Consider the following 281,439-nt stretch of genomic DNA (forward strand, 5'->3'; position numbering starts at 1 on the left):
AAAAACTCATAGATATAAAGAACAGATGGATGGTTGCCAGAGGTACAGTGTGGGTGAGATGGGAGAAGGGGGTCAAAAGGTACACATTTCCAGTTATAAGATAAATAAGTCCTAGGGATGTAACGTACACCTTGGTGACCCTAACCCTAACCAATACTGTACTATATATTTGAAAGCTTCTAAATCTTAAAAGTTATCATCCCAAGAAAAAGAAATTTGTAACTATGTGAGATATAGATGTTAACTAAACTTATTGTGGTGATTACTTAGCAATATACACATTCATCAAATTATTATGTTGTACATCTTGGATTAATACAATGTTATATGTCAATTATGTCTCAATAAAACTGAGGGATAAAAGGTTAGAGTGACATAAACAAGGTGGAGGGTTGCAGGAGATGAAATTGAACGGGAGAACCAGGTCGTGCAGTCTTTGTCAGCCATTGTAGGGAACTTGGATTTGATTCTTTTGAGGTTTCCCTTTGTCTTTGGTGGCCAGCCATTTTACTGTAATGCACTTAGATGTGGTTTTCTTCCTAGTTACCTTGCTTAGGGCTCAGAGTCCTTCTGGAATATGTCATTTGATATCTATTTTGGAATTTTTTCTCTCATTATCTCTTCAAATAGTACTTCTGCCCCATTTTCTCCCTTCTCTCCTTCTGAGACTTCAGATATATACATGTTAGAGCTTTCTCTGCATTGTATGTCTCTGGTTCTCTTCTGCTTTCTTCTCTGAGCTTCCTTCTAGATATTTCTATTATCCTAATTCACTAATTTTCTCCTCAGCTGTGTCTAATCTGTGAATGAAAACTTAGTGTCTTAATTTGTTACTTTATGTTTCATTTGCAAGATTTTCCTTTGATTCTCCTTGACAGTTTCTAGTTTTCTACCAAACTCCTCATTTTGTATTTATTTCCTTGAATATATTAAGCATAGCTATTTTCCCTGTTGGTATGTTTCTTTTATCTCTTAATTCTCTCCTTTTTGAATATCATTGTTTTGTCTCCCCACGCACAGGTTATTTTGTTTGAGTGCCAGACATTGTGTATGAAAAACAAGATCTGGGAAGGTGTTTCCTTGGTCCAGGGAGAAATTGCATCTACTTATGGGAGGCAGCTGTGGACACTAGCAATGCCTAATCTCCTTAATCCAATCCAGGATTGAAAAAATTCAAAGCTGGGCTTCATTTCTTCAAATGAATTTCTTGTCACCGCCTCACTCCTAGACCGAAGCCCTGTGCCACTTTCCCAAGCCAAATGCTCTGGGGGAATGGGGGTGTCAAGGGTCTCCAGTTCCTTGTGGGCCCCAAATGCCAATGTTTGTTCTTCTATCCCCATTTGTCTATCAACAGCTCTGTTAGCTTCTTCTTCTTCTCAGCTTCTTTCTTCTCTGGAAAAAGAACACCTGGGGGAAAGGAGTCACAAATGCTGGCTCACATTACTGTACTTTATTCCTCTCCCAGATCTTGGCCCTAAAATTCTTCACTGCTCCGTTAACTCTCCAGTGCCTTCAAATACTTTTCCTATTGTCCTCATTTCCAGCTGTTCTCAGGAGGAGAGTTGGATTTCATTCTGTGTGTGTGATGGATTGCTTGCAAAAATAACTCAAATTCTCCACTCCTCCCTCTATAAACATAGACACACACACAAACATATTGTTTATAAATTATCAGCATGTTCTGTTTTAGTAATAGATTATGTACATTAGCAAATGCACAATGTGTACATTTTTAAATAGACGGAAGGATGGGAAATGAGAAAATGTAAATAAAAGATTTAGTGGCTTCCTTTCCTCCCTACTCTGGAGACCACTGGTCTAGGAATATTTGAGGGATGGGATGCTAACTATTATAGGTCAGGTAGTGAGGGTGGAGGTGGTGAGAAGTTGTTGGATTCATCATGTGTTTTGAAGGTTGAGTTGAAAAGACTTGCTGATGAATTGGATGTGGAGTGTAAAGGAAAGAGGACAAATCCTGGTTTTGGTCCAAGCAGCTGGATGCAGGTGCTATTGACTGAGACGGGAAGGACAAGGCTTGGGGCGGGCAAGGGGTGGGAAGGGGAGGATGAAGAGTGTATGGTGCACAGTGACTATTAGCTTTCCCCCAAAGAAGCCCTCTATCTGAAGTTGAACCCAAGAAAGTTGTCTAGGCCCCTCACCTTCTGAGATAGCCCACACCGTGGACTGTGTTTCTCCCAGGCTGCTCTCACCTTTTCAGATGGACCTTGTTCTGTCTATGGAATGTGTATCTCTCTAAATAAATCCACTTCTTACCTATCAAAAAAAAAAAAGTTGTTTAGACTTAAATCCCAGCTTTTCCAAAAACCCTCCTTGGACGCTTCCCACCACTTTCAAACTGTGCTCAACAGGTTTAGGACCTCTAGGCCAACATTTCCCAATCTGGATTCTTCAGAATACCAGTTCTACAAGGAGTTAATACATATCCTACGGTGAAGAAGGAGGAGGAGGAAGATTCTCAGGACCAAGGTTGGGAAGTGCTGCACTAAGTAAACAGTGGGAAAATGCTTGGGCTTCCCTGGTGGCGCAGTGGTTGAGAGTCCGCCTGCCGATGCGGGGGACACGGGTTCGTGCCTCAGTCTGTGAAGATCCCACATGCCGCAGAGCGGCTGGGCCCGTGAGCCATGGCCACTGAGCCTGTGCGTCGGGAGCCTGTGCTCCACAACGGGAGAGGCCACAACAGTGAGAGGCCCGCGTACCGCAAAAAAAAAAAAAAAGAGAGAGAAAATGCTGCATAGGTTACTCAATTGCAGGACTTCTCAGAAACTTTATTATGCTAATGTGTACCATGACTCTCTAAGAAGGATACAGAGTCTGTAGTCGTTCCCAAACTTATTTTTCTGCATGCCTATTCATAGCCCATGAAGTAATTTTGTCCTACTAACCAATTCAGGAGACACATCTTTAGACCAGGGGTCAGCAACTACAGCCCACAGGTCAAATCCAGCCCACCACTTGTCTTTGTACGGCCAGTAAACTTAGTTGTTACATTTTTAAATGGTTGGAAGAAATCCAAAGAAAAACAGTATTTTATTACAGGTTAAAAGCATATGAAATTCAAATTTAGCATCTGTAATAAAGTTATACTGAAACACACCCATGCTCATTTGGTTATATATCATCTAGGGCTGCTTTCTTTATATATATATATATTTATTTATTTATTTTGTTTATTTATTTTTGGCTGCATTGGGTCTTTGCTGCTGCACACAGGCTTTCTCTAGTTGCCATGAGCGGGGGCTACTCTTCGTTGTGGTGCGCGGGCTTCTCATTGTGGTCGCTTCTCTTGTTGCGGAGCATGGGCTCTAGGCGCGCGAGCTTCAGTAGTTGCAGCACATGGGCTCAATAGTTGTGGCTCGTGGGCTCTAGAGCACAGGCTCAGTAGTTGTGGTGCCTGTGACAGGGACGGTATGGCCCATTAACCCTAGAATATTTACTAACTTTATAAAAGAAGTTTGCCAACCCCTGATCTAGACTCCCAACACAATAGAGTATTAAAATATGTGCTCTCAGAGGATTTTTAGGACAACGAGACTGTTTGGTATGATGCTATCATGGTGGATACATGTCAAACATTTGTCCGAACCCATAGAATGTACTGCACCAAGAGTGAACCCCAATGTAAACTATGGACTCTGGGTGATGAGGATGAGTCAGTGTAGGTTCATCAATTGTAACAAACGTACCATCTGGTGGGGGATGTTGATAACGGGACACATTGTAGGTGTGTGGGACCAGGGGCTATATGGGAAGCCTCTGTACTTGTGTTCAGTTTTGCTGTGGACCTGAAACTACCTTTAAAATAGTGTACTTTTGATGAAAACTCTAATTCAAAAAGAAAAATGCACCCTAATATTCATAGCAGCGTTATCTGCAATAACCAAGACATGGAAGCAACCTAAGTGTCCATCAACAGATGATTGGATAAAGAAGATGTGGTACATATCTACAATGGAATATTACTCAGCCATAAAAAATAATGAAATAATGCCATTGGCAGCAACATGGATGGACCTAGAGACTATCATACTAAATGAAGTAAGTCAGGCACAGAAAGACAAATAGCATATGATATCACTTATATGTGGAATCTAAAAAATGACACAAATGAACTTATCTATGAAATAGAAACAGATTCACAGACATAGAGAACAGACTTGTGGTTGCCAAAGGGGAGGGGGAGGGATAATCAGGAGCATGGGATTAACAGATACAAACTACTGTTTATAAAATAAACAACAGGGCCTACTGTAGAGCACAGGGAACTAGATTCAACATCTGGTAATAACCTATAATGGAAAAGAATCCGAAAAAGAATATATATATGTATACATATATATGTATATGTATAACTGAATCACTTTGCTGTACACCTGAAGCAAACACAACATTGTAAATCAACTATACCTCAATTTTAAAAGATAGTCTAGGGGCTTCCCTGGTGGGGCAGTGGTTGAGAGTCCGCCTGCCGATGCAGGGGACACGGGTTCGTGCCCTGGTCCGGGAAGTTCCCACATGCCTCGGAGCGGCTGGGCCCATGAGCCATGGCCGCTGGGCCTGCACGTCCAGAGCCTGTGCTCCACAACGGGAGAGGCCACAACAGTGAGAGGCCCATGTACCGCAAAAAAAAAAAAAAGATAGTCTATGTTTTTAAGTGCATAATGTATTACCATTTGTGTAAGAGAGAGAAGAAATGCGTGTATGTGTTTATTATATATATATATATATAAAATGCACATGTATATGTATTGACATATACATATATTTACATGTATATATATATATAATATGTATAAAATACATATACATAAAACATCACTGGAAGAAATTAGTAAGATTGATTGCTTATGGAGAAGAGACCTGGGTGGCTGGAGGATTTGTGTCGAAGGAAGAGCCTTCTGTGGCTTATTAATTTTGAGCCATGTGATCATATTACCTATTCAATTTTTTTTTAATTAAAATTGTTGAGAAGTAAATTTTTTAAAAGCTTGTGTTGTCTCACACTATATTTCTTCCTCAGTTCTAGTCACTATTCAGAGAGCAGGAACCATGTCCTATAATCTTCCATCTTTGGCAGAACCTGGCACAGTCCTGAGCACAAACATCCCTGTCGTGATTTTCTTGCCACGTGTCCAGTATTTGTTAGGAGGTGGCATTTCCAAAGGCCATGAGGAGGCACGTAAAGCACGGTATCTGCCAGAGTAGATCTATTAGGGAATCAAAGCCACTCTGTTACTCAGGACTCAGCTCTGCTGCATGGAAGAATTCCCAGTGCTGGGTGTACATTGGTCCCATGTGTGCAGTGCCTTGATCATTTTTCTTCCAGGAAAGAAATGTAAACTACACTATGGAATTACGTGATGTATTAGCTTCAGAGCATTCAATACTGTCAAGTGGGGAGTCACAGTAATACCCCAGACTGTGGTTGTTTTGATAGTTAATAAGAGCAATGAAACGAGATCATGTAAATTCAAATCACTCAGTCGATGGTTGAGGCACCATAAGGGCAACTCAGGAACACCATTCCGATTGGACCCACCCTTAACACTGGGGGGACCCAGGCCGAGACGTAAAGTGGAGGCATACAAACCGCACATTTAAATATTTTAAAGTGATAAATCAAGTGGACAAAGTGTTCAATTGAGTCCTAGCCTTCCACCCCTATAAATAGATCTTATAACAACCTGGAAAACTCAGGTTGAATGTAGACGACTCCCTCTCCCAGGGGTTCTGGAGTCGGTGGCGGGGGAGCAGACAGCCTCCATCCACCAGTCCAGGGCCCCTCCCTCACTCTGTCGTCTCTATCCCCCCACCCCCCAGCTCTGTCCATCCCCTGCGAAACCTCCCAGCCGCTGTAGCGGTCCATCTCACTTAGCTGTCCATCATTCATCTCACAAACAGCCGCTCCACAGCCTCCCCCCTGGGCCTAAGGGGGCACAACCTGCCGCAGGTTCACCCTGGGGAGGGGGACAGACCCCAGGGAGATGCAGTCTTGGGACCACGGGGGTGGGAACTCCAGAGTCGCCGGCACCTGGAACAGGGTCTAGAAGGGGGGCATGGGCTCAGTCCCACAGATTTCTGACCCCATGGGGAAGCCAAGGTGGAGCCCTTCTTGTCCAGACCTCAGGGCAGGACTGATCATGACAAGAAGCTCAGTGATCGTCACTCATAAAAATCAGAATGTCAGCAGCTCCTTCCTGTGGAGGGCTCTGTATGCCAGGAACTCGTGTGCGCGCTTCACACAAATTACCTTACTCCATAACAACTCCGACTGTCAAGTGGCTTATCTGTTTTCATCTCAGCAAGACTGTCCCTTGGAAGGCTGTTCTCACGGAGAAGGAGGATTTTCTGAGTTCTAAGCGGAGGCGGGGTCAGATCATCAAGATGCTTCCCTGGGGAAGGGAGGGTCCCCCTTTCCTTGTGGCGACCAAGCCATGGGTAAGAGAAGACTCTGAAATTGGAAATGACAAGGGAATTCGCTGGTGGTTAAGACTCCGGGCTTTCACTGCCATGGGCCCGAGTTTAGATCCCTGATCGAAGAACTAAGATACCAAAAGCCATGTGGCACAGCCCCCAAAAAAATAAGTTTAAAAAAAAAAAGAAAGAAAAGGTCAGAAACCCAGCTCCTGCAGCATGTGAGCAGGGAGTCAGAGAGAGGAGGAGAGAGAGCAGGAGGAAGTGAAAACCTGACCCCTTCTGGCCCACACCTCAGTGGCTGGGACACAGAGCCTTTAGGAAAACCCAGAAAGATACCTGGAAGGCTTAGAATACCCCAGGCACAGAGGAAGGATTTCTTCACGCCCCATGGAGAACTCCAACCCTCAGCTCAGATAAGAAGAAGATGGAAGAGGAGGGGACCACAGATGGAAACCTAGATGAGACTGAGAAATGGCCCCCACGACCTGTGTACAGCGTGCAGGGGACCAAGTGCCCCAGTGAGGGGGTGTGGACTGGCTGAGCATGTAGGGGAGCTGGAAGGAAACTGGGGAGCACCAGAGGTATCTTTTCCCCCTTGATAAAGTCATGTGAAGAGAAATGTGTCTGCCTCTAAACAACCTGTATGTTGCAGTGATCGCTGGAGCAGCAGCAGCCATCTTTTGACCAGAAGGGGACAAGGCTACGGAGCAGCAAATCCAAAAGGGAAAAGGATTCTGGTCTTGGATGACATCTGTGGGCCACTGAGCCCTAGAAGTGCTGCCGCTGGGCTTTAGAGAAGTGGTGTTTTGTTTTGTTTTGTTTTCATATTTAAGCCTTTGTCACTAGGATTCTCAATGGCTCATAGCCCAAAGCTCCCTAAGGACAATGAACCCTTTCCTGGTCATACGTGGAAAGTTTCTTTTCTGCAAAGGGACTTAACATCTTTGATTTTCCTGGAGAAAGGAAAGGGAAAGTAAACAGATCACCAGCAACCACTAGTGTATTTTGTGAGAAAAACATTGTCTAAGCAGAATGATTCTTGTGAGAGAGAAAAACACTTGAAAGTATTTAATGAAACAAAGGACATGTGGTTGAACAGCAGCTTTGAAGGAGGCAGCCCAGGACGAGTGGTAAAGAAAAGAGGAGGATGAAGTGAGGAAGCCCAGAGCAATCTGCCTCCTGAGCTGACAGATATGGAAGATTGTCGGGTTTCCCTCAGATCCCTGGCACCGAGATGCCAAGGGAAGCTGTGCAAGTCCAGTGAGTTCTCTGAGCTTCAATGTCTTCATCTCCAAATTGGGCATAATGACAAAACCAGCCCTATCTACAGCAGATGAGTGGGTGTCACATGGTGAAAGATGAGTTTGGCTCAGAGTCCATGGATGTGGAACCACTGTGGTCCACACGACAACCCCACGTAGCCACTGAGGGGCGTGGGCGTTCATCTTCCAAACTGCTCTGATGAAGACAAAGCAGCTGCTCAGCACTCCTCCCCAGCGCCAGCCTGGGCCACATGCTTTCCTGGAACCCATGCCCCCTCCAATGAGAGCCCACCCCTGCCTCTGCCGCCCACCCAAGGACTTGGGGGGATGGGGTTCTTGGGGTGTCTTGCCCATTCTGTGAACAAATCTGGTCAGATGTCCAATCACCACCACCTACATCAGCTGTTTCCTTCTCAGCTCCTCCTGGGGGTCCAGGTCCAGGCCCTACCATGCCCACCAGGCGCCACCTGCTCCCAGATTTCCTTCCCGCCATGTGTACCAGGTGGTGGAGGATGCCAGCAGCTGCCCCATGACTGTGCACACCGGACACTAAGAGCACGGGTCAAAGCCAAGGGCTCTCTCACTGACACACACGGTAACACACGTAAAAGGAAGCAGTGAAAACAAATCCGTGTAAAGTACAAACATGGGTTGGCTATTTGAGCTACGGGGTGTTTGTAAGTGTTTATAAACAAGTAAACAAACTTCATAGTCCCTGGTTATTGAAGTAAACCAAGTCACCCTCCGCTGGGTTTTGTTTGTAACTTTGCCACGAAGACGGCAGGGATCTCGGGCGCAGATCTCCAGGCAGAGCAGCTTTCAGGCTGACTATTTTTCTTATAATCCCCCAAATTATAAATTCCATGTTGAATCAGAAGTCACTCATTTAGAAAATATCCCTGATTGATACAGAGACAGAAAATGCATTGTCCAAGATAATGAAGCCTGGGCAGTGCCCAGCATACGGACGGCACACAAGAAAGGTGTGGTGGGAACTTCCCGGCCGGTCCAGTGGTTAAGATTTCTCGCTGCCAATGTAGGGGGCACAGGTTCGATCCCTGTTCAGGGAACAAAGATCCCACATGCCGTGTGGCCCAGCCAAAAGATTAAAAAAAAAAAAAAAGATGTGGTGTCTCCTGCAATTTACAACTAATGCCACCAAGGACCAGTGATGTGAGCTACCTAGTGGCACACAGTGCCTGCGAAATTTAAAAATAAGTAAATAAATAAAGAAGCTAATACATGAATACAGTCAACTGATCTGTCACCCACCATCTCAGACACACCAGGAAGACAGATAGGGTGGAGACAGAAACAGCAAGGCTGATTCATTTCGTCTTGGGCCTCTGTTGTTTTGCTGTCCCAGTAATACATTCTTGACTTGCAAGCCTTTCAAGAGAGGCTGAAAAGGAAAGGGGGAAAAGGAACGGCCTTGGATAAAACTTTGGCCGCCAAGTTGAGAGGCTGGTCCATATGCATGTCTTTGTGTGGGTTGAAATCTATTTTCTCTGGGTCCGATGGATGGTTATAGCACCCAAAATATTCCCAAAAACGTCAGACGAGTTTACCACAGCAGTTAAGCTGTCTGCCATCTGCAAGAGGCTTGGCTTAAGGTTTACTGAAGTAAAATATATTTTGAAAAGAAAAAATTAAGTCTTTCAGTGTTTTGAGTATCAGTCAAGCCCAGTTGCGTAAGGCCTCGGGATTCTCAAGAGAGGGTTGTTCTCTCTAAAGGGATAGTGTAGTGTTGGCACGTTGAAATTTCAGAACACAAGGAACACTCTGAAAAATGAGTTATTCCTTACGAAACACTTCACCTAGTCTTGGGACTGGCAAAGTTAAAACTTCTCTAGGAAATTCAGCCAAGCAGTTGAGATCAACTCTCTTTATCTTCTTCCCAAACGGCAAGTTATTTTCAGAAAACCAGACTCGAATAGCAGCTGAATCTCATATTCCCACCCCACGGTTTCCTTAAAGTAAATAAGTGTCTAAAATGATGACAGTAAGACCTGTGGTTTAACATTCTCAGTGTCTGCAAAATCTTATATTCTCTCAGCAAAATTCCCTGGCTGAACAGAATCTTTCATGAGAAAGGGAGGGGGGAGGAGTTGTTTACATTTCGATAGTACATGTGCCTGGGAATATTAAGATTATTTTCAGTTGCCCATCTTTAACCCAGAGTTACTTTTTATTCTTTATTGAGAAAAAAAAGATTCCAGAAAGCAAAAAAGCATAGTCGGTTTTATCCTCTGAACAAATGGGGGCGGGGGATGGGAATCCATGCATCTTCCTCATTCTTCTCCGGGAATAAATGACAGGAGATTTTTCTCATCTTCAAGCAGTGGTATGTAGGTAAACCATCTCTCTGAGAGGAAAATTTGCTGCCTTTGCCAGTTTCCATGGTGTAGCTCTTCCTACCTCGGCCAATGTCAAGGCATCAACAGTTTAACAATCAGACCCCTCAAATTCCTGAATATTTAACAACTGCTTCTCAGAAGAGGGCATAAGCCAGTTTCAGCTCACCACTGTCTTGAAGAGAATTACTATTATTGTCCACAACATGTATTACTCATCTATGTAGCTAACTTTACGAGGCATTGGTAAAATCCCAATAGGAAAGATAGAACATAGGAAAGGTCTCTGCTGTTAAGAACCTTACAATTTAACAAGAGAGAAAAGACATACAATAGAGGGCTTGAAAAGCACAGCTGGGTAGCGTCCTCTTTTTTGCTACATCAGTTTGGAATGTTCTCTCCCCTTCCGGACACAACATTTAAAGACAGTCATAGTATCCAAGAGTGTCCAGGCAATTAAGATGGTGCCAGGCATTGAAACTGGTTTGGGGATCATGGAGGAGACCCAAGTGTGTCTAGCATGGGATGGAGGAGGTACGAACCCACAGGATGCACTTCAGTACGTCAGGCATAGACAAATATCACATGATAGCACTTAATGTGGCATCTAATTAAACAATGATACAGGGCTTCCCTGGTGGCGCAGGGGTTGAGAGTCTGCCTGTCGGTGCAGGGGACACGGGTTTGAGCCCTGGTCTGGGAGGATCCCACATGCCGCGGGGCAACTGGGCCCGGGAGCCACAGCTACTGAGCCTGCGCGTCTGGAGCCTGTGCTCCGCAACAAGAGCGGCCGCAATGGTGAGAGGCCTGTGCACCGTGATGAAGAGTGGCCCCCGCTTGCCACAACTAGAGAAAGCCCTCGCACAGAGTCAAAGACCCAGCGTAGCCAAAAATCAATAAATTAAAAAAAATAATAATACAAGTGAATTTATTTACAAAACAGAAACAGACTGTAATTTGAGAGTTTTTTCTCAGAATGATACTAGAATATGCCACATTGAAAGGTGACCGCTGGTTAAAGAGCCTGAAGTGAGTGCAGTGCCAGGAGTCCCAGGCCAGGCACCCCCCTCCCAGGCACTGGATTGGGGGTGTGAACTGAATCCAGTCTACATACAGGCACAGTGTGAGTGAAAGAGTGTTCTCCTGGAAATGGCCCTAACTTACCGATTTAGACAATCTGAGTGGGAAACAGCGAGTCAATCATAAGAGGTGCTGCTGAAGGTCCAAGGTCCCCGTGGACATACTCCTGCAGGTACAGGGATGCGTCCTCCAGGGATGGCTCGGAGCAAGTTTATCCCACTCCTGGGGACATGTCAAGGTAAATATTCTATACTTTGAGCCACAATCCACCAGAAATGAAAACATTGCTCATTCAAAGATCACAGAACATAGTTCTGAGGAGAACAATGGTTTCTTCTCTGGGGGTTGTTAAGGGTCGTCACAGATTCAAGAAGTTTCCAGAACAAGGTAGACATTCTTCTCTCTGCATTGGTCCAGCCACTGCCCACCCAGCCACCTGCATCCCAAGCCCTGCACTTAACCCAGGGCCCAGACGGTAAGACCACAGGCTCCCGACACTGGGGTCTCTCTCACGAATAGCTATCACTTTGTAGATAGAAATTGCAAAGCACAAACCGATCTGCAGACCTCAGAATAAAACCTGGAGATCTTTCAGGTGGTGTTTTTAAGCTGCCAAGGCACCCCTAGTTGGGATAATCGTGCAGATGTTGGATGCTCCTCTGAGCTGACCGTGAACTCAGGACATACAAGGCCAGCTGAGCCCTGCAGTCCCCCCTCACCTCCCCACACAGCCATCTCTCAGGGGAGCTGACCCCGGCCAGTGAGGGCTGGTGGCCAAGCTTGCCTCTGGCGACACAGCCAGCCCCCAGCAAGGGGACAGCCCCTCCAAACGCCAGGCTTCAGGGCCCCCTGGCGGGGCTCGCCCCTGCTGACACTCGTGATGTGAGGCAGTGTCGCCACTCAAGGGCTAAGTGTTCAGTGAGTGTCTTATCCTCTCAAAGACGACAAATGCATTACCCTACAGCTTGGGGAGCTCTGGGCCCTTTCAGACAATAGGGGGTGGTGGGTGGAAAATGAAACCTCGCTGGGAAGGCACTGAACGGTCTCCAAATAACACAGTGGGAACTGACAAAGAAAACCAGAATGTTTTCTATGCACACATGTGCGAAACCACAGCAGCTCCTGGGGGGAAACAAGTCTGCACCACACTTTGCCCCTAAACAAGGTCTCTCATCTCTCTGGATTTGGGCGTCTGGAGATGGTTCTCCCTGGTGACTTGTCGGGGAGGATGGTGGAGTAGCAATGAGGCCTCCGCTCAGGCTGATGTGCTATCCATCCATTCCGGTGTTACGCCCCCCACCCCCCCGCCTCCAGCCCCTGGGAAGGCAGAAAAGCTGTCGGACAATCTCCAGGCTTTGGGGGAGAGGGCAGCTTTCCACCAGCCTTGCCCTGACTTGGTCTCCAGCTGAGGTGTGCTATGCGTGTCCCCCCTACAGAGGGTGATAATGCTTCTCCTGCAACGATCTTGCCTCTGCTCAGGATTCTGGAACCTCAGCCCTCCAGTCTCAAGAGCCCAGCACTGCGGCCACTATGGCGTCCCTGTGCACAACACAGCGGCACACGGACCTGCCCACAACAGCCAGCCTCGGGGTCTTTCCCACCCCACCTCCTCGGCGGCCCAGGCCCAAGGCAAATACCAGGAGCCTTCCTGCCACCCACCACATGTCAAGCCTAATGAGACCCTCTTCCAAACGTCATCCCCTCTTCCAAGTGGTTCTTGGGGAACCAGGGGAACCAGGCCCCAGGGGAACTGAGTCCTCAGGCTCCCACCCACTCCCAGCCCAGTCATGCCTTTGTTACATTTGACTTTTTAAATTTTTTAAATTGTTTAATGGTTACTGGTTGCGATGGTTAATTTCATGTGTCAGGTTGGCTGGGCCACAGGGCCCAGTTGTTTGGTCAAACACAGATGTGGCTGTGAAGGTATTTTTTGTTTTTATTGAAGTATAGTTGACGTACAGTGTTGTGTCAGCTTCAGGTGTACAGCAAAGCAATTCCGTTATATATGTACACATATATATTCTTTTTCATATTCTTTTCTGTTATACATTATTACAAGATAATGAATATAGTCCCCTGTGCTATACAATAGACCCTTGTTGTTTATCTATTTTATATATAATAGTGTGTATCTGTTAATCCCAAACTCCCAATGTATCCCTCCTCTCCCTTTCCCCTTTGGTAACCATAAGTTTGTTCTTTAAGTCTCTGAGTCTGTTTCTGTTTTTGTAAATAAATTCACTTGTGTCATATTTTAGATTCCATATATAAGTGATAGCATATGGTATTTGTCTTTGTCTGACTTACTTTTAGATGTGATTAACACGTAAATCAGTGCATTCTGAGTAAAGCAGATTTCCCTCTGCAATGGGGGCAGGCCTCGTCCAAGCAGTCGAAGGCCTTAAGAGACAAGACTACGGTCCCTGGGGGAAGAGGCGGCTGCCACCAGACTTCCTTTGGACTCAGGCTGCAACATCAACTCCTCCAGGAGTCTCCAGCCTGCCAGCCTGCCCTGTAGATTTTAGATTTTTAGAAAGATTAGATAGTTGGATAGATAATTGCTAGTTAGCTAGCTAGCTAAATGATAAATATATATATATATTATTCATTAATTACAAAAGTCTTTTATATATATGTTCTCTCTCTCCATATATATGTGTGTGTGTATATATGGAGAGAGACAGAGAGACACGGAGAGACAAGTATTCACATCCTGTTTGTTCTGCTTCTCTAGGGGACTCTGACACACGCAGGTAGACATATGGGCCTCCCCAAAATGCTATCTGGATAGTAAGTCACGAAGAGGCACAAGCTGAGTGTCTTTGACCTCTGTGACCCACAGCAGGTGCCCAGCCTCCGACCTGCCACAGAACTGACCCTCAATAAACACACATTGGACGGGACCGGCCCCCAGCCTAGGCCGGGCAGGGCAGGTTGACGCCCCGAGAGCCCGGGCGCCTCCTGCGGGGTCTGCGGGGAGGAGTCGCTGGGCCACGTGCACGGACGGCGCCCCTCCCCTCCTCCCCCGCCCACAGGGCCAAGCGCCTGGCTGGCACCGCCCTAAACGCTTGCGGTACCCGCTGGGCGTGAAGGAGGGCTGGGGATGCTCTGCAAATTTCAGCTGAGCACAGCGTCCCAGGGAGTCAGAACCTTCCAGACCGCGCGCTGTTCTGCGCAAAGGCCGAGCGGTGCCCCTTTCCGACAGCCCAGGGCGGCCCGCAGCACGGGGAACGGGGACCCTAGCCCGGCCGCCCCAGCGCTGAAGTTTCTCCTCCACGAAGGACGTGGCCCCAGGTTCCCTCCATCCCGGCAGCGCTCACCGTTTCCCGCTAATCTGGGAGGAAACGGGTGCTGGTACAAAACCCCAGCATCGTGCCCCAGGGCCTCGCGGCTCCACGCACAGCTCACACCCCCAGGGCGCCCTCGAAGGTGCCTCCTGTCTTGTCACCGCTGCTTGTGGCTTTTCCTGTCCGGAATCCCGACAGTGGACCCACATCCTTCCTGGGGCCTGGAACGCTGGCCCTTCTTGAATCCGCAGCCCTTTGGGGATGGAGCCACGGAGTCAGGAGCCACAGAGGCCTCCCCTGGCCCCGCCCCCGGCAGACCCCGGCGTGTCCCCCCCCCCTTCCTAACCCCTGCCCATTCCCGTCACCACCACAGAGTAAGCAGAAGTACACACGCCTTCTTACTTTGCGGTGTCGGCAGAGGCGTGACTCAGGGATCTGAGGACACCTCAGGTCACGAGAGGCCGTAAATGAAATTCTTGATTTGTTCATTGATCTGTTTGTTTTGTGCAGTCCACGCAAAGTGGAGAACTCTGGGGGCTGCCAGGCGCCTCCTGGGGACCACCCCCTGAGATAAAACAGCTGATAAAAAAAAACTTGGCAGGTCTAAGAGCCCCTTCAACGCTGACAAAACAGCTGGTTTGGCCAGGTGGGCATTCAGGGTGGGGTGAGGTGACGGGCAGGTAGGAAAGCCGTCAAGGCCATGGCTCCCACATGGGGGCTGGAAAGGCACCTCGACTTGTGGCTCTTTCCCTCTCCCCGGAGCAATCAGGGCCGACCCCTCCCAGCTCCCCCACCAGACTTGCATTGCTCAGCTGAGGGCCACAGGGTTTCAGGGTGCTCAGGGCCCCGAGAGACAGAGGGCGCAGAGAGAAACCACCGCTATGCACATGCAAGCTTGGAGCCCGGAGCCCCAGGGTCCTTGTCCATCCCAGTCTATCCCCACCTCGGGGAGGGGGCTTTGTGCCAGCCTGGCTATTCCCGGCAGCCCTGGAGCCAGGCCAGGGGAGCCCCAGCAAAAGTTGCCTTCCCCAGGCCTCCCCAGGGCAATTATTTGGAGGCTGGCTTCCCCCCCACGACATAAAGGGAAATGCTTGGAAGGAGGTGGGAGAGCATCTGGGGGTGAGGGATGAGGCTGATGAGCCCTTTTCATACTAGAAGCTTCTATCTTCCTAAAACTCACCCCAACCACCTCAAGTAGGCCTTTTATCCAACCTCTAGGGAGACAATATCAACCTGCTGATAGTAATAAGAAGATAAGGATTAAGGAGAAAGTGAAATTTCAAATCCCCCAAAAGGAAAAAGTAGATTACCTACTGTATTAGTTTACCTGGGCTGCCCTAAGGAGGTACCACAAACTGGGTGTCTCAGAACAACTGAAATGTCTTCTTTCATAGTTCTAGAAGTCCAAGATGAAGGTATGAGGAGGACCAGGCTCCCTCTGAAGGGTCTAGGGGAGAATCTGTTCCAGGCCCCTCCCCCAGCTTCTGGTGTTTGCTGGCAATCCTTGGCGCTCCTTGGTTTGTAGACACATTCACTCCCATCTCTGCCTCCATTGTCACATGGCATCTCCCTGTGTCTCTGTGTCTCTTCTATTCTTCTTACAAGGACACCAGTCGTATTGGATCAGGGCCCCCCCTACTTCAGTCTGACCTCATCTTAACTAATTGCATCTGCAACAACCCTATTTCTAAATAAGGTCACATTCACAAGGTACCAGGGGCTAGGACTTCAACATATCTTTTCAGGGTACACAATGCAGCCCACAACTCCTACAAAAGGTCAAAACCAAACTTTCACAGAGCTGTCAATGGTGACAGATACAAGAGAACAGCAGAGAATCACTTAAATATTTTGAAGGAAAAGCATTTTAGCCTAAAACAGTGTATCCAGCTTTGTGACGAAAACTAAATTATTACTTAACATTATAAGTAACATTATTCTCATACATACATGATTTCAAAGAATTTATCCCACAAAGTCCTCTTTGAGAAAATCCTTGAGTTGTTGACTCTGGTAAGAAGAAGAAGAAGAAAAAAAAGGACTCCGGAAGAAAGCAGAAAGATACAACAAGTAGGGATCAGGATAAAATTTAGCAAAAGAAAAAAAAATGTTGTCAAAAATCATCAACTGGGCCTCCCTGGTGGCGCAGTGGTTGAGAGTCCGCCTGCCGATGCAGGGGATACGGGTTCGTGCCCCGGTCTGGGAGGATCCCATATGCCGCGGAGCGGCTGGGCCCGTGAGCCATGGCCGCTGGGCCTGCGCGTCCGGAGCCTGTGCTCCGCAACGGGGGAGGCCACAACAGTGAGAGGCCCGCATACCGCAAAAAAAAAAAAAAAAAAAAAAAATCATCAACTGTTACCGAGTCCAAGCTCGTACTGCTCGCCACATGACAGGCCAATAAATCAGGAGACGAGGTGTTGGGGCAAAGAATAGTGACTTTATTAGAAAAGCCAGCAGACCAAGAAGATGGCATTTGCCCCATCCCAGGGCTGACTTTAGCCAGTGATGACCACCGGTGAGCTGATTAGAGCTGGATTCCAGCCACTCACAGCCTTTCCTGCCATGTACCCTCCCCCCACTCCTCCCGAGCCCCTCATATACCCCTTCCCGAGACCCCCTCTCCAAGGCTCTGGTTCCAGGAACTTGGCCTGAGGCACGAGGAACCAAACTTTTTTTTAACATTTTAAAAAATTTATTTATTTTATTTATTTATTTTTGGCTGTGTTGGGTTTTCATTGCTGTGCACGGGCTTTCTCTAGTTGCGGCAAAAGGGGCTTCTCTTGTTGTGGAGCACGGGCTCTAGGTGCGTGGCTTCAGTAGTTGTGGCACGCAGGCTCCGTAGCTGTGGCTCGCGGGCTCTAGAGCACGGGCACAGTAGTTGTGACGCATGGGCTTAGTTGCTCCGCGGCATGTGGGATCTTCCTGGACCAGGGCTCGAACCCGTGTCCCCTGCATCGGCAGGCGGATTCTTAACCACTGCGCCACCAGGGAAGCCCAGGAACCTAATATTTTGGACTCATTGTGTAATAGGGAAGACCAAATCTAACTCCATATTGGATCTGTTCCTTTTACTTTAACTTTTGTATTCTATTGCTTTTGCTTTCAGTTAAGAATGTTGCCTGTAGCCTGAAATATACAGGACAGCCCATTCTCAAGGCTGTGACCTTTAAGAGTATAACACTTTTCCATTCATACAGAGATAAAAAGTTGCATAACAGACAATACCATTTGTCTCCTTGGAGGTTTGTGACCTGACCTACCTGGACAGATGAAAGAACAAAGGATTCCTGCACCAAGAAGTTTCCAGCAACCAGCCGCCCTCCCTCTCCTTTTAATATAAAAGAAGCCTGAATTCTAACTGGGACATCAGTCTTCCATCCTCTCAGTCTGCTGGCCTTTCTAATAAAGTCACTATTCTTTGCCCCGACACCTCATCTCCTGATTTATTGGCCTGTCATGTGGCGAGCAGTACGAGCTTGGACTCGGTAACAGTTGATGATTTTTGACAACATTTTCTTTTCACTCTGGAGCCGAGAAGCTCAGCCCCAAGACCCTCTCCCAGCTCTGTGGGCCTGAGAAGACCACCCTCCCCCAGAAGCAGTTCACCCCTTGCTTTGATGCCAGCACTGTGTTTGAGGGGCTTGTGCAATCCCCAGATCCCTCACAATCAATACCACACTCAGAAGCTCATCAGGGGCTGCCAGTCTTGGGGGAGGAGGTCTGGGGTGCAGCCCTCCAGAGCAGGGGGTCTCACTGTGGATGCAAAGATGCAACCACCTTCAAAGATGCTCACATATTTCATTTTAAGAAAATGGAACCAACTTGTTTCTGTCAAATTGAGCACACGTGGAACATTTCTTCACGAACCCCAGTCGGCCGATCTGCCAAAGTTAAAGACGTCAGAGGAAACAGAAAACTCACCCACACTCACAGCCAAAGATGTCACGAACATCCAAGAAACGCAGGAAGGGTTCAACCAGCAATGCTCAGTCTCATGGTCAAGAAAAAGGCGGGCTTCTTTCCCACTCTAGTAACAACTGCTTTCCTCCGAATTGTCCCCCCAAAATGGTATCAAGATTTCTCAAACACACGCGTGCACATGCACAGATGTGCACATGCACACGCACCGGATCTGTGTCCCAGGAGAGCACGTCCCACTGGAGGCGGCCATGCATGTGCAGCTGTGAGTCCAGACATAGGCTGATTGGGGCTGCACACTCGGGTCCCAGCACCTGCCCTGCTGGGAAATGACCAAAGCTGAAAACAGGCTGAAATGGAGACTCTAGTTAAAGAAAGCTGGCCTTTTGCTCCTCAGATAATTTGAGGGCAAGATATGATTCTTTGTCTGAGTATATTTATGGTATTTTTCCGTTTGAAAAAGCATAACAAAGGAAAAGGAAACAATGCTAAGAAACACTATTTCCGTTTTCAAGGGTGGGTGGGAACCCCTTTTGGAGGGGCTGTGCCCAAATCTGTAAATAGCCAACCTTGGAACCAACACAAAGGAAACCAGTGTGCGTGCCTACGTGTGAGTGGGGGGCAGGGCAGCCTGACCTTCCAGACATCCCCATCCCTTGTGGCGGAGGGAAACCATCTACAGCTTGAGGGCTGCAGACCTGACAGGAGCCCAGGCATGAGGAGCTGCTCCTGGGGTCCAGGTAAGACCCTGTCCCACCACCATGAGCTTGCGGGCACGCGCACGCGCGCACACACACACACACACACACACACACACATTACATACACTTGTTTCACTGTGCTTCTTTCCACTGCAGGAAAGGGACAAGCAGGGACCGGGGGCACAGTGTAAGGGACGCTTGCTTTACACTGTCTATCTCTTTGTGCCTTGTGTGTGTGTGTGTGTGTGTGTCCTTCGGATGAACTGTTGTCTTCTAAGAGACTCCGGCTCTCCTTCCTCATCTTTAGCAAGAACCCACCCTCCTCCTGGAACACAGCATGCCCTCCCCTCCCCGCTCACTCCGACACACACACCACATACACCACGCACCCCACGTGCACGTGCACACGCCCCTGGCCCATAGGACACCTCCCACAGAGTTTCTGAACCCAGGTGCGGGCAGGGCTCAGCTTGCAAAAGGGGTCAGAGTCGAGTCAGGATGCACCCTCGGATGGGACGGGAAGGGCCCTGCCGAACAAACCTCCAGGGTGCAGCGCCATCTAGAGGCTCCTCTGTGGCACTACTTCCCAACTCCGGTGGAAAGGGAACGCTGGCGCTTGGCGTCCTGAAGGGTCGGTGGGGGGGGCCTGGGGTACAGAGGAAGGCGCCACGTTTCCTAGGAGGACTCGGGAGCTGGGGCTGCCCCTTTGACGTGCTGGCCTGGCCACCAAGGCAGCCGGATGTGCTCCACACTCCTGCAATTTTGCGGCTCCACCTTTTATATATTTCGAACTCCTCCTTTTACACACATGCACACACATATTTACATTTTTTTCGAATTATAAAAGTAAAGCATTGGAAAAGAGGCCAAATGTCATTCGTCATCGAAAAATGCAACCTAAAATCATACACTCCCACCCGAATGCTCATAGGAGGAACACTAAGTATTGGTGAGACCGCGAAGCAGCTAGACTCACACCGCACACATCAGGGCGTAAACCCAGTCACCGGCGGAAACTATGTAGTGCTTACCTGTGGAAGTCGAGCCCGGGCGGCCCTTGGCACTGCCGTCCCCATCCTGCTGTACTCCTGACACTCAAGCGGGCACTCAGACCCGCTGCCCCCCTCCCAGGTGGATAAAACGAGGGTCTGGAGGACTTCAGCTCCCTCGCTGGGCCCTTCACCCCTGCAGGGGAAGGTCCCCCCAGGGGCACTGGCATCGCGGGTGTGGCTGGCCCCCTCCACCTGCGGTCTCTCCATCCCCTTTCAAGGCAGCAGTCCTCCACCAGGGACGGTTTGGCCCCCAGGGCGTCTGGAGACATTCCCGGTTGGCAGCACGGGGGAGGACGTGCCTCTGGCATCTAGTAGATGGAGGCCAGGGATGCTGCCCGTCATCTTCTAGCGCGCAGGCAGGCCCTCACCATCGAAGGCCCATCTGGCCAAAATGCCCATAGCGTGAGGTTGAAAAACGCTGCCTGAAACGCCCGACTGTGGAGCAGTGGTGTAAATTATTTCTGCTTTTACATAAATGGATGTTTTAGCTAAAAGTTTAGAATAAAAAAATTCTAAGTAGAATTAAGCAGGACATGGTTAAAATGTAAATACATTCAGCCTGTATCGTAAAGGACAAAGCTGCAGAACGAAAAAGTCAGGGAATGAGAGCTCGTGTTTTCCGGGGCTTATGTGCAACTTTTAATACTTCCTTTATCAGTGGCGGGGCCACTCTGGTCTCCAGCTAATACTTCTCTCCTTCACCTAAAGGCTGTATGCCTTTGGGCTTGTGAGGGTATCCACATCCAAATGCGTCTATATGGAGCCATTCAAGAAATACGTTTCTGTGTATTTTTCTCTCCCCTAAAGATAGTGTCTTGCTCGACATTCCTTTTGCCTAATTGGGTAATTTGAGTGATTTAATTATTTTAACTATGATGATTGATGATTAAAAGGTCAACATAGTCAAAATGAACTAGTCATATGATCTATTATCGTCGACATTAGCCATGAAAATTGTTTCCATCCACCATGGAGTTATTAAGCATTTAACTTAATACTACATAGAATTTACTGGATGCCATGGAAGACACAAAAAAAGTAGAAGACATGGTGTCTACATGTGAGGAATTGTGTGTGTTCATTTTTTGCCAAATGCTGTCTCGATTGTGGCTCTATTTGGTGTTTTAGAAACACTGAAGCCTCTTTCAGTAACCTTTATTTGTTGATTCACATCATTCAAATACAATCCGACAAAGTTTCAAAATTTATTCTGGCTGTTCTGCTGTTGAAGAATTAAGTATTACCCTTTGGAAAACAGTTTTGTAGAAGAAACCAAAACCCAACAGCTCAAACATCTCAGCAGAAACCAACATAAGGAATCAGTATAATCCTCAAGGGCTGGCCCCAGAGTAATCTAAGGAATCAATGTAGGAGAAAATCCAATCTACTCATTAATAATTTGTTTTAAATTTTAAAAGTAAGATATGTACGTCATAAACTAAAATTCCAAACAGCACCAGAAAGCATACAAAAGTTGGTCTCCCCCTCATCTGATCTCCCAACCTCCCTACTGTCGGTTTTTTTGTGTGTTCCTTCAGAAATTCTTTATGTATACAACAAAGAAGCGTATATATTTTTATAAATTGGGGTTGTGCTACATATTATTTTTGCAACTTGCTTCTTTTCAACTTTTTATACATATAAAATTTACCATATTAACCTTTTTTTTTTTTTTCTGGTACGCGGGCCTCTCACTGTTGTGGCCTCTCCCGTTGCAGAGCACAGGCTCCAGACGCGCAGGCTCAGTGGCCATGGCTCACGGGCCCAGCCGCTCCACGGCATGTGGGATCTTCCTGGGCCGGGGCACGAACCCGTGTCCCCTGCATCGGCAGGCGGACTCTCAACCACTGCACCACCAGGGAAGCCCCATATTAACCATTTTTAAGTGTACGGTTCAGTGGCATTAAGTACATTCACATTGCTGTGCAAATGTCACCACCATCCATCTCCAGAACTCTTTTCATCCTGCAAAACTGAAACTCTGTCCCCATTAAACAACAACTTCTCACTCCTCCCCTGGCCATTCTACTTTCTGTCTCTATAAATCTGACTACTTTAGATGCCTTATATAAGTGGAATCATACAGTATTTGTCTCCTTGGGGACTGCCTTATTTCCCTTAGCATTATGTCATCAAGGTTCATCAAGGTTGTAGCATGTGTCAGAATCTCCTTCCTTCCTTTTTTTTTTTTTGCGGTACCCAGGCCTCTCACTGTTGTGGCCTCTCCCATTGCAGAGCACAGACTCCGGACGCTCAGGGTCCGCGGCCATGGCTCACGGGCCCAGCTGCTCTGCGGCATGTGGGACCTTCCCGGACCGGGGCACGAACCCGTGTCCCCTGCATCGGCAGGCGGACTCTCAACCACTGCACCACCAGGGAAGCCCTCCTTCCTTCCTTTTTAAAGCTGAATAACATTGCATCGTGTGTATAGACCACAGTTTGCTTATCCATTCTTCTGTCTGTGGATACGCGGGTTGATTCTACACTTTAGCTACTGTGAATAAATAATGCTGCTGTGAACATGAGTGTACAAATATCTCTTCAAGACCCTGCCTTGAATTCTTTCAGGTATATCTCAGAAATGGAATTGCTGGATCATATAGTAATGCTATGTTTCATTTATGGAGGAGCTGTCAAACTGTTTTCCTCGGAGGCTAGACAAGTTTACATTCCCACCAACAGTGTACAAGGGTTCCAGTTTCTCCATATCTTCAACAACACTGGTTATTTTTTTATAGTAGCCACCTTAATGGGACAAGGTGGAATCTCATTGAGATTTCAGTTTGCATTTCCCTAATGACCTAAAGATTAGTGATGCTGAGCATCTTTTCGTGTGCTTATTGGCCATTTGCGTGTCCTCTGTTCACATTCTGTAGATTAGAGCTTAGTCACATGGCAACATCTAACTGCAAGGGAGCCTGGGAGATGCAGTATAGTTGGGTTTGCATTAGCTATCTATTATACCTTATAATGTTGCCATTAAGTTAGTATCTTAAAACTAAACATTTCTTAGCTTGCAGCTCCTGTGGGTCAGGAGCTTGGGCACAGCTCAACTGGGTCATTTGCAAGGTTGCAGTTAAGGTGTTGGCTAGGGCTGCAGTCTCATCTGAGTCTGGACTAGGGAAAGATCTGCTTCTGGTTGTTGGCAGAATACAGCTCCTTGCAGCTATAGAACTGAAGGCTTCAGTTTCTTGCTAACTACCCCATCAGAAGCTTCCCTCAGGTCCTAGGAGCCATGTTCAATTCTTCGTCATATGGGATTTCCTCAAAGCCAACAAAAGAGAGAGAGACTCCAGCAAGATAGGTGGTACAATCTTATATACATCATCACATGCACACAAGCATGTGTGTCCTGCTACCTTTTCCATATTCTATGGTTAGAAACAAGTTGCATGCCCTGCCCACACTCAAGGGGAGGAGACTATGCCAGGGCATGAACATCCGGGATTGTGGGCACCATTCTAGAGTCCTCCTGAGTCCTCCCTAGTATTCCACAGCAATGGAAGAAAGAATACAGATTTCAGGGGACACTGGCTATCAGCCCACACCACATTAGGTTGCAAATATTTTTCTTAGCAATGGAAAATTGCTAGGTTGAAGATTAGCTTCATATTTTAATTTGATGGTTACTTTTTGGTTGATATTTTAAATTCATTTATGGTACTCTTGACATAAAAAAATCTTTCAAATTGCGTGAAGTCAAATGTATCAATATTTTCCTTTACAGCTCCTGAATTTTGTCATGATTTGTGTCATGTCATGTAAGACCTCCCCCCTTCCAAGATTATATAAAATCCCATTCACATTTTCTCCAAAAATAACTCATTATTATGGCCAAGCATCCCATTTGGGGGAATTTTTCTTCACTACTAACGTAATTTGTTTATGTAGACTATTTTGCTGCTGACTTGCTTGAAAAGCTATTTGTTCACAATTTTGCTAATCAGTGACTTTTTAAGGGGAAGAAGTAGGATTTCAGCAAATTATTTCCACCCTTTAATATACGATTCTTAGTGTGGTTCTCAGATAAGCAATAAAATTTCATGGGAAGCTCTTTTTGGTGCAAAATCAGCATTATTCACATGTAGTCACTGATACTGTTTATTCCGGTTCTGAGTTCTCAGCCTTTCTTGAACAGGGCATGACTTTATGTGCTCTGGGTTGTTTACCCTCACAGGTCACTCTTTTGCTGAGTGTTTACCTCCAATAGAAAATAATGATTGTGCCAATAGTATTCACTCAAAGTCACCTGCCTCTCAAACAGAGGCAAAATCGTTTGGGAAATCAGAAAGAAACAGAGTTTCCTTCTTTTCCCTCAGCAAATATTTAGTGCACCCCCTACTCTGGGCAAAGCAAACTATCCAAAGTGGGTAGCTGCTAGCAAAAAAATACTTTGAAAAATTGCCACCGGCAAAGGAACCCCATAATTTAGTTCTACAGATTCTACACTCGTGATAATAGTATAATAGCCCAGCATTCTTCAGACATCCAAGTAGCAGGAGACCTTCAAGCTTGGCCACCTTAGGCCCTGGTGGCTTGAGTGGAGAATGAAAGGATAGAAAGAAGAGACCAATGTCTCCTGCATCTCTGTGTCTGTGACAGTTTTTGCATCTGCAATACTCATTATTTTGCCAGGCCCAGAACTGATGTCCATAAAGCCTTGTGTAGTAGATACAAATATCTGTTGATAAATGCAGGTATAACTCTGATCATTTCTCTGTAGCTCAGCATAATTTCCACCAATCGAATCCAGGTCCCCGGACTTTCCTGAGTTGCAGGTGAGTTCAAGGAGAAGTTCATGGTTCCCTGGTGTTGGAGAGGGGCTCAGGGGGTGTCATCTGTCCATGTTTGCCCCTGCTGAGGTGGCCTCAGGCCCACCCATCCTGCTGAGTCAGGCCCCTCTCCCCGGCCCAAGGCCCCCAGGGCCCGGCTTTCTGTCCAGGTCTCTCCCACCTGCTCCCACTCAGTGGTCTGTACAGAGGAGTCCTTTCTGACGCCCCCCCGCCCAGGGTTGGCCCAGACGCGACTCCAGTTTTTTCTTTCTGCGGTCCCCTCCCTTCCCTGAGACAAAAAAAAAAGCCCATCTGAGTGAAGGATCAGAGGGCAAAAAGGAAAACATCAACTGATATTTCCAAATCATAGGCTGCTACACTTGTCAGATAGGCTGACACACCACAGGGAGATCCAGACCCAAGAGCAAACTGGACCATCAACCAACCGTAATGCAGAAAACTCCTTTTTAAAAAAAGGAGGCTATGGGCTTCCCTGGTGGCGCAGTGGTTGAGAGTCCACCTGCCGATGCAGGGGACACAGGTTCGTGCCCCGGTCCGCGAAGATCCCACGTGCCGCGGAGCGGCTGGGCCCGTGAGCCACGGCCGCTGAGCCTGCGCGTCCGGAGCCTGTGCTCCGCAACGGGAGAGGCCACAGCGGTGAGAGGCCCGCATACCGCAAAAAAAAAAAAAAAAGTTAGCTTTCAAGAGACACTAAAAGCTTATTATTTTATATTACGACATTGGCTTATAGCTTTACCAGAGCTGTAGCCACGTTAATACTGGTTTAAACAAGAAAGACTTTTCTTTTCTGTCATATCCAGTCTGGGTGTAGGGTCCCTTTGTCTCATTGCTCCATCAGTCCTGGGGGTGGCTTCAGCCGTGGCATCCAAACTGGCTAAGTACCACCATGGCCACCTGCCTGCTGGTAGAAGAGAAAAAAAGGAAGGGTGTCACTTCTGGGAGTTGCATCTAATGCTTCCTCCCCTTGGCCACACCCAGCTTCAAGGGAAGCTGGGAAAGGTAGTCCTTAGGTAGCCCCCAAACTGGGGGCGTCATTACTTCAGAAGATGGGACAGTGGCTAGTAAAGGACAATTAGCAATCTGTGATGCTTCTATAATAAAACAGCTACTTTGTAAAAATGCTATCCATCCTTCAAAGTCTAGATCAGACACCTCCTCCCTCATCAGTTCTCTGAACTAAGTGATTCCTTCCCCCTCCAAACTATACCCACACCATTCATGTGACAATTACCCTCAAACAGCCTCCTCCCCACAAGCTGACCCCTAAACCTCCTCTATGTCCCGATATGGTAGCATCCACCTCTGACAGCACCCACCAGGGGAGGAAGGGTCGCCTTTCCCAATCATGTAAAGGGCCTGTTTATTGAGTTTGTGGCAACAGACCCCTTCTATTACCCCCCAGCATCCATTCAACACACACACACTCACACACTCACACTCACACACTTCTCTGCTAACAACCCCCCATGTCTTCAGCAAGCCCCTGCCCAGTGCTGGGGGAGCCATGATGGGTCTAGACCCGTCTTGGCAATTTCTTTCCACTCTGATGTCCAGATGTGGCCACGTGACCTGGTTCTGGCCAGTGAGATGTAAGGGGACATTCCCTCCAGGGGCTTCTGGGAAATCTGTTGTTTTCCAGCAGAAAGGGTGCAGCCTTGGCTGCCAACACCCTTCCCCCTTTTCTTTCCCTCTTCCTCTGGCCTCTGTCCTGGAGGTACTTTCTGGAGACGCAACTGCCTCTGCAACCACGAGTGGCCAAGGCAACGGGCTGCAAGGGCGGGGCCAAAAGAGTAACATGGGTCCCTGAGCCCCTGCAGCAGCCCACGACCAACCCACTCGGACCTCTTGATAAACAGGACTATTCCATTAATCAGGCTAAGAAGAAATGCACTATCACGCCACAAAAAGACATGCATGTTGCTTATTACTGAGTGAAAGAAGTCAATCTGAAAAGTCTGCACACTGCACCGTTCCAACTCATGACGTGCTGGAAAAGGCCAAGCTATGAAGACAGTAAAGAGATTAGTCTCCAGGGTCTAGGGGGAGGGAGGCATGAAGAAACGTAGCACACACGATTTTTAGGTACTGAAAATTCTATTCTATATGATTCTCCTTTTCTTATCAGAGTATAATTGCTTTACAATGCTGTGTTAGTTTCTGCTGTACATTGAAGTGAATCAGCTATATATATATCTATATCCCCTCCCTCTTGGATGGACCTCCCTCCCCACCCTGCCATCCCACCCATCTAGGTCATCACAGAGCACCGAGCTGAGCTTCCTGTGCTATACAGCAGGTTCCCTCTAGCTATCTATTTCACACATGGTAGTGTACTTATGTCAAACTTAATCTCCCAATTCGTCCCACCCTCCCCTTCCCCGCCCTCCACATGTCTGTTCTCTACGTCCATGTCTCTATTCCTGCTCTGCAAATAAGTTCAACTGTTCATTTTTCTAGATTCCCCATACATGCGTTAATATACGATATTTGGTTTTCTCTTTCTGGCTTACTTCACTCTGTCTGACAGACTCTAGGTCCATCCACATCTCTACAAATGACCCAATTTCGTTCCTTTTTATGGCTGAGTAATATTCCATTGTATATATGTACCACATCTTCTTTATCCATTCATCTGTCGTTGGACATTTACGTTTTCTCCATGTCCTGGCTATTATAAATAGTGCCACAATGAACATTGGGGTAAATGTGTCATTTTGAATTATGGTTTTCTCAGGGTATATGCCCAGTAGTGGGATTGCTGGGTCGTATGGTAGTTCTAGTTTTAGTTTTTTAGGAAACCTCCTCCCTACTGTTTTCTATAGTACCTGTATCAATTTACATTCCTACCAACAGTGCAAGAGGGTTCCCTTTTCTCCACACGCTCTCCAGCATTTACTGTTTGTAGATTTTTTGATGATGGCCATTCTGACTGGTATGAGGTGTTACTTCATTGTAGTTTTGATTTGCATTTCTCTAATAATTAGTGATATTGAGCATCTTTTCATGTGCCTCTTGGCCATCTGTATGTCTACTTAGGTCTTCTGCCCATTTTTTAATTGGGTTGTTTGTTTTTTGGATATTGACCTCCATGAGCTGTTTATATATTTGGAGATTAATTCTTCGTCCATTGCTTTGTTTGCAAATATTTTCTCCCATTCTGAGGGTCGTCTTTTAGTGTTGTGTATGGTTTCCTTGGCTGTGCAAAAGCTTTTAAGTTTCATTAGGTCCCATTTGTTTATTTTTGTTTTTACTTCCATTTCTCTAGGAGGTGGGTCAAAAAAGATCTTGCTGTGGTTTATGTCAAACAGTGTTTTTCCTATGTTTTCCTCTAAGAGTTTTATAGTGTCCAGCCTTACATTTAGGTCTTTAATCCATTTTGAGTTTATTTTTGTGTATGGTGTTAGGTAGTGTTCTAATTTCATTCTTTTACTGAAAGATGTAAAATGCAGCTGTCCAGTTTTCCCAGCACCACTTATGGAAGAGGCTGTCTTTTCATCATTGTATATTCTTGCCTCCTTTGTCATAAGTTAGGTGACCATATGTGCGTGGGTTTATCTCTGGGCTTTCTATCCTGTTCCACTGATCTATATTTCTGCTTTTGTGCCAGTACCATACTGTCTTGATTACTGTAGCTCTGTAGTATAGTCTGAAGTCAGGGAGCCTGATTCCTCCAGCTCCGTTTTTCTTTCTCAAGATTGCTTTGGCTATTCGCAGTCTTTTGTGTTTCCATACAAATTGTGACATTTTTTTGTTCTAATTCTGTGAAGAATGCCATTGGTAGTTTGATAGGGATCACATTGAATCTGTAGATTGCTTTGGTTAGTATAATCATTCGCACAATATTGATTCTTCCAATCCACGAACATGGTATATTTCTCCATCTGTTTATGTCATCTTTAATTTCTTTCATCAGTGTTTTATAGTTTTCTGAGTACAAGTTTTTGCCTCCTTAGGATTTATTCCTGGGTATTTTATTCTTTTTGTTGCGATGGTAAATGGGATTGTTTCCTTAATTTCTCTTTCTGATTTTTCCTCCCTCCCTCCCATGGTCCTAGGACCCACATGGCCCCGCGGAGGACCCGGCCCGGGAGCCCAGCAGGCTTCCCGGAGCCCGACTGGGCAGGGAGAATGCTAGGCGCACTCCCCCCTGATCCTTCAAGCCCCTGAGCATCCCTCCAGGAGTGGGAACCCCTCCCTTCTCCCAGCCACCCCTCAGGGGTGCTGGTCCTGTCCAGCCTCCACTTCTTGTCCCCCCTCCCTCCCCCCCATGTCCTACCCAGTTGCTCGGGGGTTCCTCCTGTCTCCTTGGGCGTTGAGGTCCTCCACCAGCATCCGGCAGGTGCCCTAGGTGTGGGGAGACACAAACTCCGCATCCTCCCATGCCCCATCTTGACTCTGCCCCTCTATATGATTTTACGGTGGTGGATACATGTCACTGTACATTGGTCCGAACCCCCGGCATGTACAGCACCTAGAGTGAACCCTAATGTAAACTATGGAGTCTGGGCGATGATGCCATGTCCATGCAGGTTCATCCATTGTAAACCGTCTCCCTCTGCTGGTGGGTGGTGGTAGTGCAGGAGGCTGCATGTGTGGGAGCAGGGGGTAGATGGGAGACCTCAGCACCTTCTGCTCAATTTTACTGTGAACCTAAATTTGCTCAAAAAAATAAACTCTATTTATTGAAAATAAATGTTTATGACTATTCACCCCTGTGTGCTTCCACCTCTGCCATCAGGTGTTCTGATACGAGCAGCCAGATGTGCTTCCATCGGACACGAGCTGCAACCTGCCTTCTCTCCGCCCTGGTGTGAATTCACAGAACCCACCAATCCCCTCCCCAGGCAGAAGGGCTGGGAAACAACCCCCCTGAGTCCACCGGCACCCCGTCTCCCTTGGCCAACCCCCTCATCTTGGTGGCCGGAGATGGCCCTGGGTTTTGTAGACAAGAGCTGGGATCCAGGCTGAAGCAGACCCAAGAGACCAGACAGCTCCCAGACCACAGCCTCGGGTCTCGCGACCACGTGAGTCCAAGGTGACCCAGGACTCCCTTCGCAGGGAGATCTGAACTCTTGGGATGCTCCATGCTGGCCTTAGTCCTGTGATGGATGGATTAGCTCCCTGGGCTGCAGGCTCCCAAAGGGCGGGCCCAGGACTGGGCCGGGCATCACATCAGTGTCCGTTCAACAATATCAAGCTCCTATTGAAATTCTGCCGTGGCCTCAGACAAAGAAGAGAGCTCCCAGCAGGCCAAATGGAAACCACCAGAGAGAACACGGAAACTGTCACCTTCCATGTCACCATGGATCCGGCCTCTTGAGTCTGCAGCCACTCCAAAGAAAACCCACATTGATGGCTCGAAAGCAGGCCCTGTGTGGGGTCAGAGCTACCTGGAAGGAAGCCCGGCAGACACAGACAATTTATAGTTCCCGGGGGGGCAACTGGAAGCCAACCTCTTCAGAGGTGGCCGCGGGAGCATGTGGGGTCACATATGGAAACAATCTCGGCGTGGGGGGGCGGTGAAGCTGGCCTCTGGAGATGTAGCCGGGCGGGGCACGCAATTAACCCAAGAGGAAGCCTCGTTAACGGGCCCGCAAAACAGCACACGCAGCCCCGGGGTCCAGGAAGGAAGAAAACGGCTCGCGTTCCAGCAACTCCTAGGTCAGGCGTCTCAAAAAGGGACAGTGCAGGAATCCATGCACTTTGAGTTTTGATAAACGTCACCATCTGAGACCCGTGCAGACCAGCATCAGGGGGGATGTGACGGGACTCAGTTTGGAACAGGCGATGGTGGACAAGGACACTGTGTTCTGGGGGACCCCTCGGCTGTCCCATTCACTAGTGACCGTTGCCCCTCAGAAGACACTGAGGCAGCAACTGAAACATCCAAAATAACTCGTTCTTGGGTTTCTCAGCCAACAAACAGGCTTTCTCACAGATCAATATCTCCTCGGGAACAAAAATGCCTGAATCTTAAAAATATTAATGTCTCCGGGGCTGGATGTTCCAGCCCTGCTGATAAGGAAGAGCGTCTTCCGGGAAAGGATCACTTTTTCATCGTTGGTAATAATGAGCTAGAGTCGCATAAAAATTTCAAGAGAAAAAAAGTCCCTAAAAATATTTTTAAAAACAGTCAGGGCTTCCCTGGTGGCGCAGTGGTTGAGAGTCCGCCTGCCGATGCAGGGGGCACGGGTTCGTGCCCCGGTCCGGGAAGATCCCACATGCCGCGGAGCGGCTGGGCCCGTGAGCCATGGCCGCTGAGCCTGTGCGTCCGGAGCCTGTGCTCCGCAACGGGAGAGGCCACGACAGTGAGAGGCCCGCGTACCGCAAAAAAAAAAAAAAAAAGTCAATAGACATTTTTATAAAGGTCCAATGCCTACAGATTTGGGGGGCATGTTTTAGATTGCTTCCGGGTCTTCGAAGAAAGAAGAACAAAGAGTATTACTGATACATAGACATATTTAAAAAGAGCAGGTGACCAGCTGCAGGTTCAGCAGCCGAAGTGAAAAATCTTTGTGGGGCAATACTGCCCCCTCGTGACCAACTTTTACTTAACTATTTCAGGACGTTAATCTCTGGAAACCGACATAGGTGCCTGATTTGTACAATCTGCAGCAATATATTTTCACCCCCCGGGTAACGCTCTTGTACTCCTGAAGGAGGCGGGCGGACACAGCACCACCTCTAAGTAAGGAGAAATTTGATTTAACAACAATGTCAGCAAAGAGTCACAATGGCGTTCCCAGGACAACGTTAGAAAATGTGGACTGCTGACATGGTGAAGAAGGCCTCATCTCCATCCCAGCTGTTTTATTTGTTTGTTTGTTTGTTTAAACATTCTCCACAAATAAGGGAGCTGCAAATGCCTGAGGGATTTAAAGTGTAAATTCCTTCCAGCCCACATAACTTACCTGCTGGATTGTTTGCTGTAAGGAGAGATTGCTGTTCAAAACATTTCCAGCGATTTTTAAGGCTGTGTAAAGAGCATTCACTGTGGTCATTTTGTTTGTTTGTTGTTTCTTTGTATGTTTTTAACTTTTTATTTTATATTGGAGTATAGTTGATTAACAATGCTGCGTTAGTTTCATGTGTACAGCAAAGTGATTCAGTTATACATATACATGTATCTATTCTTTTTCAAATTCTTTTCCCATTTAGGTTATTACATACTATTGAGCAGAGTTCCCTGTGCTAGACAGTAGGTCCTTTTGGGTTATCCATTTTAAATATAGCAGCGTGTACATGTCAACCCCAAACTCCCTAACTGTGGTCATTTTTACCCTGTGAATAAGGAGTAGTCACCCCTATGGCACTTAATCCTCATCTTCATCAAATATTTATCCTACTCACCAGGGACTTAACTGAGCATCTACTCTATGCCAGTGTCGCTGGGACGCCATGCTCAGCTGAGTCCGCCCACCAGCAGAAGCTGCAGCACTGGGAGCTTATGAGGCAGGATCACAGCCCCGCCCCTCCCCAGCCCCCGACCCCTGAACCCAGAGTCTGAATCTGCATTTCGACAAGATCCCCACATGGTTGAAGTTGAGCGTTTGGGATGCTCTGCGGAGGGGGGTGGGGGGTTCCCAGTTGTGAAATTTGTAGTAATAATAACCACTGGGTTTTTTTAATTTGTACAGGTAGACCTAAAACCCCATTTGATAGTCACATAAGTCAGGAGCATGAATAGGTTGAATGTTTCCTAAGATCTGTGTATTATCTAGGAGAAGAGTAAAGGTTTTCATAAATTTTAAATAATAACTTAATTTTTTATGTTGTAATTTCTAAAGTAACCACTAAAAGAATAAAAACAGACAATATAATTTACAAACCAGTGAATGGGGAAAAAATGGAATAATATAAGAAGAACTCATTAGATCCCAAAAAATGCAAAAAAAAAAAAAGAGAGAGAGAGAGAGAGAACACGGACAGCACAAAATAAGATGGCAGAAATAATCCAAATATAACAATTACATTAAGTATAAATGCAGTAAATCTCTCACTTAAAAGGCCGTCCATTTTTTTAAAACCAATTCACAAGAGATGCAGGGAAAATATATATTTATATACAAACACTAAGAAAATACTAACCAAAAGAGAGTGAATGCCACTAATTAATATCAGATGAAATAATATAATTCAGCCTTGAAATAGAAGGGAATTTTGCCTTTTGCAAAAGTATGAATGGACCTTGAGGGCATTATGCTAAGTGAAATAAGTCAGAAAGAAAAAGACAAATGCTGAATGTTCTCACTTTTATGTGGTATCAAAAAAGCCAAACTCAGAGAAATAGTGTGTAAAACAGTGATCGCCAGGGGCTGAGGTTGGGAGAAATAGGAAATGTTGGTCAAAGAGTACAAACTCCCAGCTTTAAGATGCATACATTCTGGGATCAAATTTACACACGGTGACCCTAATGAACAATACTGTATGATATACTTGAAAGTTGCTAAGAGAGCAGATTGTAAATATTCTCACTACACACACACACACAAAAAAAAGTGTAACAAGTGAGGGGATAGATGGGTTGACTAACCATTTTTGTGGTAATTATTTTCAATATATACATGCAGAAATCATCACATTGTACACCTTGAACTTACATGTGTTGTATGTCAATGGTATCTCGGTAAAGCTGGAGGAAAATTAAAATATAAATAAATAAAAGTAGTGGGTGAGGGACTTCCCTGGTGGCGCAGTGGTTAAGAATCCGCCTGCCAATGCAGGGGACACAGGTTCGAGCCCTGGTCCAGGAAGATCCCACATGCCACGGAGCAACTAAGCCCGTGCGCCACAACTACTGAGCCTGCGCTCTAGAGCCCACAAGCCACAACTACTGAGTCCGTGTGCCACAACTACTGAGCCCGTGTGCCACAACTACTGAGCCCACATGCCACAACTACTGAGCCCGCATGCCACAGCTACTGAGCCCACGTGCTACAACTACTGAAGCCCACACGCCTAGAGCCCATGCTCCACAACAAGAGAAGCCACTGCAATGTGAAGCCTGTGCACCACAATGAAGAGTAGCCCCCACTCGCCACAACTAGAGAAAGCCCGTGGGAAGCAACGAAGACCCAATGCAGCCAAAATTTAAATAAATAAATAAATAAAGGTAGTAGGTGAAAGTTAAGAAATATGTATCAGATAAAATATAACTTTAGTCAAAGGCATTTTTAGAGACAGGTAAGATTGCTAGGAGAATGCCATTTTGGGGCAACGTCCCTGTATTTGACCTGGGTGTTCACAAGAATGTGTCCACTTGTGGCCGTAGGTTTATGATCTGTGCACTTTCTATACAGGGGAAGGGGGTGCTGCTCTGGCCACTCCGGCCTCAAGTCTCGTTCCCTCCCCAGTGTGGCCAGAAGAGGACTTTCACAAGTCAGACTTGCACTTCATGAAAAGACAGCATCTGTTCTGTGTCTAAGGTTTGGGATCCTAGAATCTCCCCCATGTGTCCCTGAAATGCCTTGTATTACCGCTTATTTGTCTTTGCCTAATTAAGACCGCATTTGTGTGACAACTGCATATGATAATTAAGGGCATACTCAATCAACACCATTATCCATTGTGCTATAGGTGGCTGTCTCTAGGTACCTGCCTGGAGATGCAGGAAGATGCTCAGACATCACGACAAGGACCCTTGGGAAAGCAACATGCACACTTCAGAGGCGGCTGGTTTCAACCAGCTAGGAGGGAGACCAGGGGTCTTTGGGGTACCCTGATGGAGAGGCGGGGAGCCCAGAGAGTGAGCGCAATCATCCTCTTCCTCCCCTGTGTTCTACCAGAGCCCAGGTTTCCAAGAAAGCAGAGAGATACCCCAGAAAAAGCCTTTGCACAGGACTAACTAAACCCAAGTTTACATCCTGACTCTGTCACTTGCCAGTTGGTGATGGACAAGTTACTTCTCTGATCTGCAGTTTTCTCAATCATAAAAATGAGGAAACACTTACCTTAGAGAATTGTTACAAGCGTTAAATACATCTGGAATACCAGGAGCTGGGCTCATCTAGACTCTCAGCGAAAGCAGGTCTTTCTGCTGTTGCCTGATGACAAAGGGCCAGCAGACAGACAACCAACCAGCTTTCCTGAGGGTCCCAACACCCCTTTGGGGATCTTTCCAGACTGAAGGCCACTCCCCTCCAAACCCATTCCACGTCCCCAGAGCGATCCCTGCCAGCCTGGTTGCTCTCTACCTCAAAGGTAATAGAACTTTCTGTAATCCCGGAAATGTTCTATATTTCCACCACGCAGTAACCCCATGAGGCCACTGAACATGGGCAATGTGACCAGAGCAACTGAGGAACTGAACTTGTCCTTTCCTTCATTTCACTGCAAAGAGCCACATGTGACCAGTGGCTTCTGTTCGGGACCGCTGAATCTTCACGAGCTCCGTTAGCCCCACGTGGTAGCTGGAAGGGTCAGACGAATTCCAAGCAAGGGTAGCCCCGCATTAATTAAGCAGCTCATCCAGGGTGACATCTGCACGAAATGCTGGATTCCGTGGCTGAGAGTACAGACTTCGGATAAATATTTATTTTTACACTTTCATAAAGCAATCCATCCTGATTGGACATAAAGCCAAACCCTAGCAGAGCTCAATTTTGATTCGTTGGGTAATTACGTTTAAAACATTTTTGTTTCTATCTATCTCCATTGTTTCATACCCCACGTGTCCAACACGCACACACACACACTGGCGCACACAGGCGCCCGGAACCTTACACGCTTAGCACTTGGATGTCCCAGCATCCTCTGTCTGCTCTTCAGCTGGTGGCCAAGGCTGCTAAGTGGGCAGGAGCTGGGGTTCTGAGAGCTCGAACCTCACTCGCCGTTAAAAGCTGGGGAGAGTGTGTTTATCCTGCTTCCTTTCTCAACCCCAGGACCTGCAGGGCCTTCCAGGACTGGCCTGGGCCAGGATGTACTTCTCCGCAACCAGAGTAATTACAAGATTTCGTTTGCTTTAAAATAAACTGGTTGCCAGCTGCAAAGCGAAGCCTCCACTGGGAGCGAGTGGTCTATCATCTGGCAACTCTGTGAGCTGAGCATGTGCGGGAGCTGTCCTGGGTCATGGGGTCTGGAGGTGGGCAGCGCAGACTGGGTCTCTACCTTCATGAACTCTCAGGAGGGCCAGGGGGCAACAAACGAGTAATAAATTCCAGGCAGTGATTGGAGTCATCGTGAAAAATAACGAGGGGTGGCGTGATAGAGAACGACTGGTTAGGGCAGGGTCTCAGGCTCTTCCAGCCGCCATAACACAATGCCTCAGGCTGAGGGGCTTAAAGGACAGGCATTTGTCTTCTCTCAGTTCTGCAGGCTGGAAGCCCAAGGTCAAGGTGTCAGCAGGGTTGGTTTCTCCTCCGCGTGTAGACGGCTGTCTTCTCCTTGTGTCCTCACGTGATCTTTCCTCTGTGCGTGTCCAGGTCCTAATCTCTGCTTCTCGTAAGGACACCAGTCAAGTTGGATTAGGGTCCATCCACAGGATCTCATATTAACCTCATCATCTCTTTATAAGACCCGTGTCTCCAAATAGAGTTACATGTGTAAGTACTGGGGGTCAAGACTTCAACACATGAATGTGGCAGGGTGTAGGGGGCCCAGAATTTCAGCCTACAGCAGGGTTTTAGGTAGGTGTTATTTTAGGTGGTATGGGAGGGGAAGAGGGAATCAGTTTGCTGTGGACCTAGGGGTAGAAGAGGTCAGGCTGACTCCTGAACTTCACCTCTTGGCGGTAACGTATGAACAGAGCTGTGGCGATCAGCCTGGTCCCTGAAGTCAATTTGCTCCATCATCCCTGTGCCCGGAGGGAGATGGTGAATCACTTCTCCCGCTGCGGAGGCCAGAGGCTGCCTGCACAGAAAGGGCTGGAGGGAGGAAGTCACAGTAAAGGCACACATACCAAATAGCCCTGGGCTGAGGTCTTGGAAACCATCCCGCTTCTTTGTTGCTTAAAGTCTAAAGAAAAAAACTGGCCCCAAGCAGTGCTTCGCTTTGGTTAAGTTTCCCTAGAAAATGCATGCAGTTTAGTACCCTTCACTGAAAGCTGAAGGAAGGGAACTTCCAGACACACCAGAGAAAGTCCTCGAATGTTGCTGCAAGGATCAGGGGAGCACTGAGGGGCGCACGGAGAGAGGGTCTCCAAGATGCCAGAACCATGTGCTGAACGGACACCACAGGGTGGAGCCCAACAGTGCCCACAGGGCCCCCTCAGAACTGCAGCCCAGAGGGAATTCCCCCAACCAAGGGAAAAGGGAGAATCACTCGCAGTGGTTTTGCCATTTGGGGAAGAGGTATATGTTCATTTTGCTGGTTGGAGAGGATGACAAGCAATCAGAATGGGGCTTCCCAAGCCCTGGGGGCACCTAAAGCTGAAATACCATCCACACGTCCCCACTGCGGGGTGTGGCGGGAACCACAACACTGTTCAGAATCATCACCTGCAGTGGTCACAGCAGCATTAAGTTCAGGGTGATGTGTAGAGCAAAATCTAATGTAGTCATAAAAAAATCCCTGCACAGTCCTCCAAGTTTGCTCTTCATGCAGCTTCCAGCTGAAAGGAAAGGACTCTGAGGGGCTAGAGGAAGGAGGAGCTACAAGATGGAAGAAGCTGGTCCCTGAGTCACCAGGTGAAGCAGAGTCTTCTCTCCCCTCCCCTAACACACACAGGACTGTAACATGAGCAAGAAATGAGGGCTTCCCTGGTGGCACAGTGGTTGAGAGTCCACCTGCCGATGCAGAGGACACGGGTTCGAGCCCTGGTCTGGGAGGATCCCACATGCCGCAGAGCAACTAGGCCCGTGAGCCACAACTACTGAGCCTGCGCGTCTGGAGCCTGTGCTCCACAACAAGAGAGGCCGCGACAGTGAGAGGCCCGCGCACCGCAATGAAGAGTGGCCCCCACTTGCCGCAACTAGAGAAAGCCCTTGCACAGAAACGAAGACCCAACACAGCCAAAAATAAATAAGTAAATTAATTAATTAATTAAAAAAAAAAAAAAGAAATGAACATGTCTTCTGTCAAGGCCCCCAGGTAAGATGGCGAAAGAGTACCCAGGATCTTTCAGACCATGAACATGGTATATCCCTCCATTTTATTTAGGTCTTCTTTAACTTCTTTCATTAATGTGTTTTAAATTTCAGAGCAGGTTGTTTGTAATATTTTCTTGTTACCCACTTAATGTTTTTAAGATCTGTAGTGATGTTCCCTCTTTCATTCCTAATTGGTAATTTGTGTCTTCTCTCAATCCAGATAAAGGTTTGTCAATTTTATTGATCTTTGCAAAGAACCCGCATTTGGTTTTTTTGTTTTTTTTCTATTGTTTTTCCATGTTGTATTTTATTGATTTCCCTACTGATCTTTATTATTGCCTTCCTTCTGCTTACTCAGTATTTAATTTTCTCTTCATTTTAGCTTCCTAAGTTGGAAGCTTAGTTCACTGATTTTAGAACTGTCTTCTTTTATAACATAAGCTTTTAAAGCTATAAATTTTCCATATAACCACTGCTTTAGCTACATCCCACAAATTTGAATATGTTGTGTTCTCTGTTTCATTGTTTGATGCATTTTCTAATTTTTCTTGTGATCTCTCCTTTGACTCATAAGTTAGTTAGAAGTGTGTTTAGTTTCCCCATATATTAGGATTTCTCAAATTTTGTCTGTTGTAGATTCCTACAGTTATTTCCATTGTCATCAAAGAGCATGCTATATATGACAGTAATCTTTTTAAATGTACAGACATTTAAAATGTTTTATAATCCGGCATAGAGTTTATTTTGTAAACGTTCCATGTACATTTGAAAACAAAAGGTATTCTGCTGTTGTCGGGTGAAGTGTTCTACAGATGTCAGTTTGGTCAAGTTGTTTGATAGTGTTGTTCAAGTTTTCTGTTCTTACTGTTCTACTTGTTCTATCACTTACTGAGAGACAAGTATTGATATCTTCAGCTATAATTATTGGTACTTCTATTTCGTCTTTCAATTCTGTCAGTTTTTACTTTATGAATTTTGGAGCTCTCTTTTAGGTACAAATAAATTAATAATATTTCATTTTTTTCTCTTGTATTGACACTTTTATCATTATAAAATACTCTGTCTCTAGTAATATTCATTTTCTTAAAGTCTATTTTGTCTGACATTAATAAAAAATCATTCATCTCCCTTCTGATTATTGTTTATGTATTTGCCTCCTATATATTATTCATCCATTTACTTTAACCTCTTTATGTCTTTGAACTTGAAGTGATCTCTTAAAGGCAACATCTCTCTCTTTTTTCTAGTCTGACAGTGTCTGTCTTTTAATTGGAATTTTTAGTTCATTCCCATGGTTATAAGTCTGCCTTTAGCTATTTTTTTCTTATTTGTCTCATCTTTCTCTCTCTCTCTTTTTAATCCCTGTAACTCCTGCACTTGTATATTAAACAAATACATTTTAGTATTTCATTTTAATTCTTGTATTAACATTAAAAATTTTTTTTTAATTTTATTTTGTTTTAGCTGCATTGGGTCTTCATTGTTGCGCAGGCTTTCTCTAGTTGCAATGAGCAGGGGCTACTCTTCCTTGCAGTGCACAGGTTTCTCATTGTGGTGGCTTCTCTTGTTGCGGAGCATAGGCTCTAGGCGTACAGGCTCAGTAGTTGTGGCTCGCGGGCTCTAGAGCGCAGGCTAAGTAGCTGTGGTGCAAGGGCTTAGCTGCTCCATGGCATGTGGGATCTTCCTGGACCAGGGATCAAACCCATGTCCCCTGCATTGGCAGGCAGATTCCCAACGACTGCACCACCAGGGAAGTCCCTGTATTGACTTTTTAGCTATATTTCTTTGCATTAATTTTAGTGCTTTATCTAAGTATTACAATATACATCTTTTATTTATCACCATCTATTTCAAGTTAATACTGACTAACTTCAAATAAAATGTAGGAACTTTGAGTTTATATAACTCCATTCCCTTTTGTGCTATTTTTTTGTGCTATTGTGGTTTTATATATATATATATATATATATATATATATATATAATCTTTATATTTTAAAGCCCAACCATGTAGTATTCTAATTTTTGCTTCCAATAATCATATGTCTTTTTAAAAAAAGTAATAGAAGAAATATATATATTATTTCTATTTGGGGTATTCTTTAGTCCTTCTTGAATCTAAGTTACTATCCAAGTTACCATCCAATGTCACCTCTCCTTAGCAGTTCTTATAGCACAGGTTTGCCAGCAACAAATTCTCTCAGTTTTATTTTCTCTTTTTTTTTAACCTAGAAATGGTTTTATGTTTTGTCTTCAGTTTTGAGAGATGGTTTTGTTGGTTATAGCTTTTTATTTTCTTTTAGCATGTCATTAAACAGAATAGGCAATCACTAAAAGAGAATAGGAAGCCACTGTTCTTTCACAGAAAATGCAGCAAATTCACAAAGTATTTTAGGCTTTCAATGTCTTTTGGCTTCTGTTATTTCTATGAAAAGTCAACAGTAAATTATATTGTTGTTCCCTGTGTAGAATGTAACATTTTTTTTGCTCTCTTAAAAATGATTTCTTGGGACTTGCCTGGCAGTCCAGTGGTTAAGACACCGTGATTCAACTGCAGGGTTTTGATCCCTGGTCAGGGAACTAAGATCCCACATGCCACGGGGCATGGCCAAAAAAATAGAAAAAAATGATTTCTTTACTTCTGGCTTTTGGCAGTTTGATCATGAGGTGTTTTCTTTTTGTTCTTTGGATTAAATTATTTCTATCATTCTATCAAATTCAGCAATTCTTTCTTCTCACATCCCAAATAAACTCATGCCATGAATTTTCCATTTCAGTTAGTACAGTTTTAAGCTCTAGAATTTCCATTTGCTTCTTTTTTCCATTTCTCTTTTGAGATTCTTTATTTGTTTATTCGTTGTTGGCATAGTTTCCTCGAATATTTTGAACATATATTTTTTAAACATCTTTATTGGAGTATAATTGCTTTACAATGGTGTGTTAGTTTCTGCTGTATAACAAAGTGAATCAGCTATACATATGCATATATCCCCATATCTCCTCCTTCTTGTGTCTCCCTCCCACCCTCCCTATCCCACCCCTCTAGGTGGTCAGAAAGCACCAAGCTGATCTCCCTGTGCTATGCGGCTGCTTCCCACTAGCTATCTATTTAACTGCTTTGAAGACTTCATCTGCTAGGTGTAAGTCTGAGCTGACTCAGAGTCAGTTTCTATTGAATGATTTCCCTCCTTCCTTCTCTCCCTGGCTATGGAAAATACTTTACATTTTCTTTGCCTGTCTAATAATTCTTTATTTAAAACCAGACATTGTAGGCAATACATTGCAGCAATTCTGGATTCTGTTTTGCTCTTCTGAGGGCTCTTAGTTTTAGCAGACAAGTAACTTGCCTGGATTCAACCTGAAAATCTATCTCACTTTCAATGGATAGCCACTGAAATCTCTCCTCATTTTTTTTTAAGGGGATGGGGGCTGATTCTTAGGGGTTTCCCCTTCACCTGCATGGTTTTATAGTCAGGCAATGATTTAGGCAGAGATTATGCTCAGACACTTCAAGCCAGTAAGTCTTCCGCTCTCTGCTGCCTAAGCTATGTGTGGATTGAGGCGTGTTCTCAAAAGTGCAGTAAAGTCACACATCTCCCAGGCTTTCGATTTTTGCTAGACCTCCTGTGGTTCCCGTGTGCCTGCATTGTCTAGCAGTCAACCAGCAATGCGTGGAGAGACTTCCCTCTGTGCTCTTCCTTGGCTCTCTCACTTCCAAAATCTCACCCTTAAATTTCTAGCTGCTCTGTCAACTCCCTGAATCAAGTCTGTCAAGTCCAGCTGGTAAAGTTGTAAGTTTTCCTCACCCAAGTTGGGTGAGATGGAAATGCCTCCAGACTAGAAGGCCACAGACTCACCACTCTTAGCCAATGTTGTAGCAATTTTCATGGGTAAATTCTTCTCAAGTTGTTACCTCTCTTTTGTCGCTTTCCAGTGACCTGAAATGATTGTCTTTAATAATTTTGTCAGTTTTGTACTTATTTTCTGCAGAGGGAAGTCACTTGATTTTCTTTCACCACCATTACCAGAAATAGCCCCTACATTTTATCTTAAATGGAACAGGAAGTTACTGAAAGGACTCAAGCTACAAAGTGACATGAATCAGCTTTGTATTCTTAAGTGCGCACTCTGACTGTTGTGTGGGAAATAAATTGGTGGGAAAGAATTCCAGTCAGGATGAGTTCCAGGGACAGGTCACAAGAAACACAATGCATTTAGCTAAAACAAAGAAAGCAATTTGTTGTCACATAACTAAAAAGTCCAGAGGTAGGACAGTGCAGCTGAGGCCAAATATTCATGATGCCTTCAGATGCAGTTGTTTCTCTGGGATGCCCCTGGGTCTGTCTCAAGCCCTCATGGTAGTGAGGTATGTGTCAGGAGCCTACAGGCTCATGTATCGTCATTTATTTCCACAGAGAGGGATCTTCTCTTTCTTCAACCATTGAGCAAGAGCCCTGGGCTTCTCTCTGGTTGGGTCAATATGTTCAGTCTTAGACTAATCACCATAACCAAAGAATTCGATGTGCAGATGGCTTTGATTGATCAGAATCAATCCCACCCAATTCCCACATAGCTGGGAATTTCTGGATCCCATTAGTAAGGGTGGAGGGCTAAGTGGAGGTTGAGGAGGCTCCAGGGTACCAGAGTGGAGAAGCCCTGATTCCGTTCTTCATTACCAGAGGTATTAGTCAGCTTGGGTGGCCATAACAAAATACCACAGACTGGGGGCTTACACAATAAAAAATTTATTTTCTCACACTTCTGGAAGCTGGAAGTCCAAGACCAGGGCATCATCAGAGTGAGTTTCTGGTGAAGCCTCTGTCCTTGGCTTGTAGACGGCCACCTTCTCCCTGTGTCCTCACACGGCCTTTCTCTGTGCACGTGCATAGAGAAGGAGAGAGCTCTGGTGTCTCTTCCTCTTCTTACAAGGACCCCCGGCCTTGTGGATTAGAGCCCACCCTTATGACCTCACTTAACCTTAATTATCCTTAGAAGCCCAGTCTTCAGATACAGTCACATTGGGGGTTAGGGCTTCAGTGTACGAATTAGGGGGTGGGGGTGGGGACACAATTCAGTCTAACATCAGACAAGAAGCAAGGCTTTGGACCACCACTGCTCTCCTCCATCCTGGCTCACACAGCTGCAGAAGATCAGCAATGAGACCACACTCCAGCCCAGAGGCTTTGCAGTGGACGCCCAGGCCAGCCTGGTAGGAAAAGGAGGAAGGGAAAGTCACAAAACCCAACGATTCTAGTAAATATTCTACTCAGTTAAGGCTGAAGACTTGGGAAAATAAATCTTTCTTTGGTAATGAAGGGATTAAGATAGTGGTTGTCGGCTGTGACGCAAATGCAGTGGCTGTATCCCAAGAACTGTACGTTCAAGCTCCAAACCATGCAGAAGTCAGGGGGAGAAATGGTAAATGAAAATGAAAACCAAAACCTTATCTTAAAAAATAACTCATTTTTTAACCCACAGAAGTTATAAATATAATTGGATTTACTCTCTTGCAATGCGTCACTGGTGTGGTAGCCTGAGGACTGCTCTCCACACTGTGGAAATGTGTATCCTCAGCAGCCTCCAGTCTCCCTCTCTGCACTTTCGTTCCATTTCTCCCCAAGTGCTGAGTACAGAATTATCCTTCCCTGACTATCTATAACTCCTTTTGCAGGCCTGCCCTGCAGGGCAATTGTTCTCCCTCATTGTTATGGGCTAATTTTCGTGTCCCCCTCCCCCAAATTCACATATTGAAGCCCTAGTCCCCAGTGTGATGGTGTCTGAAAATGGGGCCTTTAAGAGGTAATTAGGGGACTTCCTTGGTGGTGCAGTTGTTAGGAGTCCTCCTGCCAATACAGGGGACACGGGTTTGAGCCCTGGTCCAGGAAGACCCCACACGCCGTGGAGCAACTAAGCCCATGCGCCACAACTACTGAGCCTGAGCTCTAGAGCCTGAGAGCCACAACTACTGAGCCCACGTGCCACAACTACTGAAGCCCATGCACCTAGAGCCCGCGCTCCGCAACAAGAGAAGCCACCGCAATGAGAAGCCCACGCACCGCAACGAAGAGTAGCCCCCACTCACTGCAACTACAGAAAGCCTGCGCGCAGGAACAAAGACCCAATGCAGCCTAAAATAAATGAATACATAAATTTATTTTTTTTAAAAGATGTAATTAGGTCATGAGAGTGGAACCCTCGTGATAGGATTAGTGCACTTATAAGAAGACACACAAGAGAGCTTGCTTCCTCTCTCTCTCTCTCCCCTGCTCTCTCTCTGCCATATGAATATCCAAGGAGAAGACAGCCGTCTGCAAGCCAGAAAAACAGTCTCATCATTAGCCAAGCCAACTAGCATCTTGATCTCAGATTTCCCAGCCTCCAGAACGTTAGGTAAATTTCTGATTTTTAAATCAGTGAGTCTGTGGTAATCTGTCGTGCAGCCTGAGCTAAGACACTCAGCACAACTCCTCCTGTCCCACACAACCCCAGTCCTCAGGGCACAGGACTGTCACCCTGCCAGCCATCCACCTAACAGGAGCCTCTTTGGCTGGAGACCTCTAAACCCAGTGGAGTCCGTTCTCATTATTCATGTTCATAGTAAACTTGCCATAAACACTGGATCAGTGAGTGCTGAGCCATTGCCCTAGGGGAGATGTGAACACATGGACGGTATGTATATACCAATCTCACACAGATCACAATCTGTAATCTTAAAATCAACTCATCCAGGCAGACCCTATTTTATTTTACAAAAGAGAAAACAAAGGAGGCTCAGAAGTGTTGAGCGAGTTGTCTGAGGCCATCCCACTAATGGGTTCCAGAGCTGGGATTCAACCCCATCCAGCTGGCCCCAGAGCCAGAGCTTCTTACTCTGCACCGCACTGTCTGCTCCCGGCTCCATCCTCTGGTCGTCTCTGTATGATGCCGAGGCAAGGAGGCAGAGAATCACTTGGTTCAACCTCAGCTGGAAACATGTGCGTCAGGCACCTCAAAGGTTTTGTTGCTCTGCGCATGGCCACGCAAAGGACCAAAAAAGTATTGGGAGTATTTGGGGCTTACAAATAAATTTTAGTGAATAGGCGATTTCACAAATACGGAATCCGCAAATAATGAGGATTGGCTGTACTTTTCTGCTACTGCAACATGTAATAGCCTACACAAAAGTTAGCTTTGTGAGGAAAACGTCTGCATGTGGGGCTGTTCCTGTGTTTGCTTGTTCAGAACTGGGAATCTGGGGGTCAGATCCATGCATCCATCAGGTCAGTCCCTTAAGGGCCACAAACTCTGTGAGGACAGAAACTGTCTACCTTGCCCGTTGCTGCATCCCGAGCCCCTGGAAGTAACAACATGCTGAATGGTGGACAGAGGGCGATGAGTGACCAAGTTTGGAATTAGTGCTTTAACTCGGGTCTTTACGAAGATTAAACAAGGTTTGCTGGGCATGGGCTTCCCTGGTGGCGCAGTGGTTAAGAATCCGCCTGCCAATGCAGGGGGACACGGGTTCGAGCCCTGGTCTGGGAAGATCCCACATGCCGCGGAGGAACTAAACCCATGTGCCACAACTACTGAAGCCCGCGTGCCTAGAGCCTGTGCTCCGCCACAAGAGAAGTCACTGCAGTGAGAAGGCTGAGCACGGCAACAAAGAGTAGCCCCCGCTCACCGCAACTAGAGAAAGCCCACGTGTAGCAACAAAGACCCAATGCAAACAAAAATTTAAAAAAAAAAAGAATAATATTTAAAAAAAAAAAAGATTTGCTGGGCATCCTGAATACACACACTGAAATGAGATCCAAGCCAGACATGTTTAAGAATGAAACAGAGTGGGTCTTTTTTTATAAGTCATTGGTTTGGGGTTTTTTTCCCACTAGTTATAAAAGTAATTCATGTTCAATGTTGAAAAAAAACTTAAGTAAAAAACAAAAAACTACCAAATCCCCACCACCCAAAAACAGTTCTAAAATTTAAGCAAATATTCTCCTTTCTGCCCACAGTTTCTTGCAGTTTGACTCAGGTGTGTTTTCCTCGTATATCCCTGCACCCCGGCCTCCCTAAGGCACCCCCTGCTTCGTGCCTCAGAGAATGGATGACATGGCAGAGCTCAGAGAACAGGAGTCAAGCTGTAGCATCTTGAGTTCTAAAATGTGAGGTCTTGGGACTTCCCTGGTGGTCCAGTGGTTAGGACTCGGTCCTCCCACTGCAGGGGCCACGGGTTCGATCCCTGGTTGGGGAACGAAGATCCTGCAAGCCGCGTGGCGCAGCCAGAATAAATAATTTTGGGGGGTTTTTTTTAGGTGAGGTCTTGGCCTAAAGAGAGAGATGGCCTTATAAAATCAGTCCGAGCTGGTCCTTCCTGGGCCCAGAGATGAGATCACAGGGGATCTGTATGTGGAGGGGCAGACAATGACCGTGGATGTCATTGGGGTCCCTGTGTGCACCTGACTTCCAAAGCCAGGGCTGCAGGGCAGAGGGAGCCTTCCCTAGGTAGGTCCCAGCCCAGCGCTCAAACCCAGAATTGGTACCAGACACGCTTACAAGTGACCTCCAAAAGGAACAGGGTGGGCCCCCCCAACGTGGAGCAGAATGAATTCCCCTCCGTGGTGTCCAGAAGCCGCCCTGAAACAGCCCTCCTGGTCCCCGGATGCCCCAGCAGGTGGGGCAGGTTCTACCCAGTGTGATGCCTTCCCGAGGCCCCCATGTGGAGACACACCCCAGGGAAGGGGCCACCTCTGAACTGACGGATGTTCAGGTCCTGTTGCTGGTGGAATGTGGGCCTAAAAGAGAAATTCAAGTCCAGTTGCAGAAAAGTAAAGCACTTGTATAACCACTAGGGTCTGGGCAGAGATTCACACCCACTGCTCACATATACGTTGACCCTTGTGCAACTTGGGGGTTATGGGTTACCTTGCATCCCCCATGCAATTGAAAATCCCAAAACTGGTCTCTCATCCTCAGAAACTAAGGAATTGATAAATGCCTCAACCAAAGGCAGGAAGCGGAAGCAGTCTGGGTAGAATCAAACCCTAGCTCTTCTTTTTTTTTAAATTGTGCTATGACCATTAAAAGGCTGAGGATCATACTTTTAGTGCCCAGATTTTTATTTTTTTTTTCAAAAAGACACATGCACTGCAATGTTCATAGCAGCATTATTTACAACAGCCAAGATATGGAAGCAACCTAAGTGTCCATCAACAGATGAATGGATAAAGAAGATGTGATAGATAGATATGTGTATATATACATTATATATATATATATATATATATATATATATATATATATATATTAGTGCAATCCCACTCCTGGGCATACATCTGGAGGAAACTCTTATACACACACACACACACACACACACACACACACACACCCCATATACAATGGAATATTACTCAGCCATAAAAAAAGAATGAAATTCTGCCATTTGCAACAACATGGATGGACCTGGAAGGTATTATGCTTAGTGAAATAAGTCAGACAGAGAAAGATAAATATTGTATGTTATCATTTATATGTGGAATCTAAAAAATAAAGCAAACAAATGAATATAACAAAATAGAAACAGACTCACAGATGTAGAAAACAAACTAGTGGTTACCAGTGGGGAGAGGGAAGCGGGGGGCAAGAGAGGGGCAGGGGAGTAAGAGGTACAAACTACTATGTATAAAATAAATAAGCTACAAGGGTATATGGTACAGCACAGGGAATATAGCCAATATTTTATAATGACTTTAAATGCAGTATAATCTATAAAAATTTTGAATCACTATGTTGTACACCTGAAACTAATATAATATTGTAAATCAACTATACTTCAATTAAAAATTAAAAGAAAAAACACATAAAAGAAATAAGCCATGAGGATGTTATACACAGCATAAGGAATATTGTGAATAATACTGTAATAATTTTGTGTGGGGAGAGAAGGTTACTAGACTTATCGTGATCATTTCACAGTGTATGCAAATGTCAAATCACTATGTAGTACACTTGAAACTAACAAAATATTGTATAGTAACTATATTTCAATAAAAACCCTAGTTCTTTTTATTCCACACCTTGTGATCTCTAATAAACAGACTTTTCCCCACACTTAAAGATCTGTAAATTAAAATACATTTTAATTTACAATATATGTATTGAAAATATCTGTGTGTAAGTGGACCCATGCAGTACACACACATGCATGGGACCTTCTTCCTTTTCAAAGCTGCCCTGCACTTACAAAGTGTGTTCTGATATTTCTATTCTCAGCCTTGCACTTTCACAGACATCTCTGCGCCCGCCCATGAGTTCTCCAAAATCCTCCCAGAGCATCCTGCCCTCACCCTCCAACGTCTTCCCAAGCAGTGAGGTCCACACAGACAGCCCCGTTTCTAGGTAGACAGTCATACATGCCGTAGGGCTCTGCAAACATCCAAGAGCAGAACAGACGGCTTTCAGCTGAGCAGCTGGGGGCAGCTTTTGGAAAAGGCAGCATGTAGTTGAGTTTTGAAGAAAGGGGGTGATGAGGTGAGAAAGATAAGGTAGATCTAGACCGTTCAGGAGCCTGAAAGGGGACCAGATATTTGGAGTGTATCTGATAAACAAAGGGCTCCCACAGAAAAAAGGACCTTCATACACTGTTGGTGGGAATGTAAAGCGGTGCAGCCACTATGGAGAACAGTACGGAGGTTCCTTTAAAGACTAAAAATAGGGCTACCGTATGATCCTGCAATCCCACTCCTGGGCGTATATCTGGAGAAAACTCTAATTCGAAAAGATACATACACCCCAGTGTTCATTGCAGCACTATTTACAATAGCCAGGACATGGTAGCAACCTAAATGTCCATCAAAAGAGGAATGGATAAAGAAGACGTGGTACATACATACAACGGAATATTACTCAGCCGTAAAAAGGAATGAATTTGTGTCATTTGCAGAGACATGGATGGACCTAGAGACTGTCATAGAGAGTGAAGTAAGTCAGAAAGAGGAAAAACAAATATCGTATATTAATGCATATAGGTGGAATCTAGAAAAATGGTATAGATGATCTCATTGGCAAAGCAGAAACAGAGGCACAGATGTGACGAACAAACATTGGATACCAAGGGGGAAAGGGGCAGGGGTGGGATGAATTGGGAGATTGGGGTTGACATATATACACTATTGATACTATGTATAGAGTAGATAAGTCTACTCAGTGCTCTGAGGTGACTTAAATGGGAAGGAAATCCAAAAAAGAGGGGATAGACATATACATAGAGCTGAGTCACTTTGCTGTATGGCAGAAACTAACACAACATGGTAAAGCAACTGTACTCCAATAAAAATTAATTTAAAAATAAAATAAAAGCCAACTTCAGAAAAAAAGAAAAACTGGGCTCCCACGTCCATGCAGATGTGGGGGGGGGAGGGGAAATGGAGGTGCCCAGGCTGAGAAGGAGACCAACGTGGTGATACGATGAGCCTTCTGCGTACCTGAGACCTGATTCTCTCTGACGAGGCTCGTCTAAGAAGAGGCGACTGGATATTTAGGAGGCGCTGAACCTGGTCAGCTAGGTAGTCTGACTGCATCGTGCACCTCAACCGACTATTGCTCCAGAGGCGCCAGAGGGCAGGGGACAAGAGAGGGGGTGGGAGCTTCAGGGAACAGCAAGACAGAAAGAAGGCTGGAGAGTTGTAAACCAGGGCAGAAGTAACCACGTTTGCTGACGGAAGGACAGTATCCCAGGGAGAGAAATAGAAACAGGATTTAGTCAAAAATCTAACCAGATCATGAATCCAAAAGCAGAAATCCTTTTGTGATTATAAATAACATTTCAAATTTTTTAAATTAAAAAGACTGCATCCGTTTTAAGTCCAGCCATTTCTGTGAACTTGCAGCCGTAACGGCAGGGCTTTTTATCCTTTTCTCAGATGCCTTTAAAGCTCGCTGCAAATGTGAGGATTCAGATGTAAATTGCCCTGCTTCCTTTGAAATAAATACGCTTTGAGCTATTTTGGTAGCAGTCATGTTTAATATCGGCTTCACAATGTATAGATGTGAATCTATGAACAAGCTCACATTTTAATATTAAGAGACAGAACAGATGGCTGAGTTCTTAATAGGTGTTTAAATCCAGCACTCCAGCCGTTGGAAAACGTGCGCGGGATTTCTGAGTAATCACCGGCCATGCTCAGCAGTCTGGCAGCCACATGGCAACCCGAAAAGCGGGTTGTTTTGTTATAAACATCAAAGGCCCAGGCTTGGCCCGGTGGAGACACACGTACCACCCGCAGCATTCACTGGAGCAAGACCTCCACGGGGTACTCGGAGTCCAGGGGTCGGAGGCCTAGGACTCGCCTGCACCTCGAGGACAGGGCAGCCGGGGTATCTGCTCCTCCTGGGGCCTCTCAAAGTTGGAGGCATCCTGGGAGCAGAGAGAGAAACCCCACCTCTCCATGAGCGAGCCCAGAAGCCAGCCTGGCTGGCCAGGCCTGAAGGCAGACTTGGTCTTGGCAGGCCGGCTGGCGCTCAGCATTGGCCGTCAGGTCTACGGCCAGGCCTAGCGGGTGATGCTGTCTGGATTCAGACTCGAGGTGGTGGGTAGGCAAGCCCTGGGACGGCCACCCTGGCACTTCAGCCGCTCCTGGCTGGGCCCCAACGGTCTCGTCGCAGGAACTAACGTGCCCACCAGACGGACTTCCAAATACACTTTTGCCGTCGAGAGCCCAGTTCTGCTGCCAGGTCTCTGATCGGCGGTAGATCTTACCCTTCACTAAACACCTGCAGACGTCCTCAGCCTGGCAGTGTCTGAGCCACAGCCTACATGGCCTCTAATTCCCTTTCCACTAGGACCTGAGACTTGGACCCTTGCTCTGCCTGCCCAGCCAACTGCCCACGCTTTTCAAACTGCTGCAGCAGGAAACGGGTTCCTACAGAGACTGACATGTTCACACCAGGGAGGGACATCAGCAGAGCCAGGCCCAGAGCTCCGAGCACGTGGCCCGCAGGCAGGCACCTGTGATGGGAACCCTCGGGCAGAGCCTGGAGAGGCCACCACTGGGCAGCCTTGCCCCGTGTCACCCTGGCCTGGCCAGAGGCCGCCACCCGGAATCCAAGTGCCCCAGCTGTGGCTGAGATGGAGCTGCCGAGGCTAGGAGCCTGGCTCTTCTGGACCCTTGCCCTCCCAGCAAGGTGGAGCACAGGCTCTGGTGGCGGCAGGGTTTCCGGTCGGCTGGGTGGTTCCAGCCGTAAGGCCCTGGGACCTCGCCTCCTCAGCCCCGGGCAGGGCAGGTTGGCAGGACTGAATCCACTCCTTACCAGGGCCCGAGGCTGTTCTACTCAACTCGTTTGTATTGTCAACTAGGCTCTTCCTAGGCCTGTTTCAGAAGTGATATTGTATCAGGGGAGGGATAACTTAGGAGGTTGGGATAAACACACACACACTACTATATACAAAATAGATAACCAACAAGGACCTACTGTATAGCACAGGGAACTATACTCAGTATCTTGTAATAACCTATAATGGAAAGGATCTAAAAAAGAAGATATATAGATACATATATATATAGATATGAATCACTTTGCTGTACACCTGAAACTAACACAACATTGTAAATCAACTACCCATATATTCCAATAAAATGTTTTTAAAAAAAGAAACAAGGGACTTCCCTGGCAGTCCAGTGGTTAAGACTCCATGCTTCCAATGCAGGGGGTGCAGGTTCGATCCCCGGTCAGGGAACACGCCGCACAGTGTGGAAAAAAAAAAGAGAGAGAGACACACACACACATACAAAACAACAACAGCAACAAAAAGAATGGTATGAAATGGCAAACATAACCCTGCCTAGGCAACGTCACGTAGAGTGTGAGGATTTAACAAGCATTAGTCCCCTCTCCTCCGGTTAATCGCAGTAGCTTCTTTTTAGGAGGGAATTCAGGTGCGAGGGGAGTAGCCGCATCTCCAAATGGCACCGGGGATGGAGGAAGGAGAGGGGGGTTTAGTTCATTCTGTTCGTTTTTCTAAATAAGCAAGTCTGATGTTCCTGGCTGGAAGTTATCGTTTCCCACAAGGAACAACACTGACCTGGCTTCGTTGGAAACCATGCCCTCCCACCCCCTCTCTCGCCTCTGCTGGAGGAAAAGCCAGGACGGCCCAGATAAATCTGCGGGGAACTCAGGATCGCCTGTGCCAGACATGTTAACAGTCATCAGCATGACTGGACTTTCATCTCTCCTTCTTTGCTTTTCTGAGGCACTAATGAAGAGCGACATTGCCGTGGGGTTTCACAAATTATAAAATATAATTTGCAGATTAGGCCGAGACAGGGTTCCTCTTTGTGGCCGTAATGGAGTGTATTTAAGCAGCGTCAGGCAGTGCTTTGTTAAACAGGTCATGAGATGCGGAGCTGGGGACAGTGTTCCCATTGCAAAATGGTTGCGGCGGCCGTATTTAATGGGCGGGGGTGGACCACAGACTGGATTCCCAGCACCGAGACATTCTAAAGTTGGATGATTAGCTCAGGAGCTGCACAGACGTGGGCGGCATGGCAGGCAAGCTGAGTTCCTCCTGTTATTGGAGGCTCTCGACCAAGCCGAATCTGAGTTGTTCTTGAAGCCTGATTTATCTGGAAAGTCCCAAAGGGGAATCCAAGCTGCATCACTCATCCCAATTCCCTAAGAACCCAGAATTCCAGGCTGCTCTGGAGGCGGTCGGCTCCCTTCTCTTTCCCTTTTCATCTTTCTCACACCTTCCCCTTCTCTCTGCCCTCTCCTCTGCCCAGATGAAGACCGTGAAACTTTACAACTCAGAAATGAGTCTCCATTGCATTGAAAAGACAGAAATCAGAATTAGACGTAATCGTTTGTGTACGTTCTGCTGTTTACTTTTCTCCAGAAACCACCACCATTCACATTCGTGATCCACAAATCCTAAACCTCAGAACAATTATTGATCTGTTACCCTTTATTAATCTCTGTGCAAAGTAAGGACTATGTAACTCATTCAACCAACCACCACACTGAGAAATCCAACCTCATTTTCCTTGATGTGTCTTCAGCGTGAAGCCCAGGTAACAGTCCTTCCTGCTTCAAGCACCTTCTTCACAGGCTTCCAGGAAACCATGGTCTCCCAGCTCCATCCGCCTTTACCGGAGGCCCTTCTCGGTCTCCCAGGATCTCCCTGACCACTGACACTGCAGGGCCCCGGGGCTCAAACCTCAGTCCCTTGTACACATTGCCTGGTGATCTCACCCAGCCCCAAGGCACTAAATGGTCCCTTTGCCGATGATTCCCATCTTTAGCCGCCAGCCGGGACCTGTCTCCCAAACCCCAGCCGGTGTCCAACTCAACATCTCTAGCTGAACACCCAGCTGACACCTCAAACGTATACCCAGAACCACACTGGGCTTCTCTCCTTAACCTGCAAGCAGCCCCGCCTCGGCTGATGTAACTCCACTCTACTAGGTGCTGAGAACACAGACCTGAGGTTCACCCTGGCTCCTCCATCCATCCAAGCTGTTAGCAAATCCTGTTGGTCAGATTGCTCAGTGGCTGGAGGGGCGGTGTAGATGAGAGGAGTGAATACTATTGGGAGAGAAGTCTCACATATCTGCACTTGTTAAGAGCAGAGATGCTATCTTTTCAAGGCTGTTTGTAGAGCAGACGGTCTTGGTAGAGATGGTGTCTCCTAGAGCAAAGGGCAAATCTGCTTAATGTCCAGTGAAATAATGTTTCCTACAGAGAAAAGACAGGTTTGCTTGCTGTCCATCATAAAAGATCTGGATTCCCTAAGCCTGAGGGTCCTCAGTGGTGATGCAGACCCCCTGCGATCACAGTATCCACCTGGATGGTTCTGCATCACCCTTGTAGGACTTGAGGGGGACAGGTGAAACCGATACAAACAAGAAGCACAGGCTTCATGCTATGCTGTAATACAGTCCTTTGTCTCTATCCCAGGGTCTCAAGTCTATACCAGGATCCAGGAAATTGTGGCAGGCTTACCTGTAAGTTTGCAAGTCAGCAAAATCCCTGACCCTTCACAGTTGTTGACAGTGTGATGTTTGGAGCATGGAACAAACTATGATTATATACATAGAGGGAATTCGTGGTTAGGACACCACGCTTCCATTGCAGGGGACATGGGTTCAATCCCCGGTCAGGGAACTACAATCCCGCAAACTGCAGAGCGGCCAAAAAAAAAGATACATAGAAAGCCCACAATGTTTTAAGGGTGTTGTATTTCAGGCACTCATCTTTCTATGAATCAGAAAGCTACAGAGCTGCTAACAAAGGTCATTTCTTTGAGAGTAGACAAGGCATGAGATGGAAAAAGGACACCTTAGATAAAGGCTGAGAATGAGACTGAAGAGGCTCTGCCAGAGGACAGAAACTGGGCCTCGGCAAGGAACACTTCTCACTCCCAGGGCAGGGGAGCTGGGCACTATTTGCCCAGCGGAATTTCAGAGCTGGTACAGACCAGTGCCTACGGCCTATGTCCTAGCCTTTGCCCTTTCAAATGGAAGCACTTCCTGCAGACGGCCTGTCCCTGTCTCACCGCCGTGCACTGGGTGTACAGAGAACAGACACCTTGTCTTCTTGGTTTGTTGGTTTCCGTAGAAGATGCATCTAGACCTGATCTAGGTTACAAGATCCTAGACTTCAAGCCGGATACTGGACGAGACGCTGGGTGTCCTAGGACTGGGATGCACATATTTTGCACGTGCAAGGGGCATGAGTAACTGTGGTCAGAGGGCAGACCAGGCAAAATTAACGGCCCCAACTTCTCACGGCCCCTCGTCCCCGCCCCATCCACACCTTTTGATGGTGCCCCCCTCCCCCATACTGTCTGGATGTGACCATGGGGATTACAGCAAACTTGATACAGAAATTTAAAGAAGCACTTGCTCCTTTCTGTTCCCTCTCTTGCTGCTCTGTAATCACCATGAGAAATGCCTAGACAGCCCTGACCCAGGCTTGTCTGCTGGGGGAACAGGAGTGACACATGGAAGAAAGCCAAACCACACCAGCTGAGGCCATCCCAGAGCAGCCAGGACTCAGTCAACTCACATCAGACACCTGACCACAGATGCAGGAGCCAAGACCAGCTGACCAGGATCACTCATCCAACCTGCAGACTCAAGAAAGGGATGGTGGCTGCATTTAGTCTCCAAGTTCAAATGTGAGTATTAGGCAGTAATAGCTAGTGGACAAGTTATCATTTTGCCCTTATCCACCTGGCACTTTGGCCTCTAGGTTCAGTACTTCTAGCTTTTTATGTCTTCGTTCTTACCCCTGATGGGGCGCTTTGAATTTACAGACTCAAAGCCTTTCTTCACTTCGGAAAAATCTCTGTTCCTTGTCATTCACTACTGCCTTGATCTGATCCCTTCACCAGGACACTACCTACATGTTGGAGGCAAGCTACCTCGTGCCACCTTGTGTTCTCTTTCCATTTCTGTCCTTCGGCAACTAAGGACACCACCTCAGCTTAGCCTCCAACATAATGGCTCTGTATGGTATACTGGGACAGTATATACATGGGACAGTATATACATGGGACAGTATATACACTTCAGATTACACACTGCACTCCTTCTGCCCTTTACTTCTATATGATACCGATTTTAATTCTAAAGGTAAAATTTTGTCTCTTTCAGAATCTTCTATGCAGTTCTCAAATTTTCCTTTCAGCTAGCTTCATCTCATACATTCTCATTCTTTCAGAAAAATCCAAAGTCCCTGAATTTTAAAAAACAGCCATTTTCTATAGTTTTCAATAGAATGCTCTTCTGTATTTTTAAGGCAGTTTCCTATCCTTTACATCACCAGTTCTCTTCGTGGGGCCCACGTATGTTGTTTCGGCTACTCCCCTTTGAATGGGAACCCTACCCAAGCCCGACGTCTGCCCGGAAAAGGCGGCCTCCCAAGTCTGTGAGCTCTGAGTCTCCCCGACACCTCCCGCGCCCCCCGCGCAGGGCTGTGGACCCGCACACCCTACACCAAGTCTCTGGTATCTCGCTTTTCACTATGGCCCCCTCTGCTGCACTGATGACCCATCTCCCGCAGCTGCCACCTGCTGCTTCTTGCAGAGGCTTATTCCTGGATAGCTGAGGCCGCCTGTGATTCTTTCTTTACCAAAATTAATGAGAAACCACCATACCAGGCTATCTGTTTTTATGGTTTTCCCAGGATCACTCCTGATGAAACTTTTCCAACTACTCCACTCCTGGCCGCTCTACATCGCCAAGAACTGTGGTCCTCAGATTGGTGAGAGGAGTGCTGAGAAGGAAATGGCCTCCTCCCGGCTGCACCACGAGGTCGGCATCTTCGGGATGTGTGTACACAAGTGTGTGTGTGTGTGTGTGTGTGTGGAAATACCACTCTACTGTTCATCAAAAGCATTTTTATATTTTTATTCTTACAACCACCCAACAATGTAAGCAGAGAGAATCCTCCTCAACAGGCAGGTGAAAACATGAGACTCGAGGGAAATAACAATGACTGCACATTTACATTAATTCATTAAACTTTGATTTCTAGTGTTTTTTTTTTTTTTTGGTTGTGCCAGTTCTTAGTTGCGGCACGCACGTGGGAGCTAGGTGCCTGACCAGGGATCGAACCCAGGCTCCCTGCATTGGGAGCACGGAGTCCTAACCTAACCACTGCGCCACCAGGGAAGTCCCTGATTTCTAGTTTTACCTGCAGTTTACAGATGAGGAAACTGGGCATCTGCCCTGCTTGAAGGCATCTGCCTGAGGTCACCAGCCTGTAAGGGCTGCCCTGAGATCTGAACATAGGCTCATTCCAGGATGGATCTTCCTTACTTTCCACACTAACCCTCAGGGCAGGAAAAGACTCCAGCTCCAGCTGGGGCCAGAACCCAGTGTTACCTCAGGGCTCTACAAACGCAGTGCTGAATGGATACATACACTCTTGCAAGAAGTAAAATATTTCCGTTTCTATCACCCAGGCACATTCACGTGTGCTGCGCATAAGCCTCACAGCACTTGACTATGAGAGAAACCGAGCTTACTTGGGGGGGCCAACAGAGTCTCCCCTGCCCACCTCCAACCAGTAGCAACAAATACACTGAATCTAGAAGACAGAAATGCGTAAGCTGTCTAAATCTAACATCAGTGACTCAGTAACGAAATAGGAGGAAAGGAACAAGACACAAGGAGCACTTCTCCACTCCACCATCTTAAAATTTATCTTCACTGATGCAGGTTACAGTTGAGTTTGTGGGTCTGTGAAGCAGTGTGGCTCCTTGGAGCTCACGATCTAGTCACATTCTAGTGTAATACTCTACCGCAGTAGAGCTGGGGACATCGACACAATAACCTTGCAAAAGAGCCCAGAAAGTCTGCGTAAAGAGGCTAGTGTGAGATATTACTGAAAGTGAGGAAACACAAATTTTTTGGTTTCACTGTGAGTAAATATATAACTTTGATTTTTATTCAGAAAACAAACAAACAAAAAAAACAACTGAAGAACTCATAAAATAGAACCTTTCCAAGTAACAAGAATCACCAATAGATCATCAACTTTCAGGTTTCATACAGAATTTTTGCACCAAAGTATATACTTTTCCATATTATAAAACCTGTCGCTATCTGTAGCTTTTTAACAACTTAACTCTATTACCTTAAAATATTCAAATAAAACAACACTCCCACCTAGTGGATAAAGAAAAACGCCTGGCTTATTTCAGGTGTGAACAGTACCACCATAAAAAAGGGACAAAAACTACAATGAATTTAAAATAAGTTTATTCTGTTAACATCCTCAAAATACCCCCTGAAAAAAAAGTAACCTACAAAACAGTACACGCCGCTCCCCTTATAGGAACGGACGGGTGATATACTCTACAAAACGATCTTTGGAATCATGTGTAAATGTTACTCTGAATCTCATTGGTTGTCATCAACTTCTTCAGTATCTCTGTGCTCTGGGGAATATTCTGGAAGGAGAGAAAAAAGGCGTTCATATAGTGAGGCTGAGCATTCAGTCAGGTGCAAGGCACACTCTCGAGGCAGAAGCAGAGAAGGGCACCCAACGTGACAGGCCCCGCCTCTCACCTCCTCGCTCGGCAGACGGGACATCGAGCGTGTCCCCCCCCCAGCCCCCGCCCGAAGCTCTACCGGGACCCCAGGCCTCCCGGGAGCCTACAGCCCTCAGACGGACACGACACTCTGCTTGGCCCACCTGCGCTCACGCCCGTCTGCACCCCGACGCCACGCTCCCCACCGCGCTCCTCAAACGCACCCTGAACTTGCCAACTTCGTGCTCATGCCGCCTCCCCCTGCACATTCCTCCCCTTAGGACTCACCCACCCTTCCAGTCCGGCTGGAGGGCCACCCTCCCCGTGGGGTCTCTCCTCGGGTCAGCCTCGCCCCCATCCCCCCACCCTGGCCGGCACCTGGCACAGCGGCCGCCTGCGCCACCTCCAGGCTGTGGACCACCCAGCACCGTGGGGTCCACGCGGCAGGCGTGCAAGAGAATTCCATTTTGTTGACCAAATACCACTTTGAGAAGGACAGAAGAGATGACCTAAGCCAGGATGACTGTATCTGGTCATTAAGAACACAGCACCCTTCAAAGAGCCACTTCAAAAAAGCTAATTAAATTTCCTCTCCAAAGAATATTTTTAGACCCTGGAAGTTGACTTAAACGCCACACGGCAGATGCTTTGCAAGTCTGAGAATGAGTGCAGATGCCCCTGGAGCGCCTGTGCCCTGAGCACCGACCGCAGCACGAGCAGAACCCGCCGGCCCTCCTGCTGAAGCCGCCAGCTCCTCTCTATGCTCACCGCGGGGCCAATGCCACACGGCACTTCTGCTACGAAAGACGGAACAACTGGTAGACAGTCTGGGCCTCTCTGTGACACAGGACTCTCTAAGTCACTTAGGTCTTGGCCCTCATGACAGTGTGCAGGGTGACAAGCAGACCTGGCGTCTTAAAACAGGGGATCGTGACAACTATGCACGTCGACCTGACAGAAAGTACGGTGACAGAACTCAGGGGAAGCGTGAGACAGGAGGGGATAAAGCCAGATCGTGTACGACACTGGAAAACGGTAACACACCGGTTCACAAATCCTTCGGTGATTTGAAGGGCAGAGTGGAGTCCACACTTCCCATACTGCTTAGAACGTCCCCCAGTGGACATGTGACAACAGGCCAAGAACAAACAGTGCAGAAAAGGTTTCACAAGGCAATGAGGAGGCTCAGGTCACACATATGCATCCCAGGCTTGGAAGCTGATACCTCTCTTAATGAAGGAAGAAATTTCGGTGAAAAAGAAAAGGTGCAAGAAGAGACAAATCAACAAGCCTATGTGTGTGTGTGTGTGCACGCACGCGCACACATATGTATACGTATATATACATACACACGCGTATGCTCACACGTATGTACAACTTGGAAGACAAGAGCTTACGTACAACCCACAGAATCTGTTATTTGCACAGTACCGCCATAAATTTACAGACATTTTACATGTATTCAAATATTTTGTATTTTGCAATAAAATCTTTCTAAATTTTTTATTCATTTCTCATGCTTCACTCTGTCCTTTTTAACGTCCCTCTTTTATTTTTCGTTATTTTATCTTTTATGGCAAACTGCCTTTCAGACAATTAGTTATGTGATGAAAATTTCTGCAGTGAACATGCTTGCAGCCACGATGTCTGTGGCAAAGATGCTCCAATGAAAGTGCCCAGAGGAGACACAATGGCCGTGGCCCCTGCTCTCAACAAAGTGGGAAGAGCCAGTCGGTTAACTACAGGTGCAAGCAACATAATTAGTTACTATATCCTCGGAAGGAGATGCTAAGTACAAAATAACTCCATTTGTCTGAAAGATTATCCTTGGCTCTAGCTCCTCTGAAAGATATACTTGAATTATACTAAGCTACAGTTTCACTCTTACTAATTCAACAAATGGCTGAGGGCCTTGTACACATCATATTCAGGATGATCTGGGGACACCAAAAGGGAAAACGTTCCCACGGAGTTGACAATCTGACTAATTTATGAGAGCTATGAGACAAGATGACGCCAACAGAACTTACAAGAAAAGCTGCCCTAACCCTAATGGCCATTCTACAATAAAACAAGGCTTCCAACCCGCAACAATGTTGTTACAATCTCTTCCCTTTAAGGAAGAAGTTCTTAAACCAGGAGCCCACGGACTTTCAGCTCATCTGTTAGGGAGAGGACTGGAGTTCCTAAACTACCTGAAATTACTGGCAAAACTTTTCTATACATGTTCCCATATGTATTTTTCTGGGAAAGGAGCCCACAGATATACCCAGACTGAGAACAGGGAACAGATTTATCTCATCTAGTCCCATGCAAAATTAAGTGAATAAACATGACGATAATTTGATCCATACTGTGCTCAAAAGTGCCTTCTCAAAAATTACACCTTCCAAATTAATTAGTTACAGAAACTTCTTGAACAGTGAAAACATCTTTCCACACAAACATCTGGGATTTAAAGCACTGATCTATCCTGACAAAACATGAACAAAATATCCTCCAAGTTACAGAAGTATATCTAGAAGAATATGTGACAATCAAATTCAAACTGCCAGACCAGCAGTTTTCTCTTTATGTGGAGAAAAAAGGATCTTTGCGTGCTGCTTAGGTTTCACACTGATACCATACATTTATGTTTGTTACTAAGTTCATTATAGTAACTCAGCAATTAAGTCAATGAGATAAAACCTTACCTTAACCAAACTTTTCAAGCTTCTGGAAGAAAGTACAGGCTTAAAAGCTTCAACTGTGATTAGGTCTAATTTCATCACATCAGTATAACATAAGTACAGAATTGCAGAGATTTTCCATACTTGACAGTAACTCAGAACTATGAATATACAAGAAAAAAATCACTTAAGTTTTCTGTTATATGATTTTGAAATTAAATACCTCTAACTCATAAAGGCTGCTTTTAAAAAGAGTCGTCTCTGTTGCCTCTTTTAATCAAAGCATTTACTGACATTTTGAACCAATTATAATGCACATTTTCTTTCAAAGCCAGTTTATTTTCCTAAGTTATCTCTTGCTTTTACAAGTATGTTTATATTGCATTTTCTGAACATACTACTGAGACACATCTGGGTTAGCTAAGACACAAGATTAAAATTTTGCTGACTAAAGTAAATTAAATGTAAATAATAAATATACAACGCATAATGTAAAATATTTAGCCATTTATTCTAGTAAACTTAACATTTAAAGTTAAAAACCTTTTATTTATTAACAAATAACACTGAATTATATATTATAACATATTAGTCACTAAAAAGTGACAACCATAATTTGATATGATGTTAGGGTATAATTGGTAACAGGAATAAAAAACTATTGAAGCAACTACCAAAATTCAATATCTGAAGCTTCTATTCTGACAATTAAAACATACTTTACCAACTTCTCATACACCAACAATTTACATCTAACACTGGCTTCCATGGTGAGTTATCAAAGACCAAAAAGAAACGGCAACTCCGAAGCTAACAGTTAAGAACCCTGAGCTGCCCTCATACAACTGTGGGTCTGGAAAGTTTCAACACACAAACCAAACAGAATATACCAGCAACTAGAGCAATCAGTGAGGACACACAGCAATGCAATGGTATCGATCATCATTAACAAACTACCCCAAAAAGACCCCTACTAGTCCAACTAATAAGTACGAATAAAGCAATAACAAGATAAAATGTGAACATGAGGCACTGTAACACCACCTGCTGCGGGAAGGTCATGTACGAAATTTGGTTGTTCTAGCAGTGAACAGCAAGGAGGCTCTCTGAAATTCTGTGTTTTTAGGGCTTTCAGGAAAGGAGTATGAAGACTGCTGGTAGACTCTGAAGTTGTATAGTCAGTAACATGTCGACATGTAAGAATGGTGACTTGCATATTCTTCCTTGGACAAGAGCCAAAAACCTAGCACAAAATTGATTTCAAATCAAAACATATACATATAATTTTGTGACAGAATAGAAACATCCCTCTAGTTGTTTATCTACACCATTCATACACACACACACACACACCCCTTGCAGGGGGGGAACTGTCCATGGAAAAACAAAACCCATGCTTTGCTGTGCCGTCACCTGGGTCTAGTTGGGTAACCTTCTCCAAGTTACCTTCCTCACCTGTGAACTAAGGACTACTTACCTGAGGGGGATGTGATCTGGATTAAATGAAGTCAGGAACAAAGGAAGCAGAGCCACTAACAGCCAGGGATGCCACGGCAGGTAAGGCAGTCACTCAGCTATGAGCACCTGTTCGTGTATGCCCTCTCCCGCCCGCCACAGATGCCTGCAAAGTATTCTTTTTGGTTTGTTCCAGTGTGTTCTGTCTCTAAGATCACTACCTGCCATCAGTGTTGAGAACAGTGTTACACTGAATAGAAGTGAATGGGAGTGATACCCATTCTTTACTGGATAAAGTGATGTGATCAAGATCTCTTCTAACACAGGTATCTCTAAGAACGCTCCAGTTAGACTAGTGTTGTATCAGCAACAGGAAGTGATCCTTTCGCTAATATAATAGGTTCAAGAACACTGTATTAAGGATGTTTCTAAGAACATCACTTGCAAGCTGCACTCGTAACAGTGTTTTACCAGTGCAAATGATTCTTAAATTCGCTTTTAAATTTATTTCAATTGTAGACTAAGTTCCAATCGCTCAAGACCTCAATGTCCACCTAAGTTGGTATTTCATGGATTTCCAGGGACCCTTCCAGCTTTTAAAATCTTTGGTGATGTAAGGAAAAAAAAAAAAAAGCAGCTATCTTTTAAGGAAAAAAGAGTAAATTTTAGGTCATTGCACCTTGTTTGAAAATATTTTATGAAGAGAACAAAATGGCTATTTCAAATAGCAAGGGAACTGAAGATTTTATATTATGTGCCATAAGTGATTTATAAGGCTACTTTAATTAAAGTGCAGCTTTATAAATAAACACAAAACTTAACACCACATACATTTGTCAGCAGATACATCCCATTTAAGGGCTATAACATTACTCACAAGGCCTGATTTATCATCCTCTCTAAAATACTTATCATCTGAAGCCACAATACTTGACAACTGTTGGACTGTGTGTGATTATCAGGATTATGCGGCTGACATGAACCAAACAGCAGGGGGACCCAAAGAGTATCCCCGGGGGAAAAAATACTGATTAAAAAATTCTGTTTTGGAAATGCATAGTTCTACATTTTTTCAAGTCTGAGAGAGAAAAGCTGTTCCACAGTAAAAAATAATAAAACGCCCTACATAAATTAACAATACAAATTAATATGGCAGTTTCCTACCCTTCTGAGATCTGTTGAAAGCTATGGACCCTCTCTCTAGAAAATACACATAGGTACACAGCATAAAATCACATATACAACCATAAGATCCACAGATCTTATTAGAAAATTCCACATTTAATAAAATGCATTGAATAACTTTTAATAAATGTTTCTAAGTATGCCAATCTGGTTTAAAGCAGATGTACACCAAATTTTTTATTTCTAATGAACTTAATTGTAATACCTACATAAAAACATGCCTAAGATTTAAGTTGCAATGTTGAAAAGACGTATCTAAAAGGGCTATTTCATTTAAAAATAACCTCCAACTACCAACTGGACTTCCCTGGTGGAGCAATGGTTAAGAATCCGCCTGCCAGTGCAGGAGGCACGGGTTCGAGCCCTGGTCCAGGAAGATCCCACCTGCCGCGGAGCAACTAAGCCCGTGCGCCACAACTACTGAGCCTGTGCTCTAGAGCCCATGAGCCACAACTACTGAAACCCACGTGCCACAACTACTGAGCCTGTGCTCTAGAGCCCACGAGCCATAACTACTGAAGCCCGTGCGCCTAGAGCCCATGCTCTGCAACAGGAGGAGCCACCGCAATGAGAAGCCCGCGCGCTGCAACGAGGAGTAGCCCCCACTCGCCGCAACTAGAGAAAGTGCGCGCAGCAATGAAGACCCAATGCAGCCAAAAATAAGTAGATAAATAATTAAAAAATAATAATAACCTGCAACTACCAAAATTCTCTAAAATTTCTGAGTTAAGTTCTTCACTGAAAAATTTGTTTTAGTGGACACATACCATGTGCTCAATTTTCCCACAAAATGAAGCCTCAACTGATCCATTCTAATGCTACGAAAAATGGATGAAACCCCGGTGTGAGTGTCAGCTGAGAGCCAACCCCAGGAACCCAGTTTCCCACCTCCCGTCCCTGCGCTTCCGGGCAGCATCGTCAGCACAGCCCGTTTTCACCCGTGGCTGCAACCCTGCTCTGTTTCATGGGGGTAACTTGTTCCAACTATGGCTTATGTTTCTGTGACCAATGATCGTTAGCACATTGCTGATCACATTTGCCAAATTAGTTCTTTTATTCTTTATATTCTATAACAAACTCCTACTATATTTCTAAGGGAAAAAGCAAATGCTTACCCCGCCTCAACATGTGACTACAAGGGTTTAAGTGTAAAGAAACTGAACCTTGATAAAGTAACAACCCCAGAATCCCTCTTACCTTTTCCAGCCACTGATACTGCTGATCTTCAGCAACGTAGCAACTACACTGACAGAGCACAACCTGAAAGTCAAATCCCGAGTTTTCTGTCAGGTCAAATAAATGTAACACCCCCCCCACACTGTCATCATATGCATATCACGTGAACCCCAACATAACCTCTGGATAACACTTGTTTTGCTTAATCTGCTACTGCCTTACTTATTTTTCTTTAAAATTTAAAATTTAAGAATCAAGTCACTACTGGCAATTAGTATCAGAGAAAAGTGCACATTGACAGAGCAACTGTGAGGGCTGGCACAGGAGATTCTACAGATACTTTCAGTAAGTACTATCGGAGGCCTATTTGTAAAACAGAGACGACGCCAGGCCTGCCGTCCTTCCGGGGCTGGGTGGTGCCACACACTGTGAAGATCAAACTCAAAAAGCCTTACAGAAACATTAAGTGCTGTCAGGACAGCAGCCCAGCAGCATCTCAGCCCAGCGGCACCCCAGGACACTGCTGATGCCTGGAAGGCGATATTATTCTAGAAACCATGTCCAGACCATGTGCTTGAAGTGAAAACATGCAATGCACAATGCTGTAAAAGGATGACATTCCTGATTATTAATGCTTGTGGAATGATAGCATCCATAAAAGTCAACTTTGTCTTCTATTGAAATATCGCCAGAAACACTAACACTTAATGACACAAGTGGGAAAAAATGAAACACAAGGACTTCCCTGGTGATCCGGCGGTTAAGCCTCTGCACTTCCACTTCGGGGGCACGGGTTCGATCCCTGGTTGGGCGGAACTAAGATCTCACATGCAGTGTGGTGTGGCCAAAAAAAAAAAAAAAAAAAAGCAGCAGCAGCACAAGAGGGAAAAAGGGGGCCCAGGGATAGGGGGAAGAGAAAGACACAAAGATTCTGGATAGTCAAGAGACATCCAACCAATCAATGGTATAACTAAATGCAGTAACAGAAATTTCTACTGCTTTACCTCCATGATGTATTCTAGAGTGAAAACTTTCCACTAAGGATCAGATAAAGAACATGCTTTGGGACTTCCTTGGCAGTCCAGTGGTTAAGACTTCGCCTTCCAATGCAGAGAGTACAGGTTCGATCCCTGGTCAGGGAGCTAAGATCCCACATGCCTCGGGACCAAAAATCCGAAACATAAACCAGAAGCAATATTGTAACAAATTCAACAAAGACTTTAAAAATGGTTCACATCAAAAAATCTTAAAAAAAAAAAAAAAGCTTAGTTTCCTTATTATTTCCTATAAATACTGGATGTTTACAAAAATCCTTATGTAAACTTTAATAACTTTGGATAACATATTACAAAAACAAACTGTAAGTATTACAAAATCAAATTTTATAGTTTTCAAGGCTAACATTATAGTATTATGGAATTACTGACTTCTTGCATTGTCTGAATCCCTGCCCCTGGCCTCTGTTCAAGCACTCAGCAGCTGTGGAACGGCACTCTGTCAGACAAGCAGGTGGCGAGACAGACATCACCTGCCCGGCCACCTCACCTGCCTGACCTGTCTCCCAAACCGCCCAGGACACTGCTTTCTCTCAATGAACCCAAGGATAGGATTAGGACAAACGGTTCCAATGAAATCACTAGGCAACAGCTACAGAGTTATCTTTCATAACTTAAAAAATCAGGATGAATTAGGAATTCCCTGGCGGTCCAGTGGTTAAGACTCTGCACTTCCACTGCAGGGTGCACGGGTTTGATCCCTGGTCGGGGAACTAAGATTCCGAAAGCCAAGGGGAGCGGCCAAAAGAAAAAAAAAAACATCAGGATGAATCAGGTGAGGATGAAAGCTTAAGGTCAACAGAACTGTATTTAGAATGCACGAAGCATCCATTTGCTCAATGGTAACTGAGTCCCTAGGCTGTGCTCAGCATTGGCTGAATACCGGGTGGGTATACAGCAACAAAGCAGAACTCCCTGCTTCCACAGCGAGTACGCGTTTTTCCATGTTTACCTTTGCCAGCTTAAATCATTCTTTGAATGAGGGCAAAGTTTAAATATCTAATGTTTCTGGTTTGTTTCTAAAAAAGTTATTTCAGAATTTCCTCAGAAGTTTACCAACACACCACATTAACATTTATATAAACAAAAAAGTGACAACGTTGTTGACCAAGTATGCTTCAAGAATATTTCCTCTAAATCTCATTTTTCAATTAAAAAAAGGTTTTTTAATTTAAAAAATTCTGTTTTTAATTTTAAAAAATAAAAATAAAATAAAAAAACAAGAACCAGACAAAAAAGTGGTTACTACCACTGCCTACAGGCAGAATTCCTCAGCCCAAAAGGAGACATAAAGGAACATGGAATTCAAAGGAACACTACATAAATGATGCCTAAGGAACCCCACTTAAACATACAAGTCAGGCCCCACATACCGAGGGATTCGATTTTAGGTGATAAAACACACAAAAAGCCTCTGTGGGGGACAGGTGTGTAGTGTCCACTGTCCTACACCATTCATTCCAGAGTTTAGCACAACCAACTTCTTCCCAGACTCCTGAATTCATGATGAATGATGACAAAAATGCTGTGAAAAACAATTCGCATAAGTTAGTGTTTGGTTCCGCAAGTTGCATTTTCTATTCAATAAAAAAGATATTCAAGTTACCTGAGAATCTCAGGGCTGAAAGAGCCATTGAGACCATCAACCTTACGCACACCACCATCTTGCAGAAGAACACACTGAGGCCTCAAGAAGTTAAAGGCCACACCCTGAGTACAGGTGGTACTGGAGCCAGGAATCGAGAAGACAGGTTTGCTGACGGACTTTACCAGACTCGCACTGTAACAGCCTTGTGGAAAATCTCAGGCCAGGAGAACCTCATGTAAATGAGTGAGCAGTTATTTACCAGGATCTCTCTACAAGCACTAGGGATACCTTACAGTGCAAGGAGTCTTCACTGGGGTTCCCCAAGGCTCTCCTCCAAGCCTGTGAACCCCCTAAAACGATACAGGTTCGTGTACTTGTGTGTGTGTGTGCGTTGTTCTAGCTGCACTCTGCACCGTTCTGGCTTTAACCTACCAAATGAATTCATATATGTGAAGATCTTAGAAGCCAAGTACTGAAAAATGGAGCAATTATTATTGTCATTTTTAGAGTGCTCCATACGTTTTTAAAGGAGTTGGTTAACTCAAAAACATACAAGGACCACAGTGACAAGGGGGGCCGTGTTGCACATGCCACCGCTGCCCTCCCAGTCTGGCCACGACAGGCCCAGAAGCCTAAGAAAACCTGTATACTAGAAACTGTGTTTCCTTGACTTCGTAAGTTCCCAAAGCCAAGAATATTTCCTCTAAATCTCATTTTTCAAGCTTATCAAAAAGACAGTGCCGCATGAGCAGGGATAGAATTCACTCAGATACAAAGTTACTCTGCTACGACTTTTTCTAAAAAAGTAGCAGACATCTGAAATCTTCTATGGTGGAAATAAATAAGTAACTTCAGCTTTTGCTCTTTCAACAAAACGTGTAGTCTAATGCACTTGCACTTACCTACTGCATTATGTCCTATAGCAATTATAAACTTGGAGCAAGGATATTTTTCTAGCAGAGAAACTTCCAAAGTTGTTTTTGTTTGTCTTCGAAGGAGCCGCACCTCCCTAACACAAGAAACGAAAGACGAAACGAAAGCAATTTAAATATAATCAGTACTATATACTATGACAAAAAGGCTACTATAAGTATGATTTTGTATTAAGTAAAAGGCAAACTTTAATTCTATAAAGAACATAATTATAATCCTAAGGAAACAATGGACTCAGGCGACGATAACTAACAGGTAAAAAAAACCCTTTGCTGCAAAGTTCCTGGAGAACTGTACAAGAGGGACCAAGCTGTCCAGCTGACCCACTGATCGATCCATCTTAGCATCCCTAAAAGTGGGACAACTGGGCACAGTGTGCAGTAAGAAACTGCAGATACCACCTCCGAGGCATCCGTGCCAGCAAAATACTGACCAAGCCTCTTAGAAGGAGCTTCCCTTTACAGGAAATGCAGGTGATGGACACACATCTGCATAATTGACACCAAGAGGAAGCAATCAGGCAAATCCAGAGCATGGGACATCCTGCAGGACAATCAGTCTCTCAGCCAGGGTGAAAAAGGAGGGGGACTGCTCCAAACGAAAGGAAGCTCAAAAGAGGAAACATCTAAATGTAAGGTGCGAGCCTGGCCAGGATTCTGATTTCCAGAAGCCCACTGTAAAATGTCACGTCTGAGACAACTTCATAAATCTGACCATGGACTGGCTATTAAACAGTATCCAAAAAGTATTATTAATTGTCAAGGGGGATGACAGCATAGGTAAGACAATGCCTATATCGTTGAGACGCATTCGGAAAACTGTAGCGGTGAAAGGCCACGGTGACTGGGACCCACCTAGGGGGTGGAGGGAGATAAAATAAATGTGGCAAAATCTTCATAACTGTTGAACTTACGTGACTGGATGGGCTTAAAGTGTCATTTTACTATTTTCTCCAGTGTCTGTGTGTTTGGAAATAATCCATTTTTTAAAAAGACATATCCATCTGCTACCGACACGTAATGCTAACTGAGGTGTGCGGCGGAGAAGAAAGTTCTAAAAGACCTGTCTTACGTCCATAAACCAAAGACAGGACAAACCTGGGGCGGGAAGACAGCCCTGCAGCGCTGGAAAACCTAACAAGCCCGCAGGAAACGACCTGCATCAAAGCTAAAGGATGCCTTTAAAGACACGAGGATCCGACGGCTCCACGGAGCCTGCAGCAGGCCCCGCGAGCCGCCTCCACCCGGCACCCCCGGAGCTGTCTGGACCCCCTGTGCCCCCCGAGGACCGGTGCCGAGCGCGGAGCAGCCGCGACCCCTGGGCGTGCGCGTCTGCTCCTGCGCGCCCAAGACCTCACCTCTTCCGCGCCAGTTGCTGCCGGACCTCCCCGTCTTCGGGCGTCTCCCTCCTCCCCTCCTCTTCCTCCTCCTCCTCGTCCTCCGTCCCAGCTCGGCACGGCGCCCTCACCACCTCCCCGAAGAACGTGGCCGCCATAACCACCCTCACACCCTCCCGGCCAAACTGCGGCTCCACAGCACGACGCAAGCGCCCCGCGCAGGCGTCTCTCAGCACCGCCACACACCGACCCCCACCCCAGGCACCACCCCCGCGCATGCGCCCCGGTCCTTGCGGCGGCGCAAGCCCGGAGCGTTTTTTCTTCCGTCGCCTGAGCTCGGAGGGGCCACCGAGAGATCGGATGACTGCAGGCTAGAGAGGCGAGAAACGAGAGGCGAGCCGGGGGGCGGGGCCTTCTCCTGTCCGGCCGGTAACGGGCAGAGGAGGGGCTTGCCCGACCCAGCCCCAGTTTGCAGCGCTCCGGGAAGAAAGCAGTCAGGTTACCTTTCCTTCGTTAAATCCGTTTCCGTTTTCTTCTCCGTCAGGAGTGACTGGGTGAGCTTTGGTTTATTAAGCACCCGGCCTCAAACCGCGACCGCCCCAGGTAGGTGCCAGGCCGGGGCGTCCTAGGGACAGTGGACAGAGGGCGGATGGAAGGGCAGGAAGAAATACAGTGCTTCGCGGTGTTGTAAAAATGAGCCTTTACTCTGGCAATAGGAAGTCACATTTCAAAAGCTGATGCTTGTCAAGCTGATCTAAAAGACTTAATGAGAATGCAAAAATAGTTGCTTCTTTTTTAAAACGGCCATTTCTAATACAAAGTTTGTTTTCGTTTTAAATAGCCTTTCATTAATAAGCAAAGTATGTAATTTCTGAATTGGTTCTCTTCTTTCAAAGTTAATCGAGACAAAGTTAACGGAGCACTAATCCAAGCAGGAGAGAAAAGGGACACTATACTATAGTTTAAATGAAAATACCCAGTATTGCAACGGAAAAAAAAAAAAAGTCCATTCACCTAGATTTAGTTGTGCTGAAACTAGAGGGCATTGCTTACATTCTGGAACCCTATCAATAAATAGTAACAAAGTTAAGTGCTAATTTGGGGTCGGGGGAGCCTCTTGAGATTAAAAAAAAAAAATCTCAGAAATCTGTTGCTAGAAACATCTTGTTTAAAGAAGTGGAACAAGCCTTTCCATAAAATCAGTATTTAGCAATTTTATACATTACTGCAAAATAATATAGAGTTTTGAAGAAATTTGAACATTTAAGTATAAACAATAAGACCAAATTGCTATCCAGTTAGAGCTTAGGAAACTTTGGGTATAGCTAGCAAGCTAGAATATGCAAGATTACCAGTGTAATATTTTAAAACTGCATTAACACTCCTGGGTTACTTGGTTTTATAGAATGACTGAATTGCAGAATAAAAGTTTGGGCATCACTTAGTCCTTTTGTTCAATAAAATAGCTTCAGTTTTACCAGTAAGATCCTAAATTTGATTTCAATTACATTATGAAAAAATCACTTGTGGAAAGCTGATTAAAATTATAAATAGGGTAATGATAGTACATTTAGCCGTGATTAAAATTCTGCATACATTTCAGAGAGAGAGAGTTTTACAAGAATGTTAAATTTTAAACAAATGCTTACTTCATGCAGTTACAATAAATTTAGGCCAAACACTTAAAAAAAGGCACGTATATGTTCAAATTAAATACTCAACCAGAAAAGGGATTCCACTATGAAAGAAGGCTGATGATACAATCTCAAGTACTGACAGAAATTAACCCCACCACAGTAAGTTATAATTTCAAAATGAAATTTTCATGACACTGAAACTGTCAAAAAACTTTGCATGTAATAGGCTTAAACTGAGATTTTAACATTTTCATTTTATGGCATTTGTTGAGGACATAGCATACCCAATAAGAAGTTTCTATGAAATTAAGTGTAAATATGGGACTGAAAATGGGTTTAAACATTTCATTAAAGATCAAAAATCAAACTTCATGCACCTAAAAATATTAGCAGTTTATTAGGAATTCTTCCCTTTCTCACCTGTACTAGTAACAAGTTACTGGTATCAGCATTTCAGATGAAAATATACTATAAACAGAGCAAAGAACACAGACTCTGTAGGTTAGAAATACTCTGGCTTATGCTAAGAAAAAGAAAATGACAACAAAAAGCCTTTTTTTAAGCAGACATGCAACCACAAATTTCTCAAGTAATCAAGACACTCGGTTGATCTGTATAACCAAAAAATATGCACTACATTAGTCTAATGAAAAAGGAATAGAAACTCTTTACTTTCTCAGATTTACACATGCAAATCTTATATTAATATTCACAGATATTTTTAAATGGGAAAACAGCTTGCTTCTAACAATTCAGTTTTCCAATAGCATGTTACCATGTTAAAAAGATTTGACAGTGCGTTCATTTAATCTGGTGATTTTAATTTCAACTATTAACAAATTAAACCTCATTGCAAATAAGTTCTTTATAGTTTCAAGACCAGATTTTCCAATCCTAGTGAAGGACTGAAATAGCCCAGACATGCTGCCATTGTGATGAGACTGTAATAAATGTGTAATAAGTTCATAAAGTTCTTTTAAGGTGCTGTAGAGAAACATAAGAGGATGTGACTGTATCATCTAAAAATATGACTGTTTTGATATTTATACTTTTTATTTTCTATGTCATTAAAACTAAGATCTGCCTCATAGTGAGGCACATTTTGGCCATCTCTGTAAATGCTGCTACATGAAAGTAAAAATGAGAAAAAGTTGTGATAGTCACATTCATAGCTTTCATAGAAAAATATATATTCCCTGAATTAGTCGTATCAAGTGGTCACCATTCAGTATGAATTCCAATATTATAAACAAAAGAAGAAGATTAATGGATTTTCTCTATTTCCAACGCTCTACTTCCGAACTCATTTATCAACATCCCCATCATTGAGTCCCCAGGTCCTTCTAGTTTAAGTTGTTTATAACTTTGGGGGTTGTGAATTATGGGGACTGGATCTTGTTAAAGTATTTGCTTCAATCAAAAGTCAAATAGGCTCAATGGCACTTCCTTTTGAAATGTGCCTTTTTTTCTCTTATTTCATTAATGACACTATAGTCATGGTGGTCTGAAATTTTATACTGTAATGCAGAACCCTGAAAATTAGCATCAGGTTGAGATTTTGAAATCTCAACCCATTATTTTCTTCCTCTAAAGAATCAAGAGATTTCTTCAAGGCCCTTCCTTTCTGGAAAGGAATAATCTCATGACAGGCCATTTGTCTTTTCTTTCCGCCTCTCCAGCTACAGGCTCCACAATCTATTTCCCCCTCAGAATTCTCTGTAACGTGTGTCTGTACAAGGGCTGACTAGGAGGAAGCCGTCCTCCCACTTTGACCCACTGGATTATGGCTTTTAGAAATTCCTCAGAAGGTGCCAACAAGGGATTAACGTTAGAGCTAGGAGCAGAATGCAACTGCCAGTTTACTTGTGGCCCTTGGTTTTCAATTCCACTCTACATTTTCATAGTCACTACTGTGCTTTTTTCTTTCCAGGATCTGAACCTCCTTAAAAAAGGCATTTTTCTATTAATATCTTCTAGCTCCTTTTCACTTTCAGAATTTATGGTTGTGTCATCCTCTTTATAAACATTCAGTAATTTTTCTTAGCCGCAGCAGCAGCATTTCGACGGGGCAGTCTTCTGCTACTCTCCCTAATCCTCCCCTTTTCTGGTCCTGAAATCGTTTCCTTTAGATTCCTCATTTATTTTTTATTTTATTTGCAGCAACAGTGGCACATCTGCGGGGAACTTTCTCAGGCACCATTTTTGCTTTCAGAGTTTCACTAGGCACTTGCACTGCATCCTTCTGATCATGCATACATGTTCTCATTTTTGTATTGGGTTCTCTGTCTCTAGGAACAGATGCTGAAAAATGAGTGAAAGTTCACATAAATGGAAAAATCTTGTAACACAAGATTTTACTACTACTTACATTCCTCAGCAATACATTCCGAAACAATAAGTGTTAAAACTACTCACACTGCTAAATTAAAAAACATAACAGTGATACGTTTTCGACATTGATATAACCTTCCATTTCCTTATCTACAAAAGGAAGTCTTGGGTAGAAGCTACGATCCCTTGCACCTGGCATACTTTGCAATCTGGAAGGGTAACTGTCACTCAAAGCAGTAGAGACTTGTAAGAATGGAGTTAAGTACGTTCAGTCACTAACCTAAAAGCACTTCTTAAAAATCTGAATTTTTTCAATAGAACTTTGTAGGTTTTAAATTTTTGGTATCATTTCTAATACTCTATGTTGAATTACTTTAAAATACGCAATACGATTTCTGAAATAATTTTCCTAGAACCTAAACAAGAAGGAAATGCCATCATGACTGATGATACAGCATCAGCCCTGCTTCAAGATCGTTAAGGTTTTAGTTCCGACACCAATATTTCCTTCAGTCAAAAAAAATTACATGGGTAACTAGTAGATAAAAAGGAACTGTATATTAGTTTTATATAACTGAAATGTGATCTTCATCCTAGATTCATTTTTTTCAAATTATTTCAGCATTTTATATAACTGAAATGATTAAATCCTAGTTTCACTATTATTCAGATGCTTTCTGAGCTGGTATATGCTGGGCACACAGAGGATCGGGCTAAATATTCTAAAAGAAATAACTCTACACACGCAAGTGTAGTTGCTCTAAGGAAGCAGCACAGGGCGCTGTGAGAAATACTCTAGAAACCTAACTTCGTAAGGGACAAGGAAAGCTTCCTTTGAGGAAGTGTTATTGTAGCTGTGAGCTATAAACTGTGACGGGATCCACCAGCCAAAAGGCAGGTCCTTCATGTGGCCTGAGGCAGCCTCCGAGGTAGCTCAGTTGGATCTCAGTGGGGCTGTGCTGAGCTGCCCCATGGTGCTGGGCCTACCACTCCACATCTGCCAGCTTAGATGGGCTCACATCATTTTTATTTTTGCCAACATCTAAATGCCGTATTTTCAAGTTTCAAATACAAGATTAATGAGCAAAAGTATCTCTTGATAAAAATTCATCTGAAGTTCATTAGCCCCTGAATATTGGGCCTTATCTGTTGGCAATCTAGTCTTGCTGCCACTGCGTCAAACCATCTAAAACTGTCTTAAAGTTTCACAAGTCTTGCTGGGGGCTGAGGTTGTAGGACCCTGCCTCGTGTTTCCAGACATTCAGCAGTTGATAAGGACAGGCTGCAGATACTGAAATCACCACACATCTGGAGGACTCACTTCCCCTATATCCTTTTCACTGCTAAGGAGAGAAAATAAGGGTTTTCTCAGCTATCAACACGGTTACCCTGTAACAGTGAAACTACAAATTACCAGCCTTCTTAGTTTTTCCTTTTGTGAGGGAAGATGTCTATCTTTCTGTCACCAGGGGCACATGAGTACAGGTGAAAATGGCTTCTGTGGGTTGACATGTTCATTAACAACAGAGCAAGGATTATGAGGAAGGTCTTCCACACTCAAAAGAAAAACCCTTCAGATTTTACCTTAAGTCTCTGAAACTCGTTTCAAAGATGTGCTTTGTGCTTTCTCCAAGACCCATGAAAGTTCTCCCAAAGTAGATTAGGAACTACTCTGCTAAAAGCAACCCCCCACAAATGCCTCAGTCTTCTATTTGCTTTTCCAGTGAAATTCTACTTCTAAAGACATGATGTGCTCAATATAAGTGCCACGGCATTGCAAAAACGGCATTTTAGCAGGCTGAGCTACTCAGCAGGGCGGGGCTCCATGCAGCAGCTCCCCCCGCTCCACACTCTTGGTTGGGCTCTGTGGAGTCCCCTGCACATGAAATTGGGGAGTGACAGGAGGACTGGCTTAAAGTGGTGTTTTTACCACTTCAAACAATGTTGTTAAATTATACTGTCTCAGCAAACCAACCCTGGATTCAAAGTGAAACTGTAGCACGTTAAGTCAATGTTAAGCAAATGCTAGAATATAAATATGCTACAACAGATGAAGTTTTTAAAAATATATGGCAAAGTTAAGGTGACATTTGTACTTTATGGTAAGGTAAGGATATGCTATTATCAGTCAACAAACTGCATCCATTTGCATGTTGAAAAAATATTAAAAATAGACAATTGGTTCATTCCCAACAACATATCCAGTTGAATGGTGTAGATAAAATCCTATTACACTAAAAATTTCTGTGGGACAAAATGATTTAAATTGCATTAACTAATTCCTTTTTATTTTTATTTTTTAACTAATTCCTTTTTAGTGTAGTGATGAAAGTACTTATACTGACAACTTAGGAACCTAGTAATACCAACTCTTAAGACATCTGTAATCCAAAATAAGGGAGAAGTTAAGATTCTACAGAAGAAACTATAATTAGGCTTTTAAAAATGCTTTAAGGAAATATGAACTATGTCCAGAGGGGAGAGACTACAGGAATAAGTTATACTGTATAAGCAACTCCAACTTGATAAAGCTGTATCTCTAAAGACTTAGACCATAAAATGGGAATTTCATAAAGATAAAAACAATCTGAAGAAGACAGAAGAATGACAGTGGGGAACTTTTTAAAATATAATAATACATACATGTAAGTCGGTGTTAATTTTATTACTGAGAACTTGGTAAATTATAAAGTGTTTTATTGTCCTTGAGAAAATCACAGTTTTTAGAAATATATACAGGATAATTCAGGGTGAGAGAGAAGTCCAATTTATGTAATAGGGTACAAGCTCAAAATTTTTGGAGGATACTGCTCTAAACATACATCTGTGATCGTGTCATTTAATACTAACAAATCAGTATAATCCCAAAGGTCCTACTGTCCTAGATGGTCTTGGGTCAGCCACAGGTGTTGGAACAGTCACTGAGTGCTAGAGGCATTGTTGCTCTTCTGTAAATGATCCCCTATTTGGGTATGGTAAAAACTTCATTAGTAGAGTGAAAATCTACATCTTTAATAGTGCTCCATCACAGTTTACCTAGAAGACCCCTTGGAATTATAACTCAGAGATCACTATGTATTCTAATTTAGTCTGTAGTGAATAGAAACTTGGATATAGACATTACAGTTCTGATTCATAGCAGCCATCTCTAGTTTCTGTATTTTAAGGATCATTCATATTCCAATTATGATACTTCATGATACAAAATTGCATTCCTAGATCCAAAGTAAACTTCGTATCACTGCTACAGAAGCATAAAAAATTTTAATCTTATCAGCATTTCAAGTGGGAGTATTAGAAACAAATTTGATAATGGAAAAATATAAAAGAATGTCTGAATCAAAATGAAAATATGCTAGCCTATTTCATATACTTTAAGTACAGACATTATTGGTCACTGTGATTGGTGGATAAATCAAATCCCTATAAAGGGGAAACATTTTAGTTGCAAGTCATAACCTCTGTCCTGCAAGCCTCTTATCAGAGGAGATCTGAGATGTCCTTTCTTCATTGTCTCTCCTTCATTGATAGGCAATGAAATGACCAAAACTCAGGAAGCAAATAGCATTTACTACTGATATTCCTTACAGCGTAAATTTCCAGAAGATCCCATAAACTGAAAGTCTCTTTAGAGAAGGGCTATGGAATAGTGTTTTCTGTAACTCACTGGGTTTAACATTTTTCTAGGGGGAGTTTGTAACACTGAGATGTCAATGTCTGTAGTATGGCAGTGTCAGATCAAGGGATTGTCAGAAATAATTCTGTAACCAAGAGTTCTCTGCTAGTTTGGTCACTTCTGTGGTTGAACACATGAACTTAAGTCTTTAATTCATTCAGTGATGGGTGCATAGAACCTTGTTCTGTTTTGCATCTACAGCTAATCTGACTCTATAGTCTTTCATCTCTAGGAGCAATTAATTGGTAACAGTCATATAATGATTCTCACAAGAGTTGTGATGGCTACTGCAACTTTTTTTCTAAAAATCTGATAAAAACTATATGAAGTATGAATTCAGGGATCTTACATTTATCTGCTTAATGAATTTTTTCAGAGAGATCTTACATCATTTCAGACTAACATAGGCAGGATAAGAAGATATCAGAAGTAAATACTGGCATTTCCATCTACTTTATTAGTTTACGAATGAAAAGCAGCAGGGCCACAGACAGTCCAACGGCAGCCCCTTTGCAAGAACATCTGACTCCCTCCAGTTTCCCCTGGTTCACAACAAACTGTAGCCCTGCATTCTGCCTGCATGAGAAGAAATCACAAATGGATAAAGGCTGGAGAGTTGCTTAAGACAAGAGGTAAAGATGAGCTGCAATGGAAATTGACTGGATGTTGCAGACCTCAGAATTAACCAGCTAGAAGGCTCGTAGTAGTTTAAAAAAAAAAAAAAAAGCCTTTGCTTGTAATTATGATGACTTAAATTTATTATACTCTACTACTTCAGTTATCTAAAAAATTGGTTCCTAGTTGACAATGCTGACTCAGTCGTGGTAACGAGCTAATTTAGAAAGAAAGTAGAGCTCTCATGTGGGAGTGGAAAATTAAAGATTTGCCTTTTTGACAAGCTCCAGTAAAATGGTAGAATTTTACAGATGAAGTGAATATGTCCGTACAGTCCAAGGACTAAGGTTGGATCAAAACTTAGGAAATCAACTTCAACCTATTAAAAATTAAAGATTCCTTTAACATTTAACCACTGATCGAAAAAGGTAATGATTTCTACATAATTTTCCTTGTGGAACCAACAGTAGGTAGGGCTGGCTGCTGTAGTCCACATAGTCTGTGCCATCTCATTTCAATTTTCAGAATGCCTCTTTCTCTTTACAGTCCTAATTCCCATTAAAGATTTTAATAAATGATAAAACTTACCTTAAAATTAATGTAAAAACTAAAGTATGACCAGACAATATGCTGTAGCACAGATAATTAAATTCAATGAAATTATCGGTCTTGACAAATAGTCTGTAGCGACTTGAATGCTGCCAAAGATAGAGCCTGCAAATTTGTAGGGCTCAAATGCTGTGAGTGCCCCCGCCCCTCCTCCCTCCATCAAATCCATAAAAGCAATCCTTAAAGAGATACCAAGTAAAAGTCTTGATATTCTTCTACCAAATTAACAACATATTAGGAACCAGTTTGGCAGATTATGAGTGATTGGTAAAACTTTCTCTTAGCTTTGAGAATTCCCATGTATCCGTAGGCAACATCTGTAATTTTAAGAAACAGCTATAAAACTTCTCTTAAAATGTGAGAAAAGACAACACAGCCCTCACCATTATACTCTTCACACTTCAGTTCTTTCCATTAAATTCACAATTTGAGCTATAAGTAGGATTAGCATTTACTAATCAAGTTGGACTAGATTCTTCCACAATCCTCCATTTTCTCCCTAGCTTTGACAAATATATTTGATCTGGTATGTATGTTCCCGAATACTAGAATAAGAGACAGTCTTATTCTGTTAGGTTGCAAATTTCTTAGGGTTTCTGCTTTATTATTCCCTGATACCCACAGCAGAAGTTGAGAGATATAACTTAAATAATGAACAGACGGAAAGTTCTTCTACAATGAAGGTGCTTTGTTAAACTCCATCATACTAGAATAAGTGAACTATAATTTCCATACAATGTACGAACTAAAGGATTTGGTGACAACCACAAGATACCTGATAAAGTAAATATATTGACTTAGTATCAATGAAAAGGATGCAGATGGCATTTCAGCTATAAAAAGGCAGGCAAAAAAACCTTTTCTAGCCATTTAAATATTACTCAAAAAACAAGTACAACTGAGTAGAAAGGAAAACCAAAAATATTGTATGCACCTTTAACAATGTTCTTGCAATCTACTGATATACAAACCTCTCATTTTTTTCAGGTAACACAAATTCAATTTGTACTGACAGGAGAGATTAATAAAATCCTTTCATTTTAGTTTTTAATACCATACAGTGGAGTTAATAAATTCTGTGTTCTGATTATTCTAAAGAAAAAAAGGCTGGAAGAGGGACAGGGAACACAGTATGGACCCAACGTTACTCTAAATAAGAATTTTTACTTAGGAAGTCATCAAGCAATGGAGTGTGAAGGATTCAGTGATGTGTCTTATTTTTGGACAGTAGTTACCTTCAGATGGCATGTTTATTGGTTTACGTCTCCTTTTCCCATTTGCACTTCTAGGTTTTGAAGTGCCTTTTCCTAAAACATAAGTTCTTTCCCCCCATTCTCTTATTATAAAACTAATTTATTTTTTAGGTACAACTCTTTATCTAGAAGAAACTTTTTTGTTGTAACTTAGAAGCTGTGAGTAAATAAATGCTTTATCATTCTTTCAAGGATTACTAAATTGACAAAGGGTTTTTAATCCCTAAAATAAAGGGAGAATGATTACCCTAGGAATTATCTGAAAATGGGATAAATTTTTCCTTTTATTCAGAAGTTACTACACATTGTCAGTATACCCTTTTTAAATAAGCAGGAAGTGGGGGAAAAAAAGCTTTTTTAAACCTCACCTTTTTTTTTTAATGTTTGAAATCTTTTTGTCTTAATATGCTTGGTAAAATTAGTCTTTCAAAGGAATCAAAAATCAAATCTAAATACACCTCAAACCTTTTTTTTTTTAACCATAAATGAATAAAATTCATAGGACTTTGGACATACACAACCACAGTAGTCTTTTTTTCATATACATCATTAAGTTACCTCAAGTGCAATTGAAAGCTATAGCACTTACTTCTGGATCAGTTCACATTCACTTTGTAACCTTTTGTCTTTTTTCACAAGAAAAATACAAACTGATCCCAAACATATTAAAGTACATCTGTGCATTAAATCCCTGCTCATTTCACATAAAGTAGAAAAAAAGTCAAACATGTTCTAGTGCTCAATGTAAACATTTTGAACTATTAATTATTTATTAATTTTCCTTAAAGGTACTTAGCAGTGTGTGTCACATATTCAAAGTTAACCTTAGGAATAGCACCGTGACCAAAAAAACCCATAAAAATGATTCTTTCTATAATCCCTTAGTTTTACTTCAGAACTTGAGAAGCTACCGTTGTCAACCATGCTTTCAAAGTCACCAGGCCAATTTTGGGGGGTTTTTGTTTGTTTGTTTGTTTGTTTTTCAGATGAAACCAAAATATTGCTTCTACACACAAAGGCCTAACCATTTTGGACAAAATGAACAATTATGAACGGTTGACCAGCCAATCAATTCAGTTAATTCAGTCCAAAAGATAAGACTAGTTCTACTGATGAAGCCTAAATGGTCAAAGTATCATTTTACCAAAAGAACTGATGTATTTATGAATATATTCCATATTTATTTATGGATTTTTTTGGTACCTTTTTCCAGGTGATGGTAAACATGGAGTTATAACCCTGAGAATAGATATAAAACAGAGAAGCTTAAGAAGAGTTAAAATAAATTAATGGATATGAAATCTATCACCATTTCTCAAAATTAAGGAAGTAAAGAGCATGCCATTAATTTTTTTCAGGTCAGTAGTCAAGGACAATTATCCTGACTCAATCTGTTAACAATACAGTTAACACGAGCTTTGAGAAGAAAAGCATCATAGTTTTGAAGTGGTGATAGCTCTCTCAACAACCAAAGGAGAGGTAGGTATACCACCTACCTCAGTTGGTAATGTCTAAGAACATCCTTCCCCTTATACCAGAGTAGAAAGAGAAAGTACCTTCTACCATGTCAACTGGAAAAGATAACTAAAAAGTAGCTACACTTAAGAACACTCTAACACTGATACCAGAGTCTGATGCTTTTCCTTATCTGCCACCTTAAGGATACACAGGAGAAAAGGGTTAATTTTGTCTGAAACCAAACACAGGGCCAATAAATAACAAAGGGTGGGAGTACTGTAACATACCCCTTTAGCTACAAAATATGTAAACCACTTGAATCAAGTCCATCTTCAGGCACAAACAAGCTAGGAATGGCCACCTATACTGTTTGGAGTAGCACAACCTATCAAGTAAAAATATTTGGCTCGAAAATAAGTGTACTATGGTATTGGATGATGTAAAAATTACGCTTTAAGTGGATTTCAAAATCATTTTCCCACAACACATGACAGTTTCTTAGATTTAAACTAGAGGTCACTAATAAAGATACTTAGTTGCACCAGCAAAGAGTGCTTGGGATTGCACACGGCAGCAGTAGACTACAAGAGATGGAGAATGACATTTAACTGTTTTCCTATAGAAATGAGATTTGTGATTGCACTCTTAACAAAAATCAACGCTGCAATGTCAAGAGATGGGGGGAAATTACACATAATTTACTCTTTTAGCCCTGTACACTCTATTAAAGAACACACTTTATCTAAATCTAAGGCACACAGACTCCTCTATTTCACAGAGTAAGACTATGGAAGACCAAGATTTTGGTTAAATTCCGTACATGGAAACCAGGAGATCTTGGAAAGACAAATCATATAGCATTTTGTTAGTGCACAATTTAAAAGAAAATGCTAGTACTATGGTCTGGCCTTAGAGGTTTAAAATGCACAAACGTTAAAAAAAAAAAAATTTACCAGCACTTTATAAATTCAAGTTTATAAAATATAATGGATGATATTTTCCTTAAAAAAAAAAGAAAAAGAGAAAGACCCAACAGGGCTTTGAAACAAAAATTGGAAACCATTTCAATGAAAATGACCAATCTGGTATAATGCATTCTACTCAAGTAGCCAGGGAAAGAAAAAAGTGGTAGGTACCTTGCCTACTAATCATGGTTACCCCTCCCACAACTGTTATGTCAGTATGCACAGAATATTTATGAAGACTCTGTAAACAAAGGTCACATGAAATTCATACTACAATAGGACTGGGATTAGAAACTACCACCTCTTGACGAATTCTGAAAATAACTGTATGACAATTGCTACCATGAAAGTAATGCTCATTGGTTTTGATAACCAGAATGTCTAGTGTTTAACATATTTCAAACTCTTGCTATATGTAAATACTGTCAAAGTAGATCTGCCCCCAAAATGAAGCATATTTTGGCACCTGTGCTGAATGCTGCTACAAAGGCAAGCAAGTGCAAATAAAAATAACAGTCATGATTTAGTCACATTCATAACTTTTCATAGAAAAATATAAATATATTCCCTGAATTGTAGGACAAAAAATAATTTCAACAGCCAGCTTTCACTATAAGTTCCAGTCCATTTCCCTCTTTAAATGAACTGGTTTTCCCTCAAGGTCATAAGGTGCAATCATCAAAATCTAACACATTTTCTAAGCTTCTATCATCATCCCCATCATGGTATCTCACGGTCCTCCTACCCTGATTTCTCGTCTTTATTTTTGAACGCCGAAGAACTCTTTTAGATTTTGCATAGTCCAAATCCTCCCAGTCATTATCATCCACATTTAACCTAGGACGTTTGCTTTGTCTTTGTCGTCTCACGGTTTTAGATACGTTAGCTGTAAAAGTTTTACCTTTTCTAACTACTTTTGCTTTTCCTTTCATTTTCCTCTTTTTGGTTTTTGTATCATCAGTAAAGTCAGCATCTGATTCAGTGGCAGATCCCAAATCTGAATCAGATTTGGGACTAGTGTCAGGTCCACACTTTGAGCTCCCTGTTGTTTCAGAAGCTTTCACATTTTCCAATTCAGGATGCAGTCTCTTCCTTTTTATTTCTGCCATCTCGGCTGCTTCCTGCGAATCCCGCATCACTTTTGTCTTACTGAAAGGAGCCTTCCCATAGGTCCTGAGTCTTCTGCCGTTCCACCTGCGTAGCCCATAATTCAGTTCCTCTTCAAAGTTATTCTCTGCAGTAGCTTTTTGCACTGGAGTTGACTCAGAAGAACATTTTCTACCAGTCTCATTCCCTGGAATATGGCTTTTTGAATCTTCCTCTGAAGACCCAATCAAGGAAGTCTTTGCTTTAGAAGGTGCAACATTTGTTTTGTGACTACTGGTATGCCTGTTCTTGTGTCTTGAATCCAACATACCTTCAGAGTCTGAGTCTTCATTTAAAGACTGATTAATACTTTTTGTGCTACCGTCTGAGTCGGCTTCAGGTGGCTTCCCTTCACAGCCATATTGTTCGTTTGGCACGTCACAGTTTACATCTCCCTCAGAATCACTCGCTATCTTCTTAGCTGTGGTACACGCAAAACGGAGGGACTTTTTCCTTCCCTTTTTGCTTCTAGTACACACATTTTCTAAACCGACGTCTTCCACATCACTCATTAGCTTGATCCTAGTAGCAGCGGTGGTGGCACATCTTCGAGGAACTCTTAGGAGACCCGTTCTGGCTTTTGATGCTTTCTTAACCACCTTCGAATTGCTGTCTGAGTCACTGGAACAGACCCTTTTCCTGGCAACTTTTCTGCTTTGTCCATGGTCTTGTGATGCAGAGTCTAAAAATTAAGAGTACTCTTTTAATCTTTAATAGAAGATTAAGTCTAAAGGAATTAAATGTTCAACATTTTAAACAACTGAAGTCCGAGATTCTTTCTAACTTGGAAAGAGGGTGGCGGTGAATGGGTTGGGCTTTTACTACTTTAGAACAGTGACTTTTTCAGCCTCAGCACCATCCACAAGTATAACATACTCCCATCAATAACATCCCATGCATTTATGTCTATATACACAAAACACTTGACACTAGAGTATTTTATTTACATGAATACAAACTACACTCTCTTCATCACTGCACTAAAGTATGCAAACTCATCACTCTCAGCCTCCCTGAAACTTCTTACCTTCACAGGTTCCATCACACACGACAGTTAGTCTTAGCTTTAGATGCCTCTTGCTCTTTAATATTTTTCAATCTCCATTTATCAGGACAATCTTAATTCAGCAAGTTATCTAAACTCTCCATGCTCCAGAGTTATTATCAGTAAAATGGACATAGTAATAATAATAGTACTTATCTCATAAAAGATATGAAGACTAAACTGGTTCATAAATAAATGTAAAGCATTTAGAAAAACTTCCTGATAAGAAATAGCTTGGTAACTTGGTAACTGTTCTTAGCTGCTATTATTTTATTTATTTATTTTTTTGCGGTACGCGGGCCTCTCACTGTTGTGGCCTCTCCCGTTGCGGAGCACAGGCTCTGGACGTGCAGGCTCAGCGGCCACGGCTCACGGGCCCAGCCACTCCGCGGCATGTGGTATCCTCCCAGACCGGGGCACGAACCCGTGTCCCCTGCATCGGCAGGTGGACTCTCAACCACTGCGCCACCAGGGAAGCCCCTGGTATCATTATTATTACTTATCACGTTCCTTTCAACCACCCCTTTTCTCTCCTCTCCTCAAACTATTATCACCAACAGCTTATAAATGTGCTGGCCTCTGCTTTTCTTAAGCCCATAGCCAACACAATATCCCCATTCCATTATAAGAAGTGAAATCTCTATTAAAAACAGCTATGGCCAAGGCTGCCTGTTACATGAGCAAAACTAAATGTACTCAACCAACAGTACACAGAGAAAAGACTAATGGAGGATGCAGGGGGTGGAGAGAAAACAGGTGGCAAAGAAAAGTTTCATGGGGGGAAAAGACAATGTATGCTATAAAAAAAGGACAGTGAGAAAAATCAGTGAACCAAGGTTAAATGTTTTGAATTACCTTTCATAAAATTGTTTGGTTTTTCTTTTGTTTTCTTGTCATCATCTGAATCCAGATCAGTTTCAGATACATGATCTGAAAAACACTGGGACCCAGCAATAGGTTCACACTTCACATTCCCTGAACTCGGGTTAACTTCCATTTTATGACATCTACCGTCTTCTCCATCTTCTGCTTCAGATCCAGAGTCCTCTGAGTCACTGAAGATTTTTGCTTTCTTAAGGAAAGTAGCGTTCTTGCGACCTGTGTTGTATCTCCTACCACCATATCTTCTTGGCTCAGAAGTTGCTTCCTCCTCTTCCTCTGAGATGCTTTCTGCCTTAGGTTTCTGTGAAGATGTTGATGGGCCAGCAGTTCTGTTACGTCCATTATCTGAATCATGACTTTTAGAGTCTTCCTCAGAAGACTCTATCTTAAGAAATTTTGTTTTAGAAGTTGCTGCAGTTTGGGACTTGTAACCATTAGCATGCCAATTTTTCCGGGCTACCCGCAAATCACTTTCTGACTCTGAATCTCCGTTTTCAGTATTCTGGGTAGCATGAGAACTGGACAGTGGTGATGGCTGATTTTGACCTTTTAGCTCCTCTTCTTCAAGTTCCGACTTTAAGCTCTGGTCATCCTCAGAATTATGTAATAACTTTTTTCTAGCTACAGCAGAAGCATTGCGGTGAGGCAGCTTACGGCCAGAACAGACACTTTCAGAGCTAGAATTCTCCTCTGCGTCACTCATTAACTTTATCTTATTGGCAGCCACAGCAGCACACTTTCGTAGCACTTTCCGGTTACTTCCAGCTCTGGCTTTTAGACTTTCACCAGTCTCCAAAGAATTGTTATCAGAATCACTTAAATAGACTCTCTTTCTAGTGGCTCTTCTGCCACATCCATTTTCTAAAGAAACTGGACCTAAAAATAAAGTAACAGTAAAATTAGAAAGGTCTTCCTTATTTCAACATTTTTAAATGACTTCATTTTAGTACTGATGTTCCTTATTTTTTTAATGCCAAAACAAGTTTACCTTTCTAAATTTAAAAAGTTTAAAGGACAGAACAGAGAGTCCAGAAATAAACCCATGCATATATGGTCAGTTAATTTACGACAAAGGAGCCAAGAATATAAAAATGGGAAGGGACAGTCTTTTCAATAAATGGTGTTGGGAAACTAGACAGCCACATGCAAAAGAACGAAACTAGACTGCTACCTTACACCATACACAAAAATTAACTCAAAGTGGATTAAAGAATGTAAGACCTGAAATCATAATACTAGAAGAAAACACGGGTAGACAAATCCTTGACATCATCCTTGGCAATGATTTTTTAGATCCGACTCCAAAAGCAAAAGCAACGAAAGCAAAAATAAGCAAGACTACATCAAACTAAAAAGCAAAGGAAATCATCAACAAAATGAAATGGCAACCTACTGAATGGGAGAAGATATTTGCAGATCATATACCTAATCAGGGGTTAATATCCAGAACTCATACAACTCAATAGCAAAAAAACAAACAATCCAATTTAAAAATGGGCAGAGAATCTGAAGAAGCATTTTTCCATAGGAGGCATACAGATGTCCAACAAGAACATGAAAAGATGCTCAACATCACTGATCATGAGGGAAATGCAAATCAAAACCACAGTGAGATATCATTTCACACCTGTTAGAACAGCTATCATCAGAAAGACAAGAAATAACAAGTGTTGGTGAGGATCTGAAGGAGAGGGAGCCCCTGTGCACGGCTGGTGGGAAAGTAAATTGGTGCAGCCACTATAGAAAACAGTATCGAGGTTCCTCAAAAAATTACAAATAGAAATATTATGTGATCCAACAATTCCACTTCTGGCTATTTATCCAAAGAAAACAAAAACATGAATGTGAAAAGATATGTGTACCCCCATGCTCACTGCAGCATTATTCACAACAGCCAAGATATGGAAACAACCTAAGTGTTCGCTGATGGATGAATGGATAAAGAAGATACACACGCACACACACACGAATACTTCTCAGCCATAAAAAAGAATGGACTCTTGCCATTTGTGACAACACAGGTGGACCTTGAGGGCATTATGCTAAGTGAAGTAAGTCAGACAGAGAAAGACACCCTATGATCTCACTTATATGTGGAATCTACAAAAACAATACAAAAAACAAACTCGTAGATACAGAGAACAGACTGGTGGTTGCCCGAGGGGAGGGTGCATAGGAAGTGAGTGAAATGGGTGAATGGAGTCAAAAGGTACAAACTTCCAGTTATAAAATAAATAAGTTATGAAGATATGTACAGCATGGTAAGTATAGTTAATAATACTGTATTGCATATTTGAAAGTTGCTAAGACTAAATCTTAAAAGTCCTCATCACAAGAAAAAAAAATTTGTGACTATGTATGGTGACGCACAGTAACTAAACATATTGTGGTAATCGTTCTGTAAAGTACACAAATGTCAAATCATTACATCGTACACCTGAAATTAATATGTTATATGTCAATTATACCTCAAGAAAAAAAAACGCCTGAAAGAAATGTAATCATGTGCAGATGTGTTAAGTCAATAAACCATCCAGGACTTGCCTGGTGGTGCAGTGGTTAAGAATCCACCTGCCAATGCACGCGACACGGGTTTGAGCCCTGGTCCGGGAAGATCCCACATGCCGCAGAGCAACTAAGCCTGTGTGCCACAACTACCAAGCCTGTGCTCTAGAGCCCGTGTGCCGCAACTGCTGAGCCCAAGCACCGCATCTACTGAAGCCTGCACGCCTAGAGCCCGTGCTCCCTGCAACAAGAGAAGCTACCGCAATGAGAAGCCTGCGCACCGCAACGAAGAGTAGCCCCCGCTCGCCGCAACTAGAGAAAGCCCATGTGCAGCAACAAAGACCCAATGCAGCCAAAAAATAAATACAAATTTAAATTTAAAAAAATTTTTTTAAGTAAATAAATAAATAAACCATCCAATATTTAGCTTTTGAATTCTCTTGATATACATTTCTCCAAAGTACCACTGAGCCTCTTCTCACCAGTTTTTCTTTTAGCGGCTCTGGTTCTGGTCACCCTGCTCCTGGCCAACCCACTACGTAAGGAGGATTCACGAGCTCTTGAACTCTCTTTGCTTTCCTCTGAACTATTTGAAGCTGAAGATGATGAAGAGGTACCTAAGGAATCTTCCAGTTCACTTTCTAAGAAAAATGAAGCATCAACAGTTCATTACATATATTCTCCTATCTTTACACACAAGCAGTTATTTTGTAACAACAGACTAAAAGCAGATTCTTAAAATACTCTGAAGAGGAGAGTATATTTTTTATAACCGTTCCAAAGAATAGCTGATAACATTTTGGTATTAAAAGGTACATAATCAGCATTTGAAATCAAGTTTGTCCTCTTATTTCTGAAAGTAACATGTTAATACTGGTTTGGATTCAGAAAATACAGTTTACATATTTTATAAACAAGCTTTCATTAAAAATTTAACTAGCTCCACTATCTTCTTCCTTCTGTTATGAGACAGGTATTTCCTATAGAAAAGACAATCATTTCAAGTCCAGTATTTCAGTAGGCTTTCAGGTCTCTTTCTAGTAGCCCTTCCTAACAGCACAGTTGTACCATACAGGCTTCCAAGCTCAAGAAAGAGCATTTCAACACACAGACACCAAAAAAAGGTAGAAAAGGTGTGAGATGAATAATTTAGATAGTACAGGTCATTTCCCCCCACCATAATACTTAATGAGTATATGCACAAGTGTAAGCACAAGATAGGAAACCAAAATTTCCTGTTCCTTCATCCAGGCTCAGTTCTTGCATGCCTATCACAAAATAAATATTTCATCAAAATGAGTGGGAACATACTGTTGAAAGACAAAATTCTGTTCCATATTACAACCCAACTCTACGTCAAAGAACAGAGTGGCTGTTAGAGGGTTATCAATCACCAAATCGTGTTTCTTCCTTTGAAATTGCTCTGCAGTTTGCCCACTCTGCCTACTCCTACTGTATCCCACTTCCCATCCTGTTGACTATGTTTCCAGATTCTTCTCCTTCCCCACATATCACTGCCAAACTGATTAATCTTCCTGAAACAGAATTCGTCATGTGATTCCTTCACAACAAGGGACCCTATTAAGTAATCCAAACTTTTCTGCAAGGCTCGCCAGTCTCTAAAATGTGGCTGCATTTTACCTGTTTGATCCTACTATTTTAAATCACAACAGTAATCATTATACCATCATCACAAGTCACCAAAATCACTCAGAGCAATATGCAAGTATGTACACACCATGGCCTCATTCGCACAATGCTGACAAAGGGTCAGCGTCAGCTACAGTTATACCACCCAATAGTAATAAAATAAACAGTTTAGAATTTACTAGGTCATCAGCATAAACGTACATGATTACCAAGTCCTTTTTTTAATTTAAAGAAATTTTTAAATGTCAAATTTTGCACAAAAAGTGGTAGTTATATCACATTATTTAAAACCTGAAGGATTCAAATTTGCTTAAAACGTGTCTGCACCACTTGCAAAGAACAGTATTTATCAAATGTAATCTAATTATTCCATGTGTTAGTTACATCTCTTCTGTTAAATTTAAGTTCCTTGAATGTCAAGGCCATGTCTTACTTCTTTATTCTTTCCTCTAAACCCACAGTAACTACCAGTGTTACCAACGTGAGTGCTCAACAGGTGAATATATAACAGTCCATTTCTCACCAGATAATGTAGAACCACTTGTTAGAGTGACAGGTGTCTTTCTCCTCATTCTTTCTGATGACGCCGCTGAATCTGAAGAATCACCAGAAGTAACACCCGAAGAGACACCAGCAGTTGTCTGGCGGCTCGCAGAATAAGCTGCCCTACTTGAGGTAGACTGGACAGGAGGACCTACCAACTCAGGAGTTACATTTGCCTGAGATTTGAAGCGCTGCTGCTTGATATTTCTGATCGAAGATAGAAAAAATAAAACAATATTTAACAAAACAGAGGATGCCTAAATAAAGTGTATTATCACTTAACCTGAGAATACCTTTATGATCAAGACCTTAAAATAGTCATTATTAACATCTTATTCTAGCATGGATTACTGTTCTCTTTAAATTTGACATCATTTTATTCCAAATTTGAGTAATGAACAAATGATCCAAGTAACAGAATTACAGAAAATCATGCTGAATACCTTAGATTCTTTGGATTAAATGCTAAGGGGAGCCAACATTTATGTAATACAGGCATTCATTCATATTACAAAATTTTTTAAAGTTATATCTGCAATAGAGCTTGTGATGTGATTTGATTTTGATTGATTGATTGATTGATTTCTGGCTCCACCACGGCTTGTAGGATTCTCAGTTCCCTGACCAGGGATTGAACCCAGGTCACACCAGTGAAAGCCTAGAATCCTAACCACTTGGCCCCCAAGGAACTGCCCATATTACAAATTTGAGCCTCAATATGACAACATTCCCTCTAGGCTCCTATTTATATATACCTAAAGACAGTATATAATTAGGAGAAATTGACAAAACCTGAAGAGAAAGAACAGAGAGGCAAAAAAGAGAACAAGCTAGTTTTTTTCTGAGACCAATCTGTTTACATCTAAGTGCCAATTCACCAAAATTGGCCCCTGAGCCATGGATTATTGTGAAAAAGAGTGGAAGTTTAAGATAAGACAATCTTTGGGTTTAAATTACAGATCTGAGTAATATTCATGTTTTTTAAAGATAATCCTTTAAAACAAAAGGATTTGGTTTTGTTTTCCTTTAAAACAAAAAGATAAAGGAGCTTTTAGGAGTATCTAAGACATCTGAGCTTAAAGATAACCACAATTAATCAACTATACTTCAATTTTTAAAAAACACAATTCTTTTAAGCAGTTATTATTTATCATAATCAAGAAAATTCAAGTTTCCAAATGTAAACAGACCATGTTTAAAGACAAGTAGTCTTTCAGTTTCCATGTGTTAAATCCAATCTGTCTGCTACAAATGGGAGGGGGACAAGTGACTGTAAAACGTAACATCTTGGTTTCCTCTTTTTATTAAAAAACAAAAAAATTTTAAAAAGAAAACTCAAACTTGTTATGTCAAAATTTTAACTTCCATTAATATCAGCTGGAGGGTAATACAAAAAGAAATAATTATATGCTTATATACTTATAAACTTGACTTTTAACAGTAGACAAGGTGATAGTGGCTCAAGAATGAAAACTTTTCCTTTTTATCCCATCCTTTATGAAGAAAAAAATGCAGAAGGCCTCAGAGACCTTTGGGAGACCATTAAACATAGCAACATATGGGAGCCCCAAAGGAGACGAAAGGCGCAGAACAAAGTATCTGAAGAAATAATGGCTGAAAACCACCCAAATCTGATGAAAAACATTATACACCCACAAAGCTGGACAAATTTCAATAAGGATAAACTGAAAGAAATCCACACCTATAGTCATTTGCAAGATGAAGACAAAAAGAAAATCTTGAAAGCACCAAGAGAAAACTCCATATGCACAAGGAAGGGAACCCCAGTAAGATTAACAGCTGACTTCTCATCAGAAACACTGGAGGTCAGCAGGCAGTAAGATGACACATTCAAAGTGCTAAAAGAAAAACACTGCCAACTAAACTAGTCTTAAATAATAAAACTAGTCTTAAATAATAAAAGTGAAATTAAGACATTCCCAGATAAACAAAGATTAAGAGAATTCACTGCTCTCATGTCTGCCTTACAAGAAATATTAAAGGACTTCAGGCTGAAAAGAAATGACACCAGAGGGTAGCTCAAATCTATAAAAAGACCACTGGGAAAGGTAATTACATAAGTAAATATAAATAACAGTATAAGTAATTTGTTTATTCTTATCTGATTTAAAAGACAACTTCATAAAACAACATATAAAGATATAACCTGTATGACAGTAACAGCACAAGTAAGAAGGGGAAGGGAGCTAAACTAGAACAAAATTCTTATACCTATGGGAATTAAATAGTATTAACCTGAAGTAGATTGTTTTCCATTGAGATGCATGGTGTAATACCAAGAACAACCATGAGGAAATCAAGGGTATAGTGCACATTCAAAATATACATGACAGGTTTCCCTGGTGGCGCAGTGGTTGAGAATCTGCCTGCCAATGCAGGGGACATGGGTTTGATCCCTGGTCTGGGAAGATCCCACATGCCGTGGAGCAACTAAGCCCATGCGCCACAACTACTGAGCCTGTGCTCTAGAGCCCATGAACCACAACTACTGAGCCTGCGTGCTGCAACTACTGAAGCCTGTACGCCTAGAGCCCGTGCTCCGCAACAAGAGAAGCCACCACATTGAGAAGCCCATGCACCACAATGAAGAGTAGCCCCCACTCGCCACACTAGAGAAAGCCCACGTGCAGCAACAAAGACCCAACGCAGCCAAAAATAAATAAATAAAATAAATTTATTTTTTTTTAAAGTATGTGAAAACAAACTAAACACTAAAAATCTCAATTTCCATATTTCAACACTTCAAAATATCTATAAATTTGATATTAATGTGAGCTACATAGCCATAAATGGCAAAATATAAATTAATATTAATTTACTATAAAGAGAATAAATCCTGCATTTTATATTTCTTCTCTACAACTAATCCCCAGTGAAAATAGAGTGCATTACATCTAACTGGCATTTTCCCTTACACGATCAAATGCTCAATAGCCATACACAGTAATCATTTTACCCTCTGCATTTAAAAAAAAAATTCTTATGCAAAAGACAATATTTTGAATAATCCTTAGTAAGATTTAGTTGATGCTTTTCATTAAATGCTTACAAATGTATATAACTAAAAATTAATGCAACAGCTCTATATGCAGAGAATGCTTTCAAGCCATAAAAAACAATGACTATTCTTTTCTGAATATACTGTAAAATGATTAAGAATTTTTAGCTTAATAAAATCAAAGAAGTATCACAACCTGAAATTTTTAAAAACTACACACCAAGACTGCAATAACCAATTTACCTGATACTTCTGTTAGACTGACTGACACGGTTACAGTTTTGCCGTCTCTTGAACCTCTGGCTTCTTCGAAGTTTTTCACTGAATTTTTGACCAATCTTAAAATCAGAAGAGATTTTCTTCATTTTTTCTTCAAATAAGGCAGACAATCTCAACGTCATACTGTAAATCTGCAGGGACATGAGCAAAACTAGTACTATAAAATATCTTTTCAAATATTTTTACAAGTAAAATTAGTCATTGAGGCTACTTGTAATCTATTATATCACTTATAGATAAATGACTGTTCCTTACTTTATTTCCTATCCCTTCCCTGCAAGGACAGTGGAAGTATCAAATATACACTTCTCTGATGAAAAGAAAGTAATTTTAAATCAATCAACCCTAGGGTTGTATCTAGGGTTTATGTCTGTATGTCAATGGTTCTCAACTGGTTTTTTCCACATCTACGTGTACAAATCCCCAAAATGCCTCCTTCTCCTAAAGTTAGATAGCAAGTTGGTTGTTTTTTTTTTGTTTTTTTTTGTTTTGTTTTTTTTTCAGTACGCGGGCCTCTCACTGTTGTGGCCTCTCCCGTTGCGGAGCACAGGCTCCAGACGTGCAGGCTCAGCAGCCATGGCTCACGGGCCCAGCCGCTCTGCGGCATGTGGGATCTTCCCTGACCGGGGCACGAACCCGTGTCCCCTGCATCAGCAGGCGGACTCTCAACCACTGCGCCACCAGGGAAGCCCCCTGGTTGGTTTTAAGGTTGCTATTTAGGCAGCAGAAAAGCAGTGTCCCCTTGGGGCAAGGGAACGAAAGCACTTCTACACTAGTCTCTACTTGAAATCTGACTGCCTCTGATGCCACTTAGATTATTATTGGGAAAAAAATGATTGCTTACATCCAAAAGGAGACATTATGCCTTATAACTTTATATAAGAAAGATTGTGTTCTAGTAACTTTTATAATTAAATAACATCAAATCTTCAAAAGAACAGCAATGTGATATTAAGTGCCACTATAAATAACTTTCTGGCACAGCTATGTATTCACAGGAAGTACTCTTTACTCACCCACAATCATTCTTGTAAAGTAAAAATCTAATATTCAAAAGCTAAATATCAATCATTCTGGTGCATGGTAGAGGAGGGTGAAGAGACTAACACTGGGGAACCTTTAAAAAGTATGTAAAATGTATGAATTTCTCATATTCATATATATATATACACACACATACATAAACAGGTATCCCCACTTTCAAAAACGCTACTTTCTGCCACTTCACTTTTACAAAAGACCTACTTTATTAGTACTTGTTTTCGCTAACTGAAAAAAAATCCAAAGAAGATTTTTACTTTTATGAACACAGGTGAAAACACAGTTCAGCATTTGTTTGCAGCCAGCTGTTATAGAGGTAGTGCGTACCCCAAACAGCAAGAGTAGCACCGCCAAGCTCCTTCCCCAGCAACTACACTCAGCATCTCAGCATCAGGTGGCCACAGTTTTTTGTTTGTTGTTTGTTTTTGTTTTTTAGCAACGTCCCAAACCAGAGAGATACATTTATTATGGTTGCTGAGCTGGCATTGACACGTTATCACCCAAAGTCCATCAAAACCATTAGGGTTCATTCTTGGTGCTGAATATTCTATGGGCTTTGACAAAAGTATAATGACAACAGATTTTCCCTTTCGGCGCTTTGAATATGTAATTCGACAGCCTTCCAGTCAGCAAAGTTCTGGCAGAGAAATCAGCTGACAGCTTTAAGGGGTATCCATTACGTTATGACTCTTTGTTTTTCTCTTGCTGTCTTTAGAGTTCTCTCTTTATGCTTAGCTTTTACCATTTTAATTATGATGTGTCTTGGTGTACATCTCTTGGTGACTCATTTTGTTTAAGCAGGTCGCCACAGTTTTGAACTGTGTATCTGTGAGCATCTGTGCTTTATTTTGATCTATTCCGTGCATCTGTTATCAAGATGTGTCTTAAGGTAGCTGGTTCTTCACCTAGAAATGGGGTACGTTCAAATACAGGAGGAAACCTATATACATATACATATAATAAGAATATGTGAAATCTGTAATCCCTCTTTATCTTTGAAGTGATCTTTAAGTTATTTCCAGTATTTTGTATATATATTATATTTATTCTTTTCCCTCAAACGTGAACTCTAGCATAAGTCACCAATTTTAACAAGAGTGATTTTTTTCCCTCAATCGTATTAAGTTTGAAAGCTCTGATAATCTTGAGTACCACCACTTTCATCTGAAAAATTCAATAATACATTTGAATTAAAAATAAAATTGTTTAACAAAAATGAGTGCTAAAATTATTAGTTCCTCAACATGAAAAAGGGCATGTGTGAAAACCCCACAGTTATCATTATACACAATGGAAAATGACTGAAAATCTTTCCCCCTTAGATCAGGAATGATACAAGGATGCCTGGTTTCACCACTGTTATTCAACACTGTACTTTAAATTCTACCAGAGCAATTAAACAAGAAATAAAAATAATTCAAATTGGAAAGGTAGAAGTACAACTATCTCTATTTGCAGATGAAATGATCCTATATATAGAAGCAATCAAAGATTCTACAAGAAAGCTATTAGTGCTAATAAATTAATCCAACAAAATTACAGAGTATGAGATCAACACACAAGAAGCTGCTCTGTTTCTATACACCAACAATGAACAAGCAAAAAAGGAAATTAAGAAAGAAACTGCATCTCAAATAGCATCTAAAACAATAAAATATGTGGGAATAAATTTAACCAAGGAGCTGTAAGACTCTCCACTGAAAATTACAAAACATTGCTGGAAGAAATTAGACCTAAATAAATGGAAAGACATCTGGCATTAAGGGATAGAAAAACAGTAGTCAGGATGTCAATACTGCCCAAAGCAATCTACACATTCAATTCAATCCCTATCAAAACAGACATGGAAAAAGTCAATCCTCAAATTCATAATGAATTGCACCCCCTGAATTGCCAAAACAATCCTGAAAGAGAACAAAGTAAGAGGACTCAAATTTCCTTTATTGCCAAACTTACTACTAAAGCTACAGTAAACAAAACATTGTAGTAGTGACACAGAGACAGACACTCATATGTATAAACCAATGGAACAGAACTGAGCTCAGAAATAAACCCATATATCTATGGCCAACTGATTTTCAAAAAGGGTGCCAGGCCACTTAATAGGGAAAGAATAGTCACTTCAACAGATGTTGCTGGGACAACTGGATTTCTACATGCAAAAGAATAAACTGGACCTCTCTCTTACACCACATACAAATATTAACTCAAAATGGATCAATAGCTTAAATAAGAACTAAACCATAAAACTCTTAGAAGAACACATGAGGTGAATCTTCATGACACTGAATTTGGCAGTGGATTTTTTTAAACTATTTTGAACACTATTTCCAAACATTTGCCTCCATAAATTACTCCTTAATATATATGTTTTGTGCAAGTAGTCTTTTCCACAGTTAATACTGACTGTCTATAAAAAATAATTATTAAGGGCTTCCCTGGTGGCGCAGTGGTTGAGAGTCTGCCTGCCGATGCAGGGGACACGGGTTCGTGCCCCGGTCTAGGAAGATCCCACATGCCGCGGAGCGGCTGGGCCTGTGAGCCATGGCCGCTGAGCCTGTGCATCCGGAGCCTGTGCTCCGCAATGGGAGAGGCCACAAAAGTGAGAGGCCTGCGTACCAAAAAAAATAATAATAATAATTATTATTATTATTATTATTAAAATTAGAATTAATGGATCAAATGGCACTTAAGCTTCTGACACATATTTTTCAAATTGCTCCATAATAGTGTTGGGCATCTTACAGGCTGTGTGACGCTAAGTAGCAATGGGTTCTTAAACATGAAACCAAAAGCACAAGAAACCAAAGAAAAAAAAATAGATTAATTGGACTTCATCAAAATTAAAAACTTTTGGGGCTTCCCTGGTGGCACAGTGGTTGAGAGTCCGCCTGCTGATGCAGGGGACACGGGTTCGTGCCCCGGTCCGGGAAGATCCCACATGCCGCAGAGCGGCTGGGCCCGTGAGCCATGGCCACTGAGCCTGCACGTCCGGAGCCTGTGCTCCGCAACGGGAGAGGCCACAGCAGTGAGAGGCCCACATACCACAAAAAAAAAAAAAAAAAAATTTTTTGTGCATCAAAGGACATTATCAAAAGTGAAAAGACAACCTACAGAGAAAATGACTGGAAAACATTCATCTGATTAGGACTTAATATCCAGAATATATTTAAAAATTCTTACAACTCAACAACAAAAGGACAAAAATCCAATTAAAAATTGGGCAAAGCACTTGAATAGATATTTTTCCAAAGAAAATATACAAGTGGTCAATAAGCACATGAAAAGATACTTAACATCATTAGTGTACTGACTATATTTTCTTATTTTCTATATCCTTGATGCTCTGGCATTTGGAGCCTTGATCCTGGAGAGACTACCCCATCCCAGGGCTAGTTCCCAGAGATAGCAAGTGGCTTTTTTTTGCAGGTGTACCTCTGATACAGAAAACAATCAATCCAGAGACCAAACGCCTAACAAAGTCTTCTTTATCAAACTCTCATACACCAAGCCAATATTCCCCCTACCCAAATCACCCCAGGGCCAGGAATCAGACATCTAGAGACACCCCTACAGATCAAAGCTCCAATTACTACAAACTAGCCAATCCTAGACTGTTCACTCTGCCCTGCCCTGCCTTGCCGTCCTGTGAAAACCCCAATCCATACTCTTCCCTTCCCTCCCCTCCCCCCTGCCTACTCATCAACCTTGTTTCACACTTCTGTTTCTAGGGATCTGTGAGTATAAAGTTCTTCCTTCATGACAATTCATGTCTGCATGTCTTACTATATCTAATTAAAATAAATTCTAGATATAATTTTTAATAAGTCATAACATAAATACAAATCAAAACTACAAGGAGATAACACTTCACATTCACTACGATGGCTATAATTTTTTTAAAAAACACAGAAAATAACAAATTTTGGCAAGTATGTGGAGAAACTAGAATCTTCGTACATTGCCAGTGGGAATACAAAATGGTGCAGCCATTATGGAATACAGTTTGGTGGTTCCTGAAAAGCTAAACATAGAATTACTCTATGAACCAGAAATTCCACTCTTAGATATATACCCAAGAAAACTGAGGTCAAGAACTCTTACAAATACTTGTATTCCCATTAATCACAATAACCAAAAAGTAGAAACAACTCAAGTGTCCATCAAAAGATGAATGAACAAAATGTCATATACCCATACAATGAAATATTAGTCAGCCAGAAGAAGGAATGAAGTTCCAATACAGGCAACAACATGGATGAACCTTTAAGGTACTATGCTAAGTGAAATATGCCAGACACAAAAGACAAATATTGTGTGATTCAATTTGTATGAAATATCTAGAACAGGCAAATTCAGAGAGATACAAAGTAAATTGGAGGTTACCAAGGGCTGAGGGAAGGGGAGAATGTGGAGTTACTTGCTTACTGGTGACAGAGTTGCTGTCTGGGATGATGAAAGAGTTCTGGAAATAGACAGCAGTGATGGCTGAGCAACACTGTGAATGTAATTAATGCCACTGAACTATATACTTAAAAATGGTTAAAATGATAAATTTTATGTTTTATATATATATATATATATATATATATATGTAACCACAATTTTGAAAATTTGGTAATACACTAAAACCCACTCAATTGTGCACTTTAAATGCATGACTTGTGTGATGTATCCTCAAACATATATTTTAAGCAAAAGGGAAAAAGACATGAATGAAATTCCTTTTCTGTCTGGAAAGAAAGTCTCACAAATGGTGAATACTGACAATAACACAAGCTTGGAAACATGTTAGCCTTGTATGTTAAACTGATCCAATAAGCAATTTGGATACCGAATGCAATGAAAAGGTTCTCAGATTAAGAGAAGAAATAATGATGCAGGCAGAGTCTGATAATAAGTAATGAGGGGGAAGTGAAATTCAGACACAATGGTTACTTAGCAGTGATAGTCACTGATGATAGAGAAAGTGCTGCAACAGCAAGCAAGGGCTTTAGTTTACAGTCGTACTCTCAAAGTATTGTGTGTTTTTTTTAAATTACCCAGCACACTGGCTACAAAGGTTGATGAATATTCACTGAGAGTATGTGTACCCTTTTGTGTATTTATTATGTTTCAACAAGTTTTGAAAAGTTATCCAACACAGAACATTTGAACAAAAATTTAGGAATGTCCACTCTACTTGTGTTCTTAACTCATCAGATGGCCGATGTTTCTTCTTCAGATAAAAAATGTTAGTATGACAACAGTAGTCCACGCCCACTTCAGATTTTCCTTTTCTTACTTTTAATATTCTTCCAGCCTCTATCACTAAGTTCCCAATCCACTTTTCAAGATTCCCATATGTAAGAAAACAGATTTTTCTCACTGTATACATCAAAATCAAATTTGTTCATTTTTCACTGGTGTCCTCATTCGCACCAATCCTCTTTTGTTTATAAAACTTGAGGAAAGCGGAACAGTGTCACAAGGAAATGATGTTTCCTAAGCAGATGCCTGGGCAGTGGCACTCTATGCTTAACAGTGGTCTTACTCTACTCACTGATCTTTTATGCTCCCACCTCTACCAAACACTAGAAAATTACCATCTACACAGATCACACATACTCTTTTTTTTTTTATAAACCACTTTTAAAATTACCTTTGATCTTTTATTTGGTGTATATGCTTTTGCATTGCTAAATATCAACCGGATGTCTTTGCAAAATTCCAAAGGGCTGTCATAATTTCCCGCTTCTAAAGTTTCCCTTACTGTTCCAAAATCCATTGGAGTATCTATAATATCTCGGTAATCCTAGGTTTTAAAAACAATAATTAGTTCAAAGATTCAATTCCTGTTTTTAGAAATGTTAAGTGCATCAAATCTCTAAAATATTCAAAATGACAGAAGAAAAAAAGGTTACAAGGATCTTAAGAATCATTAATAATTTTAAAAAAGACATCCAAACATATGGACAAGAAATATAACAAAATTATATACTTGGTAGCAAGATATGAAATAGTTTTTATTTCCTTCTTTATACCCTTCTATAATTTCTAAGCTTCCTACAGTAAATTTGTGCTTTCTAATCTTTTTTTTTTTTAAGGTCATTTTCAATTTCCCTATTAGAAAGTAAAGACAGACACTTTTAACCAATTCATAGTTTTCCTGGGGCTGGGCCTAGTAATCCTCCAATTATATTATGTAACACTGGTTAACTAAGTCTTAACCCAAGTTACAAGGGTGTCTATTAATTCAAGAAAACTGTGTAAAACAACTCTTCCACAGCTGAATTAGTGGTCAGAGACAAAGTTAACAGGAAACCTAGTCATCTTACTTTTTGGTTGCTGGAGGCGGGGGGGGGGGGTTCTTTTTTTTTTTGGCCACGCCACATGGCTTGCAGGATCTCAGTTCTCCGACCAGGGATTGAACCCGGGTCACAGCAGTGAAAAACCCAGAATCCTAACCCCTAGGCCACCAGGGAATTCTAGACACCTTACTTTTTAATTTGAATACCTCTACCCCAATCTCCTCTACACCAACGAGAAAAGCCCCAAACATTCAAATAATGACAACTTACTGGATATTCAACCAAATCAACAGGTTGTCTAAATGGTTCAGAATCTTCACATTGAAATATTAAGTTCACTAGTTCCTTACACTGTTTCTTCCAGTTGCTTTCAACATAATTGGTTGCTTTGATGCTCCTTGTTTTCCAATCATGAACCTAAAAATACATTCATAATATTAGAAGTTTTTTCAATCTTGGAAAAGTCACACTATGGTATGGTATAGTATAATGGTAAGAATGCAACTGAGCTGTTGTCTTCTGTATTATGTCATAATGTGTCATTACATGATTTTCTATCTACTTGGGGAAAAAATCCACTCTTTAAAAAAACCCAATGTCACATCTGTTACTCTAAAAACATTTTCATTCCACCACTTATCTCCTAAGTTTAGAAAATGTTCTCACAGAATATGAAGTATCACACTGGATAATGTAGTAGGCAGAATAATGCTCCCAAAGATGTGTACATTTTGGTCCCAAGAACCTGTGACTATGGCAAAAGGGACTCTGCAGATATGACTAAAAGAGTAGATAGACTTTGAGATGGGGAGACAGTCCTGGATTATCAGGGTGGGCCCAATGTAATCACAAGGGTCCTCATACAAGGGAGGCAGAAGAGTCAGAGGCAGACTGGAAGATGCTATGCTGCTGACTTGAAGATGCAAGAAGGGGACCATGAGGCTCCAGAAGCTGGAAAATGGAAGGAAATGAATTCTACCCTAGAATTTCCAGAAAGGAACACAGCTATGCTGACATCTTGACTTTAGTCCAGTGAGACTCATGTCAAACTTCTAATCCACAGAACTACAAGGTATTTTTATTGCTTAAGGCACTAGATTTATAATTTGCTACAGCAATCATGACAAATACTAAACAGATACTAAATACTTAGAAGTCTGTTTAGAAATGAAATTATATGAAAATGGTAATAATTCAAGTCTTAACTTTTCATTGTTATTTGAGGCAGCATATTATGAAAATTGATGTGATAAAAAGCTTAAATTTAAGCAGCATTTGAATGAAATATAAGATAACACTATTAAGCATTTTCCAATTAATAAACTTTACTTTTAATTAACATATTATACTACATAAGAGCTTCAAGAACTGCTGATGACACCACAATTTTAACTACTCAATATCCAAAGCTTATCTCCCACTTTGTTCTCCCCTATCCTCCCAACAAATCCTCATTTTAAAAAAAAGGTTCAGTCACCAAATCCTAGTTAATTTTCCCATTAAAAGGCCTCATCTTCTTTCCTTCCTCTCTATTGCAAGCCAACACTATTCTCTTTTCTTTTTTAATGGCCACGCCACTGTGCGCTTGTGGGATCTTAGTTCCCTGACCAGGGACTGAACCCGAGCCCTCGGCAGTGAAAGTGCGGAGTCCTAACCACTGGACCACAAGGGAATTCCCAGCCAGCACTGTTCTTGACTAAGTTTCCCACCTTTTCTCTGAGATTCTTGCAATGAACTCCTAACTTTAATACAAATCTATCTAACTTTAATCAAAATCTATCTGTTTTGGCTATGAAACTGACTCTCTACTGTAAATTTTTAAAAAATCTTTGGTTTACAATATCACCATAATCTGCTCCCAACATAACAGCCACACACAACCACTTTGCTCACTCCAAAATTCAACCCCTACACCAGTCAGGCCAATGATCTCAGTAGCCCACTGACATGCCACACTTTCCTACATTTTTAGCTTGAATCATAATAACCCTTACTTTTCGAGTGTCCTCTTCTTACTCTATCTCATTCTGAGGACACAGTCCAAATCCCAACCCTCCCACTAAACCTTACCTAGCCATCCACCTTACAGTGATTTCTCCCATTTCTCTTATAAAATATTCAATATCAATATCAATGTAACTTTTCAAAGACAACACCTAAAATCTTATGTTGATTTTAAAACACAGAGTAAATAAACAACTAAGGTTAATCACACAAATTAACTTACTCTCCTTCTTCCAGAAGATGTTTTAGGAAGATCACTATCATCCTAGGGATAAAAATCAGAGCATTTTAAGTGTTAATATTTTCATTAGATATGCAATAATCTTAGCATATCAAAGACATTAGGTTTACGAGGGTTATAACTTGTTAACAAAATCTCAAAATACAGATTATCAGATGGTCTTTGTGGCACTCACCCTCCAAGAAACCAACCCTTATTCTTATTCTTAATAACCCTTTACATTCCCTAACGTAAACATGCACTAAATCCAAAATACAGCTATCAAAAGTTGCCTTGTGCATGTCCACAGAACACATGCCCAAGGAGCTTTAAATGTGTTTTTACCTCTTCCACAAAACTCAGAAAGAGTCTCCCACAGATTCCTACATTTTGTATGCTACACATTTTCTTATTCCCTAAATCACATATTAGCATCCCTATTTTTATTCCAATGAAAATCAGTGAACTACAATAATAGTTTGTGTAGAAACTGACACCACACTGTTTTTAGAAAAATATCCTTCCTGCAACTCCATACAACAACCTGATTTTCTATGAAGTGAAATTACACAACATCAATGACATCTGCCTTTACTTACACTTCAACACCATCTTGAGTGAAGGATTTTAGGGTACTTACAGCATGGTAAAGTTCATTAATTTTTAATTACAATTAAATCCAACTCTCAGATACTGATTTTTTTTTTTTTTTTTGGCTGTGCCACATGGCTTGTGGGATTTCAGTTCTCCAAACAGGGATTGAACCCAGGCCACGGCAGTGAAAGCACCGAGTCCTAACCACTAGACAGACTGCCAGGGAATTCCCTCAGATGCTGATTTTACCAAACATATCCAAGGTACTTCTTACAATACACCTTTCTCTATCTCAAATTTGGAAAGAGAACATATTCCACACCCAAGTTAATTCACTTAGACATAACTTGTTTGTTTAATATCAATTATTGGCTATTACCTCATTGATGATCTAGATCATTTAAAAATGTAGTTTTATCAAGTGCCCTATTTTCATAGTTCATTGGAATATAGCAAGAATTGATTTAGGTAACCAATGTTTTCTACTTCACTCTTCATTTTAAGTTATCATTTGAAATTAACAAAAATCATTATAAAATTGACAAACTTCATACCAAATCCCCGGCATTTTGCTCATCATTTTCAGAAGTGTTAGAAAGTTCTGAGATATTTGTACAGTCTTGACTCCTAAAAGACAATTTTTTAATTTAACAGTATGCAAATGTAGTCCCTGTCTCCAAATATTCAAACTACAGGTTAAGATACAAACACTTCCCCAACTATGCAAACAGTTCCCCAACTATGCACACCTAATTTCAAGCAGTAGAATATCAGGTTTTTACTCTATCCTCTGTGGAAACAACTGACCATACTAGAACACTGAAAGTGAATTTTTTTTTCAATTTAAGTGTGTACAGAAATACTATATGTATAGCCTCAATTGGATGAATACACGGATGAGTTTTTCAAACTTATCAGCACTAGTAATATTTGTACAGTGAGTACCAGGAAAATGGTTGATTTGAGATAAAAAAAGAATAGAAGCAAAAAAGGAAGTAAAAACTAAAATAAATTATATCTTAACCTCACTGTAAACACAGCAGAAGAAAGAATCATAAAATAGGGGTATCTAGGCACAACGGAGATGAAAATGTGTATGTGACCTTCCTGAAGTAGAAAGAAGAAACTTTGGGAGGAGAGGCAACAAGTTTGAGTCCTCCAGCCATCAGACAGATTCAGCCCAGGAGAGTGAAACAGCTAGAATCAGTTATTCCCCAGTTTGTAGCCAGATATTGAAAATGATGTCAGAGCTTATAAATTATCTTCTCCAGTATATAATTCTTTCAAAGAATTTTATAACTGGGGGAAAGGCATACAAGATCATATAGCAAAATCATTCATTTTAAAGGAAAGAGGCTGAGTAATATGTGCAAAGTCACCCAGAAAGTTCACCAGAACAGATTAGGTTAGAACCTGGATCTCAATTTGCAGGTCAGTTTTCATCCTACTAGTCCAAATCGATTTCCAAATGCAAGAAAAGTGTGGAATATTCACAGGATACAATCCAAAACAGATTAAAACTCAATCTAATCATGAGAAAATATCAGACGAGCCAGATAATTACACAGTACAAAATAAGTGTCCAGCACTCATAAAAAAAAGATGATAAAAGAAAGGAAAGGCTAGAGAACAGATTAAAAGAGACAAAGAAAACAAAACAGTGAATGCAGTGGGAATTCTGGATTGGATCCTGAAACAGAAAAAGACATTGATGTAAAAGCTGATGAAATCCAGATAAATTCTACACTTTAGTCAATAGTACTGTACCAAGGATAATTTCTTAACACTTCATAAGGACACCACAGTTGTGTAAAATGTTAACCTAAGGGGAAAACAGGTGAAGGGTATATGTATACATAGGGCAACTCTCTGTAGTATAAAATTATTTCAAAATTTTAAAAAATAGAAAAAATTGGACTATTCAGTTTCTCATTCCTTTACCTAAATTACAATCACAAAAGAAGAAACGTAAAGAAATGTCATTTAATGTAACACATTAAAAGGGTATAATTCAGAGAGCACAAATTGAGAACTGGATAGTTTTAAGAGCACAATATGCAAAGTCACTTTTCCACAACATCTATAATATGAGGTCACTTACTTGATAAATTTCAAAAGCTGGTCAGTTATCTTCTTAGCTGATCTTGCAATTACACTCTCAGGTTCATTAAATGTTCTGGCATTATGTTCTATATATCTGACTTCCCAAACTAATGCAGATAGCCTCCTTCAAAGTAAAAAATAGGCAATTTAGGGCTTAAAAAATGAAAAGACAGAAACCAAGTAAAAAAATCCAGCATGTTAAGCCAGCATGATATATTAATTAAACCATAAGTGCAAAGTTATAATGAATAACTTTCTAATACTCTCAACTTGATCACAGTCATAAGCAATTATATTGGAAGCTGAACTGCAGAGAATACATTTAAGGACTGAAAGTCGTAACAGATCACTTAATCACATCCAGAAAACCAAAAGAGCAACCGTCCCTTTTCACACTGCCTATAGGTATATTTGAAGCTACTGAGACTCAATGAAGAAAATGTGTTAAATACCATCGATCCTAAGAAAGTCAATCTGACTATAAACTCACAAACTGGTTTCTGAACGAATGCACTACAGAGGTAAATTAACATCAACAATGTGAACTCAAGAAGTCAGTTTTTTGTAAAGATAATTTCTCAAAGCAGCTGAATCATACAGAAAACCATCACCTGCTTTAAAAAAAAAAAAAAAAAAAAAAATCGGGCTTCCCTGGTGGCGCAGTGGTTGAGAGTCTGCCTGCCGATGCAGGGGACATGGGTTCGTGCCCCGGTCCGGGAAGATCTCACATGCCGCGGAGCGGCTGGGCCCGTGAGCCATGGCCGCTGAGCCTGTGCGTCCGGAGCCTGTGCTCCGCAACAGGAGAGGCCACAACAGTGAGAGGCCTGCGTACCACAAAAAAAAAAAAAAAAAAAAAAATCTGGGCTTCCCTGGTGGCACAGTGGTTGAGAGTCCGCCTGCCGATGCAGTGGACACGGGTTCGTGCCTCGGTCCGGGAAGATCCCACATGCCGCGGAGCGGCTGGGCCCGTGAGCCATGACCGCTGAGCCTGCGTGTCCGGAGCCTGTGCTCCGCAACGGGAAGAGGCCACAACAGTGAGAGGCCCACGTACCGCAAAAAAAAAAATCACTGAGAATGGGAAATTTTATAGTTTTCAAAGCTCTAGAAGCCAGAGATAAAAAGTTGATGACTCTGGGGATTTAATCTTTCAAAGGCCAAAGTCATTATTAACTAAATTTTATATTTAAATGGAGCAGCTTTTGCAAGAAAAGCAGACTACTAAAGACTGAGGAATGAAACGTGGTACTTCTCCTTATCCAGGTTCTATCCATACCTACCAACAGGCATCTAACACACTGTCTTACACACAGGACCAAGAAATGACTGTAACAAAAGAAGAGAATGTAACAGAAAATGATGTTAATCAGCCCCCACTCCACCACTGTCACTATCAGCCACCACTACCTCTCTTAACTCTACCTGGTTAAATGGCCAAATATCTTTTCAAATTTTTTTTAAAGTAGGTTTCTACTGACCTGTAAAATCGATTAACAAGTCTCATTCGAATTGTATACAGATCAGTTGGATAGGCCACTACAGTACAGTACTTTGGATATGTACACAGATCAACTGGACCTGCAAAAGCTGCTGCTATATCTGTAATGGCAGAAGGAAGAATTTTCATCAAGAAATTCATTACCTCTAAGTGATATTTCTCTACAAATCATTCACAAACAGAGCTACAGTGAGCACTATAGGCTTGCCCAAATAGTAACAAATACAAATTGTAATAAAGAACATAACCACAATTATGCTACTGTTTTAAAATACTTTTGTGGAAAAGAAATCTTGAACATGAAACTTGTCACTGTAAAGAAACTTACCAAGATTCAAAAGTTGATCTATACCACGAATAATTCGTTCACATTCTTCATCTCTCGATTTCTGACCCCATTCACCATCTTGGGGTTTGTAGAGCAATTTCTCTAGCTCATCTGAAGTGACAGAAATACTAGCTCCTAATTCTTCAGGTGGATCAACTATGATTCCATGAACAACAACAAAACAAAAAAAAATCAAACCAAACTCAATATACACTATATTTAAATTCAGTTGTCCAAGTTCATACACAAGATACTAATCAAAGGGAAAAGAAGTTACTTTACAGCAGAAAAACCTGGCAGATGCCACCTAAGTTCAATGATGAAAGTTAAGATTCCCGTAACAGGACCAGCTGCTGTCACATGCCCCGATACGATGCACTGAGAAAGACACAACGTCACTTCTCTGACACTCCTGCCAAATATGCAAACTCTGGACTCAGTCATGAGGAAACATCAAACAAACGCAAACTGAGGGAAAGTCTACAGAGTGGCCAGTGCTCTTCAAAACTGTCATGGTCATGAAAGATAATGGAAAGATTCAGGGATTCCAGACTAAAGGAGACGAAGAAGACATGGCAGTGAAATCCAATGTGTGAAAGAACATTAGGACCATGGTCAAAATTTGAAAAAGGTAAGATTAGAATTGTATGAATGGTATTTCCGGATTTTGATAAATGCACTATACTTGTGTTAAGATGTTAACATTTGAGAAAATGGGGTGTTCAGAAATTCTTCGTGCTCTTTCTGTAATATTCTTAAGTTTGAAATTATTTCAAAATGAAATGTTTAAAAAGTGCAGTAAAGGGCCTCCCTGGTGGCACAGTGGTTGGGAGTCCGCCTGCCGATGCAGGGGACACGGGTTCGTGCCCTGGTCCGGGAAGATCCCACATGCCACGGAGCGGCTGGGCCTGTGAGCCGTGGACGCTGAGCCTGCGCGTCCGGAGCCTGTGCTCCACAGCGGGAAAGGCCACAACAGTGAGAGGCCCACGTACCACAAAAAAAAAAAATGCAGGAAAAATTGATAATGGAGGAGTATGCACATTTTTAAAAAGAACAAGAGGCAATGTAAATACTCAGAGAATAGTTTCTTGAAAACTATTTTTTAAAAAAGGAGAAAAATGTCAACAGAAAGAAGACAAACATATCAATCTAACAATGTGATAGGTAAAACGATCTTTTAATATTTTAAATTATTATTTAAAATATTATTATTTTAATATACCTTTCCGAGACTGATAATGCAAATGAGCTTTTCTTCATATGCCTCCAAATTTATTTTTCTGTCTGTTCATGTCTTTTGATAACTCTTCTAAAGACTTATTGGCCTCATTAACATGTAAAATCTCTTTATGTAAGTGCTTTTATTGATTTGGTATCATCTACAAAGCAGCAGCTATAACTAGCAGTTAAAAGCACTGGTTGGTGCCAGATGGCTTAGGCTAGAATCCAAACTCCTATCCTTTCTAGAGGTGTGTGACTTAGCTAAGTTACTGAAAACGCTCTGAGCCTGAGTTCCTTCATCTGTAAAATTAATAATAGAGCATCACCTCAGAGTAAGATTAAATGAATGGATACATATAAAGTTCTTAGCAGCAGAGTAAGACCTCAAAAAAAGTTGGTTTTCACTTATGTATATATGCTTTATACAATGCAAAATGTCATTTCATATTGCTAAGTATTATTTGTTAAGATACTAAGCTCAAAAGAAAATTTAATAAAGGAGTCACTGGTGACTTTTAAGAGTGTAGTTATTTAAAAAAAATTTTTTTGAAAAAAACTCCTTAGTGGGAAGCAGCCGCATAGCACAGGGAGATCAGCTCAGTGCTTTGTGATCACCTAGAGGGGTGGCAAAGGGAGGGTGGGAGGGAGACGCAAGAGAGAGAAGATATGGGGATATATGTATCTGTATAGCTAATTCACTTTGTTATACAGCAGAAACTAACATACCATTGTAAAGCAATTATACTCCAATAAAGATGTTTAAAAAAAAGAGAGAGAAAAAAAAAAAAAAACTCCTTATTTCCAAAGTAAAGCAAGGCAACAGTTGATGGAGATATGTCAGAGAATAAAACACAAAGGAAAAAGGGCTTGACCCTTAAGGCAGACACAAGAAGAAAACACAAAGATTTCATGTGTCAAAAATGGTGGATGTGGGGCTTCCCTGGTGGCGCAGTGGTTGAGAGTCCGCCTGCCGATGCAGGGGACACGGGTTCGTGCCCCAGTCTGGGAAGATCCCACATGCCGCGGAGCAGCTAGCCCCGTGAGCCATGGCTGCTGAGCCTGCGCATCCGGAGCCTGTGCTCCACAATGGGAGAGGCCACAACAGTGAGAGGCCCACGTACCAAAATAAATAAATTAATTAAAAAAATGGTGGATGTGGAAGGACACAAGTTCTTGCATGTTTTTATGTTGAATCAACACTAATATAAAAGAAAGCCTGACAGTGGAGAGATGGGAGGCAACAGATATAAAGGGTACCCCTTCAGAAAGTCTAACAAGGGCTTCCCTGGTGGCGCAGTGGTTGAGAGTCCGCCTGCCGATGCAGGGGACACGGGTTTGTGCCCTGGTCCGGGAAGATCCCACATGCCGCGGAGCGGCTGGGCCCGTGAGCCATGGCCACTGACCCTGCGCTCCGTAACGGGAGAGGCCATAACAGTGAGAGGCCCGCGTACCGCCAAAGAAAAAAAAAAAAGTCTAACAAGAGTGAAGTAATTCAGTAGCAAAATGTTCAAGAAAATGAAATGAAAGCTGTTTTAAGGTACAAGACACAAATCCAAACTTGAATGGAGTTAGGAAGGAGGAAACTAAAATTGTTGGAGGGAATGAACTAAGTGTAAATACCAGGTCCAAGAGAAGTTCAAAGGAGCGGGACCAGCAAGCACTGGAGAAGAGACGGCCTTTGGAACAGAGACCTCTACCTCTCAGACAAGTTGAGGTAATGCAAAAGACAGACAGAAGTCAGGTTACAGCTCTTCTCAGAAGAAAGAACAAGGGTAAAAGAATAAGGATGAGGAAAGAGAAATGGAGGCTATGTGAAGGAGATCAAGAAGAGACTAAAGCACAATTACATGAGAAATGACAGTTGGTGACTAAGATACAGCGAGCAACAAGCTGGAAACAGGATAAGAATTAAGGAGCGAGATACACATAATTCTGTTCACTTGTTTGAGTAAAGCTCACAGTTACCATAATAATTTAAAAATGTTTCTCAAAGACCACAAATGTGCTCTATGTGCATTAGTAACATAAAAACTTGAAAATGTATTTTCATTGTTTAAAAATTACATACCATTATCAGGTATTGGTTCCATGTCCCATGGGCTAAGTTTTTCAATTTCAGTATTGTCCCACCTGTTAAAACCAAAAAAAAAAAGTCTGGCTAGCCTTTCATAAAGACAATTGATAGCACGTATAAAATAGATAACTAATGAGAACACTGTGTATAGCACAGGGAGCTCTACTCAATGCTCTGTGGTGACCTACATGGAAAGGAAATCCAAAAAAGAGGGGATATATGTATACGTATAGTTGATTCACTTTGCTGTAAAGCAGAAACTAACACAACATTGTAAAGCAACTATACTCCAATAAAAAATAAAAAAAAAACTGTGGCTAATAACTAGGTACCCACTACAAGAGTAAACAAAAAGATAGAAAATGAAAAAATTAACCTCACTGTAGCAGTAAGTTTAAATATTAACAGTATGTCTCTTTTCGAATAGATTATAACAAACAAGTATAAAAATGTATGGTGGATTCAAGGACAAAACCAGAAATCCTGTGTGGCCTGTACCCAGGGTAAGTGAAGAAAGACAGTGTGAAGGCCTTGAATGCCACACTTCCGAATGTGGACTTTGTTTCCACAGCCAAGAGAAAGGCAGCAAAGACTTTTTTTGAACAAGGGAAATGAAGTAACATGTGCTCCTGAACAATGATCCCGCAATACTGGGTTGAGGAAATAGGTCCCAGGGAAGCAAGTAGAACCTGTACCAAGGTGGGTACCAGTAACAGAGGCATTCTAGAGAGATGCTGCAAAGGTGAGACTGACGTGACTTAACAAAGAACTCAATGGTGTATTTTTAACCTGAAACACGCCATTCATACCACAACCTGCCGCAACGAACAAATGTTTGTAGATGATTGGTTTTCATCTGCATACATACCTAACAATGTAACACTGGAAATGACTATCAGGGTACTGTGGCTGATACGGCTCTTGACTCAGCACCGTTCCAAACCACCAAGCATCGTCAATGATAGAACGAAACCTGTCACCTATAAGAGAGACGACCAAGTCTGAGACATCAATTTGCTAACATTAACATTTTTAACTTACAAAATAACTATGACAGATAAAACAAATCAAATAATATTTTTATCTTAAACTTAGCCATTCTCCGCCACTTACCTGCAATCTTTAGTGATAAAACATATGTGAAAAAGACATAGTACTACACTCGGCAATTTACCAAAGGTATAAAACCATATCATATAATTGATGAAAACGGTTTATGACTAGGTTCCATTATTTAATGGATCCAAATGCCCACTGCAAAGTAAGTTCTATTACAAAGAACAAAATTTAACAAAACTCAAAAATCTTTTACAATGATGTATACAAATCGATAAATATTTAATAAGCATATTAAATATACTTATGAAATATGTAACTTTTCCTGAATAAAACAAGTTATAAACGTATGATCAGAAGTTAACCCATGATTCTTCTAAAGTTGCTGCTATATAAATATCTCCACATAAAACGGTGTTCTAATTCTTAAGATCTCATAATAAAAATCAGGTCTTAATGTACCCTTGAAAATACGTATTTATTATTTAAAAGAATTAAACATCCACATACCCCATTATGTCAGCATAATATAAAAGCAGGCAAACAGACCTTAGGAGAGCTCCCTATACAAACCAAAGTAACTGGAAAGAATACTTCAACTGACTTCAGTGATTTTAGATTATACACATACATTTCTAAATATATTCTATAACTGCTAACAACTTCTAGAGAAAGAAACCGTATTCGATCTTTGTTTTATATATATTACAAAAGAAACACAGACTGTTGTAATAACCCTATCTCCTCCTTCCCATCCATCCCATCATTTTCAAAACAAAATCAATATGAAAAAAAGTTACTTATCCTTCATTAATAATTCTTTGGTAGATTAACAATTCTTTCTTCAAGAAAAGTTTTACAGAAATATTATCAATCAAAATTAAAGCTACATATCACTCCCAACAAAGAGAATATTCCCCACAAATGGTCGTGACTAAAGAAAGTATGCTTCCAATAAATTCTGTAAAACTGAAAAAAATAGCAATATCACAACTATTGGAGCTACATGTTTTGAGGTTAATATATTTTCAAATTTATATAAACATGATCTTTATGTATATTTTACTTCCAAATCATTAGAAACCCATAAGCCCCTCATCCCACCACCCTTCTACCATTAATAAAATTCTATTTTTGACAGTATTTCATTAATACAGATATTCCAAAACACTTCAACTTAAAAAAAAAGTCTTAATAAATTTTAACAACAAACATTTTTTTTTTTTGCTGTACGCGGGCCTCTCACTGTTGTGGCCTCTCCCGTTGCGGAGCACAGGCTCCGGACGCACAGGCTCAGCGGCCATGGCTCACGGGCCCAGCCGCTCCGCGGCATATGGGATCCTCCCAGACCGGGGCACGAACCCGTATCCCCTCCATCGGCAGGCGGACTCCCAACCACTGCGCCACCAGGGAGGCCCAACAACAAACATTTTTAATGGAAGGAATATACTAAAATTTTGATGTAACACCATGATTTCTGTCCAATTCTATAATGTAAATAACCTAATTTAACAAATATCAATTACAATATTTGTTACAATAAGTATTACTGTAATAATAACAAATCCAGGGGCTTCATTTTGAGAAACCTAATACAAAAATATATGGTTACTAAGTGAGCCAGTCTTGGACACCAAGAATTAGTTAGGTAATATTTGTCTTCCCTATTTATCTAACATTAGAATACTTTCAGTTGAGATAAAAATAGTTCTTTGGTGTAAGACTAAAAGCTTTAAATTAAAAAGAGGCTTAAAAAATTCATTTTCTCATGGTAAAAATGGGCATTTCTATTCCATTAAGATTTTTCAAATAAACCTATTTTGGCTAGTCAAAAGCAGGATAAACATCTGCTCAGTAAGAAGTTCTCACAAGCAACTTCCTATAATAACTGCTCAAACTTCAGGAGAAGAGGTAAGATTTCTATGGGGGAGCAAAAACAAATTAATTAGCATAGAAGATATGATACAATAATTTCACAACCTCAAAAATAAAACAAAACCCACCAAATTACAAGGGGTAGTCAGGAATCAATCTCTAGCATTTACTTGTAGAGAATCGAGGTTAAGAAATTTTCTTGAATGGGCATGTTGGTAGAAATGAGAGCTTCTAATTTACACATCATGGGGGTGGAAAACCAGATTGGCTAGGAAACTATAAAGTTCTTTGGGACTTGGCTGTACAACATTAACTTCTACATATTCCAGCTGTCTGGTTTGTTTTTTGTTTTGTTCTGTTTTGTCTTTGGTAGCTAAATGTTTCTCTTCAAGAAAACTTTCCTTTACACCTCCAGTCCCCAAAATAACCCTGATTACTTGTGTGGACGTTACCATTAAAAATAGTCTACTAAGAGCAGCCACACTCTCCGGTAAGATTTCATTTCAAATAGGGACAACTCAGGGAATTTATTTACCTGTTTCTATTGCCTGCAGAAAAAGGCAGCAGGAATTAGGAAAATTAATGCGGTCTGATCATTTATGAATGTGTACACCAGCTGACACAGCCTAGGTAGAACTTAGTATTTCACTAAAATTGATAAAAGGAGAATGACTTTTCATCCTCCTAGGTGACTGAAGTCAAACTCAATACATGAGCTCCCCAGACAGCATTACATACTGGAAAGTAATACATATACACCTGTGAAGTAACTATTACAGTTGCTGGCCTAATTACAGTCATCAATTATGTCCTGAGGAGATTAATAACCTACACAAGTCAAGCAAGTGAGCCTACCAGCCTGCCTTAAATAGTCACCATGACAACCACATTGGAACCACATTCAGAAACCCACATTCAAAAGTTAGTGCCTACTAACTTTTATTTTATTTTTAGTGATTTTATTTTTCCTGTCGACCCATACAATTCATGGTTATAAAGCGTAAGTTTTACACAAATTTTTTATGTTTTAAAGGAATGGTTACCTCAAGTCAACCTATTTAAGTCTGGGTCGATATGATTATCAAAGGTCAGATATTCTGGCATACCAGAACATTATTGTGTTATTTTTCAACTTTCTTATTGTTTTACATTACAGGTAATTTTGTGAATTATACCAGTGTCACATTAAAGATGGAAGTAATGCAGTGTGGACAAGTCTGAAAGGACACAGAAGGTCTACTCTAGCCTATATTACAGGAGTAAGAAATCATCCTTCCAAAATGTCACATACCATACCAAGCCCTAAGCAAAATATACTTAGCAGTCTTATATTTCTTTCCAGAATTTACATGTTTGCATCCACCATAATAAGCAGCACCAAAACCAAAAAATTTAGAACAATAAAATGGGAGATTCATTTCTCAGGGTATATATAAAATTCAGTCAGGACAGACTTACAAGACTGCCAGTTCCTCTGTCTTGCTTCATCATAAAATTGACGCAATACAAGAAAGTCAATAACATCTGGCATATCATGATATCTAAACAAAAATAAAAGAATGTTAAATTTCCTACACAGCAGGTTATAGTCTAGAGCAGCAATGTCCAGAAGAAATACAATGGGAGCCACATACGTAACTTTTAATTTTTGACTAGCCTTATTCAAGTAAAAAGAAACCAGTGAAATTAATTTTAATAGTATATTTTATTTAACCCAATATATCCTAAATACTGTTTCACCACATAATCAATACAAAATAATGAGATATTTTACCTTCTTTGCCTTTATACCAAGCCTTCAAACTACAATGTGTACACTCACGTCACACTCCATTCAAATTAGCGACAGTTCGAGTACTCGGCAGCCACACGTGGCTAACAGCTACCACACTGGACAGCACGGGTTTAGCAAATTATTCTAACATTTTCTCAAACACAAACGCAGACGCAATTTCCACTTCAGGCCAGAATTCTCTACACATTTAAGTGGCAAGAAAAGTGTGTGAAACGCGCTCCCGCCTAACTGCTGCTGCTGCAGTACCAGCCTTTGTACTTCCCGTGGGTCCCGTCTATCAGAACGTCGACTGACAGCGTGGGCTGTCCACGGTGTTCTGCTATGTACCCTGCAGCTGAGTGCAAAGGACATGCTGATCAGCGAGAGGGAAAATCCAAATGTAAATAATGCCATCTTTAAAAAAGTAACACATACCTAATAGAGAAAGATTTGTCCGTAAGTTTTCCAGTCGCAGGATCTATAAACGCTAGTTTGAGGCAACAAAGTGTAGGGGGACCAACCTCATATCGTATTCCAACTATTTTGACCAACTCTTGATCCTTTAACAGATATTTTTAAAAGAATAAATGGTTAAAATAAAGCAATTCCTCAAGATGATAATTCTCCACATATTGCCAAATTAAGTCAGCTCACCATTCAGGATTCCAAACCAGAAGAAGGGTTTAATTTACCATTAATTACAATCGTTTTTGCTAAATCTTCACATCTTTTTGAAGACCGCTATTTAACACTGTTTCTAACATAAGGAATATACCAACTTTAGAAAAAAACACAACAAAGGTATAAGAAGGAACACACAAATCACCCATCAGCTCAGTATCTAAACACAACCACTGTGCACAATCAGAATTTCCTTCTGGCTTTCTTCTCTTCCTAGAGAAACATTTTCATTTATATAATTTTGTACTACGCAAATCAAAATATATAAGCATTTGGCTTACTATTCTTCAAAAACTTGACATTAAATTTCTATCTAATACATTTCAATAAATATTTGTTGAAGATCTATGTGCCATGACCTATTCCAGGCAGTAGGGGTAAGACAGGGAAAGGGAGAAACTTCCTACCATGATACAGCCTCCTACTCATTATACTGTAATTAGCCTTCCCCCAATACCTGTTTCCTTAATACTAAGAATATGAGATGATTCATCCATTTATTCGCTGCACAAAATGTTATTGTTATAATGTGCCAAACAAAGTGCTAAAAATACAGTTGGTTCTCATTATCTGCAGCATTCTTACTATTCTATAGTGCCACCCAAAATGATGAATTAGTGAGTTCCCAGTGAACACTGAACCACTGCTCCTGGAGGGAATACAAGGCTAGGTGGCTACAGGCCCCCAGTCGTAACATTTCAGTCACCTAATTAAGATAGTATCTTGTATAATGTGAATGTCTATGTAAAGACACGTCATTTTTTTTTTTTTTTTTTTGGCGGTACGCGGGCCTCTCACTGTTGTGGCCTCTCCCGTTGCAGAGCACAGGCTCCGGACGCACAGGCTCAGCGGCCATGGCTCATGGGCCCAGCCGCTCCGCGGCATGTGGGATCTTCCCGGACCGGGGCACGAACCCGCGTCCCCTGCATCAGCAGGCGGACTCTCAACCACTGCGCCACCAGGGAAGCCCGAGACACGTCATTTAATCTACATTGTTGAATCATTAACATTGAACTCACAACCAACAGCACTATGACTCATGCCTAAAGGAAGCTTATCTAACACACAGATTTTCTCCATAAGGTACATCATCAGCTTCTCGTACATAGTAACACAAGACAGAACTTTAGCACTACGCTAGGGGACCATCTTAAACAGCAAGTCACCAACACAAAACTCTGAAAAAAAAGCACAAAAATCTGCAAAATGTTTAATGTGGCACTGAATAGACTGCAAAAAGAACACTTATTTACAATATGAGAGCTCAAAAGAAGGAAGTATCACCTTGTTCAACCTCAGCTGAGAACATGCTGGGCAGACAACTCAAATCTTTTGCCACATTGTGCATGTCTGCAGATGACTAGAAAGCACCTTGAGTACTGATTTTGGTGTTACAAATAGCAAACAGTGAGAAAGGCAAATTCGTAAATACAGAAAACAAGAAAAATGAGCATCAGCTGTCCTCAGGTACACAGTAATAAGTGAAAGAGACATAAATTTGAATGTATCTAAAGCCAAATTCATAGAAGTAGAGCCGCTGAGTTTTTTCATCTTCTAACAGTTAATGAAAGTATCAAAAATATGAAGTATAAAGATTAAAAATCACCTGTAATACTACTCTACATGTAATCACCACTAACATTTTAATGTATTTATTTTGGTTGACCATATGTCTTTAAATTTTTATCATAACCAAAACCAGAATTTCACATCCCGTTTTTCCTCTTAGTAACACACTGTGAATACCTAACATTCATTCTACAAACATTTTAAAAGCCTCGGTAACATGGTGGGCTCTACATAGTAGCCAAATGTGTGAATATATCATGGTTTGGTTCGTTCAGTACTGTGGGATATTTGGATTTTTTCCTAATTTTTTGTTTTTATAAACAGTGATATAGAATTTAAATTTATATGCACTCTGGTTGTTTCCTAAATTACCAAAAGTTGAACTGCTGATTTAAAAGGTCTAAATATTTTCAGTTTCAATTCCAACTGCCAAGATACCCTATAGGGAGCCTGCACCTGTTTCATGCACCCTTATCACCAAGTTGAACAACTATTAACAAACCTAAACCTTTGCTACTTGTTAAAATATGGTATTTTCTTTCTTTAAATGTTAAAAATATGTATATACATAAAACTGGTTAAGTACAGAGAAGCTAAAGTTTTTTCTGTATTTTATTACATGTGAGGTCAAACCTTTTTTTCCAATTTGTATTGGTTTTTTTGAAAACTTGCACTTCTTTTGAAAATCTGTTCTGGGTACAATCATTTTAAGATTAATGATATATACAGCCAAGCTACCTTGCAATAATGTACAGAGTGCCCAGTGACAAGCATGTCTTCTGACTAGACCTTAATGCTTAGCAGGTAATAGCAGAAATGTTTTTAAGTTGGAAATTAACAGAAAGGTAGTAATAAAGTATACCTCCAAGTAGGTTATTTTTAATGGATTCATAAATAATTTAACTATACATGTATGTGGTAAATATTTAATGATTCAATAATACCATCATCTTACCCTAAGATCCATTTTTCTCCATGGCTCCTTGTTAGGGTTCAGTTCATAAATGTTATTTCTTCTGACAGCCTCAATATAAGCTTCATGACCCTGTCGAAAATATATTACCTACAAAAGGGAAGTATACATTTAAAAATAAAAACCTAAGAGTAGTATTAATTTTACGTTCCATTATTCACATTTTTAAACTTTATTACTCTCACCTCATCACCCATTTGAGGAACAAAAGGAGACTTCCGAAGTGTGGTGTCAGTTATCCAAACCGGAGGATGAAATTCATATAAACGTTCCATGTTTGCAAGCTCTGCCTGAGTCATCCTCCGCAGATTCTGCCAAGGGGAAGAGAACAAAGTTTAATAGAATAGAAAGGGGCAGCGTGCACTGTTTAATTGAAAAACAAAAGACTTCACCATTCAGAATGGTTGTTTTATTAGCATGTCACCTAATGATTAGTTTTTAGACAGCATATGTATTTGGTTCTTTAACATACACAGGAACATTATCAGCTGTGCAAGCACTGTAGATCTACCAAGCACTTTCCTAGCGTCTCCTGGATTTCTAACAGATTCTGCATAGCACTTTACATCCTATGAAGCGGGTCTAATTTCCAGCTGGATCCTCTTCAACACACTAAGGCTGCTTTGCCAAGACTCCACAGTGAATTTCACCACAGACTAATCATCTCAGGGAGTCTACTCTTGATTTGAGGTTTTAAGACTGATAATTTTACATATGGTATCACATGTGGAATCTAAAATATGATACAAATGAACTTTTATGAAATAGAAACAGACTCACAGACACAGAGAACAACTAGTGGTTGCCAAGGGGGAGGGGGGTGGTACAGGGATGGAATGGGAGTTTGGGGTTACCAAATGCAAACAATTATATTTAGGATGGATAAACAACAAGGTCCTACTGTATAGCACAGGGAACTATATTCAATATTCTGTGATAAACCATAATGGAAAAAAAAATTTTTTTTAAAGACTGGTAATTTAAAACTATAACCACAAATTCTTTGATACTCCTCCTTTCCTCTTTAAGAGGTGGAGCCTAGGTATCCTCCACTCAATGTGGGCTCCAACTACTTCTGACAAATTGAAAAAAGCAGAAGTAACAATGTGCAACTTCTAAGACTAGGTCATAAAAGGCTTAGCCCTTGCTTAATTTTTGGATTACTTGCTCTGGGGACAATCAGCTACCATGTCAAGAAGACACCCAAGCAGCCCTATCGAGAGGCCCATATGGTGAGCAACCGAGGCCAGCAGCCAACTGTCCCATGAACAAACTTCAAAGGTCCACCCCCAGTCAAGCCTTTAGACAACTGTGACCCAAGCTAACATGATGACTGCAACATCGTGAGCCAAAAATCAGCTAATCAGCTCCCAAATTCCTGATTCATCAAAACATGAAGTAATACATGTTTCTTGTTTTTAAGCTAAGTTCCAAGATGATCTGTTACACAGCAATAGATACCTAACCAAAGACATAGCATCTTTAAATAACAACAGCTACCTATATGACAGGAGCACATGTAGCACCCTACGTGGAACAAGGTACAGCAATGTTACAATTAGGAGAACAGTATGAAGACAGACATGTCAAGTGAAAGTGGGAAACAGGACAACAGCAGACAAAACAAGAAGAAAGGATCTTAAAATGCCTTGAAGTATATTTTTGGTGTTGGAACTGGAGGACAAAATAAGAGTTATGGTGGGGATCTGAGCAAAACAGAGCTTTCCCTCTAAGTTACAGATTCAGAAAGGTGTAAGTGCCAAGTCCAACTCAGAGCAGATTAGAGAAGTTTTAACAACCAAGGAGATTTTCCAAAAATAAGTTTGTTTGCATTTTACGTTTGACTCCTGATGATGTATATTGATCAAAAAAATAATAATAATAAAGCCTCCAAATTCCCAAAGATTTCTAATTTCTAAATATGGACAGAAACTATAAAAGTGTAGATAGATGGTATTTTTAAAGATATACATTTCTTACCTCTTTTTTAGGCTTATTTTCTTTCTTTCTCTTTCGTCTCCTTTTTGGAGGAGATACATTCTCAGTAGACATTTCGTCCTCTGAACTACTACGAAACCGAGTAATTCGTCGACGGGATGACGTTCGTAAAGGAGGCTGCAGGTTGATGCCTGCGTCGGCCGTCCAATCAGAGTATCTAGATGAAGAGCCGCTAGGGAGGAAAACAGTCTCAGTCATACAGAACCAGAATCTAAGCCCTAAGAGTAAATTCATCCTACAACCTTAAGAGAGGAGAGACAACAAGGAGGAAAGAAAAGATCCTGGGAAGCTTCGACTGCCCTCCCTATCAGTGCATATTGAAATGACCAGAGACCATGAGAAGGAGAAAAATCTTCACTGACACTGGGAATTAGGAAAGGATATGAGCCTGAGAAATTTTTTCTAAGTATAATTTGGATGAGACCTCATAGAAGGCAACATCTAGAGCCAACTAATAACTCCCTTTCCAAAAGTGAAGTGTAGCTACGAAAGCAGGAGAGACTGTGCAGAAGAGCAGCGCGGCCCCTGAACCGCAGGAGGCTCCAAAATGGGGCTACAATTTCTAACTGGAAGGACAAACCGTCAGTGACTACACTGAGAGCCACAAGGAAAGCACAGAACAGAAAGCTCTAAGTGGACAAAGCTTCTTGCCAAGAGGGGGACTCTCCCTGATACGAGAAAAGATCCCAGAGAGGGCCTAGTCCTAACCTACCCTGGAGCAAAAGCAGAGTCAAACAGGAAACTAGAAAACTAGCCCCTGGCCCACTACCAGCTTTAGCAAACACAGAAAAGGATAAAAATCCTCTACTGGGGCCATCATTGTCCAACCACATACCTCTCAGGCTTGATAAAACACACAGTTCCAAAAGCTATTACAAATACTATTTTTGTATTACATTTTATGTTATAAAAAGAGCTGTTTTAAAAATCTTAAGAGCATCTGCTTTGTACAATAAAATTCAAGAAAAGTTGAATTAAAAGACAGTGAATATAGAGACAGGAAGGACAGTGGTGGGTGCCAGGGGTGGGTGGGGTGGAGTGGCGAACTGCTGTTTAGTAGGTACACAGTCTTGGTTTTGCAAGACGAAATGAGTTCTGGAGATTGGGTGCACAACACTGTGAATGTACTTAACACTACTGAACTGTACAATTAAAAACAGTTAAGATGGTGAATTTTATGTTCTGTATATTTCACCACAATTAAAATTAAGTTAACAAACAAAAACAAGGGTAGACAAGTGCTCTAGAAATCACTCCAGCTCCTAAGCATAACAGAATAAAAGAAGACAAGAAAGGAAGCCAGGAGTATGGTATGGTGGTGTGTAAAGCACAGTATCAATGGAAATTAAAATAATCTGAGTCATATTTAGAAGGGAGAATTTTCTAGACTTGGTGATGGAAATGTTATGAAGAGAGAATGCTGTCCAGGTTTCTGGCTGGAGCATTTGCCAGGACAAAGTTGACATTTACCAAGACAAGGAACAGATGTTAACATCTTAGTCCCATGAAATTTGGATACCAAAACTAAACAAAAGATAATACGTATGATAAAATAAAGTTTATATTTTAAGGCAGGACAAGAAAAATTAAACATAAAATTCTCTCTCTGTGTCCATTTGGGCCTCCACCCTCCCTAATGTGCAGCGGGCATTGGCATTACACATTAACTAGAGCTGCTCAAAGATGGGAGTGCCTGCTCAACAGTAAAGATCAAATTTTTTTCTTTCTTCTGACATTAGCAATTTAACTTCTTAAAAGAATAACATTCTTTCCCAGCTCTGTAGGGGGTCACAGTACTTGGTGCTCACTTTGTAAAAGTTTACCTGGACTACGTATCCTTGGTGAACTTTATATAAAATAGCAGTATGTCATCCTGATGTACCGTCATTTGTCTTGAAAATGTACATGACCATGCCTTCAGCTTCTAACAGGTGGAACAGTTCTCAGAGCTTCCTAAGAATCTGCTTCCCGGTTATAATCCTCAGTTTGGCTTGAATAAAATTCCTTTTTTTTTTCTTCTTGGTAATTAACTGAACTTTCATCAACATATGCAATAACCAGTAATAAATTTAACGGTGATTTTACCAGACATTGTATACTCCTCTTTATAAACGTAGCCCAAGACTAAATTGATGTTTTGAGTACACATATTTATTACACTGTTGGCTGAAATGTTTTATAGTCCAAAAAAAACCCAAAATATTTAGAAACAGCTGTTAATCCAGCTTTCTTCTCCTTTTAAATGTACTAAAAACTCAATGTTAGTTGTTCCACAGTTGGAAGCTCTTACACCTTGAATGCCATTCAAGTATGATTCCATTCAACGTCATGACTAAAATGCTGAGAAGATTAAAACGAGTAAAAACAGGTACCTTGAACTTTCACTGTCACTTTCACTTCTTCTATCACTTTTCCATTCTTCTTCTTCAGAAGAACAAGAACCTTCACTTTGATCACAGGAAGTCTCCTAATTTTGTGAGGGGGAGAAAAATAAAATAAAAATCTTGATCTCTGAGATTAAATAACACAAGGCAAGAGAAACCACACAGTCATTCTAATCATCTCAGGAGTAAGTATGATAACCGGGTAATAAAATAGGTAAACTTAAAACAAAAAGCAAGTGTCTTTACTACATCCTTTTTCTTATCAAAGAATTAGGCAATAGAAAATATTTGTGAGACTTAACACTACTACTATTTACAAAATAAACTGATACAAGAGGCCATTCTCTGAGCAAAGTTAATAAGTCAATGTAAATGTTCTCAGTGTTTTGGACTCAAGCCACTGTAATAGGTGGGTAGTGGTATCTCATTTTACTTTCAATTCTCTAATGACATATGATGTTGAGCACCTTTTCATGTGCTTATCTGCCATCTGTATATCTTCTTTAACGAAGTCCCCGTTAGATCTTTTGTTGAGTTTTAAATTGGGTTGTGTTCTTATTGAGTTTTAAGAATACAAGTCCTGGGCTTCCCTGGTGGTGCAGTGGTTAAGAATCTGCCTGCCAATGCAAGGGACACAGGTTCAAGCCCTGGCCCGGGAAGATCCCACATGCCGCACAGCAACTAAGCCCACGCGCCACAACTACTGAGCCTGAGCTCTAGAGACCGCAAGCCACAACTACTGAGCCCATATGCCACAACTACTGAAGCCTGCTTGCCTAGAGCCCATGCTCCACAACAAGAGAAGCCACGACAATGAGAAACCCGTGCACCACAACGAAGAGTAGCCCCTGCCCACCACAACTAGAGAAAGCCCACACACAGCAACAAAGAACCAACACAGCCAAAAATTAATTAATTAATTAATTGATTTAAAAAAAAAAAAAAAAGACCTTCCCGGTCCTTTTCTCAAAAAAAATAAAAAAAATAAGAAGAATACAAGTCCTACCACCTAGAGGGGTGGGATAGGGAGGGTGGGAGGGAGACGCAAGAGAGAGGAGATATGGGGATATATGTATATGTATAACTGATTTACTTTGTTATAAAGCAGAAACTAACACACCATTGTAAAGCAATTATACTCCAATAAAGATGTTAAAAAAATTTTTTAATAAAAAAAAAAGGAATACAAGTCCTTTATCAGACATGAGTTTTACATGTATTTTCTCCCAGTCCATGGCTTGTCTTTTCATTCTCTTAACAGTATCTTTCAGGCTTTTCTATTTGTCAAATTTTCCTTTCATGCATCAGGCTACTGGAATTGTATCTAAAAAGTGATCATCACACCCAAGGTCACCTAGATTTTTATTATACGTTATATTTTAGAAATTTTATAATTTTGTGTTTTATATTTACATTAAGTTTAGGATATATTTTGAGTTAATTTTTGTGAAAAGACTGTGTCTAGATTTTTTTTTTTTTGCATGTGGATATCCAGTTGTTCCACACCACTTGTTGAAAAGACAACGCTTTGTCCATTGAGTTGTCTTTGTTCCTCCATCAAACATTAGTTGAGTATACTTTTATTGGTCTACTTCTGGGTTCCTTATTCTATTCCATTCATGTATTTGTCTATTTTTTCACCAATACGACACTGTCTTGAAAACTGGAGATTTATACTAAGTCTTAATGTCAGGTAGTATCTATCAGTCCTGCACCTTTGTTGTTCTTCAGTATTGTTAGCTATTCTGGGTCATTTTTTTCTCCAAACAAACTTCAGAATCTCTTTGCCAATATCCACAAAATAAACTTGCTGGGATTTTGACTGGAACTGTGTTGAATCTATAGATGAAGTTGGGAAGAAATAATATCTTAAAAAGATGTGAAGCACAGGAACTCTCATTCACTGTTCATCAGAATACAAAATGTAACACAACCACTTTGGATAACAGTTGGGCAGTTTCTTACAGAGCTAAATATAGACTTATCATAGAGGAAAATTAAACTCATATTACTAGAAAGTAGTCCATGTGAAAAGGCCACCTACTGTTTGATCCAACTAAATGACATTCTAGAAAAGTCAAAACTATGTAAACAGTAAAAAGATCAGTGGTTGCCCGTAGCTCAGGAAGAGGGAGGGAGTGATGATTAAGTACAGCAGAGGGGGGTTTAGGACAGTGGAACTATTCTGTATGATACTATTATGGTAGATACATAACATTATGCATTTGTCTAAACCCATACAACACAGAGTGACCCCTAATGTAAACTACAGAATTTAGTTAATGATAATGTATAAAATTGGTTCATCAGTTGTAGCAAATGTACCTCACTAAATCAAGATGTTATTAATAGGAAACACTTAGGGAAACAGTATATGGGAAATCGCTGTACTTACTGTGTAATTTTTTTTAAACCTGAAACACGTAAGTCTTTAAAGGAAGAGAGGGGAATAAGCAGCTAATTCCCACAACCCTAATAGCTGCCGTCTACTTTAAATTCTGGTCTTGGATACTAAGCAGGTACTTTTAAATTGAGATACAACCTTTTCCTGTAACAGCTACTTACATTAAGTGAATCATAAATGGATAATGAAAATGCCATGGAGAAACAAAACTAAAAAGATGGAATTGCAAGGAAATAGCTATTTTGTTTACTTCATTTGAGTAGGCAAAATGCAAAGTAAACATATTCTTAAAAAATGTTCCTCAAAATGTGAGCCCAATGCTATTCAAGGAGTACAGATTCCTAGGCCAACCACACTAGATCTACTCAACAGGAGTCTGCTTTTTATGCTCAAAATAGACTTATAAGAAATCACAGTAATAAAATAAACTCTTAAAATCTACTACGTGGAAACCATGCATTCTGGGAAAAAGTTTTAAATGTTTTATCTGCATTAACTCTCAAAATACTTCTGTAAACAGAGGCAGGGTTAAGATAAAGCTAATGAAACTTAAGTTTCAGAGGCTTTCGATTTAACTTGCCTACCAAGGCCCTGTGTCTATTTGTAACTTTGAATTCTTTTTCTAAAGACCGTCCCTAAAATTATACAAGATTCCAACCCCACAAATCTTGGATCCGTCTTGCCAATGAGTTTTGTATTATCTCAAGTCACTACCTGACCACTACTACCTTTTCATATATAGAGAAACTCAAGGCTAAGAAATGTAAAGAAATACGCCTGGGGTCACAGAAGAGTAAGTATAAGAAATGGAATCAGAAACCAGGCCAACTCTAAAACCCATACTTTTTCTACTATCAGTGCTTTCCAAACCAAAGAGTAATGGAACCAACATACACATATACACAACAATCTCCACCCATCTGCAACACTCAGGAGAATGAATTCATACCACTGTAGGAGGTAAACTACTGTAACACAAAATTATGACTTGTCTTAAAAGGTCAAGTAGATTTAACATTCTACTTTATACTTGTGTTAATTTAGAAGTTCCCCATTAATTGCAAATAAACCAAATTAAGATATAAAATCATAAGATTAATACTACTGATCTAAAAATTAAAACTCAATCTATAATCATTCCTGATTTTTCAGAAACACTTAAGAAAATAAGAATTAGTTGATGTTTCCCTAGTGTAATATATATGTATACTGTAGAAACCTAAAACAAAGCATCTTACTTATTGTGAAAATAGCAGACACATTTCCACTGACAACAGGAATATGGTCCACTATCCCACTAGTATTCAACAAGGTACTGGAAGTATTAAACACTGCAATTAGACAAGAAAAATCAATTAAAAGTATAAAAATTAGAAGGGAAGTAGTAAAACTGAATACTGTATAAATGAGAGTGTACCTGGAAAACTTCACAGAATTCAATGATAAAATTAACTCAAAAATACAGTAATGTAGCAGGGTGGAAAAAATTAAAACTTGAAGGGGGAAAAAGGCCAAAAACACAATAGAAAAATGGCCAAAAGACATGATACACAATGCACAAAGATGAAAAAGACTCTAAATATATAAAAATATGTACAACTTCACACATAAGAGAAATGTAAACTACACTGTAAATAAACCAAAGACAAAAGAACAAATATTGTGATTACATGAGGTACCTAAAATAGGCAAATTCATAGAGACAGAAAGTATAAGAGAGGTTACCAGGGGCTGGGAAGAGAAGGAAATGGGGAGAGTTCTTGTTTAATGAGTACAGAGCTGCTGTTCAGGATGACGAAAAAGTGCTAGAAATTAAGAGCAGTGATGGTTGCATACATCTGTAAATGCAGTTACTGCCACTGAACTATATACTTCAAAACAGCTAATGGTAAATTTCATGTTACATATAATATTCTATCACATAAAAGAATAGCCAAAACATATAAAAAATAAAACTAAGATACCATCTCTCACCAATTAAACTGGCAAAAATTAGAAAGTGTAACACACTCTGTTGGTAAACAGTAAGAAAACGGACACTCTCCTACGCCACAGGGAGAAAAGCAAGTTGGAATTCTCCTTTAGGAGGAATTTTTATCAGCATCTCATAAGATGCAAACATGTTTATCTTTGGGCCCAGCAATCCCATTTCAAGGAATGTACCCCGCCCCCGATAACATCTCCATCATTAGACAAATACATACATCTACAAGATTATTCATTGTAGCATTATTTAAAATGAAAACGCTGTAAACATCCTAAATACCCATAACCAGGAGAGTGGTTAAATAAACTCTGTTACAATCAGATAACTTAAATATGATGCAACTCTTTAAAAATAAATAAATAAGGAAGGCATTTATGAACTGATACAAAGTGATTTTAAGAATATTTTAAGTGAAAAAACCCAAGTGCAAAAGAGTATCTGTGGTATGTGACATTTTGTGTACAAAAGGAGAAATAATATACATGTATCTAATTGAGTACATAGGGGAAAGAAAAAAAAAAAAAACACAGGAAAGATATGCCAGGAACTAGTGAGGACGGATGAGAACATTTATCATAATTACCCCAAATCATTAAAGGTTAAAACATGCTCAATACATATAAAGAAGAAGAAAATAAATAAGAAAGGTCTTACACAAAATCATTTAAGCGAATGGTTAGCAGCTAACATTATTGGATATTAGGCAGTGTTTTAAACACTTTACATGGTTAACTAAACGAATTCTCAAAACACCTCTGAGGGACATACTATTAATTACTTTTACAGATATAGGCAGAGGCACAAAAGTTTAACCAACTTGTTGAAGTAGAAGAATCTGGATTTAAATTCAAACCCTATGTTTGACTACTACTCTAATGCTTTATAGAGGAATTCAAATAAATTGTTCATCCTTATGTAATATTTCAATCCTCAAAACATTACTGATTAGAAAATACTAACATTCTAATATTAACCTTTAAAAACTCTTTACAGAAATACTGGTTTCCCCCCAAAAAATCAAAAAGAAGAACAGTAACTTACATATGATTACTGTAAGTCAAGAAAAGGGTTAAGACAAAGACTTCTTAGATATGACGGCAAAAGCACAAGCAACTAAGGAAAAAACAAACTAGACTTCATCAAAATGTAAAACTTTTGTGCTTCAGCGGAAACAAGCAAAGAAGTGAAAAGACAATCCAATAAATGGGAGAATATATTTCAAAGTCATACATCTGATATAAAGAATTTGTATCCAGAATGTATAAAGAACCCTTATAGCAATATAAAAGACAACCAAATTGAAAAATGGGCCAGAGATTTGCATAGATATTTCTCCAAAGACATACAAGTGGAAAACAGCACATGAAAACATGTTCAACATCATTAGTCATTAGGGGAATGTAATCAAAACCACAGTGAGATACCATTTCACATCCACGAGGACAACTGAAATCAAAAGGACAGAACACAGCAAGTGTGGACAAGGATGTGGAGAAACTGGAAACTTCATACATGACTGACTGGGAACATAAAATAATACAGCCACTTTGAAAAACAGTCTGGCAATTCCTCAAAAGGTTAAAATACAGAGTTACCATATGACCCAGCAAATTGACTCACAGATATAAACCCAAATGAATTGAAAACTTATGGCCAAACAAAACCCTGTACATTAATGCTGATAAGGAACAACATCCATAACAGTCAAAAAGTAGAAATAATACAAATGTCCACCAGCTGATGAGTGGGTAAACAAATTGTGGTCTATTCATATAATGGAATATTGGGCAATGAAAAAGAATGAAGTATTCATCCATGCTATACATGGAATCAGCCTTGAACATTACATAGTAAGTGAAAACAGGCAGTCACAAGATCATACTGTATGCTTCCATTAAATGAAATGTCCAGAATACAAATATCCACGGGGATAGAAAGATTAGTGGTTGCCAGGGGCTTGGGTGGACTGGGAATGGGAAGTACCTGCAAATGGGTACAGGGTTTCTTTTTAGGTGATTAAAATATTTTGAAATTAAATAGTGGTGGTGATGGTACAATTCTGTTAATATACTAAAATAAAACCACTGGATTGTACACTTATATGGTATAACAAAGCTGTTCAAAATTGTCAGAGAAATTCAAAATGTGAAATTTCATCTTAATCTCTAGAGAATACGATACTTTCACAAAATTTCAAGGTAGATTCAAAGTAAAGAATTAAGACAAATTACTCAAGATTATTTTGTATATTTTAAAGTTATGAAACTCACATGTCTTACGGAGCTTGAAGATTCATTTCCAGAAGACAACTCAAGCAGTCCAAGATTTCTTCTACCATAATTTGGATATTTACGCCTACATGTCCTCTGCCTAGACTGTGACATCAAAGCCACGGAATCAGACTGAAACACAAACATGCAGATGAAAATCAACACTTAAGTAAGTACATCTTCAATAAAGTATTTTGTATTCTATCTAATCCCAAAAGGATTTAAGGCAAAAAATAATAATAATAATAATAGTTCAAAAAATAAAATATTCTTGAATGGGTATTTTTGCCACATACTGTTAACCAAGATTGGTTTTTGTTACTTTTAAGATATTTAGAAGACATGGCTAAATTTAGGCACATTAGATCATCATTTTCCAAACTAAACCATAAGTTAATTGGCTTACCATAAATTAGATAAGAATAACTATAATCCAAAAAAGAAATCACCTTAAAATACATATCTCAGAAGTGAAAATATATATTCATATATTATGATGCAGTAAGCAACCTTAAGGAATATATCACTCTGTGAATACACAGGTATAGAGAAATATCTGAAATGATCCTCAAATATCAATCCTAGTTACTTCCAGGTTTTAACTCTTTGGATGATTTGTTGTCAGTACTTTTCAGCTGTGCTTGAATTTTTTAAATATCTTTTTTTTTTAAATTAAAACAAAATAATTAAATAATCTTTTAAAATCAGCCAAATAAAACAGCTAGATTGAAACGGCAGAGGGGGCGGGCACATGCTATTCCTACAACACTGAAGTCACACACGCGAGATCCCTCAGTGAAAGTACATATTCCCAGAACTGATATATAAATCAACTTTCACGTTAGTGCCATCTGTTTGATAATCATTGGAATGTTTTATCATTTCAACATATCCTGAACAATATATCCTGGCTGATTTTAATACAACTCTTCTTTCCTTAATTTGTCAGTACTTTTTTTGTTAAAGCAAAAACTCCTATTAATGAATTTCATGACTAATAATATGTAAATTCAGATGGACCAAAACTACCACTAAGAAGAACAAGAAAATCTGTCAAAATATATATTTAAAAAAAAAAACGGTTCGAGGGGCCTATATACCTAACAAGGCTATGAAGATTTACAGGACCAATACACGAAAAAGGATACAAGCAATAAAAAAGAACCCTAGAATTTCACTCTGGCAGAGGAAGCTGAAAGGTTTAGCAGGTAAGCAAAAAACTGACAGACTAAACTCTTGAGGTATGCTAACAAAAATTACAATTTGGAGTCTCCTATATATAGGCAAACACCTCAAGCTTCAGCTGTTAGCCCAAAGGGCTATAATCTAGACCTACAGGTAAACTACAGATAAACAGTAATCCCAAGGAACTAAAAGCCCATCCTTGTCTGGGTTAAGGTGATACAGGCTTGAGAATGGCCCTAGTAGCCTACCAGAAGCAAATTAAAACCTTCTCTGGAGAAGAAATGCCATCCTAGGCTTCAAACCATCTCTAACATCTAACATTCAATCAAAAACACAGGCGGGCTTCCCTGGTGGCACAGTGGTTGAGAGTCCGCCTGCCGATGCAGGGGAGACGGGTTCATGCCCCGGTCCAGGAGGATCCCACGTGCCGCGGAGCGGCTGGGCCCGTGAGCCATGGCTGCTGAGCCTGTGCGTCCGGAGCCTGTGCTCCGCAGTGGGAGAGGCCACAACAGTGAGAGGCCTGCGTGCCGCAAAAAAAAAAAAAAAAAAAAAAACAACAGGCAACAAAGAAAATGTGATTGTAATAAAATGAGAAAAAAATCAATACAGAATGCAAACAGATTAACAGGGGAACAAGATACTGAAATAATGAAATTACCAGAAATGGGTTTTTTAAATAACCAAGGCTGATTTTCAAGGAATTAAAATAATGAGAACTTCAGCAGAAAACTGAAAACTCTGGAAAATTCTGAACAGAAAAATACAATAACTAAAACTAAAAACACAAGGTTATTAGCGGGATACACACAGCTGAAGAGAACTAACTAAATGGAATATATTCGGTCAGAAAAAAATTCAGAACAGCAAGAAACAGCCTAAAACCAAAAAAGACAGAAAATAGGGCTTCCCTGGTGGCGCTGTGGTTAAGAATCTGCCTGCCAATGCAGGGGACACAGCTTCGAGCCCTGGTCCAGGAAGATCCCACATGCCGCGGAGCAACTAAACCCATGCACCACAACTACTGAGCCTGTGCTCTAGAGACCGCGAGCCACAACTACTGAGCCCATGTGCCAAAACTACTGAAGTCCACGCGCCTAGAGCCTGTGCTCCACAACAAGAGAAGCCATCGCAATGAGAGGCCCGTGCACCGCAACGAAGAGTAGCCCCCGCTCACCACAACTAGAGAAAACAGCGCACAGCAATGAAGAACCAAAGCAGCCAAAAATAAATAAAATAAATTTAATTTTTAAAAAAACAAAATAAAAGGGAAAGACAGGAAGTAAAGGATAAAAACATGTACTATGCAAACGCTAGCCAAAAGAAAGCTAGCACAGCTACATTCATATACAAGAATTTGAATAAAGCATTACTAGAGAAAAGCTCATAATGGTAAAAGGTTCAATTCAGTAGGAAAATTCTAAATTTGTACACACCAAATAACATAGCTTCAAACCACACAAAGCAAAGTAAGTAGAAACAAAGAGATCTACAAACATAGTGAGACTTTAATACTTATCTCACTATAAGAGTGCAATCGTTTTGAAACCACATGTGGCATTAACTACTAAAGTTGAATATACACATATCCTGTGCTCCAATAATTTCACTCCAGTACATATACTCAAAAGAAATACACAAACGGATACCAAGAAATATGTACAAAATGTTGAAACCGGGCCTCCCTGGTGGCGCAGTGGTTGAGAGTCCGCCTGCCGATGCAGGGGATACGGGTTCGTGCCCCGGTCTGGGAGGATCCCATATGCCGCGGAGCGGCTGGGCCCGTGAGCCATGGCCGCTGGGCCTGCGCGTCCGGAGCCTGTGCTCCGCAACGGGGGAGGCCACAACAGTGAGAGGCCCGCATACCACAAAAAAAAAAAAAAAAAAATGTTGAAACCAATATTGTTCCTAGCATACTATTCCTAATTCATATTCAGCAACATTCTCATTAAGGGAATACTATCCAACAGTGAAAACAAATGAACTTCAACTACTCACAGCAAAGATAAATCTCACAAGGGCAAATGCAAGCCAGATACAAAAGATTACATATACATACTGTATGATTCCATTTAGATCAGTGTTTCTTATCCTTTTTTTTTACATTACCACTACCCTACAGGAAACTTGACTTTCTCCTAATCTGCTCCCTCAAATTGTAATACCACAGACATACATACAGTACATAAACACTTATGTAGTATATCTGTACTTTGTACATAAACAGATTAAGTATAAGGCTTAGCCTTCTTATCCAATACAGGGTTTAAAATAGATAATATTTTTAAGACTGAAAGCTAAATTGAAGTTTTTTATTTTTTTTTTGCATTACGCGGGCCTCTCACTGTTGTGGCCTCTCCCTTTGCGGAGCACAGGCTCCGGACGTGCAGGCTCAGCAGCCATGGCTCACGGGCCCAGCCGCTCCGCGGCATGTGGGATCTTCCCGGACCAGGGCACGAACCCATGTCCCCTGAATGGGCAGGCGGACTCTCAACCACTGCGCCACCAGGGAAGCCCTAAATTGAAATTTTTAAAGCTCTCTGTATTTAACTTTATAACTTTCTTGAATAACTTCTGATGTAATTTAATTACACAGATTGTAATTTATCAAATTACAAATCCAAATTAGAAATTTCTGAATATATAATAGCATAGTAATCAAATTTTTAAAAATCTTTCAAAACTTTTCCAGCAAAAATAAAACAAATGAAAAAATTAATTTCTTAAAAATTTTGGTAAATTTAACTTTGAAGGTTTTTTATCATGAGAAAATATCCTAACTATAGCTGAAGATACTCAGTCAACATTTTTTTCTTTTCAGTACTTGACGTAATAGATTTGAATTATTTTTGAATTAAATAATAAGATAGAAACTATTTTTATTTAATTCTCAAAGCCCAAGTCATAAGCAAAAACACCATGCATCAAGGCAGTTAATGTGGCAGACAGGCATGCACAGGCCATTTCTCACAATAGGGCTACAAAATTGAATGATCAACTGAGAGACTATCTTACAAACACAACCATTTTCACCACAGTTTTGTTGCACTGACTGTGCATACATTTTGTGTAAATTCCATTAACTTGTTAATGCTTCACATATGATGGTCAAGAAATTAAACACTAAGGAATAAGATTTTCTCAGGTAGGGCTGGGCTTTGTCGCAAACCATTGTGACATCTAAGATTTTTTTTATAAATGCATGATTTGGAAAACATCAGAAACAGACAAAGCTAACCAGCATCTTTAGAAGTCAAACAGTTAGTTACCTGCAGGAGAAAGGAGAGAGTAGTGATTGGGAATGGATACCAAATGCTTTTGATGGGCTGGCAATGTTCTAGTGGTTATTGGACAATAACATTTTTTTTTAGCCCGTGCCGTGAGGCATGTGGGATCTTAGTTCCCCGGCCAGGGATCAAACCCATGCCACCTGCATTGGGAGCTCAGGGTCTTAACCACTGGACCACCAGGGAAATCCCAACAATAATTTTCTAGAATCCTTCATCACTGTTAGGCATTAGGCTACTTCCCGCAAGCTTCAAGCCACTTTTCCTAACACCTGTGCAACTTTATGTCTACTATTTTAAATCCCAAACAGAAGACTAATATTACTAATATTCTCATTGATCAAAAAGAAAACTATAAATTTCAGTTTAATTTCTAATTTGTTTATTCCTAAGGAAATGGAATTTAGGTTACCTTTTGTGAAAGATGGAGAGTCTTCCTCTTTCTTCCAATTACATAAAGATTTCTTTCTTCTTCACCTTTCTCTATTCTGAAGTCTTCCAACTTCCTACAAATTTAAGTACCCAGTTATATTAGTTGCTGATAAATAAAGGATATATAGAGAAAAAACTAATCATTACGATTCTGGGAATCGTAACTTAAGTATTTTTTTTAATTAATACAGAAAATTGCTAAAGTTATAACAAAACTTAAGGCAAACTACACTCTTCTAGAAATTTAATATAACCAAAATCTCAGAGGCAGCTAGGAGGTCCTATTTTTCATATTTAACACAGAAATATTCATTCATTTACATTTTGATTGGCCCTATGAAGACCAACTCAAACAGAATCTCTCGTGTTAGCTACTCAAAATGTACCTATGATTTTCCAAGATTGCAAATCCATTCTCTAAAGGATTCTACTGTATCACTCAGCATCTCCTTCATAAAAACTCAAGTGTATTTTAGAATAGAGCTCTAGAAAGAGCTATGCTCTTCTCTGGGAAAATTATACTGCAGCAGCTAGCTGACTCACAAAATCCACTCTTCTTTCTTCCTTAGAAGCAAAATCTCAATTTTCATCTTAGGCTCTCTGCTGCTCTAAATACTGTATTACCTTGCCTCATCTGTAGCTAAGTATGGCCATATGAGGACATTCTGGTCAATGAGTTATGAGGAGACATGTCATGTGGGACCATTAAGTCTGCTTAAATGAAATTCCTTCAACTAGAAATGTCCTTTTTGCCGCCTTCTGCCTTCTCTTCCTTCTTCTGGCCTAAACCTCAACATCTATCACAGATGCAGTATGTGATAGCTATTATAAAGTCCAGCTATCTTGGACCTTGAGGTGACCTTAAGACTGGAAGCCACACTCCTAAGATGGATATCAGAAATAGAGGAGCCTGAGTCCCTGATTAACTGGGGAACCATGATTCTAGCCTTAAACTACTTCCAGTCTTCCTGTATGTTAAGAAAATAAATGCTCGTTTAAGGAAATATTCTTTAGGACTTTCACTCCTGATACCTGTTTGCTTCCCTTGATTTTGACAACAAAAAGTATCCTAAAATGACACTTTCAGTTCTGATGACCATGCAACTCAGACATAATTTTAAGGCTTAATTACAGAATGCTGCATACACGACAGTGATTTTCTGTATTTCTCATCCCAATTCCAGATTTTGCGTTTCACTAGTTTATCGTATACTTATAAACATCCTTAAATTCACTGCATGAAATATAAGTATTATCCAATATTACTCCACCAATCAACTGACTCTTCTGGCTAAACACATGAAAACTTTTACAAAATTATCTTCAGGGTATTAGGTATTATGAGACACAAACATGACAGAATACTGAAACATTTTAGATATCAATGAAAAACAGTATTTGCTGCCTCCATTCTGATAACTTGAAAATCAGTACATTACAATTCAGTACAAGGAAAACCCTATGATCCACACTATACTTATGAAATATCATTTCTCACTAAAAGAAAATAGGGCCGCTTAAGAGAAAAGACTAATCCTAAGTCTAGGTCAAGAGATTTACAAGAAGAACCTGTAACACCCTGCCATGCCTGACAGCAAAGATGCTACGCAAGGCTACTAAATCATTTCAAAAGGACTCAGGAGCCAACCTGAAGAAGCTTCTCCTGGCCAGAGATTAAAAAATTTAAACATTAACAAGGACATTAGAAATAAGCTAAATCACAGCAGTGTAATTAATACAGTGAACAACACAAACACACAAATTGGCCACTGTGGGAGAATATAAAGGAATACATCTTTATTTTGAAGGTAAATAAAGCAAAATGAGCAGGCAGCTATCCTGTTGTTTATACACAGACTTGTTTTTTATATACAAACTTTACTACTGGATAATCAAATAGTAGACGTGGGTAAATTTTTATTTGGAAGTATCCAAGATAATAAAGACTTCAGAGCTGAAATATCACTATTTTATAATCCCTAATGAATTAATGAACCTGGGCAGTGAGTATCATTTCCTGCTAGCATCACAAAGAAAGAAAAAAGAAAAGAAATGAAGAAAAAGATATTATATGTGCCTTCTGATGGAATTTTACCACTTATGAAATAGTCTTGCAAAAAACTAAAAACATGACATTTGGAACAACTGGAAATTTAAACACTGGCTATTTGGTTCTACTGAGGAATTGTTTGCTTTTTAAGATATGACAATGGCATTATAGTTATATTTTAAGACAATTCCTTATCCTTAGAAATTACATACTGACATACTTTTAGACAAAATGATATTATGTCTGGAATATCTTTCAAAATAATACTGAAGGGAGAACAGGGGGGTGTTTGTATAGATGAAACAAGATTGGTTATGGAGTTAGAGAACAATTTTGACATTTTCCTACCACAATTAAAACACATCCCAACCCATTACTAAAATATATGTATATGATTATTTATACCACTAAAGATTAAAATATGTGTAAATAACCATATAGATATATTTTCACAGATACAAACAATATTAATAGATATCCTAAAACAAACCTAAATATGCCTAGTGGTACCTCTGGTACAACCACTCTTCGTTTCCAGGCCTGCAGGTCACGCTCTGTAGCCATCTGACTACGTGGAGCATTCTGGTGCATCTGACGAACACCTTCCACTTGTCCACTACGACGCAGACCAATATTTGGAGGGGACTGGATGTCTAAGCTTAGTCTTCTAAAACCTAGGGGAAAATCGTCAAGAATGATGACAAAACAAACTTCAATCTAATATGCATATACATTCCTCCTAGGACACAAACCAAAAAAGAAAAAGATCTACTGAAAAAACTTTGGAAAAAAGAATCTTAATGTGACTGAGATCAAAATGTAGGCTACATGGGGACTTCCCTGGTAGCGCAGTGGTTAAGAATCCGCCTGCCAGTGCAGGGGACACGGGTTCGAGCCCTGGTGCGGGAAGATCCCACATGCCACGGAGCAACTGAGCCCGTGCGCCACAACGACTGAGCCTGCGCTCTAGAGCCCGTGAGCCACAACTACTGAAGCCCGCGCACGTAGAGCCCATGCTCTGCAACAAGAGAAGCCATCGCAATGAGAGGCCCATACACCGCAATGAAGAGTAGCCCCCGCTCGCCGCAACTAGAGAAAGCCCGCGCACAGCAACGAAGACCCAACGCAGCCGAAATAAATAAATAAAGATCTGTTTAAAAAAAATGTAGACTACAGAACAAACATTAACATAACTATTAACCTCAATTTCCATTTTTATTAGGCTTTCTGAAATTTAATGTACAAGCATTTTCTATAATAATGTTATATTTGCAGTCCTAAAAACCTCGCCTTCCTCAAACCTGCAAACTAAAAACACATCTTTCTGGAAAAATTAGCATTGCAAATAGATGCCTCAAACTGTGGTGGCTTTATAATAAGAACTCTAACAACAAACATTATTTGTGACCTAAAGAGATAATCTAAGCCACTCAAGCAGGCAAGCTGCCAGAGCCCATTATTAAAAATTTACAAAAATGCAAAGTGGGGAAATGCTGGCAGCACGTGAATTGGAGCTAGGAGAGTGGGTAACAAGGCAATGCAGACCACATCAAGCCCTGAGCCTATGCAGAGCTGATCAGGCAGACACAGGAGGCAGGGCAACCTACCAAGAGCTGGAAGTCACAAAGGATGGAGACCACCCTGGGGGGATGTGGAGGGAATCCCAGGCAAAGTACTAGTTTTCTTGAACCACAGGGTGAAGGGGATCCTGCTACTAATGCAACAAAAAAAAAAACTGGGGGCTATATCCTTTCCTATGGGAGGCTATTAAATTTTACTCCAAATACGCCAGCTCTCCTTGCTTAGGGCAAAACTCAAATATGAGTGAACAAACCTCTGCATTCTTCTATGTACAACATTCTGCTCACCAATCAAATGTGAACCAATTTGCCCTGCACAACATATTATATACTCCATCTATTAAAAATGACATTAAATGCCCCTGCTATTAATCCAAAATTTATATTAAAATATATTGACGTTTAAGAAACACTTTTTGAATTGAGAACTAAAAATAAATTCTAATTTTTTTTTTTTTTTTTTGGCTGCACTGGGTCTTCGTTGCTGTGTGTGGGCTTTCTCTAGTTGCAGCAAGCGGGGGCTACTCTTCATTGCGGTACACAGGCCTCTCATTGCCGTGGCTTCTCTTGTTGCAGAGCTCGGGCTCTAGGCACATGGGCTTCAGTAGTTGTGGCACATGGGCGCCGTAGTTGTGGCTGGTGGGCTATAGAGCACAGGCTCAGTAGTTGTGGCACACAGGCTCAGTTGCTCTGTGGCATGTGTGATCTTCCCGGACCAGGGCTCGAATGCATGTCCCCTATGTTGGCAGGCAGATTCTTAACCACTGCGCCACCAGGGAAGCCCTAAATTCTAAATCTGACTGCCCAAGTCATAGTGTTATTCTCCAACAATTTGAGGAAAATATATGTTATGTATCACAACATTACTTGTAATAGCAAGCATGAAAAATAACTTAAGTGGCCATAAACAGATTAATTACAAAGACTGGTTATTCCACACAGTGGAGTACTATGAAGCTATAAAAAGGAATGAAGACGAGCTCTGTGAATGGAAAGAGAGTGATTTCTAGAATACGCTGTTAAGGGAAAAAAGCAAGGTGCAGAACAATGCATACATATCTTGTGCTTCTTGCTCTGATGCACTGAGAAGAACACAGCAACTATGCAGTATTCCTACCTAAAATGTTTAACCTGAATCCAATTATAAGATAATCAGACAAATTCAAATTGAGGAAAATTCTGTGAAACAACAGGCCTGAACTCTTCAAAAGTACCAGTGCCGGGCTTCCCTGGTGGCACAGTGGTTGAGAGTCCGCCTGCCGATGCAGGGGACACGGGTTCGTGTCCCGGTCCACAAAGATTGCACATGCCGCAGAGTGGCTAGGCCTGTGAGCCATGGCCGCTGAGCCTGCGCGTCCAGAGCCTGTGCTCCGCAACAGGAGAGGCCACAACAGTGAGAGGCCCGCATACCGCGAAAAAAAAAAGTACCCGTGCCATGAGGGAACTGTTCTAAATTAAAAGAGACCCAATAATTAAGCACATGGACCAAGGCTTGATTAAACCCTAAAATTTTAAAAAGCCATGAAGGACAATTTTGGGACAAGTGGGGAAATGTAAAGATTGTACATCAGAGAGCAGTATTGTATAGTCTGTACATTGTGTAGTATTGTAAAGTCTGTTGACTGTGATCATTGTATTATGATCATATAGAAGAACGTTCCGGTTCTTGGAAGATATAGAATGAAGCCTAAGGGATAAAGTTCACATCTTACTCTAAAATTTAGAAGAAAAACATACCAGAGAGAGAGAAATTCTTTCAAGTGTATACGAGACCCATACAAGACTGTTAATAGCATTTCTGTTTGAGATTAGCAAAATCTCAAAACTACCCAAAAGCCCATCAAGAGAATGAATTGATAAAATCAGATATACAACAGAGTACACAATGGTCAAAATTAATCCAATGTGACAACTGAGCAATCTTAAAAATACAGCACTACATGAAAAAAAATTAAGTCCCTTTATAAACCTTTTATAAACCTTTATAAACCTTTTGATAAAGTTAACCTTTATAAACCTTTGGAAAAAGTTTAAAAACAAATGCTTTTTATTCATACATTTAAGAGTGTCAAATCTATTTTTTAAAAGGCAAAGATTCAACATGAGATTCAGAATAGTTGTTATCTTGGGATAGGGAAACAGGACAGGACCACATAAAAAGATGTAGATTATTACCATGATTTAAAACAAATAAAAGAGGAGCATGTGTAAATGAACAATAAGAGTATGTCAAGAACAAAGTTTTGATAGACCCAATTCTGTGCTGCTAGAATCCAAAACAGTTAAATATATAAAAGAAGTGGGCTTCCCTGGTGGCGCAGTGGTTGGGAGTCTGCCTGCTAATGCAGGGGACACGGGTTCGAGCCCTGGTTTGGGAGGATCCCACATGCCGCGGAGCAACTGGGCCTGTGAGCCACAACTACTGAGCCTGCGCGTCTGGAGCCTGTGCTCCGCAACAAGAGAGGCAGCGATAGTGAGAGGCCCGCGCACCGCGATGAAGAGTGGCCCCTGCTTGACACAACTAGAGAAAGCCCTCGCACAGAAACGAAGACCCAACACAGCAAAAATTAATTAATTAATTAACTCCTACCCCCAACATCTTCTTAAAAAAAAAAAAAAAGAAGTAAAACTTAAAGTATAAGGCACTAATTTTAAAGAGAAAAAAATGAAACTTGTAGACCTAACAGTCGCTACAAATTAAAATCTAAAGTACTGCGAGTTCCCTGGCAGTCCAGTGATTACTACTCCGTACTTTCATTGCCAAGGGCCTGGGTTTGATCCCTGGTTGGGGAACTACACAAGCCGAGATTTCCCGGTGGCACAGTGGTTAAGAATCCACCTGCTAATGCAGAGGACATGGGTTCGATCCCTGGTCCGGGAAGATCCCACATGCCACAGAGCAACTAAGCCCATGCCACAACTACTGAGCCTGTGCTCTCGAGCCCGTGAGCCACAACTACTGAGCCCATATGCCACAACTACTGAAGCCCACACGCCTAGAGCCCGTGCTCCACAAGAGAAATCACCACAATGAGAAGCCCATGCACAGCAATGAAGACCCGATGCAGCCAAAAAGAAATTAAAAACAAACAAAAAAGATTCCACAAGCCATGCAGCCAAAATAAAAAACAAATAATAATAAAAAAAATCTAAAGCCCAGTTACGAGGCAGATTAGATGAAAGGAAGATCAAGAGTGAAAGAGCAGGGCTTCCCTGGTGGCGCAGTGGTTGAGAGTCCGCCTGCCCATACAGGGGACACGGGTTCGGGCCCCGGTCCGGGAAGATCCCACATGCCGTGCAGCGGCTAGGCCCGTGAGCCATGGCCGCTGAGCCTGCGTGTCCGGAGCCTGTGCTCCGCAACGGGAGAGGCCCCAGCAGTGAGAGGCCCGCGTACCGCAAAAAAAAAAAAAAAAAAAAAAAGAGTGAAAGGGCAGAAAGAGCTGAAGAAACTGTTCAGAACACAGCACTCAACGATAAAGAGACAGGAAATTTTATAGCATTTTACAGCCTCTCAAATCTTCTCTTATCTTCCACAAGGTTTTAGCTTTTCCAGAGTGAGTTTTCAGTTGCATAACAATCACCCATCTCCACACATCTCCACAGATTATTTCCACTAATATAATTATTACTACATTCCAATATCAAGTACTTTGCCCTGAAAACTCACTTCAAGCTTTCTGATTCAAGAAACATTAGGGCTCTACTCAATTCAGTTTTTTAAGGATTATAAAGGAAAGGAAACCTAGTGTTTCCTTTAGAAAACACTTTGTTCTTTACTCTTATCTATTTAATGTAATTTTGTAAATACTCTTATTTTAGAGCAAAAAGATTTCAATAGCCTTTCATAGTACTTGAAATTCAAATGTCCATTTGTTAGTCCATCAACCTTACACCTAATAAAGCTACCTCCAGACAACTACTCAAGTTGTAAGCGTACATTGCTTAAGGTTTTTTTACACTGCATGTAGGGGACAATGATTTCATTTATTCTTCAGTTTCAATCCAGCCATATTAAGGCAAAATATCTCTCATATATTTATTACCTCTTCGGGGTGTTTCTTCCCCATTTGAAAGTCCACTTGGAATAGCATCCTGACCGGCTCCAATTCTCTGATCTTGCTGCTGCTGCAACTGTCTTATCATTCCATCAAGAACACTGGACTCTGGGCTTCGTTCACCACTGTCATTGGTTTGTAGGCTTATAATTTGTTCAATTACCTCTCCATCACCTGCAAATTCAATGAATGAATATGAAATCATAATACATATGAAGAGGTAAAAACTTTCAATAGGCTACAATTAAAATTACATTAGCAACTGTCAGAATTCTTGTTTTTCAAAAATAATCAATTAAAGATATCCTTTATATTCATAACTAATTAAGTCATAGAAAAAATTCAAAACAAACTTTAGGGTGCTAAGTACCACAAAAACCTCAACAGAGGGGCTTCCCTGGTGGCGCAGTGGTTGGGGGTCCACCTGCCGATACAGGGGACGCGGGTTCGTGCCCCGGTCTGGGAGGATCCCACATGCCGCGGAGCGGCTGGGCCCGTGAGCCATGGCCGCTGGGCCTGCGCATCCGGAGCCTGTGCTCTGCAGCGGTAGAGGCCACAGCAGTGAGAGGCCCGCATACCGCAAAAAAACAAAAACAAAACAAAACAAAAAAACAGAAAAACAAAAACCTCAACAGAGGTTCTGAAATCCCTAGAAGTGAGCACCTGGAAACACACTTGAGTGAAAGTGAAAGTCTTGTTTTTCTGTTTCACATTAACGCCCCTCATTTATACAAGTATTTCATTAAAATCTTATTTCCCAAGGTCTCTCTGACTGTAACAACCAACAATGTGCGATTTCTGATGTAGAGAAAAGCATGTCTTATGAAATAAAAAAGAGTAAGTAACACCTTTTAGGCCTTCAACAAATGACCACTCCCAACTCCAGCTCTCTCCCACCCCAAGTACGCACAGTTGAGGGAGGCAGCTTCCACATGCCTCTCCCACCAAGCTTAAGTCACTCTTTCAAATAGGCTTTAAGCATAGCCATAATCCTACACGTACAAAATCAGATATTTTTAAGTGTCTTTGCTTCTTTATTTTTCAAATAATACATTTTCAGAGATATTTAATAGGTTCAGTTAGTGTTAATGGATAAAAACTGTTAGATGGTTGTGGGGTCTTGAAATTTGCCTAAACATTGACATTTTCATGCAAACAACTCGTTACATATCCTCCCACCATAAAACGCATCTTCTTTGAACATAATATATAACATGGACCACCCCCCCAGCTTATAAGCTTATAAGCAGAACCTTAACAAATTGAAATTACTAGGGTATTAGGCAAAAAGAATGCAAAGATATACTTGCATCCATAGTAACACGTCAGAAACTGAAAAATATCATATACTATTTCAGGGGGAAAAATACTTCTATCCTTCTATCCTACTAATCTACTTTTAGATCCCTTAAATCTTATTGATAACATCTCCATTTTACTGTGGAAATCAGTGAAGAATTTAGAAGAGCTAAACAAAAACCATGGAAACTTTTTGACCACTGTCAAAAAATGAACTAAAACAGCAAGAAGTGGAGCCCTAATCTAAAAGGATAACAAGGGACTCCCCTGGTGGCACAGTGGTTTAGAATCCGCCTGCCAATGCAGGAGACACAGGGTCGAGCCCTGGTCTGGGAAGATCCCACATGCCATGGAGCAACTAAGCCTGTGCACCACAACTACTGAGCCTGCGCTCTACAGCCCACAAGCCACAACTCCTGAGCCCACGTGCCAGAACTACTGAAGCCCGTGCGCCTAGAGCCTGTGCTCTGCAATGAGAAGCCATCGCAATGAGAAGCCCTCGCATCACAACAAAGAGTAGCCCCCGCTTGCCACAACTAGAGAAGCCCGCACGCAGCAGCGGAGACCCAACACAGCCAAAGCCAAACATAAATAAAATAAATAAATGTATATTAAAAAAAATTTCGTAAAAGGATAACAAGACTTTAATTAGAACTAGGAATAACATAACATCCCTAAGATCACAACATGGAACCAAAGGGAAAACAGCAGAAAAGGAGACTTCTAATCCTCTCCCCTCCCCAAAAAACCCTATGTAACTTTTCTTTCACAGCACTGAATTTAAATGTAACTTGGGAAATATCAAGAATGATACTTGTTTTTACTTGACATAATGCAGTCACCATTCAAATACTATAGAAGGGTTCTACACATAAAGGCTTAAGTACTACAGTGCCCTTCCACTATAAACTACTACAACACTAGAAAAAAGTATATATGAAAGAAGGGCTTTCAGATATTGGATAACAGCACAGGACTGTGATCCCTGAGAGAAGACAATGGAGCCCAGTCTTTTGATTGCTCCAGGTAACAGCCTGGAGGCAATCTCCAAACTACAGAACAAGGAGAGGGAACCCAAGTACCATCCAGAGGTCACAATGAGTTGAGAGACAGAGGTCAGAGTTTGAGAGCAGGGGAGAGACTAAAATATGCAGGGCTGAATATCAGAGAGGACTGGATTGAATAGAAAGCTCAGAGGTACACAATGAGGAATCGATTCTTTGGCTAAATAATATGTGCACACATTGGTTAAAACTCCACCACGCTGGGGAATAAAACATGAAAAAGCCAAGCCATTTTTTAATGCCAAAAAATTGCCAGAACTTTCACAGGGCTGGCAATAGTACGTGTTCCCACTAGCCAGAATAGAGACTTCAGACAAAACAAGAACTGTTTTAAGCATATTTCCAATTTAAACACTCAGAATATTTAAAAATGTGTGTTCAAAGCAGTGGAGAATACAATGACCGCTAGTAGTTTGGTGCCACGGCCTAGATTTGTGCTCAGGTACCAAATGTTTCACCCACCACTGCTTCTGTTTCATCAGTGCAAATGTCAAAGGTAAATAATAGTTCCATATTATTATGAAGATAGTCATAACCTCAAAGACCCCATAAAAGGTCATGGATAAAACCATGGGTCTGCAAACTACACACTGACAATTTAGGCCCTAGGACAACCATTAAAAATAAGTAAGACTAACAGGTATTGCTAATAAAACATTAGTGGCAATAATGATAAAACACTAAAAAATAAGCAACTTCAAAAAAGTTTGGGAAAAAAGGAGAAAAGGCACAAAGAACAGAAAGGATAAAGACAAAACAAGTAGCATTATGTAGAGCTTTAAGCCTGACTATACTAATAATTATATTAAATGTAAATGGTCTACATAGTCCAATTAAAGGCAGGTTGTCAGACTGGATTGCTGCCTGCAAGAAACCTGTTTTAATATAAAGATATATTGGTTAGAAGAATTGAAAAGATACACCATGATAACACTAATTTAAAAAGTTGGATTATTTACTTTAATATGAAACAAAGTTAATAGTCTTCAAAACAAGAAATACTCTTGAAGATAAAAAGGGACATTTCATAATGATGAAAGAATTAATTCAGGGCTTCCCTGGGGCACAGTGGTTGGGAATCTGCCTGCCAATGCAGGGGACATGGGTTCGAGCCCTGGTCCGCGAAGATCCCACATACCGCAGAGCAGCTAAGCCCGCGGGCCACAACTACTGAGCCTGTGCTCTAGAGCCCGCGAGCCACAACTACTGAAGCCCACGTGCCACAACTACTGAAGCCCGCGCACCTAGAGCCCATGCTCCGTAATGAGAAGCCCGCACACCACAACGAAGAGTAGCCCCCGCTCGCCACAACTAGAGGAAGCCCACGCACAACGAGGACCCAAGGCAACCAAAAATAAATAAAATTGTAAAAAAAAGAATTAATTCACCAAGAGCACAATCTGAAATGTGTATGTACATAATAACAGAATTTTAAAGTACATACAGCGAAAATTGAGAGAACTGAAGGAAAAAATAAGACAAATCCACAGGATAGTTGGGTATTTCAGCACTCCTTAGAACAGCCACAAAATGGAAAAAAGACAAATGTTCTTCAGCTACTAGTGAATAGATAAATGATGGTATATCCATACAATGCTGCACTATCAATAAACAGGAAAAAACGACTGATACCTGCAACAGGAATGAATCTCAAAAGCACCATGTTAAGTTAAAGAAGCCAGACAGAAAAGACTACATACTGTATGATTTCATTTATACAAAATTCCTTAAAAAAGAAAAATCAAAGTGACAAAATAAAACAGTCATTACAAGGGGCCAGGAGAAGCGAGAGGACTAATACCAAACAGGCCCAAGAGAACTTTTGGGGGCACTGGAAATGTTCTGTATCTTGATGGTGGTTTACAGGACTGTTTAACTTTTCTCAACTCATTTGAATTCTAAACTTAAAAGTGGTGAATTTTGTTGTATATAAAGTATACTTCAATCAAACTAATAAAAAAAATTTGAAAGAGTAAACATATAGTGATTTACATTAATCTTTAACCTTAAGGTGATTTAGTTTCAGTAAATTAATCCTCATCCAAACAAAATAGAAGCGTCTTTTTTCTTCATTTAATAGTATTAGGGGAAAACACTACGCTGCCATGAACAAATACAAAAACAAACAAAACAAAAAAAACTCTGTACTTGGCTAGGACAGGCAAAGTACAAGGCGGGACTGGAACATCTTTTGCCAGAAAGTAAGGAAGTGCTCAAGGAGTGATAGGGACTTGGGAAAGTACACAAAACTCAGCTTGAATGGGCTCTCCCAGCCAAATCCAAGGATAATATGAGCAACTAAACAATGATAGTACTGGATTGTAACCCACTATATAACAACCCGGAAGTCCATACTAAAACTTAATAAATGAAATAAATAAATAAATGGGAGAGTAGTAGATAGCCAGCTAATGATAAAATGCAGATGCAATAATAATAGAGTTAGAAAACCGTTTTGCAACGTTCAGAGTAACAACTGATTCAGGCAAAAATTATCAATGGAGCCTAAAAGTTTGAAATAGAACAAGTTATTTAAACCACAAGCTACTTAATGATTACAAAGAGAAAAAAAAAATTCATAGTGGAAAACCTTGGCGGATACCAAGTGTTCAAAGTCAGCGTCACCAATAAGTGCACAAAACACAATCATAAGCATCCTGACATGATACTCCAGGAAGGCTACCATTTATGTTGTCTTCTTTCCAAAATGCATAACCTGAACTTAATCAATGACAACAGAATTTAATGTGCAGCCCCAAATTAAAATCTACATCAAGGGAGAAAAAAAAAGCTATAACAGGCATTATTAGAACAATAATATTTGATTACAGACTATAGATTTGATAACAGCATTATATAATTGTTAAATGTCCTAATTTTGATAACTGTTTATGGTTACATAAGAAAATACCTTTGTTCTTAGAAAATACATACTGAAGTATTTAGGGGTAAATGGACATGAGGGCCAGAACTTAAGTGTCAAATGGTTCAAAACAATAATATGTATCTAGAGATACACTAATAAAACAAAATATTAAGGACTGGTGAATCTGAAAGTACAGGAGTTCTTTCTATTATTACTTACATTTTTCAAATTAAAAGTTAAACAAAACAAAAAAAAGACTTAGAACTTACTTGTTGCCACATAACCTAGCTGTGGAACCAAATGTTCATCTGCAGAATTTTCTCGGCCTGGTACTAATCTCTGATACTTAGTTGGATGAGGATTTCCATCTACATCTACCAAGAATGGTGGAGGCATAAGATGAGGAGCCTGCTGAGTTTGCTCATCTAAGACATAATTATTAGAATCCCTGATCAGTGGCCGATAGTCAGTATGGAAGAACATCTGATCGGGAATCTAGAAAACGGAAGTTTACAAATTGATATTTTGAGGTTTATACATGTTAAAGAAAATAAATTATTAACCAGTTAACTTTATTTGAAAAGACAAAAAAATTAAATCAATACATCTAACCTATTTTCAAAACATCCTTTATAACTATTTTACATGCTAAGAAAGTATATGAAATGACCTTTTCATATGGCTTGCTGCATCCAAAACCAAATATCAGAAGGTGACCGTGAGAATCTGTACAGGCAAAATGCTGTCCATCCTGTGAAAACTTACAGTCAAATACAGCTCCATGTCCTTGTCCTTCAATCTAGGAAACACAGAGGGAAAAATGTATGACCATTTCTATGTAAGAGCTTTTGCTGTATCAACTTCTGAAAAAACAAATTTTTAAACAAATTTTTCGTTAAGCACATGTTAATATTTTCAGAAAATAAAATTCATTTTAGATACCACTAGCCTAGAAAAAAATCTCGAAAGATCTTCTAAGAATTAGTTCTCAAATTGATCAAATGAAGGATCATAAACCAATCCAAATGAAGGCTTTCTTTACTTCTTACATGTGAATGACAATTTCACAAACTTTTCTTTCAATATGTAACAAAAATCTTTTGATTAATAACCTACAAGGGAGGGGCTTCCCTGGTGGCGCAGTGGTTGAGAGTCCGCCTTCTGATGCAGGGGACATGGGTTCGTGCCCCGGTCCGGGAAGATCCCACATGCCGCGGAGCGGCTGGGCCCGTGAGCCATGGCCGCTGAGCCTGCGCGTCCGGAGCCTGTGCTCCGCAACGGGAGAGGCCACAACAGTGAGAGGCCCGCGTACAGGAAAAAAATAAAATAATAAAATAACCTACAAGGGAAATGATTAAAGATTAATAAAGTTTGGAATTCATGAACTAAAATCAATACTTTTATGGAGTTTAAGCTTTCCACTTAGATGACTAAGTGGAAATGCAAAATTTGTAATACTGCAAAGTCTCAAGGGTGCATATGTAAATGCCTACACCTGCAACTACCTTATTTCAAACTGCCACAAATTTCAGAAAGGATACTCTAAGTGCATCATGAATGTTGCCTTAAATAGATAACTTTTAAACTGTTTTATTCTTGTTTTTTAACTGTAAATTATAGTAGTTTAGTATTATCAATTTATAGTTAAATGAGTTGTTTCATTAACTCAGTAGTGTAGAGCTATGCTTATCTGTTGTCTCAGCCTATAACTTTCCAATAATTAAACTTTAGGACAAGTTAAATCAGCGTTGGAAAAAGGATTCATCCACCTAACTAACTGCCAAAACAAACTCACATACATACCTAAATACCCGCTCAAAAAGCAACAATTCACTACTGCTACACCACACATGACTGAGTGCCAATGAACAAAATGGGGGGGGGGATTAAGGTATTGGGATATTTAGGGACTTGCTGAATAAGATAATCCATGTATACAAATTTGCATTCTCTCATAACATAAAAAGGGAAAAAATGTGTAAATATTTTCCCTCCTATTACACAGATTCACCCCCAGGGTCCTTTGAAGAGCCACCTCCACCACAGCCCAACCTGCACCCTGGCACCACTTCACACCTCTGGCCTGAGACCTTCAGTCCAAGTAAAGCAGAGGAGGGTGGGGAGGGGAGAGCCCTTGGCTGGTAAAGCAAAGATGGTGGCAGCTACTCTCCTATCATACATGTGGAAATTACTGCACCAAAAGCTTTGCTAAGGGTACCTGCTGGGAAGCAAGTTTTCCCAACTGGGTAAACCCAACTAGGCAGAGCAAGACAGACTCTGGTGTTTACCCGCAGTCTGAAGAGTCCTACACAATGTTTCCTGACAAAATCCGACCTGCAACTGTGCCTGGAGAACACTTCAGTGTCACATTATGTTAACTATTTACTTAATGAAATACTGTTTTTGTTAGTAGTTTACAACCCTACATAATTTGTCTAGCATTAGAGAATTAGGAGACTCTCAGCTGAGCAGTAAAGGTAACAAGAATTCAGTATACAAGGCCAATTTTTGGTGTCTGACTGGAAATAAGATCATCGTTGCCCATTTGAGACTTTTTTCAGATTACTCTTTGGCTTAGAGGTTATTTTAGCTTATATTCTGTTTAAAGCCTGAATTAATGTAGTTTTCTGTTTTAATAGATTAAATGTAGTATGTAATGTTCCTATTGAGTTTTAAAGGCTAATTAAAAGATGGATGTACCTATGAATTTTAAGGCCACAGAAAAATTGAAGAAGGCTTAGTTCTTTTTCCAGTAATTTGAACAGAGATGCAAGTTTCATAGATGCCCAATGATGTACTTGGGTCAGGCTATTTGAGTTGTTTTAGTGCACTTAATGTTAATAAATAAAAAACTGTATTTTAAACTGTTTGTTGAAGAAACTGTCCAGTGTAAGCACATTGAAATAAAAATTTTAAGGTCAAAAAAAAAACAACAAAAACATGGAACACATGAACTAAGATGGTCTTCAATCAAATATCTAAGAGTCATTCACTTATAGGATGCTACTACATTGCCTCAAAAATTAATTATAGTTTAAATAGGATCTCAATATAAACTGGAGTAATTTTATAAACCTATCATTATATATGATATATATATATATATAAACCAAAAGTCTTAACAATGTACAAGCCCTTTTACACATTTCCCTCAGAGTTTATCCCAAGGAAATAATCAGAGATCTACCTAAACAGCCATGTATAAAAACATTCAAAGTATTGTTGCTGTGCATATTTTAGAAACCACTTAAATACTCAACAACAGTAAATTAACCATATAGGTAACATACTTCTAAGATAGGCTGAATTTACTGTCAAAAATCTATTTGCAAACTCTTAAAAAATATTTAAGGGTTTGAAAAACATTCTTTACATAAAATGAAAAAGGATTACAGAACTATGTGCAAGAATGCCAACTAATAAGTATGTAAAGAACGATGCCATTAGAAAGCCTTCGATGGATACTGATACTTGTGAAAGTTTACTGAGGAACCGGACATTTACATAGTCTCTGAAAAAATTAGTTTAAAATTTACAAGGAAAAAAACAACTATTTTAAAAATCAGTTGGGAAACTTGGCAGATGTCACCTTAACCAAATATTAATAATTATCACCATATAACGGTGGAACATATAAATATCATGTGCCTTCTAATATAATGCATGGAGGGCACACTATCATTTATGTTTTATTACATCAAAAAAATGTGTAACAGTATTGCATCATGAAGAAATATCAGACAAAACAGAGACATCCTGTAACATTATTTGCCTGTAAAAGGGCAAGATATAGGGGGGAAAAAAAAAAGGCAGAATTATTGATCTTACAAAACTAAAGATACATAACTACTTAGTACAATGCATGATCCTGAATTAGATCCTGGTCCAAGGGGTAAAATATAACTATAAAGGCATTATTAGGACAACTGACAAAATGTGAATATAAACCTGGATTAGACAATGCTACTTTATCAATGTTAAATTTGCCTATTTTGGTAACTGTATTGTAGTTATGTATAAGAAATTCTAAAAACATGCAATAAGATCGTAATCTGGTTTTCAAATATTCATGTGCAAAAAGAAGAAACGCTGAAAAACAAACAATGATGTTTGATTCCCTAGATGACTCTACTGAGTATTATTTTTTATTATCAAAATTTTTTTGGTCGCACCATGTGCCATGTGGGATCTTAGTTCCCCTGCATTGGAAGTGCTGAGTCTTAACCACTGGATGGCCAGGAAGTCCTTATTATCAAATGTTTTAATAAAGTTAAATAGTGAAAAAGTTGTGTGAATTACAATAATTTTGCCAATCTAAACACAGGCGGGGACAAATTCACACACACAAAGCTAAATAAATAAATTTTGAAAATCTTTCCCTCATGTAAATTAGTTATACAGATTAATTTCACATTTGTACGTATGTGTGTATGTATATATGGCTATCAGATATTTATCAGACTAAGTAGTACCCTGATTTCTAGAAATATAAACTGCCAAAATATGCAAGTTGGTTTCTGGCTACACTTCATTATCCAAATACTTGAAACAAATGCAAACATGCATGAAGATACCGCTCACTCCACTTACCATATTAAAATAATGTTTCATCTTGGTGCCTTTTGTAATATCCCATATGAATATGCTGCCATCATGTCCTGCAGATAACATAATTCTGGAATCAAAGGGATGTGTCTCCAAAACAAATACTTCATCAGCATGTCCCTTTATTCAACAAAGTCATACAGTTAAGGAGGGTTTGCAAGTTACAGGTTTAAAATTAAAAGCCCATATTGCCACAGTGTATAAGAGTTTTAAAATATGTATTAATGACAGTAATTTATACATTGGTATATATACAAATTTCTATTCATTTGATAATATAAATGAAACATGTTTATTAAAAATAAAATTATAGTTCAAAAATTTTTGATTTGTTATATTTTATAAAAACTACCTACCAATAAGTTATGAAGCAGTTGTCCAGTATAAGAATTCCACACTTTGAGGACATGATCATTCACAGCTGTGACAACAATGCTATCATTCTGATTCCAAGCTATCATTGTTACTTTGGGTTTCATAAACCTTTCCTCTTCTAAAGATAAATCTCTAAGGAAAAAAATAAGAAATGTGCAATGCTATATGTGTAGGAGGCTGTACAATGTACAGAATCCCTCATCGATACAAAAATAACTGAAGTAATCCAGCTCATGTCCATACCTTACCAACTCGATAGAGAGTTCATCACATCTGACCCGCAGAAGGTTGTCTATAAACAGACAAGGGCAAAATCTCGAGGGGTAAGGGATGATTTACAAACAGTCTGGAGACTGAATACAGGCAGATTTCAGAATACCGCCGCTGCTCATAAAAGCAAAGCTTTTTCTCTCTACCTCTTTTCTAATTATTCCCTTCTCCTGACCCCAAGCCCTATAAGTAATACTTTCAACGGCTTCACTCTCTATAGATGACAAAAAACTTCAGGAAGACAGAAAGAAGGTAATTCATCTTCATGACCCCAACGTCTACTAAAGTGCCTGACATACTCTCAATTTGCTGAACTGTAAATGAGTTGCATTCATCTCTTTCTACTTCCCTATAAACTGTTCCTACAGGTCCTTGCCAAGAATGGTCTTGGATACACGTCTGCAGTGTTTTGCTGCCTTTATGAAAGCAATATGCAAAGCTTCTGTATAAAATACAGCAGTCAGTAGTATGGGGTTGGGGGGACTAGGGGGGACCTAGCTGCTTCTAAAATCATAGAGCACATTCTGAGAAATGATTAAGCATATAATAAACATGTATTTTAAAGAAAACGGCTACAAGAATATGGAATGAGTGCTATGTAACACCTATCTATGTAAGCACCATGGAACACAAATGAGAGAATAACTCTAACTAGACTGGTCAGAGGAAGTGTCACATAAAAGACAAAAAGGGACTTCCCTGGTGGTGTAGTGGTTACGAATCCACCTTCCAATGCAGGGGACACGGGTTTGAGCCCTCATCGGGGAACCAGGACCCCACATGCCACGGGGCAACTGGGCCACGTGGCAACTGGGCCACATGCCACAACTACAGAGCCTGAGCGCCACCACTGGAGAGAAGCCTGCATGCTGTAACGAAGATCCCACATGCCACAACTAAGACCCAACACAGCCAAATAAATAAATAAATGACAAAATGAAATACAGGCTAAGACCCTCCACGCTTCATGTGAATTTACTAACAGACGTGTTGCATTTCATCGAGCTGATTAGCCAAGATTAGAACACTAAAACAAATATATCCATCAATTTTTACACACAGAAAACACTGCCTTTCAAGATTTGAAAAGTAAAACTTCAAATGAGAAAAGAATATTTCCACCATGAAGGAAAATACAAGAAAAGTTCTCTCCATGAAGAGAGGGTGACAACAAGAAAAATAAATAGTTCTCAGTCTCATTTTAAAATTTTTATTCAAGTTTTTACAATGGTATTCCTATTTTGCCTAATAAAATAATTGTTCATGGGCGAATACCATTTCAAATGTTCTTCACTGCCATTCTTTCATTATTATTCATTTTCACACTAAGATGCTTCTAAATATCCAGATGTAACGTTTCTAAATAATTGTAAAGATCTGTTTGTGAACGATTATCAGATTTCTAGTATGTATTCTTTCCATTCTCTACCACAGATCATTCCACAAAAATATTAATATCAAATTTATTTTGAAATCCAATACAACTGTTTGAGCCACAGCAGAGAATGGGTTAATTTCTCCTACTATTACTAAAAATAAAGCAGACATGAACATCTAAAATGTGTGACATTTCTCAGAAAAACTGCTAAGAACATTGATATGCCTACTCTAGACCAGGCTTTAAAATTGCCAACAATACTTAAAGGCAGGTAGTCTCACTTCCCAGATGATGAAACAGATTAATAAATATTAAATGATGTTCTCAAAATTATATAGCTATAAACAGTGTAAATGGTATTTGAGCAAAGGTCTGACTCCAAAACACATATTCTTTCCACCACCTGTACGGCCTCCCAAAATATACAAACCAAAAAAAGCAATGTATTTGAAATTTGTAATATTTATATTGGAAAGTACTAAACTTATCTCAGAGATGCTCAAGATACGTTCTTGAGACTTTGGAGGCTGAGGGAGGGGGACAGTTAGACAAACTTCCCTTCAATGCCACTTTACAAACCAAAATTTCAGCATACAAAAAGAAAAATTTTCACTCCCACTGGAGCCCAATTTTTTTAAACCTAAATAAAGTGTGTTTGTTAGCTTTTTTCACCAGAAGTAGCTGTAAGTGACTTCTTAAAAATTCCAAAATCCTACCTTCAAAAAGTAGAATTTTCTGAAAATTTTCACATTTGATATACTTGAGTTATTTTTATATATTTTTTGAAATAGTAGGCGGGGACTCCCCTGGTGTCACAGTGGTTAAGAATCCGCCTGCCAACGCAGGGGACACGGGTTTGAGCCCTGGTCCAGGAAGATCCCACATGCCGCAGAGCAACTAAGCCCATGCACCACAACTACTGAGCCTGTGCTCTAGAGCCTGCAAGCCACAACTACTGAAGCCCATGCGCCTAGAGCCTGTGCTCCACAAGAGAAGCCACTGCAATGAGAAGCCCATGCACAGCAACAGAGTAGCCCCTGCTCGCCGCAACTAGAAAAAGCCTGCGCACAGCAATGAAGACCCAACGCAGCCAAAAATTAATTAATTAATTAATTCTAAAAAAAAAAGAATATACGAGGTTTAAGTATTTATCTGTCAGATGTGCAGGAGGGAGCCATTCACTTAGATCGTAGCTCTTCTAACAGGACGTGGCTCCAGTCCCCTGAACAAAGCAATCAACCAACCAGAGAGAGAGAGAGAGAGAGACCAAGTACTTAGGATGCACCTACTTAGAAACAAACCATCTCAACTTACCCTGAGATTCTTGTAGCCATATCCAGTAAGATGCTTCTCCATTCTAACTGCTCAAATCTCCAAATCCGTGCTGTTCCATCTCTGCTACCACTTAAAAACCTTAAAAGAAAAGAAGAACATCTCCTACTCACATACATGCTACCAAGAGCTACAGTTAATATTTCAAGTGAAAAAATTTTTATTGTAGCTATCTTGACTGCAGGTAAATCTATAGGTGTTAATTCCAAAAGACACAGAATTTAGCACGTATCTAAACAGAGAAAATTTGGTTTGCTATGATTTGCCTGGCCCTATTAAGTAAAGCACATTTCAAACTCAATCACTAGCTTCTCGAATAGATTGAGTTTTGAAAAGACAATGTACAATAAGTATTTGGAGGGGGGGTGGGGGGAGAAGGACAATAAAAGATGTATGGAAGAAACAGTAAGACCAAAAGCGCCATTATAAGCATTTTAACTCTAAATTCAAATTAATTCATGCTAGCCATGAGTAAAAATAAATCTATCATTTAATAAAGTTAAGTGTTAAAAAATCACAGTTTAGGAAAGGTACCTGAAAAGACACTGGGGACCACAAAGGATGTAATTTAAGTGATAATTCTGTTGCATTACATCACAGTGATTGATTAGAAAAGATTTTCTTTTAACTACTCAAATATAACAAATTTCTTTATCCTTACACCTAATTTTCCTATAAATCAAACATTTAGCCAGCAGTGAGATAAAGAAAAACGACTTTTGGTCATAGGAGGCTGCAGAAACTACAGTTCTAAAAACTTACATTTAATTGTTTCCTCCCTGCTCCAGACACTTTTCCTTCAATTATTACATTTACTAACAAGTACCTGCAATATGATATATACCTACAAAGTGATGTATTAGTTATACTAATAGGAAGCATAGTATATTTACCTAAAAACACACTCACAAATACAAACACGGTGGGGGGTGGGGGGTGGGATGAATTGGGAGATTGGGATTGACATGTATACACGGATGTGTATAAAATGGATGGCTAATAAGAACCTGCTGTATAAAAATTAAATTAAAAAATTAAAAAAAACAAACACACACACACTTACTTACCGATCACCATTGTTACAAAATTGGATACTATCAACTTTATCCTAAAGAGGGGAAAAAACCAAACACAAAAGTAATCATCTACATGGTCTGTACACAAAGAAAACCCACTCAGTTTTAGAGCCAGAAGCATATTTGGTTTAAAGCTAGAGATACGCACTTACGCTGCTTAACCCTGCCATTCAAACACATATTGTACGTTTAAGTGCAAAGAATCTAACTACGAACCTAATAAGGCTAAGATACAGCTCTTGTCTCAAAGATAGACACATGTGGTAAAAAGAAGCCTACTTCTAAAATTAAAGCAGTATTTGCAATTAATTACATCTGTATAAAAATTGATATGTGTAGAAAGTGATCAAAATAAAAGGTTTAAGTAGCTGAAAACAAGGCATTATTCACTTCGATGATTATGTGCAAAAAATAATAATAATAATTTCTTTTAAAGTGATTTTTTTATCAAATACTTCACAGAACTTCCTATAGGAGAACAGATGACCTGCCCGCTAACCAGCACTCCAGAATACTGAGAGTTATCTATCTTAGTACACACTGATAAAACAGCATTCTAATTTCATGAGCTTGGTTTAGATAAATAGACCCAATTCAAACCTAATCACCCAGATTAATTATCATAATCAAGAGTCTGGACTTAAAGCTGAAATAACCACTGCAAAGTATCTGGCACCGTAAGGTGCTGAGTTTGTCAATATCATGCTTCACCTTTAAATCCAATTCCCCCTAAATTTAAGTTAAAATTAAAATCTGTAACAATTTCCCTTAGCAATATGAGGCTATGTACCAACAGGAATATTAACAATCTACAGAATTTTAAAACATGAATACTTACAGTGTGACTTTCAAGTTCTGCGATTTTTTCAGGGGCTTCAAAACCCAAAAAATACATTCTGATTACGTGATCAGTACTACCTGTGGCTAAAAACATACCACCTGAAATAAAAATTTTAAGGTTTAAAAAATCCAGTTTGTAACAAATATCTTAGCCAAATTTCTATATTAAATTAAGCAAGCTCTCTCTCTATGCCAAAACTAAATTTATCTCAATAAATCTGTTGGGAGAGAGCTCAATCAACAGTGATGACCAATGACTTAACCAACTGTGCCTATGTAATGAAGCCTCCATAAAAAACTCAAAAGGGCAAGGTTCAGGGCTTCCCTGGTGGCGCAGTGGTTGAGAGTCCACCTGCCGATGCAGGGGACATGGGTTCGTGCCCCGGTCCGGGAAGATCCCACATGCCGCGGAGCGGCTGGGCCCGTGAGCCATGGCCACTGAGCCTGCGCGTCCGGAGCCTATGCTCCGCAACGGGAGAGGCCACAACAGTGAGAGGGCTGCGTACCGCAAAAAAAAAAAGGGCAAGTTTCAGAGAGAATCCAGGTTGATGGACAGGTGGATCTCAGAGAAGAATGGCACACCCAGAGAGTGCCCCTTCCCACATACTTTATCCTATGCATCTCTTCCATCTGGTTATTCCTGAATTATATCCTTTTATAATAAACTGAAAATCTAGTGAGTAAAATATTTGAGTTTTGTCGGCTGCTCTAGCAAATTAATCAAACCCACGGAGGAAGCTGTGGGAATCTCTGCTCTAGATAGCCCATCAGTCAGAAGCACAGGTGACAACCTGGTCTGAGGCTGTGGGTAGGTGGGGCATCTTGTAGGACTGAGCCCTTAACCTGTGGGATCTCACACTGTTCTCTAGGTAGGTAGTGTCAGAATTGAGTTGAATTATAGGACACCCAACTAGTGTCAGAGAATTGTCTGGTGGTGCTGGGGGGTGGGGGGGTGGCGGGGAGGGCAGGAAGCACACATCAAATGAGGCTTAATTTTTAAAAGTTAATTCAGTCTGGAAATGTTCACTATCTCCCTCTGTTGTATTAGTTGTGACAATGACTTTAAGATGCTGCGGCTCTGAAAATGCAGGAAAAGGGGTTCTGCTTCCCAAACAGCTTTACACACCTAAACCTAGCTATGGAATATAAAGTTCACTTGTTCAAATTTTCAGACTTCTATGGAGAAAGATCTTTGACCTCTCCCAAAAAGAAAGGTTTCACACAAGTCCACTGTACAAGGAAAGAAAATGGAGAATAATTTCACAAGATGTGTGGAAAACAAATTTAAACTACCAAAAACATGCAGTTCAGTTAAAAGAACCACATTCTTGGTTTATCATACACACAGGGCACATGGCACAGGAATTGCTCATATGGACACTTTAAGCCTCCTTTTTGCCAGCTCTCTCTCATAATGTGGTCATTCAAAATGCTAAAATAAAACTAAGAAAAAAACACTAAAGTTATCTTACCAACACTAAAAGAAGAACAAAGCATTTGAACGCCTGGTCTAGGCTTTTCAGTGAACTTCAGGGGACGTGGACTTGAAAAGAAGATGTTTTAAAATACATTAGTTTAGCACATTGACATGGTTTAAAATATTGGTTTTAATCTAGCATATTTAAATGTTATAATCTTATTTCTAGTACCTCACAGTATACCAAATATTTCCACATATGCTGTTATAGCTGGATGGATTTCAGAGGACTGTCCAATCCCCAAACTTATACAGAACATAGTATACAGAAAGAACAAGCCTACTAACCCCCGTTCTGTAACTTAGGTGACTAAAGCTCAGACAGTGTAAGAGAATCCATTATCGAGGCCACAGAGCAGGATGTAGAACCACCGGGTGATAGCATGGTCCAACAGAAAGGGCATGCGAGCCACACGTGTAACTTTAAATTTTTAGTAGCCACATCATAAGTATAAAGATAAAACTAGGGTTTTTTAGTAGCCACATTATAAGTAAAAAGATAAAATTAGTTTTACTTCATTTAAACCAATATATCCAAAGTATCACATCAATGTTAATAAAATTTTATTGAGAACTTTAAACTTAAATCTTAAATCTTTTAAATCTTCCAGATCATACTAGACACTAATAATACATCTCAATTTGAACAGTTTTCATTAAAAATACTTGATCTGTACTCAGATTTCATAAAACTTATAGCTGAAAAACTAAATTCAAATACTCAAGTTGTTTGAAATATGCTTAGAAGTTTTGTAATAACTGAATCGTGTCAGTTAAATTTAAATTAATAATTCGATTCCTCAATTGCACTAGCCACATCCGAAGTGCTCAATAGAGACATGTGGCTAGCGGGCACACTGGGCAGTGCAGGGCTATGATCCAGGTCTGATTCTTAAATGATCCTGCCTAAATTTCTGCCTATGTAATTATACATTTCTAACATTTTTCAAAATGTTCACATATATACTATCACTTTTTCTTTCTCAAAAAGATGTGCCCACTAAGACAGCATGGCTATGCTCCTTTTACATACCCAACTATCTAAATCGTACAGTGTAAACAGTAGTCAATATGGCACATAAGCTGTATATAACAAAAATTAAATTCAAAAGTAAAAAGGCAACCACAATACACAATTTCTCTTTATAATCAGATTTCATTTCACTAAACTAAACTGTAACAACATTAAAAAAGAAAACTTATTACACAATTAAAGTCACTTACCTGAATTTCAGGGATTCTAAATCCCACTGCCAAAAACAAACTGTCCCATCAGCACCAGTAGAGACCATGTATCTTTGAGAGCCTTTGGCCATTGGGCTAAACTAAAAAGGAATAACATTTACAATTCAGCTTCCTGAGCTGCTACTGAAGTTAAACAGTTTTTCAAAGTTAACTTCAACTAACACTTTAAGTAAAACCCAAGAAATCCAAAACATAGGTGATATTATTACAGTGAAAACTCATAACCTGTAAAAATATGAAGTCTATCTCTAATTTCTAAATGTAATGTGATCTCAATAAATGATTATTTTCAAAACTAACAAGAATAGTCAGAAAAACTTTTACAAAGAGAAAGTAAAGATCTAGTCCTATCAATGTGAAATCTACCACAAAGCCGATTAATTAAAACTATTGGGCACAGTAGGTACACAATGACAGAATGACCAATGGAAAAATGTGAAGTCCAAACTGGACCCTAATACACAAGACTTAAGATAAAGGAGCCATCTCAATCAGTTGAGGGAACAATGGACCTTAAATGCATAAATGGTAAAGGGACAACTGTGCAACAATCTGGGGAAAAATGGATCCATTCTTCAGACTGTAAAGCAGGATAAATTCCAAGTGATCAACATTTTAAATATTTAAATAACAAAACCATAAAAGTATTATAAGAAAACACAAAAATTATATCATAATTTCAGAACAGGGCTAACATTTGTGCTACACAAACAAGCTAGAGAAAGCAAGATCAATTTGGTCCAGAGACATCCTGGACCAAAGGCAGCTTTTAAGGCAGCTTAAAAGAGAAAAATATAAGGAAAACAAGAAAAACGTACTAGGCAAAGGAATAAGATGAACAAAAATACAAAAGTGAGAGGGAATGTGATATGTGATAGTTAACAGAAAGATCTATAAGACTAAGTGTTCGTTTTAGAAGTGGTATGGAAATGGGTTAAATGGATAGAAAATCTGGACCCAATAACAGCAAGTTAAGAGGTTAACTGTACTTCTCAAGTAAAACACTGAAGGCAACCCAAAGATTTGTCTGACAGCAGTATACAATATTGATTGAAAAGGAACAGATAAAATAAAGAACCAAGAATCAATCCAATTGATCCAAGAACCTTAAATGGAGGGCAGTACCCCCTACCTTCATGAAAGAAGCAACACAACTTGCTGACTCATGAGACATTCAAGATAAAGGAGCTTAAGCAAAAGGAAGACCAGTATTGCCATTAAGAGAAAAGGAAGTGTTGGGAAGAAATGGGTTGGGTTTTTTTTTTCCGTATGAGTTACATACTTACTTATCATTACAACATGCCAGAGAGATATAGTTTATTATCTCTGTTTCATGCTTTTTCCCAAGGTTATATACACTTTGTAAGAGAGATAGGATTTGAACCTATGACTTCTTCAGCGAAGCTTCTTCTAAGCTCCTTCTCTTCGAATATACGAAATGAAGGGTTTTTTAAGTGATTATTTACATCTAAGTAGATATGTTTCAGAATATGGACTAACCATGAGTTTTAGAGAATATCCCATTAAAAGTAATAACGGAAATTATATTGACAATTGGATATTCTTGTTAATTAAAGTGAAAACAACAAGGTAAAATTTGTAACCTTGCAAACACAGAGTACTCTAAGAATTTTAATTAAAGTTAGTTAGAACACAGGTGACTTAATATGACAGATACACAAGTCGTTGGTTGCTCTCTATTCTGTCTCACTGATGTCTTTGTCTAGCCCTGGGTTGCCACTATACTGTTTTCTCTATAACATCTTTTAAAGCATTTAAAAATATCTAGTATGGCAAAAAGTTGAGGGTTTTTTGTTTCTTTGAGGGATTGGGGGGGTGGCTATTTGTGCTTATCTTTCTCTTTCTAAATGAACTTGATAACATGCCAAGTTCCATTAAAACAAAGCAACTGGGATTTCAAATGTAAATACACTGACTTTATACCATGATTTGGAGATGTGACATCTTTACAACATTGAATCTCCTGATTCAGGAGCACGGTAGACATTTTCACTTATTTAGACTATTCCCTCCCCACCACCCAAGGTTCTGTCATTATTTTTAAGACCTTTCCCCATCTCCTGGTAAGTTTATTCCTATGTGAAGCTTTTGTTGCTATTGTGAATTATGTACTTTTTTCATTATATTTGCAAACTGATTATTGATGGTTTATAAGGAAGTTTTGGTTTTAGGACATGGGTCCTATATCTATCTGTTTTACTAAGCTCTCAGCAGTTCTAATAGGTTGTAATAGAATTCACCAGGTAAATCCTCTTAAGTTTGCGTTTTAAGAGATTTTTTCTTTTTAGTACCCAACAGGCATTTTTAACTTTTGAAGTCTTCCTTTTACTGTTTCTGAGTAACAACATTTCCTCAAATGCAGTACCGCTGACATACAGCCATGTTTTATTAACCACCCTCAAAGCTACTCATCGATGACTGTAACATGCATCTCTAAATAAAGCAAACAGTAAGACCTGCACTTTCTCAAAGTCCCTTTTGGCTTTGTGATTCTGTACTGCAATCTCACATGTCTACTTCCAAAGTCAAAGTAGTTTTCCTGAAATCACACACTCTGAGTAACTGTCTAGTATATAACATGTGCCTGAGAGCATAATAACTTCTACTTTTACAACTTATTCCGTGGCAAAATAAGCAGTCTTTAATGTATGTTGATCCTCTATTTTGCTATTAAAGAATGCATTAAAGGTAGTAAGCTGTCCTATTAACTGTTAAAATGCACATCTTTCCTGTGTGCTCACATGTGCATTCTAGACAGAGCTATTAGCGTGGGGGAGTGGAGGAGGGGGTAAAATTCACACAACGTGAAATTCACCACTTAAACCATTTTAAAATGTATAATTAAGTGGCATTTGGTACATTCACAATACTCTGCAGCCATTATCATTATCTGGTCCCACAACTATTGTAAGATTAAACTGAAATCTGTCAAGGCATTTTCCATTGACTCTCTTGGCTTTTTCAAGTAGGTAATCAAACTGTTTGAAAAATGAGAATTTGGGGGGACTTCCCTGGCAGTCCAGGGGTTAGGACTCCATGCTTCCACTGCAGGGGGCACAGGTTAGATCCCTGGTCAGGGAATTAAGATCCCACATGCCATACGGCACGGCCAAAAAAAAGAAAATGAGAATTTTTTTCTCTTTCTTTCCAATATTTATACATTTTTGTTTTTTCTTGCTTAGTAGTACTTGCTAATGTTGAACAGTTGCAGTGATAGTATAGTGTTTGTTCATTTTCCCCAAATGTCACTTCGCAATATTTCAAATCTGCATAAAAGTTGCAAGAATAGTACAATGAACACTCACATACCAGTCACCAAGATTCACCAATCGTTAATATTTTGCCACACTTGCCCCTGGCTACTGGATGGACTTGAGAACCATCTGAATCTAAGGGGCAGACGTCATGACACTTCAACACTAAAATCCTCAGCATGTATCTCCTAAGAACAATGATATTCTCCTACATAATACATTTATAAGACTCAAGACATTTAATATACAATTAATATTGAAATTTCCCCCAATTTCTCAGATGTCCATTATAGGTTTTCTTTTTTTTCTCCCTCTCTTAAAGACAGGATCCAAATCACATATTTATATTTGTCACATTTTTTACTTTCCTTATAAAATAGTTCTCCCACCTTTTGTCTTTTTGAAACTAAGCTCTTGAAGGATATAGACTGCTTTCATAAACTGTTAATTTGGATTTGTCTGACTGCTTCCTCATGTGATTCAGGTTAAACATTTCTGACAGAAATACTAACAGGTAGAGAAAGAATTTTAACTACAGATTCAATGCATTTTATAGTTACAGGTCTATTCAGATTTTCTTTCTTTCTGTGCCAGTCTTAAGTGTTTTTCTGATATTTACCTATTTCACTTTTTCAAATTTTCCATATAAAACTTTTAAAATATACTTTTTAGTGTCTGAAGGTTCTATAGTGATTCCCTTTTCCAAATATGATAATAGTTATTGATGATATTTCTATGTTGATCCTAGATTAATCTCAGTCTTACACCATTTTTAGTATTTCATTCAAAGAACTTCTGGCTTTGTTGATACTCTTTACTGTTATGCTTATTTTTTCCATCCTTAATTGTTTCCTGTTCTTTTTCTAACTTTCTGAGAAATACATCTAATCACTGAATTTCGGCCTTTTCTTTAATACATGCATTGAGGGCTATAAACTTCCCTTTCAGCACCGCTTCAGCTGGGTATTAATTATCTACTGTTGTTTAACAAAGTATCCCAAAACTTAGCTACTGGAAACAACAGTAAATGTTCATTATTTCACAGTCTCTAAGGGTCAAGAATTCAGGAACAGCTTTAGCAGGGTGGTTCTGGCTCAGGGTCTCCTGAGGTTGAAGTCAAGATGTCAGCCCAGGCTTAAATGAGGATGGAGGACATGCTTCCAGAAAGGCCGACTCACACGGCTAAGGCAGGAGACTCCAATTATTCACCATGAAGACCTTTCCATAGGGCTGTCTGAGTGTCCTGTCGAAATGACACAGCAGGCATCTCTCAAGACAAGTGAGTCAAGAGAATAAGACAGACGTTTCCATTCAAGTCAAGAGAATAAGATAGTGACTCCCACTGTCTTATAGCCTTTCACTATCAAGCAGTGGAAGTCACCCTACATCACTTTCCCAGTATCCTATAGGTTACACAGGTCAACCCTATTCAACAAGGAGACTACCAATGGGTAACAGTATGAGGAGGCAAGAATCACTGGGCACCATCTTGGTGGCTGGCTACCAAACTCTATATCCCACAAGTTATAATTATAATATTTTCATTATTAATCAGTTCAAAATATTCTCAAATTTTTATTCTAATTTCATCTTTGATGCATGGGTTACATAAAAGTGTATTGCTTAATTTATAAAAGTGAGGATTATTCTATTAATTCTCGCTGCTAGTAATTTCCAGCTTAATAGCACTATTGGAGAATATACTTAAGATTATTTTCAGTATTTTCAAATTTATTGAGAACTTAGTTTAAGGGTTGGAATGTGGAGAGTATTTATATAATAATCCACTTAGGACTGAAAAGAAATGATGCAAATATAATACGCAGTGTTCTAATGTGTCATACAGATCACGCTTATTATTTACATTGTTCAAATCTATATTCTTAATGACAAAGATTGTTCTTCCAACTACTGAAAGAGACAGAGATGTGCTTATTGCCCATTAATATTATGGAGGTCTATTTTTCCCCATATGTTCTATTTTTGCTTAATGTATTTTGAGGCTGTGTTACTGAACACATACAAATTCAGAACTCTTCTTCCTGCCTAAACATTTAATCATTATAAATTGTCCCTCTTTATCTCTAAAATTGGTATTTGCCTTAATGCCTTTTTATCTAATAATATTAGTATGCTATACCAGCCTTCTTATGGTTAATTTTTGGATAATTGTTTCCATCCTTTACTTTTTTTTTTACATCCAGGCTCCCTATACCCTTATATTGAAGGTGAGGTTTTTCAATTATGTCTGAAATCTTTCTCTCTTATCTGGACCATTTAATGCATTTACAAGTAATCTATGATTACAATGCCATTTAATGATAACCTAGTATCATCTCAGTACTTTTCCCACACTTCTTTTTCTTTCTTTTCTTGTCTTTTTATATTTCCCCCTCTATTCAGCTTAGTAGTTATATATGCTCTTGCTAGTCTTATAATTATTTTAGAGATGACAAAATGCAAAGATCTAACGATACTCAAGTTATCTCCTCCCTACATACAAGCTATTGTTACTATTAGTTTAATTCCATACATAATTGAAAACCCTAAGACATTACACCTGTTGCATGAAGCCAACGTTTATTTCCACTTGCTCACACACATTTTTTTTTAATTCTTCGTTCTTTCTTACTCCAAGCCTGGGATCACATGCCTTCTCTGCCTAATGGATACTATTTCGAATTCCCTTCAGTGCTGTTCCATCACTAAGAAACTCTCAATTTGTCTGAAAACGTGTTTATTGTAGTTCAATGGTATTTTCAGTAGGTTCAGAATTCATGACTGGCAGTCATTTCCTATGAACACTTTAAGAAGAGGACTCCTGGGCTTCCCTGGTGGCGCAGCGGTTGAGAGTTCGCCTGCTGATGCAGGGGACACGGGTTCGTGCCCCGGTCCGGGAAGATCCCACATGCCGCAGAGCAGCTGGGCCCGTGAGCCATGGCCGCTAAGCCTGTGCGTCCGGAGCCTGTGCTCCGCAACGGGAGAGGCCACAACAGTGAGAGGCCCGCGTATCGCAAAAAAAAAAAAAAAAAAAAAAAAGAAGAGTACTCCTTTGTCTATCAACTTCCACTGCTTCTACTGAGAAGCTAGCCGTCAGTTTTATTCCTTCTTTATTTTCCCCTCTGGTTACTTAAGATTTCTCTTTGTCTTTGGTTTTAAAGCTTTTACTGTAATGTTTAGTAGTTGTAGTTGTCTGTATATTTATTCTGCCCAGGATCCTTAGTGTTTCTTCAATCTGTGGCTTTATTTCTTTAGCGTATTTCGCAAAATTCTCAGCTATTATCACTACAAACATAGCTTTTGCTTCATTCTCTCTTCTTCAGGAATTCCAATTACACATATGGTATATATGTATGTATACACATGTGGAATCTTTTCAGCATTTCCTGTCTATTTCTTAATCTCTTTCAGTACATTCCAAACTCTTTCCTCTGTGCTTCCATCTATTTATTTTCTTCTGACCTCATTTCCAGCTCATTAATTCTCTCTTTGATTTCTTCAGTTGCATCTAATCTGCTGTTAAAACCATCCATTGAATTATTAAATTCAGTTATATGTTTCAATTCTAGAATTTCCTTTTTACTAACTTCTAGTTCTCTGTTGAAATTTGCATATTTATTATGAATTTATTATGCATACATACTTCCAAGATATATCCTCCCCAACCCTACAAGTCTGTCAAAATTTCTGCTAAGCTTCTCAGCCACCTCCTGTGAAACTGGCATATGCCTTCAAACTCAAGTTCCTCTCCCTGGGCTTTCCTTATCTCCTGTATCTTGGTCCCATAATTTCTCATTATATTAGTACTTCAGATACTTTTTTCACGCTCTTCCAGCTTTTCTAGTTGCCAGCTCTGCATTATGTCTTTTACTCCTGAAGAATGTTCACTTGATCCTCTCAGACAGACAAAAGGTTCTACCTCTAACCCAGTTAAGTCTAATGCTAACATTTTTGAGAATGTAAATTATATTAAGTGACACTGTATACTGCTACCCATGAGAAAGGTGTGTGCTAAAATACTGAAAGTGATTATTTCTAGATGGCAAGATTATGGAAGTTTTTAATTTTATCTGCTATTAACTACTGTCAATTTTTTTGCAAACAATATTACTTACATATCTTTTTTTAATAAATAAAAAGAAAACCTTTACTAAAATTTAAAATGGTTTATACATGCCAGTAACAACAAGGCAAAGAACATGAAAAAGATTAATAACTAAAATCATGCATTTGCTTGACTTTGAACTTCAGAGTACCACTAGCAAGCACAGATAAGCCTTCTGATGTATAAAAACCTATCACCACCCAAGCAGAGTTTTTTGATATATTCAGTAGGTAGTAAACACATGTGGGCCCCCATTACCAAAAGAATGAGGCTTTCAGTGAAGACCAGAGCTCCCCTTTCACACTGAAGAATTCCCTAATGGTTTTAAGACAGACACCCTCAAAAAGTATTATAAATGTTCTTATTTGCTGTTATGTTGCCTATAAGTTCATATCAAATAACAATATTTAAAAAAATTTTTTTAACCTGTGGAACACAGCTAGGATTTGAATTAACTTTTAACCTATGAAATCCTCTAGAGAACAATATACTCCTTGCCAAAAAATAAACAGGCAAGTCAAAATTTTGCTTACATTTTCAAAGTAAAACACAACCCCAATTATAGTTGTCATCCTTCAAAAATAAGTCTGCAGTCTTTATTCTTCAAGAACATTGACCACAGGAGTTGAGAAAAGTCACTTTTATCACAGAACTTCACACCAAATCTACTTATAGATCACTTAACATATACCCTAGGTAAATTCACATATGAAAATGAAACCACTCTGCTTGTCTTACTCAAACTCAAATCAGAGGCACCAACATGTCTTAAAAGGCCTTACAAATCATTATCTACTAACAAAATGTAATTAAAAAAAAAAAAAAAAAAAAGACCGAGCAGCACCATTCTCAGTACTAATGGATCTAAGGCGACTGCAGAGACCACCAGACATTCAATGCCTGGAAGAGCATACCTCAAGGTAAGCAAGCCTCTCGATCAATGATCCTGAAAGTGTAGTCCCTAAAGGAGGAGCAGGACTTCCCTGGTGGCACAGTGGTTAAGAATCCGCCTGCCAATGCAGGGGACACGGGGTCGAGCCCTGGCCCGGAAAGATCCCACATGCCACGGAGCAACTAAGCCTGTGCACCACAACTACTGAGCTTGCACTCTAGAGCCTGCGTGCCACAACTACTGAAGCCCGTGTACCTAGAGCCCTGCTCCGCAACAAGAGAAGCAACCGCAATGAGAAGCCCACGCACCACAACAAAGAGCAGACCCCGCTCGCTGCGACTAGAGAAAGCCTGCACACAACAACAAAGACCCAACGCAGCTAAAATTAAATAAATCAATCAATAAATAATAAAATAAAAGATACAATGAAATAAAATTTTAAAAATAATAATAATAAATAAAGGAGGAGCAGAAGCAGCACTTGGGAACTTGTTATGAAGGCAAATTCTCAGGCCCCGCCTCCAACATTCTGAATCAAACAAAATTTCTGGCACTGGGGCCTAGCAATCTGTGTTTTTTTTGGGTTTTTTGTCTTTTTTGTTTTTATATAAATTTATTTATTTATATTTGTTTTTATTTTTGGCTGCGTTGGGTCTTCATTGCTGCATGCGGGCTTTCTCTAGTTGCGGAGAGCGGGGGCTACTCTTCGTTGCGGTGCACGGGCTTTCATCGTCGTGGCTTCTCTTGTTGCAGAGCACGGGCTCCAGAGTGCAGGCTCAGTAGTTGTGGTGCACGGGCTTAGCTGCTCCGCGGCATGTGGGATCTTCCCGGACCAGGGATCGAACCCATGTCCCCTGCATTGGCAGGCGGATTCTTAACTACTGTGCCACCAGGAAAGCCCTGCAATCTGTGTTTTAAAGGCCTCCAAGTGATTCTCATGCACATTAGATAAAACTACTGCTCTGGATCCAACAACCAACTTACAAGAAATACAAAGAAACATGTTATCTACTCCACAAGGAAGCAAATGGTACCCAAACTGTGGGAACTCTATAGATAAACCCAACTTCCGCAACAAAGAAACTTCAAGTGGTTATAAAAAAAAAATTGGACAAGACTGTGCAATTGTTTTAAAATTCTTTTAATCTATAGCAATTGTAAGGTACAGGCTTTGTCTGATTCCTAATTCAAACAAACGAAACAAAATAATGCTATTTATGAAACAACTGGAAATTTGAACATCAACAAACAAGTATGATGATAATGTTTTTAATAAAACACAGTATGTCTTTTAGGAAGACATACTGAAGTTTTTACAGAAGAAATGATATGAAATCTAGGATTTGCTTTGGGTACAAGGTGAAATGGCTGAAGAAGAATTGGTCTAAGGTGATGGGCACATAGGGGTTCATCATCCTATTCTGTCTACTGTGTATGTGGTTCAAAATTAACATCCCCAATGAAAGAAAAAAATTAATATATTTCAGCAAATTTAGTCCACTTATCAAAATCCACAAGTCTTAAATTGATGATTTTTCTCCTTTAACACCATGAGTGTGTAATGACACTCATTCAGTTCAACTATAAACCTTAAGGAAACAGTAAGTCATCCATCAAGCCTTCACATAAAACTATTAACTGCACTATATATTTGTTACATCACCCTTCTAAGATTCATGGAACTATGATTAATTATATTTCTCTTCATTACTAAATTTAAAATAGAGCATATAACTACTAAGCATCTTACTATTTCTCATCTCCAAAGAAAAAGAGTTTTAAAGGAAAAGGAGATAATACACAAATGTGCACACTAAAGTTGGTTTACCTGTAAAGATGTAATTGACCCCGTGTGTCCTTGGAGCACAGCAACTGGAGCACAAGTTCTCAAGCACCACACTCTAATTATTTTATCACAGCTCCCTGCAGCAATCATTGTATTCTCATAGTTCACTGCCATATCTGAAATTTCTGCAGAATGACCTCTTAATGTGGATAATAGGCGGCCATTGTGTGTTGACCAAATCTTCACCAAACAATCGTCTGAACCCTGAGAAAAAATACACCCAAAATAAAGTGTTAATACAGCAAGTCTTTTTTATCATTTAAAAAAATACCATTTACATGTCACTCAAATTAAGTGTCTGTAACTCCTCCTCTTTCCAACTGTAGAATATTCTGCAAATTATGAATCTTACAGGCAAGAACACTTACAACAGTTTTTTTCTGACAGCCGAGAACACTTATAATAGTTTTTTCTTCAAATCAAATAATAAAGATACCTCGAAGTTTTCATTTCTATGGCTTAGACCTATTATAAATACTATTTTCCCCAAATTCTCTGCCATGTAATAAGCCCAACTGAAAGTTCATGGCTCACCCATTTCAATTAACAATGGTTAAATGTTCGTTTAGCTCACAACAAGCTAAATAATTTGATAAGTGTTAGTTAAGACTGATCTATGTTTCACAAGTTGATTAAGTGGCAATTCCAAAAACAAAAAATAATGGGACTAGAACACTCATTTTAAATAACTAAGCAACAGAGTCTCAAATTTATAGTACCAGCAAGTATCCATCCATTCAGCAAATATTTCAGTATCTACTCTGAGTCTCAACAACTGAAAAATGAAATTTAAACTTCTTACCCACCTTAATTTTCCCTTAAAACATTAAAATGGTAAATTAAATTCCAAGTATTTACATAGTTTTACAATTATAAAATAATCTTTCAGTGTTAATCAATTTCCCTAGATCATGATTAATCAATGTGAATATGAATCACCTGTAGAGATTTGGATTTTGGGGGTAAGGGGGTCTTTTTGATTAATGTAGAGGGGTTTTTTTTGGATTGTTTTTGGTTAATACATACTATAACCTAATTCAGTAGGTCTAGAATGGGCTGGAGGGGAAGTATTAGGAATGCATATTTTTAAGCATCCTTGATGATCATGCTCAAGAACCACTGCTCTAAATCACTGTATCACAAAAAACACACAAGGCCTGATTATCTGCATCTGAATCACTTGAGATATTGAATAAAAATGTAAATTCATGGGCCCCACACCAGACCTACTGAGTCAAAATTCCTGACAAAGAGGAAAGATAGAATCTACATGTTTTATAAGATTTTCTAGATAATTCTGAGGCACACTAAAGTGCTCCAGATGATACCAAATTGAGTTTAAAATGTTAACTCACTGTAAAGATTCTATGTCCTGTCCTATCAAATGCTACACAGTAAACAGCAGATAGATGTCCGAGAATCCTTCTGTGCATTTTTATATGCTGATACATAGTTCCTGGAAATGCTGTGCTAAAAGTGGAACACCCTGTGAGTTGTTTTCCTCGATGTATCTCCACTAGGAAATAAAAACAATGAAAGTGGTTAAGGGGGAGCCAATATGTAAAAAGCTAAGAAAACCTCCAAAACAATTTCTAGAGGGTCACAAAAATCAATGTTCGAGAAATCCTAAAGACGAAGTTTCTTCCCAATTCTCTTCTACTATAAGCACTAGTACAGACTTCTTATTAAAATAAGATTGTTTTCATTGACTTTTATTACTTTTAGTAATAATTTTAGGAAAACCATAAATCTGAAACAACATTACCAGTACTACCTTTTATGTTTTAATATAGCAGTTACAAAGTTGGTCAAGAAATTAAAAAATGGTTTTGGGCCTCTGAAAAGTCAACCTCACTTACCAAGATTTGGTGGGGAACCATAATTCACCGGCATTTCAGGAGGTCTTCCTCTATGAAGAGCAGCAAAGGCAGAGCCCTTCCAAACTGTGTGCCTGCAGTCTTTAAAATGAATTTTAGATACACATAAAATCTTGAAAGTTAACCCCAAGAAAGATTTTATAGAATACTTACGTATATTGTAATAAACTGTTTATTCAAAGGTTTACCAACTAATATACTTTAACAGAAAAGCCCTAGAGGTTTATTAGACTATGTCTGAAGGAAAAAAAAAAAATTAAGACATCTCAGATACAACAACAACTAACATTTGTGTAGCACTTTACAATTTACAAAGTGCTTTCCACATACATTATCTCATTGAATCCTCACAACAACCCTGTGAGGTAGGTATCATTGCCAATTTACAAGTGAGGTAACTGAGGCTCCAAGGTTCCAGGACCTTTAAAGAGATCCACTGCAAATGATTAGTCAAGATGGACCATAAAACCAGATCTTTCAACTCCAAGTCCCACTCAATGCCAAACAGGTTTTTATTTTTCATTGCAGAATTATACCATACAATTATTCATGATAAAGGTCTTAATCACAACTGATCCAACTTTCCAAAACCAGAAATTTCTGTAAGGAAAATTTTAATTTTTTTGGTTTATATGAAAATCCTGACTTAATTAACTTACTGAAATGTTACTGAGTTTTAAAACTAATGATGGCCAATATTACCATGATTTTAATCTCCTTAGAAAGTACTGACAAAATTAAATGGCTTTCCTCTTGTTTTAGGATCATACATAATCCTTTACAAAAGAGCATATGTAGGATCTTTGAGTCTGAACACTAATTCTCAAGTCCTACCCCTCTTAGCAAATATACTAAGAAAAACTGTCTACCCCCTCTATAGGAGATAGCAGCAGAACACAGATTATGCTGTGCTAGAAATGTGCTTCTTCACAACTGAAAGAGGAAGGTAAGAAAGGCATCATATAAACCCTCTACTGAGCCTCGGGTGCCCCAAACTAACAGGCATATCATGTGTTACATGAATGAATTCATCACCACTATCATTATCCAAGAGCAGTTACAAGGCATCCTCTTGTGTCACTAGTACAAAACAGAGAAATATGGTCCCTACCCTAGGACAGCTTGCTGAAGTTTCTTCTAAGGTCTGCCAGTTCTAAAGCAGTGCTCATCACAAAACGACATAGAGCTTGACACAAGTAAAGAAAACAGGAAAACAGGCTACCCAGGCAACTACTATGTAACAACCTAAAACAGAATAATTACAAGGTGAATAGGGACACAGAAAAAGGAAGAATATGAACAGTTTCCTGATTCAAGCCACAGCGTGGCATGACCACAGAGCACTGAGAAACAACTAAAGCTGACAAACCAGTCTGGCATGGAACCAAGAGGAAGGGTTGTTCTTTCTCAGTCAAACTTTATACTGGTGGAGCATCTAAGAGGGAGCATCACATCAGCAACAGATCTTAAAAATAATCATGAGGGAGGAACTTGTCGTAGACTCAGGATCAGAAGAGCCAACATTCTTGCCCATTAGCAGTCAAGCCACGTTGTATACAAAGATCATATCACATACATATACTGAGTCTAAGTAATTTATACCAAGCTAACAGAAAAAGAACAGCAATTCCAAACATTTTGCTACCACATAATTTCGCAAAAAAATTAAACTGGTGAAAAAGAACCATGCATTTGTACATTTTTGGTGCTCATTTTCAAACTGCTACTGAATTTAGAAAATCATTTCCCCTTATAAAAGGGCTTCAGAATCTAAATATCAAATGAAATACTTCTAGCATTTAAAGAGTTTATTAGACACATACAATTACATTCAATGAAGTTATAAGTGAGCTACAAAATGGAAAAATAAGAACTCACATTGATAAAACCTCAAACACATCTCAGAATAAATTCAAGCTTTTAAGCTTAACATCTATACCTTTATCATTTTTTTAAATGCAGAAGGACCCATTAAACACTGATGTAATAAAATTCAACGTCTAGGCTAAATGCAGAGAATTTTATAGTCCACAGCATGGTTTTTAGTTACATATCACCTTTCTTCCACAATGCTTACATTACTTCACAATTATAATAATTATTAAGCTAATAATACAAAGCAGAACACTTCTTCAAATTAAGGTACCTTTTGCTGTACGTAGCAAAGACTGCCTTCCTGCACCAAGTAAAGAAGTGACTCTTGAAATACTGGGTGGAATTTCTTTATCCAACATGGGACCGATGCGCTGGCAGATTTGCAACAGATGATCAGGAGCCACATGCTTATTGGACAAGACCTGATTGGAGAGCAAGTTTCAAAAACAACATTTTTTACAAGAGTTTCAAAAAATATTAAATACTTAGGGATAAGTCTGATAAAACATGTGAAAAACATGTACAAGGAAAACTACAAAACACTGCTGAGAGAAATTAAAGAATGAAATAAGCAGTAAATTAATCTATAGATTCAAAGCCATCCCAATCAAAATCCCAGTAGGCTTTTTTTGTAGAAATTGACAATTTTATTCTAAAATGTATATGCAAATGACTTAGAAAAGTCAAAGCAGCTTTGAAAAAGAACAAAGTTGAGGGCTAACAAACAATACCTGATTTCAGGACTTGTTATATAAGAACAACTGATTTTTGGCAAAGGTACAAAAAAAAGATAATCTTTTCAACAAATGGTGCCAGAACAAGTGAATACCCATTTGCCAAAAAATAATTATAGTATTAACTTTAATCTATACATCACACAATAAATAAAAATTATCTCAAGACAGATCATAGATTTAAATGTATCATCTAAAACCATAAAATTTATAAAACAAAACATAGGAGAAACTCTTTATGACCTGATGTTAGGCAAAGATTTCTAAAATGACACCAAAAGCATAATCCACAAAAGAACAAATCGATAAAGTGGACTTCAGCAAAGCTAACAACTTCTGTTTTTTCAAAAGGTATTGTTAAGGGAATGAAAAGACAACCACAGACTGAAAAGAAATACTGGCAAAGGATACATCTGATAAAGGACTTGTATCCAGAATATATAAAGAACTATCAACACTATTTTAAAAAACCTAATTTTTAAGAATGATTTGACTAGACACTTCACCAAAGAAGACATACAGATGGCAACCAGACACATGAAAAGATGCTCAACATCACGAGTAACTGATGAAACACAAATTAAAATCATAATAAGATATCACTACACACCTACTAGAATAGCTAAAATTAAAGACTGACCAGACCAAGGTCAGTAAGAATGTAGAGAAACTGCTGGTGGAAATGTAAAACAGAACAATCACTGTGGAAAACAATGGGGTAGCATTTTTAATAGTAACACATACATTACCATATTATCTAGCTATAATACTCCTAGGTGTTTACCCAAGAAAAGTGAAAGCACACATCCACATAAAGGTTTGCATGTGAATATTCTTGAACAGCTTTCTTTTTAACAGCCCCAAAGTGAACACAATCCGAATGTCCATTAACAGGTTAATGCCTACACACATTACTGTATGTCTGTACAAAGGAATACTATTCAGCAATAAAAAAATTTAATAACACACAACGACGTGGATCAATCTCAAAATAATTATGCTGAAAGAAACCAGAAAAAACAGCACATGCTATATGATTTCATTTATATAAAACTCCAGAAAAGGCAAATTAATATATAGTTACAGAAAGCAGGTCACAAGTAACTGGGGGCTGGTAGATAAGCAGGAAGAATTATAAAGAAGAGGAAACTTTTGGGTGTAATAGGTATGTTCACTATCTTCACTGAAGTGTTGCATCACGGTACACGTAACACATCTAAATTTATCAACCTGAACACTTTATGTTCAGTTTATTATGTCAATTATACCTCAAAAAAAAAATAAAAGAATACCAAAGGGACTTCCCTGGTAGCACAGTGGTTAAGAATCCGCCTGCCAGTGCAGGAGACATGGGTTGGAGCCCTGGTCCGGGAGGATCCCACATGCCACGGAGCAACTAAGCCCGTGCACCACAACTACTGAGCCTGTGCTCTAGAGCCCACGAGCCACAACTACTGAAGCCCGCGTGCCTAGAGCCCGTGCACTGCAACGAAGAGTAGCCCCCACTTGCCACAACTAGAGAAAGCCTGCACGCAGCAAGGAAGACCCAACACAGCCAAAAATAATTTAAAAAAAAAAAAGAATACAAAAGATTGGAACTTCCCTGGTGACACAGTGGTTAAGATCACACGCTCCCAATGCAGGGGGCCTGGGTTCGATCCCTGGTCAGGGAACTAGATCCCACATGCATGCTGCAACTAAGAGTTCACATGCCACAACTAAGGACCCCACGTGATGCAATTAAGGAGCCAGTGAGCCTCAACTAAGGAGCCAGCAAGCCGCAACTAAGAAGCCTGCAAGCCACAACTAAGGAGCCCGCCTGCCACAACTAAGGCCCAGCACAACCAAAACAAACTAACAAATAAATAAAAAGACTCAAGAACCTACCATCAAAAAAAAAAACGAATACAAGGGATACTGTGTAAGTTTAACTCATGAATACACCTAATGTAACCTGATATGAATGTACCTGGCATAAACTTCAATGCTTCATCTCTAGGGTTTCTCAATCGTGATGCTACCAGCATTGAGGAAGTTCTGACAAAACATCACTGCATAGGACTGTCCCCACATTCAGGACACACAGTATCTCTGGCTCCCTTCCATTAATGCCAACAATATTCCCCAAGCCATTCTGACATCAACAATGCCCCACACATTTTCAAACTCCCTGAGAAACACTGCTACAAAGAAAATTTGAAACCGAGTTCTAGATCTTACTTTTGGTTCTGAATCATGAATTCAAATGTAAAATAGAACTGGATTCAATATAAAGTTTTTGTTCATAAGCCCTGGTGACATCTTCAACTTTCCAACCTGACTTGTTTCCCACCATGACAGATATTCCAAGACAAAACTCAAAAGATATATCAAAGCTCAGATAGACCTCAAAAAACTATTTAATATTAATTGGCACTCTGTGCTTCAAAAGTGTCAGTACGTAAAAGTCCAAAAACTGGTGTAAATAATTAGCTCATCATAAGAGTAGAGAGGAAGATAGGAGGAACTAGAAGTTAATTCCAACAGCATCAAGAAAATCACAGATCTAAGAACTTGTCAGTAATGCAAATCTGAAAACAAAAACCCAACTAAAGTAACTCTACTGACTGACCTAAACAACATAACTAAAAGGATTAAATATTTAAGAGAAAATGACTTTGGACAATGGCAACATGACTTCTGTAAGGTGGAAAATCATTCTAATAGTTTTCTTTCAGATTTCCACTATTCAGGTGGATAGAGAACTTTTAATTATATAACTGTTTAAGTTTTGAGGTTACACAACCAACTCTATCTGAAAATGGAGACTTGTGGTTTTTTTTGCGGTACGCAGGCCTCTCCCGTTGCAGAGCACAGGCTCCAGATGCGCAGGCTCAGTGGCCATGGCTCATGGGCCTAGCCGCTCCGCGGCATGTGGGATCCTCCCGGACCGGGGCACGAACCCGTGTCCCCTGCATCAGCAGGCGGACTCTCAACCACTGCACCACCAGGGAAGCCCTAGAGACTTGTTTTTAAAGATCAACTATAAAAGATATGGATAAAAAGAAATTCTCCAGATAAAAAAGGTATGGACAGAAAATTTTAAACAGATTGCTTCTCACTGCTAGATATTTCATCTCTTACATGATATGGAAGGAGGACTTTACAAACATGCAATAAAAGATTGCCAGTACTGACAAAGCAATAAAACTGATCACTAAATTAAAAGAAGGCTTCGGGCTTCCCTGGTGGCACAGTGGTTGAGAGTCCGCATGCCAATGCAGGGGACACGGGTTCATGCCCCGGTCTGGGAAGATCCCACATGCCGCAGAGCGGCTAGGCCCGTGAGACATGGCCGCTGAGCCGGCGCGTCCGGAGCCTGTGCTCCACAACGGGAGAGGCCACAACAGTGAGAGGCCCGCGTACCACAAAAAAAAAAAGACACATGCACCGCAATGTTCACTGCAGCACTATTTACAATAGCCAGGTCATGGAAGCAACCTAAATGTCCATCGACAGACAAAGAAGATGTGGTACATATATACAATGGAATATTACTCAGCCATAAAAAGGAACGAAACTGGGTCATTTGTAGAGACATGGATGAATCCAGAGACTGTCATACAGAGTGAAGTCAGAAAGAGAAAAACCAGTATCGTACATTAACACATATATGTGGAACCTAGAAAAGTGGTACAGATGAACTGGTTTGCAGGGCAGAAGGTGACACACAGAAGTAGAGAACAAACATGGACACCAAGGGGTGAAAGTGGCAGGGGGTGGGGGTGGCGGGATGAACTGAGCAATTGGGATTGACATGTATACACTGATGTGTATAAAATGGATGGCTAATAAGAACCCGCTGTATAAAAAAAAATAAAATTCCAAAATTCCAAAAAAATAAATAAATAATTGGAACGTTATGGGGGAAAGTAGCTTTTTCTTTAAAGTTTGGGATGCTATAATCTAATCAGGATCTAGAATGAATATTTAATATCTTTAATATGTACCTGTCTAATCTTTAGCTTTCTCTCAAATTATTTTAAGCTACACCTAGAATTCCTGCAACGGAAAACGTGTAAGTAAACTACCATATCATAATTCCTATAACAATGAAAAGTACAGTATAACAATGAAACATAAGAAGTGACAGAAAGCACTGCCGTTTATTAAAAAAAAAAAAATTTTTGGTGTCTTCCTTGCTTAAGAAATTCCCCCAAGCTTCTGATGAGACAGACGTTCTTCTTTATTTAAAAAGTGCAAGTTTAGGGACTTCCCTGCTGGTCCGGTGGTTAAGACTCCATGCTCCCAAGACAGGGGGCCCAGGTTCGATCCCTGGTTGGGGAATTAGATACCACATGCATGCCACGACTAAGAGTCCACATGCCCCAACTAAAGATCCCGCATGTCGCAACTCAGTCATGGCGCAGCCAAAATAATTTTTAAATAAATAAATAAATAAATAAATAGTGCAAGTTTAGTAGTCAATGGCAGAATAGTCCTACATAAATAAGGGGAAAAAGGAGCTTAACAGTATATACAAAAGGACCTAGGCAGAGAAATGTTCTAGTGCTGGCATGAAGATCCTTCATTTAAAAGCATTTCAATGTATTTTAATTCAAAAAAGTTAACCAGTTTTAGCTTCCCAGAGCAGTGATTGCTTGCTTAGCCAACACTGAAGTCAGCATTAAGAGCATTTTCCAGGCAAGCCTCGCTTTACTGAGATGGTTGGTGGGTGACTTTGTTACAGACATTCAGATTGGTGGACATGCTTTTATGATTTGTAAGATTGCGCAGCACATGAAAATAGGCTTGCTGAATACTTCATTTGCTGCAAAGCAGTGGCTTAAGTAATAATAAAGATATGTAATGGTGTCTTATAAGTCTGTAGATGGAATCGATGCAGTGATCTAATGGTGTCATTAAAGAGCGTGTCTCTCTGCTTGGGCAGCCTTGACATTTTGGCTTTTTCCCCTCAGACTCTTAGTTTTTACGTTGCTGGATGGTTTTTGCAGCTCTTGCCATCATACCCTGGAAATGCTGGAAGGGAAGGATTCTTTCTTCCTGGGACTATTTTATTAGGGAGGAGAATTTTTACGGGAACGGTCCCCTGCCTCAGGAGATTTCTTCTCAGTTTCATTGCCCGGACACATCCTTAGTTAGCATTTCTGTGCAATCTATTAATATTTTCTTCCTCCCTTAGCAAAACAATGACCCCTGTTTCTAGACCATATAAGCTTTTCCAACTTACAAACTATTCAGGAGAAAAAAAACCCTAAAACTTCTGATATTCTTTTTTTGTTTCTTTGGCCAACACGCAGCTTCTGAAATCTTAGTTCCCCAACCAGTGATCAAACCCGGGCCCCAGCAGTGAAATCACCGAGTCCTAACCACTGGACCACCAGGTAATTCCCATAAGGTTTCTGATACACTTGACGGGGAGTTCTCCTGCTGTTTCTAGAAATACCATCAGATCACCTGAAAAGAATAAAACACAGAATGCAAAATTCTCAGGGACTTTAGACATAAATCACCTGACTTCTGAAAAGAAAACACTCATCTTGAGATTTTTGTTGTACCAAATCAAAATGACAGAATTTTCTGAGCAGAATGATCATAATGTGCAAAGACTAATTAAAGTATGGATCCTATATGGCAGGGGTCCCCAACTCCCAGGCCGAGGACCGTTAGCGGGCCACAGAGCAGGAGGTGAGCAGCGGGCGAGTGACCGAAGCTTCATCTGCTGCTCCACATCGCTTGTGTTACCGCCTGAACCATCTCCCCCTGCCCCATGGAAAAACTGTCTTCCGTGAAACTGGTCCCTGGTGCCAAAAGGTTGGGGACCTCTGCATATGGAACTTAATGAAGACACAAATATTCCCAAAGAAGTTAAACTTCATTTTTTAAAAATACTGTTTAACAAGATGTATTAAAACAGAAGAGACAGGCACACTTTTTTTTTTTTTGGTGCCACGCATCTTGTGGGATCTTAGTTTCCTGACCAGGGATAGAACCTATACCTCCTGCAGTGGAAGCACAGAGTCCTAACCACTGAATCACCAGGGAATTCCCAAAACAGGCACTTTAAAATGCATGAATTTTACACATGTACAGCCAACAGAAGATATGAAATAATAAATGTTCTTGGTCAAAAAACAATTTCAGCCACATGTACATAGTAAAGACCATAGATTTCAACATCAATGTAAAACATCTCCTAGCCAGACTCAGTTATTTCACCCAGAAGTCTGTCCTATTCCAAATGACCAAAAGAAATAAAACCTATTCATTTTAGCTATGTCTTTAAAACAAATTCATAAAGTGCAATACAAACATAAATCAAGAGTTTACAAAGAGGGCCTCCCTGGTGGCGCAGTGGTTGAGAGTCCGCCTGCCGATGCAGGGGATACGGGTTCGTGCCCCGGTCTGGGAGGATCCCATATGCCGCGGAGCGGCTGGGCCCGTGAGCCATGGCCGCTGGGCCTGCGCGTCCGGAGCCTGTGCTCCGCAACGGGAGAGGCCACAACAGTGAGAGGCCCGCATACCGCAAAAAAAAAAAAAAAAAAAAAAAGAGTTTACAAAGAATCAAATAAAAGAAATGTACTTGGTGGAGAGTCAAAGGTTCAGGTGCTGAGCCCTGAAATGTCTAAAATACTTAAGTAAGTGCAATTAAATAATTCAGAACAGAAATATTACTTCCCAAATACAAGGCCAGAAAGCACACATGGCTACACAGCTATTGACTAAGGTACAGTTCAAAACCAATTCCTTACTAATTCCCTAACACCTTAAAGCACAACACAATGTATTTAATGACCACCTTCTTTTTTGACCTACATAGCTGATTATATATTATAAAAATTCAATCAACTTACCTCAACATAATAAAGGCCATATATCACAAACCCACAGCCAACATCATTCTCAATGGTAAAAAACTGAAACCATTTCCTCTAAGATCAGGAACAAGACAAGGTTGCCCACTCTCCCCACTATTATTCAACATAGCTTTGGAAGTTTTAGCCACAGCAATCAGAGAAGAAATAGAAATAAAAGGAATCCAAATCAGAAAAGAAGTAAAGCTGTCATTATTGGCAGATGACAGGATACTATACATAGAGACTCCTAAAGATGTTACCAGAAAACTACCAGAGCTAAACAACGAATTTGGTAAAGTAGAAAGATACAAAATTTAATGCACAGAAATCTCTTGCATCCCTATACACTAATGATGAAAAATCTGAAAGAGAAATTAAGGAAACACTCCCATTTACCACTGCAACAAAAAGAATAAAATACCTAGGAATAAACCTACCTAAGGAGACAAAAGACCTATATGCAGAAAACTATAAGACACTGATGAAAGAAATTAAAGATGATACAAATAGATGGAGAGATCTACCATGTTCTTGGATTGGAAGGATCAACATTGTGAAAATGACTATACTACCCAAAGCAATCTACAGATTCAATGCAATTCCTATCAAATCGCCTTTGGCATTTTTCACAGAACTAGAACAAAAAATTTCACAATTTGTATGGAAACATAAAAGACCCCGAATAGCCAAAGCAATCTTGAGAAAGAACAATGGAGCTGGAGGAATCAGGCTCCCTGACTTCAGACTATACTAAAAAGCTACAGTAATCAAGACAGTATGGTACTGGCACAAAAACAGAAATATAGGTCAATGGAACAGGATAGAAAGCCCAGAGATAAACCCATGCACATATGGTCACCTTATTTTTGATAAAGGGGGCAAGAATATAAAATGGAGAAAAGACAGCCTCTTCAATAAGTGGTGCTGGGAAAACTGGACAGCTACATGTAAAAGAATGAAAATTAGAACACTCCCTAACACCATACACAAAAATAAACTCAAAATGGATTAAAGACCTAAATGTAAGGCCAGAAACTATCAAACTCTCAGAGGAAAACATAGGCAGAACACTCTCTGACATAAATCACAGCAAGATCCTTTTTGACCCACCTCCTACAGAAATGGAAATAAAAACAAAAATAAACAAATGGGACCTAACGAAACTTAAAAGCTTTTGCACAGCAAAGAAAAACATAAACAAGATGAAGAGACAACCCTCAGAATGGGAGAAAATATTTGCAAATGAAGCAACTGACAAAGGATTAATCTCCAAAATTTACAAGCAGCTCATGCAGTTCAATATCAAGAAAACAAACAACCCAATCCAAAAATGGGCAGAAGACCTAAATAGACATTTCTCCAAAGAAGATATACAGATTGCCAACAGACACATGAAAGGATGCTCAACATCACTCATCATTAGAGAAATGCAAATCAAAACTACAATGAGGTAACACCTCACACCAGTCAGAATGGCGATCATCAAGTAATCTACAAACAGTAAATGCTGAAGAGAGTGTGGAGAAAAGGGAACACTCTTGCACTGTTGGTGGGAATGTAAATTGATACAGCCACTATGGAGAACAGTATGGAGTTTCCTTAAAAAAACAAAAATAGAACTACCATACGACCCAGGAATCCCACTACTGGGCATATACCCTAAGAAAACCATAATTCAAAAACAGTCACGTAGCACAATGTTCATTGCAGCTCTATTTACAATAGCCAGGACATGGAAGCAACCTAAGTGTCCATCGACAGATGAATGGATAAAGAAGATGTGGCACATACATACAATGGAATATTACTCAGCCATAAAAAGAAACGAATTTGAGTTATTTGTAGTGAGGTGAATGGACCTAGAGTCTGTCATACAGAGTGAAGTAAGTCAGAAAGAGAAAAACAAATACCATATGTTAACACATATATATGGAATCTAAAAAAAAAAAATAGTTCTGAAGAACGTGGGGGCAGGACAGGAACAAAGATGCAGACACAGAGAATAGACTTGAGGACACGGGGAAAGGGAAGGGGAAGCTGGGACGAAGTGAGAGAGTGGCATGGACATATATACACTACCAAATGTAAAATAGATAGCTAGTGGGAAACAGCACAGGGAGATCAGCTCTGTGCTTTGTGACCACCTAGAGGGGTGGGATAGGGAGGGTGGGAGGGACACGCAAGAGAGAGGGGATATGGGGATGTATGTATATGTATAGCTGATTCACTTTGTTATAAAGCAGAAACTAACACACCACTGTAAAGCAATTACACTCCAATAAAGACGTTAAAAAAAAAAGTTCAATCATAAAAATAGTACAGAATGTCACCCGAACAGAAAAAGTCCATAGAGCAAAGTCAGAAAGAACTTAGAAAATGATAATGATTGCATTCTCTGCAGAGAAAGAAGATGACTCAGATGTTACCTGCAAACTGACTGACAATCTGGAAAAGGCTAGATCCATATATCATACCAACCAAATGCTAAAATAAACTCTACATAAAAACATTTAAAAAGAAATTATGGGCTCCCCTGGTGGTGCAGCGGTTAAGAATCCACCTGCCAATGCAGGGGACACAGGTTCAAGCCCTGGTCCGGAAAGATCCCACATGCCCTGGAGTAACTAAGCACATGCACCACAACTACTGAGCCTGTGCTCTAGAGCCCATGAGCCACAACTACTGAGCCTGCGAGCCACAACTACTGAGCCTGTGAGCTACAACTACTGAAGCCTATGAGCCTAGAGCCCATGCTCTGCAACAAGAGAAGCCACCACAATGAGAAGCCCGCGCACTGCAACGAACAGAAGCCCCCGCTCGCCACAACTAGAGAAAGCCCACGCACAGCGACAAAGACCCAACACAGCCAAAGATAAGTAAATAAAATAAATATATTTTAAAAAAATAAAACGATAAAAATAAAAATAAAAAATTATAAATGGCCTAGGAAAAATATAAATGAGTAAATACATAATATTGCCTTTATAATTTTCTAGTACAGAAAGTATGGTTTAAGAACAACCATAAAAGCAAAATATAGATTAAGACATGTAAAAAGTTAAAAACCTTAAACCTCTAAAAATAAAACCTCCAAAGAAAACTAAAAAGCAACCTGCAAACTGGAAAAAGGAATTTAGAATATGTGACAGACTAAAAAATAACCTAACATATGGAGAATTCTTGCAAAACAATAAGACAGCAGGAGAAAAGCAGGTAAAAGATATAAAAAGGCAGTTCAGAAAAGATGAATTATCAACCGCCAATAAACGTACTTCCTTAAGAAAATAGTCCTGGTGCTTCCCTGGTGAAACTTTTAAAGAGCCACCTGTGGGCTGAGGACTGATTAGAACACTGAGGAGCCTCCTCAGTGGTTAAGAATCCACCTGCCAATGCAGGGGGCATGGGTTTGATCTCTAGTCTGGGAAGATCCCACATGCCACGGAGCAGCTAAGCCCATGCACCACAACTACTGAGCCCACGAGCCACAACTACTGAAGCCCACACACTCTAGGGCCCATGTGTCACAACTACTGAAGCCCGCGAGGCTAGAGCCCGTGCTCCATGACAAGAGAACCACCGCAATGAGAAGCCTTGCACACCACAACCAAGAGTAGCCCCCGCTCGCCACAACGAGAGAAAGCCCGCGTGCAGCAAAGAAGACCCAATGCAGCCAAAACAAAAAAAAGTGAGCATTTATTTTAAAAAGATGTGCTATAAAAAAAAAACTTTGAGGCCTATCTATTTAAAAAACAAAGAGTATGTGCTATAACGCTTTTGAATTCCTATATGCAGTTTTCTTCACATGGAGCTTACCTACTCCATGACTACATTTCCCAGTGATTCACTATTGTGTAAGTACACATTTGGTTCAGAAATAAGTTTTTATTTCTCCCATTTCTTGTTTTATCAAGATTTTGTTGTTGTTGTTCAGTGTGAATTAAAACACCATCATTTGAATATACATAATTCAAAAAAAATGCCATTTCCCCATTTCCACATAAAAAAGGAAAGATAATAATCATTGAAAAATTCTATTTTGTAGGTTCCTAATGAAATGGACTAAGGAGCTTTAAAAAAAAAAAAAAAGGGGGTGTATAACTTCCATGTATCTCACGACCATTCGGTGCTAAACACTGCCCTAACTGCCCTACAAATGAAGTACACTTCTTAAAGAAATTTTAAGAAATCAAAGATCAGACAAAACACTATTTAATAACCAAACTGTTAATGACCAGTTCTCAGTAAAAAAATATACTAAGCATTAAACATTAATTATTTTGATAAATACTGAGAGCCTACTATGTGCCAAGAAATATAATTAGTTGTACCTACAAATAACTACAGGTTGTATGTCCCACATACATTTTTTTTTTTTTTTAATTATGTTTGGCTGCGTTGGGTCTTCGTTGCTGTGTGCGGGCTTTCTCTAATTGGGGCGAGCGGGGGCTACTCTACGTTGCGGTGTGTGGGCTTCTCATTTCAGTGGCTTCTCTTGTCGCGGAGCATGGGCTCTAGGCGTGGGGGGCTCAGCAGTTGTGGCTCGCAGGCTCCAGAGCGCAGGCTCAGTAGTTGTGGCGCATGGGCTTAGCTGCTCGGTAGCATATGGGATCTTCCCAGACGAGGGCTCAAACCTGTGTCCCCTGCATCGGCAGGTGGATTCTTAACCACTGTGCTACCAGGGAATTCCTGTCCCACATAATTTTTAAAAGTCAAAAGTAATCATTTATCTATTCCAACTATTTCAAAGGAGATAATGCAAGAAAAACCACTGCTCTCACCTTAAAAATAAGAACAAGCTGGATTATCTACCCCCTTCACAGGGCTAAGGAAACAAATCTAAATTAACTGTATCCCAGAAACTGATGAGCCCTTCTGTGAACAGAAAAAACACTCACAGCTGCTTTCATCCATAGCAGACAGGCAGGAAGAACTGACACAGACATAAGGAAAAAGGAAACATCTGTCAAACTTTTAAAGAGCCACCTGTGGGCTGAGGACTGATTAGAACACTGAGGAGCCTCCTCAGAGTGAGTTGCACCCATGCCGATTCCCTTCCACAGGCCTTCACCAACTGCACAGGGCCAAAAACTGGATGCAGAGCACATGGCTAAGGACAGGACAACAGGTAGAACTGGAGAGCAGAGAGAACTCTTCATGAACCACAACGTAGGCAACTGGACTATAAAATAGCGCAAGATCTTACAAATTTGGAAAGCTGGCAACTCAGCAATAAAGTACAGACCTCTCAAGAATCTCACTGGTGGGACCTCCCTGGTGGTCCAGTGGTAAAGAATCCACCTTACAATGCAGGGGACACAGGTTCGATCCCTGGTTAGGGAACTAAGATCCCACATGCTGCAGGGCAATTAAGCCCACACACCAAAACTACTGAACTCGCGCGCCTCAACTAGAGAGCCCACACGCCACAACTACAGAGCCCACGTGCCACAACTAGCGAAGAGAAAACCCGCACGCCACAGCTAGAGAGAAGCCCGTGTGCCGCAAAGATCCCACATGCCTCAACGAATATCCCGCATGCCATCAACTAAGATCCAACGCAGCCAAAATTAAATGTAATTAATTAATTATTTAATTTTAAAAAAAAGAATCTCACTGGTGCCCAAATTCCAAACTCTGCTGGAGGAGTCTCAATCCCACCCTCAAAACACGTGAAGCCAGTTATGAAGTGAATGCAACTAAAGCTGCACCAAAGGCCAGAGATGATCAGCTACAAATCAGATTGACCCAACCCCAGAAACTAACAGCTTTGAGAGAGGAAAAAATGCACATCCTTTACTGAGACTAACTACACTACTCTTCTAACACAAAAAGGCCCAGTATACTTCAAAAGATGATGAGACAGGGCTTCCCTGGTGGTGCAGTGGTTGACAGTCTGCCTGCCGATGCAGGGGACACGGGTTCGTGCCCCGGTCCGGGAAGATCCCGCATGCCGCGGAGCAGCTGGGCCTGTGAGCCACGGCCACTGAGCCTGCGCATCCGGAGCCTGTGCTCCGCAACGGGAGAGGCCACAACAGTGAGAGGCCCGCGTACCACCAAAAAAAAAAAAAATGATGATGAGACATACAACAAAGAAAAATATGAGACCCAGGGTCAAGAGAGGGAGTGGCGAAAAGAAGCAGACCCAGAGATGGCCCAGATGTTGGAAAATGCTCAGCCATTATCTCTTCAAAATACTTATTCTGCCCTATTCTTCTATGCTTTCCATATGGGACTTTAATTATACAGTGAACTACTCGATATACTACAGAGTCAAGAAGCTCAGAGAACCCCAAGCAAAGTAAGTGCCAAGAAATCTACCTAGGCACACGTCGTAGGCAGCTTCTGACATGGACCCCAACATTCCCACCTTCTGGTACTCAGACCTGTGAACTCCCCTCCCCTTGAGTAAGTTACTTCTAACCAACAGAACACACTAACATTGAGTAACACATCCATTACTAGGTTACAAAAGACTGACTTCTGTCTTGCCTGCAGACTACTGCCTTCATCTTTCGATGAGGCACGCTGCTGTGTTGGAGAGATCAATGTGGCAAGGAGCTGAGAGCAGCCAAGAGCCAACTCGGAACTGAGGCTCTCAGTCTAACAATCCACTCCAGGAACTGAAGCCAGCCAAAAATGATGTGAACTTGGAAGCAGATCCTTCCACAGTCAAGCTTTCCGTTGAAACCCCAGCTCTGGCCAACACTTTGATTGCAGCCTTGAGAGAGACTGAGACAGAGGACTCAGCTCAGCTGTGCCTGGACTCCTGACTTAAATAGAGACAATAATAAATCTGTGAGACTTGCCTGGCAGTCCAGTGGTTAATTAAGACTCTGCTCTTACAATGCAGGGGGCACGGGTTCAATCCCTGCTCGGGGAACCTAAGATCTCACATGCTGTGTGGCACAGCCAAGTAAAAATAATTACTTAATTAATCTGTGTTGTTTTAAGTCACTAAATTTAGGATAATTTTTTATGTAGTGATAGATAACGACTACAGTATATCACAGTAAAACTTTTGAAAATTAAAATGAAAATCTTAAAAAGCAACCAGAGGAAAAAACATTATCTTGAAAGACGCAATAGTAAGACTGCTGGCTTTACAATATTAATGTGCTGAAAGAGAAAAACACCAGAACCAACCAACCAACCAGAATTTCACAGCTTAAAAAAAAAAAAAATCTGGGGGGTTTCCCTGGTGGCACAGTGGTTAAGAATCCGCCTGTCAAAGCAGGAGACACCGGTTCGAGCCCTGGCCCGGGAAGATCCCACATGCCACAGAGCAACTAAGCCCATGCACCACAACTACTGAGCCTGCGCTCTAGAGGCTGCGAACCACAAAGACTGAGCCCACGTGCCACGACTACTGAAGCCTGCGTGCCTAGAGCCCGTGCTCCACAACAAGAGAAGCCACCACAATGAGAAGTCCGCACACTGCAAGGAAGAGTAGCCTCCCCCTCGCCACAACTAGAGAAAGCCCACGCGCAACAACGAAGAGCCAACACAGCCCAAAAAAACCAACCAAATTAATTAATTAATTTAAAAAAAATCTGGGCTTCTGTAGTGGCACAGTGGTTAAGAATGTGTCTGCCAATGCAGGGGACACAGGTTCGAGTCCTGGTCTAGGAGGATCTCACATGTCACAGAGCAACTAAGCCCGTGCACCACAACTACTGAGCCTGCGCACCACAACTACTGAAGCCTGTGCACCTAGAGCCCATGCTCTGCAACGAGAAGCCACCACAATGAGAAGTCTGCACACCACAACCAAGAGTGGCCCCCACTCGCCACAACTAGAGAAAGCCAGCGTGCAGCAACAAACACCCAACACAGCCAAAAATAAATGAAATGAATTTTTAAAAACTATTTTTTTAATAATAATGAGTAAAAATTATTAAACAATGAAAAAAAACTTTAAAAATAAAGTCAAGGGACTTCCCTGATGGTCCAGTGGTAAAGAACCTGCCTTCCAATGCAGGGGAGGCGGGTTCGATCCCTGGTCAGGGAACTAAGATCCCACACGCTGCAAGGCAACTAAGCCCACGCGCCACAACTATTGAGCTCGTGCACCTCAATGAGAGAGGCCGCATGCCGCAAACTACACAGCCCACATGCCCTGGAGCCCATGAGCCACAACTAGAGAGAGAAAACCCGCACGCCACAACTACAAAGAAGCCTGAGCACTGCAACAAAGAGATCGCACGCCACTATGAAAGATCTCACATGCCGCAACTAAGACCAGACACAGCCAAAAAATAAGAAAATAAATAAATCAAAAAAATAAATGTTTTTTTAAAAATAAAGTCAAAACAAAGAAGTTTTCAAACCAAAAAAAAAGAAAGAAAGAAAAAGGAAAAATGAAGTCACTGCCAACCACCTTTCATTAAAAGAAATACCAAAATAAGTTGTGGAGACTGAAGAAAAAATAATCACATATAACAGGCATGCAAATACAGGAAGGAATTAAAAATATCAGGAAAGGTATACAGGTGGATAAGCCAATGAAAATTGACTTTAAAACAACTACAGGGACTTCCCTGGTGGTCCAGTGGTTAAGACTCCGCGCTCCCAATGCAGGGTATGCAGGTATGATCCCTGGTCAGGGAATTAAGATCCTGCATGCTGTGCAGTATGACCAAATAAAATAAAATAAAATAAAATAAAACAACTACAATAACATCTGGAAAAATTTATAACATATGTAAAAGTAAAATATGATAATAGCCCAAAGGACAAGAGGGTGACAATTAATAGTTTTAACTCCATTTATATGAGAAGTGGTTAAAGTACCTAAAGTAAATGGTAATGCATATTATAATCTCTAGGGTAACCACTAAAACAATAAAAAGATATATTATGGAAAAGCAATAAAAAAATAAATAGAGTAACAGCTGGTTAATCCAAAAGAAAGTAAGAGGAAAAACAAATGGGACATATATAAAACAGATACTTGGTAGGTCTAACACAATCATGTTTAAGTAATTATATTAAATACAAATGGTTTAAACACTCCAACTAAAAGACTGAATAAAACTACATGCTGCTTCAGGAGACACACTTTAAAAATGAGACCACAGGAATACCAAAAGTAAAAGGATAAAAAAAAACATACTATGCCATCACTAACCAAACGAAAGCTGGGCTGGCTACAATAACACGAGGCAATGTTAGACTTTAAGGCAAGAAGTATGAAGAGGGAGTATTTCCTAATTTTTAAAAAAAGGGTCAGGGCTTCCCTGGTGGTGCAGTGGTTAAGAATCCGCCTACCAGTGAAGGGGACATGGGTTCGAGCCCTGGTCCAGGAAGATCCCACATGCCGCGGAGCAACTAAGCCCGTGCATCACAACTACTGAGCCTGCGCTCTAGAGCCCGCGAGCCATAACTACTGAAGCCCGCGTGCCTAGAGCCTGTGCTCCACAACAAGAGAAGCCCACACACCGCAACGAAGAGTAGCCCCCACTCACCACAACTAGAGAACACCTGTGTGCAACGAAGACCCAATGCAGCCAAAAATAAACAAAAATAATATAAATTTTAAAATAAATAAATTTTAAAATAATAATAATTAAAAAAATAAGGGTCAAATTCTGGAAAAGGTGAAACTATGGAGACAGCAAAAACATCAGTGGGAGGGAAGAAGGGAGGAAGGGAGGGATATTTAGGCAGAGCACAGAGGATTTTTAGGGCTGTAAAAATCTAAGGATTTAGACAATTTGAAAGGAAAAACGTCACATGACCTTTGTCCTTTAGAGCAGCGGTCCCCAACCTTCGTTGCACCAGGGACGAGTTTTGTGGAAGACAATTTTTCCGCAGATGGGGGCGGTGGTGGGGGTGGGGGAGGTGATGGTTCAAGCATAATGCAAGTGATGGGGAGCAATGGGGAGGGGCAGATGAAGCTTCTATCGCTTGCCTGCCACTCACCTCCTGCTGTGCGGCCCAGGTCCTAACTGGCCTCAGACAGGTACCAGTCTGCAGCACAGGGGTTAGAGACCCCTGCTTTAGAGGAAAATAACTGTTATGATTAGATGAGCCTATGAAAACAAAGTAACTAATAACTATTCTCTTTTAAAGTAGCACAGTCAAGGGACGTCCCTGGTGGTCCAGTGGTTAAGAATCCGCCTTCCAAGGCAGGGGATGCGGGTTCCACCCGTCGTTGGAGAATAAAGATCCCACATGCCATGGGGCAACTAAGGCCGTGCAAACTGCTGAGCCTGTGCGCCACAACTAGAGAGAGTCTGTGCGCCACAACTAAGACCCGATGCAGCCAAAAAATTAAATAAATAACTAACTACTGAAGTACCCGAGTCGAGGCTAAGTGACTCAGATAGCGACACCACTGCCGTTATTCAAGACTAAGGTACAGAGACTGCCGCTCCCCTTCCGACTCTGTGGTCATCCATGAGGGTGAGTACCAGGCATCACTCATACAAGTGTTAGAGCTCACAGAGACTGTAGCTTGTTATGTCATAAGACCCTACAAATATAAATTAGGTGGAAGGGAAGTCTAACAATATTATGCCTTACCGTCCTATCAACATTGTTACTAATAAACACTGCAAAATCATTTATTTCCGGGCTTCCCTGGCGGCGCAGTGGTTGAGAGTCCACCTGCCGATGCAGGGGACACAGGTTCGTGCCCCGGTCCGGGAAGATCCCGCATGCCGCCGAGCGGCTGGGCCCGTGAGCCATGGCCGCTGAACCTGCGCGTCCGGAGCCTGTGCTCCGCAACGGGAGAGGCCACAACAGTGAGAGGCCCATGTATTGCAAAAAAAATAAAATAAAATAAAATAATTTATTTCCATATAAGGTTCACAACAACACTTTGATACAATTATTATTACCCTTGTCTTGCAAATCGAGGAACTGAGGTAGAAATTAAATAATCTGCCTTAGAATATCTAGTAAATAATGCTAAAAAGTCAGGATTACAGCCTAGCCACCTGGCACCAAAACCCAAATTTCTAATTTAATACTGCTCTATTGCTAGACTGTAACTTATCATCACACTACCATGATCATTAAGTGTTCCCAAGTGTTGTCAATGAAATGCCTGTAGAATGACAGAACTCTATAGTCAAGTACAAAGAAAATGCAGAATCCCTACAAAGAGGAAAGAAATAAGCTGCACTCAGGATGAAGTGTCTTTAGAAGCCCACGATGAAAATAAAACGGTAACATGACTAAGGGCAATACAGGTGGGGAATACAGAGTTTTATTTATTTATTTATTTTTGGCTGTGCATTACAGCATACGGGATTTTAGTTCCCCAACCAGGGATCAACCCCATGCCCCCTGCAGTGGAAGTGGGAATTTTTAACCACTGGACTGCCAGGGAAGTCCCAGGAGTTCTTTTGTTTTACATGGGTAAATAAGTAGCCTTGCTATTTTTAAAAAAAAGGCTCAATTTGAGACTACAGTAGAGTCTATGTGGCAGTGCACCCAAATTTCAAGTCCTGAGTCATAATCTTCAATCATAACCTGAGTCCTTAATCCAGTAGGGAGCTCAAGATGGTAATACCACTCTCCCCTTGGTTTGGACAGTGAATTCATAAACCGAGGAAGGTTGACAAATAAGTAGAGGTGAAGAAAAGAAGTATGGATACACTTGTGCAAGTTACAGTTATTCTGATATAGTAACAAGTTTTGTAATAACTGAACTATTTTTAATGTTTGTAAGAGTAAAAAAGAATAATTTACTACAATAAATTTAAAATACATTTATGGGACTCCTCTGGTGGTCCAGTGGTTAAGAATCCACCTTCCAGGCTTCCCTGGTGGCGCAGTGGTTGCGAGTCCGCCTGCCGATGCGGGGGACACAGGTTCGTGCCCCGGTCCGGGAAGATCCCACATGCCGCGGAGCGGCTGGGCCCATGAGCCATGGCCGCTGAGCCTGCGCGTCCAGAGCCCGTGCTCCGCAACGGGAGAGGCCGCAACAGTGAGAGGCCCGCGTAATGCAAAAAAAAAAAAAAAAAAAAAAAAAAAGAATCCACCTTCCAATGCAGGGGACAAGGGTTCGATACCTGATGGGGGAACTAAGATCCCACATGGAGTGGGGCAACTAAGCCCACACACCACAACTACTGGGTCCGCGAGCTCTGGAGCCCGTGCGCCACAATGAGAGATCCCGTATGCTGCAACTAAGACCCAATGCAGCCAAATAAATAAATAAATAAATATTTTGAAAATAAAAATAAATAAAATAGGACTTCCCGGGTGGCACAGTGGTTAAGAATCCACCTGCCAATGCAGGGCACATGGGTTCGAACCCTGGTCTGGGAATATCCCACATGCCACAGAGCGATTAAGCCCATGTGGCACAACTAGTGAGCCCAAATGCCACAACTACTGAAGCCCCACACGCCTAGAGCCCGTGCTCCACAACAAGGGTAGCCACCACAATGAGAAGCACTCATACCACAAAGAAGAGTAGCCCCCGCTTGCCATAACTAGAGAAAGCCCGCACGCAGCAACAAAGACCCAAGGCAACCAAAAATAAATTAATTAATTAAAATGAATTTATAATAAATAAATAAAATAAAATAAAAATATACTGGGAATTCCCTGGTGGTCCAGTAGTTAGGACTCTGCACTTCCAATGCAGGGGGCACAGGTGCGATCCCTGGTTGGGGAACAAAGATCCCGCGTGCTGCATGGAGCGGGCAAAAATATAAACAAACAAACAAACAAACAAACAAACAAACTTACAACAGTTAAATTCTTAGAAAGATTATGCTTAGATCTTATGTTTGCCATCTTGAGGCATCTATAGATTAAAATCATCATCTATTTGTATATATAGTGTGGAAACCCCCAAGGAAATTTAGTTAACAATATTGTTGGTGTTAAATATTTTAAGATTAAATTCTTGTGACAAATTAAACACTAATCAAAATGTAAAAACAAATATACTTGTTTCTATATATGTTACTAGACTTCTAAAATTTGTAAATGAACGTAAAAGTTTAAAAAATATGACCACTTACAATTCTAATAAACCAGATACTGATTTCAATACAAATAACTCTGAAGACTTTTCCTCACACAAAAGGCCTCCTCAAACATTATTTAAAATATATATATATATCAAGGGACTTCCCTGGTGGCACAGTGGTTAAGAATCTGCCTGCCAATGCAAGGGACACGAGCCCTGGTCCAGGAAGATCCCACATGCCGCGGAGCAACTAAGCCCATGTGCCACCACTACTGAGTCTGCGCTCTAGAGCCCGTGAGCCACAACTACTGAGCCTGCGTGTTGCAACTACTGAAGCCCACGCGCCTGGAGCCCGTGCTCCACACCAAGAGAAGCCACCGCAATGCTCACCACAACCAGAGAAAGCCCACGCACAGCGACGAAGACCAGACGCAGCCAAAAATAAATAAATGACGACTTAATGACAATAAATCCCCCAATGATAGGCTACACTATAAGAATCTTCTGATTTTTTTTTTCTGGTTAAGAGATTGCCTACAAAAACTGATCTATCATGTTACTCAATCACAAAGTATATCAAACCACTTTCCCCTTCTTAAATACACCCCTCCTTTCACAAACCTAGTCCTTCCCAATTCCCACGCCCAGTTCTACACTTCTATTTCATTCTTCCCCTTTCTTCACCACTTATAAATCATAAAAATTCCAATTAAATTCACAGGCCCAACTGCTAATGCAGGGTTAGGTACTGAGAGATAACTAGTCTCAATTCTCCTGAGAAGAATCAAAAACATTCTTACATCCAAAGTACAGGCTGGAATAACAGCATGGTCACAAGTCTAAGATAAACTATAGCTTTGTAAACAGTGATATGGGAATCACCTGAAAGGCTTTAAAAAATGGTGATGTCCAACCCCACCACAAAGATTCTGATTTAACTGGTCTGGGGCATAGCCTGGGCATCCAGATTTTATAAAGCTCCCAGGTGGTTCTGATCCAAGAATGCGAACTACTGAGAAAAAGGAATAAACTAAACAAAGTAAAGAAACAAACAACATTATAAGATACAATCAGACAAAACCAATATGTGAAACATTCTACAGAATAACTCAGTCTCTTCAGTAAATCAACAGCACGGGGAAAAAAACTATGCAAGATAAAGAGATTTAATTTTGGCCCAATGCATGGAACTTGTCTGAAGCCCAATTCAAGCCAAATATAAAAAAATAAATAAGTATAGCAAATTGGGGGACTTCCCCAAGGGTCCAATGGTGACGCCTCAGTGCTTCCACTGCAGGGGGCGCAGGTTCAATTCCTGGTCAGGGAAGTTCCACATGCCACAGGGTGAGGCCAAAAGAAAAAAAAAAAATTGCTAATGAATTTGTTTATGATATATGCAGATTCATTACATTATTCTCATTTGTGCATATCTGAACACTTCTTAAAATTTTTTTTTTTTTAAAAAGGAGACTTTGTTGGAGAACTAGAAGCTACTCACACCCTTGACAAAAGAATAATTCTCTATACAGGAAACTCATTCTCTACCATTTAGTGCTGGGAGAGGAGGAGGCAGGAAGGTCAAGGAGGAAGAGGATACCCATCAGACAAATCATCCAGACAATGAGAAGACATATGTCGCAGCCACATCATAGGGATATATCACAAAGAGAGATTCTGAATAATTTAAAGCAGAATTTTAAGTTTTAAGCAATTCTACCAGCAAAAGCCAAAAAATATACAAATCTATTTTTAAAGAAACTTCTCCAGTAGTTATAGCATTACGCTTATTTCAAAATGTAAGCAATTTTCTCTTCAGCAGCATGACTGCACTGTCATCTCAATGATGCTTTTCTGGGGGGGAGGTGGGAGAGGGTTGGATTGGGAGTTTGGAATTAGCAGTGCAAACTGGTATATATAGAATGAATAAACAACAAGGTCCTACTGTATAGCACGGGAACTATAGTCAGTATCCTATGATAAACCATGACGCAAAATATGAAAAAGAAGGTATGTATATGTGTAACTGAATCACTTTGCTGTACAGCAATAATTAACATATTGTAATTCAACTATACTTCAATAAAAAATAAATTTAAAAAATAATGCTTTTCTGCTTCCCTGACAACGGTTTTCACCTAACAACAGGAGTAAAACAATAAAACGGAGCAGTCCTTTAAACATTTCCTTAAGTCTCAAAATGTCAAACTCAAGAAAACATAAAAACTGCCATGATACAGAACCTTTAGAGCTCACGTGCTTGAAAATATTCACTTTTAAGTGTTTGCTTCAAAAAACTCTAGGAAGGCAAATATTAAAACTGACAATTGAAATAGAATCTTTTGTTACATTCAACCAACTTTAACTGTTAAAACTTACGTGTTCAGTATCTACGAAAACAGAAACAGACTCATAGACAGAGAACAGACTTGAGGTTGCCACGGGGGAGGGGGAAGTGGGGGAGGGAAGGACCGGGAGCTTGGGGTCAGCAGATGCCAACTATTATATAGAGGATGGATACACAACAAGGTACTACTGTAGAGCACAGGGAACTAGATTCAATATCCTGTGACAAACCATAATGGAAAGAAATGTGAAAAAGACTGTATATATAACTGAATCACTTTGCTGTATAGCAGAAATTACCGCAACACTGTAAATCAACTATACTTCAATTAAGTTTTTAAAAAGATACTTAACTGTTCACATACAGATAACAAATCCCCCTATTTCTGTTCTTTTGTATAATTCAACAATGGTGATCATATTCTACCAACTTCTGCTTGCAGGTATTAGAACTGTGGTAAAAAATCATTCAGGAACTCTTTTTTTTCCCCCCAGTTGTTTTGTGCATACAAGATGCTGACTATGACCTGGCAACTAAAGAAATCCTTTGTCCTAATATACAAATTGGAAAAATATTTTCCTGAAAAATGTTTTATTTCACTAAGGACAAAACGAGTGAATCAAACCAAATCATATACTGTGAGAGCAACTAAAAAAGACGACAAAATACAATGGAAAGAGAACTGTAATCTATGTTAAATGGTGCTCCAGAAAGAGAAACTGCGTATTTAGAGCCTATATTAAGTTACATACACCAAACAGCAACGTAAAAATTCACCACATTAAGTTTCCTAAGGCATTCAACAAGTGTAGCACAGTTTACAGCGGCACAAGTATTGGAGGAGCGGCACAGTCTCACAGCAGCCAAGATTTTTTATTACTCTGCTGGGGGGAAAAAGAGGAACATTTCTCCACCTTTCAGACACCGATGCTTCTATTCCTAGGAACAAGTGGTTGGAGAAGATGGGCGGGGCAAAAGGAGGAAGACCAATCACAGGTCGAGTTACAAGTCGGGTGCAGGAGAAACACGGATGAGAGCAGCTCGCTGAATGGCTGGCACGCCCCCGGCTCTCACCAGAGGCACCGCACCTGGGGACCCACCCCGCCACCTCGCCCCCCGGAGCCGTTTTCTACCTAAACAAACCCGGCCACCCCAAAGCAAAATACTACCTACAGGGGGGAGTCCCGTCGTCCCGGTGACGCCCGGGCCGCCCTCCCGCCCCCTTCGAGCGCCGCTCGGTCACTTCGCCCCTCCAGCAGGAGCCCCGAAAAGAGGGCGGGGGGCGGGCGCTCGGAAACACCGGGATGGAAATGTCAAAACTCTCACCAATTCCTCGTAGCTCCTGTTGTGCTCGTTGCCCTCCCAATCCAACCTCTTCGGCAGCAACTGCAAAGACCCAAGACGCACACGAGTGACCACCGCGCGGGGCCGGGCAGGGGGCGGGCGGCGGGACGGGGGACGGGGGACATGGGAACCGGGCGAGCGGCCCCCGGGCAGGGCCGGCAGGGGACGCAGGGAACGCGGCGGGCCGGGCGCCGCCGCGCAGCACAGACCTGGTACTGCTCCAGCTCCTGCACCAGCACCTGCGGCCGAAGAGACGCGCAGTTAGGGGGGCGGGGGCCGCACCCCGGTCCTCCAGGCGCCCTCCTCCCGCGACCCCAGGCGGCGGCGGGGCCGCGACCCCCGGAGCGCGGCCGCCGCCCGCGGGCCCGCACTCACCTGGGCGGCTCTCCGACACGGGCCGGCCGATAGGTACCGGGCGATAAGGAAGTACAGCTCTGCGGGGAGACGGGGAGACGGGGAGTCGGGTCAGGAGCGGGCGCGGCGGCGGGGAGGGGGCCGCGGCCGGGGCGGGGGCGCCGCGGGCGGCGCGTCTTACCCGACTCGATGAGGGGCACCGGGCGTCGGGCGGGCGAGGACTCCGCCATGGCCGGGCGCGGAGCCGGGGCGGGAGCGGGTGAACGAAGCGTGTAGGCCGCGCCGGGGCCTGACCGGGCCGGCGTCTCTCTACCTCAGGCGCGCCGCCGCCGCCGCCGCTGCCGCCGCTGCCGCCGCCATGCCGTGCGCGCCGCCAGCGCCGACGCTTCCGCGAAGTAGTGCCCCTGAGGGAGAGAAAGTAGTTCCTCCGTGGGGGGCCGCCGGCGCCACCGGACGAATGGCGGTCGGGCCGCGGCCGGAAGAGCGCGCCTCGCCTCCCTCTCCTCCGCTTCAGGGGGCGCAGGGAGGAGACTATATGCGCCAGGGGCCGAGCCCCGGGGGAGGCGGGGCGTGGGGGAGGGGAGCGCGCGTGGCCGGGATCCCTGCGCGCGGTGAGAAGGCACCCGGCCATTGTGAGGCGGCGGCCCGACTGCGCGGAGGGGCGGGCGGCCGGGGCGGAGGTCGGGTGGGGGTCGTGGGTCGGGGGACGGGAGAGGGACAGGTCTCCGCTTCTCCGGTCAGAGCGGATCCCCCTCGACGCGGAACCGGGGGGGCCCAGGGCGCGCGGCGGGTGCAGCGGGGTCGCCAGCTTCGGGCTCTCGGAAAGGACCTCACGGACGGTCATCTGGGACCAGTGTGTTTGCCCCCCACGGAAGAGCGCTTGCTTCGAGGACGCTAAACCCTTACAACTGAGAATCGTGTCGCCCGCAAAGAGAAGGCCGGCCGAGAAGCTTTCCCCCGGGAGGGGAGGAGGGATGTGGGGAAGTCACAGGATGGGGGTGGGGACCGGGGGGCCGCGGACTCTGAGCCTTTGTGGCTCGGAGGGCACAAAAAACGTTTGCCAAGAGTCCACGTTGCCGCGTGCAGTAGAAGAAGATAGAATCATGAGGCCGAGCCGCAGTCCTAGGAGAACCCAGCAGTCTCGTAGAAAGGGTTAAAGAAAATGCAGTACAACGCTGAGGATGTCAACCTCGCTAGTCCGGGAAGGCAGTCCAGGCCGGCGATGACTTAGCCGGATAGGAAGGCGGGTGGGAGGAAGCGGGCAATAGACACGCAGCAGCCCAGTCCCTTGAGGGACACCCGGGGGGGCGGGGGGGGGGAACCATGCGTCATTAGGATGCTCTTGGAAGACAGTAGTAGGATTTGAGGCTGGAGCAGTGCACAAAGGTCCAGAAAATTCCCTTAATGCCGTGGTAGGCTGCGGATTCATTCACTCGGCATAGCCAACGAGCCTTATTCGGAGTCCTAAGGTACAACAGCGAGCAAAATACTGCCCTCGTGGAGAGGACATTGTAATTCCAATTCCTACGCAGTAGGATAACAACCACAGCATAGAAAAGTTAACGGTAGTGGTTTAGAGCAGACCCTGGAGTGGGACTGACCCTGGGCCTTGCCGGGCTGTTCAGTGTGTGCCTTTGAGCAAATCACAACCTCTGAGCCTCAATTTTCCTCACTTGTAAACTGTAGATAACATTTGTGCCTACTTTATAGGGTTGTGAGGGTGTAATGGGTTAATATGTGTTCTTAGCATACAACAAGCACCCTGTACGTGCCAGCTTTTAATTATTTAGACACCACATAGCAAAAGTTTTTATATATGTTTGTAAGGGAGCGACCGAAACGTGTTTGAACGAGTGCATCAGCAGTCTTTTCTTGAATCTGTTGGTTCAGCAAACACTTATCAAGTGATGGGGATTGAGATGAAGGAATGAGCTACAGCTTTGCCATCCAAGATTTCAGTGTCTTTTAGGAGAAATGATGCTTACATCATTGCAAAGAATGACAGGAAGGAAGGTTAACCCACCTGTGGGAGGGGGAGATGTTAGAAGTTTGAGTCTTCAGTGTGTGGAAAGAGATTCCAGGTACATGAACAACAAAGGGCCAAGACATGAATAACATTCCAAGTTTAAGGAATTCAAGTTTAATATGACTACTTGGGGTGACTTTGGAGGTATGAATGGGACCCATTAAATCAAAGTTTAAATGGGGGGGGGAGTTAAAATTGGGAACAACTGAAGGGTTCTAAGCCAGAAAGGATTCTTTTCATTGTAGGATAGATTTGAAAGGGTTAAGACCAAGAGGCAGGAAAATCACTTAGTCGACCCCAAAAATAGGAAAGAGATGAGATGCATTAGGGCAATCATTGTAAAGGTGGAGAGAGACGGGTTCAGAAATAGGAAGTTCAGGGCTTCCCTGGTGGTGCAGTGGTTAAGAATCCACCTGCCAAGGCAGGGGACACGGGTTCGAGCCCTGGTCTGGGAAGATCCCACATGCCATGGCGCAACGAAGCCCTTGTGCCACAACTACTGAGCCTGCACTCTGGAACCCGCGAGCCACAACTTCTGAGCCCACACGCCACAAATACTGAAGCTCGCGTGCCTAGAGCCCATACTCTACAACAAGAGAAACCGCAATGAGAAGCCCGCGCACCACAACGAAGAGTAGCCCCCGCTCGCCGCAACTAGAGAAAGCCCGCACACAGCAACGAAGACCCAATGCAGCCAAAAATAAATATAAGTAAAATAAATTTTAAAAAGGACAAAAAGAAGCTCAGAAATAGGAAGTTCAATCAGTAAGGTGAGGTTGAAGTGGAATGAGAGGAAAAGTCACAAAAATCTCAAGTTTGGGGCTTAGTAGGTCAAGGTTGTGCCACCAACTGAAATAGGGCATCCAGGCTGGTTAAATTGTTACGATGGATAACTACTTGGAACAACTTGATTAGTTGAAGTTACAGCGCATATATTCCTGTGGGACAGTACGATCTGATACTCAAGATTACCAAAGTTAGCAAATAACAAAGACATGAAGAGGAGAGAATTTAACCTTTCAGAGATAGATGAAGGAGTTGCGTATTTCATTTTGTAGCAAAATCATAAAAGTAAAAGACAGCCCCAAAACATGTTACAAGAATTTATATCCCAAGCACTGGTCATTGTCCAAAACTGCAATTCTGGTGTGGGCAGCATGGTAACCATTACAAGAGGTCAGAAAAGATGACAGGAGTTTTCCCTTGTACAAGCCCTATTAGTTCCTTTACAACTTACCCTGACGTCCATGACAAGCCCTGTTCCTAGGTTTGGAATAGAGACGCGAGGATTTCTGACAAGAGGCAGAATATCTTCCCCCTTCAGCTGTCAAGTGACAGAAACCCAGATTTGACTCCCACTTACACCAGTGAAGAGGAGGAAAGGGGGGAAAACTGTCCATCAGCAAGTCCATAGTTGGGACCTGCCTTATTTGAAGTGGCCTCCAAATAAGGCGAGAATCATGTTTGGGTCTCTCACGCAATTGAATCCAAGCCATTCCAAATGCACACACTAAGGTTTGCTTTTGGGTGAATGGAAATAGCTTTTGAATTTCACCACAGGAAAGCTACATGGAAAACTAAATTATCGAAAAGGTGCTTGGTAAGCAAGGGTTGGAAGATCTTAATGGCTGGTGACATCAGCTCTAATGCTATCACCCATCTCCACTAAAAGGGAACTACTATGATGTTTTAGTCCTTGGCAAGCATCCTGGATACACATCACTGATCTTCACAACGGTCAGGTGCTGTTAATACGCTCACTTAACAACTGAGAAAGCTGAGGCTCAGAGAGATTGAGAAGGGCCCAAGGACATGTAGCTGCAAGCCCAGTGGGACAGCACTGCCTTAAACTGAGCACAAGCACTGCAAAACGCTTTCTGCCCTTGCCGCATTTCATAAAGGAGGAACTCAGAGCCCAAAGACCAGGGGACCTAGACAAGATCACACAGCTAGTAGGTGAGGGAGCTGAAATTTGAAAATGCATGATACGTGCATTATCTCACCACAGGCAAGTCTGAGCTAGACTCTATTATTCTCTCATTTTAAGAATGAGGAAACTGAGGCTTAGAAAGTTTAAGAATTTGCCTAAGGATGAATCATCACACACACAAAAAAAATTCAGTGGGGCCTTCCAAGTCACCATTTAGGAGTCACAAAGGTATTGAGTGTGAAAAGCACATCTGGAAAATGATGAGCAAACCAGACTGTTTCTAACAGTTCACATAGGAGAGTGGTCCAAAATGAGGGTTAAAGAGTAAATTAGGGTCAATTTTAAAAGTAAAAAATGAGGTCGGTCTGTGAGCAGTGGAGATTATGCAAAGAAAGTTATATACATCATTCAGATTCTAATATCAATATGTTAATGCAAATGTCCATTATTAACTGGATTTAGATTCAGCTAGCAGACATCAGTGATGCAGGCACAATATCAGCATAGTTCTGAGGGATGTAACAAAGTAGATGACATTGGACCTACGGAACAATGACACCACAAAACTGAATCAGTACATGGAAGTGAATTCAAATGCACCCAAAGCCCTGCATCATTTCATTCATTCAACAAAAACTGAATTTCTCTGAGGCAGGCACCATGTTGTAAACACTGGCTTCCGTAAGATAAATCCCTAGAAATAGACGAGTTAACATCTTGAGAGACTTCCAGAGGACTTTTTTTTTTTTTTTTTTTTTTTTTTTTTTTTGGCTGCGTTGGGTCTTTTGCTGCGCGCGGGCTTTCCCTAGTTGCGGCGAGCGGGGGCTACTCTTCGTTGCGGTGCGCAGGCTACTCATTGCAGCGGCTTCTCTTGTGAAGCACGGGCTCTAGGCACGCAGGCTTCAGTAGTTGTGGTTCGCGGGCTCTAGAGCGCAGGCTCAGTAGTTGTGGCGCATGGCTTAGTGGCTCCGTGGCTTCCAGAGGACTTTAAAAGGAAAAACGAATGAAGGTGTCTGACTTTGGGATCAGCCCCTGATCACTCGCAGACCTTGCATCTAATGCCCAAGGCCCTTCCTCCCCCGTCCGGCAGTGTCACCTTTCTCTCAGGGCCTCTTCTTCCCTCTAAGTCTAACCCAGCCAGCTGTCCCCTTAATGCAACTTGTCCCTGCCTCCCTCAGCAAATTGTTTCCACATTTATCTCTTGCCTCTCCAGTTCTGCCTCTCCCTTGTTGTTGGCTTCGGTCCCTAGTGTTCCCACATTGCAGGCATTGGCCCGTGTCCGTCTCCAAGACTTACCAGTTCTTCCTTTGAAATGTTTCTCAGGGCGTTGCAGAAAACACAGGTTGGACATGACCTTGGGAATGTGGGAGCCGGAATCAGAATGTCCCCGTGTTTGAACACCACTTACTAGTTGAGCAACTTTTCTGTGGCTCAACGTTTGTTTTTGGTTTTTTAATCATCTTTAAAATGGGGATGACAGCTAACAGATAACACATGTTGAATGTTTCCATATCCTGGGCACTGTGCTAAACCACTGACGTGTATTCTTTCACGCTCATGCAATAGCTGGCGTTGTTTGGGAGCTCTGCCAGAGAGGATGCCTGTAAAACTCTTTGAACAATGCCTCTCTCTTGGCATGATGCTATCACATAAAAATGAGTATCTTTCTCTCCGTCCCCTCGGTCACCAAAGAGCCTCCTCCTCGACTCCCCGTCCAATTAATCCTATCACGACTTTTACATTTCCCGAAGCACAACTTGGCATATTCTCTAATCAAGCCGTTCTTGGTCCCTATCACCTAAAGCTGAACTCCTGGCTTGTTTTGAAAGCTGGGCCGGCTTTCAAGAGGGGCTATCCAGGCTCTACCCTCCCCCCCCCACTGCCCCCGCTGCAGCCCCAGCTGACTTCACTAGCTGCCCTAACAGTTAAGGGCTCTCTTGCCCTCTGGCTTCATCCAGTAGGAGGCCCTAGCGGGAGATGGAAGGGCTGGGTTTCTATTTTCCCAGCTCCCGTCCTGCCAAGCTGTAGGTTAGTGGCGGCTGCTGTTCCTCTCCTGGAGGCCAAAGTTCACGAGGGACGGCCCTCTTTCCACACAGCAGCCATCTCGGGGTTTTGATACCCCTACCTCCCCTGGCCCCCCAGGACTTGGGCTTGTCTTCTGAGTCAGATGGCCATTGGAGGCAGCCCAGGGCGCTGTGCCATCCTTTGCCCATTTATTTGAACCGCCCACACCCTTGTAAATAGCATCATTAACGCTCCTCAATTATCCCCGCAGATTAAGCATTCCATTTTCTTCCAGAACTCTGATAGGTACTAATTCTCTCCGTAAGGACTCCTACCCTCCACTGTATCCCCTGTGGCTGTCCAGAACACCCGCTCTCCAGGTCTCCCCTCCGCTCCCATATTTCCTCCTTGTCTGTGTGTATCTGTCCTCTAGCCTGAAAGAATCCACCTAGATCCCCAAACTCCTTCCCTCACAAAACCTTTCTTGCATCATTTGGGTCCTGGTTAATCTCTTTTCAAAAAGCTTAGAATCATCTGTCTTTTCTATCACACGTGCAATCCGTCAGTAAGCCCTGATGAGCTTGAATCTAAGCACTTCTCACCCAGATGAGCACAGCAACCTCCTAAATGTCTTCCTCCTCTGTCTTCAATCCCGTTACTGCCCATTCTCAACAGGCAGCTGAAGGATCCTTAAAACCAGTCAGGTCTGCCCTCCTCTCAAAACACTCCGATGGTTCCCATCTGACTCAGAGGAGGAGGCCCCAAGGAGCGGGCCTTCCTGGTACTTCTCTGACCTCTTGTCCCACTGTTCTCCCCTCCTTTGACTCTGCTCCGACTACACCGGCCCCCTTGTTGTGCCAGGCTCGCTGCTGGCTCAGGGCCTTTGTACTTGCTGTTCCTTCTGCCAGAACCCTCTTCCCCTAGAAAACTGCATGGCCCAGTCCCTCTCCTCCTTTAAGTCTTGGCTCAAATGTTACCTTTTCGGTGAGACCTTCCCTGACTACCCTAAATAAAAGTAAAACGTACCCTCACTCCGCACCCCCATTTCCCTTTTCTCCTTCCTGCTTTCTTTTTTCCTTAGTACTTCTCACCTTCTAACCTACTGTGAAATTTGCTCATCTCTTTTGTTTCTTGCCTGTCTCCTCCCACTCTATGAGGGGAGGCAGGGATTTGTGTGTCTTGCTCTCTGAAATCCCTCTAGAGCTACAACCAAGCCTAATATATGGTAAGTACACAATAAATAGTTGTTGGATGTTTAATGAAAAATTCCTTGACCAGACAGTTCCTCAATATGAGATGAGCAATAGTTATGCTCTCAACATTCACTCATAAACCTTTTGGATGGTGTGGTGGTTAGACCTGGGGACAGCCCACAAAATCCTCTTGGCTCATAACATACCTGGAGACCTGGCCCCCAGCCCGGGCTGTTGCCACGAAGACAAGGCCAGCACGGGTAGAGCTTGGAAGGCCGGGAATGTGTTGTCCCTCTCCACCCCCCAACCCACAGTGACCCCGTGAGGGAAGGGCCTCCTGGCTTCTCTCAAAGGCAGGAAGAAAACAAAGTTTCAAGAGATGAAGGTGAGTGGAAAGAGAATTTTCAGGAACAGGATTGGAGGCCGCTTTAGGGAGAGGACTGAGCGCTCCAGGGATGGAACATTCTGTCATGCCTTTCCCGTGGGCGGGGCAGGGCCTTCCTCTGCCTCCCTGGCCACACGGCGCCCCGTGCCCCCGGGACCAGCTGGCTCACCCCGACCACCAGCAGCCTCTGGCCTGAGCCCCAGCTGAAACCGTGCACCTCTGACTGGGACTGGGACCCAGGTGTCCGGACTCGAACCCAGCCTAAAGCCAGATTAGGACTTGAACCCGGCCAAAACCCACAGTCTTCCAACTGAGATCACACACCTGGTCTCAGGACTTAATGAAGCTCAGGTTCTTGATGTCTCACTGCAGAAAGAATTCAGTGAGAGACAAAGTGATAGTAAGAAGTGGATTTATTTAGAGAGAAACACACTCCACAGAGCGTGGGCCATCTCAGAAGGTGAGAAAGGCACCAGGGTATGGGGTTGTCCGTGTTTATAGGGGTGGGTGATTTCATAGGCTAATGAGTGGGAGGAGGATTCCAGCTATTTTAGGAAGGGGCCGGGTTTCCAGGAATTGGGCCACTGCCCACTTTTTGATCCTTACGGTCAGTCTTGGAACTGTCATGGGGCCTGTGGGTGTGTCATTTAGCTTGCTGATGTGAGCGTATACTGAGACTCAAGGTCTAGTGGACGTGACTTGTCCGCCATCTTGGACCCATTTGGTTCTAATCAGTTTACGTCGTGTCCTCGGGCTGTGTCGTTCTTTCAAGGGTTGTGCCCTGCCTCCTGCCCTCCTGTTTCACAAGACAGAAAGCACCCCGCTCCCCCCTCCCCCATTCCCCAGCCTCTCCCCCAAGCAGGCACCGGCTTCTGGGGTTTCCTCAGGGCTTCCCTCAGGCAAAGATGAGGAGACCAAGGAAACTGGCTTCAGGGCCTGCCCTAGAGATGAGCCTCTGGAGCTGCTGGGAGGGAGCGGAAGCCCCAGGCAGGAGGAAGTCTGTAAAGGAAAGGATGAAGGGTGGAGGTTGGGGGAGAAGGAGTGCTCCAGGGACGCCGGGTCACCTCGCTGGGGAATACTGCCCTCCTGAGTAGTGCAGGTGAAGAGTAAACTGGGTGCCTAAGGGAAGACTTCCCATTTTCTGTGATGATGTTTGACACCTAACTGCAGTGATAACTTCCCTGTTTACAACCTGGAGAAAGCTTCCTGGTCCCTCTTTTTCACTTATGGGCAAGTGTGGCCTAGAGCAGGTCAAGAAACCCACAGTCTAACACAAAATAATGTTAATTTAAAAAAATTAAAGCCACCAAAGGTTTAAGATATGAATGATGGCAATGATGAGGTTAAGATAATGTTTGAGTTAAGAATCCAGAATCTGGGCTTCCCTGGTGGCGCAGTGGTTGAGAGTCCGCTTGCCGATGCAGGGGACGCGGGTTCGTGCCCCGGTCTGGGAGGATCCCACATGCCACGGAGCGGCTGGGCCCGTGAGTCATGGCCGCTGAGCCTGCGCATCCCGAGCCTGTGCTCTGCAACGGGAGAGGCCACAACAGTGAGAGGCCCGTGTACCGCAGAAAAAAAAAAAAAAAAGAATCCAGAATCTTTCTAGCTACGTGAGAGGGAAAGACTTTATCAGGCTACTCCCCATAGGACCCAGCCTAACCTCCAGAAGAACTGGGCTGTGTGTGGGTTTAGACAGGGGTTGGTTTCTTTCCCCAGGCCTTTAAGAGAGCAGAGGCTAGAATACTGAGCAGCCAATGGATTCGTACTACTCACACAGAGGAGATAACGAAACAAAATTAATGCAGTCAGGGCTTCCCTGGTGGCGCAGTGGTTGAGAGTCCGCCTGCCGATGCAGGGGACACGGGTTCGTGCCCCGGTCCGGGAAGATCCCACGTGCCGCGGAGCAGCTGGGCCCGTGAGCCATGGCCACTGAGCCTGCGTGTCCGGAGCCTGTGCTCCGCAACGGGAGAGGCCACAACAGTGAGAGGCCCGCGTACCGCAAAAAAAAAAAAAAAAAAAAAAAAAAAAAAATTAATGCAGTCATAGGTAGTATGAGAATTACCCCAAAGTGGGTATGTTCATTACAATTTTGTGAGTAGATTTATTTTCCATAACAATAACAACTAAAGGATAGAATTTCCTACAACAAACCGATTAGACAAGCTTTGCCAAAATCTAACCTCACAAAGGTTACACATTCCACAGAATTTTATTATAAAGACTTTGCAGAGAGCAGAATATGACAAGAGAACATCTTGCTCTTTGCAGTAAAATATTCAAAAACTCAATTTTATGATGACAAGGTACACTATAAATTAAACGTTTACCTTGATACAGATCTTGGTCCGACATGGCTAACACTTTCTACATAGTAACTGGAATTACTAGAATATAAGTTCTTCAGCTTTCTCTTTTTTTCTTTATTAAAAAAAAAGAATAATGACCAGCCCAGTACTCTGAATTCTCTACAATCCTACAGCTTTTCAAGGATTCTAACTGCATGGTTGTCTCATTAAGATGGGGATGGATTGACCTATAGGTATAAAGTTCCCCCAGTGGCAAAGAACACAGAACTAAACTTTGCCAGTTACATAAAGCAGGAGACACACAAGCTGCCTGCTTGCTACCAGCTAAGCACAGCTTTCAGAGCTTCCTAAGTTCCCCACAAGAACCTAGACCCAGCAAAGATTCCATCAGGTGGAAGAAGCTATTTTTTTTTTTTTGCCATTCTCCTGTTTTCTTTTTTTTTTTTTAAAAAAAAAAAAAACCTTCCTGATGCTCTTTCCCACCTGACACTTGAAGCTTTAATGCCCTGCCACCAAGTACAAAACACCCTAGTCGTCTTCTGAATGCATGTATTTTAACACACTATTGGCTTGCACCTTCATTTGACCCAAGGCACATTATGTCACAGCCTAAAATAAATAGACAGTTAACACTTGCATCATTTTAAAAATCAACCAAGGCATGCATGAAGTACCTACATTCATCTGAACCCTCAGCTTCATTCCAGAGCTGAACTTTACCCGGTCGCCAGTTCCTGGGGCATAGGGTGTTGGGAGTCGAGATCAGAGGTTGCAGAATAACAAGGAGGTCAGGGGTAAGGGGCAGCCTCAGGAATGGGAGGGATGCGGATGGAGCAGGACTGTGTTTCTGCAGTACCTGGGGAAGCTGAGTGTATGCATACCCTGTGACCCAGCAGTCCCATTTCTCAGATTACACACAGCAGAGATGCATGTCTGTGTTCATCAGAAGACACGTGCAAGTATGTTCATGGCAGAACTACTTATCATAATCCCCAACCGGAAACATCCAAATGCCCAACAACTGTAGAATGGATAAAGAAACTGAAATTTATTCATAATACTGGTAAACTACACAGATGTGAAAATGGATGTTCAACATACAATGACTTATAAGGATTGAGCGAAAGAAATCAGACGGACACAAGGGAATTCCCTGGCGGTCCAGTGGTTGGGACTTTGCCTTCCAGCGCAGGGCGTGTGGGCTTGATACCTGGTCGGGGAGCTAAGATCCCACATGCCTTGGGGCCAAAAACCAAAACATAAAAACAGAAGCAATATTGTAACAAATTCAATAAAGACTTTAAAAATGGTCCACATCAAAAAAAAAAAAAAGAAATCTGACACCAAAGAGTGCATACTATATAATTCCATCGATGTGTAGTTCAGAATCAGGCAAAATGAGCCTGTGGCATTAGAAGTTAGGATACTGGTTGCCTTTGGGGGTGGGGAGAGTGACGGGAAGGACACTTCAGGATTTCTGAGTATTCTCTGTTTCTTAATCTGGGATGTATTATTCACTTGGCGAAAAATTCATTCATCCATATGCTTATGACTTATCCGCTTTTCTAAATGGATGTTACATGTTGATTAAAAGTTTACATTAGAAGAAAAGAAACAAGGAAAAACTTCCATGGTGCCTGTGGTAGTCAGATTAAAGGCTCCCCCAAAATACCCACATCCTAACCCTGAGAATTTGTGAATATATTACGTTACACAGCAAAAGGGATTTTGCAGATGTGCTCTAGTTAAGGACCAGGATCCAGATTGGGAGCCTATCCTCAATTACCCAGGTTGGCCGATGCAATCACAAGGGTCCTTATGCAAAGAAAGCAAGAGTCAGAGTCCAAGAGGAGGGAAGCAGAGGTTAGAGATGTGCTTTGAAGTTGGAGGCAGGAGCCGCAGGCCAAGTAATGTGGGCAGCTAGAGGCTGGAAAAGGCCCAGAAACTCACCCTCGCCCAGAGCCTCCAGACGGAGCACAGCTGCCCCCAGCACCTGGGCTTTGACCCACTGAAACTCATTTTTTTTCTTATAAATTTTATTTACTTATGTTTGGCTGCGTTGGGTCTTTGTTGCTGTGCACGGGCTTTCTCTAGTTGTGGCGACCGGGGGCGTCTTACTGCGGTGGCTTCTCTTGGTGCGGAGCACAGGCTCCAGGCGCACAGGCTTCAGTAGTTGCAGCACGCAGGCTCAGTAGTTGTGGCTCGTGGGCTCTAGAGCGCAGGCTCAGTAGTTGTGGTGCACGGGCTTAATTGCTCCGCGGCATGTGGGATCTTCCCGGGCCAGGGCTCGTGTCCCCTGCATTGGCAGGCGGATTCTTAACCACTGCGCCACTAGGGAAGTCCCTGAAACTCATTTTTGACTTCTGACCTCCACAACTATATAAAATAATAAATCCGTGTTAAGCTACTGTTTGTGATCATTTATTACAGCAGCTATAGGTGCCAGAAGCAACTTTTAAGATCCTAATCATCAACTCCAGTAATGTAATTAATAATTTGCCAAGTTACATGAAACTATTTAATTCATCATTCAAAAATTCCAGACTCTGGGGCTTCCCTGGTGGCGCAGTGGTTGAGAGTCCGCCTGCCGATGCAAGGGACACGGGTTCGTGTCCCGGTCCGGGAAAATCCCACATGCCGCGGAGCGGCTGGGCCCATGAGCCATGGCCGCTGAGCCTGTGGGTCTGGAGCCTGTGCTCCACAACGGGAGAGGCCACAACAGTGAGAGGCCCGTGTACCGCAAAAAAAAAAAAATTCCAGACTCTGGAAAAAATACCTCTCTCTTCCCTCTCAGCTTAATTAGATAATTCTCAAAAGTAGGTTCAGCTGTGACTCCAAGGTATTTAAAGATGAATGATCAAGTTATTTCCATCTGGCCACTTAGTTGTCTTTTTTGTTTTCTCTTTGTTTGTTTGGTTTTTAAGTTTGGGCTTCTATCAATAATCAGGGTTCGACCACAGAAAGCAAACCACTGGGTACGTAACAAGCATCTGACCTTCTGCAATTGTGGAAGCTGGTTACACGGTCTCTGTAAAGCTATCCTCTTGCTTTCCAACGCTGGAGCCTGACGTCCACAGGGAAGGCAGTGGGAAAGAGAAAAAAACGTACGTAAAGGGGGTAGGAGGAGGACAGACAAATCCACAGAGACAGAGGGGAACCGACGTCAGCTCACCGCCAGGCTCCAACTTGGAGGATGTGGTGTCCTGCGAGAGAAGGGAAAGCACTCTTTGTCAAAGAGCTAAGTCACATCTGGAGCATCTGGGGCGAGAAAAGAGTAGCTCCGGAGAGGCTGGGCCAGCAAGTAACCCGTGCAGGTGAACTCCAACAGCACCTGGGTGCCCTGCATAGGCCTGCTGAGTGTAAACCACCACAGGGCTCTGGCTCCACCCCTCCCTTCCCAATCAGATGCAGAATGTCTTTTGTAGCCACCCCCCGCACCTGCAATGGAAACACACAGAGAGGAGAATTCTGGGAAATGCTGTTCAGCTCACCAGGTCGGCCGGCTCACTACTAAGCCACCAGTGGTTGTGCTCTTACTAGCTGGCATCCCTTGGGGAGAATCCCTTCACTTCATCTGAAAGATGGAAACTGTAATAATTTCGCATGGACCTTCTTGAGACTTAAAAGAAATAATATATGGGCTTCCCTGGTGGTGCAGTGGTTGGGAGTCTGCCTGCCGATGCAGGGGACACGGGTTCGTGCCCTGGTCCGGGAAGATCCCACATGCCACGGAGCGGCTGGGCCCGTGAGCCATGGCCGCTGAGCCTGCACGTCTGGAGCCTGTGCTCCGCAACGGGAGAGGCCACAACAGTGAGAGGCCCGCGTACCGCAAAAAAAAAAAAAAAAAAAAAAAAGAAATAATATATGTTCTAGGCACCATGCCTAGAATATAAGACACTCAAATTTTTGTTGAATGAGTTCATTGATCCTATTGCAAACTTAGATGCTCAAAGAATATACTTTTGGTCTAAATGTACTTCTGGTCGCTCATAAAGATAATTAGCTCTTTGAAATGGTGAAAGAATTATTACATGCAAATTTAAGATTAGTGATAACATCATAAATCTTTTATCTATTTCTGTAGGACAAAAAGGTTAGAGGACGTGAATTTGACTCTGGATTCCACCTCGTACTAGGCATGTGAGCAAGTTAGATGAACATGGTGACTGTGCTGTTAGTGAAAGACAAAAGTGATAGTTCTCACCTCGCAGAGTCGTGTTTTCTTAGAAAATGTGGGTACCTGGCACATAGCAAAGTGTATAATAAAACCCTTCTTTTTCCCCCGCAATAATGAAAGACTATTTTTGTGGGGTCAAATGCAATATGATGTGAAAACATTTTATTTATTTATTTATTTTTGTGGTACGTGGGCTTCTCACTGTTGTGGCCTCTCCCGTTGCAGAGTACAGGCTCAGGACGCGCAGGCTCAGAGGCCATGGCTCACGGGCCCAGCCGCTCCGTGGCATGTGGGATCTTCCCAGACCGGGGCACGAACCCGTGTCCCCTGCATCGGCAGGCGGACTCTCAACCACTGCGCCACCAGGGAAGCCCTAAATTAATTAATTTATATTTGGCTGCTTGGGTCTTCGTTGCTGCACGCGGGCTTTCTGTAGTTGCAGCGAGGGGGGGCTACTCTTCCTTGCGGTGCACGGGCTTCTCATTGCAGTGGTTTCTCTTGTTGTAGAGCACAGGCTCTAGGTGCACGGGCTTCAGTAGTTGTGGCACGTGGGCTCAGTAGTTGTGGCGCATGGGCTTAGTTGTTCCGTGTCATGTGGGATCTTCCTGGACCAGGGCTCGAAGCTGTGTCCCCTGTATTGGCAGGCGGATTCTTAACCACTGCGCCACCAGGGAAGTCCCTGAAAACATTATTTGATCTTAGTATTTTGTTGTGGGGTTTTTTTTTGTTTATTTTTTGTTGTTTTTTGGCTGCATTGGGTCTTTGTTGCTGCACGCGGGCTTTCTCTAGTTGCGGCAAGCGGGGGCTACTCTTCGTTGCAGTGCGCGGGCTTCTCATTGCGGTAGCTTCTCTTGTTGCGGAGCACGGACTCTAGGCACGTGGGCTCAGTAGTTGTAGCGCACGGGCTTAGTTGCCCCGTGGCATGTGGCATCTTCCCGGACCAGGCTCGAACCTGTGTTCCCTGCATTGGCAGGCGGATTCTTAACCACTACACCAACAGGGAAGTCCCTGTTTTTTTACACTTTTAATTGAAGTATAATTGCCTTACAGTATTATATTAGTTTCAGGTGTACAACAATGTGATATTTTTATGCATTACAAAATGGTCCCATGATAAGTCTAGTTGCCATCTGTCACCATACAAATATTTTACAATATTATTGAGTATATTCCCTATGTTGTACATATATTTTGTAACTGGAAGGTTGTACCTCTTAATCTCCCTCACCTAGTTCACTCTTGGCCCCCAAACCCTCCCCTGTGGCAACCACCCGTTTGTTCTCTGTATCTGTGAGTCTGTTTCTGTATTATGTTTGTTCCTTTGTTGTGTTTTTTAGATTCCCAGAATAAACATTTGCTCATCATCATCATCATTTTTACTAATGTGTAGAAAACAGCCTGGAAGCAACCTAAATGCTATCCTCTGTGGTGGCATGTTGGTGGCTCTGTTTTCTTCCTGGTGCTTTTCTATGTCTTTAAAGTCATCTACAATAAACTTTACACGTTATTTTTGAAGCAACCTTCCCCCCCAATAAAACCCCTTGTCTTTTTTTCACAAGCCCTTTCCTTTGACTCCATTTACATAGTTTCCATGGTGCCTTCTGCTCCTCCACATATGAAAAAATACTTAGAATTAGATCCTTTCTGTGTTCCCAAGACCAAGCATGCATCTCACCCTCTCCATATAGTTTTTGTCGTTACCCCATCTGTTAGATTCCTCGAGCTCCTCCTTTCCATAAGAGGGACAGTTTCTGTCCTAACTCCTATTATGGTAAACAGTAAATGTATCTTGTGAATAGTTGTACTGTAAAATTCAAATATGATTAGCATAGGGAAAACATTTTCTTCTAGCCAGTAGGCAGGGCACACCCTGCCAAAATCAACTCTACCTTTTCAGCATCTGATTCAAAGGGCAAATATTTCTCCATGGCTACCCTGTAATCTAAATTTAGATGCTTCAGCAAAAATATCCACATTTTAAAAATATTTATTTCAAGATTCCAAATAAATGCAATGCCAAGTTTAACAACGTCAAAGCACAAGTGTTTTATTAACCAAGCGATGCTCTTCTTTTACTGTTGTTTTGCATTCTTCCCCCTCAAATTTTTATCTTGACAGTCACCAAGCCTATAGAAAAGTTGAGAGAATGGTGCTAAAGAAACCTTGTATATCCTTTATGTAGTCCATCAACTGTTAACTTTTTGCCATGCTGGCTTATATTTATTTCATCTGACCCATGTGAAACAAGCCATACACATCATGACTTTTCATCTCAAATAATTTAATATGTACCTATAACTGGCTGCTCTCCACTCAGAAGCCAATAAAGAGGCAAGGGTGGTGGAAAGGAAAGCTTGCTGTATTTTGGATGCCGGCCACGGGGGATGGGGGGAGGCCGGATGCCTGTCCGAAGACCGACTTCCCCCACTGACGATCAGTGCAAGAACTTTTATAGGCTGAGGGAGGGGCTACATGCAGAAACAGCACAGGCAGCTCTGACGGTCATCTTTTTTTTTTTTTTTTTTTTTTTTAGTTGCATTGGGTCTTCGTTGCCGCACACAGGCTTTCTCTAGTTGCGGTGAGCAGAGGCTACTCTTTGTTGTGGTGTGTGGGCTTCTCACTGTGGTGGCTTCTCCTGTTGAGAAGCATGGGCTCTAGGCGCGTGGGCTTCAATAATTGTGGCACGCAGGCTTCAATAGCTGTGACTCGAGGGCTCTAGAGCACAGGCTCAGTAGCTGTGGCGCACGGGCTTAGTTGCTCTGCGGCATGTGGGATCTTCCCAGAGCAGGACTCAAACCTGTGTCCCCTGCATTGGCAGGCGGATTCTTAACCACTGCGCCACCAGGGAAGTCCCTGACAGTCACCTTGAAATGGGTCATCGGTGGTCTGATCAGCATCATCTTGATTGTTTTAAGTACAGTTAGTCTTCAGTTCCAGGGTCGGTTTGTTCCCACTTCCTTGAGGCCAATTCCTGGAACTGTGGCAGCTTATGTCATAGCTACAGTCTCGTCAACATGTAGTTAACTCCTTCCACCTGGCAGGGGTTTCATTATCTATAAGACAGTTCACAGGCCATGGCTCAGAATATTATCTGTAGCCCTTAAGAAGGAACTAAAGGTCCTTGACTATGTTTAATGACTACATTATTATTATTTGGTCTCCTCTGACTCTGTTCCTTTGTTTCTGCATTTTCTCACTTCTCTGATTAAACTTATTCTTTGGCTAAAGTTTTTCCACAGACAAAAGGCAGGCAGAGGACATGGGGTGCAAGGACCATAGCATAGCGTCCTGCTCCACTTCATACCTACTAAGAATAAGGACATTAACCCACATGATCACAGTACTTGATGACATCCAAGAAAATAAACAAGAATCTTTCCAAGTTATCCACTAGGCAGTGTATATTCAAATTTCTCCAATTGTCTAGAATTGTCAACTATAACAATTTTTTTTGATCCAGGATCCAGTCAAGTTTCATGTACTATATTTTGTTTTATTTCTCTGGCCTCTAGAATTATTCCTTCCCCAACCTTTTCCCCTACCTTTGGTTTTTTGGGTTTTTTTATTGAAGTATATTTGATTTACAATATAAGGTAAGTTTCAGGTGTACAGCATAGTGATTCAGTTCTCTATATATTCATATTCCTTTTCCATTCTTTTCCATCATAGGTAATTACAAGATATTGAGTATAGTTCCCTGTACTAAACAGTAGGTCCTTGTTGTTCATCTATTGTCTCCCACATTTGTTTAGAAATTGACTTTTTGCAAGAGTCGAGGCCATTTGTCTTCTGAACTGTTTCACATTCTGAATTTGTGCAATTATTCTTCATGAATAGATTCAGGCCAAACATTTTGGACAAAATTGTCTCATAGGTGATACCATTTAATTTCCACTGCTTCATATTAGGAGGGGCACAATATCATTCTGGATATTGTGAGGTGATGCCAAGTTTGATTACATTTTTCTTTTAAGATTTAATTTTTTATTTATTTTTGGCTGTGTTGGGTCTTTGTTGCTGAGCGAGGGCTTTCTCTAGTTGCAGCGAGCGGGGGCTATTCTTCGTTGTGGTGCATGGGCTTCGCCTTGTGGTGGCTTCTCTAGTTGCAGAGCACGGGCTCTGGGCATGTGGGCTTCAGTAATCGTGGCGCACAGGCTTAGTTGCCCCGAGGCATGTGGGATCTTCCCGGACCCGGGATCAAACCCATGTCCCCTGCATTGGCAGGCAGATTCTTATCTACTGTGCCACCAGGAAGTCCCTGTTTTTTTTTTAACATAAATAAAATCATGCAATGATTAATTTGCTTGAGATTAAATGCAATTTAATTATTAAATTAATTTGCTTCTCTCTCTCTAACAATATTTTGAAAATCTTTGTTTTAGTAGCTCCCCTGTGTTTTTCATTTTTTAAACTGTCCTGCTATTCCATAGGGTGATGTATTAAACACTTGACAAGATCTGGGATGTCTACTGATACAGACTGAATATTTGAGTCCCCCCTGTCCAATATTCCTATACTGAAACTTTACTCCAAGTGTGATGGTCTTAGGAGGTGGGGCTTTGGGGGTGATTAGGTCATGAGGGTGGAATCCTCATGAATGGGATTAGTGCCCTTATAAAAGAGACCCTGAGAGCTCCCTTGCCCCTTCTACCACCTGACAAAACAGCTAAAAGATAGCTGTCTAAGAACCAGGAAGTGGACTCTCAACAGACACCAAATCTGCTGGCACTTTGATCTGGACTTCCAGCCTCCAGAACTCTACTAAATAAATGTTTGTTGTGTAAGCCATCTGGTCTATAGCATTTTGTTATAGCAGCCCAGATGGACTAAGACGACTAGCCCAAATTTTTCTTAATCAGAATCCCAGTGAAAGATGGGAAAAACATTTGCAAATCATGTATCTGATAAGGGATTGCTATGCAGAATATGTAGAGAACACTTAAAACTTAACAGCAAATCATCTAGAGATTAGTCCAAGGGTTTTTTTCTGCCTCTGGGCTGTCCCAACTAGCTTATTGCATAATGTTATGTTATGACATTTACTTCAGCCTCCTATGAGATTTTTTCTTTTCTTATGTTTTAGCAGATCTGTCCCTCCCCCATATTTTAGCTTTTAAAGTTGATTCATGTAAAATAATTTATGTATTAAGTCATGAAGCCAGTATTAAAATGAACTCCCTTGAACACACCATCCAATTAAAGAGTTAGACCATGATCGAGAATTCCCTGGTGGTCCAGTGGTTAGGACTTGGTGCTTTTGAAACCATGCACCTCAGATTGGGACTTGAACCCATGAGTCTGGGACTCGAACCAGGCCAAAACCCACAGTCTTCCAACTGAGATCACACACCTGGTTTCAGGACTTAATGAAGCTCAGGTTCTTGATGTCTCATCGCAAAAAGAATTCAGTGAGAGACAAAGTGATAGGTAAGAAGTGGGTTTGTTTAGAGAGAAACACACTCCACAGAGTGTAGGCCATCGCAGAAAGTGAGATAGGCACCAGCATATGGGGGTTGTCAGTTTTTATAGTGGTGGGTAATTTCATAGGCTAATGAGTGGGGGGAGTATTCCAGCTATTTTAGGAAGGGGCAGGGATTTCCAGGAATTGGGCCACCACCCTTTTTTTTTTTTTTTTTTTTTGGTGGTACACGGGCCTCTCACTGTTGTGGCCTCTCCCTTTGCAGAGCACAGGCTCCGGACGCACAGGCTAAGTGGCCATGGCTCACAGGCCCAGCCGCTCTGTGGCATGTGGGATCTTCCCGGACCGGGGCATGAACCCATGTCCCCTGCATTGGCAGGCGGACTCTCAACCACTGCGCCACCAGGGAAGTACCACCCACTTTTTGATCATTATGGTCTCCTTAGAACTGTCATGGAGCCTGTGTGTCACTTATCTTGCTGATGTGTTACAATGAGCGTATACTGAGGCTCAAGGTCTAGTGGAAGTCGACTTGTCCACCATCTTGGACCCATTTGGTTCTAATCCTTTTATGTCATGTCTTCAGGCTATGTCATTCTTTCAAAGGTTGTGCCCTGTCCCCTTCCCTCCTGTTTCACTTTTACTGCCAAGGCCCAGATTCAGTCCCTGGTCAGGGAACTAAGATCCCAAAGCTGAGCGGCACAGCCCCAAAACCAAACCAAAACAAAACATGATCAACATTGTTGAAGTTAACCTCCCAATTTTATTCCCTGCTTGGCCCCCAGAGGTACCCACTGGCCTGAACTGTATGTTTATCAGACACTGCTTTGGTTTTTAGTTATAAATAGTTTTACTAGGTATATAGGGTTCCTTCCATAACATACTGTTTAGCATCCTTGGTTTTGAGCTTTGAAAAAATGAGATCATATGTAGTTGTATCAGCTGAGATCTCTCCCAAAACAAACATCCACTCTCATGGTTCAAAGGAAAAGATTGTATTGAAGGAGCTACAAGTTGGGGCCTAAGTTGTGGGAACCAAGAAGGACAAGACCAGAGCGGCCTTGCAGAGCAGCCAAAAAAAAAAAAAAAAAAAGAGGACAGAGAGCAGGTGGATGGAAGCAAATAAATGAAAACCTGTGTATGCTTGGTTGAGATTTTCTTTCACTCCATACAGCATTGTTTCTGTTTCAGCCTTGTTGCATGTGACTGTGGTTCATTCATTTTTAAGAACTGTTTAATATGCTGTTGGATGGATGTACACCATTTATTAACCCATTCTCTTGTGGACGGACGTCTGGACTGTTTCTAGTGTTTTACGGCTATGAACAATGCATGCTGCTATGAAGATTTCTGGGATAGTGGGTGGAGGGCTTTGCCTGCAACCAAGAGTCTCATCGAAGCCTGGAAGAATCCTGGGGTTTTTACAACATTTCCTGGAGCAGAGGTGACCCAATCACTCCAGGGGGGATTCATTAGCAGGACAACTGTTTCTGTTTTTCATTTTGCTAAAATATATATAACACACAATTTACCATTGTAACCATTTTCAGCGTACAATGCAGTGGCATTAAGTGTGTTCACAGGGCAACTGTTTATTAAAGTAGTAAAATTGAACAGCTAGCTCGCATTATTGTTTTTTTTTTTTAAGCTGGCATTATTGTTAAGCCAAGGTTTCTCCCACAAATTTTACACACATAGTATGTTCAAATTTTCAAATTTCTTGATTTACTTATGAGAAGGGTACACACAGTTCTGGGTAGAATTTAGCTGAGAAGAGAATACAAGTTTGGGTTTTAAAAAGAAATCTCTTTTGGGAATTCCCTGATGGTCCAGTGGCTAAAACTCTGTGCTTCCACTGCAGGGGTCACAAGTTCGATCTCTGGTCAGGAAGCTAAGATCCTGCAAGCCGCGAAGTGCGGCCAAAAAAAAAAATCTCTTTTAATAGATTTTTTCTTTTTTTTGAGCAGGTTTAGGTTCACAGCAAAATTGACTGGAAGTTATGGAGAGTTCCCTCTTCCTCGTGTCCCCACACATGAATAGCGTCCCCTGATATCAGCATCCCTATCAGATGGTACTTTTGTTACAACTGATGACGCTGCACTGACACATCATTACCATCCAAAGGCCATAGTTTACATTAGGGTTCACCCTTGGTGTTGTACAATCTATAGGTTTAGACAAATATCTAATGACAGGTATCTATCATTATGGTATCACACAGACCAGTTTCACTGCCCTAAAAGCCCTCTGTGCTTTTCCTGTTCATCCCTTTCTCCTCCACTAAGAGTGCAAGTTCTTATTTTCATGTTTCCTTTCTTTTCCTAAGCGGGCCCCCAAACATTAAAGGTGTGGTGAATGTAAAGGAGGTCTTAGGCTTATGAAGCCTAAGGATGTGAGGAAGTTAATTTAGCCAATCCCCTACTGAGAGACACTGGGCTCCTATCAATTTCTGCCATTACTATCAATACAAACATTTCTGCCATTAGCATAAAAGAATCTGAAAAAGAATATATGTATATGTATAACTGAATCCCCTTGCTTTATACCTGAAATGAAGACAACATTGTAAATCAACTATACTTCAGTAAAAAAAAAAAAAAGGAATGAACTGATACATGCAATAACATGGATGAATCTCAAAAACATTCCTGAGTGAAAGAAGCTTGTTACAAGAGTACATATCACGTGATTCCATTTACATGAAGTTCTAGAATAGGCACAGCTAATCTATGGTGGATAAGGTAAGACTGGAGTGGGAGTAATGATGGAACAGGAAGGGGTATGAGGGGATTTCTGGGGTGATGATGATTTTCTATATCTTGATAGAGGTTTGGGTTACACAGGTGTGTCTCATCAACAGTACCCTTGAGGTTTGTACATTTCAGCAGATGCAAATTTCACCTCAAAAGAAAAAAATAGAACCATAAACAAATATTGAACTCTAATTAATTATATGCATGCTGAAGTATTAGGGGGAGGTGTCCTGATGTCTGCAGCTGACCTTGAAATAAATGAAAAAAACAAGATGAATTGTTGGATGCAGGGAGGAACGGGTAGATGAACAGAAAGATATGGAATAAAGCAAGTATAGCGAAAACATCAATTGTAGAATCTAGGTGGTGGGTCATGGGTATTCTCTATAAAACTGTCAACTGGGCTCCCCTGGTGGCGCAGTGGTTGAGAATCCGCCTGCCGATGCAGGGGACACGGGTTCGTGCCCCGGTCCGGGAAGATCCCACATGCCGCGGAGCGGCTGGGCCCGTGAGCCATGGCCGCTGGGCCTGCGCGTCCAGAGCCTGTGCTCCGCAACGGGAGAGGCCACAACAGTGAGAGGCCCGTGTACTGCAAAAAAAAAAAAAAAAAAAAAACTGTCAACTTTTCTGTATATCTGAAACTATCATAATAAAATGTTGGGACAAAAACTGTACCACAAATTGGGGAAACTAAACTTTTATTGGAAGGTTAAAATTGAGCCAGATAAAACTGAAATAAAACTCAAATTCTAGCCATGCAGCTTTCTAGCTAGTTGTTTAATCTGTGTCTACTGCAGTTTTCCCATATATTATGTGGACATGATTCTTCTTTTGTAGGGTTTTGTGAGAATGAAATTAGGTAATATACTTAAAGTATATTAAAAACATAGCGGGTAAACAATGAATGGGTGCTTTTATATTACTCTTGGTGACTATAATCTAAGAGTTCAAAGAAGATGGCCCTCGATGCGGACTAGAAAAATCTAAGGAGGCTTCCTAGGAGGTGTGATTTTAAAGAAGAGTAGAATTCAGGCAGAGCAAATCAAGGGCTTTCCTGGGGGGGAAAAAAAGCCTAGAAACAAGAATGAGTTCACGTGGGCAAGTTTGGGGAGAGGCGAAGACCCTGCATTTTGTTTTTTTCAAAATAAAATTAAAATATCTACGTATGTCAATCTCCTGGTAAAGGAAGACTTGAACAATTTACTAGGCACCCATGAACACTTTCAGGGGCAGGGTCTTTACATGTGAAGTGAAGACAATTTTCAATTCCGTTGTCTGAGAGTAGAATTTTACTGTCTACTGCTTTACAACTTCCTGGAAACAAAATTTCATTCTCTTCACCCTCTTTGCCAAGAGATGTGGGACCTGGCAGGAACTGAAGCTGCCAACAAGAGTCCTTTCTTGGGCTTCCCTGGTGGGGCAGTGGTTGAGAATCTGCCTGCCAATGCAGGGGACACGGGTTCGATCCCTGGTCTGGGACGATCCCACATGCCGCGGAGCAACAAAGCCCGTGAGCCACAACTACTGAGCCCACATGCCGCAACTGCTGAGGCTCGCGTGCTTAGAGCCCGTGCTCTGCAACAAGAGAAGCCACTGCAATGAGAAGCCTGCGTGCAGCAACGAAGACCCAACACAGCCAAAAAACAAATAAATTTAAAAAAAGAGAGTCCTTTCCCTACTGGGGTAACAACTCCTCCAGGTCAATCTCACCCTAAAGGTGTGGACTGAAAAAACGCCCTCCAGAGACTTCCCTGGCGGTCCAGTGGTTAAGACTCCATGCTCCCAATGCAGGGGACACGGGTTTGGGGAACGAAGATCCCAAATGCCGCGTGGTTTGGCCAAAAACAAAAACAAAACAAAACAAAACAAAAAAACACGTCCTCCAAGGTGCAAACCATCTCCCCTCTCAGCCTCCTTTGCTGTCTCACTTGCACTCTTGTCCTATGTAGTAGGCAAAACGATGGCCCCCAAAGGTGTCCACATCCAAATCCTGGCACCTGTGACTTTGTTACCTTACATGGCAAATGGACTTTGCAGATAGGATGAAGTTACAGGTTTGACACAGGGAGATTCTTCTGGATTATCCGGGTGGGCCCAGCATCCTTGTAAAGGGAAGTGAGGCAGGAGGGTCAGAGGCAGAGAAAGATGTGACGGCAGAAACAGTGGACAACGTGATGCAATTGCTGAGCCAAGGAATGCAGGCGGCCTCCAGAAGCTGGAAAAGACAAGGAACCAGAATGTCGCCTAGAATCTCCAGAATGAACGCCGTCCTGCTGACACCTTGGTTTTAATCCCGATGAGACGCATCTCAGATTTCTGACTTCCAGAGCTTCAAGGTGATAAACTTGTGTGGTTTTAAGCCACCAATGTTGTGGCAATTTGTTCCAGCAGCCAGAGTTAGCTTTTATTTATTTTTATTCTTTTAAATAAATTTATTTATTTTGTTTATTTTTATTTTTGGTTGTGTTGGGTCTTCGTTGCTGTGCGCGGGCTTTCTCTAGATGCGGCGAGCGGGGGCTACTTTTTGTTGTGGTGCGCAGACTTCTCATTGCGGTGGCTTCTCTTGTTGCGGAGCATGGGCTCTAGGTGCATGGGCTTTAGTTGTGGCACGCAGGCTCAGTAGTTGTGGCTCGTGGGCTCAGTAGTTGTGACTCATGGGCTCTAGAGCGCAGGCTCAGTAGTTGTGGCGCACGGGCTTAGTTGCTCCGTGACATGTGGGATTTTCCTGGACCAGGGCTCGAACCCGTGTCCCCTGCATTGGCAGGCGGATTCTTAACCACTGCACCACCAGGGATGCCCCAGAGTTAGGTTTTAAAAGTATAAACTGGAGCACATTGATCCCCTTTTCACAGTGTTTTCCCATCACACTCGGAACAAAACCTAGACTCTTTCTGTGATCTGGCTCCTGCATACCTATTTCTCCTCAGCCCCTACTGCTCTCCCTAACCCTGATTAAGCCTGCCTTTAATTCCTGGACTAAACCCAGCTCATGTCAACCTCAGGGCCTTTGCACTTGCTGTTTCTTCTGATCAGAATGCTCTCCCCGCAGACCCTCACATGGGGGGCTCCTTTCCTCTATGTCTCTTCAGAGATGCCGCTGCCCCAGGGCAGCTTTCGCTAAACACCCTCTGCAAAATAACATGGCTCCATTTTCTAGAGTCTTGCCCTCATTTTGCTTTCTTTATAATCTGACTTCCTGAAATTATCTCATGTATGTAGTTTTCATTTGTCTTCTGCTGGCCTCCTCAGAACGTAAGCTCCAACAGGGCCTGTTCACTGAAGTCTCTCTCACCTTACCCAGACACAGAGACTGTCCTAATACCCACATGTTGAATCAGTGTGCGACTCTATCTTCCTGATCACACACCGTTGTTTTATCAGTGAGCCTTCCACTGATAAATCATTTTTCATGCAACATGAGCAAAGAGCTAGATGGTCAAGCATATTGGGTCACTGATTATTTTATTACCAGTGCTTCCTGCCAGAGCTGGGGATAAATCAGCGTATCGTCCCCAAACCAGTCATGAAGTAAGTAAAAAAGGACTCTAATTTAAAAATATACCCCCTAGGGGACTTCCCTGGCAGTCCAGTGGTTGGGACTCTGCGCTTCCACTGCAGGGGGCCCGGGTTCGATTCCTGGTTGGGAACGGAGGCCGTGCAGTGCGGCAAACAAACAAATAACCTCCCCTACATCATGCAGCTGAAGGTTTTTTTAAAAAAATTATCTTTGGATATTCAAATGCCTTACCTCATCCGCAGACACTTAAGCCCTTTCTCAGCTTTTTGTCTGTCTACATGGAAGTTGTAGTCCTCTGTGAAAGGGATTTTTTCTTGGAGGGGTTTAGGGAAGGGTAAAGGAGGGAGGGTGAGCACAGGACTGTAAGAGATGGGAATAGATTCTTTTCAAGTGACCATCTTCTCCTTGAATGCCCCCAACTTGGTCTTTTACAATATTTTTATGGATACTTGAAGATTTCTTTCCAGAGCCTTTCATCCAAAAGGAACTGCGACAGAGCAGATGGTGGAGGTGTCCATACTGAAATGCAGAGGGCACACTGCTGTTTAATGGCAAACCGTTGTGAAGTATACTGTTCCTCTTTCCTGCCAAGGCATGTCTCACCAAGGGTTGACTGCAAGATCTTCTTCAGAAATGTCTTCAACTTATCAATAAATTGCTGACGCTGCTGGAGTCTGTAACCTCCCATTAGCTGCCACTCAGTTTAGTTGTTCTGAGTCAGGTACCCTTCTCTCCTCAACCTCTATGACCCTGATTCTTGGCCAGTTCGGGGTGGGGTGGAAGGGAGGGGTTAAATTACCCCCGGAGAAGACCCAAAGCTCTGACTTTGTTCAGGACCCCCAGACCCACCAAGGGATTTGTCCAGTTCACCCTGAAGTGGGAACCCCAGCTTCTTGGTCCTTTTTTGAGACTCTCTAGCTCACCTCTAAAAAAACTGATCTGGATCTGGATTTCTTTTTCTCTCCTTGGTTTCAGAAATTTTTTTACAAAAGTATTATGGACTTGTTTCAATAAATGCAAATCATATAGACATAAATAAATTCAAAAGTTAAATTCCCTTTCTAACCATTGCTCCCCTCTGCCTTGAAACCCTCTCTCTGGGGGGAGTAGCCACGGTTAACTGTTTACAAGTGCCCTTATTCCATGCTCATCCAAATACAGTCATGAGAACTGAATCATATTCTTTTGCAACTGGCATTTATTACTTACCCACATATTCCAGAACTCCTTCTCTGTCAGCATATACTGGTCTATCATATTCTTTTTAGCCAAGTGTTATTCCATAATATGGAACAACGATGATATACTATAATCTATTGTTGGATATTTGGACACTATTACAAATTCTATTACATTGAACGTTCTTGTATGTATATCTTTGTGCAATTGTAATTTTGTTATGAGTAGATTCTTCGAAAGTAAATTGTTAGGTCAAAGGATGTATTAAACACATTCAGAGAAACAGAATGTGTAGAGAGATTTATTTAAAGGAATTGGCTCGCACAGTTATGGAGGCTGGCAAGTCCCAAGTCTGCAGTTCAAGTCCCAAGACCATCTGCTGCAGAAAGCCCTCTTTCTCAGGGAAAGTCAGTCTTTTGTTCTATGCAGGTCTTCAACTGATTAGATGAGGCCCACCACATTATGGAAGGCAAGCTGCTTTACTCTAAGTTCACCATTTAAAATGCAAATTTCGGGCTTCCCTGGTGGCGCAGTGGTTGAGAGTCCATCTGCCGATGCAGGGGACACGGGTTCGTGCCCCGGTCCGGGAAGATCCCACATGCCGTGGAGCGGCTAGGCCTGTGAGCCATGGCCGCTGAGCCTGCACATCCGGAGCCTGTGCTCCGCAACGGGAGAGGCCACAACAGTGAGAGGCCCGCATACCGAAAAAAAAAAAAAAAAATGCAAATTTCATTCAAAAACACCTTCAGAGAAACATCTAGAATAATGTTTGACCAGATATCTGGGCAGCATGGACCAGCCACATTGGCATATAAAATTAGCCATCATAAAAGATATGTTAATTTAAAATTTTGATAAGTTATTACCAAACTGTGCTCTAAAAAGGTCATTCCAATTTATACTTTGACCCAGCAAGTGTAAAGGCATGCCCTTAAACCCACATCCTTACCAACATGAAATATCTTTTTTTTTTTTTTTTTTTTTTTGCGGTACACGGGCCTCTCATTGTTGTGGCCTCTCCCGTTGTGGAGCACAGGCTCCGGACGCGCAGGCTCAGCGGTCATGGCTCACGGGCCCAGCTGCTCCGTGGCACGCGGGATCCTCCCGGACTGGGGCACGAACCCGCACCCCCTGCATCGGCAGGCGGACTCTCAACCACTGCACCACCAGGGAAGCCCTCTTTTTCACTTTTTAACCAATCAATAGGTGAAGATGGTATCTGTTGTTTTTATTTGCACTCATCTCTAGTGCAGTTAAAACTATTTTTTACAGAAAATAACAAATGTTAACAAGGATGTGGAGAAATTGGAACACTGGTGCACTGCTGGTGGGAATGTAAAATGGTGAAACCACTGTGGAAAATCATATGATGATTTCTCAGAAAATTGAACCTAGAATTACCATATGATCCAGCAATTCCACTGCTGGATATATACTCAAAAGAACTGAAAGCAGAGATGTAAACAGATATTTGAATACAGACGGTCCCTGACTTATGATGCTCTACTTATGATTTTTGAGTTTACAATGGTGTGAAAGTGATATGCATTCACAAATTTGAATTTAGATCTTTTCCCGAGCTGGCAACATGCTGCCTGATACTCTCTTGGGATGCTGGGCAACAGCAGCCACAGGTCCCAGCCAGCCCCGCAATCACGAGAGTAAACAACCGGAAACCAACAACCACTCTGTACCCAGACAACCATTGTTTTCCACTTTCAGTACAGTATTCAATAAATTACAGGAGACAGTCAACACTTTATTACAAAATAGGCTTTGTATTAGACGATTTTGCCCAACTGTAGGCTAACGTAAGTGTTTTGAGCATGTTTAAGGTCAGCTAAGCTAAGCTAGTATGTTCGGTAGGGTAGGTGTATTAAATACATTTTCAACTTAATGATATTTTAAATTTAGGATGGCTTTATCAGGCTGTAACTCTATTGTAAGTTGAGGACAATCTGTACTCAAGTTTATAGCAGCGTTATTTACAGTAGCCAAGAGATGGGGGCAACCCAAGTGTCCATCAACAGAAGAATGGATTTAAGAAATGTGTTACATACATAAAATGGAATATTATTCAGCCTTAAAAAGGAAGGAAATTCTGACACATGCCACAACATGGATGAAACTTGAAGTTATGCTATGTGAAATAAGCCCCAAATGACAAATACTACATGATTCCACTTACATGAAGTACTTAGTCAAATCCATAGAGACAGTAAGTAGAATCGTGGGTGCCAGGGGCTGGGGGGAGGAGAGAATGGGATATTATTGTTTAATGGAAATAGAGCTTCAATGGGGAAGATGAAAAAGTTCTGTAGATGAATGGTGGTGATGGTTGCAGAACAATGTAAATGTACTTAATGCCAGAGAACTGTACACTTAAAAATGGTTGAAACAGTAATGTTATGCTATGCATATTTTCCAATTAAAAAAATAACTTTTTAAAATTTATATTTCTTTTGTGAATTGTCTTTTCATATCATTTGCTCTTATTTCTGTTGAGTTTTTTTTCATATTGACCAAAGGAATTCTTTCTATACTTTGGACATTTAACAGTTTGTTATATGTATTGAAATATTTTCTCCCTCTCTAACATTTCTCAGGTATTTGTTTAAATAACACCAAATAAAAGTTAAAAATATTACAAAATCAAATATGCAGCTTTTCCTTTATGGCTTCAGATTTATTATTTTGTGGAGAAAGGCAGGCCTTCTCCATTTCATAATTATAAAACTATTCTATACTTTCAGAGTTTTTCTATATTTAGATTTTTTAATCTATTGGAATTTTTCTTTGTATGTAGTGCAAGGTAGAGAACCTAATTTACTAATTGATAGTTTCCTAAGTGGATAGCCAATTGGACTGAAACTTTTTTCTGAATTGTCTCTTCCTCAGTGATTTCAAATGCCACACTTATCATAAATTAATCTCTTTTGGCCTATTCTGTTTCATTGATCTTTTTCTTTATTTCTGCTCCAAAATCACATTGCTTTTAATTTTTTTAAATATTTGGCTGCGCCAGGTCTTAGTTGTGGCACGTGGGATCTTCGCTGCCATGTGCGGGATCTTTAGCTGCGGCATGCAGGATCTTTGTTTTAGCTGTGGCATGCGGGACCTAGTTTCCCTGACCAGGGATCAAACCCAGGCCCCCTGCATTGGGAGCGTGGAGTCTTAACCACTGGACCACCAGGGAAGTCCCTCACATTGCTTTTATTACTGTAGTTTTATAGGACATTTTGATATCTGGTAGGGCACGGACCCCTTATTCATATTCATTTATCAAGAAATTCTTGACTAGTCTCACAATTTTCTCTTTCTGATGAACTTTAGAATCAGATTTCCAATTCCTGGTGGAAATTCTACTGGCACTCTGATTGGAATTGCATTACATTTTTAGATATAAAGAACTGACCCCCTTAAATATTGACTCTTCTTAGGAACATTGTATTCCTCATCTATTCAGATCTTTTATGTCCTTCAGTGAAGTCATATTTTTCTTTGTAGAGAAAAATGCCCATTTTTAAAAATACATTTATTTATTTATTTATGTTTGGCTGCGTTGGGTCTTCATTGCTGCACGTGGGCTTTCTCTAGCTGCAGCGAGCGGGGGCTACTCTTCATTGCGGTGCGCGGGCTTCTCATTGCGGTGGCTTCTCTTGTTGCGGAGCGCAGGCTCTAGGCACGTGGGCTTCAGTAGTTGTGGCACGTGGGCTCAGTAGTTGTGGCGCACGGGCTTAGTTGCTCCATGGCATGTGGGATCTTCCCGGACCAGGGCTCGAACCCGTATCCCCTGCACTGGCAGGTGGATTCTCAACCACTGCACCACCAGGGAAGCCCCTTTTATTTATCTTTGAAGCCAAAATGAACTATATATTAAATTCAACTAATTTAATTGAGCTAATATGAATAAAATGGGTTTTTTAGATGTCGGGATAAACAGAGCCTGGATACTTGGCAAGGGAGCACACTGGTCTTCTGAACTTTGGGACTCAAAATGGGTCTTGGCCAGCATCAAAAATGGGCATTTTTCTCTGGGACTTCCCTGGTGGCACAGTGGTTAAGACTCCGCCTGCCAATGCAAGGGACACGGGTTCGAGCCCCGGTCCGGGAAGATCCCACTTGCCGCAGAGCAACTAAGCCCGTGTGCCACAACTACTGAGCCTGTGCTCTAGAGCCCACGAGCCACAACTACTGAGCCCACGTGTCACAACTACTGAAGCCCCCGCGCCTAGAGCCCGTGCTCCACAAGAGAAGCCACTGCAATGAGAAGCCTGCGCACCACAATGAAGACCCAACAACGCAGCCAGAAATAAAATTTTTAAAAAATAAGATAAATAAGAAGTGAAACAAAAAGTGAGAAATCATGCTACAACAGCTAAGACTGTCTTTAAATATATTTCTTGTGAAAACCCAAATCAGCATTGGTGGAACTTATAATCTTGCATATTTTAATACACAGCCACATCCTTATACAGACACATCCAAGCATGCAAGACTTTCAGCTTTTCCTCTCTGTGAATCATGCATAACAGATTAGTGTATTTAAATTTTTTTATACATAACTTGAATGTATCATTAGTTTTCGTACATTTTTCAACTTGAATTTTCTCTGGGTAACAAAGTGCTTTCAGAGATAAAATGTAATATTAACAGAATTTACAGTTATGAATTAAACCTAAAACACAACAATAATCTTCACAGTTAAAGATGTAAGGAAACATTGCGGGACTTAACCAACGCCATAGTCTAGTAAGTACCACAGCCAGATCTTATGAGCAAGAGTTCTCATTTACAGCGCTCCACTTAAAGTTGGTTCAGTCAGAAGTATTTTCTAAGGCTTTACCCAACAACCTACATCGTTGTAAAGGGGAATAAATCCACCAAGAATCTAGTTACCATAAGTTCTGAAAATCACTGAGGAATAGCATCAGATATTATATCAGGCGCTGTGTGCAGGCACTGCTTTAGCTCCTTGGATCCCCTGGGAAAGGCATTATTATCACTCCAGTTAAGTCCTATTACCAATCCTTCGCCCCTTCCCTTGTGGGGTCACAGTCTTCCGCAACCAAAGGCGGTGAAGCTGCTGTAACCACCCTTGACTCAGATCTGCATTTGCACCATGTCCAGACTATCTCTTGCATCCCTGCACTGTGGTTTCCCTTCTTCCTACTAACTTTCTAATCACATCACTTTACATTTCCATGCCCTCTGAAAATTTCCAAACACGCACTTACTTTTTTTTTTTTTTTTTTTTTTGCGGTACGCGGGCCTCTCACTGTTGTGGCGTCTCCCGTTGCGGAGCACAGGCTCCGGACGCGCAGGCCCAGCGGCCATGGCTCACGGGCCCAGCCGCTCCACAGCATGTGGGATCCTCCTGGACCGGGGCACAAACCCGTGTCCCCTGCATTGGCAGGTGGACTCTCAACCACTGCGCCACCAGGGAAGCCCACTCACTTACTTTTAAAAAAATCAGTGTGGGAACTTCACCTTGACGCAGAATGAGGTTCACCCCCCGGGATCTCTGCTTCTTGTGCTGCTGGTCTGCAGCCTCTCTCCAGTCCATGGTGTCCTGGAGAACTATAACACAAACTTAAAGTATAAATGCATCTGAGAGACCTTCAACTTTGTCTCCATTTTGCTCACTGGAAAGCTTCAAATCTTGCCCCCTGGGAATGGATGTCCAAACATAGAAATCATAGCCTGGATGAAGAATAAGTCAGTTATCTGCTTGAACCCTGGAGCCAAATGGACACAAAAACTAGAGTGTCAAGAAAAAGTGTTTTTTCAACTTCACCAGCGCCAGTGTTAGAAAACGATTGCCTGATGCCAATATTCCCACCAAGAACACCTGCATTCCCCCTGCATTCCTGCCCTCAGTTTTAGTTTTGTGTTTGGTTGGATCTTTTCCAGGAAAAAGATCTTCCCCATCTGCTCAAGCATGAGAATCTATGTGCAAATAACCCTGCAGAAGCTGATGGGGCAAACTTGAGATTTTTTTGATTACAGGACCCTACAAACTTAAGAGTTTGCATTCTTAGTCAAGGAGGAAAGTTTCTTGAAGGACAGTTACTTAATTATAAATGATATAGGTTTCTTTCAATAATATACCTGTTGTTGAATGCTGAATTTTCCTACAAAATAAGGGAATGAGAATTTAAAACTCAAATCTGAACATGTGGCTTCAATTAAGGAGGAAATGATGGAATGCATTTCAATCATTTTACACCCTAGGAATAGCAAGCCTCCATAAGAGATTTTAAAAGCTGCCTGGGAAACCCATGGAGTTCCAGCCTTCCAAGAGACAGAGGGTTCACATAATAGATATCCTTCGTTTAAAAGGTCACTATCGAGAGGAACGCAGTCCTTCTTCTACTTTTAAAGAGTTCCTTTATATAAGATTTATTGTCACAGATAAAAGCTAATAACATTCAAAGATCCCCAGACTTAAATTCATAGAATATTCAGGAAAAGGATTTAAAGGGTGATACTTAGATGTATTCTTTTATACCTTGGCTTTGATGAACTTTTTTTTTACTCACATCTTTTGCACAGACTTTTTTTTTTTGGTCTCTGGTATTCAATTCTTTAATGCTTCCTATTAATCTAATGCTATTCAATAAACTTGAGCAAATGTTTTACTTGAAAATAAAAATCAATGTGGAATCAGCATCCGAAGGTAACATGTTGATGCTAAAGATGGAACTAGCCACACTGGGTTCAAAAAAAAAGAAAAATAAAAAAGCAGCTTCTAGTTAAATTGAATCTGCATGTAACCCCCTGACAAAATGTGTAAAAGACCAAAGATAAATAATTTTTACTACCTATGTAAATATCTGCTTCCTGTGTATTTTGTTCACTTTTAAGTTCCTATTTATAGATACTATTTTTAAAATATCCATCCTTATTTGCTTCAAAATAATAAGGATGGGCTAGATTAGCAATGGTTGGATGGCTTTGGGGACTGGTTGACTAGAACATGGGGATTTAGTATACTGTACTGCTTGAGTATGGGTAAAATTATCCTTAATTAAAAAGAAAAACTGTAATGGCCAAATTATGGCACAGCCATACAATGAACTATTAAGCAAACATTAAAACATTTTATAAATAAAGAAAAACCCAAACATATATGAAGAAAAGTCAACACATTGAAAATAATTACTTTCAGCTCTGGGATTAAATGATTTTATTTTTCAGGTTTTTTAAAAATTTAATTTAATTTATTTTATTTTTGGCTGCGTTGGGTCCTTGCTGCTGCACGCAGGCTCTCTCTAGCTGTGGCGAGCGGGGGCCACTCTCCGGTGCGGGCGCAGGCCTCTCATTGCGGTGGCTTCGTTGCGGAGCACAGGCTCCAGGAGTGCGGGCCTCAGTAGTTGCAGCACACGGGCTCAGTAGTTGTGGCTCGCAGGCTTTAGAGTGCAGGCTCCGTAGTTGTGGCACACAGGCCCAGCCGCTCCGTGGCACGTGGGATCTTCCCGGACCAGGGCTCAAACCCGTGTCCCCCGCATTGGCAGGCGGATTCCTAACCACTGCGCCACCAGGGAAGCCCTCAGGTTTTTTTTTAACAACCCTAAACATTTATGATCTGAAAACCAATTTGTTACTGAGCTGCTTCCCATCATCTATTTAAAACTCTTCATCACCTATTTAAGCTTAATGTTTTGAAACTCTCTACTGTCTTGCAATTATGTATTTTTACTGCAAACTCATGGAACAACTGTGGACTGTGATAGGCAAATATATATTTAGGATATATCTGTATGCATTAATAGAAATCACCCATATTTTAGTTTCACAATGCTTGTCTTAATGGGGAAAATGTCTAAATGTCTGACAAATTACATTCTTGAAATAACATAGTATGCAGTGCTTACAAATGCTATGTAAGGATACTCATTAACCTAGGAGGAAGTTCACAGTATGAGAAAGATTACAAACCAGGATGTAGCAGGAATTCCCTGGCCAACCAGTGGTTAGGACTCCATGTCCCCACCGCAGGGGGCATGGGTTCAGTCCTTGGTGGGGAACTTGCAAGCCATGAGGCTCGGCCAAAAAAACAAAAACAACAACAAACAAACCAAAACACCAAAACAACAACAAAAAAAACGGATGTATAATTACACCAATTTTGTAAACTCGTAAAAACACAGAGAAGGATATGAGAAAAATGCATCTTTAAATAGTTGCCTAGTGAGTAAATTATAATTTCAGGTGTTTTTAGCTTGTCTGTTTCCTGAGTTTTTCCCCAGTGAGCACTTTTATACACACTTACCAAACACCCAGACAACAGACTCTTTTCCCAGGGCCTCCGTGATTATCATGCATCTCCGCATCAGGCACCAGTTTCCATGCCTTAATTCCCCTGATTAGTCTACATCTGAAAGGTCAAATTCAACCTCAAACAAGCCAAGAGAATGCAGGGTTCTTGCTGCCTTTTCTAGTTAACAAATGAGACTGTCTGATTTGTTAGCATCATTACTAAACAGTTATCTTCCTTGTCCTTCTAGGACGTCTGACGTCCAGTCAACCATTCTTATCACTCAGTTCTCACTCAACTAGTTGTTGAAAGGGTAAGAAATTAACTTTTTCTAAGTACTGATCCCAGAAAAGATGCCTCAACGTGTTTTTTGTTTTTTTGTTTTTTTTTTTTAAGTAATTGTTTTCTTTTGACAGCTGAAGAGAACATCCACTTGAGGGTTCGTTTTATCATAAAAAAATCATAAAAGGATGCTTAAGGCAAGGATCTAGAAGTACTACATTCCAATTTTCTACAGAAGAGGCAATTTCTTTTAGCTATCAATCTATAGAAGAAGTGAAAAAACCTTACCTATTGTGCTTTTTAGAAAATTAATAAACCTCTTTAAACTATTACTAGCAATGAGCTCAGAATAAGAAAATCTTTGTGTCTGTAAACATTTATCACATTCCTAGGGGTGGACGGTTGGGTAACACGAAATGAACACTGCCAGATGGGTTACAGGGTTAAAATTCACGTTTTTTTCCCCATTGGTTTATTTTTAAATTTTTAAATATTTATCTATTTGGCTGCACCAGGTCTTAGTTGCAGCATGGGGGTTCTCAGTCAAGGCATATGGGATCTCGCTCCCACCTGGGCCCCCTGCATTGGGAACGTGGTCTTAGATCACTGCACCATCAGGGAATTCCCTTTATTTTTTTAGATATCCCTTTAACTGCAACAAATAGCTGCTAGAAATTCTGGTACCAAAAATTTGCATGAAGTACCCATACACACAGCAAGAGAAAATGTTTCAGCTCCATTTAAATTTGCATATCCAAACAGTCTAACAAAACTTAGAAACTACAGGCAAATCTACCTGCATCACTGTTTCAGGTCCTCCAAGAATTTTCCCACTCCCCAAGAGTTGCCAAAGCCCTCTTTTGGGTGTCATTTCAATCCAAATCAATGTCCTCTGCGTTTCTTTCTGTAGTTTCACGTTTCACGATGCCACACCTCACCGCTCCCTGTGAGCTCTGTTCACACTGGGCACTCCAGCGGCACACATCCCTTGCAGAGTTCTATGATCCCCTGGGACTCGTCTTTAAGCTTTGGCCAGGCCACACAGCAACGTAGCATGTAGGACCTTAGCACCCCAACTAGGGATTGAACCTGCAGCCCCTGCATTGGAAGCTCAGTTTTAACCACTGGACGGCCAGGGAAGTCCCCCCAAAGACTAATTTTTAAAGCATTCTTGCCTCCTACTAATCAAGTCCACAGGCAAAATAACATCAAACGTAGGTAGAGTTCTAAACTTCGTTCCAAGGCCTCTCCCTCTTTAGTGGTGACCTTGGCAAGGTGCCATCTCTGGCTCCACTTCTGCATTTGCCAAATCAGCAGTGTCCAGTACCACCTCTAAAGACTATTTAGATGGCAAAACAGGACAAGGACTTGCGTGAAAGCGAATCTCGAAAATAATACACAAATACAAACCTGTAAGATCTAGTGCTAGCTTATTCAGTATTTATAAGCTTAGTTCATAGGAAGAGTGAATAATTACGTATTTATTTTGCTTCAGAGAAAAGGAGACTGATTTCCCATTAAACCAATTTAGTCACAAAAGCATCTTCAAAGTACACTGTTGAAGTATTATAGAAAAAATGAAGTATTCCACTCTTCCAAAATTTTATTAAGACTTTGAAAGAACAAATGTGAAAATTCTTTAAAATGAAATTTAAACCACAACTTAATTCATGTGCTTCAAGAAATTTTCATAATTGAGATTTTATTGGTTGTTTTGAGGATCAGTACACAGACATTTCAATTTGTACACAATTCTCAACATACGTACCAAAAACCTAAAAAAATCATGTAGTTGTGATTCTTTTCTCAACAGTTATTCCAGTGACTTTCCAGCTTAAAATTTGGGGGCAAATTTTCCTTCACAGGATATCAAGTACCAATATCTTCAAATATTGATATGCTGTTACACCGTTAAGTCCCACTAATTCACAATTTAATATCATATACACTACATACTCAAATTGTCAATCGTTCACAGCACATTAACAGTTACTAGAAGAACTGGACTACCACGACCAAAGATGTTACAGAGCGCACAAAATTCTGCCCAGGAGAGCCAAGATCAAGGGGTGAGTGGTTTGCTTTAGGAAACAATTCTACCAAAAACAACGTGGGAAGAGAAGTAATTTAAAGTGTTTAAGACATTAAATGCACAGCTGACTCCAAACTGCCATTAAGTATGCTTTGTATTACAGGATATAAAAGCTACCCTCCATCTGTGGAATGTTAAGCTGACACCCAAGACAATCAAAGCCTCCCATATTCAATATCCCACTATTTTCTGGTTGTACCAAAAAATAAACAACCAGCAAATGATTTCACCTCTTAAAAAAAAGCATTTACACTTAAAAAATGGGATGAGGTGGGATTCCTTCCTTTTTAAAAATGTTTCTAGAGCTACTAAAAAACTTGCATTTACAAAATAGTTGATAAAAATATTCCTCTGGATTGTACAAGAAGGGAGACAGGGACCACTGATAGGACCAGGTGTGTGATATTAATCAGACTTGGCTTCTTTCTCTCCTGCTTCATCAGAAGCTGTGCTCTGCAAAATCAAAGGAAAAACAGTGATCGAACATTTGACTTCTGTGTCAGTGTTATGTTAGAGATATTTAGCATTTAATACAGTGTAAGTTTTACTCATTACAACTATTATTAAGTCTTAACAATACATTCAACCCTCATTATTTGTAGATTCTGTATTTATAAATTTACTCACTAAAATTTATTTGTAACCCCAAAATCAATACTCATGTTTCATGTTCCATGGCCATGTACGTGCAGATACAGAGCAGCAAAAAATATGAGTCACCTGACACAGACCTTCCCAGCTGAGGCCCTTCTGCCTTGTTTCAGCTGTAACACTGTAAACAAGTGTCTTTTTCACACTCTATTTAGTGCCACACATTTCACATTTTTTTTGTGCTTTTGGTCAACAACGTTGACTAGACAAGTATAGTGTTGTCCAGTACTATGTGCCGTGCAAGAAGGTTGTGACGTGCCACGTGGAGAAGACACACGTTAGACAGCTTCACTGAGGCACGAGTTACGGTGCTGTTTCTGTTGGCCCTGAGTTCAATATTAACTTACCAAAAACATACATTAAACAGACACACATAAAATAAGGTTGTGGTTTGATCTGTTGGATGGAAATGTTGTGATGAGAACATTTTGAGAATTTCCACTATGAGCAACTGTCCAGTACAAAGAGCAACCTTATAGAACACAACCATCATGGATACCGAGAATCAACCGTAGTTGATAAAAGGGATCAGAAGGCCTCATTCGCCCCTTATAACTGGATTAGTTAATTTCATCTTACTGTCATACAATATTTGACTTGGGGTTAGATTTAGGAATTTGAGACTGCAGATCGGGGGAGTGAATAGTTATTACTTTAAAATCTGATCTATAAATATAAAAGTCTAAAAATTAATACTCTATTTATATTTTCTGCTTAGCCAACATTAAAAAAAAAAAGGCTTGGCTTAAAAAGTTATTTACCACAACCTTGCAACACACTTTTTTTTTTTTAAAGGTAAAACCTCTTTTTCTCAGAGCTTAAAAGGATAAAGATTAAGGACATCAATCTTTTTAATTGCTTAATCTAAGTTACTACTTAATCCTAGATAAGTGGCTTTTAAGAAAAATAAGCCTTCTTTATTAGAAAGTGGGAAAAGTATGACAAACGAAGGGAATCGATTAAAAAAAATTTAAAGCAATATCCAGAATATAAAAACCAAACAAGATTATTAACAGTTCTACAGATGGCAATTTGGAAAAAAAAAAAAAAAAAAGACTAGAATATTTGTTTAAAGAAAACCCCTAGGTCATGTTAAAGAAAGAAAGATGTGTTCTACCATTTAGTAAATTAAATCTTTTTAAAAACTCCCACCAGCAATTAAATTAGTGAACCCCATATACAATAAAGATCATGAATCTGAGTTTGAAATTCTGAGTACATTACAATTTCTTGTTCACTCACTTAAAAAAACCCATTTACACATATATTTTCAAATATGATCTAATGCACAAAAATAATCTGTCCATTCACTTGGGACTTACTGTACAAAACTTTGTTCAATATCATAAAGGATAAAGACTGCCTTATCCGCTAGATAAAAATATAGTTTATTATCCACTCTTCAGAGTCAAAATGAACAATACACAAACACTTCTGACCTCCTCATTTTTAGTTTCTCCATTTTCTGCAGGTAAGTCTTCTTTAGTCTCTTGGTTAGCCACTTCAGCCTGTTTTCCCTTTGCTCCCCTTTTCCCTTTTGTTTGCACTTTTTTGTCGGAAGATTTATCCTGTGACAGAACAAGAGTATATTTTAAGTATCAACTCTGCACTTACTAACATTTTCTGACTTGCTAGAGAGATTGCATCCACCACAGTTGCAACGTTAATGCAGTCGTGTGTCACTCTGAGTTACAGGACACACCTTAAGGTCCACCCCCAGTAATCAGGACCACAGCACACTGAGGAAACCCCTAACAGCACGTGCACACCAAGCGTCATCAGACTTACAACAATTAAACCTGAAGCCTCAGCTACAACCCTTCTCCACTTTCTCAATTACCTGCTATTCTCTAAAGTTCCACATGAGAGAACAAATGAAGTGAAGAACTGCTGGAGGAATCTCTTCCCCACTGTAACCCTACCCACCCCCAAACTCTTTAAGCAGGAAAAATAATCAAACTGTCAAATGACCACTGTCTTGACAAGATGGTTACCCTAACAGTAAGACCATTCACCTGAGAAAAGCACCATGTTGTTAAGGTCAGACTGACTATCCTACTACAGTTCTGCTACAGTTAGTCCCTTGATATCATATAATGAGTAGCTAAAAGGATCAATTTTGAGTTTATCGTTTTCATTTAGGTGTCTGAAGAACCTGAAAAGCACAGGTGTTAGTATGATGATAAAAGAGATTCAAAGGTTAAGCCACTTTAAAGTAATATAAAACAGTATTTCTGGACACCATCAACTGGGAAGGCGACACTTAAGTATTTCCTGTAAGTAGAGAATGTAATTAACAGCCGACTTAGATAAGACCAATAGTGACCGATACTTCTATAATGGCATTCCATACACGAATGCATGACAACTACTAGTAATTCAGTATCTTTAGAATAAATAATAAATTACCTAAACAAACATATTTGGGACAACACTGCTACATACATTGCCACCATGAAGCGTGACAATCGTTTCTGTATTTAAAAACGATTCTTTTATAATCTGATTTCTTTAGATTTCTCATTAATAACCATTATCACAGTAACATAAAAATGTAAAACCTGAAACGTGAAAACAGAATTATTCAATAGCCTGGACTGAAATAATACCATTTTAACTATTAACAGCTGGAAAATGACATAAAACAAAATAAATCAATACGTCTGTAGTATGGTAATCAATACATCAAAAGCTTTACCTTCTGTTTAAGGCTTTAAAACGATTTGGTTAGGAAGACAAAGATATATTACTGAAACTAAAAGGGGAAAAATGCTCCTCCCCTCTCCCCATCATTTTTCCTTTGGGACAACTGAACTGACAGGTTTGTTTCTCAAGGAACACTGCTGTGAAAACTTACCTGTTGATTATATCTGACGTCCCAAACCCAACTGGAGGTAAAATTTGAACTTTTTTCATTAAAAAACTATTATAGGGCAAATCAAAATACAGACGCAGGTAAATAAAGAAAGAAAAATTGGGGCTTCCTTGGTGGCACAGTGGTTAAGAATCCGCCTGCCAATGCAGGGGACATGGGTTTGAGCCCTGGTCCGGTAAGATCCCACATGCCGCGGAGCAACTAAGCCCACATGCCACAACTACTGAGCCTGTGCCCTAGAGCCCGTGAGCCGCAACTACTGAGCCCGCGTGCTGCAACTACTGAAGCCCGTGCTCCTAGAGCCTGTGCTCTGCAACAAGAGAAGCCGTTGCAGTGAGAAGCCCGCACACTGCAACGAAGAGTACTCCCGGCTCGCCCCAACTAGAGAAAGCCTGCACGCAGCAACGAAGACCCAAGGCTGCCAATAAAAATAATTTTTTAAAAAAATTAAAGAAAAAATTAAGACAAAACAGGCATGGTACTCCAGCCAATCAGTTTATTTTTAAAAGCGAATAATAAAACGTCTGTAATAATTAATAGTACACTGTTCAAGCAGACTTTTTGCAACCAGAGCCACTATTTTCCCCGCCTGCTCTTATTTCTCGTACAGAATTACCCCATTATTTTCTGGTGTAAGAAACTTCAAGTTGACATACTACGCCTACACCGTCCTTGAACCCTCTTAAAAAGGATCACAAAACAGAACTTTCTATTGGAAAAACGTTAAGATGTTTACACTCAGCTCTGTACAATGTTTAAAGAAAGAAATGAAAGAAATCTTTGATTATGCAGTGTGTACCTTTCACCTTCACTTGTAGGAAAGGGGTAATGACGATACGGATTTTGGGGAGAGGAGACTTCTAATAGCAAACTCCCACTTAAGTTTTGAGTAAACAGAAGTTAATCACACCATGAATTTCCCCTGAAGAACAAGGAAGAGCTTTACAGAGGGCGGAATCAAGGCTAAATCCAAACACAAAGTTACAAATAACATGCACACATTTAGCTTTTCCAACTTAAAGTTTTCAAACCTACATATATATATATCCAACAACTACCCAAAGACCGGCAATGTGAATAAAGCAATCACCAATCTATTCTAGAGCAGCAACCATCATACTATTTACGATAAAATAACCTAGTGAACTCCTATACATATAATGGTATATAAAATACTTTTAGAAGACTGTTAATCATGTTTTCAGAGAACACAGCTCTTGATCTACCCCTGGACATAAGATATGTCCCCCTACCTTGCCTCGAGCACCTTATATGCAAAAACTTACACATTCCCCATCTCCTGGCCTCAGTCCTAGCCTTGCTGATATTGTCAAAAGAGGAAGTACAAGCATGCAACCAACAGAGGATCCCTAACCAAAACATACACAACACAAATAGTGGATCTCCCTGGTAAGCGAAAGTTATTCTCCAATATTTTTAGCCGTCTTAAGCTTCCCAAATTCTGCAGCAGCATTAAGGTGATACATTACGTTCCCGTAAACCGGGAGGATGACTACATCTACTGTATTTCACCCAAACCAGAAAAAGCATTGTTTACTGAAATTACTATAACATAAAATTAAAGTGACAAATAAGGTAACACTACGACTTTTTAGGAGACTATGACATCAAACCGTAGCTGATTTCGAGATACTCAAAGTCAAGACCTCAGCTGCTGGCAATGCGCGTTAGGTAGCACTGCAGCATTTCGAAGACACCACGATCTCTCAAGGTGAGTGTGAAACCTACCTTTCCTGCCGCCTTTTTTGGCTTCGTTTCCACTTTTGCAGGAGCCGGTTTCTGAAAGGCAAGGATAGCACTGAGTCTCCTCCCTGGGTACGATCCCACGGAAAAGAAAGGTCAAGGGGCTCGCTTTACTTACAGCTGACAACCTCGCCGATCTCCTCTTGGGCTGTGGGAGAAAAAAAGGGAAAATGAGCAAGGAATGCGGGGTGCGGTGCAAACCGAAACCACCCCCGGGAGAGGAGCGGGGTCTTACCTCCTCCTTCGCCGCCCCCTCGGCGGAGCTGACCTGCGGGAGAAAGCAGACGGCGAGTGGACGCAGCCCGCAAACAAAAGTGCCCGCGCGCCCCGCGCCCGCCCGCCCGCGAGAACAATGCCCGGCCGCGTGACGTCAGCGGCTTCCCGCCGCCGCGTTCGAATCTCCCACCCTGCTCCTCGGGCCGCCGAACGTTCCAGAACGGCGCGCCCGGAGCCGCCGAGCGCCCGCCCGCCGTAGGTCCGGGCGCCTCCCGGGCCCAGCGCTGCCGAGAGCGCGGCGGGCCTGGGCCTCGCGGGGCGCCGGGGCCGGACGGCCGGCGGAGGGGGGTGTGTGCGGGCCGCGGCCGCCGCTCACCTTCCTCTTGGGCATCCTGGCGGCGGGGCGGGCGCGTGCCGGGTGCCTGCGGGCCGCGGCGCGCCGAGAGCCTTCACGAAGCTGGGCTGCCTGGCCGCTACCGCTCCTCCCGCCGCCCGAGCTGCTGGGACCCGCGGCGGGGGCGGTGGGAGAACCGGATGGAACCGGATTGGGAGCCCGCCCCCTCCTCCCCCCGCATTCCCCAGCCGCGGGCTCCCCCTCCCCGTCGGCCGGGCCGCCCCCCGCCCCCGCCCATTGGCTACGGGGCCCACCGCGCCGCGGCCCGGGCCCCGAATAGGTGAGGCGGGCCGTCACTCGACCACTGCGCCCCGCCCCCGCTCTCGGCGCCCCTACCCGCCCGCCGTCTCGCAGTGCCCCAGACCCAGGCGAGGGGGCGGGGCCCCACAGGCAGCTCTCGCCTCACGGTAGTTTGTTTGAAGCTGAGCTGCAAAGTGCGGTCTGCGCGCCGATTGGCGGAGGCCCGCCACGTGGTCGCCGGGTGAGCCCGCTCACCACCCTGGTGGATACCTGAGCGCGCGTGAGCGCCCTGAAAACCCCAGGATAGGGTCTCTCCCCTCTAGGGTCAATTGGATCTCACAGACTGGGAAGGGAGAGGCAACAGGTTCAAGTACGAACAAATTTCTCCCACCTCAGTCAGTAAGAAAGGCTATCTAATAGGTCTCCCGTCTCGCTGGCCTCCGGGAAGTGGGTCCTAGTGCGCAGGAGCGGGAAGGGAGGCCGTGGGAAGGAAAGTCGGCGCGGGCACGCGCGGGGCTCCACAGCGCAGGCGCGGGTCTTTGCGAAGCACATTTAATTGCGGCCCGGCTATCATACAAGGTTGCTCGCGGTCGGGCCTTTCTGTAGCTTTTTAAAAGTCATTCGTCCATTGGGGGGCCGGGGGTGCAGGCGGTTTGCCTCAGGAGCATAGTGGGCGTCTGAGTCCCGGCCCCCACCGGCCCTAGGACGCGTGCCCACTCTCAGACCCCCGGCCGGCTGATCTACTCCTGCGCAGAAGTGAAACAGGAAGCACGCCTATCCGGCTCCTGCCTGTTTTTTAACCACGTGGCTCACCTAAGCACCTTTCTGAGGTGGAAAGAGCTTAAGGCTGGGGTGTCTGAGCTGGGAACCCCGGAACCTGTGAGGTCACATGTTAACCCAGTTTCTTTAATGAATAAGAAAATTATGTTTAGAAGGACTGATTCAGTTGGGTTGATGCAGAAAAATTTTTAATCGGAAAATTGCCAGCTGGAATTCATGGAGAAGAAGAAACACTGGAGTACTTTGAGTCCGAAAATTTGGAAACAGACTAAATGTCCACCATTTGAAAGGCCCGGAGAATCTATGACACCTTCACCTTCACGTAGTAGATTAATGAGCTACGTATTCTAGTCATTCGAAAAAGAATGAGGCCGCTCCACGGAAGAAGTGAATTTTGAAAACCACTAGTCATACTCTGACTCCTGATCAGTAACTCTAGTGCCTTCCCTTCTCATTCAAGAAATTATTGAACTTCCCTAGTGGTCCAGTGGTTAAGACGCTGCGCTTCCACTGCAGGGGCCGCGGGTTCCTGGTGGGGGGTCTACGATCCTGCATGCTGCGCTGCGCCGCCAAAAAAAAATGAAAATAAAATCTCGAGTCCTTAAAGTGGCTTATATACTCCTCTAACATCTGGCCCACTTCAAAAGGTTTTCACCGCTGCTTCCCTCGGTTCACCTTCCCAGCCTCAAGTAGGCGGGCAGTCCTGCTTCAGGACTTGTCATCTGCTGCTCCCTCTGTCTGGACTGCTTCATGCACTGCGTCAGACCAGTGCTGCTCTATTCCTCATCCCCTTTGGATCTTTGCACAGATGTCACCGTCTCATTGAGGCCTTTCTTGACCTTTCAGTTTAGGATCGCAACTCCCCATCTCCAGTTATCTGCACAGCATCTATTGAGACTAAATGGCTATATTAAGTATAAAGTTATACGTTCATTGTATATTTCAGGAAGAAGCACAAGGACGTGGTGCCAGTGGTTGCCTTTGGGAAGAACAACTGGGAGTAAGGTAAGATGGAAATTTATCCTTTTCTCTCTCTCTCTCTCTTTTTTTTTTTTTTTTGCTGAGAACACTAATTTTTTTCTTTTCTTCTTCTTGAGATCCATTCTGGCAATCCTGTCCCTCTCTAATATAATCTCCCCTTTTTCTGTTTCTTCCTTTCACATCACCTTGCATATTTCCTTTATGGCTCTGATCACATTCTGTAATTGCTTTATGTGTTTAGTTATTTGTTGCCTGTCTCCCTCACAGGAGTATGAGTTCCATGAGGGTAGGAACCCTGTTCATCTTGACACCACTTCGTTCCCAGAAACTATTACATGTTTGTTGAATTAGTAATTTTTTTAAAATTGAAGCATAGTTGATTTACAGTGTTGTTAGTTTCAGGTGTACAGCACAGTGATTCATTTATACATATGCGTATATTCTTTTTCAGATGCTTTTCCCATATAGGTTATTTTTCCCCTCTCCTATTTGCATTAAAAAATGATAGCATCAGAGAGTCCAAGTTTGTGGCACAAACATGTACTGAGCACCTTCCCTGTGCCAGTCACTGTGATAGGCCCTGGGGTAGAGAGACTGAAGGCAGGACACTATTCCCAAGGACTTGGGGTGGTAGTTTAGTGGAGAGAATAAAGTACACAAATTGGCCTGGCCTAGGAAGGGAAAGGGGAAGCCAGAGGAAGAGGGACAACACATCTCAAGGCGTGCAGACTTAACAGAACGTGACGGCCGTCCAGAGTCCTCAGAATGGCATGGATGGGCCCGTCGATGGTGGAAAGTGAAGATTAAAGAAAAGAGGCAGAAAAAAGGGCAGCCTGCAGAAAGCATTTGATGCCAGGCTAAGGGGTTTGGCCATTATCCAAGGAGTGGGAGACATTGAAAAGTTTGGGGTTTTTTTGTTTGTTTGTTTTGTTTTGTTTTCTGCTGTGCAGTTTGCAGGGTCTTAGTTCCCTGACCAGGGACTGAACCCGGGCCCTCAGCAGTGAGAGTTCGGAGTCCTCACCGCTGGACCGCCAGGGAATCCCGTACAGTCTTAATCAAGGGATGATGTGCTGAGATGTCAACCTCATGAAGATCTTTCTCCATGAGAACTGAAGATGCACTAGGCCAGAGGTGAGAGACTTGTGGCCTACAGATGTTTGCTTTGGTCGGGATTTTTTTTAAGTTGCCAAAACAAGCACGTGGAGCAACCGAGAACACAGTAGGAAAACTGTTAGTATCTTTTAAAAGCTAAACAGATACTCCATGACTCAGTAATGCCACTCCTAGAAACATACCCAACAAAAATGCTTACGTCTGTTCACAAGAAGACATGCAATAGAATATTCATATCTGAACTATTTTATAGGCCCAAACTGGCAGCAACTTAAATGCCCACCAACAGGAGAATGGATGAATAAATGGAAAAGTATGATCAATAAGAAACAGCTGTCTGCAACTCCGCACAAGAGGTGGATGAATCTCACAAGCACAATGTTGAGAGAAAGATGCCAGACCACAGTACTTGTGATCCTGTTCATACACTGTACTAAGGCAGGCACAACAAATCTAGTCTGTCTGAAGTCAGGATAGTAGTTGGGGTAGGTGGGGGAGTAGTGACTGGAACAGAGCAGCGGAGGGCTTTAGGGAGCTGGCCATCTTCCAGTTCTTTTTTTTTTTTTGCGGTACGCAGGCCTCTCACTGTTGTGGCCTCTCCCGTTGCGGAGCACAGGCTCCGGACACGCAGGCCCAGCGGCCATGGCTCACGGGGCCTAGCTGCTCAGCGGCATGTGAGATCTTCCCGGACCGGGGCACGAACCTGTGTCCCCTGCATCGGCAGGCGGACTCTCAACCACTGCGCCACCAGGGAAGCCCCATCTTCCATTTCTTGATCTGGATGTTACTTGTACTGTTGTGTTCGCCTTGTGAATATTCATCGAGCTGTGCACTTATGTATACATTTCTGGCTAGATATCAGCAGTAAAGTTTTAAAGACTTTTTTGGCAACATGTCAAAATCAGATGATTTCACATACAAATTGAGCTCTTCAGCTTCTCCTGGCCTCCATTGTGTGTGCATTCCACAGGCTGCACTTGACCTTATAACTTGCAAGGAGGCTTCCTTTCTCCAGAGTGCCAGGGTCCCAGTGCTGCTGATTTTTCTCACCTGTGTCTTCTGCCGAGCCTCCAAAGGCATTTTAGTTTGAGATGCTTGTGTGTGAGCGTGCATAATTATAGATGCCACCTTTTATATTTCTGTTTATTTTTGGAAGAAATATTTATGTGGCTCAAAATTCCAAGTGCAAAATGATTGCCGAGGGCTTCCCTGGTGTCGCAGTGGTTGAGAGCCCGCCCGCCTGCTGATGCAGGGAAAACGGGTTCGGGCCCCGGTCCGGGAAAATCTCACATGCCGCAGAGTGGCTGGGCCCGTGAGCCATGGCCGCTGAGTCTGCGCGTCCGGAGCCTGTGCTCTGCAACGGGAGAGGCCACAACAGTGAGAGGCCCGCGTACCGCAAAAAAAAAAAAAGAGTGCCGAGAAGTCTCCATTCCACTTCTGTCCCGCCCAGATGTCTGGTTCTCTCAAGGAGGAGCCAGTGTTGCTGCTGCTTGTGGATCCTTCCAGACATATTTGATGCACATACAAGCAAAAATGTGTGCGTATATATTTTTTTCTTCCTTTTTCTCATTTTTCACACTGTTTGACAACTTGCATTTTTCACTTAATGGAGTTTGTTTCCTATGAGTACTTATAAGATTCCTCCTCCTTTTTATTGCTGCATCGTAGTCCACTGTATAGACGTGCTTAACATTTTAAAACCAATTCTCTATTGACTGGACTTTTCAAATTGTGCCCAGTCTTTCGTTCCCACAAAGGCCGCTGCAATGAATAACCATGTATGTACACGTCACGTGGCACACTGTATAAAACAACAAAATGTTCTTGCAAGTCCTGACTTACATTGTTTCTATTATAAAGTTCACTTACGTCTTTGAAAACTTAAGATAAGGTTGGAATGTTGAATACTTAGAGGTTTTAAACAACTATAAATCTAAAACTAACTTTTGAACCCCCAAATCTCTACAAAACCAATAAAATTTAAACCAACAGCATTAACATGAACAATGAGTTTTGCTAAAAGCAAACTGCTGCATGCCTATGGTGTTTGGCCCATATGATCTCTGTGGTGATTGTTCTGGCACCTTATGTGTATAATTGACAAGCTTTCATTCATTCAGCCCTTTGTGGTGTGACTTAGGTTTCGTGTGATATAGATAACACTATTTATGAATTAAAATCATCTATAATTTTATAGATGCTTTTATAATTACCTGTAAAACTGTGGAAAGCTGGTCCCACTTGGGGCCAAACCTAAACATGCACCCAACACAGGCACAAAAATAGGCAATGCTTGGTCAAAAGTAGCAGTCTATGCTGGGTGATCCTCAATGTCAATGGTCACCTGAACACACAGAATTTAAAAAAATCTCCAAGAGGGCTTCCCTGGTGGCGCAGTGGTTGAGAGTCCGCCTGCCGATGCAGGGGACACGGGTTCGTGCCCCAGTCCGGGAAGATCCCACATGCTGCGGAGCAGCTGGGCCCGTGAGCCATGGCCGCTGAGCCCGCGCGTCCGGAGCCTGTGCTCCACAACGGGAGAGGCCACAACAATGAGAGGCCCACGTACCGCAAAAAAAAAAAAAGAAAAAAAAAGAAATCCCCAAGAACCTTCAGGACCTTTGTATACATTCACAGAGGTATGCTTACCACCACTCCACCCCTGGGTCCACGTGTCCCACTTTGTAAAATTGTGCGTTGATTCAGGCTGGTCGATGAGGAGGTGCTTGCAGGAATTTTAATTTATTTTATTCATTTATTTATTTTGGCTGTGCCGTGCAGCATACAAGATCTTAGTTCCCTAACCAGGAATGAACCTGTGCCTGCTGCAGTGGAAGCGTGGAGTCCTAACCACTGGACCACCAGGGAAGTCTCTCTCTTTTTTTTTTTTTCCCAAGGGATTTTAGAAAAAAGAATTACAGGCATAATGTAGGGCAGAATAGGTGGTGATAGACAAAGTTAAACAGTTTGCCTACCCCGTGCCAGGTGCTGTCCTAGACCTAGGGATATAGTGGTGAACACAAGAGTCAAGTTGCCTGTCCTCATAAGGCTTCCATTCTAGTGGGAGTAAAAATAAAAAAGGTAATGAGATTCTTTCACAGGGTGACAGTGCCTTGAAGGAAGAAAACTCTCACAATATAGAATGTGCTGCAGGCACGCCGAATGGGGCTAGTAGATGGGATAGTCAGGAGGGGTCTCTGGGGAGAGAAGTGAAGGGTAAGATGACCTGGCCTCTGGGGGATCTGAGGGAGAAGCCTCTGGACAGAGGAGACAGCTCGTACAAAGGTCCTGAGGTAGGACTGACCTTGGCGAGTTGGAAGGAGGGAAACATGTTGTAGTTAGAGAAGAAAGCAGTGGCCAGGATGTGAGGGCAGTGGCGGAGCTATGAAGGGGACTTATGTCACTGATCTGGACTCCAAGTAGAGGTCAGGCTGAGAGGTTGGGATGTGAAGTCCGGTTGCTAGGAGGAGGCATGGGAGACCAGAGGAGACATTTAATGTTGTCTAGGCAACAAATGACTAGGATGTTTGCTGTGGGGATGGAGATCAGTGGAAGGAGGGATTTGGGATGTGTTTTTTTTTTTTCTTTAATTAGCAGTAATCTTTTTTTTTTTTTTTTGCGATACACTGTTGTGGCCTCTCACTGTTGTGGCCTCTCCCGTTGCAGAGCACAGGCTCCAGACGTGCAGGCTCAGAGGCCATGGCTCATGGGCCCAGCCGCTCCGCAGCATGTGGGATCTTCCCGGACGAGGGCACGAACCCATGTCCCCTGAATCGGCAGGCGGACTCTCAACCACTGCGCCACCAGGGAAGCCCTGGGATGTGTTTTGGTGGAGGTAACTGACAGGATTCTTCAGTGGATTGGGTGGGAGGGAGAGGAGAGAGAGTTTTGGCTAGGAGTAGTAGAAGCCCAAGTCAGTATAAACAATAAGAAGATGGATTATCTCCCACGACAGAGTGTTCCAGACTGGGGGATTCAGCGGCTTACTGTATTATCACAGTCTCAGGTTCTTTTCTGCCTTTTGCTGTGCTTCTGACTGCTATAGACTCCTTCTTCTGAGTTGGCTTCATCCTCAGTCTGGAAGTGCAATTCCAGATGTCACATCCAGATTTATAGCATCCAGGCAAAGCGTGTCTCTTTTCCCAGAAGCCCTCACTCGATTGCCTTTACTTACTGGTCAGAACTGGGTCACATGCAAGGGGGGATGGGATACTCTTAGAGCAAATCAAGTCCACCCCTGGAGTCGGGGGTAGGGCCAGGAGTAGAGGGTGTGGATGCCTGAACAAAATAAGGGCCCCGTGAGGAAGGACAAAGAGGGGAATGGGCTGGTCATCATCTGTGTCCAGTAGGCTGTGTGGATGGGGAGACACTCACCAGGTTGGAGACACAGGGGGCTTGAGGGGAAGCAGGTGGGTTTGGTGTTGACACATTGAGTTTGAAGTGCTTAGGGAATGTCCAGTGTTCAGCAGGCAGTTGGATCTACAGGTCTGGAGCTTTGGGGAAGGACACAGCTGAAAGAAGTGATGTGCTGGGAGGGCTGAGACCACAGGGATGTGGATAGTCACATAGGGATTGGAAAATGTCTACCACACTGACGACTAAGGATGTCACCAACTGTCCTGATGGAGCAGTTTCAGTGAGTGGTAGGGAGGGAACCAGACTTAAGTTAAAGAGAGTAGAAAGGAAGAAGTGGGAAGAGTTCCACACCCTATTGCGCTGTGCTGAATTGTACTGTATCCCAAGAAGCCCAGTGTCTGGGCCAGTTTGTCCATGTGGTGAAGATGGAAGATAAACTAGGACAGGTATGAGCCTGTGAGCAAAAGGTGCGAAGGGAGATGATGGTCAGAGCACTTGAATGCCTGTTGTTCACTACTCTGCTGGCTATCCAAGTTGCTGCAGAAAGATGAGATGCAAAGGATGCAGATGAAAGCAAAGATACAGGCCCTGATACAGGAGCTCTCAAGGACCACTATGCTCCATGAGTTGGCCAGAAATGCCCCAACACAAACAAAGAGCCCAAAGATGACCAATAGACATAGAACTTACCATGCAGTGTATATTTCTAGCCTGCTTGCAAACTTTATGGATACATGACTATATAAATACTTGTTATTAGATAAGATCACTGGAATTATTGTTATAAGCTTTCCCTTCCACCAGTCCATAGTATCGATTGTTATTTTAGAAAGAACACTAAGAAAAAAATTGGAAACTGGAAAATGGCCACATTATTCTTTCCTGCTCCCTAGATGAGTTTGGCTTTCCAACTATGAAAAGGAAATGTCTTAATCTGTTCGGGCTGCTATAACAAAAATGCCATAGACTGGATGGCTTATAAACAACAGAAATATATTTCTCACCATTCTGGAGGCTAGAAAGTTCAAGATCAAGGTGATGGCAGATTCATTGTCTGGTGAGAACCCACCTCCTGGTTCATAGATTGCTGTCTTGAGCTGTGTCCTCAAGTGGCAGGAGGGGGAAGGCAGCTCTCTGGGGTCTCATTTATAAGGGCACTAATCCTATTCATGAGGGCTCCACCCCCATGACCTAATCACCCCAAAGGCCCCACCTCCTAACACCATCACATTAAGGTTTAGGTTTCAACTTTTGAATTTTGGAGGAACACAAATATTCCATCTATAGCAGGAACACTCCCTGCATGTCTTCCAGATTGCTCAGCTTCTGTGACTTCAAAAAAGAATCACCCCTTCACATGGGCAGCCACTCTGTAATCTTTGAGGCTTGAGCAGAGAGAGTGTACTCCATCGTTAAGGGGCACTTGTTCTACCCAACTCTTGAAATCACATGAAAGTGTTCAAGGTTTCCCTGGCTTGTGTGAACTCTAAAAACAGAGGCAAAAAAAAAAATAATAAATTAATTAAATAAAAGCAGAGGCAATGGTGTAGGTGTGTTCAGCTGACATGGTTTGAGGGTTGCCCCATTCATAAACCTACAGGAGGAAGCTGTCTCAAGTTTGGTGAGATGTTGCCCCGCATCTGTGGTTTGGAGTGTTGGCTAGAATAACAATTAAAAGCGGGAAAAAAATGTTTTCTTAATTCTACTTTTACATTTTTCAGATAATAGTAATAAAAAAGATTTCTTTCTGAATCCTTTCTTAGATTGTAACTGACACATTGTAATTGCTGAAGAACTCCCTTTGGTGTTATTTTCATTAAGGAAAAAATGGGAAGAAAGGGATCAGACTGTGACATTTCATTACAGTTAAATGATATAGAATGTGATTCCCATCTGAATGACCTCTCATTTTCCTTTCCATTCAGAGAATAATTAGCAAAAATAGATGAGTCTTAGATATCTTTTCCTGCCTTTTGAGCCCAGGTGTAATCCAGTTTAATTATCTGACTTATGGTCTTTACTTCACATCATTTGGCATAATTTTTCTGTTGCTTGTATTGATCATATTTGCACGTCGTACAATGCTCTTTGCTCCTTTCAGTGCTACTAGGCTGTGTGATCAGCTCAGCCTACCACGTTGTGTACGAAATACCATAAATTTAGGTACGATCTAAAAAGAGCTTTCCTGTTACCAAAAGTTACCTGTCCTGTCAGCTGGACCAGCAAAGTTATTCTTGCCATTAACAGCCCAAGTGGGGTGAGTGATCTCAGACTTGTAGATTCACTGAATCTACTTATGTGCTTGTCTTGTATACAAGACATGGTGAAACTTGATGTGGAACCTTCCACCTCTCTCACCTCTGAGCCAACCTAAGGGAAAAGAGAATTGCCTCTTCCGGTGTAGTGCTAGTGAGCTCACAGTTGGTGGGAGGGCATCAGAAAGTTGTATTTTTCTCTTTTTCTTTTGGAAATTTCTAACAGAGACCCATTAATCAATCTAGTGTATTTTTCCAGGGGTGTGAGATGAAAAGAAGAAAGTATATGAAGTCCTTCGTTAGTTCTTACATGCTCAAGCTGCACACTAGATCAGGCCCCTTTGTATTTAATAGCATCCTGTACTACATTTTTAAAGTTGAAGTATAGTTGATTTACAAGGTTGTGTTAGTTTCAGGTATACAGTAAGGTGACTCAGTTATATATATATATATATCTTCTTTTCTCTTATAGGTTGTTACAAAATATTGCGTATGGTTCCCTGTGCTATACAGTAGGTCCTGTTAGTTATCTATTTTATATATAGTAGTGTATAAATGTTAATCCCAAACTCCTAATTTATCCCTCCTTCCTCATACTACATTAAAAAAATTTATTTATTTGGTTGCACAGGGTCTTAGTTGCGGCAGGCGGGCTCCTTAGTTGTGGCTGGTGGGCTCCTTAGTTGCAGCACGTGGGCTCCTTAGTTTGTGGCATGCAAACTCTTTGTTTTGGCATGCGTGTGGGATCTAGTTCCCTGACCAGGGGTCGAACCAGGGCCCCCTTCGTTGGGAGCACAGAGTCTTATCCACTGCGCCACTGGGGAAGTCCCCCTCCTCGTACGACATTTTTGAAAAAAAATTTTAAATGGTGCACATAACATTATTATTTCATCCATAACCCTATTATATTTTATTTTATTTCTTTATTTTATCTTATTTTATTTTATTTATTTTAAAGGACCACTCTGACTGCTTTGGGTCTTAGGGGCTCAAGGGCAGAAGCAGGGAGACCAGTTTAGAGGTCTTTTATTTATTTATTTACTTATTTAATTTTTTTGGCTTGGGGGATCCTAGTTCCCCAACCAGGGATCGAACCTGTGCCCTCGGCAGGGAAAGCACAGAGTCCTAACCACTGGACCACCAGGGAATTCCCACCCCCTTTTATTTTATGTTATTTGCTAACAATCTAATGAGCACCCATAAACCTGTCATCCAACCTTGGAAGTAGGACAGAGGCAGTTGCTTAGATAAATCTGTGTGTACCTTCTAAAAACCTGTATGCTGGCAATTATTGACAGTACTTACAGTTATTTGTTTAGTTAAGCCCCAGGAGAACAAGGACTGAGGACATTTGGTTCATCAACATATTATACCCTGCAGGGCTTCCTTGGTGGCACAGTGGTTAAGAGTCCGCCTGACAAGGCAGGGGACATGGGTTCGAGCCCTGGTCTGCAAAGATCCCACATGCTGCGGAGCAACTAAGCCCGTGTGCCACAACTATTGAGCCCATGCGCCTAGAGCCCGTGCTGCACAACAAGAGAGGCCATCGCAATGAGAAGCCCGTGCACCTCAACGAAGAGTAGCCCCCGCTCATCACAACTAGAAAGCCTGCGTGCAGCAATGAAGACCCATTGCAGCCAAAAATAAAAATAAATAAATTTATTAAAAATAAATAAATATTCTATTTTAAAATATTATATCCTGCAGTTAGTAAAGTGTCTGACAGACAGAAGCCTTTAATCTCTTTAAATTAAACATTTTTTAATCTTTAAAAATTAAAAAAAAATTTTACTTGTGGTAAAAACCCACTGCATAAAACTCACCTGCCTTAAGTGTAAAATTCAATGATTCTTAGTAAATCTACACAGTTGTGCAATCATCCCCACAATCCAGTTTTAGAACATGTAAATCACTTGGAAAAAAATCCCTGCTCTCCTTTCTCAGCCAATTTTGATCACATCCTCAGCCCCAGGCAGGTTAACTTCCTGTTACTATAGTTTAAAATCTACTCCTCAAAAGACACCTCTAAAAGAATGAAATGATAAACCACAGACTGAGAAAATATTTGTAAAGGATATACCAGAGAGAGGACTTGTGTCCAGAATGAACTCAAAACTCTATACTAAGAAAATAAACAACTCAGTAAAAAAGGGGGCAAAAGATTTGAACAGATACTTCATCAAGGAAGATATAAGAATGACAAATAGGCATGTGAAAACCTGCTCAATATCAGTAGTCACTAGGGAAATGCAAATATAGCAAAAAACTATAGTGAGGTACGACTACACACCTATTAGAATGGCTAAGATTTAAAAGACTGACCACGCGAGTATTGGCGAGAATGTAGAGGAACTGGACTCGAATTCTTCCAAAATGTTAATGTAATAAAAGACAAAGCAAGGCTATGGAAATGGTCCAGATTAAAGGAGGCCAAAGAGACATGTTAATTAAATGCAATGCCTGACCCTGGGCTAGATCTTGTAATGGAGGGAAAATGTTACAAAGGACATTATCCAGTCAACTGACAAAACTGGAACGAACACAAATGGCAGATTAAAGTATTGTATCAATGTCAACTTCACTGAGGTTGATGAATGTACTGTGATTATATAAGGGAATATTCTTAGTGATATTTTGAAAGAGATAAAGCAAATGGGCTAAAATGTTAAAGTAGGTGAATATAAAAAAAAGGGTACTGGGTGTTCTTGATACCATTTATATTTTTTGTAATTTTTCTCAGTTTGAAATTATTTTAGAATAATTTTTTAAAAAGGAAAAGCTCATGACAGTTTTATTTAGGGATAAATTTCTGGACATAGTAAAAGCCTGTGAAAATTTGAGGTCTAAATGAAATTTATTGCACTAATAACAATAAGAAGATTAATTTTTAACCTGTTGAATTTTGCATATTCAGAAGGGCTTAGAATAACAAAGAGACAAAAATAAGAACATTTTAAAGGTTATTTGGCTGTAGCAATATTTTTCTTAAATTGAGGTGAAATCAACATGACATGAATTAACCATTTTAAAGCATACAGTCCAGTGGCATTTAGTACATTCACAATGTTGTTCGACCACCATCTAGCAATAACCTTGCTGCTTTTAAAGATATTTAACATTTGCATTTAAAAATTTTGAAGAAATGCTTTTTTAAAACTAGTTAAACAAGTTTAACAAGTTTAAAAAACAACAAAATAGGTTGAATTACAATCTGTGATACTTTCCTCTCTGATTACTTCCTCACACACATACACACCACACACACACACACAAGAATGCTTGAATATTCAACTACGCTAAAATGCAGTTTTCCAAGAGATCCTAATACTTCATTCGTTAGCTATCTTGGACCTAAAACTGGCTGCCAACATATAGACATGTCCAGTCCTCTGACAGCCACTGAGCAATATGCGGGCTATAAAATTTGTGCAAGTGAGGTATCTGCCTGCACTTAGTTTGTGACAGCCAGTTACTGAAATAAACACCGCAGATTTTACCTAAGTTACTCTGAATATTGATGTACCCCTAGTTCCCGGTGGAAAGACTGTCAGTCTGTTCTTTGATTCAACCTGGTATGTGATCATCATCATCATTTTCATTTAGTAAACCCAAGCGGGCAAAGCTAAGAAGAGGTAAATTCAGTTCCTGCTAAATTGTTTCTTCTCTTTGTCCCTTCTGTTTTCCCTGTTTTGGGAATAGTTGAGGCAATCTCATTTTTACTTTGCATTTCAGTGTTGCCTTCTGGGTGTGCCTGTCTTGAGAAGACTCTGACTCAGGTGGGCCACGCTCAGTCACTGGCCCTAAATCGCTCAGTTCTGGGTGCGTCTCTGGTCCCTGCTGACACTCCTCTGAGTCTCTGACGGAGAGTTGGTCTCTATTAGAGTACTCATTTCTCCAATCTCAGTCGTGATTGGTTTAAAATCAACATAAAAGTCACTGATAAGGGAGGGTGGGAGGGAGACGCAAAAGGGAGGGGATATGGGAACATATATATATATGTATAACTGATTAAATTTGTTATAAAGCAAAAAAATAAAAATAAAAAATAAAGAAAAATTAAAAAAAAAAGATCATGTCGGACTTGTGACCTTGACCTTCAGAACTGTGGGATAAATTGGTATTGTTTAAAGCTTCCACGTTTGTGGTAATTTGTTACAGCAGCAATGGGAAACTAATACCCTGACTTTCCAGAAAAAAAAAAAAGTCACTCATATAGGGCTTGCTAAACACATTCTCTGAAGTCCTATGAAGAGGAGTTGTATTATGTTAGAGGTTCCAAGACCTGTTTGCTCTGAACAAGAAGTGGTCTGATGAAAACGCCCCATGGTGTTAGTATTTTCTGCCAGTCTTGCTCTGGACTGAAATCCATTTGTGACATTATCACAATCTTTATTTTCTATGGGACGGATACTTTTTTTCTTTTTAACTTGATGGCCTAGTGTGGTACTCGGATGGTGTTGGCAGCCTTTAATTGTTAGTGCTCTTCTTAAGAGCTGCCCAGATGGAGCAATAGGAGAGAGCTGAGTTGTTCACACTGGCCAGGTACTGCTGGTCCTCTCCTACCTGTTGTACAGTCAAGGACCTTCTCCAGGGTTTTCTGTCAAATTCTCGTCTCACCAGGAATTGGTGATCCTCCTCCTGGGGGGATGTGGCACTGGGATGGGGTGTGGTACGGGTGGGGAGCAGGCGATGCTCTCCTCTTCCGCCTGAAAAGCAGAGACTGGGGGCCGGGAGATGGAGGCCGGAGGATCTGCCATCACTTTTCACGAGGTGGTTTCTACTTCCAGTCCTTCCAAACCTTTAGTGGGTAGAGGAGCTAGTAGCCAGGCTGCCTTGGATGGTCCAGCTGGAGGGGAAGGCTATGGAGGAGAAGCAGGCTCCAAGCCTGTCTTTTGTTTTGGTCAGTTCAGCATCACCTACCGGCCAAGAAACCTCTCCATGGAAATAATTCTCTCTACCGCTATCGAATAGTTTCGCTTCGCATGTTTTCTTTAATCAGAAATTTGTAGAACCACAGCTCCTCGATTCATTCTCATTGGGAATTAGTTCTCAGACTCCAACCAGGGCATAAGAGGCAGCTAATCATCTTTCGCTTTACCTACTACACATAACTGTGTTAGGATTCTTTTGCTGTAAAACCTCATCTTCCCATAAATGTAGGCTACTTTATTACAGGTTGCACGTAACCAGGACCTCAGGTATGCAGTTTTGTAAATTAGATTTATTACGATGTTTAGCTTTGAAATGTAAACACTACTTACTAAAAACTACTTACAAAACGTTTTTCTTTTTACGGTTACTTGCTACTATAATTACCGTAGCCTTCTACTTACGGATTTATTTAAAAATACATTTATTTAGGAATAAAGGTGAGTCAGTTTAAAGAAAGCATTAATTACATAATCACACAAGTGGTTTGCACATACAGCAAAAGCAGAGACACAGTGGAGGCCGAATCTAGAAAACAGGTTCCGCGGGGTGGTGGGGCGGGTGCGAGAAGTCTACGGAAGCCGGGAAGGCCAAAGGCAAGGCTGGCGTTAACCAGAGGCCGGAGCAAAAGACGGCCCCGCCTCCCCGAGTGCAGCGCAGTGCGCAGGCGCGGCGGCGCGCCCCTGCGGGGCGCTGGGCTCACTGCGCACGCGCGGCCTCCGGCTTGGTCCCAGGTGGAGCTGTTTTAGCCGAGCTGGCGCCGCCGTGAGCCTCCGAGATGAGCGCGGCCGAGGCCGACCGCTGGGCTTGGCTGCTGGTGCTCAGCTTCGTGTTTGGGTGCAACGTACTCAGGATCCTCCTCCCGTCCTTCTCCTCCTTCGTAAGTGGCTTTCTGGCCTTCCAGGGGTCGGTGGGGTCGCCGCCCCAGCGTGCTATAGACACAGGGGTCTCAAACTGGCCTCCCGACGGCCAGATTCGGCCTGCAGAGGCGTCTTGGTTGGGCCGTTCTGTGTTTTAAGATGTTTTTGAGTGAGTTGCTAGCGTCAAGTCGCAACGTTTTACCCCCATATCCGGTTTTCTGGATTCTTGGGGAGAAAAAAAAATGCCTGATAACGCTTGGCCACGTTTTCGCGTGGCAGCGGTCTGGAGTTCTCTGTGCCCTTCTGCCAGCCGCACTCATTTCCGTTATTCTCTGGTTCCTGGGGGCGTCGAGCAGCCTCAGGCTGCTGGGCTGGGGGCGTGGGGAGGGCCAGTGCCTGCAGCACGGCGTCCGGGGCTCCGGGAAGTCTCGCCTTCTCGCGTGCAGTGCAGCTGTGCAGGGTCCCTGGGGACGGGTCTCAGGATGCAGGGGCCCCCATTCTTGGGGCGGGAGGGGTTGGAGACAGTGTAGACTTAGAATCCCAGTGCTCTGTGATGTTTCCTGTACCCAGAGGAGCGACGGGCACTTGGGAGCCCTCTCTGCCGGGCGCTTTGTCCATCATGAGTAATTTCCTCGTGTCCAGTCGCCACGGTTGCTGTGACTGTCATGCCATCTTCCTGTACCTCCCAGAGGAGGTGTGTTTGACTCAGAGTCTAGTAGTTGTCCTAAGACATCCAGCTAGTGATTGCTGGGGTGGAGGTTTGATCCTTGGTGTGTGATTCTCCGAGGTCTGCCCCTCTGCCTGTTGGAGCGTGAATAGGGGGTTTGGTGGCATATTTGATGGGAGGTGCGTGTGGAGAAGGTGAGGAGCTGTTCTCCGCGGAAGGGCCCCCTCTGTAGGCCGACAGTGGGAGTGAGGGGCTGTCTGACTTAGGCCGAGACTCAAAGATGGGGTGCACACACTGTACCAGTATCCTGGGAACTCAGTTCTGCTTTTCTCTCCTGGTATAAATTGGTGGTGGTGGGGGGCGTGGTATATAAGTCTAGACAGGGTTTCTACTTCTTTTTGTTCTACCCTACTCGTACCCATTGGGTGCCTGTTTTGTATAAAACTCTATTCTAGGACCTTATCACCCAAGTTGTCCTGAGGCAATTCTCTCTTAATCCCGTCCCCCCTTGGGAATCTTTCCTGATGCTTCCTTGTCTTTAAGATGGTGTCCGAAGTACTCAGCATTGCATAAAAGACCCTTGAAGAGTAGGCCCCAGCCCACTTTTCTTATTTTTTAAAAATTGTGCTAAAATATACATAACATAAAATTTACCGTTTTAACCATTTTTAGGTATATAGTTCAGTGGCATTGAGTACATTCACATTGTTGTGCAACTGTTCATCACCCTTCGTCTCCAGAACTGCAGCTTCCTAAACTGAGACTCTGTCCCCAGTAAACATGGGGCGTTATCCGCATGCCCCTTTCCCCCAGTCCCTAGCAACCACCATTTTACTTTCCGTCTCTATGAATCTGACTATTCTAGGCACCTCATACAAGTGAAATCATATAATATTTGTCCTTTTATGTCTGGCTTATTTCACTCAGCATAATGTCCTTAGGGTTCATCCCTGTTGCAGCCTGTGTTAGGCTTTCTGTCCTTTATAAGGCTGAATAGTATTCCACTGTATGTCTATACCACATTTTGTTTGTTCATTCATCTTTTGATGGACATTTGGATTGTTTCTGCCTTTTGACCATTGTGAATAATGCTGCTAGAACATTCGTGTACAAGTGTTTATTCAAATCTCTGCTTTCAGTTCTTTTGGGTAAATACCCAGAAGTGGAATTGCTGGATCATATGGTAATTGTGTTTTTAATTTTTTTGAGAAACTGCTGTACTGTTTTCCACAGCGGCTGCATCATGTAAATTCTCACCAGCAATGCACAAGTGTTCCAGTTTCTCCACCTTCTGCAACATTTGTTATTTTTAGTTATTATTTTTCCTTTTTGGATAATAGCCATCCTAATGGATGCAAAGTGGCTTCTCTGTTTTTTTTTTTTTTTTTGCGGTACGCGGGCCTCTCACTGCTGTGGCCTCTCCCGTTGCGGAGCACAGGCTCCGGATGCGCAGGCTCAGCGGCCATGGCTCACGGGCGCAGCCGCTCCGCGGCATGTGGGATCTTCCCGGACCAGGGCATGAACCCGTGTCCCCTGCATCGGCAGGCGGACTCTCAACCACTGCGCCACCAGGGAAGCCCCTCTTTGTGGTTTTGATTTGCATTTTCCTAATGATTAGTGATGTTGAACATTTCATTTGCTTATTGGCCATCTGTATATCTTTGAAAAACGTCTGTTCAGGTCTGTGGCCCCTTTTCTAATGGGGCTTCAGGAGCTGTCCCTAGGGGAAGGGCACTCTCTGGAGGCCCACATCGAGTGTGAGTGGCTGCGTTTTTGTGGTTAAGTTAGGAGTTCTTTATATAGTCTGGATATTAGCTCCTTATCAGATATACAATTTGCAAACATCTTCTCCCATTCTGTGGGTTGCCTGCCCATCTTACTTAAAGTGTCACTTCGATTTCCTATGTACCCCATCTCATTTCCCCTTATATTGGAACCACACACAAAACTAACCTCAGTTGTTGAAAGAGGCTGTGTTGGTTTTGTATTCCTCTGTGACTTGTTCCTAGTTTCTCATAAGCTGAGGGGGAAGGAGGAGAGTGTTTGGGATATGGCAGCGGCTGTAAATAAGAACTATCATCACCGCTGGCTCCTTCACCAAGCTTTCACCAAACCTGTGCCCTGCAGCTAGCACACTCTCATAAGAAGTTATTGCTGCAGTCTACACATGCACGAGGTTTGTGCCTTATCAGGGTGGCTGTTTGTCGTTCAGGTGAATGAGCACTGGGTTTGTCCTTGGACCTGTGTCCCGTCCTTTGCTGCATCCTACAGGCTGTGTCACCTCTCTCACCTCCAGCCAGTTAGCCGCCTTAGACCCATTTTCCCTTGGTTGTAACACTGTCAGAATTGTTAGCCAGTTCAGAAGGATAACATTCTCCTAGCAGAGTACAGTTGCTGGTGTTCAAACAGGGAAGAGTAATAAAGAGATGTGGTTTGTGTTGAGGGTCCGTGAAAAGCTGTGAGGGACGCGCTGGTCCCGTGTAGGGTAAAATGCTGCTCCTTCTCGACGGTTAGAGGCCGCCCCATCACAGGCGCTGATTAGAGGATGCTCGTGGGAAAGACTCCCAGTGAGCATCAGTCTGACTGGGAACGGGCCACGCCCCTGCACCTCAGACCGTAGCCTTCCTTCCAGGGTTTCCGACGCTTCTTCCCTTCAGCCAGAGCAGGAAGGGGCGCACCGTCCCATCAGTCAGGAGAGGCCCTCGAGGAAGTCGCTCAAGTTCAAGAAGTCCTCTCCCAGCAGAGTGCTGCAAGGTCCTGGGATGGGACCTCAGTCCAAATACTGGGGTGGGGGCTGGGCGCCCGGATAAGGACGCCCAATCCTTGGCGTTGACTTGGTTAGAATTCTCCTGCGAGTTCTTTCATATTTCCTTTCCAGCTGGTTACAGGACGCGTTTGCGATCCAGCACAGCAGCCAAAGGCGGAGGCAGAGGGGACAGAGACCACCCTGCGGAGCGCCCCGCTCCGTGGCCGGAGGCGCGCTGTGCCGGCGCCCCGGGCCCCAGGACTGGCGTGGCCGAGGGCGGGGGGAGCTCCTAGTTAGCCATGTGCTCTGCGCAGGCGTGCCAGGGCCGATGCGCTGGAGGGCGGCCTGCGGGTAGCGGAGAGATGCGTGCCCTGCGCAGGCGCCCCAGGACCTACGCGCTGGAGGGCTGCCTGCGGGTCCCCGAGAGCCGCGTGCGGTGCTCAGGCGCCAGGGCCGCCTTGCTCACAGACCCCCTGCTTTGCAGACCTTGAGCATGGGTGCAGCGCAGGCTGTCCTCTGGGACTTCGTGTGTGGGGCTGGCCGCCACTTTCGTGTTTGACAACTTCAAAATCACGTTTAACTTGCTGCTCTGAAAAGTGGCCGCTTCCCTTTTCTCTCTAGGGGCCCGGGCCACGGAGGTGAGGGGTGGACACTGCAGGGCCTGCCGCTGCGGGCCTTGCTGAGACCCTCCCCGTTTCCAGGGAGCACGGTTGCCTAGTGAGTTCTTGCTGTGGACCAGCATGAGCCCCAAGTGCTGTTTGAGGAGATGACAGAGGCGGCGACGGAGGTTGAGTGCGTGAGCAAGTGCGGCCTGGCGGATGCGGACTCCCCCGTGCCGGAGACCAGGCCCCCGAGGAGTGGGCCCGACTTGGCCGGTCCTGGCTGCGGGGCATGTGGGGTTGTTCTGGGTCTTGGGCCCTTCCCGGGGTGAGGGGTCTCCCTGTGGTGTTAGGGACACGCCTGAGACGCCATTCCCAGGGATGCCTGCTGTGTTCTGGGAGGGAGGAGCCTTTGGGCTGTAAATGTCGTCGGGCACGACTTTCAGATGGGACTGGTCCAGAGAGTTGCCAGCCATTGAGTGGGGGAGTGAGGAGTTGAACACCCCAGTGCCACCGCAAGTCCTGGCATTTTGTTGGCAGAGGGAGTGTCCAACTTGGACAGGATCAGAGGGTGACTGAGGAAGACGCTGTGATCTCACACAGGCAGAGGGCCAGCGTCTGGGGACAGGAGCAGCAGAGGATTGGTTCTGCCCTTGTTTTCTCCCCAGATTCTCCCACCGGATTTTTTTTCATGATAAGCAAATTTTGTTTGTTTGTTTGTTTATTGATTGATGGCTTGCGGGATCTCAGTTCCCTGACCAGGATTTGATCCTGGGCAGCAGGCAGTGAAAGTGCCAAGCCCTAACCACTGGACCGCTGGGGAATTCCCTCACTGATCTTTAAAAACTTATTTTCTTTTCTGCTTTAGAATTATTTGTGGACCCATCTCCAGGTCTTTGAAAAACCATACCCTACACAGCTTATCAGCTTCTGTCAAGTGGGAGATTTAATACTCCTTGAGTACATAAAAACTTCAGGGGACTTCCCTGGTGGCACAGTGGTTAAGAGACTACTGAAACCTGCGCGCCTAGAGCCCGTGCTCCACAACAGGAGAAGCCACCGCAATGAGAAGCCTGCGCCCTGCAAGGAAGAATAGCCCCTGCTCGCCGCAACTAGAGAAAGTGTGCATGCAGCAACGAAGACCCAACGCAGCCCAAAAAAACGAATTAAAAACCTGATAGAAATTAAAAAAAAAAAGACTTAAGAGATATATTTTTTAAATTTATTTATTTATTTATTTATGGCTGCTTTGGGTCTTGGTTGCTGCGCGCAGGCTTTCTCTAGTTGCGGTGAGCGGGGTCTACTCTTCATTGCTGTATGCGGGCTTCTCATTGTGGTGGCTCCTTTTGTTGCGGAGCACAGGCTCTAGGCGCGCGGGCTCAGTAGTTGTGGTGCGCCGGCTCAGTAGTTGTGGCTTGCAGGCTCTTAAGTGCAGGCTCAGTAGTTGTGGCGCACAGGCTTAGTTGCTCCATGGCATGTGGGATCTTCCCAGACCAGGGCTCAAACCCGTGTCCCCTGCATTGGCAGGCGGATTCTTAACCACTGTGCCACCAGGGAAGCCCCAGGTGTTTATGTTTTAAAAATTAATATTGGGACTTCCCTGGTGGTCCAGTGGCTAGGGCTCCGTGCTCCCAGTGTAGGGGGCCCAGGTTCGATCCCTGGTTGGGGAACTGGATCCCACATGCCGCAACTAAGACCCGGCGCAGCCAAATAAATAAATATTAAAAAAAAATAATATTAAGAACATTTAAAAAATTCAAATCTCCTTAAATCTTACATTTCAATTCATAATTCTAGTATATTTTAACAGTTATTTGTAAGGAGGTCTTGGATTAATGTTGGTACCTATTTGCAAACTTAAACACTTCCAAATTTTCTTTTTTTGTACTTGTAGATGTAATATATTCATTTTTTGTTCAGGTGCTGCATTTCCTAATTTTAACCACAAATCTCTTCAGTTCCCCTCAAGTTTATTCTCCTGCCCTCACTCACTTTCCACTCCTGAGTAACCATTTCTGGCCTTTCCAGTTTTTAATTGTTTTATGTACAGTGTACCTCGGAAATATCGCGGGTTTGGTTCCAGGCTACTGCAATAAAGTGAATATCGAAGTAAAGTGAGTCTCATGCAATTTCTGGTTTCCCAGTGCATAAAAAAGTTACGTTTACACTAGAGTCTATTAAGTATGCAATAGCATAGCATTGTGTAAAAAAAAAGTGTACATGCCTTAATTAAAAAATTGTTTATTGCTAAAAAATGCTAACCATCATCTGAGCCTTTAGTGAGTTGTAGTAGTAACATCACAGATCACTAATCAGGGAATACCCTGCTGATCCAGTGGTTAGGACTCTGCCGTTTCACTGCTGAGGGCTGGGATTCGATCCCTGGTCCAGGAACTAAGATCCCGCAAGCCCCGTGGTGTGGCCTAAAAAAAAAAAAAATCACTAATCAAAGAACACCATAACAAATATAACAATAATAAAAAAGTTTGAAGTATTATGAGAACTACCAGAATGTAACACAGAGACGTGAAATGAGCAAATACTGTTGGAAAAATGGTGCCAATAAACTTGGTTGACGCAGGGTTGCTGCAAGCCTTCGATTAAAAAAATCTGTGAAGCACAGCCTGTATTCTCTATAATGCTATGTACGTAATGTGTTTTCCCCTCTATTTCTTTTTTTTTTTTAATTTATTTTTGCCTGTGTTGGGTCTTTGTTGCTGTGCGAGGGCTTCTCATGCGGTGGTTTCTCTTTTTGTGGAGCATGGTCTCTAGGCGCGTGGGCTTTGGTAGTTGTGGCTCGCGGGCTCTAGAGCGCAGGCTCAGTAGTTATGGCACATGGGCTTAGTTGCTCCGCGGCATGTGGGATCTTCCTGGACCAGGGCTTGAACCTGTGTTGCCTGCATTGGCAGGCAGATTCTTAACCACTGCGCCACCAGGGAAGTCCTCCTTCTATTTCTTTTTAAATCCTAGTTGTTTTTGTTTGTTTGTTTTGTTTTTTTGTGGTACGCGGGCCTCTCACTGTTGTGGCCTCCCCCGTTGCGGAGCACAGGTTCCGGATGCGCAGGCTCAGCGGCCATGGCTCATGGGCCCAGCTGCTCCGCGGCATGTGAGATCTTCCCGAACCGGGGCACGAACCTGTGTCCCCTGCATCGGCAGGCGGACTCTCAACCACTGTGCCACCAGGGAAGCCCTAAATCCTAGTTTTAAAAGTCAGGTTTATTGATGTGTAATTTGCATTCAGTGAAATTCACTTCTTGTACATGGGCAGTTTGATGAGTTTTGGCACACTTAATCAGGGTAACCACTGAAACAATCAAGGTAAAGAATATCTCCATCACCTCTGAAAGTCCTTTCCCCACCCTGCACCTGTTTTTTTTTAAATCAAATTAAAAAAAAATACACCTTTGATTTTTTTGGCTGTGCCTCACCGTTTCACATGGCATTCAGGAATCTTAGTTCCCGGACCAGGGATCGAACCCACGCCCCCTGCAATGGAAGCGCAGAGTCTTAACCACTGGATCGCCAGGGAAGTCCCTTTCCCTGTTTCTTGATTTACAAAGTTTAAGCAGCATCTATGAACTCCTTGCTCTTTAAGATGATTCTGTGTTTTCTGCTCTAGGACGGATCTGGCTAGAGTGTATGTCCTTTAGTTAGAGTGTTGGGTAGTGGGGACCAGACGGTTGAGTTTGAAGACCCCCCTACTCCAGGAGGCTGCGCAGTGGTAAGCACATTGTGCTGCTGCACAGGCTCCGTCTGGAGACCGAAGGGCCTCATTGCTCGGGCGCTGGAAAGGGGCCTCAGCTGGTGTCCCGTGAAGCTGTGCGGGCGTCCCTGGGAGACCCGCAGGAGGGGCGCGGCTGGCCAGCTCGAACTGAAGAGTCACCCTGCTGTGCACCAGGCAGGGGGGATAGGGGGCTAGAGGAACAGACTGATTTATTGTGCACCAGCTATGTACCAGTACAGGGAAATATATTAATATAGTTTATTAATGTATCTTTATTAATATATTTGTAAAAATGTGAAACACAAGCGTGCAAACAAAGTTATACATTCATTAGAAAGAACTGGTTTTGTTTCCTGAACCATTTGAAAGTAAGTTGTCAACCCGAGTTCCCCCTTTCCCCGGTACTTTAGTGTATAAACAGTGGCATTGCCCGCAGTACAGCTGTCACGTACAGTCCTCCTGCCCCGTTCAGGGTTTCCTCGTCCCAGTGACGTCCTTTATAGCAGAAGGACCCCAGTTAGCACCATGTATAGCACATACTTGTCATGTCTCTTCAGTCTAGAAGGAGTCTTGGTCTTTCCTTGAATTGCGAGGATGACATTTCCGAATATCGCAGGGCAGTGATTTTGCACAGTGGCCTTCTGTGGACGTCTTTGTCCAATGTTTGGCGAGGATGTCACGTAAAGAACGCTGTGTTCTCTTTGCATCTCACCAGGTACCCTGGGCGTCGATTTGGGGAGGTACACTCATCACTGCGGGTCAGTCCCTGAGGAATTCTCAGTCCCCTGCGAGGTCGCCTGTGGACCTCCCCGCGCTGGTGCGAGTGTGGTCCCCTTGCTCTCCCCTCGCTCTCCTGGGACCTTCACCTGTCCCGGTGGGTTGTTGGGCGCAACCTGGCAGCCACTGCATGTGTAGCCCGGACCGCTGGTGGTGTCCTGGCCGGTGTGTGTGTCTGTGGGGGGCGTCTGGGGATGGCGCGGGCAGGTGCCCTCACACTTGGGTCCCCTCCACTGTCCGGGCGGCCAGGAGGGCGCCTGGGCCGGCCGTGTCCCACGTGGGGCCTGGCTGTCAGCAGCTCCTCTTCACAGACATTTACGTCTGTTATTTCATCTGTGTGTGTATCTCTGGAAAACCACGACTTCACACCGGTGCCTCCAGTTCTCATCCAGTCCCACGGGATTCATTCTGGTTCTCTCCCGATGCATGGTTCTCACTCCCTTTTCTCACAGTGAGAAAACTGGCTCACAGTATCCTCAGTGGGTCTCCGTGACTTGCTCAATCCTTTGTGACTCACCCTCGGCCTCCCCTACCACCTCCTCTGGTCACGTGTGCCCCTCCTGCTGTGGGACCCCGACGCTCATGCCAGGCAGCCCCCCTGCGGGAATGCCCTCTTCACCCGCCACCGCTTCATCCCTGACCGCCGGCACCCCCCTTGCTCGGCCCACCTAATTTAGCACAGAATTCTACAGGAGTGAGGGGCGTGCACGGTCCTTGTCACCTGAATGAAGCTCTGGGGATGGAATCCGTTTTCACCCTGTCATCACAATTTTGCAGTAAAAGCGAAGGATACATACATTTGTGCTGTAGCAGTCCATGGGCATATCTGCAGAGGGAAAAACGTAATTGAATAAAGACTCACGGGGCGGGGGGGGCGAGTTTTCGTTTCTGTGGTCGGGGGCGGCAGGACCGGGACCGGGCGGCAGAGCCTGGCCGTGGGGTAAAGGGCAGCGTGCCCAGCTGCAGGAGGTGGATGGGGGAGGGGGTGGGGGAGGAGGCTGATCCCGGCTGCCACCTCCAGCAGATGTCCAGGGTGCTGCAGAAGGACGTGAAGCAGGAGTCCCAGATGCGAGCGGAGATCCAGGGCATGAAGCAGGAGCTCTCCACCGTCAGCATGATGGACGAGTTTGCCAGATACGCCAGGCTGGAGAGGAAGATCAACAAGATGACTGATAAGCTCAAAACTCACGGTACTGTTCTCACGCGTAGCGTGGGAAGCTTCGTACGAGCTGATTAATAGAGAAACCGTTATAGAAAGAGGCACGGCACATGTGCTTTGATCTTTGAGGTTCTGCTGTTGACAGAGACTTTTAAGTTGTCTAGAAGAGACCCAGTAATAATAATTGTTACTTTCTCCTTATTTGCTGGTGAACCTTTGCTTTCTAAACACAGAAGCCTGGGGACTTCCCTTGCGGTCTAGTTGTTAGGACTCGGCACTTTCACTGCTGTGGGCCCAGGTTCAATCCCTGGTCCGGGAACTAAGATCCCGCAAACCGAGAGTCATGGCCAAAAAAAAATAAAGAACAAAAAGAAAACCACGCAACCACACAGAAACCTCTAACATCTTTGATTTTCTTCATTCTCTGTAGGTTGACATTTTCAAATTCAACACTTTTCTGAGAGAAGCCTAGAAAAATCTCACGGTGGATTCCCAGGAGCTTTTGTGAATGCTCTAAAAAATGCCCAGCAGTGTCCTTATCCAAGTGTAGACTTCAGGCTGGGGATCAGGTCTTACTCAGCTTTATGTCTGCCACCGTTCCTAACCGTCTCCTCTGATGGATAGGAGGTCAGCTTGTGTGCTGAGAGAGTGCGTGGCTAGTAAAACAGGCAGAGGGGCCTGCCCAGGCCTGAGACAAACCTGATTCCCACTTACGGATTAGTGTGCTGTGTGGTCTGGGAAATCCAGGAAGAAAAAGGTAGTCCTGTTGGTAAGTGCCTCGTCAAAGAATCTCTGATTTAGATGAATAGCTTTAAGAGTTTTTAAAATTAAAGCTAATCTGTGTGTGATTCTATTTTAAATAACGGCACAGTGGGTGACTTTTAAGAAATTCTGTTTTATATTTTCTAAGTGTGTGTGTGTGTGTGTGTGTGTGTGTATGTATGTATGTGTATATATATCTTGTTTGTTTGCTTCTTGGCTGTGCCGCGCAGCTTGTGGGATCCTAGTTCCCCGACCAGGGATCGAACCCAGGCCCTCGGCAGTGAGAGCACAGAGTCCCAACCACTGGACCATCAGGGAAGTCTTTTCTAAGCATATTGAGCAGATGTTACATACGTAGTTAGAAAATAGTTTATAAGAAGAAATAACATTTCTGTGTGCTGGACTATCTTCATTTTTTTTAGGACTGATACCATTTCATCCTGTTTTTCCTTTCAGTGAAAGCCCGGACAGCTCAGTTGGCCAAGATAAAATGGGTTATAAGTGTTGCTTTCTACATATTGCAAGTAAGTGTCCTATTCTGTCACCTGGGGTCATTGAAGTTGGTAACGGACTGTCCTCCAGAACCATGTGGCCCAGAATCCGGGCCTGGGAATTCAGGCTTTTCCACTTTGAGCTGCTGTGCTGTGCGGTCCTGCTAACGTGTAACTCTGAACACTCTGTGAATTTCTATGTTAGACTAAAATGAAGCCTTTGTTTCTCTTAGTCTCTTTTAGCCTTTGTCTTTTAGAGTTGTTAAATGTTGGGATTTTTCTAGCAGATGCGCTTCTCTGGAGTTCTTTCATTTTGCCTTTGTTTCAGTGCAGTGTTGGGAGCCTGGGCGGGGTATGGAGTGAGAGAGCTTATTTAGACATTGTATTCTCTAAGGTGGTCAGTGACTGTGGCCGTTGCTTGTCACCTGGTGTGCAGACGTGTAGGTGACGTGTAGATGTCTGCTCTCAGGCAGGGAACACGTCATTCTCACCTCAGTCCAAGACCTTCGATTCCCAACTGTCTTACCTGGGGGATGTCTACTTGTTCCGTTCGCTGCTGCTTCCTCCACCCGAGGGTGTGGATGTGCCCCACGCACACTCAGTGGCAGCTTTAAATGGTCTCCGAGTTCCAGTCCTACGTGTGATCTTTCCTGGGGGACAAGATTTGCGCCCAGCCCCCCAAAGCCCAGGTGGTTTGGGTTTGTTTGAGGACAGTGATCTTGAGACGTTGTCACTTTGGTGCGAGAGAGGTTTCACTGGGAGAGAAGAGTGGAGCAAGCCTTGCTCCGCTGGCTCGAGTGGCCCGTTCAAGGCCACGAAGGGGGTGGAAGCCAGCTGCGCGAGCGCTGCTGGGAAAGGAGGAGAGGGCAGGCAGCGCTTCTCGTCCCGCCACTTAACCCCCAGAGGGCTCACCTCTGCACTTGGTGTGTGCGTGAGAGCCGCAGCTAGTTCTTCAAGGATCTGAGAGGCGTGAGATCACTTCTGTCACTGATGAGGTGTAGTTAGCGTAAGCTGGCTGCTTGGAGGAGGTGCTCAGTGAGGAGGGAACACTTAGGCTGTGGGAGACCTTGGTTACTCCATCAGCTGATTTGACAGTGTGGATATATCTGCTGGCTGTGAGGACCGGATGGGTGGGGTTTGAGGTCACCGATTTGGAGAGTTTCCTGGGTTTGTTTCCGTGTTTTCTCGTCTTCCGTGGTGGTCGGCTGTGTGCCTGGCGGGCTGTTTCCACTCACCAGCCGTGTCTCTGCAGGCTGCCCTGATGGTCACGCTCATCTGGACGTACTACTCTGTGCCCGTGGCCGTGGTGCCGAGCAGGTGGATAACTCCACTGGACCGCCTGGTCGCGTTTCCCACCGGAGTGGCAGGTACGCGGGCGCCGGCAGACGCGGCGGAGGAGCGCGGCCGGGCTGACCCGGGGGCGTGCGGCGGGAGGTTCGGCCCGCCGAGCTCAGCCTGCCTCCGCGGTGAGAGCGCTGCGTCGCCGCCTCGCACAGGGCTTGCAGCAAAGGAGCTGACGTGTAGGGAACTTACGTGTCCAGTGGCACCGAAACGTGAAGGGGCAAGGCTGCCGTTCCACCCGAGCCTCTGCCTCCGTGACCCGAGTCCAGTACCTGGGGTCCGGTCCCCCGCTTACTGAAACACCACCTCTGGTTCCCACATTCTGTGACTCCTTTTCCGTTCACACTACGCTTAGCCCCGCTGCAGCATTTCCTGCTATCGGCCATTCTTGGACTTCTGAAAGAATTTCTTTTGGGTGTTAAAATTAGTACGTGTCATCGTAGAATGAATAGAAATATAAGAAAAAACTTAAAAAAAGACTCAGTAGCTGTGGAGAACCCCTCTTAACACTGTGGTATATTTTTTCCAGTCTTTTTTTCTGCTTACTTTTGTATGGTTCAGGTTGTCTGGCACATACGGTTTTTTACCCCTCATTAGGTGAGCCTTTTCCCACATCAGTAAATTTCTTCCGAGTAGAGACGGACGTGCCGCTGGCTGTGCTGAGAGGGCAGCTCAATAAATTTCTTTCTTTTTTTTTTTTTTTCTTTGCGGTACGCGGGCCTCTCACTGTTGTGGCCTCTCCCGTTGCGGAGCACAGGCTCCGGACGCGCAGGCCCAGCGGCCATGGCTCACGGGCCCAGCCGCTCCGCGGCATGTGGGATCTTCCCGGACCGGGGCGCGAATCCGTGTCCCCTGCATCGGCAGGCGGACTCTCAACCACTGCGCCACCAGGGAAGCCCCTAAATTTCTTTATTACGGAATTTTGAATAGCTGTTCTTCATTTGAATGTGTCATAATTCACTGATTTCCCTGTTAAAGGATATTTATTTAAGTCCCCAGTTTTTGCTGCAGAGATGATGCTGCAGTACACATCCTGGTCAGCCAGTCTTCGGTTGTGATTTGTGATCACGCTGGAGGTGAAATGCTAAGTCAAAGGGATGGCCGTGTCAAAGATTTCCAATTTAGCCAGGCCCTTCCCTCCCCTCCCCCTCCCTCTTCCCGGACCCAGCCAGGAGTGTGTAGCTGGTGGCTCTCAGTGTTGCTGGGCCGAGGAGCCAGAGGCCACCCTTCCGGGCATCTTGTGGCCTCTCTTCCTGTCTCTCAGCATCAGTGGGGCAAGAAAGGTGTGGGTAAACATTCCTCCGTGCTTATAATGCTTTGGTGGGAAGGGAAAAACAGATCATCTGACAGGGTGGTCTTACAGTCTATTAATATCATAAATAATGATGCACATCTTTCTGGCAGGAAAGATAAATACAAATCATTGTTTGTTGTTTTGAGTAGTTCCTGCTTAGTAAAGACGGCAGCTCTGTGAATCAGTAGAAAGTCTGTGGGCTTTCCTGGTGGCGCAGTGGTTAAGAATCTGCCTGCCAATGCAGGGGACACAGGTTTGAGCCCTGGTCCGGGAGGATCCCACATGCCACGGAGCAGCTAAGCCCGTGCACCACAACTACTGAGCCTGCGCTCTAGAGCCTGAGAGCCACAACTACTAAAGCCCGCGTGCCACAACTACTGAAGTCCATGCGCACCTAGAGCCCGTGCTCCGCAACAAGAGAAGCCACCGCAATGAGAAGCCCGTGCGCTGCAACAAAAGAGTAGCCCCCACTCGCCGCAACTAGAGAAAGCCTGCGTGCAGCAACGAAGACCCAGAGCGGCCAAAAAAAAAAAAAAAAGTGATCAGTTTGAACCCAGGAAACACAAACTTGGTGTTAGCCCAACACTACTCAAAAAGGACTGAAGTACTCTGTTTCCTAGAAGTCAGAGGTAGCAGAGGCAGGAAATGTGGGTGGAACTCCTGGCATGCTCTCATGTTGAATTTCTTTATTTTTAGGTGGTGTTGGAATTACCTGTTGGATTTTAGTCTGTAACAAAGTTGTGGCCATTGTGCTCCACCCTTTCAGCTGAAAAAGAAGATGAGTTTGGCTACAGCACTTTCAAAAAGGAATTTTCACTTAGGAGATTACAAATCTGATTTATACTGTTTTATTGTTTTTTGTTTTGTTTATTTTTGTTTGCTTGTTTTTTTTAAAAAAAGGAAACACAAGCCACGGGTTAGTTGTTGAACACGTTTGTTCTTGGACTTCATGTTGAGATTCTTAGAAGACTCACAGTTTTGTACATTTGTCGTGAGCCACGGAGGTCAGTCTCGTGTGTACCAGCCAGCATGGCACCAGATTTGTGATAAGAAGTGTGTGACATTATGGGCTACGTGTTGTTACTTGTGATTTGCACTCTTGGCATATTTTAAAGGTCACGTTGCCAACTGGAAAGTCAGACTTTTCTAATAACTTAAGTACTTTAAAGACTTTGCGCTATTTTTAATCCAGATTAGAAAGTAATTTAATTTTAATACCACTACTAGAATTTGAAATTTTGTTTTTTAATCTCATGCAGTACTACTGGGAGAATAACACTAATTGACATTGCTTGTGCTTTTTCCTTCCTGTATTTAAAATGTCATTTGTTGGGCAAGCCTTTGAATTGTATTATTCACTTATCTGAAGCTGTTAACTTTTCATTACTGTGTTTTATAAATGTATTCATGAGCCCATAATGCATTGTTTTGTGTTTGAACTGTGTATTTTATATTTAATGTATTTCAAATGAAGGGTATTTTTAAAACATTTAATATTTATGCTCTGAAGAATGGAACAAACTTAAAAAACAAACTGGGAAGCCTGATTAAGTTAATTTCAACGGCTACATGTTTGCCCCGTCAAGTATAATTCTGCTCAGTATTTTTAAAAACACTTTTTTCTAATTACAATTTTGCAAGTGCTTGTGTGACTTCCTTCCTTACGGCCACTTACTTGCCACGACCGATCGGTGGCAGAGGGTCTGAAACGATCACTAAGTTGGGCCACAGCCCTGTAAAGCAAACTTCTAGCACGAGTGTTTAAAAGATCATTTTTGTATCCTTGCGTTCCCTGACGGCATGATAGTAAGTTCGTTATTATTTCTGGTAATCGAGCTACGTAGAGACGGAGCACTGTGCTGCTGTAGTTGATGGTCACCAGAGTGGGTTTTGGGTTCCCCTCATCACTCAGACTCACCCGGCCCCAGGCTGTTGCAGCTCTGGGAGAGGATGCAGAACTGGGAATACAGCCGTATTTACAGCAAACACCAGTGTCCAGTGGCCAGTCACCTCACAGGTACGTTTTAGCCACAGAGGATGGAGCAGCCGACCTGCTGAGGACATGACAGCAGCAGAAGGAAGCTTCGGGGTCTTGGGCCCCTTGGAGGCCACAGGCCCTACGTGATTCGTGAGCTGTGGCGTGAATGGCAGGTCACAAAGTCAACAGTCGGGTGGCCAGGTATGCGCACTGTGGACCTCCTGGGATCACTAATTGGTGAAAGTCTCCCTGACAAGACCCTTATTTATCTCCTAAGGATATGTTCTTGCAATTAATACTGCAAGACTTTTGACAGATTTCACTGAGGCTAGAGGAAAAGATTTATAATTCACAGCTGTTCACTCTTTCCACGTACATTAATAGTTTGTGAAGATGAAATAAGGGAAATTTAAATGTCCGTCACATTTCACATTCTTGTGGTTTCTGAAAAATGGTGTTTATTTTTATTTTTTAAGTTTTCATTATTTATTTATTTATTTATTTTTGGCTGTGCCGTGGCTTGCGGGGGATCTTAGGTCCCTGACCAGGGATCAAACCTGTGCCCCCTGCAGTGGGAATTCCCTGGTGTTTGTTTTTAAATAGGTAGTAAACATGGCACTGAATTCAAAAGATACAGAAAGGGATGTGATGAAAGTACATCTTCTGACCTACTGTCATGTCACCTGTTTTCCAGAGTTTTCCACTACTGCTAGTTTCTTTATGATTCTTTCCATGATATTCCATACATTTATGAATATCGATGTATGTGCTTTTAAAATAGCTTTTAAAAAGTAATACCTAAAAAAAAACCCCACAAAAACTGCTTTTTTTTTTTTTTTTTTTTTTAAATCCTACCTGGAAAGTACATAAAAGGAGCAAGGAAGCAAAGTCTCCTGTGATTCCACAGAAGTGGGATGACTGGTGTTAACATTTGTGCTTTTCGCTCTTTTCTAAAATTTTATGGATAGCTAGCTGTAGGTTTTGTGTTTCTATTTAAAATTACTGGGTATAGTTTATAGTTGCATGTGAGAATAGACATCTGTTTGATTTAAAATACATCTAAAGTGGGCTTCCCTGGTGGTGCAGTGGTTGAGAATCTGCCTGCCAGTGCAGGGGACACGGGTTCGAGCCCTGGTCCGGAAGATCCCACATGCCGCGGAGCACCTAAGCCTGTGCGCCACACCTACTGAGCCTGCACTCTAGAGCCTGTGAGCCACAACTGCTGAAGCCCACGCGCCTAGAGCCCGTGCTCCGCAACAAGAGAAGCCACTGCAATGAGAAGCCCGTGCACCACAACAAAGGGAACCCCCTGCTCACTGCAACTAGAGAAAGCCCCGTGCAGCAATGAAGACTCAATGCAGCCAAAAATAAAATAAATAAATATGTATAAAAAAATACATCTAAAGCTCTCATCATGCCAATTATGTTTGCTTTATATTTATGGTGAATCAAGCAGGGAAATCTTTTTGTGCAAACCCACAGTCATTTTTGTATGGGGTTAATACAGTTCTTCTGTTGCCGGTGCAAGTGGGTGGAATGCTAGCTCAACTAGTTTCCTCTTCCCTGACCTGGCCAGACTTTGTGGCCTCCCATAGTTTTTCTTACACATACATAGCTCTCTGGGGGGGCCGTGTGTGTGTGTGTGCACGCGTGTGCACGTGTGCATGCGTGTGGGCCCCTCCTGTCCAATCTATTTATATTTTATTGGACCTTTAAGCCTTCTCTGGCTGCTTTTGATAATAGTGATTTCTTTTTTCTTCCCCTCCTCGTCAGAACATCTTAAGTAATATCAATATGACTGCTCTGTCAACTGATTTTGTATTGACTTGTGGTGTCTACTGTTGTGTGTTTTTATTTCTAATGTTTTAGATACTTTTGTGATAAAGGGTTTTCTGTCGATGCTGCAAGTGGCTTTAGGGCCAGAGACTGTTCCTTAGACTTTTTTATACCTCTCCCAGCGTGTTAAGTCAGTACCCAGGGATATTTAACTTGAAAAAAAAAAAAAAACAATGGTTTTCCACTAGGGCCACGTATACCTTTTTTTTTTTTTTTTAAATTTATTTATTTTATTTTTGGCTGTGTTGGGTCTTCATTGCTGCACGCAGGCTTTCTCTAGTTGCAGTGTGCGGGCTTCTCCTTGCAGTGGCTTCTCTTGTTGTGGAGCATGGGCTCTAGGTGCACAGGCTTCAGTAGTTGTGGCTCGAGGGTTCTAGAGCGCAAGCTCAGTAGTTGTGGCGCATGGGCTTAGTTGCTCTGCAGCATGTGGGATCTTCCCGGATCAGAGCTCGAACCTCTGTCCCCTACATGGGCAGGCAGATTCTTAACCACTGTGCCACCAGGGAAGCCCACGTATACCTTTTACAGGGAGTACATTTTCATAGTTGGGGGGTTACCAGTTAACAGGGAAATTTTCTAAGGTGCTGTTTCCTTACAAGTCCTTCATGACAGAGCCTTTTGGTGGTGTCACAAGATTCAAAGCTCTGTGTGTAGTTGGTTTGCACACCATGTGGATCGCAGGGCAGACGGCTCATTTTCTCTCTGGGTTCACTGTTGTTTGTGTGGGTCAGCTTTTCTGCCTGCATGTTTGGAATGTAAAGTGTATGCATCCCTCTTTCAACACTCAGAATACTGACTCTTGCCGCTGAGTTCAATCTTTTTTTTTTTTTTTTAATTTTTAAACATGTCACTATTTAAAAACGTTTTTTATGAATTTATTTATTTATTTTTGACTGCATTGGGTTTTCATTACTGTGTTGGGTCTTTGTTGCTGCGGTGAGCGGGGGCTACTCTTGGTTGCAGTGCACGGGATTCTTATTGCGGTGGCTTCTCTTGTTGCGGAGCACAGGCTTCAGTAGTTGCAGCACCGGGCTCAGTAGTTGTGGCTCGTGGGCTCTGGAGCACAGGCTCAGTAGTTGTGGCCCACGGGCTTAGTTGCTCCGCAGCATGTGGGATCTTCTCGGACCAGGGATCGAACCTGTGTCCCCTGCATTGGCAGGCGGATTCTTAACCACTGTGCCACCAGGGAAGTCCCACGTCTCTTGTTTTGAAGCTATTATAAATGGGATTGTTTTAAAATTTCATTTCAGATTGTTACAAGTGTATAGAAATTGATTTTTGTACATTGATCTTGTTTTATGTAACCTTCAGAACTCATTTAGCAATTCAACAGTTTTTAGTGGATTCCGTAGGATTTTCCATGAAAAAATCATGTAATCTGTGAATATAGGTAGTTTTACTTCTTCCTTTCCAATTAATGCCTTTTATTTCTTTTTGGCCTAATTGCTCTGGCTGGGATGCTTGGTATGATGCTGAGTAGAAATGATGAGTGTGGACTTACTGCCTTTTTCCTCATCTGGTTTGGTATCAAGGTTCTGCAAGCCTCATAAGAATGGGTTGGAGAGTGTTCCTCCTTTTTCTATATTCTGGACTAGATTGCTTAAGATCTGAATTATTTATTCTTTGAATATATGATGAACTTGCTCGTAAAAACTTGCTTGGGTTTTCTCTTATTTTTATTGGAAGATTTTTAACTACTGATTTCAATGTCTTAATAGTGATTCTGGGGTTATTCAGTTTTATATTTCTTCTTGAGTCATATTAGGCATGTTCGGGTAGGGATTTATCCATTTCTTTTCAACTTTCAAATATATTGGGATAGGATTTTTGTAAATACTCTGTAGGGGGTAGAAAATACACGTTTTAAAGTTTTGGGGTATGGCTTCTGTATATGTCCATTAGGTCAGACTTACCAGTTGTCTTATTCAAATCTTTATCTTTACTGCTGTTCTTTTATTTCCTGAGCTGTCCATTACTGAGAAAGGTATATAAAAGTCTGCCATTATGATGCAGACTTGTAGTTTTGTCAATTTTGCTTTATGTTTTTAAGTTATCGTTAAATGTATGCATGTTTAGAACTCATACAGCTTCCTGGTGGATTGAACTCTTTGTTGTGTTATAGTAACCTATGTTATCTCTAGCAATAATTTTTGCCTTCAGGTCTTTTTTTTTTTTTTACACCAACTTTCATTTGGATGGTATTTGCCTGGCAGACCTTTTCTCACCCTTTGACTTTCTGTATCTCAGTGGCTTAGATATGTGTATAAAGAGCACATGGCTGTATTTTAAAAATCCAATTTATATTGTCTTTTAATTAGAACATATAGCCCATTTACACTTATTGAAATTACTGATATATTCGGATTTATGTCATATTATTTTATACTTTTATTTTTGTTTGTATTCGTTCCACTTTTCTGTTTTCTTTTTCCTCCTTACTTGTTGACTCAGGAGAACCCACAGTTCTTTCCTCCTCCTGCGTTTCTCCTCTGTCCCCTTTACAACGCGCACAGAATACTTAACTCCTGACACTTCTGACCACCAAATGCGTGTGGGTTTTACCCCATAACAAGCAGTTCTCTGGGACACCAGCTGGGTGTCCAACAATTTAACTCAGTCCTGATACTCTTTACCTGGAGATGGCATCAGATCCCACAGGTTGAGGGCTCAGTCCCACAAGACTGCCCTCCTCCCCCTTCCCCCGCCCCCCCCCCCCAGTTCAGTTGCCAGCCCCAAGTCCAGGTTGTCACCTGTGCTTCTGACAGACCAGCTAGAACTCAGAGGTTCCCACGACCCCCTCCTCAGCTTCGATTAATTTGCTAGAGCAGCTCACAGAACTCAGGAAAACCATTTACTTACTGTTTACCAGTTCATTATAAAGGATAGGATAAAGGACACAGATGCATATCCAGAGGAAGAGAAACACAGGGCAAGGTATGTGGGGAGGGGCAGGAGCCTCCGTGCCCTCTCTGGGCACACCGATCTCCCCAGATCTTCATGGGGTCACCAACCCGGAAGCTCCCCAACCCTGTACTTTTGGGATTTTATGGAGGCTCCATCACGTAGGCATGTTCGATTATTAACTCCATTTTCAGCCTCTCCCCCTCTCAAGACAATGGAGTGCGGAGCTACAGCCTAAGCTTCTAACCATGGCTTGTTCTTTGTCATGATCAGCCCCCATCCAGGAGCCATTCAGGAGCCCGCCAAGAGACGCGTTCTTAGGGCAAAAGACACTCCTATCACCCAGGAAATGACGAGGGTTTTAGGAGCTCTGTGTCAGGAACTGGGGTCAAGGATGAAATACTAGAACCAAAGGTGCACCTGGTGATCTCATCAGGAGTTACCAGGTTTCAGGAGCCCTGTGCCGGGAACGGGGGGCAGAGACCAATACATACATTCTGTTATCTCACAATTACCTCTTGTTTTTCACATCCCTCTCTCCCCTACCTTTTGGAGTTATTTGATTTTTGCTTTAGTGCTTACACTAGAAAATTTATCAGTGCTTAAAAGTTAATATTTTACTCTCCTCATCAGCCGTGTAAGACAACAGTTTAACTCCGGTCTCCCTCCCAACGTATATGCTACTCTTGTCATAAACCTATGTGATAGATACATGATACTTTAGCTATATCTTACTTTTTTGTAACCCCACGAGGGATCAGTTGTATAAAACGGTAATGTTCTCTTAGAATTACCAGTCTCTTGCATATGAGACCTTTTATCTCAAATCACTTTCCTCCTGCTTGAAGTTTATCTGTTAGAACAGGGTTAACAAACCACTATTTGCAAAATCAGGGGGCAGCTGGACGAGGCCTGTAGGCTGAAGTGTGTTTATTTTATTGGAACGCAGCCATATCCTGAGGTGTCTGGGCTTATTGAAATTATTCCTTTGATATGCATCTTTACTATCTAGGGCCTGTGTCCTGTTTTTCTCCCATCCTGAATCCCCTCAGCAGTCAGGGGCAGCTGCAGTGGCTGATGGTTTTCTGGCCACAGCATCCTTCGTTTCCTGAAACGGCAGGCGGCATTCTTTGTCCACAGTGTAATAACGCCAATATGTGAAGTCTTCGTAGATCTGACCCAGATATGTCTTGTTCCTGTTGGTTCTCATAGCACCTTGTTTTCTTGTGTCTTTCTCTGACCTCTCTAGGGGAATTTCTTGAGGCCTGGATTAAAGGTAGTTTCTTCCGGAGAGGGTTTGCATCTCCACTGCCCTGGGGGTACTACCAGCCTAAATCGCTTTCAACTTTAAATTACAGAGACCGGGTAACCCAATTTCAGGCTCTCCAATAGGATGAGGGCTGATTATGGTCAACAGAGTTTAACTTTAGTAGCTCACTCAGGTTGGATGTCCCGGTTTGTGGGAGGGACCTCTTCTTAGGCCCCTACTTAGGCTGATTTTGTCCCCTGGGTTTTGTCCTGGAGGCTTTCTGGATGCTCAGCAAATGCCCTGTGAACTAAAAATGTCGCCTGCCATATCAGTAAGCAAAGAATGTTGCAGCCATCATGCCATCACGATACAGCCTCCCTGAAGGTGAGCCCTGAGGGAACTCAGGATGGAAACAGGATGCCCACCATCAAGCTGTCAAGCCACTGCAGCTCCCCCCCACCCCACCCTAAGGGTGCACCCTGAGGAGACTCAGGATGGGAAAACACAGGCTATTGGCCCCAGACAGAACAGGTGCACATCAAAGGAATGATTTCAGTGAGCCCAGACTTGCATCTTCCCGTATACAGAAAAGCACTAAATTCCTTAACTTGAGATGTCTGGTTTTCTTTAATTAACAGTAATCTTTTGATGTTCCTACTACCTGGTCTTTGCTGCAAAAACTCCTGTATATCCTGGCCCCCGCTTTGCCTCTTCAGAGCAGTCCCTCAGAGCCGTCTGAGATGCTGTGTCCTGGGCTTAGGTCTTCAATTTTGTCCGCTGAATAAAACATAACTCTCAATTTTTAGTTTGTTCATTTTTTTTTTTCAGTTGACAGCCCATTAGGTGAGCTGACTTCAGAGCTCTGTTTACCTGCCTCCCTGATGCCCACTTTCCTGAGTGTTTACCAGCTGAACAACTGATTAAAAAACATGTTTGTATAGTTAATATGGCATTTTTAGCTTTTTTACAGCAGGAGTGCCAGAGTACCTTCTCTACCAGACTACAGGAAATGGATCTCTTGTTTTTATTTTGAAACCTTTTTTCCTCCTGATTACAAGGTTATGTTCATTATAGAAAATCATAGTAAAAAAAAATACCAAGAATAAATTTAAAAATTGGCCACAATCTCATTCCTCAGAGATAAAAAGTTAGCATTTTAATTTATTACCCCGTAACTTCCTACGCATATAATTTTTTAAACAAGATGACCAGAAGGCAACAGGCTTAGATTCTATTTTAATTGTTATTCTGTACAGAAGCACTTTTATTTTAATTTTTAATTTTTTTTGGCCGTGTCCCTCATGGCTTGTGGGATCTTAGTTCCCTGACCAGGGACTGAACCCGGGCCTTCGTCAGTGATAAGTGTGGAGTCATAACCACTAGACTGCCAGGGAATTCCCCAGAAGCACTTTTAGACTGCTCTGATTCACTGTTATCATTTGTGCTTTTGTAGTGAGTAGGCATAAGAAAAGATCCTTTGAAAAATCCTCCATCTGCTATAAAGCAGGAGTCGGCTTTGCAATATTATAGTATTACTCTGTACACCATTTCTAAGAATCCTTTTAGTACGTTCCTCTAGAATTTTGAGCTTGGCAGTTGTGTCATTTCATGTGTATTTGTGTATCTCCCCATGTTAAGCCTCTGAGAATTCTCACTCTCCTCCCTCCCTCTCTCCCCTTCTTTGCTTCTCTCTTTTTTTTTTTCACTGTGATTTTCATAAAGATCAAAGCTTATGCCAATTGTAGTATTTATCTCATCTTTGGTTTTAAATACAGTTTTTTTCCCCACCATGACTTTCATTCCCTTTTGAAAGTTTACTATTCTCAATTTTCAAAAGTGTGTTGATATTCATGAAATAAAATTCACATTTTATGGCAAGACTTTAAACATAAAAATTTTTTCTGCCCATTTGGGCCTTCTCTCTCCCCTTTAGTGTGCGTTGTGCATCTGCATTAACCAGACCTCCTTAGGAGATAACATTCCTTCTTAATCTCAGGAAGGGTCACAACTGCTTAGGAGATAACCTTCCTTCTTAATCTTATAAGGGGTCATGATGATTCACACTACTCGCTTTGTACGTGTAGATCTGGATTGTGTAAACTGTCAATAATACATCATTTGATATATAGCCCTCTGCCTCAAAAACATGACTGCACTTTGACTTCTAATGGGCGGAACAGTTCTCAGAACTTTCTGAAGGACTGCCAGGTTATAATCCTTAGGTTGGCGTGAATAAAATTTTCCATTTCTTTCTTAGATCAACTATTGATTAATTTTTTTCATTGACAGTATTACACACCAACCCGTAAACATGTTTGGAAATAGTATGGTCTACATTGCACATAAGTTGCCCTTATAAATAAATGAAAGTAAGTTAATTGATTAACATTGGGAGTACAGCCTCCTCTGTATAGTCCTAATATAAAATATTCTAAGTATAATGAATATATTCATTAGGACTGAGCAGCTAACTTGCATGGACACTGATTATACCAATGTGGTCTTTTTAAAGAGCAAGATTAACAAAAAGGGTCAGGCTACAGGGTATGCAACAGATAAAAAATACTGAATCTTGGGTGTATATGAGGAAAGTGTCACCCACAAGGGCAGGATATTAGATGCCCAGTTTAGCTGAATAAGAGAATGCTCAAAAGTAATTTTCATAAAACCAAGTTTGGTAATTTCTGTGCTTTTTTTTTTTTTTTAAATAGAGGCTTCTTATATTGTTTCCTTTCAGAGCTGCTTCTGTGTTTTTAAGTTACAATGTAATTTGATTCCTGATAAGGTTCTTACGTGCATGACGTGTACGTCTTAGGTTGACTAACTTACACTTACTAGCTATGGAATCCCATAGTATATTGAAGCC

The 281,439-nt window shown here is 42.0% G+C and overlaps 4 protein-coding genes across 6 annotated transcripts; 1 reads left to right on the top strand and 3 right to left on the bottom strand.

Moving 5' to 3' along the window:
* Positions 1-57,628: 57,628 nt before the first annotated feature.
* On the bottom strand, positions 57,629-69,549 carry PSMG1 (proteasome assembly chaperone 1). Its single transcript, XM_082624668.1, has 7 exons — positions 69,336-69,549; positions 67,948-68,054; positions 66,831-66,982; positions 64,424-64,486; positions 61,631-61,829; positions 60,611-60,747; positions 57,629-57,836 (listed from the first exon to the last, which is right to left on the bottom strand). The coding sequence occupies exons 1-7, from the start codon at positions 69,470-69,472 to the stop codon at positions 57,762-57,764; spliced, it is 870 nt and encodes a 289-aa protein (XP_082480794.1). The 5' UTR covers positions 69,473-69,549; the 3' UTR covers positions 57,629-57,761.
* A 12,831-nt stretch (positions 69,550-82,380) lies between these two features.
* Positions 82,381-198,461, bottom strand: BRWD1 (bromodomain and WD repeat domain containing 1). The gene is made up of 41 exons (XM_082625318.1): positions 198,297-198,461; positions 198,137-198,195; positions 197,971-198,000; positions 197,744-197,803; positions 173,823-173,973; positions 171,659-171,757; positions 171,155-171,315; positions 169,782-170,003; positions 159,661-159,761; positions 158,432-158,502; positions 156,958-157,058; positions 156,111-156,151; positions 155,026-155,124; positions 152,045-152,195; positions 151,674-151,808; positions 147,754-147,882; positions 147,353-147,578; positions 141,843-142,028; positions 136,710-136,893; positions 134,150-134,243; positions 129,269-129,400; positions 122,596-122,690; positions 120,206-120,395; positions 118,411-118,536; positions 118,208-118,315; positions 115,438-115,562; positions 114,687-114,769; positions 111,166-111,277; positions 110,292-110,353; positions 107,003-107,158; positions 106,655-106,775; positions 105,178-105,303; positions 103,631-103,703; positions 102,486-102,527; positions 100,529-100,675; positions 99,610-99,762; positions 92,892-93,058; positions 89,610-89,836; positions 87,919-88,077; positions 84,905-85,807; positions 82,381-83,686 (listed from the first exon to the last, which is right to left on the bottom strand). The coding sequence occupies exons 1-41, from the start codon at positions 198,343-198,345 to the stop codon at positions 82,521-82,523; spliced, it is 6,822 nt and encodes a 2,273-aa protein (XP_082481444.1). The 5' UTR covers positions 198,346-198,461; the 3' UTR covers positions 82,381-82,520.
* Positions 198,462-237,664: 39,203 nt separating this feature from the next.
* Positions 237,665-241,730, bottom strand: HMGN1 (high mobility group nucleosome binding domain 1). 2 transcript variants are annotated; one of them, XM_082625324.1, is made up of 5 exons: positions 241,521-241,730; positions 241,164-241,196; positions 241,047-241,076; positions 240,914-240,964; positions 237,665-237,857 (listed from the first exon to the last, which is right to left on the bottom strand). In XM_082625324.1, exons 1-5 carry the CDS (start codon positions 241,533-241,535, stop codon positions 237,681-237,683), a joined length of 306 nt encoding a protein of 101 aa, XP_082481450.1. In that variant the 5' UTR covers positions 241,536-241,730; the 3' UTR covers positions 237,665-237,680. The 2 variants fall into 2 exon arrangements, with proteins under 2 accessions (XP_082481450.1, XP_082481449.1); XM_082625323.1 differs by lacking the exon at positions 240,914-240,964 and having other exon boundaries at positions 237,666-237,857; positions 241,521-241,664.
* A 15,155-nt stretch (positions 241,731-256,885) lies between these two features.
* GET1 (guided entry of tail-anchored proteins factor 1) lies at positions 256,886-272,028 on the top strand. Of its 2 annotated transcripts, none has more exons than XM_082625320.1 (5): positions 256,886-257,069; positions 266,584-266,752; positions 267,940-268,007; positions 269,227-269,341; positions 271,306-272,028. In XM_082625320.1, the coding sequence occupies exons 1-5, from the start codon at positions 256,968-256,970 to the stop codon at positions 271,377-271,379; spliced, it is 528 nt and encodes a 175-aa protein (XP_082481446.1). In that variant the 5' UTR covers positions 256,886-256,967; the 3' UTR covers positions 271,380-272,028. The 2 variants fall into 2 exon arrangements, with proteins under 2 accessions (XP_082481446.1, XP_082481447.1); XM_082625321.1 differs by having other exon boundaries at positions 256,888-257,069; positions 266,587-266,752.
* Positions 272,029-281,439: the final 9,411 nt, after the last annotated feature.

This window comes from Mesoplodon mirus (genome assembly GCF_964341445.2).
Source record: "Mesoplodon mirus genome assembly, chromosome: 6".
Classification (NCBI taxonomy): domain Eukaryota; kingdom Metazoa; phylum Chordata; class Mammalia; order Artiodactyla; family Ziphiidae; genus Mesoplodon; species Mesoplodon mirus.

What these genes read in the sequence shown, in the direction of transcription:
- PSMG1 (XM_082624668.1), bottom strand. Translation starts at nt 69,472, where the DNA reads ATGGCGGCCACGTTCTTCGGGGAGGTGGTGAGGGCGCCGTGCCGAGCT. An exon ending in AGTATCAGTGGCTGGAAAAG is followed by an intron (nt 61,830 to 64,423) that starts GTAAGAGGGATT and finishes ATTTTGTGCTAG; the next exon opens with GTTTTTGGCTCTTGTCCAAG. An exon ending in GCTTGAAAAGTTTGGTTAAG is followed by an intron (nt 57,837 to 60,610) that starts GTAAGGTTTTAT and finishes CTCTCCTTCCAG; the next exon opens with AATATTCCCCAGAGCACAGA.
- BRWD1 (XM_082625318.1), bottom strand. Translation starts at nt 198,345, where the DNA reads ATGGCGGAGTCCTCGCCCGCCCGACGCCCGGTGCCCCTCATCGAGTCG. An exon ending in AGGAGCTGGAGCAGTACCAG is followed by an intron (nt 197,804 to 197,970) that starts GTCTGTGCTGCG and finishes GGGTCTTTGCAG; the next exon opens with TTGCTGCCGAAGAGGTTGGA. An exon ending in AACTGCTTCATAACTTATTG is followed by an intron (nt 151,809 to 152,044) that starts GTAGGTAGTTTT and finishes TGTTGAATAAAG; the next exon opens with GGACATGCTGATGAAGTATT.
- HMGN1 (XM_082625324.1), bottom strand. An exon ending in AGGGGGCGGCGAAGGAGGAG is followed by an intron (nt 241,077 to 241,163) that starts GTAAGACCCCGC and finishes TTTCTCCCACAG; the next exon opens with CCCAAGAGGAGATCGGCGAG. An exon ending in CAAAAAAGGCGGCAGGAAAG is followed by an intron (nt 237,858 to 240,913) that starts GTAGGTTTCACA and finishes GTTCTGTCACAG; the next exon opens with GATAAATCTTCCGACAAAAA.
- GET1 (XM_082625320.1), top strand. Translation starts at nt 256,968, where the DNA reads ATGAGCGCGGCCGAGGCCGACCGCTGGGCTTGGCTGCTGGTGCTCAGC. An exon ending in TGATAAGCTCAAAACTCACG is followed by an intron (nt 266,753 to 267,939) that starts GTACTGTTCTCA and finishes TTTTCCTTTCAG; the next exon opens with TGAAAGCCCGGACAGCTCAG. An exon ending in GTTTCCCACCGGAGTGGCAG is followed by an intron (nt 269,342 to 271,305) that starts GTACGCGGGCGC and finishes CTTTATTTTTAG; the next exon opens with GTGGTGTTGGAATTACCTGT.